At 41.9% G+C, this 251710-nt stretch overlaps 21 protein-coding genes and 1 long non-coding RNA gene across 29 annotated transcripts; 16 read left to right on the top strand and 6 right to left on the bottom strand.

The window, feature by feature from the left end:
* Positions 1–14749: 14749 nt before the first annotated feature.
* mafbb (v-maf avian musculoaponeurotic fibrosarcoma oncogene homolog Bb) lies at positions 14750–16525 on the bottom strand. The gene has a single exon (XM_088310034.1). The coding sequence runs from the start codon at positions 16283–16285 to the stop codon at positions 15314–15316; it is 972 nt and encodes a 323-aa protein (XP_088166160.1). The 5' UTR covers positions 16286–16525; the 3' UTR covers positions 14750–15313.
* Positions 16526–17838: 1313 nt separating this feature from the next.
* LOC148326774 (DEP domain-containing mTOR-interacting protein) lies at positions 17839–20169 on the top strand. The gene is made up of 9 exons (XM_088309539.1): positions 17839–17974; positions 18051–18229; positions 18329–18452; positions 18616–18794; positions 18906–19103; positions 19237–19296; positions 19374–19444; positions 19782–19886; positions 19999–20169. The coding sequence occupies exons 1-9, from the start codon at positions 17892–17894 to the stop codon at positions 20122–20124; spliced, it is 1125 nt and encodes a 374-aa protein (XP_088165665.1). The 5' UTR covers positions 17839–17891; the 3' UTR covers positions 20125–20169.
* Positions 20170–21627: 1458 nt separating this feature from the next.
* Positions 21628–26024, top strand: adnpa (activity dependent neuroprotector homeobox a). The gene is made up of 4 exons (XM_088309537.1): positions 21628–21988; positions 22405–22517; positions 22609–22701; positions 22784–26024. Exons 2-4 carry the CDS (start codon positions 22410–22412, stop codon positions 25292–25294), a joined length of 2712 nt encoding a protein of 903 aa, XP_088165663.1. The 5' UTR covers positions 21628–21988; positions 22405–22409; the 3' UTR covers positions 25295–26024.
* A 2599-nt stretch (positions 26025–28623) lies between these two features.
* gata1a (GATA binding protein 1a) lies at positions 28624–32470 on the bottom strand. Its single transcript, XM_088310095.1, has 6 exons — positions 32306–32470; positions 31311–31529; positions 30525–30992; positions 29925–30070; positions 29713–29838; positions 28624–29356 (listed from the first exon to the last, which is right to left on the bottom strand). Exons 2-6 carry the CDS (start codon positions 31522–31524, stop codon positions 29066–29068), a joined length of 1245 nt encoding a protein of 414 aa, XP_088166221.1. The 5' UTR covers positions 31525–31529; positions 32306–32470; the 3' UTR covers positions 28624–29065.
* Positions 32471–35657: 3187 nt separating this feature from the next.
* hcfc1a (host cell factor C1a) lies at positions 35658–48593 on the bottom strand. 2 transcript variants are annotated; one of them, XM_088307954.1, is made up of 28 exons: positions 48203–48593; positions 46889–47089; positions 46261–46409; positions 46008–46168; positions 45720–45928; positions 45510–45594; positions 45285–45391; positions 45022–45201; positions 44684–44926; positions 44441–44589; positions 44176–44358; positions 43882–44106; positions 43492–43596; positions 43182–43398; positions 42714–42850; positions 42487–42634; positions 42193–42413; positions 41228–42053; positions 40950–41092; positions 40683–40817; positions 40162–40378; positions 39772–40074; positions 39462–39568; positions 39242–39376; positions 38969–39154; positions 38357–38654; positions 38217–38280; positions 35658–38127 (listed from the first exon to the last, which is right to left on the bottom strand). In XM_088307954.1, exons 2-28 carry the CDS (start codon positions 47082–47084, stop codon positions 38088–38090), a joined length of 5169 nt encoding a protein of 1722 aa, XP_088164080.1. In that variant the 5' UTR covers positions 47085–47089; positions 48203–48593; the 3' UTR covers positions 35658–38087. The 2 variants fall into 2 exon arrangements, with proteins under 2 accessions (XP_088164080.1, XP_088164081.1); XM_088307955.1 differs by having other exon boundaries at positions 39772–40047.
* A 3110-nt stretch (positions 48594–51703) lies between these two features.
* Positions 51704–53690, top strand: opn1sw2 (opsin 1 (cone pigments), short-wave-sensitive 2). Its single transcript, XM_088307956.1, has 5 exons — positions 51704–52280; positions 52542–52710; positions 52803–52968; positions 53082–53321; positions 53454–53690. The coding sequence occupies exons 1-5, from the start codon at positions 51902–51904 to the stop codon at positions 53556–53558; spliced, it is 1059 nt and encodes a 352-aa protein (XP_088164082.1). The 5' UTR covers positions 51704–51901; the 3' UTR covers positions 53559–53690.
* A 1423-nt stretch (positions 53691–55113) lies between these two features.
* LOC148326769 (blue-sensitive opsin-like) lies at positions 55114–58631 on the top strand. The gene is made up of 5 exons (XM_088307957.1): positions 55114–55581; positions 57050–57218; positions 57334–57499; positions 57600–57839; positions 58040–58631. Exons 1-5 carry the CDS (start codon positions 55203–55205, stop codon positions 58142–58144), a joined length of 1059 nt encoding a protein of 352 aa, XP_088164083.1. The 5' UTR covers positions 55114–55202; the 3' UTR covers positions 58145–58631.
* On the bottom strand, positions 57878–59550 carry LOC148326768 (uncharacterized). Its single transcript, XR_015845731.1, has 2 exons — positions 59464–59550; positions 57878–58170 (listed from the first exon to the last, which is right to left on the bottom strand). It is a non-coding gene; the product is annotated as an uncharacterized LOC148326768 (long non-coding RNA).
* Positions 59551–62122: 2572 nt separating this feature from the next.
* Positions 62123–64280, top strand: LOC148326767 (red-sensitive opsin). The gene is made up of 6 exons (XM_088308321.1): positions 62123–62290; positions 62871–63167; positions 63255–63423; positions 63484–63649; positions 63733–63972; positions 64046–64280. The coding sequence occupies exons 1-6, from the start codon at positions 62191–62193 to the stop codon at positions 64142–64144; spliced, it is 1071 nt and encodes a 356-aa protein (XP_088164447.1). The 5' UTR covers positions 62123–62190; the 3' UTR covers positions 64145–64280.
* A 639-nt stretch (positions 64281–64919) lies between these two features.
* gnl3l (G protein nucleolar 3 like) lies at positions 64920–68804 on the top strand. Of its 2 annotated transcripts, none has more exons than XM_088309142.1 (15): positions 64920–65029; positions 65127–65170; positions 65393–65500; positions 65578–65694; positions 65767–65850; positions 65973–66108; positions 66207–66310; positions 66499–66643; positions 66816–66903; positions 67262–67439; positions 67523–67665; positions 67739–67875; positions 68075–68241; positions 68376–68550; positions 68628–68804. In XM_088309142.1, the coding sequence occupies exons 1-15, from the start codon at positions 65017–65019 to the stop codon at positions 68693–68695; spliced, it is 1707 nt and encodes a 568-aa protein (XP_088165268.1). In that variant the 5' UTR covers positions 64920–65016; the 3' UTR covers positions 68696–68804. The 2 variants fall into 2 exon arrangements, with proteins under 2 accessions (XP_088165268.1, XP_088165269.1); XM_088309143.1 differs by having other exon boundaries at positions 64962–65044.
* A 364-nt stretch (positions 68805–69168) lies between these two features.
* Positions 69169–75976, top strand: tfe3b (transcription factor binding to IGHM enhancer 3b). Its single transcript, XM_088308431.1, has 9 exons — positions 69169–69330; positions 70808–71033; positions 71126–71350; positions 71798–71893; positions 72570–72681; positions 72784–72840; positions 72951–73026; positions 73191–73338; positions 73921–75976. The coding sequence occupies exons 2-9, from the start codon at positions 70842–70844 to the stop codon at positions 74386–74388; spliced, it is 1374 nt and encodes a 457-aa protein (XP_088164557.1). The 5' UTR covers positions 69169–69330; positions 70808–70841; the 3' UTR covers positions 74389–75976.
* A 2111-nt stretch (positions 75977–78087) lies between these two features.
* cxxc1b (CXXC finger protein 1b) lies at positions 78088–82652 on the top strand. Its single transcript, XM_088308430.1, has 14 exons — positions 78088–78262; positions 78628–78743; positions 78830–78930; positions 79010–79149; positions 79455–79610; positions 79895–80041; positions 80139–80249; positions 80324–80502; positions 80940–81147; positions 81237–81347; positions 81742–81791; positions 81886–81982; positions 82052–82204; positions 82296–82652. The coding sequence occupies exons 1-14, from the start codon at positions 78260–78262 to the stop codon at positions 82440–82442; spliced, it is 1719 nt and encodes a 572-aa protein (XP_088164556.1). The 5' UTR covers positions 78088–78259; the 3' UTR covers positions 82443–82652.
* Positions 82653–83761: 1109 nt separating this feature from the next.
* On the top strand, positions 83762–93405 carry mbd1b (methyl-CpG binding domain protein 1b). 2 transcript variants are annotated; one of them, XM_088309845.1, is made up of 17 exons: positions 83762–83880; positions 84389–84885; positions 85185–85325; positions 85547–85682; positions 85817–86064; positions 86190–86272; positions 86381–86421; positions 86710–86838; positions 86930–87010; positions 89145–89165; positions 89241–89333; positions 89616–89777; positions 89868–90038; positions 90140–90208; positions 90295–90366; positions 91067–91153; positions 91221–93405. In XM_088309845.1, exons 2-17 carry the CDS (start codon positions 84560–84562, stop codon positions 91689–91691), a joined length of 2331 nt encoding a protein of 776 aa, XP_088165971.1. In that variant the 5' UTR covers positions 83762–83880; positions 84389–84559; the 3' UTR covers positions 91692–93405. The 2 variants fall into 2 exon arrangements, with proteins under 2 accessions (XP_088165971.1, XP_088165970.1); XM_088309844.1 differs by having other exon boundaries at positions 85814–86064.
* Positions 93406–95198: 1793 nt separating this feature from the next.
* ccdc120b (coiled-coil domain containing 120b) lies at positions 95199–108299 on the top strand. Its single transcript, XM_088309939.1, has 11 exons — positions 95199–95473; positions 102302–102431; positions 102513–102615; positions 103050–103180; positions 103616–103717; positions 103806–103923; positions 104045–104104; positions 104626–104779; positions 104893–104994; positions 105706–106734; positions 107625–108299. Exons 3-11 carry the CDS (start codon positions 102564–102566, stop codon positions 107719–107721), a joined length of 1845 nt encoding a protein of 614 aa, XP_088166065.1. The 5' UTR covers positions 95199–95473; positions 102302–102431; positions 102513–102563; the 3' UTR covers positions 107722–108299.
* A 2197-nt stretch (positions 108300–110496) lies between these two features.
* On the top strand, positions 110497–116703 carry LOC148326761 (SRSF protein kinase 3-like). Its single transcript, XM_088309048.1, has 15 exons — positions 110497–110582; positions 111661–111896; positions 111977–112085; positions 112333–112420; positions 112491–112578; positions 112655–112761; positions 112828–112990; positions 113585–113610; positions 113703–113759; positions 113980–114325; positions 115093–115190; positions 115452–115559; positions 115672–115741; positions 115857–115949; positions 116453–116703. Exons 2-15 carry the CDS (start codon positions 111677–111679, stop codon positions 116635–116637), a joined length of 1758 nt encoding a protein of 585 aa, XP_088165174.1. The 5' UTR covers positions 110497–110582; positions 111661–111676; the 3' UTR covers positions 116638–116703.
* A 96-nt stretch (positions 116704–116799) lies between these two features.
* On the top strand, positions 116800–120837 carry comtb (catechol-O-methyltransferase b). 2 transcript variants are annotated; one of them, XM_088309335.1, is made up of 6 exons: positions 116800–117210; positions 118097–118272; positions 119208–119325; positions 119681–119793; positions 119865–119996; positions 120076–120837. In XM_088309335.1, the coding sequence occupies exons 2-6, from the start codon at positions 118105–118107 to the stop codon at positions 120253–120255; spliced, it is 711 nt and encodes a 236-aa protein (XP_088165461.1). In that variant the 5' UTR covers positions 116800–117210; positions 118097–118104; the 3' UTR covers positions 120256–120837. The 2 variants fall into 2 exon arrangements, with proteins under 2 accessions (XP_088165461.1, XP_088165460.1); XM_088309334.1 differs by having other exon boundaries at positions 117022–117210; positions 119600–119793.
* Positions 120838–122116: 1279 nt separating this feature from the next.
* On the top strand, positions 122117–135107 carry grm6b (glutamate receptor, metabotropic 6b). The gene is made up of 11 exons (XM_088309253.1): positions 122117–122510; positions 123581–124158; positions 127232–127448; positions 127753–127888; positions 128646–128800; positions 129169–129309; positions 129387–129587; positions 130119–130258; positions 130709–131332; positions 131415–131726; positions 133882–135107. Exons 2-11 carry the CDS (start codon positions 123640–123642, stop codon positions 134119–134121), a joined length of 2685 nt encoding a protein of 894 aa, XP_088165379.1. The 5' UTR covers positions 122117–122510; positions 123581–123639; the 3' UTR covers positions 134122–135107.
* Positions 135108–137431: 2324 nt separating this feature from the next.
* Positions 137432–141278, bottom strand: traip (TRAF-interacting protein). Its single transcript, XM_088309257.1, has 15 exons — positions 140854–141278; positions 140716–140773; positions 140549–140632; positions 140434–140473; positions 140244–140371; positions 140054–140148; positions 139824–139937; positions 139144–139231; positions 138960–139049; positions 138798–138886; positions 138547–138702; positions 138415–138460; positions 138231–138335; positions 138080–138130; positions 137432–137874 (listed from the first exon to the last, which is right to left on the bottom strand). Exons 1-15 carry the CDS (start codon positions 140949–140951, stop codon positions 137755–137757), a joined length of 1362 nt encoding a protein of 453 aa, XP_088165383.1. The 5' UTR covers positions 140952–141278; the 3' UTR covers positions 137432–137754.
* Positions 141279–142079: 801 nt separating this feature from the next.
* mon1a (MON1 secretory trafficking family member A) lies at positions 142080–147337 on the top strand. The gene is made up of 6 exons (XM_088309269.1): positions 142080–142216; positions 142883–143034; positions 144143–144514; positions 144795–145560; positions 146199–146346; positions 146438–147337. Exons 2-6 carry the CDS (start codon positions 142911–142913, stop codon positions 146576–146578), a joined length of 1551 nt encoding a protein of 516 aa, XP_088165395.1. The 5' UTR covers positions 142080–142216; positions 142883–142910; the 3' UTR covers positions 146579–147337.
* Positions 147338–148001: 664 nt separating this feature from the next.
* On the top strand, positions 148002–162263 carry mst1rb (macrophage stimulating 1 receptor b). 2 transcript variants are annotated; one of them, XM_088308849.1, is made up of 21 exons: positions 148002–148137; positions 150186–151479; positions 153113–153289; positions 153374–153496; positions 153583–153753; positions 153838–153998; positions 154827–154974; positions 155513–155649; positions 156348–156527; positions 156635–156734; positions 157092–157310; positions 157395–157541; positions 158344–158497; positions 158656–158745; positions 159283–159498; positions 159578–159658; positions 159727–159908; positions 160010–160119; positions 160210–160375; positions 160591–160727; positions 161545–162263. In XM_088308849.1, the coding sequence occupies exons 2-21, from the start codon at positions 150259–150261 to the stop codon at positions 161777–161779; spliced, it is 4155 nt and encodes a 1384-aa protein (XP_088164975.1). In that variant the 5' UTR covers positions 148002–148137; positions 150186–150258; the 3' UTR covers positions 161780–162263. The 2 variants fall into 2 exon arrangements, with proteins under 2 accessions (XP_088164975.1, XP_088164976.1); XM_088308850.1 differs by lacking the exon at positions 154827–154974 and having other exon boundaries at positions 153838–153942.
* Positions 162264–180542: 18279 nt separating this feature from the next.
* Positions 180543–196010, top strand: camkvb (CaM kinase-like vesicle-associated b). Its single transcript, XM_088309953.1, has 11 exons — positions 180543–180761; positions 191326–191433; positions 191538–191669; positions 192314–192388; positions 192553–192691; positions 192947–193067; positions 193170–193245; positions 193483–193619; positions 193723–193801; positions 193878–193965; positions 194375–196010. The coding sequence occupies exons 2-11, from the start codon at positions 191339–191341 to the stop codon at positions 194699–194701; spliced, it is 1269 nt and encodes a 422-aa protein (XP_088166079.1). The 5' UTR covers positions 180543–180761; positions 191326–191338; the 3' UTR covers positions 194702–196010.
* A 2491-nt stretch (positions 196011–198501) lies between these two features.
* Positions 198502–238273, bottom strand: LOC148326754 (semaphorin-3F-like). Of its 3 annotated transcripts, XM_088308336.1 has the most exons (20): positions 238113–238273; positions 237835–238015; positions 236389–236584; positions 213544–213704; positions 213304–213366; positions 212705–212824; positions 211516–211605; positions 209936–210029; positions 208767–208886; positions 208506–208645; positions 207658–207772; positions 204462–204531; positions 204210–204354; positions 203771–203993; positions 202245–202333; positions 201989–202030; positions 201450–201606; positions 201088–201171; positions 200668–200801; positions 198502–200184 (listed from the first exon to the last, which is right to left on the bottom strand). In XM_088308336.1, exons 3-20 carry the CDS (start codon positions 236504–236506, stop codon positions 199735–199737), a joined length of 2415 nt encoding a protein of 804 aa, XP_088164462.1. In that variant the 5' UTR covers positions 236507–236584; positions 237835–238015; positions 238113–238273; the 3' UTR covers positions 198502–199734. The 3 variants fall into 3 exon arrangements, with proteins under 3 accessions (XP_088164462.1, XP_088164463.1, XP_088164464.1); XM_088308337.1 differs by having other exon boundaries at positions 236389–236516; positions 237835–238244; XM_088308338.1 differs by lacking the exon at positions 211516–211605 and having other exon boundaries at positions 237835–238244.
* Between the last annotated feature and the right edge of the window lie 13437 nt (positions 238274–251710).

Genomic DNA, 251710 nt, shown 5'->3' with positions numbered 1-251710 from the left:
AAACACATCAAAAACCTCAGCATTCATTATGTAAAATGGCACAGCTGAGAGGGGACTGATCTACAAGTAAATACAATGGGGGTAATATGGAAGAGCACCGTATTTGATTTTATTAGGCTGCTGCAAAGCAACCACTGGCTGTAATTAGGGGAGCAGCAGGGGATCCACAACATAACAGTGTGCACCTATTAGTTGAGGCTCACAGGTAAACAGAGAACCTTTGCATATTTCACTGCACGTGTCAATTAAAACACAATATATTTTTATACTTTGGACAGGGGCCTATTTACAAAAAAAAAAAAAAAAGGCCGACTTGTACAAATCATCACTGGCACCTTTCAGCCACCAGAGAGTGCCCTGTTCCTGCATATCAAAAACAATTTGCAGTGTTGAAATTCTGGAAGGACGAAATTAGGATCATTTTCACTTGTTCTTTTTATGAGAAATTTCCCAATCTGCCAAGAAAAAAGAGAAAGAAAATACATTATGAAAACTTTTTACTGAAGAAAAGAAAGTATATTATGCAGGTATATCAATGTTGTTTTTTGGGGGGGGGGCAGCTAATGAATTTTCAAATAACATTAAAGATGATTGAAAAAATGCATGCTAATGTTTTTTCCTTACAATTTCTTCTTATTTGTGACGACCAACTGATGTAAAAAAAAAAAAAATCCCGGTAGCTGTCAGCATTTCAAACAAAAAGTGTCATATCATATCCTTCCCAATGTTTTGTTGGGCTCTCATCCAGTTATCCAGGCTGTCTAAGAATCACAAAACACTGCCATGCAAATTGGAAATGACCTTATGGATTCTATCCATGCACCTTTTAACGTGCGTTTGAAAAAATAAAATAAAAAAAAATAAAAAAATCACTCAGCTTTAATAGCTGGTGGCGTTTTTGGTTGAATCATAAAAATGTATAGACGTATAGCAGAGACAGTCTTCAAATAGAAACGGAACTAAAAAGAGGAAATACAAGAGATTTCTCAAAGCAATGTGAATCTGATATTGGCTGCTTAAAACTACTAATCAAAAACGACTTTACTTTTAGGAGTGCTTTAATATTTAATGTTGTTATTTTTCTGGTAATCGAGGGCATTGGAATTTGAAAAAAGTGGCTTAATCGAGGGGATTGCCGACACATAAATGATGTCACAGTTCTAGAAAAATGTTAACGAGTCTACATTGACTGCTGTGTCGGACACAACACAACATTTGAGCTTTTTAGAAGCTCCTACGATAAAAAAAAATGCAGCCTACGAGGGCAAGTCAGTGTTTACGGCGTCCGATTGTGGCGGTATTTCACACTGCCTCGCGTCTTCACAAGTCCCCCTGGACCAAATAGATCAGAATGAAGCAGACAGAGTGCTTTCGTCACACAATTGATTATTGGATTGACGTACATTTTCGTGTTTATTTATATTCTGCCTTGGTGCTTGATAGAGAATACACAGAGTGGATTTTTGCCATAATGTCTATCTTACGGTTGGCTTGTCCTTTCACCTCCACGAGAGATCAGTTAGGCTTTCGTCAAATATTCTGCTTTGGATGTTTTTTGCTCCTGAAAACTGTCCAGAATGTAACGGCCCTCTTGATACTGACCGTCTAATTACCACAAACGTGCTTGGTGAGTTTGAAGCTTGATTACTTGGACTGCACGAGTCAGTTTGTGAGCGACAGTGACTCCCACAGGCACAATTTGGCACCTCCAAAGATTGCCAGCCAATGTGTTGAGCAATCACATTTCCTCTGGTGGGAGCACCCAAATGGTAGTGACGTGCTTGTAAATGATTCTTTTTCATTTTTTTATCATCAGCCCGTACAAACTGGGCCGGATGGAAGGACATTTCTGTCTGTACTTATGAACAGAACATGACTGAAAGGAGACACTGATAAAAAATAAATAAAAAAACGAGCTGAGTGTGTGAGTTTTTGTTTTCTACTAGGCTAGCTAGTAGTTGTCACTCCTCTAACCAGGTTTTTTTTCCCCTCCGAGGTGCTGAGTGGGAATGTTTTGCAAAGTGTCTGATTTTTGTGGTCATGATCCTCTCGTTGTTTGTCCGTGTGAGTCACAGTGACAAGCGCTGACGTTCCCGCCGCACGAGGCCCTCGCTTCCTGTGTGATAGCGCTGATGCTAGGACTTACGCAGGTGGGAGTTATTGTTGATAAGCTTTCTGTGCTGAAATGCATGTTGACTTCAACGTGTGCCAGGAGCAGCCTTCAAACTATTTTTAGACGGGTACAGCTGCTCCGGAGCGCCCACCTCTCAAAGCAGCCGTTCTCCAGAGATTTATGGCATGGGCCCATTAGAAGCAGCTGTAGTGTCTTAACACTTGCGTGTCCAAGTCGTGCAAGCTGAGGTAGCGGGGCATCGCATAGAATGCGTTTACGACGCTGACGATCCCCAACAGCTGACCCAGTGTGGAATGCTGTTATCAGAGAGCTGGATGCTGCCGGATGATGAAACCGCAAGCGATGAGTAAGCCTCCGGTCACACAAGCACCTGAGCCCGGCACAATCGAGTTTTGCGGTGGGCCGCATGCGCACGGCACAATGTGTCCCGGGACAGTACAGTCCACTAATCTTACGGCTGAAACAAACAGACAAGTTGTTTGAGAGCAAAGTTACTCAATGTTGCATTTATATGCTAATCTAAAATAGCTATCTTAGATATATATTTCTATCAGTGGTGGGCGGTCAAGGCCTTCTCTGCTGGCCTAACATAATCAAGAAATCACGATCATATTCTTCACATTGATGTTATATTATATCCTAGTGTTGTATTTTTAGTGAGAGTTTTTATCCAATCAGAATTCTGCGAGCTCGTGTTGCCAGGCAGATTTCACAATACCAGTAGCACGCACTATTCGACCGAGGCAATTGTGCGGGCGTCCGTTCTGTGTCTCAAGGGGGATTTTACAGTTGAAAGACAGCTGCGATAGCCAATCAGATCGCAAGTTGGTTACAGTGAGCCGTCTCGCTGGCCTTACGAAGCATTCGGTCACGAACGTGTTTTGTGATTGGATACTCACTCGTGAGGGGGCAGCGCTAAGCGGAATCCACACGCCAGAAAGTCGTCACTGGCGACTGTACAAAAATCCAAAATATATTCTTGCTTTTTTTAAAGCACAATGGCTGAAGGTGGGATAAGTGTGGATTTGATTGCAGATACACTTGCGAGGCCATTTTGAAGTCAGACTTTTCAAGAGAAGCTAGGTCGTCCAACACTCGGTACTGTGTAAGTGTGTTTCTGTATATTATTTTTCCAGCCGTGGTGTCATAAATGACGGTATTATGAGGGGGTTTTATTCGAGTAGGACTAAGTAGGACTTCACTGAAGGCCTACGTGTGAAACGCACGGCACGACGCATGCCAGGCCCTGAGGTGCTCCGACACCATTGCACGTTCCAAAAACACCATGTTGAAAACTGTAAATTGTGCATACATGTAGTTGTGAAAGAAAGTGTTTTTTTGGTTATTCTATATGTGTCCTGGATTGGCTGGCGAGAAGTCCAGGATGCACTTCACTATGCATTAAATATAATTAAATATTAAATACACGTTAGAATGAAAGATAAACAACATCATGCTTGTTCTAGCGAGCCGACGCCGTCGCTTCCTGAAGAACAAAATCTCTGCCACAATGGCAAGAAATTGAGGCCCGCTGGTGATGTTTTATTCAGTCGGGTGTTTCGGGGCTGGGCCCTCTAAATGTCGCACATCCTAGTTGTTGCTGTCAATGAGTTTGTTGTCTGCATTATTCAACAAGACACCTCATCAGCCGGGACGACCCGCATTAGCCGTCTGGCGCACAATGATGTTCTACGATGTTCGCCGTTCACTCTGGTGTCTATTACAGCGGCTCTCTATCCATTTATTGATGCGTCTTGTATCGATTGAGCCATTGATTCGCCTTGCAATCCATTACCCATCTGTCTGTCTCAGCAGGCTTTCAAATGATCCATAACATTGAGCTATTAAGGTGAGTAGTGGTGAAGTCCAAAGGTTGGCGATACATTCACGGAACGCGTGCGTGCGTGCGTGCGTGCAAATGTGCTCTTCTTAGTTTGTCAGACTTGGAAGAGTACTACAAGGGTGTGGTATTTACGGAACAGGGATAACACTCAGCGTATAAAAAGAAAATGTATAGCGGATAGTATTTTGATGATGAAATATTATCAATTTGTTTATGTACGTAATTCATCCCACATCTCGTTTTTTTTTTTTTTTGCTGATGTTCCACACTTAAAGAAGACATCGGATTAGTATACGTTTTATCCTTTTCAGGGTTGCGAGGTGTTGGATCCTATCTCAATGGGCTCTGGGGAAAAGCAGCCCAATCAAATGGTACCGGTCAGATTGGCAGTTGTTTTTTATCAAACGTTTTCATTAGGTAAAGTAATATGAATGGGCTCAAATTGTTTGCATAACATTCAACATCACGCAATAAGTTGCACTGTGGTCTCAACAATTTTTTTTTTTTAAAGGACACATTTGTAGATGATTTTTTTGGGGGCGCTGATTCCGAATCTGCCCTTGTTTTTGTCTAGCACATAAGATATTATCTAACGTAATGTGGCATAGCGATATCTATGAATGAAGGATGAGGTTCAGCGACAGGTTGAATTTTTTTTTTCTGAAATGACATTGCTATAAATTACAACGTGAAATCCGTATTGCGCAAAAAAAAAGGTCACACTTAAAAACAAAAAATGAAAATATCAGAAAAACCTGATACAAAAAAAAAAAGGAAAAACAATTTTGAAATCATAATTATTTTCAAGAAATATAAGATTTGCGAAATGAATTTTAAAAATGGTCAAAATACCAGCAAGTAAAGAGAATTTACTTCAATTTAATTTTGGGATGGATGACAATGACAGAGATGCCAGTTGCCAAGTCAAATCATTTTGGAAGGTGTTATTTGATGCTAGAATTACTCCTTGCCTCTAGTCTAGAGTTTCACATCTTATATTTTTATAAAAGCAGCACGGTCCAGTTTTACAAGCTAACACATGAAGCCTCTTGTAAGAAAGCACTTTGAAAGAACAAAGACAATGCCAGCAGCTGGAGGAGGGAGCTTCAGATTGAGATGCAAGATGGATTCATAATATATATTCATGAATTCAGTGGGAAAAGTCAGACGTAAGCAGTCTGATTGTGTTTTCCCCTCTCGCTCTTTTCCGCTAAACTGGAGCCACATTCCGACGTATTTGGACGGCAAACACAGCCGTGATGCACCAAAACCGTCACTACATTAAGGCCAGTCGATCCACACCGAGGTCAAGTGATGGTTATGCCAAATCTTTTCGATTTGATGGCTCATGGAACGACTATCATTTGTCCTTGGAAGATCAATTGTATGTTTAATTAACGCAGACATTCAGATAATTGAACTATTAACTGGCTTTGTTGAGTTCGATTTGTCTTCGGACTCAGAGGAGGGCAGAGATGGACTCGGAGCGCATTTTTTTTTTTTTTTGGTGAAATGTTCTATATGAACTACAAGCTCACCCAAAAAAATAAAAATAAAATAACACCCGTAGGACCGTGTTTCAAACTATGCAGTTTTTTTTTTCCCAAGTCAGTCTGTGGATACATGTCAGCAGCCGTCGGAAAGGTGCTGACAATGCTGTCCGGCAGCCTGCTCCCTCTGTGTGAACTTAGATTTAGCTCAAGGGTATAGCTCGCCTGCTAATGTGATGGAGCGCCGAGAAGCAAACAAATTGGCCTGACGTCTCATACGCTGCCTTGTCTTGATTGTGTGACGACTTCCACCGCTAATATGCTACGATGGGTAGACCTGCCCCATGAGGGGGGTGCGTGAGAGCGAGAGAGAGAGCGAGAGAGAGAGAGAGAGAGCGAGAGGATGGGGGAAGGGTCTCAGTTTGCAAGATCAGCACAAGTGGAATTGCATTGATTCAGTTAACTGCAGAGTTGGAGCGTGAGGTGGAATTCTGTTTATCACGAGCCGGGTTACGACCACAGACTACGTTTTCATCTCATCCTCCATATTGTGCTCAAAGATATTACGCCATTAAAACACACATAGACTTCCCATCTGGATTTTCATATGTCCAGTAAAAGTGAGTAAATGTTGTATATGTTGTAATTGGTTCATTTAAATGGAGCCGTTTCCCTTTCGACGAAAAGTGCAATTAAGATGACACCGAAATATTCATCAAGAAATGTGCAGAGCATCGGCAAGGTAATATTTTGGATTTAAATTGAAGCTGAAGCAAAGCTGCCGACGGCAGGGTAAAACTCAAACAGTAATCACTGAATCGGGATGAAATTTTCAGATCATAACACTTCTTGTTTTTTTTTTTGGTTCTATTTTTGTAAATGTATGTTGAAAGAACGATGAGAGAGAGCATGGCTGCAGTTTTGCATTTTTTACCTTCAAGACAGTTTCACATATTGAGATAAATGTTGTCAGTGCATATTTTCTTCTTCACCCCCCTTTTTTTTTCCATCCTCAAATATATCCATCTAGTTGTAGAACATTTCTTTCTGAGGGTTTATCACAGTGGCCTCATATTTCCCCCTCTGTACTTTGTCATAATGCTGAGCCACACACTTTTTGGTATTTCAGTATTCTTATCATTCGCCGCCAGTAAGAGGATCCATTTTACTTATTTGTTCCAAGTGTGGCTGGAGCCTAAGTCAATAACTCCACAATGAATTTGGAGGATGGGGGCGGGGGGGTTGTGAAGTTGAGGAGGGGCCACTAGTTAGCGGAGGTGACGCTACTGGTGGGGCAGGACACCTTTTTATCCAGAGTCAGCAAGGGTAAAATGTCAAGCATTTCTTAGGTAAGCGACTCCATAGGCTTCTATTCAAAGCTTTAATCTTAAATGAGAGCATTGCACATTGATATTCCATCGGCCTCTTTGCCCTTCGTCTCTCAGCTACTTTCATTTAGAGGACAGCCGTGCTGCACCGGAGCATGGGGATTGCTTTGTCAGACAGCCAAGAGGCAAAAGGCAAGGTCAAGCTGTCTTTGTGATGCTGGCTCACAAAGGAGCCAAGGCATCACCTTTATGATGGCGTCACTGCTTTTTGTGGCCTAAATTTGCATCTTCATCAAGTAGAAGAGAGCGAAATGGTTTCTGCGTCTTTGCACATACATTAGGGCTGCGCCGTGGATTTTGTGGTTGGCACGGCTGTCTCACTCTTCTGAGGTTCAGGGTTCATAATTTGAGTCTGGGCATTCCTGTGTGGAGTTGGCACGCACTCATGCCATGCTTGTGTGGGGTTTCTATTTCACTCCCACATTGCCAAAGATTGCATGTTGGGTTAATTCAAGATTCTAAAAGTCCGTAGATGCGGACGTGAACAACAACAGTCAAAAATGCCGCCAGGTTCACTGACACATCTGATGGACAGATGCAAAGTTGAAATGTGTGCTGTGGTCTGACGAGTCCACATTTAAAATTTTTGGGGGGATGTTGTGTTCTCCGGGCCAAAAAGGTAAAGGGCCATCCGCCCAAAAGTTCAAAAAGCATCTTTGATGGTATGGGGGTTGTGTTACTGTAGTGCCCATAGCTCTGCTAACTTTTGTTAAGGCACCATTAATGCTGAAAAGTACAAACACGGCTTTTGGAGCAACATATGCTGCCAGCCGAGCAATGTCTTTTTCGGGGATATCCTTTCTTATTTCAATAACAAGAGATATTTTGCCGCTTTTAGTGAAAAAAAAAAACCCATAGACTAGATTGGCCTGCCAGCAGTCCAGACCTGTCTCACATTGAAAATGTGTGCCACATTATGAAGAGCAAAATATGACAATGGAGATCCCGGATTGTTGATAATATAATAAATAAATAAATACATACATAAATAAATAAAATAAAAATACGTTTTTGGCAGTGTGCATATTTAATAGCCACGCCACCAATACTTGATTAAATGACCTCATCAAACAATTGTGTCAAAATCCCAATCGTGTGCAGAGTGGCTCACAGCAACCTGTAATCCTCTCAGCAAATGGCCAAGTCGATGCACCGATAACGAGTATGTGACCAAGTAAGATGAGGAGTGAGGAGAACAAAGTGTGGGACGGCAACTCTCTCGCTACTCCTGTGGGAAGTCTCGCCACGCCACCTTTCCAAAGGTGATAAACACACATCGACACACATAAAACCTGTTTACGTCTAAGAGCGGAGCCCCTATCTGTGGGCCTGAGGACCAGGATTGCCTCCATTTCTCATGATCCTGTCTCAGTCCACTGCTGACACAGATATACTGTGAAGATAGCGGCACAAGATAGGTGCGTGCATGTTCAAGTAGCCCTCCAGGCGAGCTGCCTTGACAACACAACGACTGAAGGCATAACTGACACACTTGTCATTAGCTTCGTATTTATTTGACAAGTTTGCTGAGGAGTGGAAAGCAAACCTCTCCGCAGAAAACATCAGCCCGCCTTCAAGAAAAGCGGATTTAAGGATGATACTTTTTCGGATTTGTTTTGCAACGATACCGACAGTTCTAACGGAGAATCTGCAGTTCCGAACGATCTCTCGGGTAATGGGAGCTTGATAAAGCTTCAGGGGAAAATGCTCCGATTTCAAAGTGTGCTCTGGCCGTGTGGGAAAGACCGATGCTTGCGTTTTCCACCGCCTCCACCAATCAGCCACCAGCAGCCTTTTTACAAACACCTCCGCCGCAGCAAACGTATGAACAACAGCACATCAACTCTGCCCACAATCACGCAACTGGTCAGCAAGGAGTCACATTTTCTGAGAAATCAATAACGACTATTCCAACGGGGCGGCAAAATATTTTCATGAATTCATTTTTCAAAAAAGAAATTGTTGAAACCATCGTTGTGCAAAATACAAAGATCCCATTTGACACTTTTCGCCGTAGACGTCATCATCAAGTGGACTAAAATAAAAAGTCATATGGATGCTGACAATGTTGTACAGAAAACCGGTCCACACATGAGTCAAGGCTGTTCCTCGGCGGATTTAAATATAGCCCCATGCGCCATTACTGCTGTCACTCACACACTTGCACTGCCCTTTTGACCTCACATTCACAAAAGAGACTTGAAGCTGACACTCCGAGAGCAAATGTTTTTCACCAGCGCAGCCAAATTGTGTCAAGCATACACTTTTAGGGCTTGGATATTATTTAAATAGTAACCATAATATATTATCTATATAATTCATAAAAAAAAATTTTTATATTGGCTTTCTATACGGTATAGAGATTTTATATATATATATATATATATATATATCAAGAGAGAGAGAGAGAGAGAGAGAGAGAGAGAGAGAGAGAGTAAAATTAAAAAACAGTATCTATAAAGCTGTACGTACTGGTACTGATCCAATTTAAGATTTTCGCTGCTACTCTCCCGAATTTCACTCATTTTTCTGAATCGTGTGCGTTCTCAGCAAGTAGCATGAACACGATACGGGAAGCAGAGAGATAAGGGGGTCTCGCCAACTATTAAGACAGTTGAACGTTGCCTTAAACCGACGGTGTGTGGGCTCAGGTCAGAGCTTGTTGGGTTTTGGGTCAAAGGCCAGCAACATATGTTGTTGCGCAGCTTGGACATGTTAGTGCTGAGAAGCTGCTTCTCACTACCTCATGCGCAGTGCGCCTCTTTACGCACTTCACTTTCTCCTCCGTGACACCCAACTGCTGCAGTATCTCAGCTAGGTGTCATCATCATGTCTTGAGAGAATAATATTGACTAATTTGTATTAATCTGTGGCATCTATTCATTATGGGTCGGGGCACTGTGCCATTATGCATTGCTTTTTTTTTTAAGTATACAATTGAGTTAAGTGTGGATTTTGCATTCGACGACTTTGATGTAAAACCACATTGTGTTGTTCTACTGAAACAGAATTACTCGTAAGAAGAGGATGGCTCTTCAGCGGATTTGTATTCCACAAATGCAAGATTAATCATCATGCCATGTTTAGACGAGTGAAGGCGCACAAAAAATATTTTTGCAATTCATTTTTAGGGGTTGACTCTCACTGTAATTCTCTTTCGGGAAATTTATAGTTAAGGCCCACTACAAATGGGAGTGACAAATAAACTCACTTTGACCTCAGTAACTTTTGCCAAACTGGATCAATCATCCTTTCACTGGCCTTAATGTGACACCGAACAAACATAATGCCTGAAAGTTTTTGGATTGATCAGAAGAGTGCTGACAGGGAACCTTTATATCACAATTGGAGTCTTCCCCTCTTGAGTGGGACGTCCTTCATAAGAATAGGACACTTGCTCTGACAAAGTGCATATCACTTGAGGATACCAAGCTGTTGAGTGGTGACAAGAAACCTCTTCAGACATCAGACTTCATCATGTTGAGTCCTAATATATATGTATATATATATATATATATATATATATATAAAACTGCGCAAAAAAGGATTTGTACCACTTTGTGCATATGCAAAGTAGTAAGATGACTTCAAGCTTGACAGCCACCTTTGGAGAGCCATGAGAGACAAGTTATGACACTCCAGAGATGTTAACATGACACATTAGTGGGAGAGTGACACACCCAGTTTCAAGCAGTCTTGTTACAGTTCTCCGGGACATATGACACCACTGCCATGTTGACTTGTCCACCATGTTAGGGTGCTAATGCGGAACACAGATCAATAAGGTAAGGTTAAAAAAATAAAATAAAAACACCTACAGATTAATATCCCCCTAACGTTTTGCTGAGGATTCTTTCAGCCTTCTTGAAAAATAAATAAATAAAAGCAACCCCTCCATTATATCCTCGATGTCAACATGTCATATTGTATTCAAGAGATACAATGCTGAGCATTAGAGATACGGTGCGTGCAAGCGATGTTGAACTCGTCAGAGGAGAAGCCGACTTTTAATCAGCTAAGCTTTGCTTTACCGAAACTAAGAGACACACAATTATCAGCCCTAAAGATAGGGAAGGTGGAGGGTTTGTGGGGGGGGGGTGGCTGAGTTAACCTCTGTGGCTCGTGTTTCTACTGTGCACTAATGGATGCCTGTCATTATTATGGACAGAAACAGGAGGGCGCCTGCCAGCTGCATGACCCCCATAAAACAAGACAGGAAATCCTAACAGGGAAAGAAAGGGAAAGAGCTCGGCTTTCTTGGATAATCCCCCTCTACATTGACTGGCCTCACTTATCCTTTAAAGTTGCAGTGTCACGCTAATGAGGGAGAACCGTGTATCCATCGCAAATAGGAACATCATTCCGTCCCGGCGCGTTCCAATGTTGTTCCGTCATAACGGGAGGAATCTGTATAATTATTACATTACACGAGTTCACCCTTTGCTCTCCGACCAAAGTACAGGGTCTGTAATGTGACAGGACTTTGTCAAAGCTGCCTCCGTGGTGTCCAGTGAAACGTGACAAGTTGTTTATCAGCAGCCCGTCCTATCAGAAGCCCAGAAGTTGGTACATAAACAGGCTGAACACCACATCCCGAGGAAGCCTTATTGCAGCCAATAAGATAACTCCGCAAGCTTTTATTGGAGGTGAAGAGCTACATATTAAACCGCATGGTAGAATCTCACTGAGCGTGTCATGTGATAACATTAGTCATTACCAGTATTTAATTACTAAGGAATCGGTCAGGATGTGGACACCAGTAAAAGAAAATGACCCTGAAGTGCAAAGGATGAACACGACCGTTTTTTTGTTTTTTTTTAAAGAAAAAAATATTCACTTTTCCAACGTCACGAAATGAAAACCGTGTTTCAACCAAACTGCTCATGCACTGATTTCACATTTGTGTGCGTGCAATGTCGACGGAGACGTGTGTGTGATCACGGCATGATTCACAGTGTCACAACTGCCCAAAAACGACTGGACATCCTGAGCGGAAACCGCAGCCATCCAAGCTGCGTTTTCCTGCGACATACAAGCTTCACGCTCTCACAAAGAGTCACTTGACTGGGTCCTCATATAGGAAGTGAAAGAGGAAGCCCCTCGTCCATCCTGTCCTCCGTCCGAATCACTGCCCTGCGCCTCACGTGACGCCGCGCTCGCAGACGACCATCAAGTTTTGGACTCTTGCAGTTGCAAAACTACCGTGAAGAAAAGTGAACTGGAGCGCTCCTGATTTCAGCGGTCAAAACTAACCCGTTGCCGTTCCAAGATAGCAACAGTCGTCATTGTGAGCAAAGAGTTCACTCCTTGATCAGCGGTGTTTGTTTGAAACCAACAAATGTTTACACAGCTGATTAACGAATGCTTCTCTGAAAATGCACATCTAATCTCCGACAAGCACTCAAGGAGTTCTTCTGAAGTCAGTCCCCGAACCTTTTCAGGCAACACGGGGATGATATCACAGGTCCAAATAGTAAATCCTGTCGAACGCTCGGATCTGTTGACCCGGGCCGCCTCTTGAGGCTGGAGGCCTCTGGTTGTGTTCATTGGTGTCCGTGTGTGCCTGCATTCCTCTGACTCTGCCCACACAATGGTGGCTCTCTGCAGCATTCTTCTGTCTGTGTCCACTGTCTGAGACGTGGCCAAAGCTCACATTCTCCGCAAAACATCTTTAAGCGTTTATATTTTGTGTCAAAGTGGATTGGTCACGTTGATTAATAAAGAACTCTGCGGTAGGGATTTTGAAAGAATTCAAGACGCGATGATGCTTCCTCTTTAACCTGCTTCATCATCGAGTTCTTTTTTTTTTGTGCAATCATTCCCTTTCTCCATTCTGATGCCACAGACGTGCAGACACCTTTCCCTCCTGCTGACTCAGTAGGCTGCCTCAGGCGCTGTGGGCTTGGGGTCTTTGCGGTGGAGTGGAAGCGGGGAGGGGGGTGGGGGGGAATGTGTGGCTTGCACATCAGCCGCTGCAGCCTATAACATTCGAGGGAAAAGAGCTGGCTAATCGTTTCTACAATGGCACCCTGCGCATTGTCATACAGCGCCACAAAGACCCGCTCCCTGCCAACACGGGCGCTCGGTTAGGCTGCTGATGCTTTTCAATCCAAATGCAACGATTGATAGCGGTCACAGATGGGAACAAGACATCTCTGGAAAAGGCTAAAAAAAAAATCATTCAAGCACGCCAAGTAAATAAACAGAAATACTTTAAGACCTGGTGTGTTATTTAATATTCTCTTCATGCGACATCATAAAATGTAGCAAAGTTCATCATTACGACTGAGTTGCTGTTTATTGAAATATAGTGATGATGTAAGTAATTATTCAAATGTCCTCCCTGCACAATACGAAAGAAATTGCGCATCACTGTATTTTCCGGACTATAAGGTGCACCTGTATACAAGCCGCAGCAACTCTTTTTTTTTTTTTTTATTATACAAGCCACACCAGGCTATAAGCCGCAGTTTTCTATGTTGAAAAAAAAATGAGTTAACGGCATGTACAGAACGATTTTGTAGTGTGAATGCACATAAAGGTACATAAACAGAATGTTAAAACAGTGCCTTTTATCACGGCAACAACTTTGCTAATTAAAACAGAACATACCCAAGAGAAAAAAAAATCGAGATTTATTTAGCGTATTTTCTGAACTATAGAGCGCCCCTACTGGTGAAAAAAAAATCCACAGAAAAGCCGCACCGTTGTATTAGCCGCTTGGTTTAAAATCGAGGGAAAAAGTAGCGGCTTAAAGTCCGGAAAATACGGCATTATAATGCTGTTATGTGACCCAACATGACAATTGTGGTAAAAGTGACACATATTGGGTGTCATTCTACATTGTGCAGAGGTACCTACGTTGTGAGCAGTGAGCGTATTTTGCACCGTATTATCTGCTACGTGAGTCATGGAGTCCCAGAGCCGCACTCCCTGGTGGGGGGGGGGGGGGGGGGGGGATAATGCCTGTTTTCAAAGGGAAAGTGCTTTTGCACCTGTGGTGAGAAGGGTGAGCAGAGAGCTGTCAGGGGTCAAACATGAGAGAAACCCGTCCAAAAAGACGGCATCCTTAAGTGGGCCACCTGCTTCTGCTGAATGAACGCACAAGACAGGACCGTCAAGTCCTCTTTGACTAAGGAAGGGTCACTGTAGTTGGGGGGCTGGAAAGTCACATGTCATTATTGAGACCACTTATCACATTGGCCTTGGAAGCAGGTTGGTCATCCAAATATTATTGCACTCCTGAACTGAGCGGGAAATGTGTTGAGGAAACGCGCTTATGGATTACAAAGTGGCAAAGAGTGCTGAAAAGAAGAAAAGGTCTCCAGTGCAAGCATTCCTCTTGAAGTGTCCAGAGGAGTGTGCCGTTGATTGCCGCTTCTCGCTTCCTCTGTCACGGGGTACAGATGTGATTTGTTTGTGTGAGGAAGGGAGAAGAGGGGAAGCCTGATTTCCACTACGTTTTATCTGTGCCCCACAGCCCTTGCCAGTCGGCCTCCTGTGCTTTCACATGTCAGGATCCCACAGGAAGCAGCGCTCCTTGAAGGTTAAAGGTCATACAAGGAGGGAAAGCACACGTACCGTTATTTGTCACAAAAATTATTTTGGGGGGATATTTTAAGAGCCGTGACATTAAAAAAGGGAGAAAGAATATTTTAGGTGATGATGAAGTCACTTTTTGGTTTTTACCTTATCCAGGATAAAAATCCCATTAAAAATGAAACTTTCTTATTGCTTGTGCTGGATGCATCTTGTGTACATTTAAAGTTTACCGTGTGTGTTTGTGAACGACTGAAGCCTTTTTTAAAATACTTAAATAGCAAAAAAATATATATATTGCAAGTGACATTTTTGTACAATCAAATATGATAGACAAAAAGGATGAAACATTGGATTAAAAAGTCACAATAGTTTTATTGATCCATATATGAAAAACACAAAACCAATTTGCATAATCGTGTTTTCTTTTAAAAAAGACAAGTAATTAAAGAAGACATCTGCCCAGCAGAATTAGCTCCGTAAAAATAATGCTGAGGAGAAATCTAGCATCATTGTCATCGATGTGTATTTTATTGAACAGGAAGTCACAAGATGTGCTCATAAAAAAACATCTAAGCAAACGCTAAATCAGGAAAAGCAAGTTAAAATGTAAATAAAATGAAATAAAATGGATAAAAACAATGCAAGGGATGATTTCAAGTATGTAATTTCACACAAAAATGTAGATATGTCATTTATATAAACAGCTCACACATGTCCTGCATGCATGCTTCATTGGGCGTCTTCCTTCATCACTCGTTCAAGCACTCTACAATTATTTGATATATTTGAGTCTTACATGAATTAGACAATGTGGAGATGATTGTTTAAAAGCGAAGTTGGCTGCTGGTTATAAAAAAAAAAAAGAGAGGGAGTAGCTACAGTACATATTTGAGTTCTTGCGGAGAATCAACGCACATCACATTAAATACTCGGGCGAGGAAGGGTTGTCACTGGTAGACCCGGTTTCGTGGTAACAGTTTGCACCGGACAGTTTCTCGCATTTCAATTTGTACGCATCCCTCTCCCGGACCAGTCTGTTCAGTTCGTGTTTGAGGTGCTCGACCTGGGACACCAAGCTGGTCTTCTCGTGCTCCAAGATGTGTTTCTGCTGGACGCGCTTGTAGCGACACGACTGTGCGTAGCCTCGATTTTTCAGGGTCCGCCGCTTCTGCTTCAGGCGCATGACTTCGTCCTTGCTCAGCCCCCGCAGGAGCCGATTGAGCTCCCTGACCGACATGGACACCAGCTGGTCATCCGAGAAGTGGTACTCGGCGTTGGTTCGCCTGTGCTGCCCCTGAAGGTGGGGGTGGTGATGGTGCGCTCCGCTGACCTCGCCAGGCGACTGCGGGGAGGCGCTACTCATGTCATTCTTGAGAAAGGGGTCTTGGCAGTGGCTACTTGGGAGCATTTCCGGAGGGGCCGACAGCTCCGAGTAGTGATGGGCCGTCTCGCCGAGCTGGTTGTAGCCGTCGTACTCAACCGGGAAAGGTGGCTGCTGGTGGCCGTGAGGCGCGGGCGGGTGTGCCTGCTGCGTCGTGGCCCCGATCAGGGCCTCGACAGCGTCCTCGGGGGTCAAGCCAAAAGCTTGCGGGTACATCTGAGGGTGTGGGTAAGCCCCGTTGTTAGGTATCCAAAACGGGTCCTCTGGGTTACTGCGCAGCTCGTTTTGAGGGAGGTTTGGCGACGAGGGCATCGAGTTGCCAGGTGTGCTCCCAGGGGTGGAGGACACCGAGTCTGGTCTGTGGAGCTGGTTGCACGGCCCGATGAGGGATCGTTCTATCGCCTGCATCGTCTCCTTTTTCACGCCGAACTTCATCAAGTCGAAGTCGCTGACGAAATTCATGGGGGGCTTCTGCAGTCCCAAATGTGAGTGCGCCTCACTGCTCATCTTCACCTTTCGATGGTCTCTTGAAAGAGCTCCTAAATGTCCACAACTAGTTCATGCAGTCGTTGAAATCGCACTCGCTCGACCCCCAGAAAACCTTCATAAAAAAAAAATTTGACTTCCGTCCCAAAAGGGAAAACGCGACCCCAACAGCATCCAAGTGACAAGAACTAAGAGAAGCTCCACTTGTGCCTGAGGACTTGGCGCACACGTCTAACTGTGCAAAGTGGGGGCACAGTTAGTTCATAAAGCTGCACAGGATCCGCGTCACCGCCCTCCAGACGACACCTCCACGCAGCTCACCAATCACAGCGCTCAGCGGGACATTTGCATAAAGGCAAGAGTTGCTCGTGACCATCACTTGACCAACACACGTCATGCACATTGCTGCCTGCATCTCGTTTGCAACTTGTCCGACTTCCAGCAATTTGTGTATTTTACCAATTACATCCCGTACGCAAGCATTGCATAAGTTTGCACAAAGATTCAATGAAGCAATTAAGGCAGGTGAAGAAAAAAAAAATCAATCGGCCCCGTTAAAACGATCAATCAGTAAACTGAGACTGGTCATGTTGCGCTTACTCGACAACAAAAAAATGTTCACGTAACCGAAGTCACCTGACACCGCCGGGTTGGCGTTCGTGTGAGGTTTCACTAGTCAATAGTGACATCTCGTGGTCATTTGTTTAACCACGGGCGTCCCGATGAATTCTGAGACCATGTCAAATCTGACAAAACACAAAATGCAGTATATGTTGGTCTGTGTGTGTGTTTGATAAATACATGGATGTTGCGAATAAAAGTCCAACTGGACGAACGAACGTTTATTTGAGAAGTTAAACCTCAATAAGAGAAAGTGATATAGATTCACTAAACACAAACAGGATTCATGTTGTTGTTTTTTAAATTAAAAAAAAATCCTGTTTAATGAATCTGCACAAGATACACTTTTGGAAATAAACAACTAAAATAATATTTTTTTAAATAAGTTTTCTATTCAAATTTATTAAGATGCAACTATTTATCCACGTTTGTTTTTATTGAATATTTGGTTTAATATCAGAATCTATTAAGGAAAAAATTGCAATAGACTCCTCAGACAAGTTTTGCACGACGGGTTTATCAAAAATAGTTCCAATATTTATCACACCAAGTTGTGAACTAAATAAAAAAAAGTAGTAGCGACAACCTTTTGTCTTTCCTTTGTAAAGACAACCTTTGGCCAGTTTTTTTTTCTGAAATTCCTGTAACAGTCAGAACACACGTCCATATTTGCCAGCGGCAATATAGCTCATCTGAAAGGACTTGAACTTTGGAACAGAAGAGTTGGAAGTTAAGATTCAAGAAAAAAAAAAAGGCAACTAGATGTCGTAGTGGTGCTCGTCTGCTTTCTGACAACTATGGAGGTCAAATAAAAATACAAAATCGGCAACGAACTTACAACTGTCTGAATAATTGAATGTTGTCCTGTGTTTCTTTGCTTCTCTTCATCTGTGTATACACAACATCTTTCCCACATGATATTTGGTCCGTGTCTATTATGTAAACACAAAAGGGCCACAAGCGAGCGAGAGCTTCACTTCTACGCGCCCGTCATTAGACGACAAACATGGAGCGAACGAGCAGCGTCAGGAGAAAAGCCACGGCTCGTCAACACAAGGCTGAAGTCATGATTGCTGGAGAGCAACTCAGGTATGACGGAAAATACAGACACGAAATTGCTAAGTGGTATCAAAGTTCGTTTAGGATGATGTCAATTTCCTTCAAGGTTGAGGCTTCACGATGGAAAACTGATCAAGGACAGACGGTACCACCTACGAACGTACCCAAACTGCTTCGTAGCGGAGGAGCTCGTCGCCTGGCTTGTGAGCCATAAGGAGGCGCCGGATCGGACAACAGCCGTCCGCTTGATGCAGCACCTCATGGATCAGGACATCGTTCACCACGGTAAGATGACAGTAAGGAGCTTGTCGTGCTCAAATGATGTGAATGATTCCTCGCAATACACAAGAACAAATCCGTGCGTTTGTTTGTCTCGTTGGCTAGTTTGCGATAAGAGGTCTGAATTCAAGGATGCCAAACTGCTGTACCGTTTCCGCAAAGATGATGGCACGTTTCCCTTCAATAAAGAAGTGAAAATCTTCATGAGAGGCCAACGGTTGTATGAACAGTAAGCGGTTCCACGAGCAGCACGGATCAAAGTCTAGCCTCCACAACTGCACAGTGAATTTTATAAAACATCATCCAGCAATCTGAAATTAACATTGTCTTTTCAACGTAAACTCTATGCTAATATCTAACCTCAAATAAGATGTGTTTCCTTTTACCGGTAGTCTCATTGGGGAGAAGCACTCAATTCTGCAGCTACGCGAGGAGCACGGTGTTGAGTATCAGCGCTCCTATCCGGGCTGCCAACTGATTGATTGGCTCCTCCAAAATGGAGAGGCAGTGAGCCGGTGCCAGGGTCTGGAGCTGTGCCGAGCTTTACAAGAGCATGGCGTCATTCAGCACGGTGAGAGAACGGCAACCACATCACAGTTGGTGGCCTGCTCCGGCAAACGCAAGTCGTCAACTCAACAATGGCTCCCTCTTGTGTTTTTGTTCCCGCTCCTCTCGTCAATAGTGGCCAAAAAACATGATTTTTTTGACAGTGGACTTCTCTATCAGTTCTGCATCAATTTCCGCCGCAGACGACGCTTGTCTGAACTGCTGAGTGAAAGCGAGCAGGACAAGGGGTCAACACATGAAGACAGCCATCCTGATAGTCCATTTTGTCTGCACAAAAATCCAGCCCTGGTGGCTGCTACTGGTTTCCAGTCAGGTTAGACACGTGTTGTTATTCCTCTCGAAGTGATTCTCACACAATTTAATGATAACGGGAGTCAGTAAAGAACTGAAACAGGTGACCTATGGCTGACAAGGCAGCTTGAATTTCCTTCAACTTCACTCTGCAGGATTTGCCCCAATTGTTCAGTTGTCTTCGACCCCAGTCATAAGATGCAACCCTAAATCGGGCAAGTCTACAATTAAATTGCAGTACTGTATTATTGTTTTAGTTGAGATGGAAAATATAGGATGAAATGTCTTGCAGTTCTTACAAGACATTTTACTTGTGAAGAGTTGCTGGCACCAGGAGCGCACTTTATCAAGAGAGTGTTGACGGTGAGTCGCGATAGGCATCATTTTTGTAGAACGTGTTATTTGATGATTTATTACTATTATGCGGTGAGTATAATCTGCCTCACAGTCAAAGGTTTAAGGTTCTTATCTCAGCTATGAGTTAACCTGTTCTTCCAATGCTTGTACGGATTTTCTCTGGATCCTCACACATTCCAAATATAGTGATATTTTATGAGTATTTTTAATACCATGTGGCCCGTAATCAAAATTAGAATTACTTCATCACAAAACTACTCCTACCAAAATTTTATATTTTAATTGAGATTCTAAAACTCATTGTGGTGAAAAGAGACAGCAAATTCTCTCACCGTGATCTCAGGTGACAGGTGATACGCTCGGCTGGGGCTTTGTCATTAGAGGTGTGGCTCCATGCTACGTGCAAGCCGTTGACCCCGGAAGCCCCGCGGCAGCTGCTGGAGTAAAGGTCAGAAAGGTTATGCACATGGCATTCAATTGGAATAAAAAAACAAAACAAAACAATATATTACACCATGGAAAAAGAATGTGCCGTACTCAAAACCTGCCTTTTTTTGTAGGTGCGGCAATTAGTGTATCAGGTGAATGGACAGTGCGTACTCTACCTGGACTACAGGACAGTGACCACAATGGTGATGACGGGTCCTCGCATTGTTGTCTTGGAAGTGATGGAATCACTGGAATAAAAAAAAAAAAGCTTCTGTAATAAATTACGATGTAAAACTGCCTAATATCATGCAATGAGGTTTTCCTTATATTTAGCTTTTCTAAGAAGAGATTTTTCACATTATTCCCGCAAGACGATGTTCTCAGACCACCTGTGGCTGTGTGTGTGTTTTTTTGTTGTAATTATTTACAGTACTTTTTCACAGAAGTCCTTTTAAAAACTTTTTTAAGAGGAAAAATAGCATATGCCAGGGACATTTTGATGAGGGGTTGGATAAAGGTGCAGCTCCAGCAATTTATTTCAAAATATGTAGACTACCTGTGTGCTTTACATTAGCTTACCTAAGGCAGTAAAGGAGGTAGGGCGGGAAGTATGAGAGAGCGGATGGAACAAAGTGTAGAAGGAAGTGATGGAGGATTCAAGGAAGCAACCAAGTAAGGAGGGAATTGGATAAACACATATACAAACCTACACCTAGATTTAAAGCCAAACACTGGCCGTGAAACATTTTTTTGTAACCTTAATCCTTGTTTAAAACTGTAACCTTATTTCGAACCACGAATGACAAACCCTAGCCCAAGTTTAAAACCCTAACTTGAAACACAAACACTTGTTAGAACCCCGATTTTGAAACTTTAATTCTATCTTGAATCCTGCCTTTGAAACCCTACTCCAGTTTTGAAACCAAATACTTGCCTTGAAACCACATTTTGACACCTCAACCCATGTTTGATACCACTATTATAATTTTAAAGTGACAATCATTCAAGTAATTGGAGAAATGTATGCACATTGGCATTTGCATCAAGTTGTGTGTCAGAGTGTTTCATTATTGTAGCAATGTTGAATGAGCACAGTCCCCCCAACAGGAATGTGAAAACTTGCACTTCTTTCGGGCCACATTGAAGACATGATTTCACTCACAAGGCCATTCTGACAATAAAAATTATACTGTACACTACAGCATGTTTTAATGGACATCTAGTTTTAAAAAAAAAGGCAAGGAAAACAGCTCCTTAGCTATTTTCCCATTTTTGTTGAAAATGAGTTTGGTGGGAGAAAAATACTTGCGCAAAGGTGTGTACAATTTGTAATTTGGATGAAGATTTTAGCAAGAAACATGAATAGGATGCACATGATTTGCTTTAGTAAGCCTCATGAATTTAAGTGGTGGGCCTCAGGTTTGACACAGCTGATTTATGAGATTTCACAGTGTTTAATAAATGCACAGTAACTCTAATAAATTAGTGTAAATGTGACCAAATAAAACAAATTTGAAATGTTCTGTCGACCTACTTTGGGCCCGCCGTGTAGTCCATTGATGGTAAATCATAACATACATTTTGCACATGAGGCAGATACACCTAATATTGTTTCGGGTGAGTAATTATGAATATTAATTAAATTATGGTAAGATAGAGTCTTTAAATGTAAGAAATGAAATAATTTAAAATTTAGCAAAGTAGAGTAAAAACTCAACACTGGCTGAGGAGACAACTGCCTCTTACGACTTCCGTTTTTTCTCCTCTTAATCGCCATTTTGGATTTGGCTTACTTTGCCGTGTTACCTTTCCGCAGGCTGGCTAGCGGTTACCACACTGGGCACTGGGTGGTGCTGACAGAATCAGCGAGGGGGACTTTGGTTTCCACAAGTCCGCATTACTTGCATCCTTTCTTTCACCGTCCCAACCCTCCTCCCGTCGGCTCGCTGCGGAATTCCAAGCGGTCGCGACAGTTGCGAGCTAGCTAGCTTGTAAGCTAGCCTAGCAGTGAAACCGAGCATCGGCACCGGCTTTTTGAGCAGAGGAAGTATCGACGGGCCCGCCACGTTGTCTTTCATCGCCCATCCACGGAGGCTATCGGCTTACCTGTCTTATCACCCGGTGAGTAAAATGCACCCACATCGAAGACGCCAATATCGGTCATATCCAGGAGAATGTTGTAACGCAAGGAAGGCTAACCAAACCCAGTGGAGCTAACACAACAGCTAACGTTACCGACGACATCATCGATGGCGCAGGAAGTTGACAAAATGAACATCTCTTGTGCTCAATAGCCACAATGGGTTTGGTCAAAGAAGGATAATAAATAGACTGCATGCTCCACGATACGTGCACAGACATACTTATTCGCAGTCTATAGAAACTCCTTTTATTGAAGATTACCCGCCCAAACAGACTCGGGCCTCAAGAACTATTTAATGGTTAGGTTTTGATCAAATCTGTTTTATACACTGAAGTCTGTGTAGAAGATAATACTCGGTGATAAACTATGTGCACGTTGCGAATGTGTTTGTTAGGAGAGATGTATCAAATCCCGGTGAACGACTTGACTAATCTGAGGAAAGCCAGAAAACAAGTGAAAATTGCACTTGGAGATATTGGACTGGAGTACTGCAAGGAGGCGGTAAATGTGAGTGTGCATTAGTTTTATTTTGTCTACTAGTTGTTCCATATTATGGACTTGTTTTGTGTTGTTTATTCTGTTTTATTTTTCCATGCAGGAATTCAAGGATTTCAACCCTGGTGAGAAAGTTTTCAACGAGACCGTGTGCACTGATCTTTGCGTCTGGCATCCTTCGTTCTCCAAAATACAGGTAAAGATCTTTCTTTCTTTATGTTCTATATTGCTTTTGTTAAAATCGTCACACCGTATAATGTATGTCCTTTTCCGTCTAGAACTATCGATCAAGGCCTTACTGCTGCAGAGAATGTCGGTTTTCTTCTGCAACCTACGCGGGTTACAAGAATCACTTCCGCCATGCGCACAAGAGATTAATTCAGGATAAAGTTCTTCTTAACTGTTCCCACTGCACATTTGTTGCAAACAAGAGAACATTGGAGATTCATGTTAGAGTATTTCACAAGGACAAATTGGACCAACAGATATCTAGGATCAATGCCGTCAAACAGCGACAAGTGGCAAACAAGTTTGGCCTTGGTGTGACGAGGTCATTGTACTTTTGCAAAAAATGCACTTACCGTGACAGTCTCTACAATACCGTGCGAAAGCACATCTACCGGGAACATTTTAAGCATGTCGTCGCACCTTATCTGCGGATGATTCCTAAATCGTCACTTCCAAACGGTGCTTCTTTCAACGGAGACAACATCCTCTGCAAACGCTGCAAGTTTACCACAAAAACCTATGAGTCGCTGGTGCAGCATGTCATAGAATACCACGAGCGCATCGGCGCTCAGGTAACCACCATGATCGGACACGCTAATGTTGTTGTTTCTAATTTGCCTAGCATGTCCCAGAAGTCTTCTATGATTCTCAATGGTGGGTCCTCACTCGCAGTTAATGCAAAAGCACAACCAGTCATTGGCTACTTAAAGCCTACGGGCCCTGCGATTAAAACCCAGTCTCTGGGGGCAATCAAACAAGTCAGCGCTAAAGCCTCCCCAAGCGCCGTGACTGATGGTAACATGTCTGGCGTCAACACATCCCAGACGCAGAAGTGGAAGATATGTACAGTGTGCAATGAGCTCTTTCCCGAGACTCTCTACAGTGCTCATTTTGAAAGTGCGCACAAGGCAAGGATCGTGTGGGCGATGGCCAAGTATATTATGAAAATCCACAACTTTACCAGCAAGTGTTTGCTTTGCAATCGCTACCTGCCCAGTGATACTCTGCTAAACCATCTGCTCATCCACGGCATCACTTGTCCACAATGTCACTCAGCTTTCCACAGTGTCGAGAAACTCCTTGATCACGAGCGGCAGTCCCACATGAATGCGTTTGTAGGACCGCCTGGATCAGCGCCGCTGACTTTTGATCTCACCATCAAACAAAATGTCCAGCTTCACGTTCTCACCTTTAACATGCACGAGTCCGAGAGCAAAGAGAAGGCGGTCACTTCTCTTGGCAAAACGACGCCTTCCCTTGCAGAAATGCAGACGCACGCTCTCGAAAGTATGTTCGGGACACAGAGGAATGTGGTTGAAGCTAGCAAGACCGTGTGTCCGCTTTGTTGCACCCCGGTGAAAGAGGAGGCGCCGAATCCTTTGGCCTTTCACTTAAGGCAGCGGCATCAGGTACTCCAAACAATGCATCCCGTCGAAAAGAAGTTGACGTACAAGTGCATCCATTGCTTGGGCGTGTACACAAGCAACATGGTGGCTTCCACAATTACGTTGCATCTTGTCCAGTGCAGAGCAGTTGGAAGGAAGCATGCGAGTCAAGGTGCCAAGTCAGCCTTGACACTTAAAGTGTCTGAGATGCCCATGCTCAAGAGGCCGCTGCCAACACGTGTGGCCACTTACTCAAAGAAGATCAAACTATGTGCCGATGCAATGGACAATTCCGCAAGGAAGACTGGTACCGGGGACCCTACTCTGGATTCTAAAAGCAATGAGCAAAAGACATTTGAGGCTCGTAAAAAGTTCCTGCAGTCATACTTCAATCAGCGACCTTATCTCTCCCCCGCGGAAGAGAAGAAATTGTCTGCGAGCCTCTGGATATTGAAATCTCACATTTCAAGACACTTTGCAGCTCTGCAGAGAGAATGCAAAAGTCAGTGTGAGAAATCAAACCCGTCTGTGCTGCTTGGGTTTGACATGCAGACCCTCAAGAAAGTGAAACACGACATAAACTTTCAAACCGAAGGAACTACGGGGGGGAGGCCCGGTCGACTCAAGTCTGGTATTCCAAACATGGTTCGGAATTCTCAGAATATCTCCTCCACTGCAAAGAACTTGTGCACGGAGCCCATTTTAATCGACTCGGACAGTGAGCCAGAAATCCAGCAGACACCTGTTGCCAAGAGAAATGGTGACGCGGACATGCATAAGAGTGAAGCCCAGCAGCCAGATGACTCGACGCACACGGAAGAGAAGCGGGCAGACGACTTGACGCACACGGACGAAAAGCAGCCGGGTGACGCAACGCACACGGAAGAGAAACAGGCAGGCGGCTCGACACAGATGGCAGAGGAGGCAGACCGCTCGAATCTGACGGAAGAGGAGACAGTCAACTCGGCGCACACAGAAGCGATGGAGGCAAGCGACTCGACAGAAAGTTATGACAAGTCCCAAACCGACTTGTCACCCATGGGAGAGAAGCAGCAAGGCAACTCAACAGACACGTCTGAGCAGCCGACAGAGGCGGGAGAAAAGGAAACGGTAAACACAGAAGAGCCTCCGAGTGGCAATGGAATGTCTTTGCACAATGAAAATACAAACGCGTGAAACTTTTTTGTCTGTGCTTGGGAAGTGTGCCTTGTTAATGTCTGAACGATATTTCCGTCGTTGTCCGATGAAATGCATGTCCCTCCAAATTTGTTAATTGCTACTATCCATCCATCCATCATCCAAGTCGCTTCTCCTCACGAGAGCCGTGGGGTTTGCTGGAGCCTATCCCAGCTGCCTTCGGGCGGGAGGCCGGGTACACCCTGAATTGGTTGCCAGCCAATCACAGCGCATTCAAAGACAAACAGCCCCTCACAATCTCACCTAGGGACAATTTAGAGTAGAGAAAACCCACGGTGGCACGGGTTGAACTTGCAAAATCCCCACAGGAAGGCCGGAGCCCGGAATCAAACCCCCTACCTCTTAACTGTGAAGCCGCCATGCTAACCAGTCATCCGCCGATTGCTATTATTCTATTTAATAATAAACCAACACTTTTCTTTGTTTTGGTTAGAGGAAAACGGAGATGCACGCTTTTAGTTGGACAACACTGAAAAGAAATGGCCCACATATTCACATTGTTCCAGGGTTTCATTCTACTGTATATTGTTGATGTTCTTTATTTCCCCCCTGTGACCTGCTCACCTATAAACTAGACCTGCTCTCATTTCTCAGAGATATATATTTTTGATCAATGGTATTAAACCTGTATTGGATTGCCAATATTCATTTGCAAAATGTATAGTGAATATATTCACATTTTCAATTAAACGTTTATAAATAAAGAAAAGTGGGGTCTGAGATTTTCTTTTAACAAAAGGAAAAAAAAATGTCATGCCTTACAATTGAAAACTAATTTGGGGATGATGTAAAAGATATGAATTAGAATAAATCTCAATTAATATGGCTAGTATTTCTATTCATATCTCAAAAAAGGGATTGAAATATGATGTTTGGTGCCAGGAGTCTTTGGTATTTATGACCGTATTTTGTTATTAAACTAAAAAAAAAACACGCAGGTCGGTGACGGAAGTACGTCATGTTCGGGGTGGTACTTCCGGTTTGTGGTCCCTCGTCAAATTGTGTCAGGTTAGCAACTCATTCAAGTCACTGAACAGATTTTGTGTTACGAATTCACGCCTGATATATTGGCATCACTCTAAGCCATTAATGGGGAAAAAATGTTACAAAAATCAATGCTATTTATTGCAACGTCTCTTTAGGACTTGACTTCTCTAGATTTTCTACATTTTGTGTATCGGACTTTGAAAATATATTGGATGTTAATACAATGGATATTGAGAGTATATGAAGAAGTTAGTTGTTAAATACATAACCGTGAATTACACACACTAGACCACACAACATTGTTATCTTTCAACAACAGGGATCAATGCATTGCATCCCGTGTATGTCAGTTGGGGGCGGGAGCGCGTGAAGGGGGGGGGGTGATGTACGACAAGGTTGCAGTGTCGTTTCATTTCCTTTCCGTGGCGCTCGTGTCCCAGTATCCTTTTTTTTTTACTCTTCTCTTTTACATATCACGACTCTGTTGAGTACTGACTTGACGTGAGGTGGGTGTTTCCAAGCCTTTAGTAGGTCAAGGAACATTTTACGTTAGCAAAATTGCACCACTAATCCAAAATGTAAATATTATATAATGATGATGACATGCAAATCTGAAAAGTTAACCTGTTGTGAGATTTGATAATGCCACTGGAGAGTGTGTTTTGTTTTGTTGGACCCGACTGCCGTGTTTGATGGGGTGGACCATAGTATTCTATTGGCTGGTTTGCAGCACCATGATGAGGATTACTTGTAACGCTCATGTGGGTTAGATCCTATTCGGCAGGCAGGCCATTTTGTGTTTGCTTCGTTGTCCCACTGTCGTCTGGTGTTCCACAGGGTTCACTTTTGGGGCCCTTGCTGTTTTCATTGTATTTGCTGTCCCAGGGTTCTATCTTAAGAAAAAATGGATGACAATCAGACCTATATCCCGCTAAGCAAAAAGTTTGCTTTCCTCTTAAGGCCACTTTTGTCCTGTCTGGTGCAAATCAAAGCCTGAATGGCACTAAACTTGTTGAAGTTTAACAAAAAGAAAACAGAAGTTATGCTGTTTGATCCCAGTGTCCGTTATACATCTCCCCATGTTGGCTTGGGCCTCCTGGCATCTTATCTAAAGCCAACAAGTATTGAATTGGGGTTTTCAGTTGGCCAGTGATTTTAAGTTGGACCAGCAAATTGGTGTTGATGTTAAATCCAGCTTTTTGTATTTTAGGCAGCTGGCAAAAGTAAAGCCCCTCCTTCCTCAAAACAAATGTACAGAACCAATAAAGTTTGCGTTGCCTACACTGAGGCTGTCCACATCAAATTTGGCCCAAGTTGTCTATGAACATAGAATTTTAAACTGTGAGACTGTAAATTCCATAAATGTATTTTGCTTGCAAAATTTACAACAACTAAAAAAGGCTTGCCATTTTTGTAAATATGTCACCTATCATTCTTTGTCAATTCAAGTAAAAAAAAAATGTATAAAACATATACTTACTGAACTTTAAACATATTGTTTCAATCTAAGACTAATGTTTCTGGCACTTGCCACTAATACACTGTGTGTATGCGTGCGGCGTGGTGTTGCCAGTTGCAGGTGACTGGTTTGAGGTCTGCAGCTCCACTGATAACTAATCAGCCATCCTCCTCATTCATGTGGAAACAGCTCTGCTTCTCGCTATGAAATATACTCGCAAACATTGTTATGCTGTGGTTACTGCCGTCTCGCTGCATTAAACGTTCTTCGTGTGTCTGTCTTGTGTGAGTGACATAAAACACATCTGGGATGTCGTGAGAGTTTTTTTTCCTGGCAATTTGATTATACTTCAACACAAACTCTTCTGTTTCGTCATCCGTTTTCTACTCCTGTTCATTGTCCAAGGATTTGAACTGCCAATACTAGTCACACTTCCCCACATTCTTACTTAACTTGTTTCTTATGAACTTATTAATATATCTATGCAAACATGAACTGAAAAACGAAAATAACCTCAAATAAGATCATGTTTCGGGTTAGATGGAGAATTTCTGAACACCGTATTCTCCCTAGTTTTCATTCTTAAAGCCGACAACGTCAAACAATTCTCTAAATAAGAAGACCATGAATGGGGAATATCTTGCTTCTCTGCATTTATTGCGTCTTATTTATTCACACCCCTGGCTCATGTTGCTCACGATTGAATTTGCATAAACGACGATGCTAGCGTTAAGCAGTCAAAACCTTGCGACCCGCTTCGATGTAACAATTTTACGCAAAACATCTGAGCAGAGTTGAATCAACTCAATGAATGAAGTGAGGAATTGAAATAATCCCATAAACCTCATTGGCCAACCGCACATGGAGTCACACATTTTATTTATTTGCCTGTTGTTTACATGTCATAGTCGATTCGGCAAACACACTGTAAAAAAAAAAGAATTCAAGGCAACAAACTTCAATAACTATTTTCAGTTCTGTTGTGAAAATTGTCTTGCTGGCAGAACGTCTTGTCCTTTGTATTCTCCCCCAACTTAAAAGTAAAAATAAAAACAATTCATCAAGTTGTTTTATAGCAAACAACTTGCGTGCTTTGTTCCGCTAACAAACATTGATGCTCTTACTTAAATGACCGGGTCACCCCCCCAAAAGTCTTTTATTTATTAATTTTTTTTACAGTGCACACCGTAACATCGCATACAAATAACTTCACACCATGAATAAAAACAAAAGACAGTTAAATCACGTTTGCTTATATTTACATCATGAGTCCCCCCGACCCCCCTCTCTCTCCTCGCTCTCGCTCACACTAAAGTGGGCACCATGCCCGGGTTGCAGTGATGCGGGTATGCTAAGGGAGCGGAGGCGTGCAGCGGCGACGGGCCTGGAATGAGGTGGGGGGCGTGGCTGTAAGTCAGGAGAGTGGCGTGGCCGAGGCCGAAAGGCCCGCCGCCGTTGTCCTCCGCCGAATGCAGCTGAGCGGCCTCTGCGAACGTCTCCAACATGGCTGCCTTCTTGCTCTTCTTGTTCTTGTTGGACACTTTCCGGTTGCGAGTCTGAATGCCGTCTTTTTTCATGGTGAGGGGTCGGTTGACCTGTGAGGACAGAATCACAATGCCCTTTATTGTCATTATACTTGGAGAGCCTCCCCTCTTCAGTGAAAATATATTATAAAATATATACAAATTGGTGGTAGGCGGTCAAGGCCTTCTCTGCTGGCCAAACTTAATCAAGAAAAAAAAATCATCATATTCTTCACATTATTGTCATATTGTATTTTTAGGTGAGATTGTTTTATCCAATCAGAATTAAGCTGGCTTGTGTTGCCAGGCAGATTTCACAATAGTGTGTATTGTCCTTAATGACTTTTTGAGCTGCGCTGAGGCACCGGGTGACAATTGTTCTTTGTAGGTGTAAAGAACAGCACATATGACAAACGTGAATAACTCACATTGTGGAGTTTAAAGTAGAGTCCACAAGCGTTGCACACGGGCTCCCCATTTGCATTGCGTCTCCACAGCGTCGTCGTGCTCGTGTGACAGTTGGCACACTGTGTGCCTGCCCGCTTGCTGACGATCTGAAAAACAAAGATTGTTTTCTTTCTTTTGGGATGCAAATACCTTTCATGTATTTTTTTTTTTTTTACCCGTGCCCCCGTTATACCAGTCTCTTCTTGGGTCGGATCAAAGGTCTGTTCTGGCCATTCATCTTATGGTAGAGTCCGCAGGCGTTACACAGGTAGTGGCCGGTACCGTCACGACGCCACAGCGGGGTTGCCGTGGCTCCACAGTTGACGCACTCTCTGGCCTCTGTGTAAACAAAATCCGACCGTGAATGTGTGAAATTCACTTTGATTTTTTTTTTTTTAGGTATTGTAATATCTTGGAAAGTTCTGGGGGGATTTGGAATGCATTTTTTTTTTTTTTTTTACAAATACTGTACAAAGTGGTGTCAAATATATGACCCGTGGGCCATATGTAAGCCCTTGTTTTCTTTTTATTGGCTTGCTGCACATGTTAATAATAAAGTTAAACAAAGTGCCTGCACCAAAAGGTTATGGCAAAAAGATAAAATGTACGTTTTTTTCTTTAAAAAATTACAATGTAACAAAGTTATATCACATTTTTTAATAGGTGAAAAAGTATAATGGCATTCTTTCACTTTTTAAAATTTTTTAAAAATGTTCCAAGATATTTTTTTTTATTGATTTTTTATTTTTTTTAGCTGAATGTTCCAAGATATCACCTAATTCCTGGTTCTCACCTGGGGTGGATATTCTCATTTTGTTGCAAAGTTTCGGGGAGAACGCGGGGCTGATCCAGGCGCCGGGGTTGCTGTAGTAGTTGGCGTACTCCTGAGGGCCCGTCACGTACGGACTGTAAGGGCTCAGCACGTGCGTATTGGAGTGGGACGTCGGCGTGTACATGCTCCCGACCGCAGGGGTCAGATTTAGAAAACCGCCGCAGGACGTCGATCCCCCGAATGGACTCATGCGCTCAGCCTTGAGAGCCTCCTGAGGCTGAGGACTCGCCCTCAGTGGAGATGAGTAGCCATCCCTGGAAGGGGTGAGAGAGGACGAGACCCCCGAGTACAAAGAGGTGGGGAACGTGGTTTTGGTCAGATTGCTGCTGCTCCAGGTGATGTCTGGAGGGTTGTAGGGTGAGTGACCGGACGCGCCGTCCAGTAACTGGAGGTTGCTGAGGAGACTCGGTGAGCTGAACACCTGGCGGACTTTTGGACAGAGCAGAGGCCAGGTCGTTTCAAATTTGGAGGACATTTTCAACATTTTCATTTAGTTGCGATCTTGTTGATGTCTTCCTTGTAATTGTTAAACATTTTGTTCTATCACAGGCATATTTGAAACACTGTAGCGCCCTCAAAAGTTGTCTTGCAACTGAGCTGCCGAGTGATTAAATTTTTTTATTTCAATTTTTAACTAAATAAACACAAAGAAATTAATTAATAATATTAAAAATTATATATATATATATATATATATATATAATAATTAAAAGAGTGTTTGGAGGGGATTCATGGGTGTGCACTGACCCGAGCTGTTCCTGTAAGTGGATGCTGTTCGATTCTGACTCGGGCTGGAAAAGAAGGACGACAGGTTGGTGTAGTCCGTGTCCTGGCTGGAGAAGAAGGCGTCTCCATCTTCTCCCGAAGGAAGCAGACTGGATTCGGAGGAGAAGGCCGCCAGAGGATCTGAGCCCAGCAATGACGAAGACACCCAGTTTGATGGCTCGGAAGACTCCTCCATGTTGCCTTTTTGTACGGACATAAAGTGTGAATGTTAGTGGAGGTGGTGATTTAAACTACAAGTGCAAAACTAGCTCTTTAACTCTTTCATTTCTATCGAAATATATTCTAACTTTAAATAGAATAAATTATGATTCAGCAATTTCCCCGGAAAAATCAACGAAAAAATTATTTAAATAACATAAAATTGGGCAAAATACAAACTAAGAAAAATATGTCAGTTATGTACTGTATGCCAATAAATGCCAACAATTTAAATGTGTAATTTTTAGTATTTCGGAGTGTCTGTTGAGGTTTGAATTTCATTTTATTATAACACCACAGTAGTTGTAAAACTCATTCCAGCCTCTCCATTTAAGTATCATAACATGAAGAAACTTAGAAAACGACATGTTGGCACAGAACGTTCAGTCGATGACTAGTGAGAGCATGAGACGTCTATATCTGACGTATTGATACTAAAAATATGTCGACAAGAAATGCGCAAATATTCATCCAAGAGAGATTCGATTCAATAATAAAACCCTTTGAATTAATATGTAGCAAACGACACGTTGCATCCATCGTAGAGGCTCGATATCAAAGGCTTAATAACATCACATATAATAATCCATGGAAGATACTACAATATGTAAAGTGCACGCTAAAGTGAAATATGTCTACAGTAACAAAAAAAAGGAATTTGAAACGTCTTCAAGTGGCACTTGAGATGCACAAACATACTTGGATCAGCAGCCACCGTTGACAGTGACAGTGGGTCGTGTGTGAGTTGGGTGACCTACCTTCTGAGATGGAACTGTTAAGGAAGTCAGACTGGGTTCAAATGTTTAGGGCAAAGTAAGTTCTGCCAGGTCGAGGGAGCCACAACTTGACTGACCTTGACTGAAAGAAAAAAAAAAAAAAAAGCGCACCCAACCAGCAGTATCATTTAGGGCCCACGGTGTGTGGGAGGGATTGGGGGTGACTTTCATCAGAGAGACACACCCCCCCCCCCAAAAAAAAAAAAAAAAAGTACTCGGCCTAGTGTTTGCAACTAATACCATAAAAATGCAAGTTGAAATAATCTCCACATATATAAATGAAGACTTTTTAATTCATCTTTCAAGTTTCTGCAAGTGCAATTATTAATAATCAAATAAAACATGAACAGTGTGAGGAGCACCAAAAACAAACATCCCATCCCAATTAATTAATTAAATTAATCAATTCAGTGATTAGTATGCGATGAAAGTCTAAAATACTACCGGGATGTCTCACCACAAATACTCACTGTGAGTTTGACTGACAGGTGAAGAAAACAAATATTCTAATTTCGGCGACAAAGAATGATTTTTCTGACGGGGCGATGCAAAGCACAACAGTGACGACGAGAGATGCGGTCTGATACGACGCGGCCTGAATATGCACAAGTCCGTCCGCACTGTGGCGGCCATTTGATAGTCAAAGCAGTGCCACCACGCACTTCTCTTTGTTCATTTACAGTTTTCAGGGAAATTAGGGGGGAGAAGACTTGACATTTGTCTAAATTGTGCCAATTCAAGCACAATGTTGAGTTATGAGGGAGCACAGCACAAGGGAGAAACTGCCAAACTTTCGTGTGTGGGAAAATAGGATTTGAATGTTTGTCCGAACAGGTGTGAAAAAAGACAAAAGATGAGTCAAACATGGAAATCACACTCAAGAAAAGTAAAAATAAAATAAAATAAATGACAGTCCAGTTATGATCAAGCTTATCTTTTAAAAAATGCAGAAACTATATTTTCCGGACTAAAAGGCACACCTGTATATGGCCGCAGCAACTCTTTTTGGGAAAAAAAACAAAAACAAAAAAAAAACGATCTACAAGCCGCACCAGGCTCTAAGCCGCAGTTTTTTATGTTGAAAAAAAAAAGAGTTGTTTACTGCATGTACAGAACGATTTTGTACTGTGAATGCACATGAAGGGACAGACACAGATTGTTAAAACTTTTAACACGGCAAAAACTTTTCTCATTAAAACAGAACAGACCCAAGAGAAAATAAAAATCTGGATTTATTGCGGGTATTTTCTGAACTATAGAGCACATAAGAGTTTGCAAAAGTAGCAGTTTATAGTACGAAAAACACAGTACATTTATAAAGATTGAGACATATAAAGACTATAAGTGAGGACAATAAACATTTTTGGTTAAAAACAGATTTTAGTAATTGAGAATGGTTTTGATGAATAAAAAGACACTGCAGATCAACAGTTCGTGACAGCGCGTCGTAGAATAAAGCAGCCTTAAATTTAGCCCACACTGTTGAACGTGAGCGATATCGAAAGATACATCTCGGCCACATTTGGTTTGAGTTTTAATTATAATTCTGTGTTGTAACAAACAAATTGCTGGAAAAAAAAAACACGGCTAAACTAGCACGGCAAATAAAACTCATTGGTATTTTGTGTTGCTACATGTTAGCATAGCGACTGTTAGCATTATAGTGTTATGCTAATGCGTGTAAACCCTTAATGATCGCGCTTTCATTTGAGGGACGACGATGTTCAAATGTCTTAGTACAAGCACGCCGTGGTGAGCATGTGTGAGTGAGATGAGCCCAACTGGGCAGGGATGTGGCTTGTGCCGCTGTGCGAGTGGGCTGCTCCGCTTAGATAAGTGCTTATCAAGATGAAAAAGAGGAGGCCAGGAATTCAACGCTGTCACACACACACACGCACACACACACGAGACAGTAACGACCGCACGTTCACGTACAGTGCACGCAATTACATGCACAACACTCATTCATTTCGACACAAACCACGCTGACGTGGTTTTAGCTGACACGGGATCATCTCGGATCGGACACTATTAGGACATTTAGTGGTGTGGCGCGAGCTCATTTGCTGTGGCGTGTCTCAAGTAGATTCAGAGGACTGACGAACAATTCCCAGGAAATCAACTTGTGTGTAGGCAGTGCTCTTATCTTTGCTACACAGAGCCTACTGGGACAGCTACACACACATACAAAAACACACACACACACACACTCATTTTTGACTTATGCCACTCCTGACTCTTGGGGTCTTTACATTGACTAGTTATGCCTTTTCGTGAATTCCCTAAATCTTGAGCCTTTTTCATGAACCCCTTTTGAACATCGCCAAGGCCCACAGTCGTTAAAGTTAAGCCTGTTCAATATTTCCTAAAATAAATCCTCGTGTGTGTAAAACTTGGAAAAGCACATCCTCCTCATCCACGTGAATGGCGAAAGGGACCGTTACATCGCACATGTGGGAATTTTAAGCAATTCCAATGTCTTTTTTTTTTTTCAACCCGATATTTCACCACAGGGCCACTAAAGATGAGAATAGCTGATTTTACACTTCTTTCAACGTCCATGCATTTTTTGCATCGCTTATCTTTCTTTGTATAAATAAATGACACCCATGTTTAGAGCTGTCAAAGTTAAAGCGTTAACGCTGGAGATGAATCTAGAACATTAACTCAGTTAAATATTTTGAATCATTTTTCTTTACTCAAAAAAGAATTTGCAAAGCCAAATTTGAATACTGTACCATATTAGCTGAACATCTTTAGCACATCAATTTACAAAACAACACCCTGCTCAAGTTACCACTGCCCGAGTGTGGTGCTTGTGGGCACAACTAAATGAACTCTAAGCGTTTGAAGAATTGTTGAGATGAAAAATGCTTGTAAAGATGACGACTCAGTTTAGATCCTATTCAATGATCAAAGAAAGCTATTGGAACAATATATAAATTACATATTTCATATTTGTTGATTTTACATTAATTCCAGGATATTATTCAAGTAAATATCAGTTACAAGCTTCACCAAAAAATAGTTGAAAAAAAATTTGATTAATCACAAATAATTACAAAAGTTCTTCACAATTAATTTGTAAAAAAAAATAATCGCTTAACAGCACTTTAATTTATATATATATTAAATGTAGATATATATTTTAAATATATATACACATTTAAAAAAAATATTTATATATTATAAATATATATTTTTTAAATATATATATATATATTATAAATATATATTTTAAAACATATATATAAATATATATATAATTTATTTTTATATATATATATATAGAGAGAGAGATAGATAGATATTTAGTGGTGAAAAAGAAACCAAGCCTGTTTACCATGTTTATTTTTTTGATGATAAAAGATACATTACTCCCTACAGTACAAAAAAAACACACATTTGAAAATACAGGACATTTCCAGGTAACTTGCGACCGGCCGAGAGAGAAACTCGCAACGACTGGCAGTGCTGAGAGCACCACTCGTGGAGGGAAAAGTTCACACACATCTCGACACTGCTGATGGCGACCTATCTAACAAGGGTGCAAAAAGAGTGACCCTGCAAAGGTACTGAGGAACGAAAGGACACACTTGTATACCACGTGAAGAGAGGAACAAACTTATTAAATGTTTTTTTTTGTTGTTTTGTTTTTCCTTGTAGAACCTTCAGCATATGATCTAACTTAAGGCATCACTACCAAAATACACCGCTTTTGCATGCATGTCTAGTTTTGTTCAACGGACACACTGACACGCACGAAAAAAAAAATAAAAATGAAATAAGAATGCATGGAGAAAAAGGTTCAGCCAGAGAAAGAAACCGAGCGAATCTACAAAGTGTAGATTAGATGCGAGCCGAGCGAAAAGGTGACACGTGAGCAGTATCATCACAACAGAGATGGATGGCCCTTTGCTAAAACAAACGCGTGCAGTGGGACGACACGTCCCAGTACAAGTTGGTGTTGCATTGTATTGTCATGGCATTCTGACTCCCACGCGGAGAATCGGCTGGACACAAGCAAATTGAAAACAATCAGGGAGAGTATAGATATCTTTGTAAATAGAATTTGTTTTCCTCTTTCATAGTAAATACACAAAAAGGCAATGAAGAGATGGCCAATATGTAAAAGGTTTGTCACAGGTAATTATATAAAAGGCCAACGTGATTCTTTTTTTTCTTCTTTAGTTTCGTTTTATTCTTGCTCTATGAACGAACTAATTTACAAGTGAGTTCACTCTGGTTATGAGCTCGCCTGCTCAAGACAATCTCAAAGTCACAACAGGTTTGCACCTGCAGCTGACCGGCCGGCACGCCATCTGCAGCTTGAAATACAGAGTCGTGGAAGGGGAAAAACAAAATTAAAATTTATTAAATGGATTCACATACATCAATAGGATCGGGGGAATATGTCTACTAATATAATTTGACAGTCTACAAGACAAAACAAAAAAATGAAGAGGTGAGATACCACATTCTTTGAGCATAAAAAGCATAGGACAACTGAGTGGGATGTTAAGGGGGGTGGGTATGAATCCCGTGAAACTCCATGTTTGGCAAACAAAGCAAAACACATGCATTGAGAAAAGTTGAAGTAAACAAAAGTAAAATCTCTCCCTGGGTCCACTTAAAGTTCCCTTCAGTCCTATAACCTCTGCAGTTCTACTAGGAACAAATACGTACAAAAGTCTCGCTCTTTTCCTTCCCATCTGTTAACAACATGCAACCAACTGAATGACAACTTTTAAAAATATAGTGGCAACTTCAACATGGCCACCCATCTGCCCACAAGCAAACTATTAGGGAGGGGGGTGAACAATAGATTAAAAAAAAAATAAATGCACACAACATACACACGGGAGTGGGGAAAAGCTTTAAAAAAAAATTACAAAAATAAACTACACAAAAAGATCTGCACCATTGCTTGCTAATTTTTGGGGAAGATTTTGCAATTGTGTGAGTGTGTGTGTGTGTGTGCGCGCGCTGCAAGTCTCAGTCGAAGCAAAGTTCAAGGTCGATTCTCTACAAATTGTCTTTTTTTTTGTTGTTGTTGTTTTTTGACCACATCCGGTTGCCACCAGTCCTCATCGTGGGGTGAAAAGCACAGTGATGACGTTACCAGAAGTCCCATCGCATCGCAACTGTACGGACTTGCGTCTCGAAGCAATTTAGAGCAAACAAGAAAGGAAAAAAATAATGTCCTCTCATTAAGGACAAGTGCTTTATTTGATTCCATACCAATTTTTCCTGTCATCTAATCTCATGCCTCCACAACCTTGTCCCAACACTGTACATTTTTTTTTATGTAGTCTCTCTCTACATCCCCCAGGATTCACAAAAAGACACAAAAAAAAAAGTAACATAGCGCTCAGTCCGGCTCCCAGTTTGTGAAGATGTAAATGCTTCTCTATACTGCTAAACTACTGAAACAAGCCCCCCCCCCAAAAAAAAAGCAAAAGTTAAAATGGCGGAAAGAGATTTGACTGAAAAAGATAATGTGCTTCTTCTAAGTTTATGTCGCTCTACAAAGATCACGGCCAACGGAACATGGACGAAAGAGGGTTTTATCTACAGAAACATCTCTCGGGTTGACTTTCATCTCTGCTTCATTCGGGTGTTCTGCCTCCGTTGCCGTCTGGTCTTGAGACTTGAGAATGCGATTAGGATGACATTGAGGATGAAGAGGTCTTCCTGATAAAAAGGACAGCAAGTAGGAAAAGGACAAAAAGGGGGAGGAGGAGGAGGGGATCTCTGGCCAACCTCACTGGTCCGTCCTCGCTTTCTTTGGACCAGTAGTCTTACTGGAAGAGCACACAAAAGCAGAACAAGTGCAACACGTTTCAATGTCAAGTCTTGCTTGCACCGCAGAAGGTAAACAACAAATACATACGTATCAGGCGAGGTGCCGGGTCTTTTGGCTGCCGGTTTTGCAGAGGCACCGTCTTTGCCAGATTCTATCGAGGAGAATGTCGGTTAAAAAATCCGGTTGTGGAAGACGGAAGCTTTCGTTTTGAGAATCGTGGCGCTCACCCTGCAGCCATCGAACTTGAGTTGCGGGACCGTAGCCCTTCTCGTTTCGGGCAGCGATGCGGAAGATGATGGCCGGCTTGGTGGTGTAGTCGATGTGGGCGTTGGAGAGGCTGGAAGACTGCACCAGGCAAGAGGGGTTGGGTCCACAGTACACGCGCATAAACGCTAACTGTGCCGGGGTGGAGGCCTTGGCCTCGGCCGTCTGGTTGCTCTGGATGGCCAGGTACACGGAATACTCGATGATCTTTCCTGACGTCACAGAGGGAGGCTCCCAGGTCAGGTGAGCGCCATCGGGGCTCTGTGGGACACAACAACAGTTGCACCGTTATACTTGGCATTCCTATACGAGAGGAGACACATGCAGGAAACTTCCATGGGAAGTTAAGAAACTCTGACAGGGTACCATAAATTCAGAGTTTAATCCCATGAGCTGCCAACCGATATCATCGCTTCTAAAAATTCCCTAATTAATGTTAATAAACACGTAGCAACAAAATACGGCTAAACTGGAACACCTGAAAACTCTGAATACCATTTATTCCCATATACTTTGAAGAAAAGTTTTCAATTCCAGAAAAAAAAAAAATCATAATTCAACCGATTCAGCTTTACCTTGCTGATTTTGATGGCACACGGTGCGCCAGGGAATCCAGGCAAGCAAGTCTTAAAAGCGGATATCTCTGAGAAGGCTCCACGGCCACAAGCATTGATGCCAGCTACGCGGAACTTGTACGCCGTCCCAGGCTGAAGCTCCATTTTCTTCATCTGGCCGTAGTCTGGAATGACTCCAGAATCGTCCTGACGGGTACAAGATAAACCAATATGAAAAACGTACTTCATAAGACAATGAGGCTTAAAATAAGGGAGGCCTCAGGAGATACTTACATCTCCTTGAGAATCATCTCCAGGCACATAGAAGTGAGTGACAACCATATTTGTCACTTTGACAATTCCAACATCAAACCATTGGTTCTCTTTCTTCACAGCAGGCTTCACGGGGGTTGGCTGAGGTGCTTGCTTCTATGCACAAACAGAATGAGACACATTGAGTAAACGCAGTCTCCTCCGGAGTTCATTCTCGCCGAGAAAAGTCCGCAAGACTCACCTCTCCCTCAATGCCATTGGCTACTTCAGCGAGAGCAGCTGCTGCTTGCAGCTTGGCAGGACTGGCCACCGACACAGCCGGTGCAAAGGTACTCGAAGGAGCAAGTGCTGCGAATGGCAAGACAGGAGACATAAATGCAGACTATTGTGGAAGGTAAATGAGTGGCTCAATAAAATACTCAAAACGTTTCCGGATAAGAACACTAGGGGGCGGTGTTTTTTCATTGCAGCAAGTTGGCAGATGTGTGCTATTGTATGGTACCCGATTGCCCAGTTGGGTCGTGTGTATCTGTTTGCGCGGACGGCCTTACTCTCAGCAGTGGTACGTGGCAGTAGAGCGGCCACTGCACTTGTGACTGCAGCTGCCATCTCGCTGTGTCCGTTGCTCTCCACTGAAGGGTCGTTGAGGCTGTCAGCGGGTGCGAGGCCCTCGGTGGGCATGCTTGTGTCTACAGCGGCCTGCTGGGCGGCAGCCTGGGCCTCTTGAAGCTGCTGTTGCTGCTGGACCAGCGCTGCGAGCTCCTGCTGGGTCAACATGATGGGGATGCTGGTGGTTTGCTGGCCCTCTCCAGCTGCACCGCCTTCATCTGCAAAAAAACAATTTGTGTCGGTGTCTTTGGACACAACATTTGCGGCTTTTGAAAAATGAAAGATTGAAAAGGGAGGAAAATGCATAGTTGGTGTGATGGAACAAAACTCACTCATTACAACTTGCTGGGCAGCCTGGAGGACGGCTTGGATAGCCAGGGCTTGAGCTTCCTCAGTAGCTGCTGCCTGAGCAGCAGCCTCTGCTGCAGCTGTGACGGCCAGCTCCTCGTCCGAAAGCCCCGTTACCATCAGTGTGGCCCCCTGGGCCTCAGACATGAGCTCAGAGGGCAGGTTCAAGGCGGTGGCTGTCGCTACTGCTGCTGCGTCTCCCTGACAAAAACATTACAGCAACCATTAAGAGACAAAAGTCAGCAATACGACATTAGGATTTTGCTGGTTATTAATATGTGTGCAGACAGTCAACCAGTAAGTCTGCAAAAATCAAAGTGCAGCAATAAAAACGTTCTCTGTAGTGCAAATTTTCAACCACTGTGGGTTGCTCTGGAGGATCCGTCACGATAAACAGGTTTACTATACATCAGGTGGCAGTGCTCACTAAGACACACATACAAAAAAAACGGCATCTTCGACTAATCTTTAGCACAGCATATGCGTCGTGACACGATTGACTTACTTCTGCCTGAGTTTCCATCGGAGTGGCTCCCTCCTCTGCGGGTGCAGCTTCTGCTGATGCGGTCGCTTCAGTCTGCATGGGTTCTTCTGTGGAGCTGGCTTCAGTGCTCGCCCCTTCTGTGATTGATGAAATCGACTGCAATAAAACGGAAACAGAAAAATACTCAATGGCCAAAAAAAAGGAGAATCACAAACGGACTTCGGCTGTTAACAATAAGTCAGGATGAGATGGTTTCAACATTTGTCATAAACAGACAGTTATTCTTACAGGTACGGATGGCCCGGGGGCGGGTGTGGACTGAGTGACAGTAGTGATGGCCCGGCCCTGGGTGGTGGTAACTGGCGCTGCAGTGGAGGAGGCTTCTTCAATGCTGCTGGTGCCTTCGGTTACGTCATCCGTCTGCTGGGCTGCTGAGAGAGAAACCAAAAGCAAATCATGAACTCTTTTCACTTCTCCAAATGTCCAAAAACTGATGAAATACATTCATCCACGTTAAATCACACTTAGTGGAAAAGCTGTTGTTTGTGTTGACAGTCTTGGCATACCTGTGCCTTCTCCTGTCTCAAGACTGCTGGTGGCAGTGGTGGCTGTGTTGGTGGTCCCGGTTTCGTGTGTTTCGCAAGGTGGGTTGGAGCAAACTCTTTGAACGGCACCAGTTGCTGAGCTGGTCTGGTCTCCTCCCATGTTGGAGGTGGCTGTCGAGGGCGTGTTAGTTGTCCCGGTCTCGTGGGTTTCACAAGGCGGGTTGGAGCAAACCCTCTGCACGGTGCCAGTCTGGCCTTCACTCATATTGGAGGACGCCTGGGTGGATGTGTTGGTGGTACCGGTCACGTGAGTCTCGCAGGGAGGATTGGAGCACACTTGCTGGATTCCTCCCATGCTAGCCGATGCTGTGGTTGCTGTGTTGGTTGTCCCCGTTTCATGGGTCTCACACGGCGGGTTGGTGCACACGAGAAGAGCAGGCATATTTGATGACGCCGTCGTAGCTGTGTTGGTGGTTCCGGTTTCGTGGGTCTCGCAAGGAGGATTTGAGCAGACCTGTCCCGCTCCAATTGTAGCGGACGAGGTGGTCGCCGTGGTGGTGGTTCCGGTTTCGTGCGTTTCACAGGGTGGATTGGAGCAAACTTGCCCTGCTCCCATGCTGGCAGATGACGTTGTGGCTGTGTTAGTCGTTCCCGTCTCATGCGTCTCACACGGTGGGTTAGAGCAGACCAATGTTACGGTCCCGGACCCATCGCCAGCAGCTCCAGCCTCAGAGGAGCTGGGCTGCTCAGAGGTGGGTGAAGCCAAGATTGACACTGGTAGATCCTGCACTGGCTGGGCTTCTACACCACTGGGAGTTGTGATCAGAGTGACCTGGGTCGGCTGGTTCTGGGATAATGGAAGCAAAGAAAAGTATTAAAAAAAAAAAAACTCTTTTGTACTATAACAAATGAAATGACAGTTCAGTTTGAGGTAACTGTCGGCAGGATGTATTGTACAACAACGTAAGAAAAAAGCAGTATTTCACCTGCACTGTGATGGTGGACGAGGGCAGCGCAGTTGCAGACGTGAGAGTGGTCTGGGCGGCAGACACAGTTATCGCAGGCGAACTGATGACTTGACTGGACAGGGTTGCGATGGTCCCCAATGTGGTGATGGGAGTAACCAGAGATGCGTTAGCCGTGTCCACAGTGCCACCTGCCAGGCTTGTGGAGACTGTACCAGTCACTGTGCCAAGGGAGGTGACACCTAAAAAAAAATGATTGTTATGAAGAGGCTATAGCCACAAAAAAAACAGAAACTACTTCAAATATTTTCATACCAGTCGTCCCCTTGACAACCAGGGTTGTGACAGTGGGCTTAACAGCTGATACTGTCACTGGCGTAACGAGTCGAACGCCGCCAACTGTGCTCATGGGTACAGTGCGCAAAATAGTCCCCGGCTGCCCTGGAGCACCTTTCAAAACAACCTACAGACAGAAGAGTCACGCTCAGTCATGTTGTACATACACAGCAAAACAAAATCACATATCGTGTTAATGTGTGTACCTGAGTCAATCCTTGTTGGCCAGCTGCCGTTCCTAGCTTGGGCACTGCAGTGATAATTTTGCCAGACGTTCCAGAGGTCATCACCTTAGTTGTAAGGATTGTGATGGGCGTTTTCATGCCAGTGCTGCTTGTTACACCTACAGGACCAGGAGTCATGCATTACATCAAGCTCTCAGACCGATGTAGGTTGTATTTGTTGTCATTTTCCAAAGGTTATGTAAATGCGCATTTACGAGAATTGGGACATGGAACTGTTGGATATTTTAAAAGAAAGAAGGTCACAAGGAAACAATCATGACAGGCTTTGTTGCATGTGAGGAAATGGATTAGGGAAAAAAATTAAAATGGTAGCCACAGAGAAACTTATGTAATTGAGCAGTTAAGTTTTTTCAGATGAGCATAATCAACTTAATTATAAACATTTGCGTGTTGGCAAGATTGACTGCAAATAAGTCAGGAAGTTCAGACCTGTTGTTCCAGGTTGGGTCATGATGGCCGACATTGGAATGGTTTTAATAATGGTAGGGCCCTGTTTCGCAGCATTTGAAGAGACGCCACTGATGTTGAGAATTGTGGGCTTGTTTCCAGCGCCTCCGGCTTGGGAGGTGGTGATGATCGTTGCAGGCTTTCCATCCGCTGAGGTCACCAGCTTCAGAATGGTGCCGGCTGGCAGGGGACCCTTTGTCTGGTGGGGAGCGACAAGGAAAATTGGATGCAAACAATCCGGAAAGATATGTTGTACTTGAAGAAGGGGTTCTTAACACTACATATATTCTACCTGAATTATTTGGGTGAGCGGGTTAGTTGAAGCCTGGCCAGTGACAGCTGATGACTGCACTGGTTTGGTTTGAACCACAGACATCATCTTGCCAAGGTTGGAGATCTTGCCGGAATAGGAGAGAGGATAAATTCATTCCATCTTAACTGACTTGATTGGTAAACAACGTCACTATAGGACAACTTTTCCATCTCCTCTATTGTTCACAGGACATGTTTTGTATGCAAAACATTGCATTTTTGCATGTAAAACATACCGCATCGGTGTTTTATAATAAAATAAAATTTTGTAAAAAAAAGCAAGTGTTCCCCCACAAACATATACGACACTGTTCCAGACATTTTAAAAAATTGAAGTAATCACACATTTTCACAAATCACATTTTCTCACCAGAGTGCCACCACTGCCCATGGTGAGGGGACTCTTGACCAAGGCGATAGTCTTGGTAACGCCTCCCATCACAGTGGTTACCACCTGGGCCTGCTGAGCCACAGTGACCGCACCAGACTTGTGCACGGTGATGATGGGCCTGGTGGTAGTGGTGGGGGAGGATGTACCCGCTGAGCCCACCTGAGCTGCAGCAGTCTTCAGCATGCGTGTGGCAGGGTTGCTGACCTGTATTGCACAAAGTTATTTCAACACTTTGCTCAAGAGAGCTAGACATACTTTTAGAAATATGCGTACCATAACTGGGGAAGCAACTTTCACTGTGGTTGTGCCGGGGGAAACGGCGACTGTTTTGAGAATTGTAGCACCAGCAGGAACATTAAGCACTGTTCCGGCAGAGGCCGGAGGAATCTTCTGTGTTGCTGCAGCGGCGGCAGCCAATGCTGCCATGCCGCTCATCTGAGGGCTACTTCCAATTGGCTGAAATGAAAAGGAAGTTGGTGATAATTGCTTATTTGACTAAATGACTGTCATAGACTGAACTCATCTGCATTCGTCATACCGAGCCTTGCGTGGCCTGGGCAGGCACAACCATTCTGACACCAGGAGGAAGGGAGGTCAAAGTGACAGGCGATTTCCCAGGCTGGCTTGGGCGGACTGTGACAACAGATGCACCTGTAGCAGATTGCTGAGCAGCAACCTTCAACACAGCTGTAAAAAATATGGTAAAGATATCGTAAGCAGTTGTGTGCTAAACGCTCATTGAGCTTGGGAGCAAAAAAAAAGGAGGAAGCATCAGTAATACCAGCTTGTGGCAGAGTCTGTGTGGGCAGTGCTGCAGCAGCCGGAGCGGGACTCTTAGGCGAGTTCACGGGTTGCGAAGGGATTGAACTCATAGCTGGTGAGGCTGCAGCTGGTGTTGCAGGGATGTCGTATTTTTGCAGCTGCAACAAGTACGTGTCTGCAGTGGAAACGGCACCCCAACTCACTTCAAGAGAGTTTGTATTGGCACGAACCAACTGCACCCGAGCAGGAGCATGCGGTCGCTCTGGTGGTGTGGAGAAGAAGAAGAAGAAAAAACACAATGTTTTGAATGATGACATGATGATGAAACTAAACTAAATAGATGAAAAAAACTCATACCGGTTTCCAGGTACCAAAGATCTTTACAACACACTTGGTTGTTCCATGCTTTACGGTAACCATCACGGCCGCTCCAAACATACAGTCTGGAATTAATGGCCACAGCACAGTGGCCAGCACGGGCTCTGGGAATGTTGTCTTCAAGGGTGTCCATCAGCACTGTCTCCCAGCACATGGTGTCTGAAGAGAAAATTAAAAGCAATCAACAATCTTGCATCCAAAACACTTACAGATTTCTTTAAGGAAACTGTTGTCAGACCCACCGAGATTTAAGCAGGCCAGGGTGTTGGTGCACTTCCACTCTTTCTCATGTGTGGCCACTTTGACATCATCCATCACCAAAGGGACCCATCCGCCAAAAACATACATCCTGTGCAGTAAACACAACCGCAATGAGACATTTGACAACATGGCACTTTAGGCTGGTAACTTGAAAATAAATCAAAAACTAAAAAGGCTGTGTCAGAAATAAGAATTAATCGTCTCACTTATTGGTGATGGTAGTGGCAGAGTGTAGACTTCTTGGAAGTGGTGCTGTTCCGCTCACTGACGGTTTGTTCCACGTTAAGGTATCTGGAGTTAACGGTAAAGTCGTTAAATGTAACGCTACTGACATAAAACAATCACTATCCCTCAAAGCGCTGTCATTTAACATTCTTCAAGCAGTTTTACATTAAATGAACAAGATCTAAACCTACCAATATCAAGAGTCCACAGATCTCCAAGACGACATCCACTCATCCCGCCATAGATTATCAGTCGAGATTTTCTACTCATCTTTTCTGTGTAAACCACCGCAGTGTGGCTCTCACGAGGAGGAGGCAGGACTCCATATGTGATTGGAATATCCCATGCGACAACGCTGGATCCGGCACGAAGCTCGAGTATGTACAAATCGTTCAGGTATCTGAGATGAAATGACCCCCCTGTATGAGTCGTGGTCATTTTGCACACCAACACATGATGCCAAACATTGCAGACACTACCTGGGAATGTTGTTTTTCGGGTCCTCACTGTCATTGGCAAGTCCGCCAAACAAGTAACATTTGTTTCCCACCAGGGAAAAACTGTGACCAAGACGTGGACAGGGAGGGGGGCCATTTTTGGGATTTTTTGCTTTTAACTTTTTCCATTCCCATCTGCTGGCCTAAAACAGACACAAAGGTCAGAATAATATTTGACATGCTTGGGGGGAATTATCATTATTTTTTTTGTGGGCATACTAATGAGAAAACGTACTTGTAGTTCATAGAGATCATTGCTGTACTTTCCATATTCTACCATTCCACCAAATACCAGCAATCTTGTGCCATCACAGACAAATCCGTAAGCAGCACAACCGGGTGGAATGTCACCACGGACAGCAGGGATAAACCACTGGTTTGTTGCTAGAAATTAAACACATGCCACATTACAGTAGAATATTACACTGTTGTATTAAAAAGGATATTGCAGTCAACAATATTATCATTATAGCAATCAAATCGTTTTTTCAACAAAATTTTCCGAGTGCCTTTCATATTCTACAAAACAATCTCTATAATCGAGGAGGGTGCAGACAGTGCATTTTCAACAACTGTTAATCATTTTTGCAGGAACTCCGAACGTGAATCATCCGTTTTATTTTAGCCCGCCTTTTTTAATAATCAATACGTACCTTTGTCCAGCAGAGGGCGATATGTTCAGAAATTTGAAAATGTTTAGGCCTGCTGCGGCCTGTATCCCGCGGTACATAATCCATCATTTACCAAAGTTTTTATCGTGTCTACGCGTACACTTTATTATCGATAAAATGTACAAACGCGCGGCTCATATTGTGCGCACATGCGTTCAAGGAGTAAAGTTAGAAGTGTAAATTGAACCTTACCCGTGTTGTAGACGTGCAATTCATCCACTATGCCCTCGTTTCCACCGCCAAACACAACCATCAGTTCCTTGATCGCCACAGCTCTGTGTCCATGTCTGGGCCGGGGAACAGGACCCGACCATCCGAGGACCCGTTTCCACCGCGGTTGCAGAACCGACACCGCGGTCCCAGTCACCGCGGAACCAGGGACAGACATGACTTCTGTCAACAACAACAACGGGAAAAAAAGAAACAAGGAAACTTTCATGTGCTGAAGCAACGACTGGATGCAGTAAAATTAAAACGACATAACTTAATACGAATACCAACTTTTCACAGTAGCCAACTTATCATTCCGTGCGCGCGAGTCTCGCTTTACTGTTAGCTTTGTTTGTTTTAAACGCTTCCCAAAAACTGAAACCAAATGATAAAATCGAGTCACCCCTAGAGATGAATACTTTGTTAACTACACCCGACAACGCCGTACGCATGAATAAATAACATCACAAGTATCCACGGTTGGCCTTAGTTGTTTCTAACCATTGAATTCATCCCATGGAAGCCGCCATCTTGTAACCAAACAAGCCCCCGCTAAACGATATTGCCAGTCTGAAAAATGGCGGAAGCGAATGAAAGAGGAAAATACACAACCACCGAGAACATTAACAAAGGGAGGTTACAAACTGCAATATATCACGACAAATACTAGACGACCACACATAGTGTCATGTACCGCTGCAACTCAGATATAAATCACAGTTGAAACTCATGAATAGCAGTCGGCTTTTTTCATGCCTCTCTGGGAGTCGCCATATTGTAGCTAGTAAACTTAGCATTATCTGGAGCCCTTCCGACGCATTTACTAACAACAGAACATCCCATTTAAGATAGAGCACCACGAAATATTGCAATCACCAGGTTTATTAATTCACACGTTTTTATATATTGACTAGTCAAACACGAACTTGTCACATTTGCTAGGAACTTCGCCCTGCAATAGCGGCTAGCGACTCAAACCAAAAGGGTTAGCTTGAGCGGCTAGCATCTGTCAAAGCGTCGCGGTTTTTTACAATTAAATGCAATGTATTTTCACACTATTCTACTATGCAAACGTTACCTTACAAAAACAAAGTTGCAACAGAACTATTGGAATGTAGCCAAGGCTAGTCGAACTGCATAAACAGAGTGTTATTGTGTTTCATGCCGTCAGTGGAAGCAGCCATCTTTTCACAATCGGCCTAGTTGTAGAGCTCCCACAAGAAAAATGGCCGGGCGGTTTGTCACAACAAAACAGTACAAACTCAAAACGAGAAACTCCTTGCAATATTTACGTACCTAATCCGATGCAGTATTTGCAAAAGCACTGGTGGGTGGTCTTATCTTGTGGTAATAATCCAGATTCATTCGATTTGCGAAGAAATATTTCCTCTCATGCCTGCCTGGAAGCTGCCATCTTCTTGACAACCAGAGGCGGAGGAAAATGGAGAGAGTTGGCGTCACCCAAAGCAAACATGGCGACGGAGAACAACTTGCTGACAATCTTGGCCACAAATTAATAAACTGTTTCTATTTACCCAAATCAATCCGCGAATGATGGCAAGTGCGAAGAGGACATTTCATAAACTCTCGAAATAAATAGAATGCTAACGCTTAACTACGTACAACTCATTACAACTCGTTTCTAGACTAGTCCGAGGTTTATTGTCCCTTACTAAAGATGGCGACATCCGGTTTTTTTTTTCCGCCCCAGTGTTGCAGTCGATTCTGTTTTTCACACCACGCTAAAGTAATTTACACATACGCATCAATTCAAGATACTCGTATTCCGTTATAAATATACAAATTATCTGTCATTTATTTAAAAACGTTACCACGCCCACATCTAGTGTGGTAATGTTTACGACATCCATTAATGTATACAATTTACCATTAACATAAGTAGGTTATCAGTTTCTTTCATTCATTACCCTGAAAACGCTTTGATTAAAAAATAAAATAGAATAAATAACCCCACTCAGTAAATACAAACAAATGTTTATGACTGTTGAATATTTCTGGAAGCCAATTCTTTTATATGTATTGCACCTCTTCCCTTTGATCCTATATTCAGCATGATAAAGTCTTACACCTGAGGTGAAACCATAGATATTTAAACTTCACAAATCTATGCTCTCAACTTGATCAATACTGTGTTGAAGGCACAATCTGCAATAGCGCGTCAGTAGGTCTGGTCAACTTGAAAGATTGTGTTCAACAGCACCAAAACTATCAATAAACTACAGAAAACGCACATGTCGCGATTTGCAGTCAATATTTGCAATATGCTTTTTGTCCGTTAGATGTCAGGCTTTCCTCTGTACCGTATATGAATACTATTCGGTACATTCAGTTGGCACATTTTCAATAGCTCGGTAGTGCTTTGTTGATGACCTATTTTTGCATCATCCTATTAATATTAATACGCCTATTTATGCACTCCACTTCTATTGGAAAACAGAGGTACATTCATTTCCTATGTAATTTGTTGGTGGTTGAGTTTTTTTTTGTGAGGCTTTTGAAATCTATGTATTTCATGATTGAATACTCTAAATAGTCTTTAAACATTTTGTTAACGGTTAGGGCCATCATAAATATTTTTTTAAATGTTTACTTTTATACTTTAGTGAACAAAACAATGACATCTATAGCAGTTTCCAGTCTGTTTTAAGAGGAAATGGTGAAATACTATAAAAAAAATGTTTCAAGGTATTGCTTTGATTATCAATTTCTTTTGGGTCACAAATGAGAGATAACCAATTTCTACATCCTGTCGTTTCAGGTGTTCATACAAGCATGAGCGACGACAGGGCGTGTGCAAGCGGGTTTAACAGGTCAGTAGGGCTCAGAGGAACACCTTGATCTTATGCACTGCCTTGAGCTGCCTGTAATGGTTTATATACAGTAAGCGCATTAGGGAGCAACCATGAAATCAACTTTGAAACCCTAAAGAGCTCATGATGTATAAGCCACCAAGCGTAAGAAGACTGCTAAGAACCTTCCACCCAGACAGGAAGGCAGGGGACATCCTGATTGCGCTCAGATTACGTGCCGTAGAATGGAAACAAAAACTTTCACATTTTTCTTTGTATAATGAAGAAAAAAAAGAGATGAAGGAGAAAGGAGCATCATGTGTTCTGAGATGTAAATAAAAGGTCACAAGAAACTGCTTCTTGAGGATACCACATCGACCAATTCGATGGCCTGGAACAGTGGGCTGACCTAGCGACGGCCGTCCGGACCTGACAAAAAACTGTGAAAATACTTAATAGTGGATCACTCGGCTCACTCATAAATTACAACGCTAGTTCTACTAACTAATGTGAATTGAAGGGCGCATTAATCATCCAAATTTGGATCACTCTTGCTTCGCTGCTCTTGACTGGTCATGTCTCCCGATGCATACCGTCACATAATCGCTAATACGAACAGAAGACAATAGATTATAGGATTCCTCGGTTGCGGTGCAGAATTCTAAAATTACGTGTGTTGGCGTAAAAAAGGAGCGTGACTTCATTTCCGTGCCAGCGCTAGGTTAGCCTAGCATATTTGCGGCTGTTTGGGCGTGGTTGTCAATTTGGAAGGAAGATTCAGCGCTCCGCAGATCCATTTCATTTGTAAATATGAAACCATTGTTGGGACAATCCCTCAGAAATCAATTTCTTGAACAAATTGTAATAATTTTCACGTGCCAATGCTGTGCACAAACTCCAGCGGGTCTAATTTTTCTTTCCGCATATCAAGCGGCAACGTCTCAGATGTGCGCTCCATACCGCGATAATTTGATGAAAATTAGGGATGAAAACAATAAATTGCATCCCACAATGGCACGTGGAGGCACAAAAGCCCCGTTACACCCGTTGTCACCAATCTGGCAAAAATAATCAATGAAATAAAAACTCCACCCATGTGTGTAGTTAGACGGCACTTTGCTAGCCAAAACAGGGCCCTTGGCGTATTATCAAACCGACGTTAGCTCTCATTTGTGACCCAAAATAAATTGATAATCAAACAAAGGATTCCTAGGAATTAAATTACTGGGAGGTTTATCGATTCCCATTTCTAAATGTATTTTTGTTTCCATTTATTCTTACTTTTGTTTGGATGCTGATCATCATTGCACCAATTACCTTTTAGACATCTCCACAATGGCGTTTGCAATGTCTTGAACGTTCATTAAACCCACAATGGCGGCAAAATGCCAAAGACGCAACACAAATCTCAAGTTAAACCAGCAGAGTGGATTACACAGGACTGCAGTGAGGCAGATTAGAAGATTTGATGCAGTTGCAAACCAGATTAGCAGGTAAAGACCAGATCTGTGCTTCCTTAGGAAAGTGGGATTAACCCGTTTAAAGTCATTTGCTCTTGAGAACCAGAGTTCATGTTTATCTGCCATAAGACGGTGGACATAATTTGGAGTTGAGATAAATGCTCGGGAAGTTGGGAACGTGCTTCTTGGTTGGAGTGCACTGTAACTTTATAAGGAAAAAATATTGGGTCGTTTTTAAAAAAACAAATGATATTTAAAGAATGTTCAAACGCGATATTTAAACAATAAGACCTTTGAGGCGCCAGAAATCGTCAGCCAGCTTTCCAGTGACGTTGTCTTTGACTTCAGCCACTCACCAAAATGTAGTCCGAGTGCTGTTTAACCTATTTGGCAGCACAAGCAAAACAGGAACCACTAAATGAATTACGCCAATCAACGCAAACATAAATCATTTAGTCAATTATAGAAGTCATTTATCCTTTAATGGGGCTAAGTGGTTTCCTTTGCCCTTTGTATAAATGTACCACCACGACGGAGCGAGTAAGACATTTTGGACGCTGGTGTGGCAGCATTCTTTCACTTGAATTTTTAAGGCTTGAAATCCATTCCGCTTTGATCTATTTGGATTTATTTGCCGCATGTGATTAGCTGAAGCACATCATAAGCAAGACAGCGTCGAGGTGTTTAGTTTCGGTGAGATAAAAAAAAAAAAAAAATCCGGTAAAATGAGGGGGCATCGAAGCAACGAGCTGCCAGAAGATTTCTGGATACCCGTTCCTCTGGACACCAACAACATCACGTTGCTTAGTCCGTTCCTGGTTCCTCAGGACCATCTGGGGACTACAGTCACCTTTTATGGCATGGCGGCTTTCATGTTCTTCCTTTTTGTGGTGGGAACGTTCATCAACGTGCTCACCATCGCTTGCACCATCCAATACAAGAAGCTCCGGTCCCACCTGAACTACATCCTGGTGAACTTGGCCGTTTCGAACCTTCTTGTGTCATGTGTGGGCTCGTCGACCGCCTTCTGCAGTTTTTCGGCAAGATATTTCATCCTCGGACCGTTGGCGTGCAAGATCGAAGGATTCATGGTGACGCTTGGCGGTGAGCTGAAAGCTGCGTTTTAAAACGGGGGTGGGCCGCTAACCTTGCATGATTTAGATGTTTCGCTCCCCCGACGAACTTGTTTCGTGCTTATCAGAGTTTGCTGATCATTTAAATCTGGTGTGTTGGAGGCGGAAAACATCCAAAACATGCTGGATGGCGGCCCCTGATTTAAAAAACACACATAAACCTATTTGATTGTCAATGCTTTGAAAAAACATCAACGAGCCTTTTTATTTATTTATTTTTTTGTCCTTTTAGGCATGGTAAGTCTGTGGTCTCTTGCTGTGATCGCCTTCGAACGATGGCTGGTCATTTGCAAGCCTCTCGGCAACTTTGTATTCAAACCGGACCACGCGATAGCGTGCTGCGTGTTCACTTGGGTGTTTGCAACGATTGCCTCGGCGCCACCACTTTTCGGATGGAGTAGGTCAGTGTCGACGCCGCTTCACACTTTGTGCCATTGCACCAAACAAAAGTAGAGGGAGATTGTGAGTGTCTACTTTTTTCTTTTTTTTCCAGATATATTCCGGAAGGTCTGCAGTGCTCCTGTGGGCCCGATTGGTACACCACAAATAATAAATACAACAACGAATCTTATGTGATGTTCCTCTTTGGCTTCTGCTTTGCTGTCCCCCTCGCCACCATTATCTTCTGCTACGGTCAGCTGCTCATTACAATGAAAATGGTAAGACGAATCGCAAAGCCTATTCATTTCCAAGCCTTTCATGTTTTTCGTGATGACTCCGGGTTTGGCTTGAAAGCGCTCAGGATATGTTTGACCTCTTTCCGCACATGCAGGCAGCAAAAGCGCAGGCTGAGTCGGCCTCCACTCAGAAAGCTGAGAGGGAAGTGACCAGGATGGTGGTCATCATGGTGATGGGCTTCCTGGTGTGCTGGCTACCATATGCGTCCTTTGCTCTTTGGATTGTCTTTAATCGTGGCCAGACCTTTGACCTGCGAATGGCCACCATACCGTCTTGCTTTTCAAAGAGCTCAGCAGTCTACAACCCGATCATCTACGTGGTCTTTAACAAACAGGTCCGTATGATTTGATCTTGTGATGTTATAAATTGCATGGAACAATGATGCTAAACGATATGAACTGATTGTTAAAGAGAGACGAGTCGGTGAGTGATGATTTGACTCGTATTTTTCTTGTCTTCATCACAGTTCCGGTCGTGCATGATGCAGATGCTGGGAATGGGTAGTGGTGAAGATGAGACATCATCATCAACAACTTCAGTGACTGAAGTCTCTAAAGTGGGACCTGCTTAGATGTTGGACTTGTTCTTGTTTGAATGCCACTAACGAGTCAGTCAGTTGTAAATAACATAAATGCATGTTTTCGCAATATTCAAAAAAAGGAACAAAAAAAAACCACTATAATAAAGTGATCTGCTTTTACAACTTTTGTGATCATGATATGTCTTTGAATCTTATTTTATTTCTTACATTTTGTAAAGTCTATTAAAACAGAGAGGGACTCAGTTGAAAGAAACGCATTTCACCGTATTCTGGTCCTGATGGGGGCGGCACGGTGGATGCCTCAAAGTTCAGAGGTGCAGGGTTCGATTGCCTTCCAGCTTTTCTGCGTAGAGTTTGCATGTTCTCCCTGTGCCTGTGTGGGTTTTCTCCGGGTACTCCGGTTTCCTCCCACACTGTAAAAAATGGGGAGTGATATTTACTTGAAAAATCCAAGTAAATTCTTTTCGAAGTACATTTTGCAGAGTTTTTGAGTTCATTAAATTTAAAAAGCCACTCCACTGTATGTTTTTGCACTCACATTTCATACTCAACGGAGATCAATACGGGAGAGAATCGAACCGCAAGGTTGGAAGACGGCCACTCTACACCCGAGCTGCGCCACTGCCGTGGTCTGCCAGTATATTATGCGTGTCAGGTGAAAACCTCAGAATCCTACCAAAGCGCATTTTTGACCTCCTTTTGGAGACGCCGCAATTTAATCACCCCATGTTGCCGAGCCATATCTCAAGTGTAGAGCAGCCGTTGCCAAATCTGGAACTTTCTGGTTCCATCCTCAATCACATTGAGTAACCCTTTTGTATGAAATGCCTTTTGTGAAAAAAATAAAAGCTCACTTCCCTTGAGTGGCTTTTTAAAAAAAAAATTAAATACACCAATGAAATTTACTCAAAAACACTTCTTGTAAAATTGACTTAGAATGTCTGAGTGAAGAAAATTTTTCTTGATTTTTTTTCTAGTAAATATCACTCCCACTCATTTTTTACAGTGCACATTCCATTAACATGCATGGCTGCCCGTGACCCTTGAGAAACGGCTCAAATAATGGAATGAGTGGTCATGATGCAATGAAATGAAATGGAGTCGCTGGGCTGCTAAGGAGGATGGTCTGCTTTAAAAGCCCGAACAACCAGAATTCCCTGTAACTGAAAACAGCTTACGACTTTGTTTGTGATGTCATGAAGTAGTACTTAAAATCTGGAAATATTCCAAGCACAAATACAGACATACCCCTTTCTTCAAACAAATTCAAGTAGATTTAGAAATAAATTACGACATTTCATACGAGATAAATGAGTGTTACGCGACAAAAGTCTAAATCTACAATTCTAATGAATTCTCCCCACAGGTAAAAAGCTCATTCTTGACAGTCAGAAGAAGGCAAGACGCGTGTGTGTGTGAACGACAATTCATGCACACCTGTGCATGTCGTGTGTTCTTTTTGTTTGGCTTAAAACAAATCTTTAAATCCATCCCTTAAGCCAATTAAGTGAAGCCTATAAGTAACATTCAAAGTTCCTACAAATACGGCTTTCGGTCACAATTACAGAGATATACAGACGTGAGCGGATCTGCACTTGAAGAAAAATTATTATCCTTCTATTCACTTTTTTCTCCCCAAATATTTTGCTCACAAAATAAAAACTCTTGAGAAAAATGAGAATAAATCCACCCATGGAGCTGCCAGATGACTTTTGGATCCCCGTTCCTTTGGACACCAACAACATCACTTTATTCAACCCATTCCTGGTTCCGCAAGATCACCTAGGGAGCACGGCGATTTTTTATTCCATGTCAGCATTCATGTTCTTCATCTTTGTCACTGGCACAGCAGTCAATACCGCCACTATCGCATGCACTGTACAATACAAGAAGCTCCGATCTCACCTGAACTACATCCTCGTAAACTTAGCTGTGGCCAACCTCCTTGTCGCCTGTGTGGGCTCCTTCACCTGCTTTTACTGCTTTGCCTTCCGATACATGATTTTGGGACCGCTTGCGTGCAAGATTGAAGGATTTACTGCAACTCTTGGGGGTAAGAAATATCAACAGACAATTGCCTACACAAACAGCGACGTTGCCATGGAAACGGTGATCAATTGATGAAATTGTCATTTAATTCAGTGGTTTTCAAAAGGTTTCAGGGTTGTTTGTGTTTGGGCGTAAATTGAGATTCGGTCTCTTTTCACCATATACCTCATGAAATCTGCAGAAAGTCTCTTTACAATTGAATGAATATATAGGAAAAGCGAATAAAGAAATTAAAGAGAAAAAAATGAGATGTTAAAAATTCTCTGTCGCCCCATCCTAAAATGTTAACTGTCAGGTTTAAAATGTCCTGACGCTTTTTTAGACTGAATTAGCTTTTTTCTAAAGGTGGCATAAACCCAGACCAAACCAGTTGGAGTTTTGTTTTACTGCAGCCCTTCTTTAGCTTCCTTAGACATTTGTGTCCAATTCTTAAACAAAAATATTTATTTGGCTCTTTCAGTGATTATGTTTTTTAAGTGCAGGTAATATCAATGAAGACATTCCACTAATTGAGAAACAATAATAATAGCAAGTACAACAATATGATGGCAACAGAACAATGTATGCACTTAAATTTAGATTATTATAAAAACACAGATTAACTGCCTTTTACAGCTGCACTATAATATGAACATGACACTTTTATAAGAAATACATTTGGGGTTGGACTATGAATAATAATTGAAGCACACTCTGGGTGAGCGACTGGGTAAAGTATAATAAGAATAATAATAATAATATGAAGATAAAGATTAATGTGAATAACTGTTCAATTTACAAAGATTATTACAGATTTCCAGAATGGCTTTTCCCATTGAAAAAAAGAAAAGTGATGAAGAGTTTATTTCAGATCTCTTTTCATTAATTCTCAATAACCTCATTAGTACACTTTCCATGCTAACCTCAATTTTTCATTTTTTTTGGATGATTAGAAAAAAAATCTTGTTTCAATAATTACTGTTTGTAGATTATGTTGTAATTAGGAAATACAAATTTTAAATGAAAAATTTAAAAGGTCATTAAAGTTATATCATTTGAGTTGAAAAATGATCACCGCCAACTGATGTTAGCCGTTTCAATCAACTGCTAAATCTCTAGATAAGTGGTAAGTAAAATATTGTTGACAGCATGCAGAAAATCAAAATATTACTAAAATTAGCCCCGCTGCTGTCATTTTTGCTCATCTTTTTGTGGAAAAACAGTTGCTGGAGGGGTCTGAAATATTGCTAAATATAGCAAAAATGTTGCTAAACTGGCAAGACTGTACAAGTACTCGCGTCCACATAAAATAAAAGTGACACTTTCAAAAATAAGATCTTCACACATTCTACTCTTGTCTTCGACTTGATGGTCACTCTGAGGGCCGTCAGAGACTGCGGGCGGGCCAAATGTGGCCCGGGTCTGATTTAGAACATTTCGAGTGGAACTGATGGTCTTTTCTTCTCCCCACCCCCAATTGTTTCTTCTTCCAGGTATGGTTAGCCTCTGGTCGCTTGCAGTGGTAGCTTTTGAAAGGTGGCTGGTGGTGTGCAAACCTCTTGGAAACTTTGTCTTCAAACCCAATCATGCTCTAGCTTGCTGTGCAGCAACTTGGGTTTTTGCTCTGATTGCTGCCGTGCCGCCGCTGTTTGGCTGGAGTCGGTAAGTACGTACGTGAGAGCAGACACCAAAATTATATTATTGGCATCAGATGCTATCTGGGTGGTAAACATTGTTTTTCAGACACTCAGACAATGTAATGTTTGTTTTTCTTCAGGTATATCCCGGAGGGAATGCAGTGCTCTTGCGGTCCAGATTGGTACACGTCCAACAACAAGTTTAACAACGAGTCCTATGTGATGTTCCTCTTCTGCTTCTGTTTCGCAGTACCATTCGCCGTGATTATTTTCTGCTACTCGCAGCTACTTTTTGTGCTGAAAGCCGTAAGTTACGATTGACTTAGTTTCCTAACAACCTTTGTAAAAAAAAAAAAATAAATAAAATCCATCAGTGCCAGCAAGTCTATTGCCTCCTATCGAACAGGCCGCAAAAGCCCAGGCTGAGTCGGCTTCTACCCAGAAAGCAGAGAGAGAGGTGACCAGGATGGTTGTTGTCATGGTTCTGGGCTTCCTGGTGTGCTGGATGCCGTATGCCTCCTTTGCCGTTTGGGTCGTCAACAACCGCGGGCAAACTTTTGACCTGAGGCTGGCCACCATCCCCTCCTGTCTTTCCAAAGCATCCACCGTCTACAACCCTTTTATCTACATCTTTCTCAACAAACAGGTTATTCGCATGTCACTTAAACATACAGAGAAAAGAAATAAAAATAAAAATGTTTTATTCTATTTGAAGAATGAAAAATAATGTACACGTGACACTGTGTTGTAGAAGATATGAGTGTGGGAAAGAAATGAGGCATATTTAGAATATAGAGCAAAACGACTTCCACCAAGCAATCTCCTGACGTTCCTTCTCTCTTTCAGTTCCGCTCATGCATGAAGGCGATGCTGGGGATGAGTGGAGGCGATGATGATGAAACATCAACCAGTCAGTCAACCACTGAAGTCTCCAAAGTTGGACCGGCCTAAACTTTTCAATGCTCATCGAGGATCACCTGCGCAGTATAAACAACATTGAATGTGATATATCATGGTACTTTGTAAAAAAAAAACAACCAAAAAAAAAAAGCAATTAAAAAAACTATTTAAAAACACTTTAGGTTTAGAATTTTGCTGATTCTTCAGTTTCTTAAAATATTTAAAGAAGCGATTTTTGTTGACAAAGAAATAGTGATGAACAGAACCACTGGCATTCTAACACATTGGTAAATACTGATAGACATCATTTTCACAAGAAAACATAATTGTGAAAAACTAGTAAAGTATAAATAAAAAGATGGTATTAACTTAACTTAGCTAGTAAGTGCATTTGGATAGACAAAAAAATGCATAGGCTTCAGTAAATTCAGGTGTACATACTTTATTGTTCATACAGAAAATTCTGTATATTTCAATGTGGAAAAAATCCTAGCGATAAAATACAATTAAAACCTACTGCAACTAAATAAAAATGTTGTTGGCATACTAAGTTTGCTCTTTTTTTTGTTACAGTAACTCCATGTGCAGAAACATGCAGCATTAGCAGACATGTGCCTCTTGGGGGCGCTGTATTTATTATCTGCACAAGGAATTCCCATCTTCTGCACGGGCAAAAATCATCGTAGAACTTTGGCAGAAATGCAGAACTGACATCAACGAGCAACGAAGCCTTTGATGATTTTCAGAATTATGTTTTAAATGATTCTGACCTGTTGCAAACAACCCCAAATCAAGATCAGCGTTTTCATACGAGAATTACCAACACAGAGATACACGTTTACTTACCTGCCTGGCTCCTTCAAAAACAAAAGGATGAAGAAGAACAATATGGTTATGACAGAGTCTTAAATGACATGTAAAAAAAAAAAATACATTTCGCACTTGGAGGTTTTTACTATGACCCGATGTCAAATGAACATGTGACCTCATGAAAGGTGGCTACAGTTCAGTTCACATCAGTGTAAAAAAAAAAAAACAAATAATAACAATAATAATAACAACAGTACGGTTCCAACTCATGAATCAATATATTGAAGAATACTGAAGAATCTCAACTCTTGTTGGAAATCGAGAACAAATCTGAGTTCTGCTAGTAGTGAACTTTTACTGAATGGGAATAGTTCAGAACTAGCGGAATTCCAGACTTGCCCTCGAAACGTCAGAGTTCAGCTGTCAACTCATGTTTGGATAGAATTCAGCAAAAAATATTAGCATAAAAAATAAAACAAAAAAAACTCATGCAGTTAGTTATGCAAATGTGAGATAGAAATTAGCAAAAAAAAATTAAAAAAGGACCAAAAAGTTCAAACCAGCTGCAATGCATCCATCTTGTCGCTGCACGCAAAGTCCTCCCCGGTCAATAGGCAGCAACAAATATGCAAGGCATCTACCTGTCCAAGAAGTGAACATCTGAAAAACACATCCAGTCATTAACGGATTAATGAACCATGCCAGCAGTTGTGGTTAACCTCTGATTTAATCTGTCATTCCGGAGAGATTAAATTGTCACACCTAATTAAAACTTTGTTAATCTGTTCTGTGGAGAGACCTGAGTTGTCCGTATAATCTGTTTTTGTCCGTTTGGCCAAAGCAGGTGCATTTCACTAGGTCACCCAGATTTTTTCCAAGACAACCAAGATGAAGCTGTTAATTTCACATTTGCTTTAGGGTGCAACTCTTCACTCAACTTTGCCTGTGTGCTCCAGATATAAATCACAGAACTCGGCTGTCTGGTGGCAACAGGCCGACGTAGCGGTTAGGACATGTGCCTCGCAGTTGAGAGGTTCTGGGTTTGAATCTCTTAATGTGGTTGATGGCATTAAAGATGATGTCGGGTCTTTCATTGAAGTTTTCCAAATGTTTCAGTCAGTCAAATGTCATTGCTTTCGTTCTTCGACCTGATTCATTTCTATGACTTTGTACAACAGTAATTTCTTTCTTCTTCAGGCAATCCCAAATGGTTGATTTTCAATTGCCTCTCAACTTTACAATCGCTTGTTTTTTGTTTTTTTTTGTTTTGTTTTTGTTTCAACGCTCTCTGAATATGTTGTCCGCGCAGGCAAAGGCGCACTCACAACAGTGTAATTGAGGCGTAAATCCCTCCAAAATGTTAATTTAAAATTAATAAAAATATATATTTTTTAAAAAGTCACCCTCTAGTTGCCGTTTTTTTTCACTTTTCCGGGAGGGTCTGATTCCCATTAACCGCGAAAAACCAAAGATTACCGTAATAGGACACAGTCCTGACCAACCAAACACACCCGTTAGTCACATGATCCATTGTTCAAATCCATCCATCATGAAAATGGGTGGATTTAAACAAAGCATGACAACTCCAGTGGTGTATTTGATTCACATTTTGAAATTATGATGTAGATATCTCTCTCTCACTCACCCCCTTTCTACCTTAAAAACATATCTTGTGTCATTGCCTTTGGAGGAGAATATATATATTATTTAAAATAAACATAGAACATTTTCAAATGTGTAAATATTCAATTTTATTTAAAAGGTGAATCAATGCAGCGACGACTCCTACAGACTGATTAGATGTTCAAAAACAGCTTGTCAAAGATTTAAGACTCGGTAGGTACTGACCCAGAAAGAAGCAACGTATCATCCATCCGGCTCGATTCGGATTTAAGCCTATTGCTGCATTAAAGGAACGTGGGAAATCTGACTTATCCCACTCGGATTGTCCCAGTTCCGACCTCAACGCGTTTGAAGCAGCTCTAATAATGGAATACATTCATAATGCAAATTTCTCCGACGAGGTACATTCATATATAGGACACCAAACGTGTTCACCTTTTGGCTTCCGCGAAATAAATCGTGATGTGTTAATCACCTTTACTGTGCCCTTTCCATGAGGACGATGACGTGAGCGTTTAGGATCAAAAGGCTGTTGAACCATTCTGCTCCGAGGTGAACTCTCTTTACACGGAGATTATTCGGTGGGTGTCTACCTTGCATCACATGTCAACAACTACAGCGTTCACTTTAATACAGTGGCCTAATTGTGAGTTTATCATTTTGTAATGCCGTCAGAATGAGCAACGTGTGTGTATCCCACAGTACTGTACATCCTAAAAAGTAGTGAACAACCGATGCTCACAAAAGAAGCAATGCATCCCATGATACAGAGCTGAGGTTTCCCTTTCCTTTACCTAAATGAATGCTTAACTCAGGTGAGGGCAAACTACGGCCCGGGGGCCACATGTGGCCCGTTAAACGTTTTAATCCGGCCCGCTGAACTTGAAAAAAATTAAATAAATAAACCTTGTTAATGTTTTATCTTCTAAATATTGAGGTTTGATGCACGTCTGTGATTTTTTAAAAATAATTTCAGTAATATTGTTTTAATATCGATAGTGTGATCATGTAGGGCACTATCATCATGATATGACATGTTCATCGCAAACATATTTTTTTTTTTGCGAGCCATGTATTCTCTGTCTGGAAATGTATTTCGACTGAATGTAAGCCTTCTAGGGAACATTTAGTTCAGACTTCAGTTTTTGCACACCTCAGAGAAGCAGGTCACGCGCATGCAGGCATGAACAAATGGTGCTGAAGACGGGGTTTTGTGTGTGTGTGTGCGTTTGTGTGTGTGTAGCAGTGCCCTGCTTCACGTCAGCTAAACAGTAATCACAGTGCAGTATCTCTACTTTTCATTTATTTTGGTTTGAAGCAGGACTTAAACCTTGAGCCAAAGTCCAAGTTCGTACGGTTGTGCTACTGCCACGCCAAATTTGTTTTATTCGTACTGAGCTCGCCAATTAATCCGCATCTTCAGTCAGTGGACGGAAATCTACTTTCCAACAAGGTTATTATGGCATTTGCTATGTTAACCCAATTACTGGTGGTTTTAATTACAGTTGCAGCTCATTGGCTTGTGGATTGCTGCAAAGCGCCACCCAACGCCTATAATTTGATTTTGACTTAATCCTATCAGAGTTCTCTGAAGCAAAAGTATAAAAGCTAAAGACACGTGCAAGTGGCGAGAAAGGGCGCCGGAGTTCCTCGTTCAAATCATAATGGCACAGCCCTGGGATAAACCGGTCTTTGCTGCCAGGCGATACCAAGAGACGACCAGGGAATCTGCATTTGCGTATACAAACAGCAATAACACCCGAGGTACGGTATTACATTCGTCTTAGTTCTCATTCATTCTGTACGCCGTTGAGTTTTGTGTATGGAATATGAAGAGAGGAGACCCCACAGTCTTGTGTCTAAAAATTGTTGTATACTTTTTTGGTCTCTTGAATAAACCCTAGATTACTCATAAAAGGAGACTGCAGTGTTTTAGATATATTTATTAATTATTAGATCTATTATATTACAGATGTTTTGTTTCACAGCAGTTTGACTTATATATTTTTTTTAATTGGGGTTCAGGAATTCACAACGTAAAAGATGTTTTTTTTGTTTGTTTTTTTTTTAATTCAGCATAGTTGTTGTCAGACTTGCCTTTCTATATTAAATAGCCACTTACAAGGACTGCTCCAGAATTTTTGACCGATAGATAGTGGGGCTCGGAAAATAATTTATCAATCTATGTTAGAATATCAAATCAAATGCTGGCAGGGCTTAAATGGGCTACGCAGATTTCTGTAGCCGCCTCCTAGAGCTGGTGTTGCGCCATCCGTGACCACTGAACCTATTTTCATAAATAAATGCATAAAATTATCATTCCATATCTTTCTTTATCCCACAGATCCTTTCGAAGGTCCCAATTACCACATTGCCCCTCGCTGGGTTTACAATGTCGCAACATGCTGGATGTTTTTCGTGGTTATTGCATCAGTATTCACCAACGGTCTCGTCTTGGTGGCAACAGCAAAATTCAAGAAACTCCGTCACCCCCTCAACTGGATTCTGGTCAATCTTGCCATAGCTGATCTGGGAGAAACCGTTTTCGCCAGCACGATCAGTGTTTGTAATCAGTGTTTTGGTTACTTTATCCTTGGACACCCAATGTGCATATTTGAGGGCTACACTGTCTCCGTTTGTGGTGAGTGGCCTCCAAAGGAATCTGATAGCACAAGTAAATCTCCTTTGTCCTATTTTTGCTTTATTGAGGATCCTGCTTCTTCCATAGGTATCACTGCTCTCTGGTCTCTGACGATCATCTCCTGGGAGCGATGGATAGTTGTATGCAAACCATTTGGAAACATTAAATTTGATGCCAAGTGGGCAACGGGCGGAATTGTGTTCTCCTGGATCTGGTCCGCCATATGGTGTGCTCCCCCGATCTTTGGATGGAGCAGGTATAATATTCTCATCACTGTGCTTTGATTTATCAGAAACCAATAATTGTGTTGTATCAGGTACTGGCCTCACGGATTAAAGACATCCTGCGGACCTGATGTATTCAGCGGAAGTGAAGACCCTGGTGTTCAGTCCTACATGATTGTTCTTATGATTACATGTTGCTTAATCCCACTGGGGATCATTATACTGTGCTACTTTGCAGTGTGGTGGGCTATCCGAACTGTAAGTTTGAGAAATCTGCCGCATAATGCTTTACGTCCTAGTTCCCCATCCTGAGTTAAAGAGTATCCACTCGTTTGCCGCAGGTTGCCTTGCAGCAGAAGGAATCCGAGTCCACACAGAAAGCAGAGAGAGAAGTATCCAGGATGGTTGTCGTCATGATCGTGGCGTACATTTTCTGCTGGGGACCGTACACTTTTTTTGCCTGCTTTGCTGCAGCAAATCCTGGATATGCTTTCCATCCGCTCGCGGCAGCAATGCCTGCATACTTTGCCAAGAGCGCAACAATCTACAACCCAATCATCTATGTCTTCATGAATCGACAGGTAATGGTCAACCGATTACGGATTCAAAATTAATATTTTATTTGACGCATAATTTTTTGTTCTCTTTCGTCAGTTTCGCACATGCATCATGCAGCTCTTTGGCAAACAAGTTGATGATGGCTCAGAAGTATCTACGTCAAAGACAGAAGTCTCCTCTGTGGCTCCAGCTTAAAGTGCTTAGCTACTGAAGATGTGGCAACCATCACACTTTGTACACTCATATTTATTGTTTATTTTTATGAATGTTTTTCTAGCATATCTAGCTTTCTGGCAAATGAGAAATAAAACAAAAAAATGCAGGCATTCAATCCATTATTATGTTTCTTTTATCATAAAGTTTGCTTATTTTCATATATATGCACACCCCCCCCACACACACCCCCACACCCCCCCCCACACACACACGCACACACATATATACAAAAAGTGAATGTTTGCATTGTTGATACCTGTTCTTCAGAACATCAGCAACAGCTTTCCCATTTTGTGTACAAAATAAAAATCCTGAAGACAAATAATTTCCAAAGATCGATTTAGTGAGGTCACTCAGGCCACATGGAAAACAAAATAAAATTTCCTTTTCAGTCAAAACAACCAAAATAGGAATATTTTTTAAAAATAAACAAATTTACCTTCTGTCATAAATTAAATATAGTTGAATAAAACAAAACATGAACTCATCTAAAACTCTTCCCCACCCGCAGTCACGCTGAAATGTTCCAACGGGATTTGAAAAAGACAAAAATTCTGAGAAATCATGGAAGTGAATTTCGAAAATTTGGCGCTCTATAAATGTTATTGCCCGAACTAACTACAATGAAATTGCATGTACAATACAGAACATTGCTTTAATTTGTAATTCTAACATCCCACTGACTTTTGATGATTTTGTATATATAACTTCTTGACTCAATATCTCATCTTCAAAATATGTCCCATGTGGAGGCCATGGCTGTTTTATTTTGAAATTCCGGAAGTTACGCACGGACTATTGCGCATGCGCACATCTTTGTCTCTCACACGTGAACTCGGTGCGGCGGAGCTATGTCTAAATCAAGTGCGTAGCATTTTGGTCTGGACTTTTGTCTTTTAAAAATCAACTCTAAACAATTTCAAGTGCATATAGTTATATATATATGATTTGTATTTTACAGAGCAAAAACGAGCTAAACGCCTAGCTCTTTTGGGGAAGCGAAAGGTACGTGTTTTCTTGACTTTTTACTCTAGCCTACCTTTCACAGTTAACTCTTCGGTTCTACGCGTGAGGCTCACTCAGTCCAAAACAAAGTCCAAGATTGGTTAGAGGCAGGCGTATTTAATGATGCACCTCCATATTGTAGACTTCCATAGGCTGTGAAAGTAACGACGCGACAGAGTCGGAAAATTCTAATCACATAATTGATATATCCCCTGTATGCAGAATAAAGATGGGAAAAATACTGATGCTTCGGAGTCCACAAGTTCTAAGGAGCAGTCATCTGTGAAACAAGGCAGGGGCCGAAAGCCAGAAGAAGTCAGACAGCAAAGGGTAAAGCTTTCACCTTCACTCAGTTATGAGGCTAAAGTGACATGATGTTGTACCTTTCTTTTACTCTACCAACTAAGCTTCAAGAGCTCCAAGAAAAGCAAAAGATCTCCAGAGAACAACAGCTGATGAAGAGGAGGAATTTGCAAAGCTTTCAAAATGACATTCTTCAGAGGCAGAGAGAGTTTGAGAAGAGGGTAAGTACAAGTGCCGTTTCTGGGACACAGACCACCATTTTTAAAATATTGTAACTGTGCGTTTGTTCGCAGGAAACAGAGATTCAGAGTTTGGAAAAACATGTGCACTTTGAAAATGAGAATTCCAGAAAAGCATATTACAGAGAATTTAAAAAGGTCACTTTGCATCTTGCATTCTCGCTTGCTTCGTACACAGCTGTGATGCTGAGCTTTTATAATAATCTAATGTTTAAATTGCTGGATTGATTCACACCCATCTTATAATTCTTGTCATGAAGGTTGTGGAGGCTGCAGACGTGATTTTAGAAGTTTTGGATGCACGTGACCCACTGGGATGCCGATGCCCTCAGGTTGAGCAGGCAGTCATTCAAAGTGGAACAAACAAAAAGATTGTCTTGGTGCTAAATAAAATTGGTAAGTTCAATTCAACACATTTAGAGAATTTTCTTTTTCAGATCTTTAAATTGGGGAACAACTGCTTGGACTTGTCTGACATTTTATTCCAATTCTAGATTTAGTCTCAAAGGAAATTGTGGAGAAGTGGATTAAATATCTGCGGAATGAGTTTCCAACAGTGGCTTTCAAGGCATCTACTCAACAGCAGTCCAAAAACCTGGTACCTGTCACAAATTTCCCCACATATCTTTTTTTCTACAACCATCGAGTGTTTTTTTTCAACATTCATTCGGAAATCCATGAAATTGCAAAAGTGTTCATACTTTTTCTTGCCACCGTGTATGTCTTTTATGAGTGTTGCACGGTATGTGTATGAATGACACTAGTTTTGCCTCTTGTCTTTGACAGAAACGCAGTAATGTATCAGTGACTCAAGCTACCACAGAGCTTCTCAACAGCAGCGCTTGTATAGGTGCCGATTGCTTGATGAAGCTACTCGGGAACTACTGCCGCAACATTGACATAAAGACGGCCATCACTGTAGGTGTTGTAGGTAAGCACACACGGCAGCAGCCTGACAGTTTCACATGTTCCATTCCTGCATTTTACACTGTTGTTACGTTTTATGCAAAACATTTTTTTTTTTTTCGTAGTGAAGAAAATCACCATAGTCACACCGTTTCTCTAGTTACAATTTGAATCGCAGTGTGGCTTCTGTTTTTCAGGTTTTCCAAATGTGGGGAAGAGCAGTTTGATCAACAGTTTAAAACGGGCAAGAGCTTGTAATGTTGGAGCAACTCCTGGTGTCACCAAGTGAGAAATTCTGTCGAGGATGTTTGATTGATTAGGCCTTTATTATAAATAAATAATAACGAACAAGGAAATCTAATGGCTGCAAGGTGATGGTATGATTCCCTTGAACGAAAATATTATGGTTTTATGATATTTCGGTTACAGCTCTAAAATTTATCATTTGAAAATGTTTACTCAAAACGCAGAATATTATTTTTTTAATACAGTTTTTCATACAGTTCTCGATGTTACATAGTAACATTTTTCTTAAAATCAAAATGTAGTTCAACAGCAAAAGTACTTAATTGTCAGTAAATTTGTATCAACTTGTCTGCTCTAGGTTTTTTTTTTTTTTTTAATGACTTTCCTTCACTTTTAGGTGCCTTCAAGAAGTGCACTTGGACAAACACATTAAGCTTCTTGATTGTCCCGGCATCGTCATGGCAACGTCAACAAGTGACGCTGCAATGATTCTCCGGAATTGTGTGAAAATTGAACAGTTGGTTGATCCAGTTCCTCCTGTTGAAGCCATCCTCCGACGTTGCAACAAGGCACAAGTATGTTGTTTGCTTTCTTAAGTTGTATAAAACCTTGTTAAAGCCGTGACACAGTCCTTGCATCCATTTCCATGGTCGTGCAGATCCTCCAGCACTACGGAGTATCAGACTTTCACACAGCTCTGGAATTCTTGGCCTTGCTTGCACGACGTCAGGGCAAATTAAGAAAAGGCGGGCTTCCTGACATTGACAAAGCAGCAAAAAGCGTATTAATGGACTGGACAGGGTGAGTCAAATGTTTGATTTTAGAGGCCGAAAAAATGTTGGGCCACATAATTGTTCATTAAAGTGTTCTTCAGGGGAAGGATCAGCTATTTCACTCATCCCCCCGAGACACACACACTTCCTACGCATGTCAGTGCTGAAATTGTGACAGAGATGGGGAAAGCTTTTGACTGGGATGAACTTGAAAAAGGAAATCTGGAAGTTCTTGCAGGTAATAAGCTCTAGTTACACTAATCTTATTGTGCAATTTTCCCTGGTAATTTAGGCAAAGGATTTCACTAAAAATAATGCGCTTACAGTACTTGCATATTAAATTAGCAGTGGCACTTTCACGAATGTTGTTTAGTTTGTGTATGGATGGACTGAAAAGATGCAGTAGTGCAAGCTTGATGTACTATGTCATGTTTCAGATCCATCCTGTTCTGATATTCAAATGGGTTTCTGCATGGAAACCATGGGAATGACAAATGGCCACCAAGCACACGCTCCCTTTCACCACGAAATGGAAGAAGAGTCAGTCCATGAGCCAGAATTTAGAAATGAGGTTGAATCAATGGAGGATGATCAAGATCCAGAGGTGTGAAGAAAAGTAATCCTTTGTCGTGAGAGAAATAACAGACTTGTCAAATTCTATGTGTGTGGTTTAACAATTACTTAATGGTCTATCTTGCCATAATGAACCAAATCAAATGTATTTTATCTATCTAACAGTTTGGACCAATGACAGTGGAGATAAAATCTCAGAAGTTTAAGAATGTCTTGCCTGGAACTGATCCTGCATCCAAGCTTCCAGATTTGAAAGATATTGTGAATGTAGATCCTTTACAACAAGGCCAGGCACTCCTGGCTGCCGGGAAGAAGCGGAAGAAACAACAAAAAAGAGCAGGTTTGAGTCTTAACTTTAATTATCTTATTGTCATTACCTGTGCTTCTAATTTGATCTCTTTTCTTTTTCTTTTACAGACAAGCTTGCTACCAAACTATCAGACACCTTAACAGCTGCAATGGATTTCTCATTTTGTGACAGCTGATTAAAGAAAGAATACAAAAAGATTGTTGGTCTATGCTTTGCCTTTCTTCTTTTCTAAGTTTTGGTGTGGTCTTTGCCATTCACAAAATGCATTAAATGTGTTGGATCAGTTTGAGGATAAATCATTTAGTACACGTTTGTCAAACTCAAGACCTGAGGGTCAAAGCCGTGTGTCAAATTGTCGTTTGTAGTTAAATCATGTACCAATATGTCCTAATTCCTAATTACTTTGAGACACGGCAATTGTTTTTTTTTAATAATTTTTTGTTATCACCCCCCTTTTCTGATTTAAAAACTACTAATTTATCAACATGTATGCAATAATATTATGAGGCAATTATAGATTTATATAGTTTCACGGTCATAACTCCGCCCTAAGGACCGCGATGAAAATTTGTTATTACTTAATTAGATTTTTAGTAAGTCACGTAACCGCCTTCCAATAGTCAACAAGTTCCGGGTAAAAAAGTCGATGGATGACCTCAGCACGTCGGCTCGAGGTAAACAGCGCTGGTCGCGGCGGCCATGGCTAGCGGCCGCTATTATCAAGTCAACGACGTAAATAAAATGGCCAGAAAAAGCTGAGGACTTCCCGGATTCATGGCTGTCATCCCGTCGAACATTTTTGTTCTTACAGTATGTTTTAAAGTTACGTTTCTACCTCGAAAGCGTTAACCCGGTATCGTTAGCTCCTTATACAACCATGGCTAGTTGGCTAGCTAAGCAACACCCCCCCCTCAAGAAAAAACCCAAAACAAAACGACGCATTTGCAATATTACAAAATAGCCAATACTCCGAATTTAAATGTGTATTTCGCGATTAGCATCTTGTAGCTAACACGCACATTTAAAAACAATTGTCAGCTATAGTATCTTGGTTGTGTACAATCCGCACCTTTTTATCATAAAGTTGTAATTAAGGCCTCCGACAGTTAGCTGTCAAACCAGCACTTCAAATTTTTGACCGAGCGGCTTACATTCAACACATTAAATTACATTATTTATTGACCAAACTGTTGACAGGAGATGTACGTGCTGTTTCACACCAATGCCATGAAGTTGCGTCAGTTGACGTATATTGGGAAATATAAAGTCAATAATTAAGTAAGCATTCTACATTCTCAACATATTTACGTGCAATTTATAATTCACTAGATGCCTAGACCAGCTGACCTGGTCGTAATGGTTGCTCGCACGGTAGAAGCTATCTATTTTCAGTAGGTCACTACAGTGGATTAGTTCAGTCAAATTGCAGCAGTAGAAGCACTCTCTGACACATGCACACCAGCGCAAACATTTCAATAAATATTCAATTTATAAGACAAATATTACAAGTGAAGTGATATGTGATACAGGCTGTTTCTCTTAAATCATTGAGAGGTTCCCCAAAATTCCCACAATTACGGCAGATGACTATTGCATGAAAGAGTTACTCTGGTGTAGGGTTTCCACCAGGGATCTTAGACCTTCATTTAAAAAAATAAAATAATTAAATCATCCTATCAATCATGGGCACGTTGACACCTCTGTTGTCAAACGCTCCCTCCACTCCCAACCCCCCGCCCTCCCTTTTACCTTGCCTGATGAGATCAGGCGTCTCTGTCACCAGAATGAGTTTGAGGAAACATTAAATGAAGTGTAGAGGATAGTACGACACATTGATTGTATGCACAGAATGTGTTTTATGACCTTTAGGTGACAATTACTTGCGTTCCAGCATTATCAGTGCTTTTCAATTCCAGAAAATGACGGATCTTGACATTAATGATTTTTTTTATTGTTGAGCGTTTTCTTCCAAAAGTCTTTCAAGCAATTACCAGAATCCATTTTTGATACCGCTTATCTTAGCACCTGTTGACTCCTATGGACAATTTGGGGTACAAAAGTTTCTTTAAATGCAACCTACTCAGTCCCTGAGCCTGACTCCTCTCTATACATGTTCACTCCCCCTACCAGAGATTCCATTGAGGAGTCAAGGAGATAACATAAGGAGCAAGGAGGCGACGCAAATGTTTAGAGAAATGAGATGTTCTCACCCCCATGTCATCGTTAGATTATATGAAGACAGATCACATCTGTTCAAAAATGCTCTCTTTTTTTCCCCTGTTTGCAGCTTCATCCTTAGATCTCAATCGTTGTCCTCAGCCATGTCGTCGCGTGTGTTGATGCGGCAGCAGCTGATGCGAGAGCAAGCTCAGGAGCAGGAGAGACGAGAGGCCCAGCGACAAGCCTCCGCCACCCAGCTCCGGCCCGCTGACTCCACTCCTGCCATCTCCGTCTCACTGCCTCCAAATGCTGCCCGCCCACCTCCAGCGCAGGTGCCCGTGGAGGTGCTGAAAGTAAGCCTGTCCTCTGCGTTGCCCGTCCGCCTCGGTGCGCTTAGTTTGCCGAAATCTTCAGCTCTGAACTCCTGCTTGAATGATTGATGCAGGTGCAGACCCACCTAGAGAACCCCACCAAGTATCACATCCAGCAGGCGCAGAGGCAACAGGTGAAGCAGTACCTCTCCACCACTCTGAGTAACAATGCCATTACTCAGACGCTCGGTGTATCGCCTGTGCCACAGTGCAGCTCCGCCCCTGAGGTTGCCCACACGGCCAGCAGCGCCCCTAACAGCCCGATGGCCCTACTTAACATCAGTTCCAACAAGGAGGAAGTATGCCAAAATCTTTTATTTTTTTATTTTTAGAACAGCGGTTTGCTGACGCAGCAGATGACACATTCTTGCCAATAGTTGTCTCTCTGTTAACTTCCAGTGTGTTTTTGGAGAAGTTTGAAGTCTAACCTTCAGCTCATTTCTTACCTAATTACTTTTTGTTTGTTCTGCAGTGATGTGGTCCCAGTCCCACTTTAATGTTGCATGCCTTTTGTCATCATATACTTGTTTGCCTGGTGTCACAATAGGATGTTAAATACCGCACCTGCCGATTAACCATGCCGCTTCTCCACTAGCATGTCTGTGACATGAGGCTGCTTTACAGCTTGCGGAATTGTTTTTACAGCTGAGTGCTTTGTAGATTGTCCTTATAGTGTATAAGCATTGCTTGGACATGTCTTTGCACTGAGATTGTGCCATGTGTTCCCTGTCATCTATTGTTTATAGATTGAAGACGTTATCGACGACATAATTAGTCTGGAATCCAGTTTTAATGATGACATCATTACGTTGATTGACTCAGGTCTTCAGTTACCTAGCACGGTAAGAATAATTCTGCTTCCTTTACCGATTTTTTTTTTTCACTCATAAATGACAGGCTATTGGAAAAACAGTCACACCACCATTGTAAGTGGACGTGTTTTGTTTTTCCTCGAATGGAGCGTCTTTTATCTGTGCTGGAATTCCGAAACAGGAATAGCTGTTGGAATGAATATATGTACTTAGCACTTACTTACCATTTGTCACAAAAGTGCTGCCTGGGCGGGGTAACCAGTAAGGATACACAGCAAGGAGTCGGACAATGTGTTTAGTGCTCGTTAAAACGTGCAGTGCAAAGATACGAGGGTTACAGGCACAAAGGAATTGCTGAACTTTTGCCACTTAACTGAAAATGAGGATTATGGTGATGTTGGAAGAAAGAAAAAAGAAGCACACTGAGGTTTGTAATCTTTAAAATGAAAAAGTGTCGTTGTTTTTTTTTCATATTGCAATTGTAAGATGACGCGTATGCACTGTACCTGATTGTGTGCTTAAACGATGTTGGGCAAAACATCTATTGGGCTATGAATGACAATTTGGTTTTCACTGGGAGGTGGTTGCTTTAAGAGTTTCAGCGAGAATGGGGAAGTTGTGATTTTCACATATTCCTCACACATAACTCTGCTTTTGGCATTCAGCATGTGTTCCGACTCCTGTATAATAAGTTTGTTTTATTTAGCTCCCAGGAAATCTGCTGGATGTCTATCACAGTCCTGGAATGGCAGCACCCACTCTTACTGTCAGCAACTCCTGTCCTGCTGATCTTCCAAATATAAAAAGGGAAATTACTGGTATGGTACAATCAGTGCAATGTACTCGTGTGTGTGTGTAGCGGAACTTAAACAGGATCTTTGGTGTAATTGCATGATTTTTTTTTTTTTTTTATCTTTCAGATGCTGATACCAAAGCTTTTATGAAGGAAAGGCAAAAGAAAGACAACCACAACTTAAGTATGTTGAGATTTAATGTCTGGTCACTTTGTAAAATCATTTTCGATTGTTGCCTGACATGTTACAATAATAATTATTATTTCTTTATCTATTCTGTTGCTTCTTAACAGTTGAGAGGAGGCGGCGATTTAATATAAACGATCGTATAAAGGAGCTTGGTACGCTCATACCCAAGTCAAGTGACCCGTGAGTTCTAACTTGTTTTTGGGTGTCTTTGCTAAACCACTGAAGGACTAAATTGTAGTGTTTGTGAGCCAAGTCTCAACAATATCCATCTCGAAAAACAAAACAAAAAATAAAATCTCATTTTCTGTTACTGCCTCTGTCAAACATGCTTCTTATGTTAAAAGTGAGATGCGCTGGAATAAAGGCACCATCCTGAAGGCCTCGGTGGATTACATCCGCAAGTTACAGAAGGAGCAACAGCGAGCCAAGGATGTCGAACTACGCCAGAAAAAATTGGAGCACGCGAACCACAGCTTAATGTTGCGTATCCAGGTTGGTATTTTTTTTTTGTTTCCTTAAAATCGGTTATATTCATGACCCTGCGTTGGCAGTACTTTTGCTCTCGGTCCTGCCAACAGGACTCTTGAACAATGTCATCATTCAAATGAGCAATATTATGAGAGAAAAATATTACACTGTATAAATGTTTAAATGAGCGAGAAACCAAAAGAAAAATATTGCACAGTGTGCATCTGTCAAAGTTGCTAGACTCTTTGTTGGGGGCTTCCAAATATTGTCTGCTTTCTCAAGAAATCCAGTCCTCCATTGGCATTTTTGAAGATGTGTGGGTCAATGCAAGGACATCGCTGATGTAGGTCCCGAAGAGTTGGAGATTTTTCACCCACTTGTGACAGGTGGTGCAAGCTCCATTTTTCAGGCACCAAAGAGCATTCAGTTGAAGCTTTAATCAGTCGTGCAAATTAAATTTTCAGGTCATTCTGGGGTTATTTTTCATAGAAATTGTCATCAAATGCCTCAGTATTTTGCAACTATTTATGGAATGTTATGCCATTATTAAAAAAAAAAAAACAGTACAGAGACAGTTAAATTCATCTACTTTGGTGATCTTTTCAGGAGTTGGAAATACAGGCACGTGTCCACGGTCTCTCTTCCAATACGGCCAGCATCCCCTCTGGCCTGAGCGCCAGTCCGGCCCTGGTCCAACAGCACCAACAAACCCTTCCAAATGGCCAGTCCCTACACCCCGGCGTAGACGCCACAACCGGGCATCACCTCCCCAGTCTGGGTGCGGCAGCCATCGGACAACCTCTGCCCACCGCCTTCCTCTCCCCACCTTCCTCAGACACTCCCACCGGAGTCACCATCAGCAGCCCTCTGGACTTGGGCAGTTTGAGCTTTGCAGAGCTGGAGGACACCTCGGCCTCGGCGCTTTACCCCGATGTGGGCTTGGGGGACATTCTTATGGACGACGGGTGCGCCCTGTCTCCAGAGGCGGTGGGCGAGCCCCTCTTCTCTCCTTTGTCACCGGGTGCCTCAAGCAGCAGCCGCAGGAGCAGCCTTGAGATGGATGAGGACTTGTGAGCGAGACGCAAATGCGCCCCCAGAGACTGAATGTCAGCGTGCAGTCTGTCTCTTACGTTAGGTGAGTGTCAGTAGGACTGTTGACCTAAATTGTTTTCAAGTAAAGATTCAGATTGAAACGAACCAACAGTAAATGTTAGTAAGACTAACCAATCCCCACCCCTTCTTGTCATGGTACACATAAACGTTATTGATCCTATTTGGAGCTGGTTGACTGATTATGTCTGGGTGTGTGTCACTGCAATAGTATTAAAACGGAATATTATTCACTATAGAAATGCTTACACATATGAACATTCTTATGTATATTTTAAGAGTAATATAAAATTTAACTTGAATTTATTATGTGGTCATACCTAGGGAAGATTTTTTTCTGGCCTTAGTATTGTGACAGTATTGGCAAAAGCAAATATTTGAGAGATATAAGGTTTATTATTTTTTTTTTTTTTTTACAGGAATCAGGGTTTGCACACTTGTCCTTGATGGGATGTCTTTGAGGTGGTACAAAAGGGATATTCTTTAAGTGAATTGGCACATTGTGAAATACTTTTTCCCCCCCGTATGGTGTATATAAGAATATTTTATTTTCCAGCAATTTCTTGCACCTTATGTTATTACAGTCTATGCATTTTTCTGAGAGATCTGTTTTCCTACCATGACACACAATGGGTGCATGTCTTTTTATGAGCGCTTAAGAGCTACTGCTGCTGCTGCTAGTTAGCCAAAGCAGGACTTCTTAAAGTGTAGCTGCAGTGCAAAATACAAATCACTGTTCTATTTTTCAATATATTCAGCGACACAATAAAAGATACAGATCAGATTGATTATTTTACAGTAGGACTGTAGGTCGTCATATTTTTGATACCTGAATAATTGATTGAGGTGCAGTTTGTTTCTTGTGACTAATATTTGTGTTTGTAATTGTTCATCTCCATTAACTTTGGTGATCACTGGCTGATTTTTACCAGACAATCCTGTTTTTCCCCAGTTTTTTTTTCTTCTGGAGGTGGGGTTGTCAAATGATCTATAAATTAATTGTGTTAGAAGTACAATGCATTTTTTTTAAACGAACCACTATTTTGCAGGTGTACTATGAAGTACAGATAAACTTCAAAAAGGCATTTAATTCATCAGATGCATCATGCAATTTTCATGAATGAATGTGTACTTGCCTATGCATGTTTTTTTCTAACACTGACGTACTGTATTTGAGAATTTGATCCAGAATATAATTTCAAAAGTTGTGTGCTTGCATTAGCCATTTTGTTGGTGTTAGAAAAACACAACATGTAGTTTTGAAGGCACATTGAATAATGTGATTGGTTGTTCCTCCTATCTGCAAACACTCCAAGGCACATCGCTTTGCTTTTGTGGGTGATTTTAAACTCAAATTTAATTGCAATACCCCTGATTCTGCAGTTTTAAAATCAAGCACCAAATGAGCATCCTTTAAAAAAAAACTTGAAGCACATCCAATTTTTCACAAATGTGCGAACAACATTGTGTGTCCCTCGTCAAATGTTTTTTTGTCATTCTCAATGGAGTGTCTTTCAGCAAATTTTAACAAATAAACTATTCTTTCAGGCGTTTGCGTGTGCTTATCTGCGTGCTGCCGAAGTTAGTGGTAGAGGATTTGAGAGATTTCCATTGCTAGATCCAGGCACTCAGTAGCCTGGAGACACAGATCACAGATATTGCAGTCGCACAGTTCTTGACACCTGCATACGTTACAGTGTTGAGTGACATTCAGGAGACTTTGCACAGGAGCGGACTCGCAGCAGAACAGTGAAGAGCACAGGCAATGGTTACACCCTCTGACTGTGGCTAGTAAACAATCCAGCGGCTGGCAGAACAGACACGCCAACAGGATAGAAGCGCACAGGTCTCAGGAAAGACATTGGGGAGGGGGAAATGAGGTGACAAGATCATTTGAAGGTAAACTCCTCAGGCGTTATAAAAGTAGACTCGCCTTACCATCATCATCTGGTGGCATCGTGTTGAAAGTGTCCGTTTTTAGCTCTTGACTCTTCCTGACTGATGTGAGTAAGTGTTCAGTGCTGGAGAGCAGCAACACGGGCGGAAGCTGCGGTTGCTGTTGCTTCACAAAACTCAAGTCACTCGTGGATCCTGCTTGGACTGCTCGATCATTGGAAGTCTGAATATTCGGTTCTGAGGCATCTGAATAGGACACATGAGGATGATTGGCTAGTCCAAACTACAGCCTTTGTAAAATAAAACAAATATGACATAGGATTTTTTTATTAAAAGTTGAGCTTTTTCAAACTGTAAAATACCTGTTTGAGCAGTAATGCAACTGTCCAATACACTGAGGCTCTCAACATTAGTTATTCGTCCACTTGAGTCTTCATATTCATTTTCCAATGTTTCAAGACCTTCTGCGGGGCTGCGTTTAGTATCCATGATCACAAATACTGCTCTTCAGTTTTGTGGGGTGAAAATTGACAAAAGCTGAAGTACAGGACAAAACATGTCACACGTACACATTTAAGAGCGGGTTCAGGTCAGGAACGACAGCCCTCTCTGGAGCGTATATATCTAATGCTCTTATTTTTAGACTTGAATCCATAATGATAATGTGATGATATTGGAAAAAAAGATTTGTCTGTATTTTAATTGTCTTTGCTCCCATTGTGAATTATTATGGCCCGGTTTACTGAAAATCTTCATATACAGTAGATTGCATATGCATTGGCTTCATCAATGTTACTATTGCGTGCACATCATGGAAAAAAGCCGCAAAGTTAATCTATTATTAATATCCGTTTTGGAAACGTTTTTATGAAAGGCTGCGCTTCAATGTGCTGACAGCTATACGAGAATGTAAGTGAACTTCATTTTGCCATTCATTAATTATACATTTTCTCAGGTGCCTTGATTCATAAGATATTTTAATTTTCAGACAGGATTGTGCACTCATTTCATCTGAAATGTTTTCATTTTAAACAGTTTAACTGCCTCATGGGATAAAATGGATATTTGCTGGAGAACAAAATATTGTTTTAAACATAAATAGTTCAGCTGAATGATATTGAAAACAACAACAGATTGTACTCACTTGGCATGGCATTATTTAGGGGGCGCAGCCACAGACAGCTTTAGTAGTTCTCTTCTTTTCTTGTAGCGCATCCCTCACAATGTCCTGTATGTATTCAGCAGTAAAGATGGAGCATCATCACACGACCTCATCCTCCCTTGAATGATCTGCAGTCTCCCTTGGGTTTATGGATGCACAGTGCGCGTGTGCGTGTGTGTGTGTCCGGCTTTCTTTCTTTTTTTAACGGTTTTAGCTGTGTTAATGCAAGTGTAAAACTTCCCAAGGATGGGTATTTTTGTCTAAATCAGCAATGTCAAGCTTCAGCTCTTTAAATACATTAATATTTTTAATAATATACTGTCTATATTAAATAGTACCTTTTGGCTCCATTTTGGCTCCGTTTGGCCGATTGAAACACAAAGTGTATTTTAAAAAATATTTGTCCTGTGTGAACTACTCACAAAACAACAAATGCAACAGTGGCTTGGTTTGGATTTAATCTGGACAATGCAGGTTAATATGAACCATTTATCATAAAATATAAAAACTAAATCCACACAAACTGACATCAGTACAAACTGAGCCAATCAACGTATTTATATTCCAAACGTTCCATCTGACCTACAGATCCACACTTCAATCCTATAGGGGGCGGTAATGCATTAGCTGGTTCCAAAGCCTTTTGACGGATGTGACGTAATCGTCGTCGGTTTGGCTCGCTGGGCTAATGTTGGTTAGCGCGCTAATAGGTTTGCTGTCATTCGCTGCTTGTGCCTTCTGTGCTTCTTGAACGAAACCCCTGGCAATACAGATACAATGGTAAGGCTTTGACAGCGTTTATGTTTTTATTTTAAAACTGTAAGGTTAAACACGTTTCGGTGGCCGATGTAAACTGGGCCTAAAACTTAAGAGTCCACCGCCAATCGCGACCAATTCACGTCGTAACCAGGAAACGGAACAAATGAGAACTTTTGGCAACAAATCTCTTCTAATTGAGCAGCATTATCGTTAACCATGGTTATTATGAGTTCTAATCTTAAACGATTAAGCACTTATTTTAAGTGGGTCGCAAATAAGCATAACTGCTGCCAAGCAAGGCTAACTTGTGTGCAGCATTGTAAACAGTTCATTTGATTAAGCAGATTGTAATGCAATGTATAGTAACATTGTTTGCATTTTTCTAGGAAAGCGAATTGTCCGATATTGACCCTGTACCAGGACCAGAAGGAAGTACTATGGATGGGGAGAATGCACCACTGTATTGTATTTGCAGGAAACCACACATCAACTGTTTCATGATGTAAGCGTCCCACTGCTGTTTCATCCCATCACCTAGATTCTGCTGACCCATGCTCTTAAATTAAATGCTGTGTCTGCTCCTCTTAGTGGCTGTGATAACTGCAACGAGTGGTTCCATGGAAACTGCATTAATATCACAGAGAAGATGGCCAAGGCAATCAGAGAGTGGTACTGCATGAGATGCAGAGGTGAGGCCTTTGTGAGCATGCATCATGCGCCTAAGTAAATCTGCAATTATTGTTTTTTTTTTCTTCTTCCTGTTACCAGATGAAAACCCATTGCTGGAAATAAAATATAGAAAAGAAAAGAAAAGCAGGGAGAGGGAACCCGACTCTGATCGAACCGAAAGACAGTACAGCACCCCAAGTACGCCAGACTACAGGAGTGAAAGGCGGCGTGGGTCGAAAGTGAGTTGTCCAATGGAACAGCTCTAAATATATCCATTTGAGGAGAATAGAGGAACAAAATAAAAACAAATCAGAACTCCAGAATACATCACTGTTGGTTAACCACATAATCTATATTGTTCCTCATATTTGATATCTGTTAAGCCAGTTGTATTTGTTTTAATTCTGAGAGTGGTTGTCAAGTGAACAAGCATGAATGCAATGGTGTGATAAAATAGCATAATCTATAAGCTACTGTTACCTTTAGTAATCGTGCATCGTCATTACTGCTCGCGGCTCTAATTGTCTTTTTTTACGCTTTGCAGGTCAAGCGTTCGGTGCGGATGTGTGGCGAATGTGAGCCTTGCAAAAGGACGGAGGACTGTGCACAGTGTGACTTCTGCAAAGACATGAAAAAATTTGGGGGCCCCAATAAAATAAGGCAGAAGTGCAGATTTAGACAGTGTGAAGTCCGAGCAAGGGTAAGTTTATCAGTTAGACAACATCAAAATGCTTTCTTTGATGTAAAACAACTGTGTCGTCAAATTCTGGACCGGGCAACACATTTTTGTGTCACTGAAAATCATGCAAAATATTTTCTCCATTTTTTTGATGAATGTGCGTGAAACTATTACGTTATCTCGTTGCACACTTGAGTACAATGACAATAAAGGGATTTCTAATTTCTAATTAATTGTGTAAATTTTAATTTCAGTGTGGCTTGTCTTGGAAAAAGTGAAAACACTTCATGCGTTGTTTTGTACAGAAAATGTTGCGTGTAAAAGAAGAGGAACAGTATTTGCGAGAAAGAAGAGAGAACTATCACCGCAGAAGAAGGCGTTACTCCGACGACTATGACAGCGAGGCAGATCTCTACCAGCAGTACAAAGTGGCGGGGCTTCACAGCAGCATGGTAAGTGTTTTGTTGAGGCTTACCTTGTATAATATATTTTGTCCGCAATTTGCATGCTAAACCCATCTTTCACTTTTACAAAAAAATTGTAAACCAGGGATGGGCAACTGATGACGATGACGATGAACCGCCTTTCAGTCCCGTCTTGCGAAAGAAAGCTGTGAAAGTAAAGCACGTGAAGAGACGAGAGAAGAAATTTGACAAGAAAGTAAGATACTGCAGTTGTCTTGTGATATTTCAGTAATAAGTTAACGTCTGGAAATATGTTCTTGATTTGTTTAGAAAGAGTCCCGACGCCACAAGCAGAAGCAAAAGCACAAAGACAGAAACCGCCACAGTGAGAAAAGCGACATGCGGGATCATAGTGGACGCCATCAGTGTCTCGGGCCCAACTGCGTTCAGGCTGCAAGAGCCAACTCCAAATACTGCTCAGAAGATTGTGGCATGAAGCTAGCTGCCAAGTGAGCGCTTTCTCCTGTTGCTACGATGGCATGTAGAGTAAATGACGCTGAATGTTATTACTTGTGGAGTCTGAATGTACTCTGTACTCCCATTGACATGCATTGGTGGGAATTTTTGTTTTCATTTTATTTATGTGTTATAAAAAATATTCATTAATAATCTTTTTTTTTCTTCGCCAAAAATCGTCATCTGCCTCTAAAAATCCATTTGTCGGGCCCTAATATTATACAATACAATATTAAGGTAAGACTTTGTAAATGTGGCCTGCGGTTGGATGACAACGAGTCCCGGGTAGTACAAATGACGGAACTCTGTGGATAAGATAGCTGGCATTCCCTCTTCATGTTTTTTTTTTTAATGAATATCATTCCTCATCTCCATTTTCATGACACTGCTAAATATCGGTAAATGCAAGTAAATTGTCTTGTCTCCACAGTCGAATCTATGAGATCCTCCCTCAGCGAATCCAGCAGTGGCAGCAGAGTCCCTGCATTGCCGAGGAGCACGGTAAGAAGCAACTGGAGCGCATTCGCAAGGAGCAGCAAAACGCCCGCTTGCGACTCACCGAAATGGAGCGGCGCTTCCACGAACTGGAAGGTATCATCGCTAAGGCCAAGCAGCAAGCGGTGCAGCAGGATGAGGAGGTGAATTTGCCTTTTTTTTTTAATTGTCGTGCAGTCACAAAGCTTATTTTTCACCTCCCATGTTCTGCAATGTTGTCGCTTGTTTTCAGGTGAATGAAGGGGAGGGAGATGACACAGACCTTCAGATTTTTTGCGTGTCTTGCAGCCATCCCATCAATCCAAAAGTTGCATTGAGACATATGGAAAGATGCTATGCAAAGGTGAGTGATTCTTACATTTCAGCCACCGTTTCACAATTTGAATTAGAGAAGGTAAACTATGGCGGCATGGTGGACGTGTGGTTAACACAGTTCACGGTTGTGGATTTGAATCCAGGCTCTGGCCTTCCGCTCTTGATTGTGCTGTCAGTACAGAAAATGAACCATGCATCAGAAGCATACAAAATCACTGCTGGAAAAAAAGAAAACCAACAAATCAAAAATCCCAAACCTAACTCAACAGATATTTACTGCAAATGTAGCTTTTGCTGTTGCCTTAAAACAAGTTGAGAGGAATGCTCACTACTGCTGGGAGAGGCTCCAGCACAGCCGCGACCTTAGCGAGTAGAAGTTGAGAAATTAGATGGATGCTTTCAAGTGTGTCTTATCTTGACAGTACGAAAGTCAGACCTCTTTTGGTTCCATGTATCCTACAAGAATTGAAGGGTAAGATAAACAAAATCTAAATAAATAAAAAAAATACAGCTTTTCTTTCAGTTCAGTTACTTGACAGTTGTTGCTGTTGTTTTTCTCCACATAGAGCGACCAGACTCTTCTGTGACGTGTACAATCCCCAAAGCAAAACGTATTGCAAGAGGCTTCAGGTTTTGTGTCCAGAACATTCAAGGGATCCGAAGGTTGGCGCCAGATTTCTGTCATACACGTGCATGCTGCTTTTTGTGGTATTTCATTCCTGATGTGTTCAGGTTCCTGTGGATGAGGTGTGCGGGTGTCCTTTGGTGAAAAATGTCTTCGAGTTGACTGGAGAATATTGCAGGGTCTCGAAACGGAAATGTAACAAACATTACAACTGGGAGAAGCTCAGGAGGGCTGAAGTGGACCTGGAGCGAGTCCGAGTGGTGCGTATTACTTATTTCTTTGTAGGGTTTAAAGCAGTGTACCTCCGTTATTCCGACAACTCAAGTACTTGTTTCATTTCTACATCCACAGTGGTACAAGTTGGACGAGCTCTTTGAACAAGAACGCAATGTTAGGACTGCTATGACCAACAGGGCTGGTCTGCTTGCGTTGATGTTGCACCAAACCATTCAGCACGATGCTCTGACCACAGATCTTCGTAGTAACAAGGACAGATAGTGGACATAGTGGCTGGTCACTGTTAATAACTAGAGATGTGTACTTAGTTTTTAACCTAAAACAAATGTTTCAGTTTCTTCTATCTGAACAATTGTGTTTAATTTGTATAATGATTAAGTTAAAGTGGTAAATTGATATATATTTTCCCGACTCGATAAGCTAGTCCTGATTTTGCTATGAACACCCTAAATAAAGCTGTTGTTGATTGGCTTCAATGTCTCGCATCATTGTTCTGTTGCATCACCCATCCTCTGTTGGACAGATTGTCTCAAGTTGTCATGCAAAATATGTCTAGATAACATATTAAAAAATAGTAAACATTTCACACCTAAAAGCCTTTTCACACTGTACTTATTAGCAACATGCAGGGCACCATCGAAGAACAAATTCATTGTCTTGAATAGAAAAATGTTTGGAATTTGAGTTCCATCTAAGTAAGTAGGTAGGCTTCAGTGTCAAATTGCCATCACTACTATTTAGCAATTTTAGTAATGTGTTTGGGGTGATCAGATAAATAGAAATGCATTCAAACCTTTGATGAGTACACGGCAAAGTCAACATGGCAGTTTACCAAACAGTGATTGGAACAAGTGTGTTTGTGACATCGACTATGAGAGGGTGGCAGAAGTGTATGTTGACTGGAGATTTTGTCTGCTTATTTATGAAAGCATTATTATTTTTGTCTATATTTTCTGTGTTTTGTTCTGTGTACATCACGTTGTACAATTCACTAGTATGTTTCTTTTTGTTTGTTTGTTTTGAAAACTTTGCATTGTTTTAATGGCTAAAGCCATCTGAACGCTGAAAAAGAGAAAATATTCTCTAATGGCTTACCTGGATTAAAAAAAAGTCAAATCAAAATAAATTGTTAAAAACACAAATGCAGATTATATGCTCTATCGATCATTTGGGTCCTGCTACTACTAGTATATAAGCCAAATAACACAAACAAATATACACTGTACTTTTAATAATTCCACACATGTCAAAAAGTAATTTAAAAAAAAGTAACTTTTAAACGACGTCGAAATATTTGAATTGATCAACCAATCGAACCATGAAGGCAGCACAGCTGACTGACTTCTCTTGACAAAGAGTATGTAAATAAAGTGTGAGGGTTCTCTTCACTGCGCTTGCATTATATACGACGTTTATTAACAAATCCACTGGCTTCAAAATTACTTATAATTTGAAAAAAAAAAAACATGTTATACTACGATATACTGTCCCAAAATACAAACGTTGTTACAAGTAGTAAATGTGGGTTAATTGCAGTGATATTTTGGACAGGCGAATTTTCATCTTCGGTGGAATATTTCGTCCCACCGAAGCTTCCGTCGGTGCTAGTTACACACTAGCTAGCTAGATTAGCACCGAACAGCAAAGCACACTCGAATCATGTTTTACTGTTAGTAAGGTGGACGATATTATTCTTAAGGTATGTGATTCTGCTGACCCATCAAACCGACTAACGCGCATTGAACGATAGCACACAAAGTCGATAAGTGCGATAAAGAATTGTGGCATTTCTTCACTGCGACCATGAAGTTAGCTTTAGCTTTTGGGGCTAACGTTAACATGTTATACCGGCGCCGGCAGGTATAGAAAATGTATTAATGTGTCTGAATGAAGCGATTTACAGAAATAATGTCACAGCGTCTAGGCCTATTCGATAGGAGGATCATCTACCGTTATTTAAATCGACGTTTCCTTTTTTGCCACCCATCGTTGCTCATTACGCAAAATAAGTAAACAGAAAATCATGTGGGTCTATTTAATACATTATTCACTAATATTGTGTGATGCTTCAATGTCAAACTGTTTCCATCTTGTAATCATTCATGCGTGATCTAATCCTATTTTGTAAAATTAGATTTGATCAGTGATAAACTTACTGTATTTGTGCTTAATTGCTGTTGACTTAATAACCTTTCCTTTACCTCCAGACCAGGTCAAGAGGCCACAGACAAGAAACTCACTCATGGTGAAACATGGTGTGAAGAAAACAATCTACATCAAAGAGAATCATCAAATACAAGTCAATGTAGACAAACTCAGTCATCCTCTCAAAGCAGCCAAAGCAGCCTCGACTGTTTTTGGTTTAAACGGTTGCACCAATGGACGGGGGAGTCCTGCAGCCTCCCGGGTATGATCCTGTGGAAGAAGAAGATGCGGGCCAAAGCACAGAGATGTCTAGCGAGGTAGGGGATGCACATAAACTTGATACACCCGGAAGCTCCATGCCAGATTATGTAGGGCAAGCAGAAGTAGAGGAGAATCAGATGGAAGACGAAAAGCCCGTTGTTAGCTTTCCGCACACTGACTGGTTGGAGCCGCTGGAAGAGGATGAACCAGGTGATGATGATGACGAAAGCCTAGCTGGAGAAAGTGAAAGGAGTCATAGTGTAAAAGGCCGTGAGAGTGTTAGTAAAACACTCAAGAGGTAACTATCTTTCAATCTCCTTTCCAATATATTATGCAGAGATGTTGCACCGAGCTTCACTAATTTATCTGGTAATGTAGTTACGATAATAAGAATAATTAATTATAAAAATTGATATATTGAAATTTAACCTATAAAAAGGAAACGAAAAGCCAAATACGATGTGCTCTCATCAAGGGCAATTTGCATACTTTGATACTGGTCTTGAAAGTGTTTTTTGAAGAATAACTTGGTCTTTGTATTTAACAAACTTTCATTTACTTTGATTTAGCATTACTCGCTTGTTTTCTTCACTTTAGAATTGTCAGAACTCGACGCAAGCGCACACATCCCGATGAAGGATGGTTTGACTTCCCTGAACTTGGAGATGGTTGGAAACGAAAAGAGGTTATTCGACAATCTGGATGCAGTGTTGGCCAAATGGATGTCTATTACCTCAGGTCAGAACTTCTTGATCACTTTGAAAAAAAAATGCCTTTATACAATGGCATTCTGAGGGTCAAATGTGTTTCACTTGATGCTTCAAGAGAAACTCTTTTAAAGTCTGAATGCCACTGCAGGTGAATAGTTTGTTCTTCAGATTTTTTAAGGATTAGTATTGGAATAGGCAAAACCAGGTTGGAAGTGTCTATAAGATGGATTCACTCTTTCCAATTCGCAGTCCTCAAGGTTATCGGGTGAGAAGCAGAGTCGAACTGATGACGTTACTTGACGGCGTCCAAGACATATCAAATTTTGACTACAAGTCAGGGAAGTTCCGTAATGGCGAAGTAAAACAAACGCGAGGAAGACGGAAGGTAATGTTTTTTTTTTGTTTTTTTTTTTAAAGATATGTATATATGCATATACATTTAAGATGTCATGTTTTCAAACATGTTATGTCTTTTTATCATTTTTATTTTTTGACTTTCACCTCCTGAACCCCAAGAAGAAGACACGGGAGCGGTCCTCCTCCGAGTCCAGCTGGGTGGAGAAAGGAGAGAGGGCGGACACTCCAGAATCCCAGCCCAGGCGCCAGCCCAGTAATTGGGCCAAATCTTTCCTCGCGACTGAGACAACTTACCAAATCGCCAGCAATGAACCTGTTGTACCCAGTATTAAGATTAAATTCCGTCTGCCCTCGGCATCCAAACCTCACCTCTCCATAAAAGGACAACCTGGGCCTGATGATAAAACATTGTGAGTTCAGCGCTTGAATTCAAATTTCAACCGTTTCCCCTCAACGCTAGCGAGCAACCTGTTTATACTATTTTAATAAACCAAACCCATTCTGCGGAACTCAGGGTTGTTCTATTTCTCAACAGATTGTGTTCTAAATGTGGAATGTCCTTCATTGGCACGTGGTACGACCGACAAAGAAAGAGACCCTCTTGTCCTTCGTGTTGGGGTATGTCACAATGTGTTTTAAGTGTCATTCAGAAGAACGAAAAAAAAAGAGTGTGAATATATCTTGAAATCACTTCTCATTCTTCTCTTTTCTCTTTCAAATCACCAGCTTCAAAGACAATAGAACATCCTTTGATACGTTTGCGGAAGGTAATGTCGTCCTTTTTTTCGACACACTGTTTGCATGACATGCCTTAGTGTATGTTGCCATTTGTCGCACTTTCTTTACTAATCATTTAATTTGCTAATAGAAAAGTAATCAAGAAATTAAAAATCAGACAAGTTGATTGCGTTTTGCAGGTTAGCCCAACAAACAACCAGCGGAATTACACGATTGCATCAGAATGTTTTGCCTCTCACGATAAATATTGACATAATGCTGAGTAACATAACTTCATAAACTGTTTTTTTCTAATCTGTTGTTTACGTCAACTTTAGTGGATTCCATGTGGGCAGTGTGTGGGATGTCACATGACTGTAAACTGTGGCCAGTGCGCCAACTGCAAGAGTACGGAGAACCGAAAACGCATCTGCAGAATGCGCAAATGTCTCTGTCCAATTCGCAAAGTAAGTGATTGGGTTGCAGCACAGCAGTTCTTTAAAATGTCGCTGACTGTGAACAAGTCACAATTATCCAAATTATCTTTCTCTCCATCAGAGTTCTGAATCAGAAAGTGTCATACCGAAGATGCCAGAAAACGACATCTCCGAATTGCTGGACGACAACACGAGTTTGCAGGTGATTGTTTTGTCTTTGTGAAATGCATCCATGGAGAAATATTTGTACAAGAAAGTAGGTTATGTGAAAACTCGGAGGAAGTTAACACTGAGATGAGTGCAGATTGATGGGTAAGAGAAATTCCGAGTCAGTCACCACGGTAACGGACTTTGTGACCCTAACGTGCTTGCTAGCAGAATTTCTATGCTAAACGCTGACTTCTACCGGTCTCACTCAAAGTCATCATGTGTTGTCTGTTTCTCCTTGAGCACATCCAAATTGAAGAGAAACTAAATCTGAGATAAATGCTGGCATTCCCAGATATATTTCTGATCAATCGGTATAGTATTGCTTTTTGTCAAACTCAATTAGGTTTCTTTATAAGCTCTGGCCGAAAATATGGCACATCTCACTCACTACAGGCTTGTGCTGACATCAGGGCCAATTTTCATTCAAATTTGTATTGCAATAAATTCCCGTCAACTGTAATAATGGACTTCCTTCCCCAGGCACAAACGTGCAAGAAAAATCAAAGATGAATACCACACACTCTAAAATCAAAGAGTAAACGTTACCAGAAATAACGGACTGATGTTTACTAGATTTTAGACAAAAATCCTGGTTCTAATTCCTGTTGTCTAAAATAAAATGACCCAGTTGTATTTATTTATTATTTTTTTTAGTCAAAATGTTGTTTAATATTAGTGGTAAAGTGTGAACATACTGTAAAGGTGTCCCTAGTTCACGCAAATGGTATACGGTGGACCCCGCATACTCATACTTCGCATCTTTTCTTTTTTGGAAAATTCATTTGGATGTTTATCAGCAGATACATTTCAATTGGCAACAATTCTACGCGCATTTTCGCAAATCGCGGGGTGGAAATGTACCCATGTCCCACGAATAGTGGGGGTCTGCTGTAGTTAGTCAATTTACTTTGAGAGGCTGAATTGTCAGTTGGCATAATGAGCAATAGGTGGCGATAATGCCCATTTTGGCGCCAAGTCGTCGGTCAAGACAGCAAAGAAGAAGAAGAAATTTCGTCTTCAGGTTTGCGCTGCGAAAAGACGTCACTCGCGCACACCGCCCATCCGCAATGACCCGCTTTTGCAAAGATGAACATATATTTTGAGCGCAGTAAAGACAATATTCTCATCTCATCCTTTGAATTTATTCAGGAGGTAATTGTTTAATTAAGAGGCAAGATTCCAAGAGGCAGGCTTAATGTTTCTGTCGCCAATTTACTGGACTACTTTGTGTCGCAAACGTGCACTACTTTTAATTGAGGACGAACATTGCGATTCCAATGTCGTGAGGCACAACATAAGACTTGAGTTTTTATATCATTTATTTTTCTTTTTGTAAATTCGGTATTAGTTTTCAACAGTACATGACTTGTTAATGCAGAGGTTTGCGCATTTGAGTTTATTAACATCAAAGTTCTCAATTTGCTTGCTGAAAAGTTGAAACTAATTGCGGGTGCGTGAACATTCCCTTAACTTAAGTGAAATCTAAGTCAACCTACTTAAAAAAAACAATCTCTTGACCTAACTTTAATGTGTTTAGTATTTAATCTTTCATTTTATTCATCGTTTACTTGAAGGAGAAAAAAGTTTCAAGAGTGTTTTTTAAGTGCTAATGTAACTAAAATTGATTTAAAAAAATAGGAGTGCAGATTTGCACATTTCTGTTTTATTAAGTTTTGATGGACTTTCTGCAGCGTGTACTGGTGTTGTAATTTAGGGATGGTAAAGCCTCGTAGAGTCAGTTAAATATTTTATATTATATATATTTTTTTACTTTTACATTATCAAGCGATTTATTTTCTTATCTAGTTATTTTTTTTTATTTATGTCTCCAAAAAATGGTTGGTTATTAGAATAAATAAATGTATCCAACAAATGTTTGTCTTGTCCCATATGCATCCTTTGATGTCACAAATAATTGCATCGCTTTTGCCATATTTTTTTCGTTGTATTGTTTTTATTGTCACTGTCTTGTAATGCTGCCAGGATGGCCGAGTGGTCTAAGGCGCCGCGTTCAGGACCCAGTCTCCCCAGGAGGCCTGGGTTCGAATCTCGAATTTCCCCATTGTGGGACTAATAAAGGCAATATTATTATTATATTATTATTATTTTGTGTGTCTATTTTGCAGGAGGAGCCCACAGAGTTACAGGTACTATTTCCAGTTGTCTAAAATAAAATGACCTAGTTGTATTTATTTATCAAATTTATGTTTTGATTCCTGCAGCAGCCAGAGCTAAAAAGCAATGAAAACGAGAACTTTTCTTCCAACATGGACTTTGAGGATGACGACGACTACTCAACAGATGATGACGACGATGTGAGTCTGTTTTGTTTTGGTTTCCTATATTTTCGCTAGTAGAAGCAATAATGTAGATTTTTGTGATCATTTGGACACATATTCTGTGTTAATGGAAAGCTTCAAGCATCATTTATGTGACAAATCATGGGGGAGAAAAAAAACAATGTAAAATCTCTGGTTGTTCAGAAGTTGTGTTTTGCTGTCTGCCATGTTGAGCAGAAAAATGCTGCCTGGATTAATTGTTTTCTTTGGAGTAGTGCACTCCGATTTGCCTTAATTTAAATGTGTCCATATTTTCAGTGGCATAAGAAGCGGAAGCGACGTGCCTGTGGGGAATGCAACGCGTGTCTCTGCAGGAAGGACTGCGGCACATGCGATTTTTGCGTTGACAAACCCAAGTTTGGCGGCAGCAACAAAAAGAGGCAGAAGTGTCGTCTCCGCCAGTGTCAGAGGCAGGCAATGGTACAACGCTGCCAGTGGTCATGCTGCCTACTTTTTGTGATGATGGACTGTACTGATTTGACCCAGACTTGGATTGGTTTATTTCCACAGAGGCACTTGCTCCCCTTCCAGATGTCGCAAGGTGATTATAGGTCGGATGATCCATCGTTGCCAGGCAGGCCAAGGCCTCACTACACATACAGTCGAAAGACAAATTTAAAGAGGAGTAAATTGCCACCGGGCTGCTGGGACTTCAGTGACGATGACGATGACTTCCAAGATGTTAGTTTTCTTCAGTTTTTACAATTTAAAAAAAACAAGTTTAGGTGAGAATGTCTTTTCTCACTAGACATTTAAAAGAGTCTATCTTTTTCTCTGTTTAGATCAACTGGAGCTCGGAACCTTCAAGCAGTAACACAAACGACATTAACCTGATGGACAAATCGAAACAGGTTTGACATATTTGGCGTGCTTTTGACACCACAGGTGAATGGCATTATAAAACACGTAAATTATGTTTTTTTTTTCCCCCCCATAGTTAAACCGTTCAATTTTGGAAGATCAAGAAGTGGCAAAAAGAGACAGTCAACAAAGTAAAAAAGGCTCTCAAGTACGTCGTGGTGTTTGTAGGTGGACAGATTTTGTCACCATGAATCGAGAAAGTTAATGGGATCTCTCGATGGGTTTCTAATATACTGTATATAACGTTCACGCTTGTTTGAACACAAAAATGTGTTTCGCCTCAATTTCTTTTACAGAATAAAGGAACAAAAATGAGCTTCAAAGCTCTAAAAAAAAACGCTTGTCAAATGACTCTTACATGGGCCACAAACCATTCACACGCTTGATGTTTCCATGCGTTTGATTTCTGGACAGCAACGGTGGTGAATAACAAATATTTTTTCTTGTGATAGCTTTTAACCCAAAAAAAAAAAAAAGTTTTGCTTCTTTTGTGCTGTTTTGTGTAAATGGCCCAATGACCGAACAGATGTAGAAAATGGTGGGAACAAACTTGTGTATTATTTTGATGGCTTATTTTCCCTTGTGTGAGGCGAGCTCGCAGTTATCTCCATATGTCATATTTATATTGATTTTCACAACTGAGCGGCTGTGTCGTAAAGGATGTTCATTTGGCAGATGCCCATTAACCGTCGTACTCAAAAATATTCAACCCCAAGCTTATAAACGTAGAGCCATATTCTCTCGCTGGCGTGTTAATATATATATTTGATCATATCCAGACTTATCTTTGCCGAGGCCTCCAGCTGTGATAAAAATGTATTTCATATTCTCGTTGCTTATTTTTGCAGGTCCACCAAAATGAAACAAATGAAGCGGAGTCTCACCTTGAGACAGCTTGTCCGAGGCCCGTTGAAGAGGATCACGAGTTGCCCATGGTAAGTGTTGAATAAAATAGATTTTCACTCCCTTGCCGTTTTTTTTACCTCGTTTCACCTTCTCCAGATCACACAGATCTTCAGTTTGGCCGATAACCCCGTCGAAGCAGCGGAGGACAGCGATAACCAGCTTGTGAATCTGCTCAATTCTTTGCGCTGCACCTCACTGCCGATCCTTTGGTATGCAGTAATGGCAAAGGGCCCGCAGATTCAGCTTGTCCAGTGCTCCAAACAGTCCAGTATGTCGGACACCATCGTGCTGATCGACCCCGGCTTCATCTATCAGGTCACCGTGCAAAAGCAGCCGCTTTTACCCACACACTCACTGTATCGCAAATACCCGCAAAAGTTGACTTCTTCGACTGAAGTGGTCAGTCTGCTTTTGGGCTTAGAGAAATATGCACTCTGCCAGGGGCTGCCCCCCAAAGAGCCGTTATCCAGCCATGCCCCCATTACATTGGAGCGGGCCTCGACGTGTGAGTTCTTGGTGAAGAAGAACGTGCATATCTGCTTTTACTGTAAATTGCTTTGTAACTGAGGATGTTGAAACTTCACACGGAGAAGAAAAGTGGGACCAAGGCGGAGGGCGCTGCTATGCCATACGTTTCTTCTCAGTACATTGACCTCTGACCTGGAATCGTACGACTGAAGCATCACCAAAGGCATTCCAAGGACATCAGGAGCATTTCTTTCCGCAATTTGTCCCCCCCCCCCCCCCCTTTGTCTCCATTGATGGATGTTGGGTGTAGCCGAATGCCCTCGGGCTGAGAGTGTAGTCAGTGGTGTGGTTGATCGACTTTTGCTCGAGGAATACGTACGTACTCCTCAAGCTGCCTGTCCTTGGCTAAATTAAAGCCTAATTTGGGATGACCTTTCCCGCGTCCCATGACCAGTGCCACTTTTATGCCATGTTTGGCATTCTACGGCCCAATTTCCTAACGGCCTGCGTATTGGTTTGGTAAGCAATCAATCCAGCAACATTTGACCCTTATCATTTTTTTGGGGGACTGCCAAAGAGGTTCTGTGGGTTTTGTCCATTTGCTAATTCCGTTCTCTGCAATAATGTTTCCATGAAAATTGCATCATCTCCACATTTGAGTTAATAAGATGATCATGATCCACAGATTGTAATTACACGATAAAGAATGCAAGAGGTACTATTGCCATATTTGTCAAATCTCCCATTTAAACAAAAGTAATCCAAGTTTAGAAGCAGTGATGTCAAGGGGAAAAAAATCTGGATTGGATCTAAATTCCGAAGAATTAACACGTGACGTCATAATGAACATTTGAATGGTTTTGATTTAGAATTCATAATTCATGAGAGAACTCAATATTATGCTAAAAATGATCCCGGATCCAAAATGTTTACTCCGATGGGTGCTGACGTCTTTGAGTGGTCATGTTGGTTCTTATCTCCTGTATGATTCAAAAAAAATTAAAAAGGCCGCCAAGCGTTGCACCGCAGAAGTTAAATAAGTCATTTCGCATAGTCATCAAATGTTGCTATGCAAAATAAAAAAATAGGTTAGCTTAGCGCAATAAAATGGTTTCATGTTTACTTTAAAATCATTGTGGAAAACCTTTATGAGGAACTAATTTTAATTGGCAATGTTACTTGAAAACGGACGACAAATTTTAAAATTGTATTTTATTGGCGAAACAAGTATTTGATCAAAACACAACTTTTTGGTATAAACTCAAGAGTGGCCTTGTCAATCTCCAGACTTGAGCACAATTACAAATATTTTGAAGAGAGCTGACATTCTGTATTGTGCAGGCCCGCATCCTGAAAAATCGGTAGCAATGGAAGATTGGGCCTAACATCCGTGTTGCTAATCTGTGCAAAGGAACGTTCACCCTCCGTATTTATAAACGAATTCTGTCACCATTATTAAGTTATCTTTGACTATTTGTGTGAAAAATGTCTTTCTGCAATGACATGCTAATTACTCAAAACCCATCCTATGTGATTTATCTGGATTTAAAAAAAAAAAATGTTTTTCCAGACTGCCGCCCCACCACGTACAATAAAAATGACAGACGTTGCCATTCTTTGTATGTGGGGAAAACCTTCAAAATCAGCAACGTCTCAAATGCTTCTTCCCACCGGCTGTACTCTATTTCTTGGTCCTGATGAAGACTGTTGTATAGTTTCTTCAAGTGGTTATGGGTCCCTAAATTGACATGTTGAATATTTGAGTTCAAAATGTTGAGAATTGTGTTGAAATAAATATTTCAGTTGAATGTTTGTTAAATGCCGTCTTGAGTGTGTGATGTCTCACAACCGAAAAGAATGTTATTTACGTACTGGGCTGGCGTGCCTTTTTATTGCCGCAGTCAATAACGACATCAAGAACATTTTGCAAAATGAATTCCTCTCTGAGAGCGCCCGTCAAAAGTCTCTTTCTAAAAGGCAATATTTTATGTCGGGATGCCATTTCATCGGACAGGTGTACCTAATGTTGTGGCCGTTGAGGAGATGTATATTGTACAAATGTCTGGCAGATTATTGCTTCAGTTAATCCTTTTGATCCGTGATCCAAAATCCAGACTGGCAAAAATCCTCCAGCGGCAAAATTGGAATTGAAGCGGTTGACTTTTAAGTTGAAAACTGCACCACCGTCAAAGACCACTCTCAAGTTGCCGTTCTTTAAATGATGGTGGGATATACCAAAGTTTTCTATCACTTTGTAATATTTGTCATGAAACTTTTCACGCTTGTTGAACTTGTGTTTCAGGCTCCGAATGTGTTACTCTTATTTGGCATGATGGGATCCTCTTGTTTCAAAAGTAAGGTTCATCTTTGCAGCTGCTTGCTCTTCTCTTGGCATTTTATCTTTTTCATTCCTGATTCTTTGGCGGAAATCTTGATTGCACTCCTTAACAAGATCCTCCAGTTTTTGAACAAATCTATTGACAGCATGCAGGGCAACCACTCTCGTCATCTCTTCCTAATGGACCATAGATGAGCCAACTTTTTTTTTCTATTAACCACCTTCCAGAGTTCCAGTACTTCAAAGGCGTTTGTGCCGATGAGGAGGTCAATACCAGATTCTATTTCAGGTACTGCGACATGGTTCAAGTATGACCGGTGAGACAAGTCATGTTGTGTTGCGAGACAGCCATGGTTGGGTGTGAGAATTTATCAGGCAGTTGCAAAACGCCATCCGAGTCCATTCTTGCCATTTTCAAACCGGACATGTGGTTGCTGGCCTCAGGCTACTCTTTGTTCATCGTTGGGAGGAGTAAATTAGTTTTTGTTTTTTTTTGCTCTCCAACTTTGAGCCTTCTCGTTAGATTTTCAGTGCAGAAAGGGGAGGTGCTGCCAAGAACAGACAGTAAACAACACAAAACGGTTCGTAATTCTTCATGCTGAGTCAAAAGATAAAGAATAAAAATGAGTTCTAAGATGTTTAGCGGGAGGGAAATCCAAAGAAAGGGTCGAATGGCTCCATCCCCTGATCTTTGATGGTGCCATGATCAGAAACCGAGCTGAACTGATTGTATTCATTTATTTATTTGCAGGCAACATGGTGAAATTGTGGTTAGCACAGACAGTTGGGACCGGAATTTCGAGTCTGGCCTTACTGTGTGGCGTGTGCAGGTTCTCTTTGGCCACGTGTGTTTTTTTCCTCCTACGCTACATTCCAAAACCATGCATTATTCAGTTCATTGAAAATTCTGAATTCTACGTGGCTGGAGGGACAAAAACAAGTTCCTATTGCACCAAATTCACGTCAGTTGGAAAAGAGGACTGCAACGAAAGAAGAAAAACAGCGCCATCTATTCGACACGCTCGAATAAGACACCACGGGCTGCCCCTCATTTTGTTGTGACCGCTGAGTCTTTCGCGACATGTATTGAACTACAACTCGTCTTACAGGCATGGATTTTGCCCACATTTAACATATCTTGTTACTTTTCTCCCCTCTTTAGGAGAGAGAGAGAGAAAAAAAACAGTCAACCAGGAGGACTCCGGCTTGTTTGGGGTGCCCTGCATGTGGGCGGGGCTTAGAGCTCTCGTTTCCGGAGGTTGCTCCAGTCAGTCACTGGGCTCAGCTCAGCTGGGATGCGATTGCGAATCGATCACTGTTGCCGTTCGGGTCCGAGAGGTGTCCTACATCGGCGGTGAGGCTGTTTGCGAGGAATCACAAATTGGACGCCGAGCTACCATGAACGAGGCGGCTTGGACGCGTGCTGCTTTCTTTTGAACGTTCTTCGCTTCGTGGAAGAAGATCTGTCGTGTCCGCCAGCAATGGTTCTCGTTCCCGGCTTGAGGACCATGGAGACCTCCCAAGACATCGGTCATGCTCTCCGGTAAGAGGGGCTTCTTCTTCAAAGTGTTCCACTCATTTAAACCCTGCGCGTTTAGAGCTTGCAAATGCAAAAAAATATCTTGTACCCCATCCTTGAGAGGCCAAATATTGCAAGGTGTTTTTTTTTTTTTTTATCGTGTCTGTGATACTGTCGTCTGCAGCTATGCAGATGCACGTCCGTGGATGCAGCCTCACTCGTCTGAGAAAACACTTAAATTTTTTTTATATTCACATCGCACAATGAACCTAAACGTGTCTTTCACCAGCATTATGCATGGCAACACATGGACACTGCGAATGTTTATACGAGTGAGTGAGTGAGTCATTTTCGGCAACACATGTCGTGGATTGCAAGCCCATCGAAATGAATTACAGCGTGCAGGCTCACAGGAAGAAATGCGTGTCATGCTTCCCCCCTGTTGCTGTCTTGTTATGGAGCGAAAAAGCGACATAAAGGCACGTTTCTGCGTTTTTATGCATGCTATTGCTGATTTCTCCCATGCGGCAGTGTGAAGGCCTATCATGAACAGATTCCTCAACAAGGATGTCTGTCAGTTTAAAAAAAAAAAGGACTGTGAGGGTCAGTCAATGCCTGCAGGGGGATTCTCTGGTAGTGTCCCCTTTTTGCAGTGTTTGCAAAACACCCCCTCTCGAAAGTTATGACTGTTGTGCGGGCTGTTGTTGTATTTACCTAATGGGACGTCACACCTTTCCCAAAGAGATTTGCTTTATTTGATTGATTGCAGCCTTTCATCGTGATCTCTTTCACACATGCTGCTGTGTTTGTTTTCCCTCTCAGGTCTCATGTGCACCCATCTGCTTCGCATGAGCCACTCCCTCTTCCACCACTTTGTATGTTGCTCTCAAACATCGTGGGGAGTGGCTGTTGACCCAGATCACGACATTTTGTCATCAAGTTCAGTCAGGGTGACATTTCCCTTCATTTTGCTCAATAAAACAGACTGAAAAGATTCTGGAATCCATTTTGGATGGAGCCAGCCTTTTAGGCCACATTTTTTCTCTCTCTCTCTCTGTCTCTCTCGCTCTCTCTCTCTCTCTCTCTCTCTCTCTCACAAGCTTGGATTTATAAAGAAGATAAGCCTTGTGAGTTCTGGGAATCAAGTCTCCGAGTGCATCTAAATTTGTGAAGTCCTCCACATTTCTTCCCGAATCAGATAAAAAAAACTTGACTAATGGGATTAGTCCAAGCCTATGTGACAAAACACAAGGCGTGTAGTTCCGAAGTCGATTACAAGCACAGTAGAACGCGAAAAGCTGGAGTGCACACAGGTTTACAGCGAGGTGTTACAGAGCAAAGTGAAAATGTATCGCAATAATCCCCTCCGACGTTTGAGCCACATTCCTTTCTTTATTACTCCCCCCCACCTTGGCTTAGCAGAATCCAGGTGGATAGTGATCTCGATCTGTTTCACTCGTAGCAATTGTGTCAAACGCGCAAAGGTGAGTGCGAAAGCCAGCGATGGGACTTAACCTGTGTCGGAATTGGCCAGTCGAAGCTAAACTGCCTTACCGAGCCCGTTTAGACGTCATGCAAACAAATGTTTTACTCAGCTGACTTCTGTGAAGGCAGCATAAGTTCAATTCTCACTCCGTGACGGTGTGAATCGTTGTCTGCGTCCACGGGTGTGTTCTGCCTTTTACTTGACGTTTGATGGCATAGGGAACAACCCAGCAAAAAATTGACAAGCAAATGAGAGCGCCGCTGCCAACTACTGGAGTGGATGTGCAATTACACTTTATTGTAGTCCAGCGAAAAAAAAGCTGTCTGGCTCCTGCGTTGAGGTGGTGTGCCCACCTTGCGAGATGTTGAACGTGGGCTACTTGAAGATTTTCCGCCTTCTCCACCTGGGCTTCATTTCTGATGAGTAGAAGAAAGCTCTCGGGGAAATCCACTTTGACCTCCTTTGACTGAGTGCTTTGATGCTTTCTGAAAAGAAGTCGCGCGAGGCACGCTGATGTGTTCACAAACGAGTTGTTTTCGATTTTTCCAGGTGTTTTTTGTGCGATTTCAAAGAACGCCATTCCAGATGATGTCAAAGTTGAAATTCGAAACGATACCATTGGGCGAGCGGCGCACGCTCTCACTTCTCCTTACGGCACAGTAGCGAGTGTGTACTGCTGGTGGCTTGTTGACGAGCTTGCGTGTGCAGAAAGACGTCACGTCTTGTGCTTATAAAAAAAAACAAGGGCCGTTGGGACATGTTCTCATGATTTGTCCCATCTGCAAACTGAAAGAGTTGGAAAAGAAGCAGACGTTCCCTGTCGTGTTAACGGGAACGTGTGGTTGTAACCTCGTCTGGTTTTCATATGTATGTTCAAAACAGCGGCAGCTGTGTCAACATGAGGGCCGGCTGGCCTCACCTGTGGACGGCGAGTGTGAGATGATGTCTCAGCTGCTCTTTTACACGTCAGCTGCTCTAACGCCGCTTAGTTGACAGGCCTAACAGGCAACTAACAAACACGTTGTGCGCCGCTTTCCAGTTGCGACGGCACCGGTGTTGCACTTGCGCTGGTGGTCAACACGATTTTCGATAGAAGCAGAAATGCGTTTGTGTTCGTCTCTTGTGTTTTTGCCCATTCATGCAGAAAGAGGTCAGAGGTCACTGATGCTGAACAAAAGCACCTAACTTGCTGTCTGTTTTGTAGTCAAGGCCACATCAAACTCATCTCATTCAAGTATACCGTTATGAAAATAAATTGAATGAGATTGCGGTTTTGCAAAAATGAGATACTTTTTTTTTTTTTTTTTTTAAATCTAATGAAGTTGAAAGATTCACTCTCCATTTTTAAAGTACTGGTGCTCAAAGTGGCAGCACTGGGGTTGACTGGTTGGCACGTCCGCCTCACACTTTCTGTATGGAGTTTGCACATGCTCTCCCCATGCCAGTGTGGCTTTTCTCCGGGAACTCCGGTTTCCTCCCACATTCCAAAAACATGCTTGGTCGGTTGATTGAACACTCTAAATTGTCCCTAGGTGTGGTTGAGAGCGTGGACGATTGTTCGACTTTGTGGCAACCACTTGCGGGTGTACCCCGCCTCCTGCGTATGGATGGATGGTTCGCAACGCCATTTTTGTACTTGTAAAAATCTGTTCAGAATGTCTTGATAAAGTGATTAATCTCTAGCTGCTGATTTTTATTTATTTATTTATTTATTTTTTTAACTTAATAGTTATATCATTATGCATACTTCCACAGTGTTTTTTAAATAACATGTCTGTGGCATGCTTTTGTCAAAACATACAGAGGATTAAGAATTATGGCACAATTTACACATGCTATTTTTAGTCATGCTGAAATCAGTCCAATTTTAGCGCTCAGGTTCCTGCGAATGTGAAACTGTACTCGTTAGCCAATCCCGCCCCCAAATGTACTACTCGGCCAATGGCAAATCAGTTAATGGCGCTTAGCGAGTGTGTGTGTGTGTGTGTGTTGCGAATGGCCATAATGACTATACGCATTTTTTTTACCATCGTAATCAACAGTTCATATACTACTACTGTGTGTATGTGGCGTATTGTGTTGACAACGTCACCGAGCAATCAAATATACAGCTTATCAGATGCTAACGCTGCTAACGCTAATCGGTGAATCCAGCTAAACTCAGTGTGGTTGTGCTTACGTTTTAGCACGAGGCTGTGTGCGCTTCTGCCGAATAGTGTGTCTTCCTGCTCGTGTTTCACTCTCGCTTGAAAGTGTTTCTGTCTTGTGCCCAGGTGGCGTATCGTATGCAAATGCGGCCAACCGCTTGTTTTTAAACCCCTGGGTCTCAAAAAAAATCTTTAAAAGGAATTGCGATCATGGCAAGGGATGCATATTTTTTTTTTGTATCTTCTAACCGCTTCCCACTGAGTTTTGCAGTCTCAAACGCGAGCAGCAGAGACTAATAGAGAGCATCTCGCCTTGTGATCGTTGTGGGATTCCGAAGCCACGTTGCAGGCCTCAGCGTTTGGTCCGACAGACTTGAATGTTAAACTCCTTGTTGATTTGCATTCGTGTGAGGCGAAGCTGCACAGCGGAACCTCACTGGCGTGGCGCAGCTCATGTTTTAACCAGCGTCACCCCCACACAAGCCTCCATGCCACCTCCGATCGCTCACCCCAGTCCATGCAAAACAAAACACATGTTCCATAATCGTCCTGCAGCGGTCATATTGCTCTCTTATCCTCCCTTTGATGCAGCTCCCAGTTTATCTGATCACTCCCGCAGGCAGCGCCACGGAATGTGATGCAGTCCCATTTTTTTTTTTTTTTTATACGTGAATCTTTGCATACATCTGCACACCAGATGTTCTAACATTTTTTGTGCTGCTCAAACTCAGGTGTGTTTGTTGGACTTTGTGACAGTTGTTGGTATTTTTTTGGATGGGGGCGGGGCAGCAGATTTTGACGGTTCTTTTCTTTGCATTTTCTCCTTTTTGGTGATTCATTGGAATTAAGAAGATTCGTTACGCTAGGTGTGTCCCGGTCGGTACAAAGCATTTGGTGTTTTACAACCATTTGTCCTTCAAGGACAAAGTAGTGTTTCCATGAACGCCGCTTGTCAGCAATTAGGACTTCATTGGCGTGAAGGCTGTGATTTGTGCTGCTGCTGCTGAGCTGTACTCGCTAAATGGGGTACTTTTGGTGTTTGGCGCTTGATAGATGGAGAGATGAACAAGCAACTATAATGGCTTGCAAATAATTCAATTATGTGATGTAACACCGGTGTAAGCATAATTGGTAAGCTGCGGAAAAGTACCGGGCTTACAACCGTTTTGTATTTTTTTCATCATAGTTAGTTTTTATACTTTTTTTTTTAATTCACAGTTTTAATTATTATTTTAGAGCAGGTTTGTTTTTTTTTCTAAATTTTTTTCTTAATTTTTTATTGGTTTTAGTATTAATTTTAGATTTATCTATTCTATTTAATATGGGGTATTTGTTTAGTGTAGAAAGTTGAATTTTTGAAATATTGTGCAATAAAGTAAAGTAAACTAAAATTCTCAAAAACTACAACAATACAACAATCCCAAATTTAGTGAAACCTGAAGGCTCATGGATGATTAAGATGAAAACAAAGGACATTTTCACTGATTATTATTATTATTTTTTTTAACTTATTTTTATAAATGCAATAATCTAGTTTCAGTAAGTTTTTATTTTTTGTTAATAAAAAAACAGAAAAACATATTTTTTTTAATTTAAATTTTAGAAGCCAGTTAACTTCAACTTTCCAGACAAATGTTTTGGTTTCCAGACAAATTAATTGTTTCAAGTCAGTGCTACGCTGTGAAGCTTGCTAGAACGCACACAGGACCAAGTCTTCTACTCTCACAAATGTCCTTGTATAAGAATAACTAAGATGTGATCACTGATCTGATTCGTGGGATCTTCCGTCCGACTTTGCCATTTGTTAGTGTAACGGGTAACTTGTCTGTCGATAAGAGGTCAAGTATGCTGTTGGTTTTCCCGGAGAGCAAACGACTGTTACGAGCTGAGCTCCAGGACAGGAGCCAGAGCAAAAACAAACTATTTCAACTCTGTGTGCACACAAAGCGCACTTCAATCGCTGTTGTTTGAGCCGTGCAAACAGAACACGACATCTTCTCGCTTGACCCAAAAAGCTGGTCCGGCTTTTCGACATCCCTCAACGATTGCCATCCACATTGACGGACTGAAAAAAAAAAGTCTTGTAATGATTCAGCCGAATGGCGAGCAGGAAAGCGCCGGATGCTTGTTTGTGGTCGTAATTTGCGAGCATTGTCGAGCGGGAGGATTTTTGGTCGAAAAAGCGCTGAGACTATTTTGGGATGTCATGGCTTTGAGCCTTTGATATGTGAAGAAATGTGAACATCAGACACTAATCAGTTTGTGTCTTGTCAAGCATGAATGAAAAGTTCATTCAGTTGAGTGAATTTTCCTCTGGAAATGAACCGGAGAGACGATTTAAAGGGAGTTTCGCGTAAACTGAACGTGCCGGTATTTGTTTATCTGTCGTGGTAGCATCGATCACTTTTGGCTTTTGACTATTTTTGCACATCACACATCGCGGGATTTGTCGGAATACATTATTAATATAACTTCTCTCGTTTCACCTCCTCTTTGCAAATTAATAGGTTGTTAATTAATTCACGGAGGTAATTTTAGACTCCTACTTTCCCACTTTTTTTCCTTGAGGCGCAGGAACTTTGCAAACTTCTTTTTATCATCATTTCTTCAGCATGAAACAGAAGTGGATGATTCATTTTTAGACAAGATATTCTAACAAGGGGGAGCACGGGCTAGTGGTCGGCACATTCAGATTGGATTTGGTTTAAATTGGAATTTGGTTTGAATCTTTGCGTGAACTCAAGACACACTTCTTTAAAATGCGGCGTCAGCACTACGATGCCCGTTAATTGTTATCTGAGTAATAGTTTTCAGTTAGAAAAAGATTGGTGAAGCGCTGTCGAAAATGGATGGATGGTCGTGTGGATCTTCAAGTATTGAATAATTGATGCAAGCCGTTGATGCAAGTGATGTGGATTTTTAAAAATGTATCCGAACTTTGATGCGGAGGAGTATCTCATCACTATCAGTGTACATACTAGAACGACTATATTGACCGTATTGTTCATTTATTCATTTTCATTCCGTCAAAGTTGAGCATCACATTTGTAAAGATAGATTTTGTTCATTGATCTCAACAGAAAAGCGCAGATGTTATTTCGTACAAGTGGGACAAATATTGCAACATATTATTGCGATCAACGTTGACTTGATTTCAAATCCATTGAACACAATTTTCTTCCACATCCGAAAAAAAACAAATCTTTTTGTCTTTTGAAGGATTCTGTTGTAAGCGCCGAAGCAAAATTGTCATCTCCCGATGCTACGTCTGAAGGAGGGGACACGCAAAGTCAACCCCCGCTGACCGCCGACTCGCCACCTCAGGACAGCACATGGCTGACTCAACAAGGTGAGCGGGCCCAACGTTGCGCTCGCTCGCATCTGGGCTCCTCCTGCATTTTGAACTTCAAGACGCTTCGCTGTCCTTTAGGTGAGAGTGTGGCCGGGTGTGTGAATCGTCAAGACCCCGCCATTAAATCACATGGAGGTCAAAGGCCACCTGATTACCTCCATGGGTTTGCTGGGCACTCCGGGTGAGTCATGACTTGCAAAGAAAGACTCCCACCGACTCCGGCGTGAATGCGCACACCTTCATGTCTAGGCAAGCCTGCGATGGCCTGGAGGAATTTGCGGCTTATGTTTTTTTTTCTAACAATCCAACCGAGTGAAAACAAAAGTGTTTGTGTCAGTGGAACGACCAACTGGAACAACATCTGCACGTGTGAAGGCCTTTTTTTTTAAACTCACACGCTGACACCACAGCTGTCACGTAATCTTATCAGAACACTTTTACACCTTGTGTGACTGTGAGCCGACACCTCCAATACACACTTATTGTGAAAGTGTTAATCAGCAGCCCACCCCCGACACAAAACTTTGCTTTTATTTTTAGAAAAAAAAAAAAAAACGAATACGTCTTAATGATGGAAAGTTTCTGAAGCTTGCTGGTGTGTGATGTGTTGTGTAGATTTTCAAATGTGCCACGACGGCAAGCTGCAAGCTGAGCGGGTTGCGGCTCTGCAAGAGAGGAAGCAGGCCCTGGAGGCTCTGCTTAGCACTCGCGTGGAGGAGCTCAAACTCGTTTGTTTTCAGGAAGCAGTGAGTACTCACTCCAGTTTTCATTTTGAACATTTTGTTGGACATAAAACACCCTGACAACCGTTTTTGTCCTTCAAATTATTAATTGGAGATATCGATATCTGTCTCCGCATCATCACGCCACCGCCGTCTCAGCAATTTAACACATTCGTGCGTTTTTTGCGACTCACCCTTTGTGAACACGCGCTCTATTTTTAGTTCCTTACGTGTTGCCCATCAAGCTAATTAGAAGTTTCTGCACTGCTCTCCGTTACCGTCGTAGGTGTAATCGATGAAAAAAAAAAATTGTTCTGCTATTACCGTTCAGAGCAGTGAAGCATTTAAAGGATAGTTTTATAGCAACTTAAAGTAATCTCTTAAGTGGTGTCCTTTGATAAAATCTTTGGACCTCGTCGGCCAGTAGGACGGATTTCAGCTAATTGATTTCCTCCGCAGGAGCTGACTGGGAAGTTGCCACAAGCGTTCCCTCTGGAGACGGGGGAGAAAGCCCCGACCGTGCAGCGCCGAGCTGGCATGCCTCCCAACTGCAGGACAGAAGTAAGTCAACACCTTCGATGTTAATCGCGCGGTGGCAGCGTTGCCGTTTGCACCGTCGTCCGACGCCTGCGACTGTGCCCGACTGCAGGATGAAGCGGCCCAAAGAAGGCAGATGAAAACAATGTTCACTGGCGCCCTGTACAGACACGCAGAGACGGACAGAAACATCCCAAACAAGAGGACAGTTCACCGGGGATGTCACACCGGTAATGCTCGCCGAGAATCTTGAAATGAAACCCCATCGACACTTCATTTGTGCGATTTAAATTCAACTCCGGTTGAGGTCATGGTCTTAAAATGTGCGTCTTTGTATCATTTGTCTCGCAGAGGATGGTGTCATGTCAGAGAGTACAAGTTCCATGTCAGATTCGACATCACATGACAATGGTATGTTCTCTTTTTCCGGCCACGACATTCCAGTGGAATTTGAAAAATATCATTTCAATTCAAATTTATAACCTACTTTATGTTACCTGCTTACAGTGGCGGGTCGTGCATTTTACACGAAGGCTTTCAGTCAAGTCCTACTTGAATAAATCCCCCCCATCATTTATGAGACGTCGGTTGGAAGACTAAAATACAGAAACACACTTACACAGTACTAAGTTCTTGTCTATCAACGGTAAAAGCTCGCTTGAGACACAGAAGAGACACCCGCACGATTTTATCTGAAGGCCTCGGACGAATAGTGCGCGCTACTGGTATCATGAAATCTGCCCGGCAACACGAGCGAGCTGAATTCTGATTGGATCAAAACTCTCACTAAAAATACAACACTGATATATGACACCAATGTGAAGAATATGATCATTTTTTTCTTGATTATTTTTGGCCAGCAAAAAAGGCCTTGACCGCCCACCACGGCCTGCTTCTAACCTGACTCGCTTCTTTGTGTTTTCCCTTCCAAGAGTCCTCTCCCAGCGTGGCTGCCGATCAGCGCTCTCTTTCCCAACCTCGGTTAACTGTCGGCAGCCCTGACCACAGGATCAGCCGGAAACTCTCACCTGTCGAGATTTACTACGAAATGAGGACACGGCGCAATTCGGTCACCAGCTCTGTCAGGTACTTTTGCATCGGAACTTCTGCTTCACGTGTGTTTGCAAACTGGGAAAAAAATATATTTTCAATTTCCTCTCTTCTTCACAATACATCATTTTGATTTTTCACTTTCATAGTCCAGCTCATTCTTTACCAAGAAGTGCATCTAATGCGGAGGGCAGAAGTGTTCCGGCGACTCCACTTTTGGCCCGGACTGCACCAATCAGTGTTCATGTCAGGTAATTTTCTGTCATTTTCCCGTCCAACGTGCCGACTTCTAGGCCGACGTTCGATTGGCGTGAAGAGGCCGGTTTAGCCACCGGCAGGGGTTAAAGCTCTCTTTTGTCATTTCGAAAGGTGGCGGCCGAGTACTCACAATCGTTACAGCTGAGGGTTAAACGAAAGGGGGTTTCATTTAAAAGTCATATTCACATTTAAATGGAGATGTAGAAATGGAAATGAAATAAGCTTAGTCGAAAGGTTCCCTCCTGATACAATGACTCTCTTTTCACGTATTCCGAGACCCCCGAGTACCAAGCGGTGCGGAGTCCCTCTTGGAATTAACACGTTCAATATCAGTTCTCTGATCCTCATAACTCACCGATTTTTTTTTTTTTTTAATTGTGCAAATCCTGGCGAACATACACTAAATGTCTTTTTAACATGATGCCCTCGCACGCATTTAGAATTGTCAAGGCGCTCGCTGATAGAGAATTGCCTCAAATGAGCCCTAATCCGAACGGGTCATCCGAGATAAATAGGCAATGCTGAATTAGGAAGATTATTCGGCCGACTTTTCTAATGTGGGCAGCGCTTGGTGTCAAACTTTGATGAGGATTTGCGGTGAAAAAAAAAGCGAGTGCGAGGGCCCGTTAATTGCTGCCTGCCGCTTTAATTCCGCCTTGTCCCCCCCCCCACCCCCCCCCTTCATCTCTGCTTCATTATTTTAGGTCGGATGTGTCAGGGAGCAACGGGTTGAAGCAGTGGTCTGGCAGTCTGGATGTGCCCTATATGATTCCTCTCGCCCAGGAAGGCTCGTCCTCGGACCGTAGAAGCGGCCTTTACAACTCCCGAGCAAGACGCAGCAACAGCTCCGAGGCCCTGCTGGATCGCTCCAGCCTTCCGGACGATCCGGCGCCCAGAAACGGCATGCACCCCAAAGGAGGACCCTACAAGAGCTCGGAAACACTGACCGATGGGAAACTTCGACACATTCCCCTGAGCAGCCCTGAGAAACATGCGGACGGATCGGGGGAACAGGCCAAAATGCGCCTGTCCGTGGGGGGCCGAGGGGCCGGGGTGGGCTACAATGAGCTGTTGATGGACTACATCTGGGGAAAGCAGCAAAGGATGCAAGTGCAGCAAAACCTCTTCCAGTCCTCAGGCAGGATCTGGCAGGACTTACCCTCTCACTGCCCCGCCACCGGAGTGGTTCCTCCCCATACGAATGGTTTCTCCCATTCCCAAGTGAATCTCCCGAGCGCCGCCCCTCCTTACAGCCCCATGGTTGGCCGAGGGTCTCAAGCTGACACGCGCAGGGTCAAGGTCACCAGAACCAAATCTTGCGGACCCTTTATCCCATTGCAGCAACACCCCCAGGATGCCATCCTGCTGTCAGCGTATGAGGCGCACCTTCCCGCCTCCGGTACCACCACATCCTCCATTCCCAACCTGCTCCCTTACCAAACCGAACTCTCCGGCAATGCTTTCAATCGACGACCCCCGCAATACTCCCTTCCCACCCCCGAGGACTCAACACGAAGCCTCCACAAAGCCCTCGCTCTGGAGGGACTCAGAGACTGGTACCTTCGTAACGCCCTTGGCTATCCTTCGAAGAGCCACGAAGCAGGGATTTCACGGCTGTCGCACCCCCACCCTCTGGCACTCCAGGGCCAGTCTGTTCAAGGTGAAGCCGCCAACCTCCACAGGCCTCAAATGTCCCAATCAGCCAGCTTCCACGGGCACCCGCTGCACGGCAGGTCAGTATTGCTGCCTTTGCACTATGTTGCATCTGTTGCACTCGGGGCTCGCGTTCCTCTCGCACGCTCGAAAACAAATTCATCCGCAGTGACAGGGACGAGCCATGCTGCAGATGACTTTCCGACAGTATTGCACAAGGCTATGGACTGACTAAGGCTCCTCTCCTCACCTCAACACACCGCATTTTCCGGACTATAAGGCGCACCTGCATATAAGCCGCAGGAAAAAATATAATAAAATTCATTGTATGCTCGGCATTCAATTGCATAGCCTCTGGTTGCTAATGCCGAGCTAGCAACAAAAATAAAAAATAACTTCGCCCTACCTGAGAGACAAAGGAGTTTCGCGCGAAGCTCGGATGACGCTAGTACGACACAACAACGCTCGATTTAAAATGGAACAGAAGAGAACAACATCCAGTCTGTCGTTGGCCAGGGGACGCAGCGGGATGCTGTTTTTTTTAAACCGACAAAGTGCCGATGGAGGCTACACTCCGATACGTTTGAATGATTTAAGCGATAAAGATTGAAAAACCGCTACATTCTGTAAGGCCATTTACAATTTTGATCAAATTGGATTTTTCATTTCTTGGAAGATTCCACGTTTTGTTTTGTTTTTTTCGGGAAGACAATCAACGCTTATTCTTCAGTGAAAAGCAGAAGCTAAGGATGGTGTTAGCGAATTACAAAAAGAGCACAGATGATTAATTGTCTTATTTGCTGGATTTTGCCTCCTACGCTGCCTTGTGTTTATCTCCCGTATTATTCACCGGAGACATCCTTTTGCAAAACAACACACCCACATCCAGCAGTTCGTACAAACAACAACAACAAAAAAAAAATCATTCCCGCTTCCTGCAGAATTTTGATGTGCGTTGCTTTCCCAACAGGTCGATGGAGCTGTCCCTCTATCAGGAGACTCCTCACCCACAGACACAAGAAGGGGCCCCGAAGGAACCCACCACAGACCCGGGCACACTTGTCTGAAGCAGACAAAAACACACACACAAACACACACACACACAAGCATTAACCCCAAGTACGGACCACTTGATACGTGACTTCAACAGGGAATCAAAACGCGGCAACCTCAGCAGAAAAACGACTGTACGCAACGACAGCGTGTCCAGTCGCTGTCCTGTGCGAAAAGCTTTGTCCTAATCGAGTCCCACGTCTCTGAACCGAGGTGAGCATTTACGAAGAATGTGGTCAAGCCGTACTACGTAATAGTCCTTCACAAAACCCTCAATAATATCACAGCAAAGTCTCCCAATTTTTTTTTTTTTTTTGGTTTTTACAATTTTAATCACTATTTTGTATCTTCTGAGATATAAAAATGTTATATTGAAGAGATAATATATTGCTCATTAACCATGTGTGTTATAAACGCATTATTACACGCAAGTGAACGTGTGGGTATAAAAAAAAAAGACCTCAACCTTCATCTGTAATTAATTTTAAAGTCATTCCTATTTGTCAATGTTGATCCACAAAATGGGCCGCGAACGGAGTTGCAGATGGGAGTGCCTCAATGTTTTTTAACAGAGCAAAACGAAACATTGGCGAGATGAGCCGTAGCGCTTGTATTTAGCCTCCCAGAATTTAATCCAAGCAAGTCACGATGTCACTAAAATGTGTCCCATTTGGAACGATGTCATCGATTCTTTATTCATCTCGGGGCTGGCTCATAAAACGTGTCTTTGTTTCTCCACGTTGATGGGATGCTTAGATTTGTTTTCGTGGCGAGAGCAGCACTTGCACTTGTATGAGAAGGAATTATGTTGTTTTCTTGAGTCTAAAAGGAGATGTGGCTGTCGTACAAAACACTTTCTGAACATCTTAAGCCTTAAATTCTCTTTGATTCGTCACCACGAGAGATGACAGGCTGAATTGTTGACAGTCCTCATCAGCCTGTTTGAGTCTGTAAATAGTGTGGCTTGTGTTGAGGCGGTTTCAAAAAATGATCTTTTATTCCCTTACTAACCGTAGTATTTTGTTTGTTTGTTTTTGAACTAACCACATGCAACGAGGCCCGCTTCCACTTTTAATTAATGACCGTAGATTTTCTGTTAACAAACAAATTGAGGCTGCTGGCATGAACAGAATAGGGCTGCTGTTCTTCTGAATGATTGAGTGAGCAGGTCTCACGCCCCAAAAAATAAAATGTTGGAGAGTTCATCTCTGCGGATTTGTATATGCAATGAGTTAGCATTTCAACTCGTGTTATTTTACATTTGAACATTCTGCAACATAAACCTCAGAAAATGTGAGTATCGGATGAAATTGCAATTGATTTGATGTTGACAAAACGAAGCATATTTTTGGGCATATTTACTGAGTTGACATGTATGTATGATATTTGGACTCATTTGAATGTATTTTCTTTGGGTTTGATACTGTATGTTGATCATATTTCCTACTCTGGTAAAAAAAAAAAACTGTAGCACCCTGTGGATTTAATGTGCTAATGTACACAGCTACACAGTTTTCTGAAAAGACCAAATGTCTGTGCACTGGGAGTTGAAATGTATTTTTCTTAGAGTGGAGAAGAAATACTATGACTTTAGCTCTAAAAGAAAATTTACCTAAGTATATTCATAAACTTGAAGACTTTGTAGCAATCTACTGTAGTTTGTTCTCATCAGTCAGTGTGGGAATTCATGTGTTAGAACCATTTTATTCTGCAGTGTGACTTGCTAATATTCAAGTCTCTCTCTCTCTCGCTCTCTCTTCTTTTTTTTTTTTAAATACGTATTTAAGTACCACTGTTCTGTCTCCTTTTATTAGCAGGTCTATGAAATCAGGCTCAATGGGCCTTCACTATACTGTACTGTATGAAATTGTGCATTCATTCTACTAAAAATAAAGTTTCATGTTGCAATCCACATTTTGCACCGCAGGTTGATTCGTTGAAGGAACGCTGAATGGAATTATGACATTTCTCAAACCGCACTCATTCAGGAAACTGTATTATTGTATTGTAGCGTCTTTAAAAGACACACGTCAGACCTCCCTTATATTTTCGACGGATCACGATCTCTCTCTCTCTCTCTCTCTCTTTCTCGCACTCTCCTCCTGTCAAGTGAGTCGCCTGATGCATTCACAAAAATCGGAAACAACACAACTCAGCGTAACACAAACGTCAACACGAGAACAAATAACTGATAACCCAATTCGTTACAGTATTATTGTAAATTATAACAACAGTTCAACAGCGTCAAGGCTACAAATAATATTGGCGTAAATAAATTCCCGTTTAGCAAGACTGAAGGAACTGCATTTTACCATATTAAAATTCACACGTGGAAAATAAAGTTGAATGTCAAATAAAGTGCAATATCTCAAGAAAGCGTCGTAAAGGCGTTCAATTTTTAAATCACTAGTGACATCTTATGGGTGTTTTCCTCCCTCCACCACTTGCTGTGCAAGTCGTTCCTACTACATAATTAAATTCCCGATTGTTACCCAAAAGCATTGAACCACGTGAAAAGTTTTTTTATTTGAGGCCATAATATGTCGTCGTCAAATTAGGAAGCCTACAGAGACTAATTTGCCATTTTGAAAATGTCATTCCCCCCACCCCCCTCCACACAGTTGTCGTATTGCTTTATCGTGTATTGTGTACATGTGCATGCCTACCAACTGCAATGTGCAGATTCCTGTTCCTGAGCGCAAGTGTGCAATTGCAGCAGCAGCCACGCACGTCAAGTGCTTGGCTATTCCTGGACTGAGTGTTGGCAGTCCCGCCAGAGAAATGGGCAAAGCACATTTTGGCTGAGGGACTGTCTATGGCTCAACTCGATCGTCCACTTAATGGATATATTTTAAGGGAATATATCAGACACCGGGTAAGTTCGTTTCTCCTACAATGTGGCTGACTTCGTTTACTTGGAATGAATGCGATCTTTGTGCCACTTACTCGGAAAAGTTGGGCAAATCCTTTGCCGTAAGAACAGTAATATGTACTTAGTGCGTGTACAGGTATAACGAGTTAAAATAATGAGTTTTCATTTTTTAACCTGGTGAAATATTGAAGGGGCACCCCCAATTCACCCCTCCTTCAAAATACTGTTTCATTTTTGTGTCTGCACGTGCATGGGGCCCTCTGTGTAAGCAACACAAAGTATAGCACTACACAGCCAGAGCTCTGAGCAATCTGTTCTATATTCCACGTTTGCCTTCTGAATATTGATTTTTTTTTTTTTTTTAAACATCACCAAGTCACTACAGTTGCATTTAATCGCATGCAATAGTTTGTTTTCAGTTGGTAGCTTGAATTGCTATTTGTCTGGCTAAAAATACATGTGAGCATTCACTGCATGGCTCCATGGAAATGTCACTACAAACAGTGCAACACAACCAATGACATAAGCAAGCTATCTCGAGTGACAAACAGAACGCAAAACTTCTGTGCACCAATCTAAAAGCCCCCCCAAGAAACAAGATAGGAAGCAAACACCATCGTTTCTGTTATCTCGTTGTTGTCACTGAAAAAGTTCAACACCCTCCAGTCTTTAATGACTACAGGACTGAAGTAAAAGTGGTCCAAATGAGAAAAAAATTTCTTTTGTGACACGCATACAAGTAGGACTGTACACAGCATAGCAATGGAAAGAAATCCTTTGCTTTCTTAAAGTGGAGAACGGAAGCAGCAAATAGAAAGAAAAGCAACGGCCCTAAAATTGAACCCTGTGGAATCCCCTCAGGCAGAACTACCAACCCAATAGTTCTGCCCAACAGATACGAAAAGGCGATGAATGACTTAAAGAAATGTATTAAATCAAATGAATAAGTAATGCACAAACAAGGACTTAGTCCTTAATTAGGACACTCGTCTTGCAAAGCGGGATGAATAAATCTTCTCACGCCGATCACGTCCATGTTGAATTTGACCGTTCACTGATTGTCACTGTCTTCTGAACTCAGCTGGCTCCTGTTAAAAATGTCCTCATCCTACGCTGCCGCTCTGTCAGCCCTTGTCACCGCCACTTCCTCGAATCAACTTCCCCACCTGAGCGCTCATTCCCCACCCGAGGGTCCGAAATCGAGTCCCACAGACAGCCCAGCTCCTCCACGCTGTCCTCCAGTCGAAGCGCATCCTCCCTCGCTTGAGCCTGCCGGATCATATGCCGAACAGGAGAACCCGGCAGATTATGGGATAGGTAGACACCACGCCAACACCGAACTTTGACAAGCTGGGGTCAACCTCCCATTTTGATTCACACGACACATTTTGTTGCAGGTGGTTATTATCCTGTAGAAATTGGAGAGATTTTTGAGGATCGATACCAGGTGGTGAAAAAGTTGGGATGGGGTCACTTTTCGACTGTGTGGCTCTGCTGGGATATGGCGTAAGTATGGATTTCATTTGCATCCCAAAGGGGTGGAAAATGTTCTGTAAATGTACGGAAAGTTTCAAATTAATTGATGTGGGTTGTAAAGATGGGGAATTTTGGAAATATGACAAACTGGAAATTTTACACGGGGATTATGTGAATTTATGATAATGAACTGGGAATTGAAGCGTAAACATTTTGTTTCAATATTCTAAGATAAAAAAAATTGAGCCAGGCTTTGAATTTGTCGATTTTTACGCAGGGGAAGGCGTTTCGTCGCTCTCAAGGTGGTGAAGAGTGCTCTGATGTTCACAGAGACGGCAAAGGATGAGATCAAACTTCTGAAATGTGTCAGTGAGCTCACTTACCGTCCGCTTGCGTCCATATTTGCCCGAGTTAAATCTTATTTTTGGCCGTCAGGTGAGGGACAGTGACCCCAGAGATCCTAACCGCGAGAGAATTGTGCACCTCATCGACGACTTCAGGATCTCGGGAGTGAACGGAGATCGTATCCTCTGTTACTGGTTGCAAAACATCTCGTCTACACGGCTGGTATCAAAGAAATGTCCTTAATGGCTTCTCAGATGTGTGCATGGTCCTGGAGGTGCTGGGCCACCAGCTCCTGAGGTGGATCATCAAATCCAACTACACTGGTCTTCCACTTCCTTGTGTCAAAAGCATCATCAGACAGGTGACTTTCTCGATATTTTCGAAATTCATCCTCTCTTTCTGTGACGCTTTGCCCTCCATGCCGCAGGTTCTGCAGGGTTTGGAATACTTGCACACAAAATGCAAGATCATACACACAGACATCAAGCCAGAGAATATCCTCCTGCGGGTGGACGATGTTTATGTTCAGAAACTGGCGGCCGACACCAAACTGTGGCAAGTGCCGGATTCCACGTTGACCAGCGAACCAAGTTAGTGATGATGCTTTGAAAATGTGACTCGCAGCATTTTATGATTATCTGTTCAACTCTGTTAAAAGGTGGGAGATGGTTAAAGTTGTGAATAGTTTTACAAGTATGGTGCTGAAAAAGCGTTTTGCGCCGTTGTGGGAGTGAACACAGATGACTTCATTCGTAGAAAATGAAAGCGGCTTATTGTATTCCCTAAAATGATGTCATGTTTTTTAAAAATTTAGAACAATTTTTTCTCACCTATAACACCAACCTAAGATTTAGATTTCAAGTAAGTTCTTTTAGTGAGAGGGGCTTATCTACTAAATATATGTTGACCTGCAGAATATTGGTTTCATAAAAACTAATTTTTCCGATGGTATGTTTTTCTGCATTTTGCCCCAATTGGACAAGCTGTGGACGTTCCTTTATTAAAAAGTTAAACCACCCTTTGACTTGAATAAAAAACATGTTTTTCCCCCCTCATATCTTCTATATACAATATATTCACGACTCTTATTCTAATTGTGTGCGTCAAAAGCAGACCGCACCACCAAGTGGACCTTTTTATTTATTGTCCACATTATGAGTTTTTTTGTTTTATTTCCTCTCCAGAGAGCTCAATGGCCAAACAAAAAAAGGTGTGTATATTATCTCCTTTATTTGAACATTTATTATAAATGACATGCTATTGTATGTGCCCTGAATTGAAATTTCTTTCAAATCTTCTTAGAGTTTGTCCAACTTAATGGGAAAGCTGACAGGAGTTTTTCACAACATTGGGAATTGGGTAAGTGTTATGTTTTTTTTTTTTAATTTTCATGGCCTTTCAAATTGCCAGTCAGTCACTGCGAACATACACAGACAGACAACCATTCACACTTGGATTTAGACTCTCACCAAATGAGACAAACGTTTACGAACCTTTGAGTAAAATGAAATGTAGTCAAAATGCTCTACAGGTTTCAACGTGACTGTGAGATATTTCCTACAATTTCGTCCCTCTGCAGTCAAGCAAAGCTTCGCGGTCACGTCTAAAACGACTGATGTGGACGGAGAGGAAGCAGCGAGCCAAGGCAAACGTCTCCGACTGCAGTCAAAAACAACCTAATGATGACCTTTCGGATGTTACAACGCCGTCCAGCACGCACAGCGCCGCCTGTCAATCATTGCTTCCGAGTTCTGACGTGGCATTAAGGAGACGGACCTTGCTCTTGTCTGATAGGCTGGACTCACCTGAGCTCTGTCGCAGAGGCTTCACCTCTTCGTTGCCAGACATCACCAAAGATGCTCCCTTTTCTACATCCAGAGCTTGGTTTTTACACCAGATGCCAGACAAACAATCCTCCCCTCATGGTCAGTGTTTTAATCTCTTGAATAGATTTAATGTGGTTCCAGCTCAAGGAATATTCAGAATAACTGTTTTTCATCCGAGCAACACAAAACCGAAACACAAAAACGAAGAAAACAACATTTAAGAACATGATGTTGGAGAATTACGCTCTCCTGCACTATCGACTGAGAGCCTGACTAAGTGCTATACCAGCTCACGACCACAAGAGGGCGTCGTTCCGTCGTAGTGTACAGTATTTGCGTCTGGAGATTGCCTTAAACAAGACGTGAGTTAGTGCGGCAAAGTTTCTTATTTGGCACTTGAATTTGATGACAAAAGCACTCCTGATTCGTATGATATTTAGTTTATAAATGTTTTTGTAACTGTGCAGAACTGTATTGCATCATAGAAAGAGGCGTAACTAACGGTACAGAATGTTTACCTCATTTAGCTGCACAACTGGGAAAATATTGGCAACAACCTTTGGTGATGCGGCACAGTTGTAGGACACAGCAAAGTGCAACTATTGTAAAATAATAAACAACAAGTCTGGAAATGGCCGGGCCTGATTAGTTGACACAGAATAAAGGAAAAATTATTGAACGTGGGATTTTATTTTCAAATTGGTAAATTTCGGCTCAGGCAGATGGGGGAAATGCAAACACAATGACAAAGTTCAATAACATGAATCCAGATTAAAAACAACAACAATTACACGGTGCTACTCTCAAACTTGATGTCATGATTCACATCCTATAACTTTTTTTAAAAATGTATTTATTTATTTTAGGAATCAGTGACTGTGATGGGCCTCTTGACCTACTGCTGCCACATAATGCGGAAAAGCTGCTCATTAAGATTGCCGATCTGGGCAATGCTTGCTGGGTGGTGAGTGGCAGAAAAAAAACTGCGAAAACTTACAATCTTACATGTACTGGAGATATAGTAGTGTATTTTTGTCTAATTTCTTTGTAGAGCCCTTAATCGCAAGACAGTCTCAAAGGGCTTCACAGCAAAGCTTGGCAACATGCTTTGGTCTAAAATAATTTGCGTTTGCGCTTCCTACATGTTCAGAATAAATTGCTAAACTCTTCGCTGTCTGAAATGAATGATGTTGTGTTCTCTTGTGCAATCCATGCGCTCCTGTAGTACAAACACTTTACTGAGGACATCCAGACATGTCAGTACCGCTCTGTGGAGGTCCTGATTGGTGCCGGCTACAGCACCCCGGCTGACATCTGGAGCACCGCCTGCATGGTGAGAAGAGCACCAACAACATTCAACAGTCAAATGCAATGCATGGATTAAAAAAAAAAATCAAAACCAACACATGCACACAACATGATGTGTATTTTTGTGTGTATTGCAGGCTTTTGAGCTGGCAACAGGGGACTACCTGTTTGACCCTCAGTCAGGGAGCACGTTCTCCCGTGAAGAAGGTTGCGCATGTTTTTGATTTTTAAATTGATAATTCTTGTCATAATAATATTGCATATTATTGTTCAATATATCAAATATCAATGATTTATATTGTTGTTTTGCATGTGATTTTAGATCATATTGCGCACATTATCGAGCTGCTGGGACCTCTTCCGTCCAAGTTTGCCCTCTCAGGAAAAAAATCCAAAGGATTCTTCAACCAAAAAGGTCAAACATCATCTTCACGTACACCAACTAGCATTCACGTTAGCGACAGAATCCATCCAAATCCAGAGCCAACGCGTGAATTGTTGTGATTAGTCGCTTTTTCATCATGAAAATAATCATGTTCAGTCAAACTGAGCATTTTTCTTTTTCTAAGACAAAATTGTGTCAGCCAACGCTGAGAATCGTAATTTGGATACTCAAAAATTCAAAAGATCTTTCTTATGCAGTATTCTAACCTCAAAGCACTCCTGGCATAATTACTCTCATGAGTGGTGTTTGGCTCCCCCTAGCGGACATATCTGACTGATACGTTGGGATTGCTATGTTGCGCTGTGTTGAATTAGCAAGTGTTGCCCAGTTAACTTCATTTTTTTTAAGCATTTCAATTCTCCTCATCACTCACATGCAACGGGAAGATTGGAAATTCTACTCGAAAGCCCTCTTTTATTTTGAATCTTCTCCCGATTCTGCGTGATCTAATGACTCTTGTCGTCTCCATCCAGGACAACTGAGGCGCATCTCAAAGCTGAAGCCGTGGAGCTTGTTGGAAATCCTGTTGGACAAGTACGAGTGGCCGCAGGACCAAGCGGCCCAGTTCTGCTCGTTCCTCTTGACCATGTTGCAACTTCAGCCGGAAAAAAGAGCCACAGCGGCTCAATGTCTGAAACACCCGTGGATCGCAAGCTAACTTGTCCTGCTCCCCCATTTACACGTCAGTGGACTTGGAATCTGGTGCTGGCATCATTTGCTAAGCTTTGTGCCCCCCCCCCCCCCCCCCTCTCAGGCTGTTTGCTTATTCATGACTGTCCCATTGGATTTGCACAGAATGACCAAACTCAAGTTTTTTTTTTTTTTTTTACAATTTGAAAAAAAGTGTTTTATAGTTTTTTTTTATATATGTAGAACGTCCAAAAAGTGACACAAGACCAGTTCTTTAATACACTTTTAAATGGCTGACATTTTCTATAATAACAACAACAACAACAAAAAAAAACAATACTGTTCACTAAGCCTATAACCTAATAAATCCGTTTATGCTGAGGAGGAGGAGCCAAGTGTGACTTTGTGTGTGGGTTGGACCACCCCACCGAAAGGCTCTTTGGTGCATTCCTTGCATACTCACATGGACCTGCGCTCATTGATGGAGGTGAACGGAAGCAAAGCGAAGTGTTCAATGTGATCGCAAGCTGATGCAGACGCGTCTCGGTCTTACTGACGTGTGCAAGTTTTGCCTCCGGCGGTGACGATTACATCCTCAAACGTGAGTATCATTTTCTGTTGGCTTAAACGGGGAGAGTTTTTGCATCCGACAGGTGTGTACCTTTGTTATGTAGTGAACATCACGGCCGGGTTTTGGTACTGACTATGCATTCACTGACATATGACATCCTGTTGTACTGTTCAGCCTTGTGCACGTACCAAAAGAAAAAAAAAACAGCAGAACATATGTTGTCAATTTCTGTTCTTGACTTGCATCTTTTGTGTAAGATGTTTCAAGTCACCCTCTTATGTTTATGCATGCATGTGATGTCAAGTTCCATTTCTTCTTTTTTCCTTGCACATGACAAGGAGGCAATGCACAAGTAAAGGTTAAAGTCCCAGTCGACTGCCTTTTTGTGACACAGCTCCTAACCCGCAGCCGGTTGCCATGCAACTCAAACTGCAAATCAAAAGGAATTAGCTCAACCGTGGATGCTCTTTCATAGTTGCATCACTGTGGTAAGGTAGCGACTGTTGCCTGCCATATTTGCACTACGTTGTGACAAAAGGTGCTATATGCATGGATTTGTGATGGTGCTTGTCCCCCCCCCACCGTTCCTCCTCCCTTTTTCATCCTTATCGCCAGGTTTCTTATGACGCTCGAAGCATGCTGTGGGCACGCTCTTCTTATTGCACTTGATATTAAATGATATTCATCACATTGTGTGTGGCAGAAAGATATTAAAAGAGACAAGAGCTTCACTGCATAGTAAACACCCATCTCATTAGCCTCGTACAAATGGAGCGCTGGGGTGAAAAGGAGGTATGAGAGCTTCTATTTATCTCCATGCAAATGTGTGATGAGGGCACGGTGTGCTGGTTTGATTTCGCTTAAATATAATAAGACTCAACATCGCCTAAATGACCTTTCTTCTTTCTCCCTGTAGGTTGCAGGATGTGGTGGGTTGTTGGTTACGTCACTGGAGGAGCAGTTCTACTCTATGTTCTGTATAAATGGGTGATCCCCGGCGCTGTGCAGTATCATGGAGGCCTGGCGCTCATTTGGCATGATGTGATTGTTGAGTGGATACTGGACACGCTGACCCAGTCCACACGTCCTCAGGTGCGACTTCACGGGACAGCCTCAAAGTAGAGAAATGCGCCAAATCCAACTGGACTTGTTCTGGTTGTCCGAGTAGAGGTTTCGCCAGTTTGTGCATTTTATTTTATTTCTTTTAGGATGATACCGATTCCAATAATTGGCAGGAAAAACATTCTGATAACCAACTAATTGCATGATTATTTAAAAATATATAAAATAAAAAAACTACTTTTTTAGTCCCTTAAAAATTAGAACAACCAATATAAAAATTACAAGCAGAAATTTTATTTGTTTTACAGTACTTACATCCTTGAGTAGTTCTTTAACATAGAGGAATTTTCAAGTTCAAAAATATATCCCCCCCCTCAAAAAAACAGCATAAAGTAATGAATTGAGGCCATGCATGATTTATGCACGTAGTCCTTTAAATCACGTTGAATCACAAATTAAATCACATTATTTTCTTTGCCATAAAGTGACGACTTCAAAATAAAACCAGAGACATCTATCGTTTCAAATCTTTGTCCAATTACTATAAAAGTCAAAGCTGAATTGGCTTTTGAACGTTAATTACGAAGATAAAAACTGTTAATTAATCAAAAGTTATAATTGAAAGTATTAAAAGGCCTATTAAAGTGGAAGTGGAAATTAACGGAACACATTATACACAAATGAATTGTATAACTCTTGGATGGACCAGCCTTTGTCTCAAAGTGTGACATTGGCGGAAGTGTACCACTCCGTTACTTTTTTTTCATCCACCTTGCCTCCCTTCTTCGTAGTTCCCGACGGAACAAGAGAAAGAAGGAACAAAAGCGCTTATGACACGTACCCATCTCCCACATAGAATGCTCCTTTGAAAAGTGCAAATTAGTATTTCAAATTTCACATCAAAACAAATGGCCGGGGAGTAAATTCAAATTAGACCTATCCGCGCTGTTTCCATTTTATTTCAGAGGCTCCTGGCTGCAGTACATAAAAAGGCCACAAGGGGGAACCCTCGCAGCGTGGTCAAAGCCATTGATGAATTCTGCAACCGCAACGAGTGGGCCATGAATGTAGGCAACGAGAAAGGTAGCGATAAAACCTTGACTACATGGCTCAGAAATGGAAAAACTACACCCACATTCTGTAATTAAGTGGAAGTAAAACACTGTGTAATTACAAAAAAAGCTGACACTTGACACTTACAAAAGGTACTCAATTACAACTAATGACGTATTCATGCTTAGTTTCTTTCCAATACTGGTGACTGTTTACATGCTCATATACAAGTGCTCTCTTATCTTACTCAGTGATACAATATTATATATTTTATGTGTGTGTGTGTTTTACATGTTTGCCAAAGGTTGCATTCTTGACTCTGTGGTGTCTGAGGTCAATCCAGTTTGTATGCTTGAGCTGGGCACTTATTGCGGCTACTCCACAGTCCGTATCGCCAGTTTGCTGCCACCTCACGCCAAGCTCATCACACTCGAATTTAATCCCGACTATGCCGCTATCGCTCGGCAAGTCATCGCATGGGCAGGAGTTGGTGATAAGGTAAAAGTTTCTGGATTTAAATCAACAAAAAGAGACATTTGGGTTACGTGTATGTGTGTTTCTTTCTGTAGGTTCAGTTAGTTGAAGGAGAATCTGGTGAGTGGATCCCAAAACTGAAGGAGCAGTTTGGAGTGAAAACATTTGACTTGGTTTTCTTGGATCACTGGAAGAACCGTTACCTTCTCGACACCAAACTGATGGAGGCAGGTCATTTTCTACTGACGCCGTTTTGATTTCAGCACCCTGACACCATGACACCAACTTTGACACCTGTTTCATCAGGAGTGCGGCCTCCTTCGGAAAGGGAGCATCCTGCTGGCCGATAACGTCGTCTGCCCTGGCACGCCTGACTACCTGGCGTACATTCGGAACAGCCCGCGGTATAAAAGCCAGTACTTCAAATCTCACTTGGAGTATACAAAAGCGGAGGATGGCCTGGAGAAGTCGATCTTCTTGGGGTAGTTTTTGACGACAAAATTCTTATGAGCGTTAAGTGGCGTCCTTGGTTGAGGAGGGAGTTTGTGCCGTTAATACCAGAGTAGGCCATAATATAATAATAATAATAATAATAAACAGTAATTATGGTAGTACATGAGCATGTATTTTTATGCCATGTTGTAGATCAGCGATCTTCAAAGTACAACTAGAGCAGTGCTTCTCAATTATTTTCTGTTACGCCCCCCCCTAGCAAGAAGAAAATAATGGGCACAATGGCAAGGAGAGCGCTACTGCCAACTACTGGAGTGGACGTGCAATTACACTTTATTGGAGTACGTCAGAAAAAAGCATGTTCCCCAGGTTCACACACGCCCCCCTAAGCATCTTAAAATCTATCTTTTGTTCAGAATGTGCTACAGAACGTAGATTTGTAAGTGAGCCTTCTTGTGCGTGGGTGTCACGACGTTTTCTTACGCCGCTGCTCTAACTCGTTCATAGCACGCGTTAGTTACGTCGAATCAGTACGCTGTATCTCTGGACCTTCGATGTTCTGGAATGACTGAACAGCAGCTTTTGTAATAGAAACTAACAATAAACATTCCACAAAATGTATGCAAAACGTGTGTGATTTCTTTGTAACCAGAGACGCTGAGAGTTGAGTTATAAACCAGTTGAGGAGTGACATCAAATTCATAAAAAATCCACCAAAAAAAATGATCCAGTTCGAAGCAACGGCTGAGATCAATACAGCGGAACTGATTGTTACCATCCTAAACCTTTAAAAAAATCTGCTTTCCCACTGCTAATATTAAAAAAATAAATAAATAAATAAAATCTCCCTAAAACAAACCAAACGTTCGCTCACTTTTGAAAAATGTAGCCAGTTAATTGGAACAGAAGCAGACGTCAAGAAAAGCAATTATCTGAGACGATCAAGCAGGCATTTTGGCAAAAGACTAATGAATTAGCCCGAGCCTCCTAAAATGGACATTATGCGGGGTCATAAAGCACGATGCTAATAAATGCCACCCTCCTCCCATAAAATAATTACATTCCACCGTCATAAGCATTTCTCAGTGAGGTTGCTCGAGTCACGTTTCATTCCGGATTTAAAAAATAGTCAGCAGAGGGTTCGATTCCCACTGTTCTCATATTTATGAATGAATACGTCATATTACGCCAGCTGTCTATCCTGCGTCGGCCACTTGGGCCTCTGGTTTCGAGTGACTTTCTGCCCCCAAATTGTCTCATCGCCAGACACAAGACACTCCTTCTGTTGTGCCAGCTTGGCGGAAACGGCCATGGCAAATTGGCAAATGCGAAAATCTGGATCCGCCCGCATTAGCGCTGATGTGCTTTCTATGAAAATGTTGCCCAAAGTGGAATGCATATATATGATGCCAATTTTTTTTGGGGGGGGGGGTGATCACTTTCAAAAATTCCACTGTGGCCCGTATCAACATGCTTTTTTTTCCCCCACTGTGCTTTTATTGACAGGTAAGTGAAAGAAAGACAGCGAATGTGTGTGTGTGTGTCTGTGTGTGTGTGTTTGTGTGAAAGCGCATGAATCAAATCACTCATCTAATCTCTCAAAGTGACCGAGGTCCATCGCAGTGGGGGTGGAGAGAGTTCTCTATTTGGTTCAGCTAGAAAAGGGGGGGGAAAAAATGCGCTAGTCCACCTCGTGGCTTCTTCACAGACGCCTGCATGATAATCCCAATCTGTGGCCATTAGTGCGCCCAGAGACTGAGTGAGCGAGGAGAGGGTTCAGCAGAGCGAGTGAGCTGAATAGAGGAGGAGGAGGAGGGGGAGGGGGAGGAGGAGGGGGAGGAGGAGGAGGAGGGGGAGGAGGAGGGGGAGGGTGGAGCACGCGGGCAGGGATGCGCACAGAAGGAAAAGAACGAGCGAGAGCGTGAGAGAGCTTTTAAGGGATTTGGCAGTGATTTGTAGAATCTCACTGCATTGATATTGCACTTCTCCACCACCCCTTCACCTCCCCCTGCCCCTCACTTTTCCTCGACTCTGCCATGATATCTAAAAGCTAAAAAAATATATATATATATATATGAGGGCTTCATTTTGGGTTTGATGCATCACAATTAGAAGTTTTGAGGGTTCTTTTTTTTTTTGGGCGAGCGAGATGGTCAAGGATCTACCTTTGGTGTGGAGAGGAAAGCCTTGCCTCTGAGATTGAAAGCCACTTTGAAGCAAAACATGGATACGAACGCGTGTGAGGGATAAAATCGACACTGGTCCAGAAGGTGGTGAAGAATGGGCAGGTGAGTGAACCCCCCCCCCCCCCCCCATTTCTTTGCATGTGTTGTAAAAGTGTCACATGACTGCTCCATTGCACACACCCAAGTGGAAAATATCTTCTTAGATTAAATCCTTTATACTTAAGCACAAGATACACATTACTGTTAGGTCAGGTGATGTCATACAATATATGTAAATGTCAATATTCTTATAAGCTAGAAATCAAATGTTCAAAAGTGCTGTAAAGTTATTTTCCTCGTGAGTATTTTGGATCTGTAGTTTCCAAGCATGCAATGCAGAAATATTTCAGTAGCCGTTTTCCGTCCTGCAAAATGTATAATGTTTACGATGATTTGCTGACGATGAAAGCATCCTCTATTCACTTGTGTGGGGGGGCCAAGTTGCACATCGGTTTATGTCCTTACAGATATTTGGAAAATAGTGATTAATAGTACATGTTACAACTTTATTTATTTTTTTAATTTAAAAAAAAAAAAGCATGTTCTGCATTCATTGCTTAAATTTACTTCAAAAAAAAATAATTAGCCTAACTGATAAAGTTGCATTTCCTCGCCACACACATACAGGCACAAGGAGACATTTCATTAGGTACACCCACCACAATTAAAAACAGTGAGCGCTTCATTTGAAAACAAACATTCCCAACGAATATTAATAAAAAGTGAGATAAGTATAGTTTTTTTGGAAGAGTACATAGCTCAGGTGTACGTCATGAAAGAAAATCGCTGTGTGCTAAACTAGCTTTACTAAAATAAAATTGTGACATACATTATTATTATCTCTCTGGCAGAGTCAATGCAAATAAAAAAACAAAATTAGGATGCCACTCTGATAGCATCAGAGAAACTAAAGACATGTCCAGAGAATGTATTTACACACACAGTACTTTTATATCTTAAATCAAGTGGACTTTACACCCCTGTAAAGAAATGATGAACTATAATCCATTGGCGACAACTAAACACGCACAAGTGCTGGAGTCAGACATTGTAAAAAGTATAAATTACGGAGGATGTGGCGCGGATGAGATGATGACCGGAACTTCAAGTCTTCTCTGTGAATCACCCTGCAGGTGTCAAAGGTAGAAAAAGGGGAGGTGTGGTGCTCCAAGTACCTGTGGTGGCCAGCATCATGACATCACAAGGCCCCTCCTCCCATCACTGCAGCTGGCGCCGAAAATTGTGCGGACTGCTGTGGATGCTCTTGGTGGGGACTCTTCCGGGTTTGCGGGCCCAACAGGGCACCCAGCCTCAGTCTCTGAAAATTGAGGGCGACATCACCCTGGGGGGGCTGTTCCCAGTACACTCCCGAGGGCCGGTGGGCGTGCCCTGCGGAGACATTAAAAGGGAAAAGGGAATCCATCGCTTGGAAGCCATGTTGTACGCTGTGGACCAGATCAACAGTGACCCGGATCTGCTGCCCAACATCACTCTGGGAGCCCGAATACTGGACACCTGCTCCAGAGATACTTACGCGCTGGAGCAGTCGCTCACTTTTGTCCAAGCCCTCATTCAAAAGGACACGTCCGACGTGCGCTGCTCCAACGGAGAGCCTCCAATCATCCCTAAACCAGAGAGAGTGGTTGGTGTCATCGGGGCTTCTGGCAGCTCCGTATCCATCATGGTGGCCAACGTGCTTAGGCTGTTTTCGGTAAGCTCTCTTCCACCGACTCTCCAACTTTATTATAATAAAATGTTCGGAACAAGCTATCATGGGCCACCTAAAATGACACGAAGGAGCCAGATGGGCCAGTGATAGTCTTCAATTCCCGATTTTGCCTAACATTCGGCTAATTAGGCAAGCCAAGACAAGGGGATTCAGCTTTATTTATATAGCGCATTTCATACACAAGACAACTGAATGTACCTTACATACTTACAGAACAAAATTGCAACGAAACATATAAAGGCAGAAAAATAACCCCAACCCAAAAAAAGAAAAATTGACGACATTTAAAATCAAGGTAGAGAAAAAAAAGTAGTTTGCTAAATTTACGAAAAGAACGTTGAGCACAAGAATATGATTTTATAATAATAATAATAATAATAATAATCATGATAATAATAATAATTATTATTCTTATGATTATTCTTCTTATTATTATTATTATTCAAGCTTTTACAGTTGAGGCTAAGTAAGGTCTGATAGCAGCTTATTATGTGTGTGCAGCATAACAGCTAAAAACTGATGCACCATGTTTTCTTTGAACTCTGGACTCCCTAATTTATCCCTGTCTGCTGACGGCATTTGAAGTGAACATCAAATTGACATTGACGTTGCCATTCATGAATAATCAGTGCCCAAGATTTGCTCCGTTTCAAATCGTTTCGCAAGCCCTCATGTAGAGAACGCATCAAATCCATTTTTGCTGGCGTGTTGAGCGTCAACCTGTACAGTTGTGGTCGACCACCACGGGCAAATCTGTTCTGTATCATTTCAATTTTTGTAAAGACGATTGACCTGTGATGATTACACTACTCATAGCCATGTTAGGACACAGAGAGTCTAAATCCCACATGTTGTCATCGAATTACCGCCTCGCTAAAGCTGCAAATCTACAAATACCTCAAGATAAATAAAAAAAAAAACAATTTCAAAGCAGCAGAGAGTGTGAGAGGCATGAAAGGGTGAAGTATATTTCTTCTCCTTCCCGGGGGCGACTTGCATTCTTTATGACGAGGATGCTCCCTGGGAGCCAAGGAGCAGCAGCTTGCATACAAGGCAGATGTTAACTACAGAATTTTAGATCCCAACCTCCACTAAGCCCCTCTCAGCAGCTCAGGATCCTGGGCTGAAAATAGAGCATCAGGCCAGAGGATGACATTGGCTCCAGGATAACAGCAACTTGTGGCCTCGCCGGAGAGGAGTAGATTTAGCTAAATGGTGTGTTTCGGCCTACTGTCCATATGTGCTGCACTCTCCACTGCACATGCTTCTGCACTCACATACACCGTTCGGTACACTCAACATCTGCTCTTAGACAGAGGAGGAGCCGTCTCGACCAATACACTCTCGGCATTCCGGCGAGCGGACTTGCCTCGCGGGAAGTAGTCTGCGGTCCGAGTAGAAACGGGTGCGTCGCCATTTTTGTGCAGGGGTAATGGTCTAGGTCATTGGTTCTCAAATGGGGGTACTAGTAACCCTAGAGGTACTTGAAGGAACTGCAGGGGGTGCGCCAGATTTTAAATAAAACAAACAAATGTGCAAAAATCCTTACAAAAATATTGAATTAAAATTATAAGGTCATAAAAGTAATTTTATGTTCAGGTGTCATTTTTTTTTTTAAAAACCCAGATTCCCCAACCTAGAATGGTTTGACCCACCATCACGTGGCACCTCTCGTTACCTTTCAATCACTTGAAGCGAGAGTTAAATGGTGGCTGAAAAAAACATTTCACTGAAAAAAAGTTTGAGAACCACTGGTCTCGGTCACGGTTTGAGAATTTGGTAGACGTGCTTCCACATCACAGGGGCGGTCCTGCAAATTTGCTGACATGAAGTAGTACGGATTTTAGACTCGGGAAAAATAGGGCTAAATCTGTGTGCAGGAAACGAGTTAACAAGCTCCTCATATTTGGAGTGGGCATTTTTAAACAAACAACGCCACACTAATTTTTTTTTTCAAAGACTGAACGATGGAGAAGATATTGAAAAGAAAAGGAACAGCTCATGATCCAAAGCATACCACATCACAGGCGTTTTTGGATGATAACTGCTGACAGAAGTTTCCGAAGATGAATTTTGTCGGCAAGGAATTTGGAGTCCATATGGCCAAAGTGCTCGAAGACTTTCTATTTGCGGGGAGCAGTCCTGGTCAAAGTGGTTGGATTAAAGTAAATTTGATCTTGACGGGGTTAAACGCAAAGCGCCAAACTGCACTCCAGAATTAAATATATTGTATGGCTTACAACTGAGAAATGCTAACCTTTTTCTAGTCCCTCTGTGTTTAACGTAATTTGACTAAAACCCCTCTAATCCTTCCAGATAATCTGTGAAATGGTTCTCCCGCTCCTCTCTTCTTCTCCCTTCTCCACCCCTTGTGTCTACCTTTCTCTCTTTCTCTCGCCAGAGGGTCCGCCGTTAAGCCACACGTAGGGACCGGCATTAGCTGGGTCAACGTTGAAACGATCCAGATCAACTATGTCATCAAAGACGTAGTACACCTCTGAATTAATCTTCTCATCTAGTTTCCCCTTCAAACAAATACTTTTCCGACCACCATTTCACGGTGACGCCATAACCTCAACGCAAACCGGGGCGGATCACTTTGCAAAGTTGTCTCCTTTCTGAGAATTACGGAGAGATGAATGCTGTCAATGATAGTCCACTTTTGGGACGTTAATCTCCTCGCATTGTGTCAAGCCTCAGTATAAACGTCACAAGCATTTACGGAGCGAATAATTTGATTTCATCCTGATTTGAGCAGGTAAAATCCTCAGTAGGAGCGAAAATATTTTACAAGAGCGGTAAGTTTGCTGCTGGTTTGCCATTAAAAAAAATATAACTGGGTTTTGTTAGGTGGAGTTCAGCCAGCCTGAATTTATTAAAAAAATATAAATAAATAAATAAATGGAAAAGAAAATATATATATGTATATATATATATATACAATAAAAGTGGTTCTGAGATTGAGCCCTGGGGTATCCCTTTTAAAAACCAGATCACACCACCACTTCATTTGTCTTCCACTTTTCACTAGCATTCATCCATCTGTGTGTTTCAGATCCCCCAAATCAGCTACGCCTCCACTGCGCCAGAGCTGAGCGACAATAGTCGATATGAGTTCTTTTCCCGCGTGGTACCTCCTGATTCTTACCAGGCTCAGGCTATGGTGGACATCGTTAAAGCCATGGGCTGGAACTACGTCTCAACACTAGCATCAGAAGGCAACTACGGCGAGAGCGGAGTTGACGCTTTCCTCCAGATATCCAGAGAAGCAGGTTTTTTTTTTTTTCTGAGTCTGCACTGCAGTCACATTAATATTAATTTAATATCCAGCAAACGGAGTACAGCCTCCAGCTCCTCAGACGTTGCCAGGGTTCACGATACCTGATATCACTAAGTGCACGCACACACGCGGCTTGAAAAATAATTCACATCTTTTCGCCGGCCGTTCAGCACAAGTTGCCAACCATTTTGAATATCAAATACTGTATCTTCAAAACATCGCTTTAGAGACTGTTTTATCAATTAGATAAAATAACAAAAATAATATTTCTAACATATTGTTTATGTGAAACACAGGGGGGCTGTGTATTGCGCAGTCCATAAAAATCCCTCGAGAGCCCAGACCGGGGGAGTTTGAAAAGATCATCAAGAGACTGATGGAGACGTCGAACGCTCGCGGGGTCATCATTTTCGCCAATGAGGACGACATCAAGTGAGTGCCGGATGCTTGTTATAATCAAAAAATGTTTTTTTAACTGTGACATGCAGGCAAAAAATGTTGCAAAAAATATTTTTTTTTCCATTTTTTTTTTTACTTCATTGGGCGTTACAATATATTTTTTTAAATGACAAAATTGAAAATGCATGTTTTTCACAGGACAGCGACAATATGCATTTCAAAGAAATGGTGTGAAAGATGCAACAGTTTCAGCAACGAAAGAGTCAAATACTTGCCACGCCCCCCCCCCAAAAAAAGAAGAAAAAACAAAGTGGAAAACAACAATTTTAAACACTTAAAAAAATTGTGGAGTACCATTATCATTCAGAGAAAAATGCAAAATAATTGGAATTGGAGAAAAATGTAATTCTCAGTAAAAGAATCATGTGAGGAGAAACAATAATGTCAGAAACAAAGCTCTGCACAAAAGAAGGATTTGGACTTTGGACTCCATTATCCGGATAATAATTTTAATGAACATTGACGCAATTACTCATAATTTATCTTAATTAAATCTTTCCTTTTTTCTGGACCATTGTCTCTCTGATGAATTCAGATTGCAGAGTAATGGGCACATCAGGGTGAGAAGTGTGGCGGATAAATTGATTGCAAAATATTCCAGCCCATTTCTTGGAGCAAAGCAACATATTTGCGTACTTTTCATGCATCCAGCCCGGTCTGTCTTTGTCCTATGAACCGAGGAATGGCATCTGATATTAAAAAAATAAATAAAAAATCTCTTTCCTTTCAGGCGAGTGTTGCAAGCTGCTAAAAAGGCCAATCTGACGGGCCACTTTCTATTTGTTGGCTCTGACAGCTGGGGGGCCAAGAACTCCCCCATCCAGGACCAGGAGGAGGTGGCGGAGGGTGCCGTCACCATCTTGCCAAAACGAGCCTCGATTGACGGTAGGTCAAACGGAGAAATTGAATAGCTACTGCGGGTGGTGGCGCTCGCCGCTAAATGGGACGAGCGGGATTTGTTCATGCTACTCATTTGGCTAGCTTGTGCGTTTAATATTAGCGTAATGCGACCAAGAAAATTAGCATCTTGACATGCGTCAACGGCAAGTTATTTATTTATTTATTTTTTTTTATATAAAATTTTTTTGTATTTATGCGGCCCGCCGCGGCCCGGTCCAAAATGGCCCGCAACCCGGTGGTTGGAGACCACTGCCATAAGCAACAAAGACAAAAAAAAAATGTATATTTTTGAGATGACTCCAAGTTTTCCATTTTTTTTTCATTTTTGTGAATTTTACAAAAATCGAATTCAGGATTTGACCAGTACTTCACGTCAAGATCTCTCGAAAACAACAGAAGAAACATTTGGTTTGCTGAATTTTGGGAGGACGACTTCAAGTGCAAACTAACACGGCCCGGCATCAAATATGAAGTCGACAGAAGAAAATGTACAGGTAAATTTGACATGGTAGAAGGAATTGAAGACTTCTGAAGATTGTTCTCCTCATGTGCCACGTCTGTGTTCTCGAAGGTGAGGAACGAATAAATCGAGACTCTCAGTACGAACAAGAGGGGAAGGTTCAGTTTGTCATCGATGCAGTCTACGCCATGGCTCACGCCTTACACAGCATGCACCTGGACTTGTGTCCCGGCTCGATGGGCGTTTGCGACAAGATGGACCCCGTGGAGGGACGGATGCTCCTCCAATACATTCGCTCTGTCAATTTTAACGGTACAATTTTCACACTGACTTTTTTTTGGGGGGAGAAATTTTAGTGGAAAAAAAAAAAAGTTCAAAGTAAATCAGCGGTCCTTGAGATTTTTCCGATAATGTATCGAGCGAGACTTGAACACAGTACATCCCTCTGGCTGGCTGCCTCCACGTTCTACGCTTTTCATCATCTTTCATAAAAAAGTCAGAGTTTTTCAAAAGGAAAAAGGTGTTCGGTGAAAGCATATTCACGGCTCGCTTCTTGCTGGATGACCTTGGCTTGTATGGAGGTTTTTTTTTTTTTGATTGTTCGCCTACAGGCGACTGAAAGGAACATCCAATCATGTAAGGGCAAAGTGTACTGAAAGACCATTCAAGTGCAGGACAGCCTTCACTATTGCACATCATGCACTTAGCTTTGACAGTAGGGCACAAGCGCCACATAAGCAAGCATTAGCTGTATTCAAAAGAATGTGGGTGGGTTTTTTTTTCTTACGAGTTTGTATGTTTTAGTCGTTTAAATGCTATTAAAAGACGCTTTCCATCCAACAGGAAGCGCAGGAACTGGTGTGATGTTCAACGAGAATGGAGACGCACCTGGTCGATATGACATCTTCCAGTACCAGCTTTCCAATGTCAGTACTCCGGGCTACAAGGACATTGGACAATGGACGAACCACCTTCGACTCAATGTAAATATTTGTTTTTCAATCAAAAGTTGCTTTTATTGATTAATGATTGGGGTTCGGGACTAGAAATCATTCCCATCAAGAATGTGCAATTCTAGATTGGATCAGCACCAAAATGCAGTGGCGGGCCGTGAAATCTGCCCGGCAACACAAGCTAGCTGTATTCTGAAAAAAACTTGCACGTCAAAATGCATTTCTGGGATGTAATATGAGATGCATGTGACGAAAAAAAAACGAAAAAAAAAAACAATATAGATATATATATATATTTTTATTTTTTTATTTTCCTGGTAGCTGTTATTCTGCTCAAAGTCAGTTACTCCTTTCCACAAAGATAATTGGCTTCTGTTTCAACCTTTAAAAGCAGTTGACTGTGAGCACAATTTGAGCTCCCTTCAAGGAATGCTGTTAGAACTCGACAGTAACAATACTATAACTGTACTTCTCTCTTAGCCAGAGGAGATGCGGTGGTCAGGCGGTGACCGCAAGATCCCAGATTCCGTGTGCAGCTTCCCGTGTGAGCCTGGTGAGAGGAAGAAGATGGTGAAGGGCGTTCCCTGCTGCTGGCACTGCGAGCTGTGCGATGGCTACCAATACCTTCTGGACGAGTTCAGCTGCGACATGTGCCCGTTCGACATGAGACCCATGAAAAACCGCACAGGGTGCCGGCCCACGCCCATCATCAAGTTGGAGTGGAGCTCTCCCTGGGCTATCATCCCCGTCTTCCTGGCAATCCTGGGCATCCTGGCCACCACGGGGGTCATCGGCACATTCGTCCGTTTCAACGACACGCCCATCGTTCGCGCCTCCGGCAGAGAGCTCAGCTACGTGCTGCTGACGGGCATCTTCCTCATTTACCTGATTACCTTCCTCATGATCGCTGAGCCCAGCGGGGCCGTTTGCGCCTTCCGCAGGCTGCTTCTGGGCCTCGGAATGTGCATCAGCTACGCTGCCATGTTGACCAAAACCAACCGGATCTACCGCATCTTTGAACAGGGCAAGAAATCGGTGACGCCGCCAAAGTTCATCAGTCCGACGTCTCAGCTCATTATCACCTTCATCCTTATCTCAGTGCAGGTAGATGCCGTAGCGTGCCGGTTTTCCCGCCATCCGACACGTTTAGCGAGGACTCAAACTAATGACGCCGCCTTCTCTCCAGGTACTTGGCGTCTTCATTTGGTTTGGCGTGGTGCCCCCGCACGCCATCATCGACTATGAAGAGCAGAAGCCTCCCAATCCCGAGTTTGCCCGAGGGGTTCTGAAGTGTGACATGTCCGATCTGTCCCTCATCCTGTGTCTGAGCTACAGTATCGTCCTAATGATCACCTGCACGGTGTACGCCATCAAGAGCAGAGGAGTTCCCGAGACCTTCAATGAGGCCAAGCCCATCGGCTTCACCATGTACACCACCTGCATCATCTGGTTGGCCTTTGTACCCATCTTCTTTGGCACGGCACAATCGACTGAGAAGGTAGTTTGCAAGCATTATTGGTCACTTCTGGGATGACAGGGATCATGCGCGTCATGATTCGGAGACAAGTGGAACAAAACACAGTGACAGCAGAAGAAAACTCCGCCCATATATAAGCCGCAGTAGCTCTAAAATAAAATACAAAAAAAAAAAAAAGCGTAACGTTGCTTCGTGTTGGAGAACTACAACAATCGTCACCCAAATTTTTGTGCGCATTCCTACTCATGCCCACAAAATGCTCAAAGTCGTTTCATGTTGGAAAACTATGACAAATCATGACCAAAATGCATTTGCACATTCCTCCTACCCACGCCTAATTCAACCTCTGAAAATATTAAAACGATCGCACCGATATTTTGGATTTTAGGGATGCCATTTTTTTTTTTACATTAATTTTATTCAAGCTTACATTAAGCATTTTAAACTTTCCGAAGTAGGCGCTACGCTACAATAAGGGTACCATTACACGAAGGCAATACAAATTGTTTCGAAATATGTACATGATGTCATTTTGAATAACTTACATGACATAGTACGAAACAGCGGAGAATTGTCCATCAACATTTTCATGGATGTATAGCGAAGCATTTGTAGCTTGTTCAAAGAAATCAGAAACTGCTTTTCACACGTGCACAAGTGGCCCAATGATGTGAAGACTGAACAAGTTGTTTTGACTATTTAAATTCTGATCCAAAAAATGTTCCAAAGTTCATAAATTAATTTTCACACCTAAAAAAAAAATGATAGAAAAATCCAAAATACACCACACACACGCCCCCCCCCCCCCCCACACACACACACACCGAGGCTACGCTTAATATAATGAAATCCTTTAAACGAGCCACGTGAAACCCGAGTCGGTTTTCTCGCTTCCTGTTTACTTCTCGTTACACTTACAAGCCGTCCTGCCTCCTTTTATTGAGAGGCAGAAATTTCTTTTTTCCTTGTGGGCAATTTCTATTGTCACAAAGAACACAACTAATGTGAACGTATTTGAAAAAAAAACCTGATTTGCTTTGACTAACAGATAGCTGCATTCTAAACCAGTGAGGCATAAACAATTAAAGCCCGTGGTGCTCTTAAAATCTTTTCACCTCCTCTAAATGGGAATAAAGAAGAGCCCTACGAAAAAGGGAGGACAGAAAGAAAATAGGTCAGATGAACTGGGAAATGGACACGAACCCACTTGATTCACAACCCATTCAATAAATCATCACTCAAAAAAAGAGGTCTAAATATAGACTTTTGTGTGTCCCATGAGAATATGATTTATCTTCCGTACATGTGCGAGATCATGTGCGGGCGGGTCTTCTACTTTCCGTCAGTATTCATATATGGAGGCACCTTTCACGATTTCTAAGGCAGTGCATCAGCTTGCCTTGGGCCATAAGCACATAAATCCAATCCATACATCACCACACTTTCAGAAGGGGGGGGGGTCACTGGATTGGCTTTTCATTTGAGCGAGAATGATAAAAAAAAATGGATGAGCTGATAAATAAAAAACATTCCGAACGGATATTAAACCAGAGATACTGCCGAAGACGTGCGCCCGGTAGCGTACAATTTATGACTTATCTAAGCCGCAAAATATATCTTATTTATGGCACATGTGTGTTTTTTATTTATAAGCAATACAGTTTGCTTGCATAATGAGTTCATAATTCATTGGTGTCAATCTCAGGGGGAGTCCACTTTCATTATTGGCGTTGGCTTTGCAAGAGCCACTGCGAGTTGATGTCGGTCAAAGCCCACTAATAACCTTTCCTGAATACTCCACATACACGCGTCATAAATCTCTGATCGAGTGTGGAATTGTGGGGGAGGGCACGTTGTGTGTGTGTGTGTGTGTGTGTTTGTGCTATCTAGTGCCATCTAGAGGAGTCAAAGATTATCACAAGTACTTCATGAAGCTTCATTTGTCCAGTATTACCTTTTTTGTGGAGGAGGAGGGGGGGGGGGGGGGGGGGTTCCGTACTGCTGTTTATGCCTATGCACTAAACTTGTAGCCAATAGAGAAGAGATATTTACGACTCTTGCATGAGAGTGGGTTAGTGATTCCCTTGCTGTCCAGTTCTTCAGTGTACCTAATGAAGTGTCCAGTAGTGCATGCACAGATTTTTGACTTTGCCCTCCCACTCCCTTCCTTTTCCAGATGTTCATCCAGACCACCACTCTGACAGTGTCCATGAGCCTGAGTGCCACAGTGTCACTGGGCATGCTCTACATCCCCAAAGTCTACGTGATCATCTTCCACCCGGAGCAGAACGTACAGAAGCGAAAGCGCAGCTTCAAAGCTGTGGTGCAAGCGGCCACCGTGTCCACGCACCTGTCACAGAAATCCAACGACAAACAGAACGGCGAGTCCAAGATTGAGCCGGACAGGTCACAGTAAAGGAGACTCAAATGAGACAACCGTGACATCACAAGCGCCCTTATACTGACACCATCAGCGAAAAGGAAGACAAGCAAGCATTTATCCGGCCGGTGTTCTTCCTCCTTTCCTTTTTAACGGTCACACCAGCAATGTTCCTGGGTTTCTGTCTTCGACACAACTTTTGAACTCTGGACTGAAGCACAAAAGGACATAGAAGAGCTCACGTTGATGAAGACGATAAAAGTAAAAGAACAACTGTTGCGTACATTCGCCCATGAGTAGTCGATAACTTATTGTGAAGGAATCTTACCGCGGCAAAAAGATGCTTGATTCGAACGTTTTAGGTTTGACCACACCACAGCAATTTGTTTGTATATGAATCACAAAAACGTGAAGAGTGATTTGGCTTTCGGTTAGTGACGGGAAAATGAAGCTTTAAATTTACTTCATGAACCAGCTGCTGTATTTTTTAGTCCTCTAGATGGCACTGTTGCTCTAATTAAAGGGTTTAAAAATGGCAATCCATGGGGTCCAAAAATACTACAACTGGTTCATAAAGCGGATTTGAAGCTTCATTTACCCATCACTACTTTCGGGTGAGATTTTAGGATGAATTTACACCCCCTCCCAAAAGAAAAACTTGAACGTGAACTTTGGCCTGGTACATGTGCACACATGGATTTTTCCAATCTTTTTTTTTTTTTTTTTAAATCTGTGACAAATACCACATTTGAAGAAAGAAAATCAGTTATTTTTTTCATGCCTTTCTATGATTCATAAAGTCTCTCTGTGTCTCTGTTGCAACCTGCTGATGAAACTCTCAGATCAGCGGCCGTTTTACTTTGAGAACATTCCTTTTTATGCCTCACAAACTTTGTTTTAAAAACCGTCTTAATATTTTCATAAATTGTTGAAATATTCTCGTGCTTCTTTAGATTTCAGAAAAAATGGTAATAATCACAATTGTTAGATGTGAAAATAAAACATTTTTTCTATACAGCCAATCTTAGTCGGACTTGTGAATTCAAATGTGAAAGATTCTCAGTTTTTTTGTTTTTTTTTAACATTCACCCTGAAATGTCACCCAAAAGCCAAAAAACATCATTTTGTGACTTTATCGCCGCTCACGAGTTATTGTTGCTTGTAAAGTTACCCTGGTAAATGCTGTCTAGGAAAAAGAATAAGCTGTCTGGTGACCTTTCATCCAAAGGAAGATGTAACCTACTGAGGAAATCTCATGGGGTTAATGACGAGGCATGTCATGATCTGGCTCCAAAAACACCGCATGGATTTTTGTGCTGTACCTATTAAGTGTTATATGTATTTATATTCATAGATGAGGTTAAAGGGGCCGGGGGACATTGCACTGAAAGTTGTTTGCAAAATGCACCAAACATTCGTCACTAAAAACTAGGAACGCATTCAACATTTCATTATGATTGTAACTCAGCTGGCGCGTTTTCACGGCATAAGTGGTCATGTATGATGAACCCGGAGCTGGGCACTTGACCCTTTTTTGACGGTCAGACGCACAGTTGGTAGAGACGCTTTTCAAGCGTTCTGAGGCAATTTTTCCCCATTGCGCTTAGTAGGTTGAGATGAACTTTTGGCTGCCTCGCAACCACATCATACGCTCGAGGGCCGGACTAAAATCCACCTCCCGTCTTGCTTAATCAAGCCCTTTTTTTCAATCGTGTCCTCCCTACCCCAAAAATGGGCATCCGCCCGGCTGTTCCACTGCAGTCGGCCAGCCTCCACCCGCAAAAACGAAATCAAGCCAGCCGCCACTCTTATTTTCAATACTGTGCAACACGGGGCATTACGGTAATGTGCCGAAAGCGCTTGTTGATGGCCACCTTCAAAATAAAAGCTGTGAAACTCAAGTATGCGCGTCAGTGGTTTTGATTTAAAATAATGTTATTAAACTTGTCTTTTCACCCAGGGGGAATGCAAACTGACTCAGAATTTCACCAAGAAATGTTATGAATTAAGATAGAAAGAAAAATCAATGTTAACTGTGCTCCAATGGCTGACATAACAACAAATTAAAAAAAATAATAATTCAAAATTAAGTTTTCGTTATCCCGCAACCAGACCAGTGCTGGGGAACACTAGATAACCCCAGGTATCCAACCAAAGTACTTTCATCAAAATTTGATGTGGCATTTCAAAATAAAAGGCATAGAAATATCAAAATTTGACCATGACACATGATTTTGAAAAATTAATTAAAAATAAAGTTTTCATTATCCCGCAACCAGACAAGCGCTAGGGTACACTAGGCCACCCCAGGTATCCAACCAAAGTAATTTAATCAAAATCTGATGTGGCATTTCAAAATAAAAGGAATGAGAAATAGCTAAATTTGACTTTTACACCCGATTTTGAAAATTCTTTAAAAATAAAGTTTTCGTTATCCCGCAACCAGACAAGCACTGGGGCACACTAGGCCACCCCAGGTATCCAACCAAGGTACTTTCATCAAAATCTGATGTGGCATTTCAAAATAAAAGGCCAAAGAAATCTCAGAATTTGACCGTAAGACCCGATTTAAAAAATTCATTAAAAATAAAGTTTTCGTTCTCCCGCAACCAGACTACTGCCGAGGCACACTAGGCCACCCAAGGTATCTAACCAAGGTACGTTCATCAAAATCTTATGTGGCATTTCAAAATAAAAGGCCAAAGAAATCTCAACATTTGACCGTTACGCTTGATTTAAAAAATTCATTAAAAATAAAGATCTCAACTTTCGGGTGTAACTGACAAATTTTGATATTTCTCATTCCTTTTATTTTGAAATGACACATCAGATTTCATTCAAAGTACTTTGGTTGGATACCCGGGGTGGCCTAGTGTGCCTCGGCAGTAGTCTGGTTGCGGGATAACGAAAACTCATTTTTTATGATTTTTCATAATCGGGTGTAAAGGTCTAACATTGATATTTCTCATGCCTTTTATTTTGAAATGCCACATCAGATTTGGATGAAAGTACCTTGGTTGGATACCTGGGGTGGCCTAGTTTGTCCCAGAACTTCTGCTTGCGGGATAACGAAAACTTTATTTTTAATGATTTTCGTAATCGGGTGTAACGGTCAAATTTTGAGATTTCTTTGGCCTTTTATTTTGAAATGCCACATCAGATTTGGATGAAAGTACCTTGGTTGGATACCTTGGGTGGCCTAGTGTGTCCCAGTGCTTGTCTGGTTCCGGGACAACGAAAACTTTATTTTTGTATAAAAGTTTACGCGATGCAGTGTCCTAAAAAAATGTTTATACCGCCCTCTGCTGGAGAAGGCAATATTGACGCACGGCCAAGAGCACACACGTTAATAAAAATATTCTTTATTCTTGAAGTTGGTTTACAGTTTGGTAAAACAAACGATACACGACAACACAGGCAATCTGAAACAAGTGCTAAAATGACCATGTTTCAAAATGTGAACTGAAAGCAGTTTGACAATAACCTTGATCAATCACATGAGCGCAGACACAATCACTAACACTGAACACCCACACTTGCACAAACAGAATGCAAAAAAAAAAAAAAGAGAGTGGGGGATCAGCCACATCATTGCTTTTTACATTTCTCATTGTTCATAAAGAGTCCCATTTTCGGATGAATGCGTCACACACTTCACATTGCATCCCGTCATGTGACTGGTCCCTCCAGGAAGCTGTCCAGCGTCTGGCGTGGTGCCGTCTTGAATGTAGGCCTGCTCACCTTTTTTCTTCGAGCTTTTATGAGTGGCCGAATCTCTGCCAATGGAGACTGTGAGGAAGGTTGAGTTAAGCAACATTGCCATTCACTTTACACTGGTCGTGGACATTTAACAAATTATCTATTGCTGCTTTTCCCTGACTTTGTCAAATGAAGATGGAAGAAGCAAAAAAAAAAAAAAAAAAGAGAAAAAAAAAGGCATGTTGCTAATATGAAGCTGGAAATTAGTCATTAGTTATTTAAGCAAAAAGGATACAGGTTGGATGAATTTGGTTCGTCCTCCTAATCCATCATAACCACTTTTCACCTGAAATTAGAAGCACGTTAATTTATGTAATAGTTAAAAAAAAAAAAAAAAAAAAAAGGAGATGAAGTCATTCAAAAGAAAACTGGCTTCAATTACTTACAGCTCCAAGCTTCCTCTCAGGGTCCAGCATGCTACCAAAAGCCTTTTTTCGGAAAAGGAGCGAGTTCCTCAAAAGAGGCTCCATGGCTGCACTCTCCTCTCGGGGCTAAAGAGATAAAACTCATGAGTGGAAAAAAAAACGTTCGGTTTGGAGGCAGACCTTGCGAAGCACCGCTTTAAGTTACCTTGCATAACGTTGAGGCCTTCTCAATTTGTTTGCAAACTAATGGCCTAAGAAAAGAGAAAAAAAATCAAGCAATTAGTTACAGACCAAATAACAACACACATGAACACGTGATTGCGCACAAAATACATACATTTGATGGTCCAAACGCATCTTCTTGGTTGGAATCTTTACGGGTCTCTTAGCCACGTCATCTGGCGTAGTTACATCATAGGTTAAGTTGAGGTCAATATCGTCGCCGTCTACAGGCGGGTGAAGGTGAGGCTGTTTCAGCTGTAATGGAGCAGGGCTGAAAGGACAGCGGGGCAAAACCAGATTAGCAGAAATTGCTCAAATTGAAATGTGCGGAGCAGCTCTGACATAGGTGGACTGCGGGGAATTTACCTCTCAAAGACGAACCGACTGAAAACCTCATTTGTCCTTGTCGGGGTGCTGAGAGATTTCTGAAGAAACTCCACCTTCTTCTTCAAACTCTATGGAAAGACACAAATGCGGGCCATTCTGCTGACACTCAAGTGCCAAGATAATTCAGTGGCCGCGTCTTACAGATATCTCTTTGTCAGCATTGGCGAGATCCGTTTGCAGAGACTTCATGTCCTCTTTTGTTTGATTGACTTCAACCGAGGCTTTTTGCAACTAAATGACACGCACAGAATGTTGCGTAAACATAAGCAAGAACAAGAACAACAACAAAAAAAAAAAAGATTATTGACTTGCTAATCGATGTAACCTTGCTGTTGGAGGTGAGCACGTCTCTCCTCAGCTTGTCACACACGTCGTTAGAAGACTTTAAGTTTCCTTTTAAGTTGTCATACTCTCTAAAGAAAATGTAGGCAAAGCAACAAATGTGTGTCAGACAGAAATTCTTTTCATGGAGATTTAGGTTGGATTTGACACTGTGTGGTTTAAGCGAATTTTTTTTTTTTTTTTTTACTTACAAGCAGCACAGTTCAATAGCGATGGGAAAATGAAGCTTCATGAAGCACTTGTGATATTTTTTACTCCACTCGATAATGCTCTTGGTTTAAAGATAGAGGCTAATGAATTAGAAATTTGTGACTGCATCTTTAAACCAAGAGTGTCATACAGGAGGGCAAAATTATCATAAGTGCTTCAGGAAGCTTCATTTTCCCATCACCATTGGAAAGCTTAAGGTTGGAATCAGGCATCTGCATCCTCCGAAGACTGCATTTTTTTCCTGCTACATGACGTCACTTCTGGCGCGACCTGACCCGCACAGGGATTACAAATTCTAGAACGATGATACCTCGTGTAACCTGCATGGACGACTGCATAAACCGTGAATTTAGACACCACGTGCGGCCGAGTCGCACCGGAAGTGAAATTCGGCCTTCGGAGGACCCAGCCTGTGAATTTAGACACAGCCATCACGTCTGAGTCGTTACGTACTTTTTGAGAGAGACACAGTAGATTGAGAGCTGCTCCACAGCAGCCTGACTCACACCCATGTCTGTAATCATGGACTCCACCTCAGCCCTTTGGCCCTGTAACAAAACAGCCATGCTGGGGACACACAAGCAGTGTAAGCACAGACTTTTGTGGTACAAAGGTAGCAGAACAATTACTTACACATTCGTGATAACGACAACCAAATTTGAGTTGAGTTTGAGTGCAATTACTTTTCAAAGGTTTTTATTTTGGTCCTCAGTCTCCGGGCTTCGTCCTTGGCAGTCTGAGCATCATCATGTCGAGTCTTCAGAAAGCTCATTTGCTTCTGTGAGGCAATATTTGCAATATTAAATTGTGGTTAGTGTGGGACAGACTTCGGAGAACAAAATTCATTTCAATGATGATGCACAGATTGCATACTCTGAGAGCAGAACATAGCACGTCCTTTTCCGAAATCTCTTTCCGCATTCTGTCCAAGTCTCTCCTCTGCGTGTCCACAGAGTCCTTTAATTCATCCACTGTTTTCTGTTTGTCCTGACAGTCTCGCTCTAAAAAAGGTCAAAGATCTGTTTAAATAACTGGGAAGCATTGTCTATTTTTTTAAGTTTACCTTTCAAGCTTAAAAGGGCCCTCAGCCTATGAAGATCGTTCTGAGAAAATGAAGCACACAGTGACGATATAAGTCAACATTTTAAGACAAATATTTAAATGTAATCTTCTGGTACCTCTGAGCTTTCTGGATCTGCTGAACGCGCTTCCTCTGAACCATTGTCAAAGAAGAGCTTGTGGATAATATGCCGGGTGCTGGCCTATGCACAGAAGATAACGGAGTTTAAGTTAAGATCAACATGTGAGAGAAACTAGTGTGTTGACAACGTGTTGCATAAATTACCTGCTTCCGACACTGGGGGCATGTTTTTATCGGGGCTGTTTTAAACCACCGAAGGAGGCTAGTGGGTAAAGAAAAATTATTTAAAAAAAGACAATATTAATAAAAAGGCCCAATTTTCATTGATTTTGTTGACATTACCATTCAGTGTGGAAAGTGTGTCCGCAATTGATAGCGGCAACATCTCTGGAGTGATCGAATAATTCCTGACAAATTGTGCAAAACGCGCGAATAGACATCTTAATTCCCAGGAGTTCGTCCTATTATGAAGGTTAACGCACATGCAGACTTCCCAAATATGCTAGCGAATGAACGGTTTAAACGTGAGCCACAGTTAGCTAACACCGACGTTTAGCGTCAACGGTTGGCGTGATCAGTGTCGGAATACATCCCAAAACGTTGTGTTACTGGATGGTCCGTTGCAAGAAACATATGCCGTAGGTTATCTTTAATGTGTAATTTGAATTAATTTCTGCTGAGTCTCAGCTAAACCGCAGTTAGCTCTGATAACGTTCGGCTCTTCTTGTCCATGTCCCCCCCCGCCTTTGATTCAAACATAATACTAGGCCCGTCCCATAATGGTGTGTTCACTGACTGATGCTACATTCGACGAAGATGGGAAGTCGGATTTTTCCGTTTTGCGACTCGGAAGCGTTAACTTGAAAGTCAATTTTACCTTAAATCGAGGGGGAAAAAGGAGCCCGAGTTCTGCCGATTTCAATTTGGCGTCACTCGACCACAACGACCCCATAGAGATAGACTGTGAATGACAAAATATAATGTACAACATTATATATAAATTTTTTAATTTTTACATTTGTTTAGTTTATTCACAAAACTTCACATAACACAATGCGATCCGTACTGCCTCCGTGAAAGTATGCTGTTATCTCCCTGCATGACGTTATTTGCTGGAATTAATCAAATGTATTAAATGCATGTATTTGAAGATATTCCCTTAATTCTATAAATTAAGGAAATTATGACGAATGTTTATCGGAGGTCTAAATGTGTTGTGATGAGACAGCGTAACAAACAATTGACCAGAATCAGCCTCGAACACTTTGAGGTCAGAGCTGGGCAATACGAGAGGGATGAGTCCCGCTTTCCCACCTTCCTCGAATGCCGCATGAGTCCCGGCTCCTCCTTTCCGGTGTTGCCAATCAGCAAGCTATTTTCATGAATTTCCTTCTTTTTACTTACTGCATATATATATATATAAATACAATGTTCTATGGTATTTTAAAATCACGGTTTTAATTTACCTTAAGATTAGTTTTCATTCAAATATGTTGCTGGGAAGGGTGCGCAACAGATTGTTCTTTCGTCTGAAGCTGGAGAGAACTACATTTCCCACAATTCACACTTCCGTATCCGTACTGGGCAAAATGTGTCTGAGGTTGACAAGCAGGAAGAAGACGATGATTCGTTCTCAGCTAGCAAATTGACTGCGGTGACAGAAGAGAACTGTGTTCGGAGCTGCAGACAGTTCTGGAAATGAACGGTAGTTATTTGTTTTATGTTTAAAACGGCGAGACATGCGGAGTTAACGCTAATTAGTTCGGTGATCTAATCGAAAGTCAGTTGTCAAGTCGATCGAGCTTCATGTCTGACCTATTTCGAGTATAAACAACAACAACAACAACAACATGTGTCGTATCAGAACAGTTTAAACACAAAAAGTACATACTTTTTTGGTACTCTGCTTTAAGTGGGAATAACAGTAGTAAGTTCAGCTGTACTCTATGGAAAGTTACATCGGAAAGTTCACAAGACAGCACCCGGCCACTACGTTGCCTTTTCTACATAACTGAGCCTCCTACATCATTATTAAGGTTAATGTAATTTTGAGGGGCTCCAGCGTCACAAAATCAAACCAAACCTCAATGATGATAAACTTAATGTGGTTTATTGTCACATTGAGAGGTGTTATAATACAGTTATACCATATTTTGCCTGCTTATGTAACTTTATAAAGTAGCAAACTTAGAATATAAATAATGTATTTATTATTCTCATTATTTTTGCACAAAGCTAGACATTTTATATAGCAGGATTATGCAGGTATACCAAATTAAAGGTGTGTAACTATAAACCATTTACAAGGTTTACGGACCAAATATAAGTTTGGTCCAAATTGATTTAGTTTCTTGCGTGTACTTGGTCCAAGGTGTGTGCACGTGCTCGACATAATAGTAATGGATGGAGAACGCCAAAGACCGACTGTGCCATGGGAGAATGGTTCCCTGACCCCTGTGCACCATCTTTACACCGAGCGGGCTGAAAGTCCCACACCAGGTCTGGTGGAGGGAACAGAACCAGGTGAGGCTGTCCACAATTCAGCAACAGATCAATCTTATCCGACCATTTGACATTGATGAATTCCCCAAAACCGAGTACTCATTCACCTTGATCAATATATTTTTGAAAATGCTGGGATAGCAAGACATTATACTTTTTTTCTAATGTTTTCACTTTTCTAGGTCAACAGTGCATGCCCTCTTTGTTTTTCTCTTTCAATAGCAAACATTTAAAGCTCGAAATGTGATAAATAAAACAATGAACATAAATTCAACTACGCATGTTGACTTGAAGAACATTTACTTGTGGTCTGTCTTGAGATGATTGAACCCTAAGAGTTATGTTTCCTTGCTTAGTGTCCAGAAATTTATTTCTCCAAAGTCATAGCGATGGCTACTTCTCTGTCTTGGATCTTTTATCCTAATTCTATGTGACATACAGTCTCAGCAAAGGTTTAATAAAAAAAAATTAAAAATGAGCTTTATGATTGCCTGATTAATATTTATATCCATTTATCCATTCCTTTTAAAGCATTTTGTCACAAGAGTCATAATAATTATAAATACTCTCACTGTTCACTTTAAAAGTAGACAATCCATTTTCGTGTGATACGCATTTAGTTGCGTTTTTCCAGGTTCCTTATATTATGCATGCTCAGTCTTGAACGGACTTTATGGGGGCACTAATGGAACAAAGTCATCATTGGCTAATGTTAGCATTCAAGTTTCCACCAGGGCTTTTCCTACTTTGACAAGTCTGCGGGGAAAAAAGAACCCATTGTGCTGGGTGAAGCATGCATACAGAATGACATTGTCACTTATTAACCTCCCTTTGAGGATTTAGCAAAGTAGTTCTCATTTTCTAATGTTTGTTGAAAGGATGACAAGCAGAAAGGAGAAAAAAAATAATGAATGGTTGTTACTGCATATCTGAGACGCTCTTTGTGATATCTAATATCAGTGACCAATGACCTCACAAACGGTTAAAGAAATGTCATCTGGCACACTCCAAAATGTTGCATTCACTTCATTGCCCGCTGTATTTTTATTTAGACTTTCTGTTTTTGTTCCATCCTTCTGCAAAGCTCTGAATGCTGTACTCGAAATGAGCATGCTTCTGATTCACACAGGTGCGGGTCAGAAAAGCGCCATGTTTGTCCACGCACAGTCCTTTGAGGATCTGACTGCGGAGGCCGAAGAGGCTCGCCAGGAGGCGGAGGTGCTGAAATCTCGAGAGTGCTCCGAGGATATCAGAGCGCTCGTGGAAGAGCAACGAGTGGAGCAGCACAATATTGCATCCGACTGCAGGAGCAAAGAGGAGGATGTGTCCAGCGAGGCGTGGAGGAGCCACAAGAAGCACATGTTTGTGCTGAGCGAGGCCGGAAAGCCAATTTACACCCGTTATGGCACAGAGGAGGCTCTGTCCAGCACCATGGGCGTAATGATGGCCCTCGTGTCTTTTGTTGAGGCTGAAAACAACATCATTCGCTCCATCCATGCAGGTTAGAACAAGCGCTAATAAATAAGATTATCTTTTCAGATTTTTTTTTGGGATGTACTGCACTCATGTCTTTATAGTGGAAAGCCCCGACTCTAAATTAGATGAATATTTTCACATATGCCTCAAAATAGATGGAAACGCTCGATCGTGTGACCTCACAGAAATAATTGCAATAAAAAAAACACGAAAGATGGTTGTTTTTTTAATTCTGTTTGAACTTAAAGGCGCCCCTCGATGCAAAAAATGGAGACTGACCGTATCCGTGCAATCTCTTTTCTCAGATGGCTGTAAAGTGGTTTTCCTCACCAAGAGTCCTCTGGTCCTGGTGGGCGTGTCCCGTACGTGTCAATCAGACAAAGAGCTGCTGAGGGAGCTGCAGTATGTCTACTATCAGATTGTCAGCCTGCTCACCCTCACGCAGCTCAACCATATCTTCCAACACAAGCAGAACTATGACTTGCGGCGCCTCCTTGCCGGCTCCGAGTATCTCACCGACAACCTTCTCTATCGGCTGGACCACGACCCGGGCCTGCTGCTCAGCGCCGTCACCTGTCTGCCTCTGGCCGGCTCTTCCAGGGACGTCATCTCGTCAAGCCTGCAGGCGGCCAAATCCAAAAATCTCGTCTTCTCCATTCTGCTGGCCGGAGACCGCCTGGTTACTCTGGTTCGGAAAAAGGACCAGTTCCTTCACCACATAGACTTGCACCTGGTGGTCAACCTGGTCGGCTCCTCCTCGTCTTTTCGAGAGGGTGAAGGCTGGACGCCCATCTGTCTGCCAAAGTTCAATACCGCAGGATTTTTCCACGCTCACATTTCCTATTTGGAGCCTGCGTCGGAGCTGTGCCTTATCCTGGTCTCAACCGACCGAGAGGACTTTTTCAACATGTCTGACTGCAAGCAGAAGTTTCTCGACAGGCTGAGTAAGCGCAGTGCTTATCAAGCCCTGAAGGAGGCGCTGAAGTCTAGCAGCTATTCTGTGGCTCAAATTGGCATTCCTGAACTCAGGCACTTCATCTACAAATCAAAGAGCTCTGGGTTGTATACCAGGTGGGCGGCAATCATTTCTGGAAAATAGCTGACACAATATCAATGGTGCAACTCTTGATTCTTTTAATTTGTTGATCATTTTTGCGATAAATTGGATGAATGTTTGATTTTCTATTCCTTTTTAAAATCAAATTAAAAAAAAAAATCAAATTGAAAGCACATAAAATGCATGGATAAATGATTAATAATCCAGTTGCTTGTTTGTTCCGTAACATGTCAGAAAATAGGTCACAAGATGTTGATCATTGTTTTCCAAAGTAAAATCACGTGTTTGCAAATGTCAGATTTTGATCAAAGTTAATCAGGCTGCTTTCATGAAGAATTGTTACTGTTAATTAGTTAACATTTTAAATGAAACAAGGTCGTTAAACTATTCATCAGTTATAAAATTTTGTAGTCGTTTTTTGAGGGATCTTTAATTTTTTCCCCCTCATTTCCTCCAAGTGACTTCTCCCCTTAAGATTTAAAAGTCAAAATTCAGTACCAGTTTTCACCAAAACCTGTGATGTGATGGCAAAAACAAACACTTCATCTGTATTCCACAAATCATTGACATTATTTAAGGTTTCGTTCTCATGGCACAGTATTATATATATTATGCGTACCGTATTAACGTCAACGTGTTTTTCTGACTCCAGTCCAGAGTTTCCTTTGGTGTACCAGTCAGATGAAGAGCAGGAGAGGCTCATGGCTTTGTACCAGGACCTTCACAGTTATGTGCACCATCCAACCAGACCGTTACGCTCCTTCTACCGCTGCGGTGAAACTGAAAACATGATGGCATGGGTATGTGAGTCCAAGTGATTACAGGTGGGAAAAATTCCGCATGAAATACAATGACTTTCATGTACTGTAAATGTCCCCCCCCCCGCCGCAGGTGACGAGTGGCTTTGAGTTTTACCTGTGCTTCAGTCCCCTGGGCACAAAGGCGTTGGCCGTTTCTGCTGCCAGCAAACTACTCAAATGGATCAGGAAGGAGGAGGATCGCCTTTTTATCCTGAGTCCTCTAACTTATTGACGCGTCTCTGCATGAAGCCTGAACATGTTGACTCGGGAGTATGCGTACATTCGCTGTCAAAGCTATACACGCAGAGTTTCCACTAAATGAACGGTTGAACAGGTATTGTAAGACAGTAAATTGTCATTTGATTTTTTTTAGCCATGTGTTATTTTTCATTTTCTTAGTATGGTTGATAACTGCTCCTTATGAAAGCAGCGTCCACAACCCAGATTGCATCACTTTGAAGCGTTTTTTTTTTTAAATTGGATGGACCTCTGCGGTGGAACATCAGCGCTAACTGGAATTCTTCTGCTGTGATGTTATGAGTTACTACACAATACATTCCTGTTTTTTTTTCTGCGCACGATGACCATTAATTGCAGGGATAATACTTACAGTATTGTAAGCACATGCATGAAATGACAGTTTGAAGAGAAATGTCATGGATCACAATTGTGGGTTGTATGAACTTCCATCCTAATGTAAGGTCGTCAGCTTTTTTTTTTTGTTTTAACTTAAATACCACTGCACTTATGTATTGATGAAAATGCTTTAATCAATTTGTTAATTTGTCAATTCATCTCTTTGTGAGGTGTTACTCTTCACCTCTTTCTGCCCACATTTTGTTATGCTTGAACTGATGGCAAGGCTTAAAAGCAATTAAATGAAATAATAATAAATAATAAAAAAATGCAAAATAAATGTATTGAAATTGGATGTCTTTCTGTTTGTGTTTTATTTTGCAATAAAGATGATCACACTGAAATTATGGCTTAACTTAATGGTCTATTTTTGTAAATTATTTTTATTTCGTAGGGGCAGGCTGAGCACCATCATCTTTGACTTGTGCAGACCTGCATGAAACATGCAGTTCTGTTTCCAAAACATAACAGTCAAGGAAAGGAGAACTTTACAGTACAGTTAGCCGATCACAATCTGATGAGCGGTTTTGTGCCCCTGTGTACGTTCTATTTTGCTTCTCCATCTTTAGCATCATCAGACGTTCGCCGCGTACTCGAGGGCGCGCGCACTGGACTCTGTGTCTCTGTGTGCGCGCGGCGCGCCGGTGACAGTCACGGAGCAGAGGGGCGCCTTTATAAGTATTAGTGATTAGATCAAACCATACCCGACCCGTGTTTAATCCATAAACTGGCCACTCAAAAATTATTCTCCTCGCAGCGCTTTGGCGCCCCCTGTACGGTGACGCCCCTATGCGCCGCATATGCCGCTTACATACTTTTTGCGCAACAGCTTCTACTTTTCCACCCGTGCAAATTAATTTGACATCGACATCGTGTTTAGCATTGATCCGAAAAATGTCATTAGTGTGAACGCAAGTGATCAGCTGATTGGACGCGCCATGGCCGCCACTGGCGCAATCGCAATTGGCATCTGCGAAGGAGGGGCGAGCAGCACGAAACAGTCGCGAGGTGACAAATACAAACTATGCCCCACTCCACGGCCAACTTGCCTCTTCGCTACTCTCACATTAGGTGCAGTCTGTAGCCCAGTGACAACTGAGACAAAACATTTCAACAAGAGGAACCAAATTGCGATGCTGCAGATGAACCGTGCAGGTAAGACGTCGCCTGAGACAAACTTGAGCAAAACAAGAATCCAAAATGAGTTCAAATTCATTCATGATGAGAGCACTTTTTGACGTCATGTATAAAACGTAAACTTTCTTCTTCGTTTTAGAAGGATATGTCACATATGAACGCGGTTTGAAACAAGTTGACATGTATGTAATACAAATAGCTACTCAAACGATTAAAAAAAAAAACACTTGCCGCGTGAGACAAAATCAAATTCAGAGATACCAATAAAACAGACTGCTGAAGTAATTACTGATTTGTGTGCAATAATGAACTTTCATTATTGACCTGAACCAAGGTGATGCATTAACGTGACGATGCTTCCAGCAAATTGGGACCCCATAAAATAATAATAAAAAAAAAAAACACACTTTGACCCCCACCACATCAAATTTCTCGGAAATAAAAGTAAAGTGTGCATCCCCACAGAGCATCCTTTTGTTTGCCTGCCCTTCCACTTAATCACTACTTGATCTGCATGGGTCACAACACACTTTTTGTCGTTCAGCTCGCCTCTTGAAACCCGAGTGGGTACCGATCATTGATTGATGGAGAATGCGGATCACCTTTTGTTTAATCAGCAGCCAAGCAAGGAAGCTTATATCGTGTATTTTTTGGATATTGCAGCTGCCAATTTCTAAAGCCATATCTGAATATAAATGTCATATTCAGACCAACGCTTGTGAGTTCCTGTACACATTCTCGGATTAAGCCTCCAGTCGAACTTTTGAGCTGACCACAAAAAAAACGTGAAAAAAAATACAACCCCAAAAATTAATTTAGTTCAATTTGTTTTATTAATTACATGTAGTTTATGAAAGTTACAGTGCCATTTCAATGTGCCCCTTCCTACCTTGACTTTCAGACACTTAACTTTAACCTCACTCCGACCTGTTAAAATATAACAAAAACATCTGTGGCATTCCATCAATTATTAATACACAACAATCTTCAAGACTGAATAATAACTTCTCAAAAGTGAATGTGAATTATTTCACCATCAAAGTGTATTTTTGGCTACTTTGATTTGCTCATTGAAAGTGCACAAAATGCTCGGACATGAACAGACAAGCAATTCAATCGTGACTTTCCTCAGCGCGTCCATCCGAGGACATCATTTCCGTCGCGAGGCACGTAACGGTTGTGACATGAATGTCAACTAGAGAGGCCGGCGTTTGGAAGTAACAGCCTTTGGTGTGATGTACTAAGTTAATGATCAACTCGCTAATGTCTGCACAGGATGGAGAGCTTTCAAATGCTGAGATACATTCTGTGAAACCAGAAATTTACATTTGGCATTACGGATTACGGGAAAAAAAATCTATCACTATAATTTCGATTTTAAGACGGACCACAGCTTGTGGGAGACACATGATTAATCGGACAAAAAGTCCAATAAATGTCTTATTCACGCCACAACAGTGTGAGGTAATACTGTATTTACACAATAAAAACAGAGCGCCGTGCGAGTACATTTCGCTGAGGGTAGTAAACGGTGAATGAGGTTACTTTTAGTCGGACTTCCTGCAAACGTTAAATAGAATCATTTTGTCACGTTTACGACCCGAGACTCTGAACAAGGATAAACCGGATGGAGAATAGCGAGATGGATTGTTGTTCATTGTGATTGCGCCACAGTGTACTTATGGGCAAATATACGTCATGTTAGCGCAATTAAAGACAAATATTAAATACAAATATAATACAGAATAGGGTATTTATTTGGCACTTATACTCAAGGCTAAATTGGACGGTACACCAATAATCCAACACCGAGGGGAAGCGGCAGTCAAACAGGCCAAAATCCAGATGATTAATTGAATTATTCTTCCTCAATCGTGTGTTGAAGCAATTAAGATTAAACCTTCTGTTATGGCAACTCTTCCTGGGATCATTAACCCGCCCAATAAATGAATTGCAAGAGCTTATTCTGTCCAATTGAAAATAACAATTGGAAAAAAAATCGAATCTAAACGCAGATTTCTTAGTGATTGTTCAGTGACTCCATCTTGTCTTTTCCTTTGCTCCAGATATCCTGTGCCGGTGTGAAAGATGTTTTTTGTCCTGATGTGGAGGTAACTCAGAGTGCTGTGGCCCCTCTGCATGCCCCGGGTGGGGATGGCCACCTGGACCCCCCAGTGGGGGACGTGCGTCTGTCTTCAGACTCTGCTAGCCTTGGCCTTGGCCGCGTGTCCCTCACTGGCCCCAAACGCCGTCAACTTCTCCGTGGTTTACACCATGCCCTTTTTCCAAGCCCGTGGCCCAATCCAGAACATTGTCAACAACTCCGTGTACCAGGAGGTGTACGTCGCCTCGCAAAATGTCATCGAAGCTGTCAACAGGAGCTTGGAGAAGACGTGGGGACTTCGTACGGGGCCGGTGGGAAGTCCGGAATGCCAAGTTTGTGATCTGTGTCAAATTGACCGAGACCCCGACTTCTTGGAGGACACCAACAATCAGGTGTTGCTGTTGGACACCTTCTTCATGTATTTGTATTCCTGTGGAAGTTCCCAGTACGGTCTTTGCTATTTCCACCAACTCCACGGCAAGGGAGAGCCGCCATCGATTTCCAAGTGTTTGTTTGGAGCCGATTCCAACTCTGCCGCCTACTGTCCCGACTGTGTGGCCAGCCCGCTTGGCACCAAAGTCACCCTGGTGGAGGAGGGTCAGACGGTCTACTTCTTTGTGGCCGCTACTGTGAATGAAAGTGTGACTCAGCGCTACGGGAGGAAGTCGATATCCGTGCGTCGACCGTTGGCAACAGAAGACGGCTTCTACAAAGATGTTCGTGGCCTGACCGTCCTTCCCGGGCTGAGGAGGACGTACCACATTGAATACGTCTACAGTTTTTTCACTCAAGAGTTTGTGTACTTCCTCTCCGTTCAAAGAGAGAGCCCGGATCAGGAATCTTCTCCCTTTCAAACTCGACTCGGCCGTCTCCCGCGGAATGAATGGGAGATGAAACGATACCGCGAGGTCATCCTCGAGTGTCGTTTTGAACCGAAACGACGGCGGAGGAATGTGGTCAGCGAACCCTACAAGGATGTGGTGTACAACGTCGTCCAGGCAGCACATTTTGGCAAAGCCGGCAGGGAGCTGGCTGAAGAGTTGGGAGCGGAGGAGGAGGATGATATCCTCTACGGCGTCTTCGCGGTGACGGATGACAATGGCGTCACAGAGGATGATTCAGCCCTGTGTGCCTTCCCCATGGACAACGTCAATGAGGCGATCGCAGACGGGGTGGATGACTGCTGTGAGTCTGGACCCGAGCAACTCTCCAGGGGACTTTGCCACTTCCAGCCCTGTGAAAGTTGCCCTCATGAGGTGAGTCAACCGCTCTTACGATGACTTGCATCTTGTGGTGCATGTGATACATTTTGGTGCGGTCTCTTAGAAGCGTATTCACCTCAAAATCACCCATTTTATTTCCAATAAACCGTGGAAACGTGTGTCTAGTAATGCTCTCTACATGTCCTGGTCATTATTTTAACATTTTGGCGCACGTTTGTTGAAATTTTGAATTTGGGGCAAAGATCTGTCTGTGTAGAGCCATCTTCAGGTTAAACATGGTACTGCACGTGAATTTGGCTTTCAGTCCTCTGATTGGATTTACAGGGAATACCATACGATACAATTTTATTTTTTATAGCACATTTCACAACAACTGGAGCTGTCCTGACATCTTGACGGGGTACTTATATTAGCGGCTTTGTCTCGTACACGCCTCTGTGGCGTTTTCGAACATTTTTAGATTTCCAGGTTACTTATTTATTAACATAACATTTGTTTAACAGGTGAACTCATGATTTTGATTTGTTTACAGACATCCATGACATCATTTCACAATTAATTCTGTCAACATTTTTACTTTTCCACCGTTAGGATCATTATCATGGGAAGATATATTCAGTTGGGCAATAATGTAAAAGCAACAAATTGCTCATCGGTCTGAGTCTGTTCAGGTTAGTGAGGTGTGGCAGAATGACTACAGTGACACTAAATACTGTATGACGAATAAGAACGCTGCAGTCGCTGAGTCAGTGTGTAAATATGTGTGCCATTCTGGTAGAGAAACATTTTAAAGTAGAGCGATTTGACACATCTTTAACATCATAACTAATTTTCGGATTACGATTGGCTTTCTTTGCACCCCTGAGCAAATCAGTTTCTTCTTCTGCCATGTCAACAAATATCTGTGTCTCGCTCACGCACCGTATTTGAAGAGAATGACGGGCGCTTTGTTGATTGGCAGTGAGTCAAGTTGTGTTCACGCCCACAACAACGCAAACCACCTGTTTTTAAAAAAATGGGTCAGAAATTGAGTTTTTTTCCATTTGTGAGTCAATCCAAACATCTGGGCTGCCAAGTGCGTCACACGTGCCTCGCAAATATTACATTTCCTTTCTGTGGTATCTGCTTGAGAAGACGACGGCATTCACTCCCAGTTCACTTTTAGGTTTACTCTGTGTCATGAAAACACACGCTCAGCAATTACAAAGTAGGTGAAAGTTATATCACAAAAATCAAACCAAGGTCACAAACAATTCCCATTATTATTATTATTATTATTGTTTTTGCTACCCATCTTTGGACTAGCTTAAAAAGTGATGTCACATCAGTCTATAGACCAGGATGTACTTGTTCGCTCAATGTTGCGGCACATCTTCGTTAATCTTGCTGTAAATTAATCATGTAATGATTATATTATTTACAGTATGCCATTTTGAATCATTTATTTCCCAGAGACAATAACCTGCGGCGCAGCTACGTGCCGACTCAAGTGTCTCATTAGCGCTCAGATGACTGATGAAAAGAAAGTAAAACGGTCCGAATTGGGGGCGGTGCCATTTACTCACATTTGATCATTTTATTTCAATTTTTATTTATTTGGTTCTGGTGTTATTGTCCCCTCTGCATCTGCGTCGTCTGCGTCTGCTGCTTGGGGCTTTTTGACTAGAGCATGGAGAACAACGCCACATGCCGAGACCATCCAACCATGGTTTCCCAGCCTTACTACAGAGTGGATCTGTTCAACCGGCAGATGACAAACGTCCTCCTCACCTCTCTGTTGGTGACCACAATCGACAACAAGACCGTTGCCCATATCGGTACGTCCACGGGTCGGCTGTTGCAGGTACGCTACTGTACATTTTCTTTTCAATATGATCGTGTGGATTTTAACATGCGTCGTTCTCATCTTAAATGTTTGTGTTTGCAGCTGGTGCTGACAAGATCCAGTCCGATTATCTTTGCTAATTACTCTTTGGTGGACAACCAAAGGATATCATCCATTGCTGCAGTTTACTCGTCGGAGTATCTCCTCTTTGTGGTTGGAGACAAGGTAAAAAAAAAAAAAATCATAATAAAATAAAAAATAAATCACAAGCCTATCAAAGTGAGTGATATTATTGTTCATCTCTCTTCCAGATGTTTCAGGTCCCCCAGAGAGGGCCGGGATGTCAACACTTTCTGACTTGTGCCACGTGCCTGACAGCCCCAAAGTTCATGGGCTGTGGCTGGTGCTCAGGCGTGTGTTCATGGGAGAGCGAGTGCTCAACTCACTGGAGGAATGAGTCCTGCCCACCACGGATCACCGGGGTTAGTCTTCTTCTAGACACCTGGATCATGTAGAAATCCTTTCAAATTCCAAGTCGTGCTATAAATTCTGCTTTATCGACGCAGTTCTTCCCACGGACTGCTCCCCCCGATGGTCAAACGGAGCTAACAGTGTGCGGATGGGAGTTCCAGTCACCCCTAAGACCCGCTATTGCGTCCAGAACTCATCAGGTTAGACTGGGACAGACATCATGCATTGTGCTTCCTGTCAAGAGTAACAACACACAGTGAGTGAACTATGTGAGCTTCAATTTAATGAACTGTGCATCAGTTGTATTGCAAGTACTTAGTTCGCATCGGTATCTTACGCAATGCAGAAAAAAACCCCTCAGAATTTACTGTAAATAAACTTTCATTTACCCCAGTAATAATAATAATAATAATATTCATCATCATTATTTTTATTCATATTGAAATCACATTTTGTAAACATGATTATTCATTTATTTTAAATGTGAGCATTTATTCAGAATCAAAAACCCTCATTAAATTATGTTAAAAGAACAATCAGGAAAACAAATCTATGAATTTAAACAACTTGTTTATTTTCTGTCCAGTTGACTGCCACTATTTTTGGGCTGGATTGAGGCCAGCCCAAAAAATAAATAGTCAAAATTTGCATTTAGTTGACGCCCATTAAAATGCATTGAGAAAAAAAATACATGATGATTAAACCCCAGAATTATCACCAAAACGCGAATAAACATTCAATACTCAGTAAATGTGTGTGTGTGTGTGTGTTTGTGTTAATATTGTTTTTTTCCCCTACTAATATTTACTGCCTTTTCCGCCGCAACAAACTAGTTTTGATTAGTGCAATATACTACGCCGCGGTGTGATTGACGTTTAAATTTGATTTCAGTCGCCACCGTAAGAACGTAACGCCATTGTCAGAAAAAAAACATTGCAGAATTGCATTGTGATTTATTTCTCTTATCTATAAGAATATGTGCACCCCATGTACTATTTAAATTCTCTGAGATATTCAACAGACCTTCCGGACATGCTGACCCAAATATGTTTGTGTACTGTGTTTTTTTTTTGTTTTTTTTTAGCCTGGTGTGTAAGATCCGCTCCGGGGCTACAGACTTGTCAAAAGCAGTCAACATTACAGTGGAGGTGCATGAGGGTGTGGGAGGCTCGAAGGTGGAGGGACGCTATGCTATTGACGGGACGGCACAAATGCCTGGCTTTACATTTCTGGTAACGTTGTCTGTTACATATTGTAACTAACCATATTCATATTTTTGGAACAGCAGCAGTGATTTTACTTATAAGATTTTTTTTTTTATTTGAAATTTGCATTGGAAGGTGTTACTTCCGGTTTAAGCTAATTGCTTTTATTTTGAATGCAAACGTCCTGTTTAGTACAGTTCACACGTAAGTTAACTTAACAAAGAGTACGGCCAAGAGTTTCATATTGATCTTCAGATAAACGGACATTTCTTTTACTAGCACCCCCTCCGAAGAGGCAAAAGGTGTGTAAATGATGTATCTACGAATTTTGTGTTTGTAAATATTGACTTTTGAATGTGAAATATGTTAGCTAATTGTTTGAGTGTGTTTTGAAATGTGTTTCAACTCTTACGGTAATTAGGTTCGAAGGTAACACGGTTACGGATAAATGTTGCTCAAAAAATAAATTGCACAATCATCAGTAAAGTTTCATCCTTGTTCGGAGGACATGTTACACATATAATTTTGGAAGATTCCCTGTCTTAACTGGCGAAGGTGTATGCAGATACCCAACATCACAGAGATCCAGCCCAACTATGGACCTCGCATCGGGGGCACTTTGATCACAGTGACTGGCGCTCACTTGGATGCCGGGAGGACAAGGAGAGTCACGCTCAATGATGTGCCTTGTCCTATCAAAAGGTCTGAATTTTTTTTAAATATATTGTACCACCTTATTCCACAAGAATTTACACATTTGCACGATTTTCACTGAACTACGCTCTTCCATGACACATTTTGATGACTCGACATTCTCCGCGGGCGGCACGGTGGCCGACTGGTTAGCACGATGGCCTCACAGTGAGAAACAGCATCGGGCGTGGGTTCGATCCGGCCATCCTGTGGGGAGTTTGCATGTTCTCCCCGTGCTTGCGTGGGTTTCCTCCGGGTACTCCGGCTTCCTCCCACATTCCAAAAAACATGCATGGCAGGCCGATTGAACACTCTAAATTGCCCTTTGGTATGAGTGTGAGTGCGGATGGTTGTTCGTCTCTGTGTGCCCTGCGATTGGCTGGCAACCAGTCCAGGGTGTCCCCCGCCTACTGCCCGAAGATAGCTGGGATAGGCTCCAGCACCCCCCGCGACCCTAGTGAGGAGAAGCGGTACAGACGATGGATGGATGGATGGACATTTTCTGCTAACGTGTCCCATCATGTCATTTGACTAATGATGGCTTTTCACATGATTTTTTTCTATTTTTGAGACTTTTTGACGTGCTAAATATTTATGACAAATCTATTGAGGCAGATCCTTTTCAAATGTTCCCATATTTATTTATGAATGAATTTGTGAATCATTCCCTCTTATGCATCAGATGTCATTTCTATACCTCTTTGCAGAGTGACAAAGCCTAAAGGGAATATGTCGTCCATCATCTGTCTGTCCCAGCCCATCTCAGAGGTGAGGGACGTACCGCTCAGTGTTTTCATCGACAAGGCTCCTGTCATCACCACTAAGGTTTTTTACTACAAAAAAAACCCCAAGATTACAGCCGTCCTGCCCGACTGCAGCTTTGACAGGTAGGCCAGTAAAACGGCCAAAAAAACGAACCAACCATACCGAAGTCTATTACAAATGTTGCTGAAATGTAAATAAACAATTTATTATGTTTCTGTGTGAACTCTAGGGGATCAAATATTTTGATCGAAGGAGAGAACCTGGATTCTGTTTATCGCACCGTCATCCACTTTAAACCCAACGAGAGCCACTTGAAGCCTGTGACAAGGGTATGGAAGTGCTTTGAACAAATGTTGTGTTTAGTTATTCGATATTTTTGCACGTTGCACAGTGCAACAAACCTCCCTGCCCCCATTTTGCAATGTAGAACAGGTGTCTTCAATCCTGTTCCTCCAGGGCCGCTGTCCTGTGCCTCTTTTCCATCTCTCCCTGCTGCAAAACATCGGATTCAAATGATCAGGATTGCTATCCTGCTTCTGCAGATGTTGCTGATTATCTGATCGTTTGAATCAGGTGTGTTGCAGCAGGGAGAGATGGAAAAAAGGCAAGACACCGGTTCTCAAGGAACAGGATTGAGGTACCCTAATGTACGAATTTTCAAATTCGACTGTATTCTTCGTTTCCAGGAATGCATTGGCAAAGCTTTGTCCACCAGGATGCTATGTGTCACGCCTGTGTTTCCAAGAGATGAGACAGAAGAAGGAGAGCTTTCCTTCGACATGGACGGAGCAATGGGACTTTGGAACAAAGAGTTTTCTTACCACCCTTATGGCGAGCCCATACCCTTTGAAACAGAGGGACATGAGTTGCATTTGTACCCGGGATTTGATGAAGTTTCGCTACACGTAAGGATGAATGGCTCTCCGCTCATGACTTGTCAGTCGTCGGCTTTGCCTCGATAACGTTTTGATTTTCCTCACCGTTCCTAGCATCAGAAACTAAACCTGGTGAGCTCGTGTATGACCATCGTGATGACGGTGGCGGGTGTTGACTGCGATGCTAAAGTCTTGGATAATGAGATCACCTGCAGGATACCCAAAAACGTGACCATCCCAAGTGAGGGGCTGCCTGTGAAGGTTAGTTTGCTATGAGGGCGGATTTTTTTTTAACAAATTGCACAAGGACCCTGGTTATTAATTAAACCTCATCGTTTAGAATAATGCAATGATTGTGATTCTAGTGTAAAATACTGAGCTGAGATTCCAAAATGTCTCCGTCAAACGTTAAGATCATCAAGAAATATTTTGAAAATGAGAGTGAAAATAACATTGGACGAATAAACGCACATTCTGTAAGTCTTCAGGAAGTCACTGAACAATTTCAAAAACAGCCCCAAGCTGCAATAATACGATTATCCATTTTGTGGAATGAACAACTCAAACAAAACATGTTAATTAGTGAGCTGTTTGGACAAAGCCAGGAAGTCGCATCCATGTTTCTCATTCACAGAGCTTTCATTTACTTTGGATGGGCAAACTATCATCAGATCAGCGAGAGAAACAAAAATGACATTGGCTTTGAAAACCTGATATGTGTGAGAACCCACAGTTCAGCTTTTGCAGATTCAGCTATTTTTTTTAGCTTTTTTTTTTTTTTTTTGCAATCTGCTCATTCTTTGTAGAAAAAAAATCACATAGTGCTGTTTTTGCACTCATAGCTCAAGCAACATCTTGATTTTATTGCTTTGCTGCCATCTGGTGGCATCTTTGTTTACTGCGTAAGGGTGTTAAAGAGCGTCAGTGGACTCCTGCATCGTTAAGCATTTGCAAATTCACTTTGTGTGACAGCCTGTTAAATGCATTTAAAAATGTATCTGCTTTGTGAAAATGTTGCAATGAAAAGAGCCTTTGTTGAAAATGTAAAAAAATGGCTTCCTAGATCTCCATTAACGGGCAGGTCCACAATGTGGGCACGGTGATACGGGTGAGCAACCACTACATGGTGGGGATCGTGCTGGGCATCCTTGCAGCTCTGGTGGCCGGGGCAGTGCTCGCCTTCGCTGTCATGAAGCACTTGAGGAAGAAAAAGAAAGGTAGGCTGTGTGGACCTTGACCACACCTGTTTATACAACCGCAAGCGGGTTGGTGTTGTTGAATGACGCAAGTCTTTCAAGCGGAACATCCTCTGTGTTTCATTGTCTACGCACTTCATGAGTGGTTGATAATTAAAACAAAGTGAAATGTTTTCCAGCTTCCATGGTGGAGAGCCGTTTGGCCCACAGCGCTAGCCGTTCTGGATCGAATAATGTCGAGTTGTCACCGATTGGAGACTATAGGAGAGGTGACTTTCTGAATAAGAACTTACTGTACTCAGCTCAAACAGTGAGCAAGTTAGGGCTGAACGGTTTTAAGAAAAAAATTATATTGCGATTTTTTTTTCTTACAGATATTGCAATTTCGATTTAATTTGCGATTTTCTTCCCAATGTGCAGTGATATTTACAAATTTGACAGAAAATGCCGTTATACCAAGTTTCTTGCATATAGTACAAATAAAGTCCGTTCTGCTGCGGCGCAAGATAGCATTCAAGCGACAGCGAAATAAATTAGTTTCGGGACTACGGGCAACAGCACAATGCATTTTCTATTTATTTATTTTTTTTTAATCAGTACCTCGCTGGTTAGTGTGACCTGCTTCATGAGTGTGGGGCACAAGTGCCCTTAAAAAAACAAAAAAAACAAACAACAACAAAAACGCAACTTTGACGATCTTGAAATTGCATTGTCTGAGATCGCAATTTCGGTCCCAAAACGCAAAATCGTTCAGCCCGAGAGCGAGCCTACTTTTCTGACCCGCCCTTTCTCCGCGCTTTTCTTAGTCATATCCCTGAATCCTCCGTCTCCCGTTGCCGGGCCTGTGGCCTTCCCCAGCCTCTCCTATGCTGCCGGCACGATAGACGTGACTCTCACTCCTCTCATGGCTGCAGAGAAAATTTCCATTTCCAGTTTTAGGCCAGAGTTATTGGAGGAGGTTAAAGATGTTCTTATTCCTGCCGAAATGCTCCTTGTGCAACACCATCGAATCATCGGCAAGGGTAAGAAATTCTGATTCTGATTCTGATTTTTGGGCCCCATCATTCTCCGTCACTGTGCCTTTTTCCGTTTCTCCTGCAGGCCATTTTGGAACCGTCTATCATGGCTACTTCACGGACCATAGCAGCAGAGAAATGCACTGTGCTGTCAAGTCTTTGAATAGTGAGTCACGTTTGTGATCTGAGCCATTCTGAGGGTTTAACTATCAATTTTTTTTTGCATGTCATCAGGAATAACAGATGTTGAGGAGGTGGAGCAGTTTCTGAAGGAAGGTATCATAATGAAGGGTTTCCATCACATCAACGTGCTGTCTCTGCTGGGCATCCTCCTGCCACAAGAAGGTCTTCCTCTGGTGGTTTTGCCGTATATGAAACACGGAGACCTGCGCCACTTCATACGCTGCGAGAAGAGGGTGAGAATTGCGACAGCGGGTGTTTGTTATCTCATTGATGAAACGCTCGGAACACTTTCGCCCGGTTTCAATCACTGCGACTGTCGTATTTTTTTATTTAGAACCCCACCGTGAAGGATCTTATTGGCTTCGGACTGCAGGTTGCCAAAGGGATGGAGTATTTGGCTCAGAAGAAGTTTGTTCACAGAGATCTCGCAGCACGCAATTGCATGTGGGTCAAAGAGACGTGCAGGAAAAAAAAAATCAGCAATTCTTCCGCAGAGCTGCTGATACGACCTCATGTTTTGGTTTTCTCTCCTAGGCTGGATGAGTCTTATACAGTCAAGGTGGCCGACTTTGGCATGGCCAGAGATGTTTTTGATAAGGAGTACTACAGTATTCAAGACCACAGAAAGGCCAAACTGCCCGTCAAGTGGATGGCTATTGAGAGTCTACGGACACAGAAGTTCACCTCCAAGTCTGACGTGGTAAGCAAACAAAAGAAAACCATTTGTTTAGCTGTGCAGTTGATTTTGGTGCCCTGCGACATCATTTCAAAAAAAAAATCTTTGATGCATCATTTTTTTCAATGTTGCTTTTGTTTTCTTCCAATTCGGAACGTCCCGGAAGTAATAAAACACTTCAGCATTTGTACCAACGAAGAGATCTCTGTTTTGATATCCTGTCACACTCTTCGGAGCAGTGGTCTTTTGGTGTGCTGATGTGGGAGATGCTGACCAGAGGAGCAAGTCCTTACCCAGAAGTGGACCCTTATGATATCACGCACTACTTATTGAAGGGCAGACGCCTTCCCCAGCCTCAGTATTGCCCTAACCCCTTGTAAGTGTTACAATTTCAATATCTATCCATTCATCTGAACTGCAACAAACATCGCATTGATTTACTCGGACTGCAATGTTGAAGTGGACGGCTTATTTCAACTGGACAGAACATTGCCTCAGACAGAATACTGATTTTATCCACTAATATTAATTATTATTCATATGTACCTAAAAGGGCTGGGTTTAAAAAAAAAAAATATCGAGATTTGAGTCGATTTTCCTTTTCATAGACCGATAGCGATTCATAAAACCAAACATCTACACTTTTAATAATGTCTTTTTGAAAAACGTAAACAAAATCGGGCCCTTGTGTATGGAATCAAATCGATTTTGGAAATTTCAATCGATAGCCAGCTCGAGTTCCTATATGGATGGAGAATATGTGGACGCATGGCAAGTTGGTGACTCAGTAGCGTGAAATGTGTAAATTGTCCACCACTAGGTATTTCAGCATGTTAAGCTATGCTTTCTTTGACTTTTGTAGTTAATATGTACATCAGAAACAACACACACACACAGGAGAAAAAAAAAAAAATCGGTAATGACAAACCCCTTTGCATGCGATAGATTAAAATACATAAGCCATTCATTCTTTAGCGTTCTTCGCGGTATTTCCCAACCTTTTTTGAGCTCCCATTTTACTTCTGAAAAATCTCACCAGACACCACCAGAAAAAAATTAAAATATCTGCGCCTGTTTAAAGGAACACAAAGCGGATTGTTACATTGCTAATTCATGAAATACAGCTGCGTTGTCATAGAAAATAGTTGCAAGAGCTTCGGAATTGCCACAAAGCGTTTTGTTTATTCTTCCAGGTATAGCATTATGCTCGAGTGCTGGGACCCCGATCCCGAGTTGAGGCCCAGCTTTGCTACGTTGGTGTCGGCTGTCACCACAATCCTCTCAAGCCTTGAGGGAGAACACTACATCAGTCTGAACGTCACGTATGTCAACTTGGACCAGCCGAGGCCCTACCCAGCGCTGACCGAGTCTGCTGACGAAAACGACTCCACGGACGTTGAGAGCCACTCGGGCTCGGTCTCCTCCTGATCCGTTCCCTCCAAACTGACCCGATGTCTGTTCAAAACACACGAGGACAAAAAAAAACGTAATTCAAGTGCACCAATACTCCGTCCGTCCAATGGGCCATAGTTCACAGAAGTTTTGGCGACGCCAAAGTTGTGTCAACTCGAAAGAGGCAGACAGACGGTGGCTGAGAGTGGCCAGCAGCTACGTAAAAAATATTGAAACTGAGCTTGTTAGTGAAAAATGGGGCCATCCTGTGAATTGTCTTGCTTTGGAGGACAGAATGTACTAGTAGCCCACAGAACTATAAGTTATATCATGTCAAGGATATCGAATAAATGCTCAAATGGCTTTCCATATGTCAAGGTATGACATTGGTATGACAAGTCAGCTGTTAGTCCTATTTTAATTCTTTTGCAGTCCAATGATTGTTCTGTAGATTTGTACCACACTCCCTGAAGCGAAATCTGACTTGGTTCTTATTGTCCACATGCATTAAAAATATTTATTTGTTTATAATTGTGTTATAATCGTTTGAGGGCGTCGTGTAAACGTTTTACGAGTTATGTGTAGTATTAGAGTGACCACTAGAGGTCAGGATTGCGTTACATACTTTTTCGGCTCCGAAAATGAAAGATGAACATTTTTTATGTTTGCCTCATACTGACCCTTCTGTATTTGTAGTAGCATAGCAACACAAGTAATGTAGATGCACCATAAAAACAGACAAAGAGAACCCAAGCAGTTCGGCATCATTTAATTTTTTCGCATTTACTTGGCCCTGGAGAGTTAGTTGTCAGAAGGTACAACATTTTCTAATAAAAAAAAAAATCAAAGCAGATGAAAGAGTCAGAGTTGACAACCACTCTGTCATCCTCTCAAACAAACCAAACCAACATCTCCCCTGGCATCGGCACTCCCTGCGCTATCCCCACTTCTCACTCACACAAAGAAAACCAGAGGGAAATAAACATGAAATATTTTTTTTTTCATCTGGCCAAGTCGTAGTGGGGCCTTTGATATATATATATATATATAATATATTTATAAAGAACCCGATGGAGATGTCAAAAATCTCCACTTTTTTACTCTCGGATCATCTCAAAACGTTTCTCCTGAGCAGGGTTCACCATAAGGTCGTATACTGTATGCCCTTTGATGTTTATCTTTCATCTTCTGCGCTTTCTGTCTTTTGAATGTACCTAAGCATCATCATCATCATCCATTGACAAAGTCGAGGGATGAATCTGATCTCGTAAAAGTGGTCTACAGTAGAGACTCCAAAATTGACCTTAATTTATTTCTCCACAAAATTACAGCTCCTGACAAACGATTCAGACTCACATTCACACAAGAACCCGAACCCGAACAAGCATGGGGATGAACTTCACATGTTCCAATTCCAGGTCTTAAGTACTCCGTTCATTCTAACTGAAGTACTACTTTACCCGTACTCCATTTCTTGTGACAAATGGAGACTTAATAAAACATCATCGCGGACAAAGTTGATATTGAAAGGCATCGAATATGCAATTATTCAAATAACCGTGGCCTCACACAAAACATTTACTGCCATTTACTCCCTGGGTCATCTCATGTCGATTAGAAGTCTGCTCCTCTGTGTCAGGGGCCTCATGTAATATTCAAGTCATTACCGATGTCCTTCCATGAAGACATTACCTTGAGGAATATTGATAAGGGAAAAGGTTTGAAGGAGGTGAAATCCATCTTCTGCGATGAATAACCGAGGTAAAGTCCTCTGCATTGTGACAAAATGCACGATGGCCAGAGGTGACTGACATGCCGCATAAACTTTAACATCACGGTGGAATAAAAAGCCATTTTGGAGGCGGATTTGAAGATATGTTTGAACGCGTATGAACTGAGAAACCAAGGTTTAAAAAGAAAAATGCTAAAAACAATTCACGTGAAATATTCCTCCAGCCAAATAAACTTTGAAGATATATACATCGCCGCATTTCGGAAAAAAAAAAAAAAAATCAAATTAATGATTCTGTGCCCCAAGCTGGATCTTTTTCTTGTTTTGTACTATCTTGGGAGCTGCACAGGAACGATTTCCCGCTTGTGTATTTGCAAGGAATGCACAAGAAAGATGGCATTATCACTCACACGTATACGAGTTAGGAGGAGAATTCCAGGCTGTGTTCGTTTTTAGCTTCTCTGCCTGTTCATCTGGTTCACGTCTATTTTCAGGGTCAGGGCAAGTTCATTATTTTCATTTGTAGCCATGCCATTTAATTCTTATGCCCTTTGGTGAAGAGCTTCACATTATGTAACTTTATTCCAAATATTATTATTCCTCCCATGGAATAAAAGACCCAGCTGCATTCTATACAAAATATACCAATGAGAACAACATCATTTGTAGCCTCATATTCTCGGTATCAAACGTTTTCTCCGTCAACATCCGCTAATTTGAATATTTTCAAATTATTAATGATTATTTTTATGCCTCCATCAATCTAGGAATGGATGACCACGAATGGTCTCTCGGATTGGGGCAAGTGTTAAGAACTGACGATTTCCTGTTTGTGTTTCCTGCATGGTACGATTAAGTTAACAACTCATCTTATGCGGCAACTGGTTCACAAAGCAAATTTGAAGCTTCACTTTCCTATCACTTCTCAACGTTTGAGATGCGCCAAGAAATGATCTCCAAAATTATACTGAACATGACTTGGAGTCCATCGTACATGGAGAATTTATTCAACTCACTGCAGCACGACTCAAACTCAGCTCTTGCTTTGATTGTACAGGGACCGAAAGGCCCGTAGTAAAAGTAATGAGGTCCAGTGTCATTAAATCTGTTTTGAATTTCTGGCCACCGAGTGGATGTAAACCCATTAAGGAGCCGCCAAGAGTTAAATGTGCCCATTGGCAGTACAAGTTGGCCTTTGGAGCTGATTTTGAAGACAAAAACATCAAACAGCTTGTTTTCTGGGATTAGGAATGAAGAATGTTTTATTTCATTATCAGTTTGAAATGTCTCTCTCTCTCTCTCTCTCACACTCTCACTCACTCTCACACACACATGATGCAATTAATGAATTAATGAGAACATATTTTCTCCTCATGCATTCATTCGCTCATGTGCACTCTCTACTGTATGTCTCCATCTCAATCCTCTGTCTGTCTTTTTCTCCCGTTCATCATCGCCTGCACTATGTCTCCTTTTTTTTCAAGCGAACCGGCAGGCACGTCATACGGAAAGCATCAATCTTGAATATCTCTCCGGGGAGCAGCCCGTCTCTCAGCACATTCCTCTCCCTCCTCATAATCAATATCCCACCAATGACTGCCTTTTCCAGTGACAACTTTCTGACTTTCAGGCCGCGTGCGTTATGGGACCTTCATGCTGATGTTCTCGTTCCCATCAGCATCCATTTTTAATGATGGTACAGTATGTGGCCTTGGTACTGCTCGTCAAGTAGCTCAGCCGCCTGTCAGAGTGTGGGCTTGCTGAGAGGGATAAGAGCTCTCACGGATGCTCTGTGGAAATAAATGTGCTGTTGTTACTGCCCACCTCTCCTGGACCATCTGTGGAGTGGCACTGCGATGTGGCAATTACATAAGATGTTCACAACAAGCCCCCCCCCACCCCTCGTTCCGATATTTTTGGCGAAAACCTTTGACATCATTTTGATTATAGCAATGATGCTTATGTCCGGTTGTACCAATACAAGCATTTTCAACTTGTCATGTGTTTTTTTGTTTTGTCTGAAAATTTCGATTTTTTACAAAGCATCTTTACACATCTTACGAGGAACCGGATGGCTTATATGTTTGCCACGGTTGCTCGGCCCCTCTATTGTATGGTGTTCCGCAGGGTTCTGTTTTGGTGTTTTTGGTGTTTTTCGAAAACATGGTATTTCCTTGCTATGATAATGACAGTCAGATCTATGTCCAACTGAACAAAAAAGACGCACTCTCCTTAAGACCACTTTTGTCCTGTCCAGTGGAAATCAAACCCTGGATTTCACTTCATTTCTTGAATTTCAACAAAGAGAAGACAGATATTATGGTGTTCTGTCCGACAGTCAGCCATGAATCAGGTTTCCTATATGCTCCTAATACATTTATGAACTCCGATTTATTTATTGACGTATTTAAAAAGCTCAACGCTGAAAGACGTAGTCATCAACATTACGACCTCATGTTGTGAACAATCAAAAGTGGCAATTTCATTCAATTGGGGATGAGACTCTTTCAGCGTGATCATTGTGAACTGGATGCTGTTTTTTTATAAAAGAAATTTGGACACCCAGGATCACACTCGGGTTTTAAGTGCTGTTCCACTTCACATATTACTGCCCCCATGCAATCTCGCCACAATAATCTCTTGCAGGTTTTTCTCCCTCAGGAAGTGTATTCGCGCTCTACCCTGAAAAGATGACACGAGAGAAAGAGAAAAAAAACTGCGAGAGGAAGTCAAGACTTGATATGAGATCATCATGGCCAACATTCACATTAAGTTACCTAATTAACATGGCAGACATGTGACATTTAGATAAATACACTAAACTGTAACAATTTACATAAATATTAAAGTGAAAATTCCCATGCATCAAATTATCTTAATGGGGAAAGCCACAACAAAATGATAGTATGCATTTTGGAAGAGCAAAGTTCTGCTTCAACAATTTTTATCTTCACATGCAAATAAAGCTCTTTTTTGTCCTTGATGCGCCAGTTTATCGGGAATGGAATTTAGTGTCAGGAATTGGCATGGGGGACGACCCAAACGTAGGGAAGCAGTTCAAAACAAAATGTGTTTAATTTCCAAAACGAAACAAAAAAGCAAACAATGTATGTGGCTAATAAAAAAAAACAAAGCACAAAACAACAAGAACCAAAGAAAGCCACCCCCCCCACCCCAAAAAAAAAACAAAAAACAGGACTTGGCCTGTTGATAAACAAAAACCAACTTGACACGGCAAAAGGACATTTTACAACAAACCAATGAGAACTCACAGAAAGCAGGCAACTAAATACAGACAAGTTGACGAGGCAACGAAGAACAGCTGTGCAAGACCCGAAGAGTTGGAGGGAGCCGATTGGCTAACACATTAGCCCGGGATGACAAGCACAGGTGGACCCAACGAGCTAACGAGACATTGACAAAAGAAAAGAGGGCAAACATGAAACCAAATACGAAACCAAAATCAAAATAAACCGTGACAAATCATGTCATTTCGTTTGATATCGGTTGACGATCACAGCTTTCTTGCAAAACTGAAATGACCGGAAAACTGTCGAATAATTCACAAATGAAAATCCTATGGCCAAGTCGCATAAACTTAACATGAAACAACCCATAAAGTCAGACAAGGATGGAGTCATGCAAATTTCACCAAATGATGACGTTCCTAAACACGTTTTAGCACGCCGAATTTATTTGTTCAAGTGAACTCAGCATGGATGGATAAATATGACCCACATTATTTGTGTTCCCGTAAATTTTCTTTTCTCTTGAGTCTCAACCGGCAGCTTGCAAATCTCACCTAACAATGCGTGCATGCGTGCAGCGGTCTTCTCTTTTCGTGGCAGCTTTTGCCACCCACGCCAGCCAGCGGTGATGCATCCACACACAAGACTAGATAAATTAGCACTCATCTTAAAATCTAATGAAAACCTGATGCTACTCAAACCCTGCAGGGGCGATTTGCATAATAATTTGAATTAGCAATACCAGTGGGGGAGGATGACACAACAAACTCTTGTCAAGTGACTTCTTGAATGTGCGATAGAAAACTCATTGGGCCTATTCAGGCTCGTATATTTGGCTTCTAAATGATAGACGCGTTCATTATTAATCACCACTTGAATTCAAGAACAAATCCAAAATGTATTTACAACAATTTAATGTCTTGAAGCCTATTATGCAGCCGCCCCCAAATGTGGAATAAGCTATTTTGAATATTTACATACTGTCGCTGTTTTGTATATGCAAAATAGATTGATCCAATATGTAATTTAAAAAAAAAAAATTACAATTTGTATTTTTCCTCCAGAATGTGCGACTCTCTCTTGGCTTCTAACCTGACAATTGGCATAATTGGTCTTAAAGCACTTGTTTGACTTGCAGTAAGTGGAGCCTCGTTTCTCATGCCAGTGATATAATTTCATGCTTGTCAGTGAAAATTGTTCTTTGTTTAATTTGGTGTGGCCCATTAAGGTTATATGAGGGGAACGTCATAAATTAAAGTCGACCTTAAATATGCGAAGCCACAATGTAATGCTGATGCGTCATTGTGAATCACAATTCAGCACATTTGGTGCTCCTCTGGCAAGCTACTGCGCAATTTGATGTGTGCCCTACATTTCATGATGATGACTGTGTGCTTGGCGCAAACATTTGTTTGAAATCAGGATTGTAAACCACAAGATATACTGTATTACGAGATAATTACCTTGCTGGGAGAGAAGAAACCATTTCCACAATGAAATTACATTCAGTTGAAAAGCCAAGATAATTAGCCATTTGTATGCTGTAGTATATCGAGTATGCCAGGCTTTATTTTACATCCATACACACAAAATGCAAACATCAGCCTAAAGAGAAAACGAACTAACTGAGACTGATAAATGGGAAAGGATGGGAAGAGAAACAGAAACATGCATGCGCGAGCTAGCATGCGCGAGCTAGCATGCGCGAGCTAGCATGCGCGAGCTAGCATGCGCGAGCTAGCATGCGCGAGCTAGCATGCGCGAGCTAGCATGCGCGAGCTAGCATGCGCGAGCTAGCATGCGCGAGCTAGCATGCGCGAGCTAGCATGCGCGAGCTAGCATGCGCGAGCTAGCATGCGCGAGCTAGCATGCGCGAGCTAGCATGCGCGAGCTAGCATGCGCCTCATGGTGTGGCGCCTAGTGTGTGTGTGTTTGTTAAAAACAGAAATAGCACCCACAACTGACATCTGCGCTCTTTGATACCTGTCTTTTGGCCACTGCACTTACTACTTTGATCGGGACACCCTTGTGAAAATTATTCAAACTGTAGCTTCATCAAAAAATACAAGGCAGCAGTTTCCCACTCACCAACCAACCAAAAAAAAGTCATTACAAACTCACATCTTTGGTGGAGGCAAATCTGACTTGAACTGTGAAGTATAAATTTAATATCCATTTATCAGACCTTTAAGTTACATGCACAAGCCCCATTTTATTTCATATTCAAATGCAAAATATAATTAAGACTGGGCCTGACTCAGTGATAAAACTGCAGGTTGTTGCCTAGCTCATGTGTGCTATATTACACAAATGATGTTATCACCACGGATGATTTGCAAAAAAAAAAAAATCCCATACAAAAATGGAAAGAGCAAATTCTGCAGCTCCAAGATATGATTGTGCCAGAAGACAGGTTTGTGACAGTTATTTTAGATACTGTCACCGTAATAAAAAGCAGTTCATCATTGTCTTCAGGGCTTGGGGCTTCGACTGAAATTTAATTGACCTCTTGCTGCGGCAAGAATATAGTTACAACTTGGAAATGTGAAATGCACTCCACTGTGACATCTTATGTGTCCGTAGCAAATTGATGTGATTTTCTCATAGCTGCCTATTTGTGTGCTGGATTTATTTATTGACTTGATTTATGGAGGTAATGTATTACTACGTTTCAAATCAACAGGTGTCGGGGAAATTCTGCAATAGTCACCGACCGCAGTGGTAACAAATCAAGCATAAAAAGGCATCTATGCCTAATCACCAATTTTGCAGTCAGCAATTTCACATTGCAGAACCGAATTATTGCAACCTCAATAAGGTGCGATAGAAGAGAAACTGAGCTTCAAAGTAAAAAAAAAAAAAAGACTGTACAGCAAACGCATGGTTGTTCTGACATTTTGGCAACAATCCCAAAACTCGATTAAAAAAGACTCTTGCAGACAGAGTGAGGGCGTGTGTAACATTTTATTTATTTATTTTTTTTGCCACACTTCATGACATTTTAATTTACCTGTGCTAAGAAGCTACAACGGACCATTACAACCTTTACAATGTGTCAATATTCCAGACCCCAAACAGATGTTATGAACTATTATCAAATTCAAGTTGCCTTGGTCTTGGCACGCAAGCTGGCAAAGCTGCAAACAAAGGAAAGATGAAGAGACTACGTCGAATAGAATACCGCGGAGACGACTGAGCCTGTGCACGAAATGACCTTGATTATATCAGTCTATCACACTGGCAGCTTCCGAGGTACAGTGTGGTTTGTTTGTCTCCTAACGTGCGCTCTTTGTGATAGGCCTGTTGCCATGGTAACGGTTGTTTTCACAATGAGGATGTGTAGGACGGCTGCAGTAATGCCACGTTCTGCTTCAGCAACGCTAGCTCAGGCTTTACTCGTACATTGCAGCACCTGAAATAGACAAAAGTGAAATTTGGCACGAACCATTTTCACCGTCTGCTCCCTGTCTTCTAAGCTCACATGGCAGCATCTGCCACAAGTCACGTTCACTTCAGCCCGAGGACCGAACCAGCGGGGAGTTACTTACCTGCACAGGATGAGTGATTCATTGAATAATTGAACTCGGTCAGGGTAGTTCAAACATTAATGGCTGAGTGGGAGTCCCCTCGGCACCTCCCGGAGGACATGCGATCGTTGAGCACCCACTCTAATTGCTAACTCTCGTCCAATGGAAGCCTTTAATTAAAGTGTGCTTGAGTCTTCTTGAAGCTTCGCTCGTCAACCTTTGGAGTGACGAACGGCGATGAGCAAAGTGGTCCTCCTATGGCCGCTCTCATAAATTTGCGGAAATCACACGAAGACGTACCGGCCTTGACTGTATTAAGCCACATTAGTTGAATCCGTTCCGAGGCAGCAGCTATTTGCTGTACATCACAGTCATTACAGGGCAATATATTGTATGAGCTGCTGTAGTTGAGGAAGAGATAAAGGCCCTCACAACCTTAATAATATGTGTATTGTCCATTAAAGCTAAAAGAGCAGAAATGAACACCATTTTTTCCCCTTTGTGACTGATATGATATTTTTCCCGTTCAAGGCATCTGGCGCCCATCCCATCTAATGTCATGTGAATGCCAGACTACATCCTAACAACCATCACACCCACGTCCACATCATCACTGAGTGGGAAGTGAAGCCACACTGAAGCGAGGGACTCTTTGTTCAACATCCCATTCCTGAAAAAAAAAAAAAAAAATATATATATATATATATATATAAATTTATTTATTTATTTATATATATATATATATATATATAATATATATTTATTTATATTAACTTAATTTAACTATCATTTGTTTATTTTACAATCTCAGTGTTGCCCGTTACCGTCAGCCGTGCCTCGTCAAAGTTAGTAATATTTATTTATTTATTTATTTGCTGACTAGTGGTTTATGCAACAGTGTGGACAGACCTGATTTGATCACGACACTGTTGGAAGTGCGATGAAGAGCCCTTATGGCATCTTTCCCCCCCTCCTGAAAAGCATTAGTGCCACAATCACCACCTCCACTTCACAGCTCTGCCCACAATCCATCTGCAAGCCGCCTGCACCTTCAACCCCTTACGTACTTGTCACCTTCCTGACATATGTAACATATATGTTTGCAAGGAAAAGTTGACAAACGTCATGCTCACAAGTCTACCAATGGTCATTTTTAAGTGCAGTTTTCAACAATTTATTTGGTTACATTGCACATATGCCGCTTTTATGTCTTATTTTGCAGTAAAAACAGCAATTTTTTTTCCCTGAAACCACAATAATCCCGGGAAAGGAATAATAATATTTTTTGCGCTGATGACGCCTACACGGAACAAAAGAAGCATTTATTTTGTCCAGTTCTGGCATTTCAAAATATCCAAACATTAAATACCCAAATTGTGAAAAGAGGATTGGGCAGATTACGCCATTGTTGATTTGGGTCAAGCGTAGTACAATAGCTTCTTAAAAAGACCAATTTTAGTACAGAAACCAGAAAAAGAGAAGAAAAAAAAAAGGATTGCGATCTATGTTTATCACGTTATTGGGAATTTTGGATTGAGAATGCTGTTGGAAATTGTGCCAAATTTTTTTGGTTTGCTTTGTTTGCACACACACACACACCCCCACACCCCCACACACGCCCATACGATGATGAAAACTACAGCCAGTATCCCAAAAAATTAAGATGACGATCTAATGTATGTATAATTTATACGTTTAATGTTTTTTATCTTTTGTGGGAGGATGTTATTGGACTTAAATGTTCTTGGCAGGAGACAATTTTGTTGAAATGTATCATTTGTCAGTGTTTTTCCACCGCTTCTAAAAACTCTGGCAATTAGTCGCAGCATCTGTGTCTGTTGAAAGGAACAAGATGTTTCCGTGCAGCAAATGTTCTCTTAAAAGTGGCTGGGCAAACGCAGTCCATCAATGGAAAGCCTCTCGTCTTGCTCTCTACCCACAAGCGCACGTCCACCGCAACTCACCACCGACCGGCTATTTGTGTTTCAGACACCGTGTGGGGGTTTTGCGAGACGCAAGTTCATTCACGTGGCAGCTCGCTATCACGTTGCATTCGATCTCGGTTTAGAGTTGATTTTTATCGCTTCTTATTTCAATGGGAGTAACTCTCTCTTATAGTTGCGTGACGTGCATTTATCAATGCGTGTGTGCCTCGTGGTCTGCAGTCTTGAAGCTCACAGATGTCCTCTGAGGATGCACAACGCGAAACTCGCCGCAGGATATACAGTCACGCTCATAAGTTTACACACCCTGACTGACATTTGCCAAATGTTGGCAATTTTTGGGAAAGTATGAATGATCAGGAAAGGGTAGTGGTCAGGGTAAGCCATTTGTTATCATGGACAGTAATTGTGTGTTCTCTTTTTGATTTTAATGTCTACTGACGTCAGGTAGACCAAGAAGCAAGGAAGCCGGTTTGGGATGGAAAGAAAAAACAGCAAAAACTGAAATACGTTGAAATTCGGGCTTCACTCCAAATACGTGTTTCGCTTTCTTTCAACTTCTGTCATTGTGCGGAACTTCAGAAATAATCTCGCGCAGCTAACATTTGTTCAGCTTGGTGGCTTGCTGGCATTTCAAAAGATAAATATGATGTGAAGTTAAAGCCTCATTTTCAAAGGTTAAAGAATAATGAATGAAATATAATCACTGTCATTGAACCATTGTTTATATATATATATATTTATTTATTTTGAAACCATACCATTACAATCTATTTTATTGTGTGAAAATCATCCCAGTCCCTTTGGCATCGGAGGCCGGTGGGATGTTTCCTGCCGGCATCTCAGTCTCAATGTGCTCGGGATTAAGTGACCAATAAAAGTTTATTGACGGAGCACTGACTTGTCACCTCAGCACAGTGCACTGCTTCTGGAAGCGACGCCATCATTGACAAAACGAAAATCCATTCCCAGATGGCGTTGTGAGCTGGATGGAGAATGAAAGGATACTTGTTCACTTCAAAATTCCATTCTACAAGAAAATAATAACGGGTCGCTCGCTTTGTGCCGGCAAAGCTCAGGAGTCCAGCTGAGATTTACTTTGAACTCAAGTGGGTGTATTTGTAAACTTTTATTTCCCTGCTTATTTGATATACCATCTGTGACGGAATTTGAGACACACACGCACGCACACTTCTCATCCATGAAAGCATATTGTTCTTAAGAATAAACCAGGAGTCAAAACAAGGTCATCACTTGAGGGAACGTACACGCGGAGATGCGACAATCGTACCGAAAATTCGGTGGCTTTTCGTCAGAGATAGCATTTGAAACGCACTCGCCAGGCGCCGTGGGAGGCTAAAGACAAGTTGTCAGCAATAATCCTACTCGGCATGTGGGAATCGTTTTGGCTCGCGCTTCCCCCCGGGACTGAATTCACCTGTTAACTCTTTCCGGGCAACAAAAGTGCTCGTCCTTCGCTGATGCTTGACAGCCTCACGCTCGAACATTTGCAGCCAAGTCGACACTTCGGCTCTTGCAAGATAATCGCTCGTTGGAAGTGCTGATTGTGAAATGACCAGTGGTGCGACGCGTGTTGATATCACGGGCCGATCTTTGCAATATTCATGTCTGATGGCGGAAGTTGTTTTGTTTTTTTCTTTCACACGAGCATTATTTATGAAGGAAGCGTGAAAATACCGAGCGTGTGCGTTCGATCATTTGAATAGTGAGCGCGTTCCAAGCGAAGAAAAATGATTCCTCACAGGAATTGTTTTTAAAAAGCCGAGGCGAATTCACTCATACCGGCTGCAGATCTGCTCATTGTTTCTTTCCTAAAAAAAACAAAAAAAAAAAAACCAATCACGTTCTCTCTTCCTTCGGCAAACAGAAGGAATCTCGGTCGAGTCCTGCCATTCGGAAATTTTGCTTCTTCATTTTTTTGAATGGTCGAATGAGGCAACATTTGAAAAGTGCACTTTGACGCCAGCCTCTCAATAAAGCACATTGCACAAATGCGTCCTAAATGGAAAGAAAACTTTGAAATTTGACATCAACCTGTGAATCCGTGTTGTGTTCTTCGAACAAGAAACGATGGCGAGAGAGGGAAAATCTGATTTTCTTGGACTGGGGGAACAGAAATGGAAAGACAAAACGCTGCATTTTAAAGTGGCATCCATGCTATCTCTTTGCACCCACCCACCACTGCCATCAGCTCACAAAACACACACACACACACACGCGCACACACACCCCCACACGTGCGCACGCATGCATCATTCACACATTTATTCATCACGCAACCAAAGTGGGAATCAGACTCAATAAGTAGAACATTTCTTCCTTCTTCCTTAGAACATTTTCACTGCCTCTCTTTAATGAACGCATTTTTTTTTTTTTATGATACTCTGGAGCCACACATTAGAACATGGCACACTTATTTCTCCGCATCTCGCCAGGTGTGAAGATGTACATATATGAGTGTCAAGCCTGATCGGATTACGCAAGCAGGCTGCCTTAGTTTCCGCATCAACAGCCTGCCGTCATGCTGGATCCTGTTCACCGGGTTACCATGGTTACGTTAGTTTATCTGCAATCAATGAATTCCATTTTTGAATGGTGAATCATCTCCATCAAAACATGCAAACACATTTTTACCGAGTGGAGTTCATCATAAAGTTACGTAATTCGTGAAACGCTCATCATTTGACAGCAAGATAGTCCCGTCATTACGTTCGGTATTAGTTTCGATCGTTTGGTTTAGGCTTTGGAATTATGATAAAATACGTTCCTTTTACGAGTCGGTTGTGCTCTGATAATTTACTAGGGGCCGGTCCGAGACAAAAATACCAAGGCTGATTATTTTTTTTATTTTTTTTTTTATGAGAGGAGGGGTACATTGACCTCGTTGGAAGCCAATCACAGGACAGCAAGACCAACACACTTCCACACAAGTAGACGTGATTTAAGGCGGTCATTTTAACTCCTATGCTCGGTTTTAGAATGGGAGGGGGAAGCCAAAATATTGGAAGTAGACTGACGCAAATACAAAGAGAACATGCAAAATCAGAAAGCTCTTAATTAGTAATAATAGTAATAATAATAATAATAATAAGTAATAACAATACTACTACAACTTCTAATAATGAATCACAGACTTGTTGTCAAAATGAATGCATCCGTGCATTATTATCTTTGTCAATGAAAACATTTTGATGTACAGTCTTGAAGCTTTTGTAATGATCATGTCATTGCGTAAGTGTTCCTAATATTTTGGCCTGAGTGCGCATTTCTGTCGGCCAACTCACATGGAGAGTGTTGTCATGTGAATGCACGTGTGTACTGAATGCAGAGTTGACATATGGCGTCCTGCTCTGGCATCATCACTCCCTGTTTGGGAACAAACTGCACATTGCAAAAGAGAACATTTTCATTTTTACACCTCGTCTGCAATCATTTTGCTTTTTTTTTCCTTTATATGTGCACCTTTAACGTTATATACTGAGACTGTTTTAATCATCTTTTTTTCTGATATAAATCTACGGATATTCAATCCCAGCTGTTTCTTTCTCTTCACGCTTATGTAACCCACTGTCTTGGGTCACATGGACGATTTTTTTTTTTTTTAATTGAATCACTTGGTCTTGGAGTCCAAGAGACTTCCACTTCAACACACGTGAACGTGATGTTAAAAGGTTCCGCAGCTGTGAGGGAAAAATCAAGCGGGAGGAAAACCTCAGCAAAAGCTCAAACTTGGAGACCGCAGGAGAATTTGCCGTCTCCTCATTGCTGGGAAACAACTGATGGATGAGAGCATGCAGTGGTGACGTGCGTTTGACACATGCTTCTGGTGTGTATGAGGAGCATGGCAATAGAAGGAGCCGCCGTTAGCACAAGGGTGACCTGCCTTTTTTGCTGTGGGCCTCACAGATGGATACCACGTGCAGGAATCATCACCGACATCTTCTTACAAACCAGATGTTTTCACAAGATCACATCCTGTGGAGGACACCGAGCTAGCTTTGTTGTCATGGCGCTTTTTAAATTTCAATGGCTTATTTTACTTCATTTGCTCAGCAATTTCCACCTATTTTTGTTGTTGCTTTTTTTTTTTTAAAGTTTCGGGCGACTGCTTTTGGCACAGTGGGACCATGTCATCTCACTTCCGCCAGCACACCAGGACTATTATAACAACGTTGGTACATGTCCGATCTATTGCTGTGATGTCAGTCTGACAGATGGACCTGAAGAGCCCGGTGTGACAAGCTGCTCGTGACTTTTACTGCAGCTCAGCACAATTTTCAGGACACTGTTCAAAATGTGTTTCTCATCACCATAGAATGCCTGAAAATTGTAGTTTTACAGTTAAGTGAAATTAAAATTGTCGGAGGGTTATTGATAACAGGTGAGTGCTACAAATATTTACCGTATTTTCCGGACTATAGGTCGCTACTTTTTTGCTATTTTTTTAACCATGCGGCGAATACAACCGTGCAGCTTTACTGTGGATTTTTCTGTCACCACTAGGGGCGCTCTATTGTTCAGAAAATACGCTAAATAAATCTCGATTTTTTTTTTCAAGAGTTGCTACATCTTTTATACGGGTGCGCCTTATAGTCCAGAAAATGTGGTCGACATTATAAAATGAAATTAATATTGGAGCTGGATAACAACCTAAACAGCCTAAATGTCTTTTTTAGTGAGATGAATTTCTCTTACGTGGATACCAAACAATAAAATTGCTGTATTTTTTCTGCCTCAATGTAATTCAGAACTTCTGTATTTTATGTTTAGTGACTTTTCCAACCACTCTACTGACATTGTTTCACAAAAGAGACAAGCACTAATATTACCCTTTTTCTCTCACCTTGCCCCTCCAAACTCCTCACTTTATCAACATCTTGAAGGTCATCAAGAGGTCACAGGAGATGGAATCTTTATATTCATGCATGAGAATTTGAAGAAGTTGTGTTTTTTTGTTATTGTTTTTTTTTCTGTGGAGGTATCAAGAGTCAGGTTGTGGTGTATTTGTTGTAACATTAATGACCTTTTTCATGCATTGGACAAAAAAAAAATATGGTACTGTGTTATTTCAGGAGAGACAGAATTCGCACAGCTAGTACTGGCAAGTATTGATAAACAATGGTTGCCATAAATAAACAAGCATGAAGACATCTAAATGTTGGACAGCCCTTTCGCTTGGCCTGATGCCTTCACTGGAAACATCCCAAGGCTCAGCATCGACATTACCTGATAAACAGTGGGAACACTCTTTTTAATTAGCATGCCATTTAATTATTCACACAATGACGATTTTTTTTTTTTTGGGCAAGTCGCTGCCATACTCAGACCACACTAAACCATTTTGTGTGGAGTTTAAATATGACCATCTATCTAGTACAGTGTTGTGTACTGTATGTGTGTCAGATTTGTTGGCAAATACACCAAAAAAATAGTGTTTTCATTGATGGTCAAATTGGCCCCAAAATAGCTGCTTCATATCAAAATGGCTGAATCCTTTTGCATTTTACAAGAATGACCCGCCATCTTATTGCCGACATTTTCCGGACTATAAGACACACCTGTATATAAGCTGCGGCAACTATTATTGGGGAAAAACAAAAATAAAAAATAAATAAATGATGTACAAACCGCACCAGACTCTAATCCGTGGTCTTCAAAAATGAGTTGCTTCCTGCAGGTACAGAAGGATTTTGTGTTGTGAATGCACATAAAGGTCCATAAACAGTGCCTTTTAACACAGCATCAACTTTGCTAATTAAAACAGAGCAGACCCAAGAAAAAAAAAAAAATCAAGATTTATTTCACGTATTTTCTGAACTATTGAACGCCCCCTACTGGTGAAATAATTTGTTTTATTGTATTAGCCGCATGGTTCAAAATCGAGGGAAAAAGTAGCGGCTTATAGTCGGGAAAATACGGTACATAAACATAATTTTGACGGTCTCACAATCGATTTTTAATGGGAAAAAAAGTGCAATTGAATAAAAATAGAACCGCTTTTCCGACCGGAGCGCAAACGACTTTGCATTACAACTCTAACATAGCCGTAAGTGAATCACCCGCAACGCGCATATTGATGTTGCGATATTTATCTGGCAAAATGATTGCCACGGTTGCTTGTTGCCTTTGGCTGGGACCTTTCAAAGAGTTACTAGTGTCAGTATGCAGTATCCCCTCCGAAGGGGCGATATCATATCATGCTGTGCCCTTTGTGATTTCACATCCTGTTGGAGAGCTTGTTTGGGGGGGGGGGTGCTCCCATGCTGCACTTTTTCTGCCCGAAGAAACATCAGTCATGGATGGTTACCAACAGCGCGGCATATATTAGAGTCATGACATCATTTTTCGCGTTTCTGTACATTTCCCTAACGACGCATAATAACAGGTTGGTTTGTGGTGCTCTACTGGCGTTTAGACATGCTACAGATGCCGGAGACGGATTATGAAATCACATTTCCCTCCCCATCGCCTCAATATGCACACAAAAAGAAGAAATAAAGCTTGCGATCACCCGTTGCTATAGCAACTCCGGCACGAGCACCGTGGTAGTACAAGGCCACTGTTGTGATATCAGGCACATGCAGAGAAAACAGTAGGTCGCTTTGACTAGAAGAACGAGCCTTGCGAGAGAAACGGTGGCAGAGAGCAGCGGCGGGGCGACGGCGTGTCTCCAATAATTAGTTGAAAACTACCGTGGCCTAAATGACACGCTTCGTGCTCACGGTAGAGAGGAAGTAGACTTCGAGATCAGAAACTTTGTGTCATCTTGGTGACAGATGACCAGGTGTCACCTTTGTTTCAGAACTGAGAAATGACAGATGTCTACTCTAGACCCAAAAAAAAAAAAAAAAAAGAAAAAGAAATGGCTGCTTTGCTTTATTACCACACCGACATAATCATGACAAGACATAAAATGAACACATCAGACGCTTGCTTCACAGCTCCTCCTGACTGACATGACATTGTTTCACAAATCTTCCACGTCCTTCCTGACAAAATATTTCATTAAAAGAATTCAACATGTTTAAGGTGTTATAAATTACAGATGACGGTCAATTTTCCTTTCTTGCCGTTGAATTTCCAGTCATGAGAACTTTCTCTGAAATGTGTCACGTTGGATCCGTCTGAGAGCTTTACGCTCACTTTAATAACGAAAAGGAGAGAAATGACTTTAGGGACTTCATCATCAAGACTTTAAAGATGTCAACAGCATCTTCCAATTTTATTTCAACAGATGCCATAAAGCACGATAACAGTTAGACTTTTTGTGAAGTTCATCAAGTTGCACAAATCTATCCCCCCCCTCATAAAAAAAAAAATAAATAAAAATCACACAGCGGCTCAATTTGCCTTCATTTGCTTTTAACACCCTTCTGGTGTTAATATTCAGAAAGGGGAGTTCAATGACAATCCTTACATTTTTAAAGGTAACATAAAAACATTTTAATTAGATCACTGCTTAACTCTCGTTGGGTAAAGTCAATCACCATTTTTCATAAACCAACAAATCTGGTTTCAATGGACCCAATTGAATGCTTTAAAAGTGCATTTATTTTTGATTTTATAATGACCCCGTTACTCATTTCTCGTAAATGAAGTGGAGTTCAAGCAATAACATTTTAGATTTTAAAGTCCTGCTGTAATTCCAAAGCGGAGGTGTCACTGCAATGTTTCTTTAGTGGACACGGAGTTGTTTGAGAGGCTTATTAAAATCCGGCTTCAACCGATTTGAGCACATGTGGGCGAGGAAGCGGCAGCTTGGATGAGAGAATGTCCTTTTCATATGACAGTGCAGGAGAAAATGATTTCTACTTGGCACGCGTGTCACTAGAAAAACAAAACAAAGAATCAATAACAATACCTTTCGGATTGGGACATCTTATTTCCATATTTGGGGACGCTTCTTTGTCCTAACGGTTTAGCCATGCATATTTCTCATAATGAAGGTGAACAAACTATCCTGAAGGCCCCAGTGCCAAATTTCGATGGCATGCCAATATTCTTAAAAAAAAAATAAAAAATTAATATTCAAGCAACTCATATGATGCAACTTTAAAGTGACAGGGGCACAGACGCCCCAAAGTTAATGCAAATCAATTGTGTCAACGAAATGACATGGATGTTCACAATAATACATAACCAACACCCCCCAAAAAATATTCAATGTTTTATGCTGTTAATAAAAAAATGTGTGAACTTCAATGTTAATATTCACTGAGGATAAATGAATTATGTGACGCTTGCTCTTCTAAGTCAGAATGTACTGTAAGTGTGACTGAGGTGACGTCGCCCGGCGTGTGCTCGCGGCGAGCACATGCACGCGCACAAGCACGCACGCGCTTCTCCCGGTCTCCTCCGCCCTGCTCGACAGCACCGCGGCACAACAGATGGTGCGCTTTACGTTACGATAGCACATTTTTTTTTGCTTTAGAACAACTTTCACTCTACGAACCTTACACACATTTTTTTTGCATCCAGAAGGTTCCTTTGCCAGGAAAAACTCGACTTTTAACTCGAGAACGTTTCGAGACGGAATTTGGTGTTCAGGTAAGTTGTTTTCAATGTATATTTCTTTACGTAAAATTAAAAAGAAATGTCAGCAAAAATGACACTTATCTTATATACATTTTTTAATCTACGTTCATTTCTGTATTTATATATTTATTTATGTCCATTTTTTAACACCGTTACAAGTTTGTTGAGGACGCACGCGATCGCGCTTTGAACAGAATGTAATCCCATTCACTTTTACGGCAAATGCGGGTTGTCTTTAATGGTTTTGATTAAACACATGACATTGCCATAAAAAAAAAAAATATATATATATATCTATATATATAGATATATATATGTATATTTATATATATATATATATATATTGTGGCTGATGCTGCAATTCAGATGCTGCAACCTGTCTTGATGACTTGAATGAGTAAGTCAAGTTTGACAGAGACGAGACCGTGCCAGGTGCTGCAATATGACTACCTTTCCATATCGTGTCCTACATTTCAATTCATAAATCACTACGATGCTTTTTCAGACACACTACTCTGCCTTCTATAAATCGAGTTCATTGAATAGAATATTCACCAAAGCTGAATTGTATACTCTTTTATAAGTCAATGATATGTTGTATTTATGTTTTAGCATCTGAGGGTTTTTTTTTTACATTTATTGTACTTTTTAGAAGTAATATATTGTATTTGGAACAGATGTAAGATTGCAGTTTAGTTGCTATATGCAGGAGATGACACTTTTTTTTTTACTACCGCTGCCTGTGCCACACTGACACTAATCTGTCTGACTCGTTCATGTTCTCTGCAACATATTAGCTTGGAGGCATGGCATATTCTTACATTGTCACCATGGCCACCATCTGCATTGCTTTGTTGTCAAAAGTCCAAGTCTCCCTCTTCTGTGCTCATCGCTTGAGTTTTCTACCGGACAAGCGATCATCATCCACAACATGCACTGTATAGTAACCAATGGGAACATTTCCCATGTGAGTTATTCATCCGTGTATCATACAGCCCTAAGACAAGAGAGTCATACTGGGGCCCCAATGAGCTGTGCGTAATGATTTGTTTAGCCTTACAAGAGGTCGACACTTGCAGTGGGCCCAAGGTGGGTCCGTGGCGGCAGCAGCTGCCGATGGAAAGAAAGGCAGAAGATTGCCAGCAATTTGTATGAAATGAATGTCGAACCGTGGGGAGAGCTGCTTCAAGTGCTCTTGATTCTGTGGAGTCTCATGAAAATGGGAGGGTTGCTTTCTAAATGAGGCATCTCTTTCAACAAAAAAAAAAGAATAATGGTGAAAAACCAATGCTGCAAACTTTTGGCACTCTGCAAGGACTCAGGGAACTTAGCTGAATGCTCACATCAAAACACTGCAGTAAAAAGCAAAAAGGGTAATAGCACTGCGGCCAAAATGTCAAGTTGACCCCTGATGTTAGAACACTATTTATTAATAAAATCTAATAAATCTTACCCTCCAAGTTGACATTGTGTTTAAATATTTTTGTGTGAATACCTAAATATTCTCAATGGAATGTAACGAAATGCAAACATTTCCAAATTGGAACACAGGAAACCCTTAGGTGGCATTTCAATATAATTTTGCAGAAAAAAAAAATCTATACATGAACACATGGTCAAAATTGTCTGGAATCGGTTTATTAAAGATACTCACTTTTTTTCTTTTTTTTTTTACATTTTTTTGTCTTACACACAAGTCAAACACTTCCAATCGAATAAAGACCAACAAAGCCGCACTGAAAACTAAAACTAAATTAAATTTTAAAACAAATAAAACTCAAAAAGAAATTAATACTGTACTTAAAACCCACCAAACAATAATAACCTATCATCGAAATGTCGATGGCGTCATGAGAGTGGCTTGCGGCTCATTTCCAGGCAATCAATCCAAACAAAGATTGAGTGATTGTGACACAACAGATGGAACAGTTTGTTTGTATCACAACTCAGTGTGCTCAAGAGTTGTTGGAAACTCGATGGAAAAGGACAGTCTTGCAGGATAACACTGGAAAAACAAACAAACAAACAAACAAAAAGACAAAATAAGGCCTCTACACACCAATCTGACGCCAACTACTCCAGACCTTCTACGCATGCATGAGAAGTAGTACCTCTCCAGGCCATCGGCGGCGCTAGTCAATACATTGATGTTGAATAACGACGGTCTATCTTTAAATAAAAGCGATTAATTCGTCTTTGCGCTCTTCTGTCCAGCCAGCCATCACGCCCATTAAGGAGATGTGAATATATTTATTATGAGCACGGCTATATTCTTTTTTGAAATATTGTACGGCTCTGGAATGTTGTTCATGTGACATGCATCATATCATGCCATGGGACTGGCAGGGAAGAATCATTCCCTCACACGAGAATTATTTACTAGAATGACACATTCACGTCTTGACACAGAAATAGTTCTCCCAAACAACTTGAGACCGAATTATCCCGATTGCTTAAATGACCATTTGTTGAAAACGTCGAGCAATCCCGCAAAGGGGGATTGTCTGCCTGCCCGCAAGTCTTCCACAGAGTGCAAGTGTTACCCACGGCATCATGGAGCTTCAAAGGGCCAGCCTGCCTATCATCCACAAATAGAACGTTTGAAGGGGAATTCTAAATGGAAATGGATTAATATTTCACCTTGGCATTGATTTATGTCGAGACGTATAGACGTGTAAATTTACTGTTAAAGAAAATACGATGCGGGATTTATTTAGCATGGTATGAGTGTGAGCGCGGATGGTTCTTCGTCTCTGTGTGCCCTGCAATTGGCTGGCAACCAGTTCAGGGTGTCCCCCGCCTACTGCCCGAAGATAGCTGGGATAGGCTCCAGCACCCCCCGCGACCCTAGAGAGGAGAAGCGGTACAGAAGATGGATGGATTTTCTGAACTGTAGAGCGCCCCCTACTGGTGAAAGAAAAATCCACAGAAAAGCCGCACCGTTGTATTAGCCTCACGGTTCAAAATCGAGGAAAAAAGTAACGGTTTATCGTCCGGAAAATACGGTAATCTATAACTCAAGTGCTCTTCATGAAATGAGTGAACGCTGGTAGCCGCAATGCCTTTGTGATACTTTTATTGGTCATGCTTTGGAGATGTTTTTCAATTATTCATCAGTGAAAAACAAAAAAAGTGATCAGGGAATAAGTTTGATACAATATTGAGGACTGATCCTCACGGTTTTATCTTTCTTTATCTTGCGCCTCCATGACATAAACAACGACGGTGGAAAAAAAAAAAAAAAAATATTAAGTGCGCCCTACATTTGTGGCGTACAAAACATGAACCCGCCCCCGTGCGTTTCAATTGCGTGAAGCAGAAACAGTACAGTACTGCCGCGCCACACTCAAGGACTTTGTAACCATGGCAACCAACAACAGTCACAGAGAACCTTCAGATTAGCGACTGAGGTTTGAAGAGGAACCAATTCGGATTTTACATCAAGCTAAATAGCCGAGCTGTCTTTTCATGACGACAATTAAAACAGCAACACCTCGTCCAATGCTAGTAAACAACGCCAAGCAGATCTGGAGCTCAAATTTGTTCTTTTATGAAATCCATCACATAGACGTGCCAGAGTTCATCGTGACATTCCATTTTAGTGGCGAGAGATGAAAGAACTTGGCCGCAGCGGATGCTCCATTCGCGCCAAAGATTCCCACCACAGTCGTTCATGTCAACACCTCCCACCACACTGACCTCCTGTCACACGTTGCGTTGTCGCCGGCGTGACGCCGCTACGCCCGGCTTGTTCGCTGAGCATGTTACGCGTCGTTCGCCACACACCACTTTACAACAAAACAGATTAAGCGCATCGCTGCCGACACGAGGCAGGAAAACAGAGGGAAGTATATTTAGGTGCAGACGGCTACTATTGACTGGAGAAAGGCCTCGGAGATTACGTTCTCTCATTCACGTGGGCGGAAAAGAAGCTTGAGTCTGGCTTTGTGGAAGATAGAAGATTTTTTTTTTTGGAGTGTGGCGAGTCTGCTCTCCGAGCCCCATTAGTTTATATGAGAAAGGCCAAGCACGCATCAGAGGGCCGACCCCAAGGGCTTTTTAGTTTTGTGTGTCCACTTTTCCCCTGCACACATTGTGCCGCGGCCACTCGTTTGTTTTAGATGAGTCAGTCCGTTCAAATTGGCTCCGTTGTGCCCGCAGAGTTACATTTTCATTTGAGCCAACGTTGCACAGAACAGAACAAGTTACAGTGGAAGTGGAAACACAATTTGAATGTGCTGTTTGAAATACGTTGAGAGGAAGAAGAGCGTGTTATGAAACAGCCTTTTTAGATCGTCATCATCATCTTGTTGAGCATTTCACCGTGTCGCCCTCATTTTTTTAGGCCGTAATGACAAAGGAATAGCAAATAATTATTTGAGCGGTTTCAAAGAAATTCTTGTTGAGGATGCGAATCAACCTTTTGAGAGTCCAAGTTGACCATTTACAACTTGATGCTTTGGGATTTGTTGAATTAAAATATTAAGGTGAGGTAAATATTAGTTTGATGAGAACAGTGAAAAGATACATGATGCAAAGTTCTCTATTGCTATCCAATAAATGTAAACAAGTTGTTTCATATTTTTATTTCTCGCAGTTTATTGGGACCATCCATCCCACGAATAAACAAAATTTGTGTGTAATTAACGACCATTGAAATGCATTGGAAAAAATAATATTACTAAAAAAACTCCACTTTACAGTTTTAATGTGCCATTTTGGCAACATTCTATTTCCAATGTGCCAGGACCCCAAAGTGGTCGAGGCTCTGAGCGACCGTCATAACTTGCAGCTCGAGTTCGGGCCCGGGCAGTGAACGCTGTAAGGACCTTATTGTTTATTCCCAAATCCTTATTATTTCGGTTTGCCGTTTGTAGGAACAGTCAACATGATTATTTTGTCAGTCTCGTCCACATGGACGATCGAGCTTTTCCTGAGGCCAAAAGCACAACTGCTTACTCTCCTCTATTGGGTGTTCTCACAGTAGGACACAAAGGCAAGCCCTCACCCGAGTTGGATGAGTGAACAGCGGCAGAAAAAAGATATTTTCCTAAAGAATAGATCGTCTCCAGCGGAAAGAGGCAATCTCTGCTAATTCACCAGTGTTACCACGGCAACGGGGGCATTTCTATGACACATAAGCATTGAAGTCACATGGTTCGGTGACTTAGATGCTTGGAAAGCCATCAAGTGAGGTCGCCAACAAATGAATGAGACAAGGAGCGGACAATACTCTGCAGATATTGCAGAACTAAATGAGTGCATGAGGTTTTTTTTTTTGGTTTTTTTTGTCAAGTAGGAAAGTCACAACAAGCTAAGAGTTGAAGACAAACGGTCGAAACATTTTAGTCCCTTCCACGTCTGAGTGTTTTTGCGATACGTTGCGCTTAATACAAAGTGACTATGTTAGCATGCTAATTGGTAGCCTTGATACTGCTACTATTGCGTAAATGTCTCATTTATTTCCCCGTATAAACTTTGAGCTGCATTCTCTGTGACCTGAGCATGACATCTCGCCATGTGAGGATTACGTACGCTCCGAGCAACAACTTCCAAATATACAAAGGAGCAGAGGTCTAACAACCTCGACTTTCATGGTTTTTTTCCCAGGGAATCGCTACCGATTCTGGAGTCGAAAGAAGCTTTAGATTATAAAATATTAAAGCTGGAGGTGGCAGTCGCTGCAGGTGAGGCCTGAAAACTGTAATGAACTCCAGATAACATGCCTGCCGTTTAATTTCATGTGATTATGTGTCTTGCCACCTACACACACGCGCACGCACACACCAGGAAACGAGGTCTCCTGGTGGTCGTTACTGTATTAAAGAGTCTCTTTTACTGTCAAATGCTTCAAAAAGTCAGTATGCTACAGCCGATCAGGCTAATTCGCTGCAGGTCACCTCTTGAGCTGTTCTATTTACAGTGAGGAACTTTTCAATATTAGCTTGCAGCTTCTCCGCTTCCTTTACGCGCTTGATTAAGTTTACAACTCATAAATGGCAAAGTCAGCATTTGAGGGAGCCTCTCAATTAACGCTTGACATTTAAAACATGCCCGCATCATATACGTAGCAGCCTTTGGCGGTGAACTTTGGTCTAATATTGATTTTATTTGGATCCATTTAATGTTTCTGAACACACAAGTCAAAGAGCATCGACTCAGAAAGAAAAGACGGCGCGTGTTTGTTGATCTTGCAGTTTTTGAGAATACAAACGGAAAAGTGGTTGCAGATGGCTAAATTTAGAAATACTGGACGTCAACACGAGAGGACATGCATGCAGCGTACTGTACGCTTTGCATATATGCTTTTAGGCACGCACTCATGTTTGTACAATTTTATCCAGCCTGCCGTCCCCTTGCGCTGTGCTCGCACATGATTGGCTGTTGCAGCCATTTATTTATTTAATTTTTTTAAAAAGGTTGTCACACACTCTTTTCTCAGGGAAAGAACACGCAGTAATTCATGTAGTTAGTAGTCGAGTAACAGTTGAGCGACTACGCACCCCGACTTTCGAGTGAAGCTGAGATACAGGGTGGCTGCTGTTGGAGGTTTCGTTGAAATAAGTGCGTGAATTTTCATTTCAGATTGTGATGGATTTTTTATTTGGTATTTGTGGTGAGAAAAAATGTACACCTCCCGGAGATTTCTTTTTCAACAGACAAACGACTGCAAAAATAATTCCGACAGAAACCATATTAGCGTTAGCATCATAAATCTTCCAGCACTCGATCCCTCTGGGCCTATTTGAGCGTTTTATTTGTATTGTTTTTGTATATTTTGGTTTAGTATTACTTTTAATGCGATCAAAGGTGACGCACAGGTTTTACACAGCCGAAGAAGACTGATTGGTGCTTTTCACGTTGGTTGTACTACGTATCATACGGTGCTTACATAACAGTTAATGCATGTTCAAAATAAATAAATAAATAAATTATATATATATATATATATAGATATATATTTTTTTTGTCAGTATGTCAGTATGCAACATGTTATTAAGACTTGATTAGTGTTCAACACTTTAGGGTTAAAGGAAACACGATTCTCTACCACCACATTCCGGTATGTAAATGACGGAAATGAAAGCTTGCCTCTGGCAAACCAATGCAAGCAACATGAGCAGTGTCAGCTTCTTAAATCAGTTTAATAATTGATAGAACAAAACCACCGAATTTCTTATTCAGGATGCATTTGTGTAATCTCGACAAAATACGTTGCGTGCCTGTGATTCACAGAGTGGAGCCGTTTTCGCTGTCAAACTGGCGTGCTCGTTTAAAGCTGGCAGAAAATAGGCTACACAAAAGACTCGGTTGTTTTCCAGGTGTGAATTTCCTTTTAAGCAGAAACAAGCATGTTACTGTTGCTTGGTTTTATTGCGAGCAAGGCTCTGCAGGTGCTGTTCACTGGCTTTGCAATACCATAAATGTGATTTAAACGCTTGTGCTTCTATTGAGGCTGTGCTTTTGTTTCCCTGCTCTAAAGCAAAGCGATAATGTTCAGGTGGGTAGCGGCTAAAAAGAATTGTCCTGGGGGGTTGATGTATACTACAACTTGTTGAGTCTCTTTTGTCGCGTTCCTAAAGTCATACCTCAAGCTGTTCATAAGGACAGGTTGTGAGGGAAGTGAGACTTTGTTTTCAGAACCTCAATAGGACCTGGCAGCAGGTAACAAATGTCTACGATCTTGAATAAAATTCTAAAATTAAGTAGCATTAATGAAAAAAAAAAAAAAGAGAGAAGTCTTAGATTCTTGAGAATTGCGAAACTGAGAGATAAGCTATGCAGCAAGATGACGTAGCATTCGCGGACGGGTGAAAGGAGAAGCTTGATAATTATTACTACACTTGCCGGAGCTGCCATGTTTGTGCTCCCCGTACACCGTAAAAGCAAGCGCTCCGGGATACAAAGATTCTCAAGATGAGTAAAACATGAACTGCGGGCCGAGTGAAACCCACAGAAGAGAAAGAAGCCTATTAATAATTCAATCAATTGTGTGTGCATGGATGGCCACTAACCACAAACTCTTTATTTGGATCCAAGCATTTGTTTCACTTTCTGTTTCTTCATATGTGACACCCAATTATCTTGCTTTCGTAATCATCCACAACTTATTTTTGCCAATTTATAAAAAAATAAATAAATAAATAAATAAAAATATCAGGCAGTACAATGATCATGCAGGCTGTTGCTAAACGTCGAGAGAGTTTCTGAGCAGAGCGACAGCATTTGTCAGCAGCTGGGAACTAAATACAAGCAAATTGACGAGACAACGGGGAACACCTGGACAAGACACAAGCAGCTGAGGGAGCTGATTGGAAGACACTAAGGACCGGGTTGACGAGCGCAGGTGGTAACATTCGACTTAACGAACAGGACAAAGACACGAACCACAACAACAACAATCTGGCCCGAGACAAAAGCAGGCAAAATTCTTTCAGACCCTCCGCATCTGTTTACTGATCCATCTATTTTTTTTTTTTTTTTTTCCAACCAAAAATTCAACCTTCACTGCAATACACCACATTTGTAGTATTATGTCAAGACTGCTTTGGTGAAATTTACTCTGACCTTTTTGCAGGGAAAATGTTTTATTTTCGTTGTTTTGGTACACACTGATAAAAAGATAAGCTTTTCATCTCACTCGGGGCGGAAAGGTTTGTATAAAATGTAGCTCGTAAATGCTGAGGCTCAGCACTGTTTAACTTCACTTCAGTAAATCAGCAGTGGCTCCGAGTCGTCAGCAGTTCAGTGATTTGCTGAGCAAGAAAGACGGCGGGGAGGCGAGTAGGGCTGGGGCAGGGGGGGCGAAACTGATGGATTTGAAAAATAAACATGAAATGATCGTTTTCCAAAACTTGCTGATGTTGAAGCATTACACTGAGCGCATTTTCTAAAATTATTTATTTATTTTCATAATGGCTCCCATTAGAGTTATGATATTGACAATTTCCTGAAGAAATCGTTGCTTATTATAGCACAACGTCCCGCATCATTTAAACGTATTGAGGGGGTGCATCCAAACGCAGCTGAAAAGCTTTGACCCAGACGCATGAACTTGCTGCTCGCGTCTAAATCCCTCATATGCTCCGCTAATCTCGTCCGGATGAAGCTGTCTTTGCGAAACAGAATCCACATCTTCATCATTTGAACTCGCGTAAATCTTTGATGCTCCGCTGCAGAAGCAAGGTCGCAAACTGAGTCATAAAACGCCGCCCGACATTGATTGGTCAATCCATAGAGTTGACAAAAGATTGAGGGGTGATCACGCTGAAAGACGATCGGAGCAAATGGCGTCATCATGGGGTTAGGAGCCTTCGCTTTTCACAAGACAACCGTTCGCGATACTGCACAAAGCGATTTTTCACGTTTTTGCATTTGGCAATAGGTCACGTCCTGATTGGCCATCGTTTTGTCACACACTGCAGGATCGTCGCTGGGGGTCATCTCTTCGAGACATCTGAGAATCGGGCCTTTGCTGACTTTGATTGCAAGAGAGTTGAAATGAACTCAGCCTTTTCACAAAGATAAAGTTTTGCATTTACCCGTAAAATAATAACTTTCCTGTGGAATCACTTGACTTTCGTTGTTTCCTCGCATTAACAGTCAGAAACATTGCAAATTGCTCTTTTTGAATATGACTTTGCTGAGCCAAAGAATTTATCGCATGGACCGTATAGTGAACGTGACACGAAGAGATGCAGAGCCAGCAAAGGTCACGCACTCACATCAAGTACGCTACACAAACGCAAGCCTCGGATGAAAAAAGGCAGTTCAGGGAGCACGATTTTTTTTTCAGCCTTGATCTTGTAAAAAGGCATTATAAGTTCTCTCTCTCTCTCTCTCTCTCTCTCTCTCTCACACATTTACCCTTCACTCAGTTGGCAAACTTTTATAGCACACCAATTTAGCGACACGCTGCTGCTTATTACTGATTTTCTTCACTTCCATTCTGTGACAGTCGATCAGATTAGCATTACAACTTTTTCTCAGTGGTTCTGGTACATTTCTCGGATTTAGAATGGAATTTCTCCAAAATACTTATCCAATTTCACATCATTGGGCGACTTGTGCACATTGACAAAGCAGTTTCTCATTTCTTGGAACACAAGTTGTCATATGTCAAGCATATTTCTCGACATTTCCATTTTGCTATAATGAAGGAAATTTGTGAAGCAACGGCGTCAACTTGACAAAACCATTTTCAACACCTTAATTCGATCCATAATTTGTGAACATAATTTCCAGAACGAAAATGGCTTTTGCAAGCAAAACGTGATCTTTTGCTACTTGTGCGAATTGACCAAACGTGTTCACCTGGATTTGAAAATCTTGAGCGTGCCCACTACCGTCAAATTATTTATTGTATTAATGTTTCTCCTGGAGCATTTTTAAAAGTCCTCCTTATTACGCAATCATTTCTATGTGACAGAAGGTACCACGTTGTGCCAAGTTGTGAAAGTTTGCGACACAATATGAGACAAAATTATAAGATAGGTGTTGGAAAAGACTCCTACGATATAAATCTTCAATATGATCTCCTTATGGACTTTTTTTCTCTGTCTATTTGTCCCCTCAGATCAGCAGTGGCTATGCCATTTGGCTGTTTAACAATTGGCGAAAAGAAGGATTACCACAGTCCTTCAGACGTGACCGACAAGTATGACATGGGTCAAATTGTTAAATCGTGAGTACTGTAAACGTCTACGCACTTGTTTTCGGGATAAAATATGATGTGGAACGTCTGAGCGCTGACTGGTTTTATTTGTTATTTCATTTGCTTTTTTCCAGGGAGGAGTTCTGTGAGATATTCAGGGCCAAGGACAAAAACACCATAAGAATGTACACATGCAAAAAGTTCCTCAAGAAGGATGGACGGAAGGTGCGCAAAGCGGCAAAAAATGAAATCCTCATTCTAAAGATGTGAGTATTCATTTATTTTTTTAACTGAGCATTTATAATCATGCTTGTATCTCTTTTTTTCACACGCCCACAATCCGACACTTGAGATATATTTTCCTGTGCAATGTTAATTTCTTAACTGTTCACATCCATTTCATTACGATAATGATGTATCGTTCCACTTCCTCACGTTTATTTACAGTTTAATCGTCAGCCAGAAAAAAACTAAGCCTTTTATTATTGTCAACGGCAGCGAATAATTGCTGGGAAATGCAATTAGTGAGCAGAAGAGGCTCTCAGTCAAGTCTTAATGTAATGTCGTTAATCAGTAGGGGAAACCGCAATTTGGCTCCTGACAAGCTTCCCGTTCTCATGTTGCTCATGGTAACACATGCTCATCACCAGCACGCCGTTTGACTTTTTAATTTGTCAAGATTCTCTCAGAAGGTTTTATTTGTGAGACCCAACTATAATAATAATAATAATAATTATTATTATTATTATAATAATAATAATTATTATTATTACATTATTATATATGGAGGGATTATGTGTGTGTGTTGGTTTTCGTAAAATTTCCCAATTTTATGTTTATCACCAAACAACTGAAAGATCCAAGAAAACATCCAACAAAGGTTTCTCATTCTGACTGTTGGTCTCCTCAGGGTGAAGCATCCTAATATTCTCCAGCTTGTGGATGTCTTTGAGACTAAAAAGGAATACTTCCTCTTTCTTGAGCTGTAAGTTTCAAGGAAGTTTTGATAATATTCTGTACACTTAGAGCAACTTCATTTATTATATACGACACAACCGTTGATGCTGATGTCGCCGCTTTTCCAATTCAACGTTTACATTATACTGTACGGTATCATAAAATCATAAGGGACTTCCTCTTCTCCTTCAGTGCAACAGGTAGAGAAGTGTTTGACTGGATCCTGGACCAAGGCTATTATTCCGAGCGAGATACCAGCAATGTGGTGCGCCAGGTCCTGGAAGCTGTCGCTTACCTCCACTCTCTGCATATTGTTCACAGAAATCTGAAGGTGACATTTTCCAGAGATTCCACTCTCAATTTATCGCAATCGCCTCAAAAAGATCCAATACTCTTCTTTGCATATCCAATTGATTATTCTTTTATTATGAGATATGATGTACATGTGCACTATTATGTCAATATTAAAATAAATGAGAACAAAAAAAATTGGATAGCTGGATGAAAGGGTTTTATTCATAGATCAACAAATTTTCTTGACAACTTATAAAACGTTTATTACACTTACTGTTTCTAATGGGCATAGCTGGAGAATTTGGTTTACTACAACCGCCTGAAGCACTCCAAAATAGTCATCAGTGACTTCCACCTTGCCAAGATGGAGAACGGATTAATCAAAGACCCCTGTGGGACGCCAGAGTATTTGGGTGAGATTTTTTTAATTGATTTTTTTAATGGCATATAACAAAGCCAATAAGACGCTACAAAGAATTGTTATTTTTTTAAATTATTTCTTTGTTCCTCTGCAGCTCCAGAGGTAGTTGGCAGACAGCGATACGGTCGACCTGTGGACTGTTGGGCAACAGGTGTCATAATGTATATTCTGTGAGTTATGACGCTATTTCCTTGTGAGGGGCATTGTATGTGACGCAATAAAAGTGAAATTTATTGAATGCAACATTATATTGAAATTTATAACCATATTCAATAACAGAGCAAAGCTTAAATGAGGTCACGCATACTCATCTTTGACATCGTCCCAGACAGCACACAAGATGAAAAACATAGAACATAGTATACCAACATCCCAAAATGCAATTTCTTGTCTTGGTGCAACTCTAGACTGTCGGGCAACCCTCCTTTCTACGATGAGAGTGACGAAGATGATTATGAAAATCATGACAAGAACCTGTTCCGAAAGATCCTTGCAGGCGATTATGAGTTTGACTCGCCATACTGGGATGAGATCTCGGATTCAGGTATTTTGATGGATGCTGGAGAGATTAAACACAAAAAATATTCCAACATAAAATGTGACATACCCCAAAAAAAAAAAAAATTCCATTCATTTCCATTTGACAGCGAAGAGTCTGGTTGCACGTCTGATGGAAGTGGATCAAGACCAAAGACTGACAGCCCAGGAGGCTATAAACCATGAATGGTAGGTGGTGCAGGCCACATGAATCGTTCTTTGTAAACAATTCATGACAGATCGTGTTCCCATTTTTACAAAACAGGATCTCTGGTGGGGCGGCGTCGGATAAAAACATCAAGGAAAACGTATGCGCACAAATCGAGAAGAACTTTGCTCGGGCCAAATGGAAGGTAAGCAGCATGGTGTGGTCCATTAGTGATGAAGCTTCAAATCTGCTTCATGAACCAGTTGTAGTTTTTTGGACCCCTGTAGATGGCACTCGCTGTTCAACATTGGGCTGAAAGCACAATGGATTGCCATTTGTAAACCCTTTATTTAAACCAACAGTGCCATCTAGAGGACTCAAAAATACAGCAGCTGCTGCTCGCGTTTCCGTCTCACGCTTTTCAGCAGGCTGGTTGAAATCTGTGCGTTCTATGAGATAGGCGACACGGGCAACCGCTCAGGGCAGCAATTTCTGACAAGCATGAGTTTAAAAAAATATATATATTTTTTTTAACATGGCCCGATTAGTGCCCATCCTCATGTGAAACTCCGTGATTTCATTTTTCGCCGGCTTTTCAAATTCTCCTCCCACAGAAAGCCGTGCGGGTCACCACCATCATGAAGCGAATGAGAGCGACCGAGCAAAGTAACACCAAGGCCTCCAGCCCAGCAGCCAGCGCCACAACGGACCCCGCAGCTCCCGAGGCTGCCGCCGACCCGTCTGCGCCTTCACCCGCCGCTGCCGTGGCGCAACAAGCGGTCACGGAAATAAACGAGCCAGTCGTAGAGGTCGTAGAGGTCGTCGAGGTCGTCGAGGCGGCGGAGCCACCGCCGCCGGAAGCGGAGCGCACGTCCGGCTGCAATGGAGATGCTGTGGCGCCGCTCCATGTAGGCACTGATGTGGGGGATGAGCAGGGCTAGGCCCCCCACCGCCACCGCCCCCCCCTGCACTTTGGCCGTACTGCTGTGACCTCTGCAGACCCGCCAACTCCTGCACAACACTGTACATTAGCTGCTAGCATGGTGACACTGACTCTGCTTCTCTTTCACTTGCAGCATTATTCTCATCTGGGAGCTGTATGCTACCTTTCCTGAGCGCTCCGCGTTGCATTAGCATTCGATTTAAATGAATTGCATCTTCTTTTACTCGCCCCCAGTGTACAACAGAGTCGATGAAATATTTACTTGCGTTTTAAGGGGAAGAACAGATTTGCTGTCAAGCTGTGGCTTAACAAAGACTTTTTTTCTGATTGGCTCCGCCTCTCAGGGCGAAGAAGAAGAAGAATCTTAAAAGTTGATTCCTTATTTAAAAGCTGACTTGGGAAATGTCTGCGTGCCAGTATTTGCTCTTTAAATCAGAGAAAGGTTTAGATTTGAAAATCATTTAGTGTAACCTCCTGGTACCTAACAAGGGAGGTTACGCTTTCTTATCCACGGTTCTGAAGAGTTTTCGCGTGTTCCACAAGCGTTTGGTGACCTCACGCAGAAGCACAGAACAACAAAAGTGTTTCGTCCTTTGCTTACTCCCTGCTCAGGAAAGAACCTCATAGTTGTAGGTCGAAACATTTTGTATATAGAGAACTTTGTAGAAGTAAATAATAGAGCATGCGTTCGCACAATTTGTTGTTCATTTCGCATTTACAGTGACATAAAAAAAAAAGAAATAAAGCCGACACACTCCTGTTCAATTTTTCGGTTTCTATGGTAGGAAAAATGAGACCAAGGTAAACCATTTCCAAACAGTTTCCACCGGTAATGTAGCCTAAAATATGCCAATTCCCCAAAAAATAAATAAATAATTCAAGAAAAAAAATTAAACACCCGAAAACGCAAATAATGTTTTCAAAGTGTGTGTGTGGTCACTTTTAACTGCAATGTGGCTTTCTTCAAATTATTTCAATTATCTTTCCCTCTTGCCTTTTTTTCCCTGTGATTAAAATGAAATTATTTCTCTTTTTTAAATGGCTTAAACCTCATATCTGAACAGGGGTGTGTAGACTTTTTATATTCACTATAAAGCCACTCGGTGGATCATGAAACACTGGCTGTGGTGTGTTTCAACTCTTTTAAGAGTGTCCTTTTCTGTGTGTGCTCTCCTATTTTGTGCCTCACTTCATGTTCACGTTTGATTTCTGAAACATTTGTCTTCATCCCATGGCAGTTCTATGCATCCAAATTAATTTGTAGCTTTTGTTTGCTTAAAACCGCCACACTCGACTGATCAGATTTTTGCTTCATCTCGGTCCGAGTCCATTTATTTACGCCCGTGCCACAATCACACATGCATTAACTGACCTTGAGAGTCTTTCATTGCGAGACGTGCGTCAAATCGCAACAGCGTGGCAAGCGACTTAACGTTCCTTTTCATAAACATTCATTTTTGAAAGCTTGATCAGTCGTATATTGAGCTAACTTATTTCGACCAACTTGATGAACAGGAATACCCGTATGGACCCGTTCTCGTCTCTGGTCCCGTTGAGCATTAATTATGAGCCACAGAAGGAGTTCATAAGAAAGTTGAGCAATAATTGACAATCTGCAGAAGCTGTGATTCTCGCTGTTGACGTCTTTGGATTGTCCATGTGAGTGTTGTTGATGGAAGTCTCTGGAAGTCCGCTAAGTCACTGGGAGACTGTTTTTTTTTTTTGTTTTTTTGTGTGTGTCTTAACAAAACATAGGATATTATCTCTTAGCCTTAAGCCTAAGGACTGATGTGTGTGCTTGTGCAAATGTTGTTTGGCCTCTGTCCCCAATTGAAACTCCAAAACGCGAACAGCCACATTCAGACGGTGCGCAGTTCAACTTCACACCCCCAAAAATTGTCCTTCAAATAGAACTAACGTAGGAATATGTATTTATGAGAAAAATTAGACATGTCTAAAGATTTAGGAACATATGTTCTAAAATGATTCGTTGCGACAGTTTAACATTTTCAGTCAGTTCGTGCTTAAGCTGGTTCCATGATATGTTCTTTTGGTGTTCTGGACAAAAAGTTAATTCACAGATGTTTGTATGATTCGATGATGTCATGTAGTCCATCCTGTTTGTTTAAATGACAGATAGAGTAAATACTGTTTTGAACACTGTTACACTGTTTGAGGTAATGATTTCTCCCACGTTACACTTTTTCGCTGTGGTATTCCATGTGTGGTCATTTGCCACCCATCTCCAAGTGTATTCCTGTTGTTGTGATGTTTGCCAGGACCAGTGGTCACCCGTAGGTCCGATTTTGCATTTGTGGGCTCTGTAATGTTCTACTTGACTGAGTTGATGACTTTGGTGGTAATAAAATATAATTCATCTGATTTGTTCCTGTTGAACTCTCTCATTTTTTGCAAGATCACCAAGACTACCATTTCACTACATTGGAGCCATCATTTTGCAGGTGAGCATACCGAGCATCATCAGTCGTTGGCATTGCCCACTTTTGTTTGAGACAGCCCAACCAGCCTAACGGCCCATCTCTGTCTCTCTTTTACTGAATATGTTCTCATGCTATTGAGAGAAATGGCTTGCCTTGAATATGCTGATGGTTCCCTCTAGTGTCAGTTCAGTTTCCCACAGCAGCCTTTGTCACAGCTTTTTTCTTTCTTTCTCTTTTAAATGTCACAATTTGTTCTCTTATCATAGTATGAATTAACAGTGTCAAACAAGGTACTTGGTTAAACAAAAATACTAAGGCGCACACACACACACACACACACACACACAAAAACAAAAGGCAAGGAACAAAAAACGAAACGAAAATTGCTTGCTGCTGAAGGACAAGGAAACCCAATTTACAAAAAAGCACGAACGAGATAATCAATAAACGAAGAAAACACTTTCAAATAAATAAGGACCTAAATCACAGAAGACAAAAATGACACGTCGAGCATGAGCAAGATGAATATTCCGACACTGAGTCGTCGGCATGGAGTCCTTAAATAGTCCCGTAATCAAGCACTTGACGAGTGACAGGTGCGGGGCTAGTGGGCGCGTCGCTCCACCTATGACGTCATGACCCGGAAAGAAACGCTGGAAGGAAACGCCCCCACTCCAGCTGGACAAAAAACAAACATAAACATGACAGGACAAAATGGACCATGACAGAAGGCTTAGGAAGTAGGTCTTAACTCGTGTTTAATGAGCGTTGTTTATCTGTAAATGTGGTGAGTATTTCACGCAAAAAAACACTTGAACAGATACAACTTTATTCCAGAAGAATTGAGGGCAGAACATAGAAAACATCCATTATCAAGTTAATCACAATGAGTGGGGGAAGCAATGGCATTCCATTCTTATAAAATATAGAGCTTTAATTTAGTAGTTAGCAACAACAGCGGGACGAGATGGTACAAGTCATTTACACATTTAAGTCAGTACAATAACATCACCTCATTTTTTTTGCTCAAATCTGATCATGTCAAAAGAATGCAAAACCAAAAGATGTGCTTTCTTCATATTTTGGCTGTGTATGTTGTCTAATTTAGCAATGCAGAATAATACAAAACTGAAGCGTAGCAAGTACGTCTGGAGCATCTTCAGAGGTGTTCAGGATTCATTTTCTTGAGCCAAACAAGTGACGAAAGTTAAAAGCCAATTTTTTATATATATTTGGAGATTTTAAGACTGTCACATAACCATTTATTGGAACTTAGTAATTTATAGCGAGAGTAAAAAAAAAAAAAAGGCTCACGCGTAAGAAAATAATTTTTGATACACACTCAAAATCTTAAATGTCCAGTTTAAAATATTTTATTCCATAATGTTTGGAGTTGCAGCACATTTACTGTTCTATCAAGTGTAACTGTTAGCAATGCTTCTCATTTCCTAATATTCATCCCTTATGGTGGTGAACAGAAAAAAAACAGATAACACACACATACATCTTATCAGAAACGCAGTACAAATACATTTTCATGCACACAAAGAAAGCCAGCTTCCCAATATTTGGTTAGTGTCACAACATTGTTACAATGCTCAGTTGTGTATACAGTAAATGGACATTTTCTTTCCGAACATGAAAGCCAGAAGAACAAAAGGTTTATGCACCTATTGTAAACCTTTTTTTTTTTTTTTTTTTACAGTATTCACAGATGTCCACAAGTGTGCTTTTTGAAATTGCCCCCCGCTGCTGGCCCCTTAAAACGAAAAAGAAGAATGCCCTTTGTACAAAACCTTGACTCTCTATTGCACCGCAGTCTCAGTATACATGAAGTTTGCATTTGGTAAAGCCCCGCCGTCTATTTGAATCTACTAAATTGTTCCTCTAGGAGTGACTCACAGCAGAATTCCTCTGATAAAAAAAAACAAAACAATATATTTTTAATAGCTCCTGATTAAAACAGTGTGAATATTTGAATATTATAGCGTGAATGAACTGGACGCATTCTCCATGTCCACGGTCCCCTAAGTTTCAGTCGGCATACATCCACGTCGGGGTTGTGCAACAGGCGTTCCTGCACATGTCCTGGTACGGCGTCCAAATAGTCGAGCAACAGCAGTCATCCCCGTCACCTCTTATCAGCAATAAAATGTTCCCTGTCACATGAAGAGCTTCACAGCTGGGCTCCATACAGCTTACGCGCTGCACTCCCTAGCACAAACTGTCGCCAATGTCCTAGAACATATGAGTTTGGTGAGGACAGTAACAGCAACAATAAAATTAACAACAACAATATTTGCCCCAAAGTTACGTATACACAAAGAGCCCGTTTTCTTTTAAGTCCAAATAAATCCACAGAATGAAAGGCCTACTATGTACAACCTACAATAAATACTGAAGTAGCATATGTGTTACGGTTTCAAACGATGGATGTTGGGGTGTTGTGTCTTAGCCTTTTTTTCCTCAGTTCTTTCTTTTCATATTTTTCCTGGTTTGTGTGTTTTTTATTTTTTTTTTCTTGTCGCTTCCCTCAATGAGTCCCTCCCAGTTTTGGTGGTCGAGGGTGTTTCGGAAATCATTGGCCTCCTCATGTCTCTACATCGTCCTGCTCGTCTTCCTTCGCTACGTCGCCGTGATGCCGGCGGTTGCGGGGCTTCTTCTGTTCCTTGAATTCTTTCAGGTCTTTGACTTTAAGAGCACCGAGCACGGGGTCGCCAAACTGCCAGTAGTCCTGGCAATACTGATTGATGAGGCTCATCTCTGGTTGGCTTAGAATGGTCAGCAGGTCCTTGTACTGGACGGCGCTGGGAGTCCATTGGGTGCTGGAGTGGAGCGATGGCGGCAAGAGACCTCCTGCGCCTTCCACCAGGGCGTTATTGACGGCACGGCTTGACAGCACCACCAGCTGCAGCTTGACGAGCGTGTGCTTGAAGTTCTTTTCTGTGGCGGTGCACTGGTACATGCCAGAGTCAGAAGGATGCAGAGAGCGCAGGAGCAGACCTTGTTCTGTTTTTAGGATCCGGCCGTCAGAACGCATCTATAGAGAGGGAAAAAATATTTATTTATTTTATTTTTAATTAATTTATTTATTTATTTTTTTTTTAAATTTATTTATGACATCCACCGTCCTATCTTACAGTATTAAAAGTGTTGCATCTTTAAACAGATACATTTTTACTGCTCAGAATATTCCCGATCAAATACGAGCATATTGAAGGTTGAATAACCACCGGGAAAAGAACCTGTTTGGAGTCCAAGAGTGCACAATATTCATATAATGACCTTTTGAGTATTTTGCATAACAAAAATGCGACAGGAGAAGAGAGAGGAAAATAGAGCAGGAGTGAACTGAAAAGAAATAATAGTCAATCCGTCAGCAATAGACGTGAGTTGTGTGATGATATTCCTCAAATGGAATTATTTATCTGAAAGTTTAGCACAGCCATAATAGATAAATCCAAACTGCCATGTGCTCACGACCATGGGCGTCTTTGAAAAAAGACGTTTTCTCGCCTCTCACCTCCTTCCTGCGGTCGCTGTTATCTCGCTGGAGATGCCATTTGATGACGGCATGTGGGGAGCGGGCCTGACACTCCAGGAAGGTACTGCTTCCCTCCACCCCATACTGTACCATCTCCAGAGTATTCTTATTTGCTGCAGGGCAAAAGGAGAGCGCGGTGTTACCATGGCAACAAAACACTCATTACCATGAGCTCCCTTCACCCAAAATCTTCGGAGTGGCAAATCAAAGCACTTGGCTTCCGCAGATTACCATAAAACTGACACAATGCAACCATTAGGGCCCATTATGTTGAGTACCGTGATCGGTTTTAGGTTCCAGTCGACATACCATTCGTGCCTGAGCTGATTAATAAAACAAATAGCGTCAACCAGAGCTGCAACGTGAACTTGCGCATGGTGCGAAGAACAAGCGCCTCACCGTTGGAGTTGAAGCCTCGACACTGGCGAATCGGGTTCCCGTACTTGACGTCCTGTCTCCGGCTACGTCTAAACGGGTCAGACCAGTGTCGCGGGAAAGAAAAAGAGAGGGGGGAAAAAAATGGCATAAAGCAACTGAAAGCCATTCAAAGCAGACTATGATGTCATAAATGCGTCAAATTCCAAACGGTACAAAAGCACAAACTCGAGGTCACGCTGCAACTTAACCTTTCACCTAGAGAGTTGAAAACTGCCCATGTGGTTTTGCTCTCAATTTTTGACACCAAATCATTTTTTTACACTACTTTTTTTTCCACATTTTCTCCAATGCTAATCATTCTAATCAATGACTCGGTGCTCACCTCTTCTGGGAAGCGGAGTACCGGGAGCATGACTTGCCGTCCCAGGCGCAGTACGGGTCACGAGCCAAACAGCAGTCAGCGCACGCTTCTCCGTAAACATCGCAGCGGTGAAGCGCGAGCTGGGTCAGCCCAACCGCGGATGACACGTAGAGCTGTTGCTGTTGAGAGAACAAGAGGGAGTGTGGGGAAGAAAATGTTTTTACAATGTCCAATTAGCCAACGAAAAACAATTTGATGTCCAAAAAACAAGTGTCAAACTAACTCATATCTGCAGCGTACAAACGTTTGCATGGTACGAGTCACTTCATTTCAGAGAACTAATTTAACAGACCAAATACGTCTTCATGTCAAATTTAGACATCTAAATATGCTCTTGAGCAGGAAAAAGTCTGGCAGATGCCTCCTTGGAATATTAATATCATTTATCCTTTGCAAAATGTTCGAGTAACTATGAGAAGTATGTACTACGTGTTGATAATTGAAATCATCGAAACAAAAAGAATGAATTAGGTCTACACCAAACCGCACATTCATGCTTACCCTTTTCGAGGAGACCTTCATTGTTGTAATTGGAGTTGGAACCTTAAATTGGAAAAAGAAAATGTTTTAATGAAGCGGTTTGTCTATCTACTACGAATATTGTCAAACAAAGAAACTGTGAGGGCAAGCCAGGAAATAATAATAGAAAATGTCAAATATAAACTATGCCAACAATACAATAATACACACTCTCTCTCTCCTCATATATATATATACATTCAACAGTAAGAAGAAGAAAAACAAAAAAAATGCTGACCCTGAACACCTCTACCTCCTCCAGTACAAGCTCTTCAGTCTGCAGGTCATCTCTGGGAAGAACGATAACTTTTTGAACTGTTCCCTTGTCTGTGGAGGAAACAAACACAAACACACACATGGCTGTCAGTGAAACACTTGCAATTGCGCAACCCCTTCCTCGCCCCGAACGCAAAACCTGCTGCCTGCGCCATGGCAGTGTGACCCGACTTTGCCCCCGTCGCACGGTTCCTTCGACGTTGCTCCGTGACGTGAGTCTGTGATCCCCTTATTTTAAAAGGGTGTCCAATGTCTGTCCCATATTTGAGAAATAATGTCACTTTGAACAGGATCAGTACATCTGTGCTTACAATGCATGTCTGCATGAATGAAATGTTTAACACTAGGTGGCGCTCTTCTAAAAAGGCATGCGCAAGGTGGACATTGCATTGATTTGTTAATCATAAAAAGTGAGTACATGAGAATGTTTCAGAGAGTATGCTTTGGCTTCTGAAGGTGCTACATAGTGCTGTGTCACTGGAAATGCCCAAATCCTAAACTATTTACCTTGTAGGCAATTATTCATTCAATATAATAAATAGACAACGTTAACTTTATCGATCAAGAGTGTCACAATTATTACCTTTTACAAAAGCAAAATTATGCAAACAACTTTTGTGAAAGTGCAGGCTGACCAAAATATATTAGCGCTTTGAAAATCTTTGCCTACCTTTCACACATTTAATGTGAAGAATGACAAAAAGGCCCCCCGCATTCTTGAATATTTCCTTTGCGGTCCTTGATCTAAAAATGTTGGAAAGTAAACTTTGGCTGTGCCCCTCCTTCTTTGTACGACATCAATACTATGCTTGATTTCTGTTGGCATTCCTGTGAGCAGGATGCATAATTTATTGTTATGACTTGTGCAGGGAGTCTTCAATGGTGGGCTGAATGGTTGTGTCTGACAGCAGCTGAAAGCCAACACATTCCTCCGGCAGGCCCGGCATCACGTATAAAGTCATTAGTCTTTTCTCCATAATGCACAGACGAACAAAGACGACAGTTGGAATGTGGCAGAATGCAGTATGTGGGGTGTGTGTGTGTGTGTGTGTTTCGAGGGGGGCTGCTTACTGTGCAATGGCTGTATTGTCATTATGTATGTCAACCCCTCTGCTCTTTTTACCCCCTGCAACTTCCACACCTCCCTGATGTTAATCTGCCATGGAGCCCAGGTAAAAATCGTTTTTGTGAATAGAATGAGTTTGAAAAAAAGTTTGATAGGTCACCCCACCAGGTTCCGCAACAGCACAAAAGTTTATTTTAGTGATTAATTATAGTAGTAGTACAACAGTACCCGTCCACAAATATGGGATTATTTCAACAGATCTATTTTTTCCACAATTTTCCAACTTCACTCTGATGCTTGGATTTCCTCTTCAGAGCGATCAACTTATCACTGCAGTCAATTGAGCTTTTTGTGAGAAAATAAGAGGTGCATCCAATTTATGTAAAGTTAAAAAAATAATAATACAAGAGCTCCCAACTCACCAGTTCCCAAGAAAAGCACTTCATAGTTGCCATCGGCAGCAGTCACCTGGTCCACCGCAATGGTAGTGAACTCATAGTCCACGTTGGTCCGAACCACTAGAGGGCGCTTGTGTACTGGGTAGACTGAATTGTACATGGCCGGGTGATTCCTCATGAAGTTGATCACTTCATCCGGATAGTCCTTAGTGGACTTCATGTTGGGGGTGAATGTGCCTCCAGGGCACTAGAGAAAGAACAGAATCAACAATATTTAACATGCTCAGGTGAAGAAAAACACACATAAAGACCTGTCTTGTGTTTAGTTGTGCTGACACTGCGTTTCGCTGACACGGTTTCTATTTGTGGTTTAGAGCAAAGAAAAATCAATGTTATGCCAGCTTGCTGTGGGATTCGTGTGTGGGGTCCATGCGGGGTTCGACCTTCTATAGGTGAGACTTACTGTGCCTGGGCGGGGGTAGGGGATCTTCCCAGTGTAGGCCACCCACTGGTAATTGGGACCTTCCTTGTGGGCGAAGGGTCCATTGAAGACCATACGAATGTCCGCCATGGAGAAGACGCAAACGGCCGAGCCCTTGAAGACAGAACTGTGACAAGGATGGGACAGGAAAGTGAAACACACAAAAATGCAGATATTACATTCAAGCAAGAATTATAATTCAATTCATTTGTATAGAGAACATAGAAAACGAACCCAGAGACAGAAAAGACTCCAAAGATGACAGGATTTTTGGTGTCCTGTGTTGGCTGTATGTAAACATCACCTGGAAGACAAGTAATTGAGAAAGGAAAAAAAAGGAGTCCATGATCATACTTTAATGAAATAATATTTTCAGCGGTTTCAGTGAACCTTTGTTGAGAAACCCCCTCCCAGAAAAGTTGAAGAAACATGCTACTGATTGTTGGTGTTGGACAAAGAGGGATTGTTTCTTCACGCTTTGGAAATCTCCAAAATCCCACAAGAAGCCAAACGGGTTGTTATAATAAGGTCGGATGGGTCGTGTGTTTAAACACATAATCGGGCTTTTTTCATGTAAAAAAAAAAAAAATTCCATTCATTTGTAGGGCGAGCTAGCCAGTTAACTGGTCGTCCATTTTTGGGCACAGAAAAACAAACAGCAATTGATATTCACACCTTAGGGCAGTTGTGAGTCTTTACTGAACCGAACATGCGTGTTTTTAGAATGCGGGAGAAAGCTGGAGAAAATCAACACTAGCATGGCGAGAATATGCACACTCCGAGCTGAGAGGTCTGAGCCAAGATTTGACTTAGAACCTCTCGATTGTGGGAGACGGGGAAACTATCAGTCAGCCGTGCCGCACGTCAAAATGCCATCAACAAAATTATTTTTAAACAGTACGTACGAACAAACTAAAAAAACATTTTAGTTCTCCTTTCATACAGAGCTCAGGATTTCTCTCAAATGTCCAATTTAAAGGAAGTCCATGTTTTTATTTTGTCTCTTTTGTTCGACTTGAATACGGCTGCTTTTCTTGCGAACGGCCTCCACATACAACACAAAAGAAAGCTTACGTCACAAAACGGAGAATGTGCACTGAGCCTTAAGGTGTGCACGTTAGAACACGACAGTGGATTTTTGACTAGTACAGATAATGAAAACTAACAAAATAAAAACAAGACATTAAAAAAAAAAAATCAAAAGGAAATAAAAATGAACATAATGAAACTCGACATAGATCAGCACGTGAAATGAACCGTCCGAGCGCGAAGCAAACAAAATGATGCATGGAAGGTGATTGAACACCGCCCTCAAATCTGAACTGCAAATGTCCTCATTGGGGTGTCTGTACAGTGTTGCATTCCTTTCGGGACTTGAATGAAATGTGAGTTCATTGCTGGGAACCCAAAAAAGCACTAACTCTACAGTATATTTTTTCGTAAAAGCCTCACACGCAAAAACGTTATTTATGACGCAAAACAGCTGTAACAAAGGTCTCCAATTCACATCAAACATTTCACATACAGTCAAACACAATAAATAAAATAATACAAATTATTTTCTAATTAAAATATACACGCTTGAATGTAAACAAACAACTGCCGTTTTCTAAATGTTTCCTTCTGTTGACGAGTAAGGCAGGAAGAATAGAGGAGGAATAGTTCAAGTCTCCTGTTCCATTTTGTTCCCTTTACTTCATTCAAGCGCTGGCTCTCATCCCTCTCCGTATCTCCTCAGGGATGCATTCCTCAACCGAAGCGATGCCGGCCAGCTCCATGTTCAGGCGAAACTCCTTGCTTTTATAGCGCCGTACACAAATCCAATAGAGGAAATATTCTCCGCCCCAAAAATGTCAAGCGCTGTAAATAGTTCAAACCGGGTTAGCACGAAGCAAAACGCGGTTAGAAAAAAACAAAAACAAAAACGGGAACAGACTGCCGACTCGCAGACGCTGCTTTGAATATCTGAAGGAAACAAATGGACAGCTACATTCATAATTAACTCATTTACTGCCATTGACGGCTAAAGACGTCAAAGATTCTTTTCTTTTTTTTTTTACTCGCTGGTAGTGATACAATTAAATTACTCATCTACCTGCCTAAAAATTCAAGTCCACTGAGTCAGACAGTGCACAGAAGCCCTTCGCATGGATGCTGACCACAACGATTCAAAGCATAAAAATCAATTCCAGTGCCCAAACTATCATCCAGGTCCTCATTTAATGATTTGCACGGGACAAACCAGTCACAAAGCGTATGTCACTAAAACCAGAGCACCATTTTAAAAAAAAGACAGATGAGTCATTGCTTTGCGCTGTAACAGACCAGACGTGTCACACATTTCTCAAGTTAGAGTCACCTTTACCGTTGCTCAAAGGACTTGAAATAATTGTCACCAATAAAAAGCAACGTGTGCTTTTCGGGACTGCAGCTGGCTTGAGAAGAAAAGCAAGAACTGGGTCATCGTGATGAAGTGAACCTAAACTCTAATCAGACACTTTGAGCGTGGCACTTTTCATTCTTGACATTAGTTCAAGAGCATTAGTGAGCTGGTGCATCTGTCCTCAGTCACTGCGTGCCTCTATTTTAAACCCGGGAGACACACAGGGACGTACCAGAGGGGCGACTATTCTCACAGTCACACACATTCCTATTTGGTGATGATCGGATCTGCAGACCATCGGTCCCCCTTTCCATACAAATTTAGGAGAAAAAAACAAAAAGCAAATGCGACGGTGGTGTGGGGGGTTCCTGTGTCGCATTACAGTACCCTTGATAGGTCATAAAATGGAAAGAAGGAAGAAAGCCAGAGCGTGAGCCAAAGATCCCGCACATGTGGCGTTAGTGTGTATGAAAGTAGGACACTTTTGGCAGGTGCCGCTGGAGAAACAGAACCTCGAGTTTTCCTTTTAGGCATATCAGATGCGATTGTTCTTGACAGGTACTTGGACTTAAATATGTCTTTCATAAATGTCGTCGTTTTGTTCTGAACAATTTGATACTTACTGTCAAAATGATTAAATGGATGACATACTAGATTTCAAGCGGAGGTTGTCGCTAAAGTTCCTCGCAGATGTAACTGGTAGAAAATGTATTTGTGTTATATTTGTTATCTTTAAAAAAATAAAAAAATCAATCTTACAGATTACATTTGTTGGAAAATAATGGATCAGATAGAAAAAAATAAGACTTTTTAACTAATTTCATTTTAATTTAATTAATTGTTCATTTCAGGAAATATTAACCTGTTGATAGCAAATTGCGTTTTCTAGGCATAAATGCAAACAATTTTAAGACAAATCAAATTTATTTTTTGTCTAATGATATATTCTGTGTTTAATAATCATTTTTTACAATCAAGACAATTTTGTAATCGTAATCGTAATCGAATTTCAATTAATTGCACAGCCCTCGTGTATTCTATACTCACGGAGTTCATCAAAGTGTGTCTCCATTCCATCTGCCCCCGGCACCGAGCAGATGAGTCTGGCCTTTAGAAAGGTGCTCCACTTATTGACTAGGCAGCAGTGACCGCCATCATCATTCTGAGGGGGGAAAAAAAAGGTGAGAACACAAAAGTGTTTCTGCCATCGTTTGGCTACACGCACATCCTATCCGCCTACTCATCTTCCGACTCGACTGAAAACAAACCGCAGGTGGAGTCTCCCACGCAAAACTCAACATGTTGGTTTGCATTAGGAGGAAGCTTAACGGAGGAAGGGGGTTGGGAAGATAAACACAGTCTCCTCGTATTTACACTTTTCCATCTGTGGAAATAAGACTGCTATGGATCCTTAAACACAATGCACTTCTCGGAGAAATCATTTCGAAAACGGTACTATTGCCCAAAAAAATAAAAAAAAACAAAAAAATCCTATTGACCTTGAAGATGTTCAATACTTGCTTTTTCCATTTAGTCTGGTCACTTTTTTTTTTAAAGATATAAATCATCCAGACTATTAAAGTATGACGCTTAACTGGTCTTCACACCACAACTGTTCTCGGGCAAAGAGACAGAGAAGGCGGTAAGGTGAAAAGGTGAGAGGGCAAAGGGCAGCCTAACAGACAGAGGGACGCATTGTAGACAGGAAGGTTAAAGACACACGTGGATTCCAGCACATCAGTGTTGGCCAAATAGCAGTTCAACACATAAACACTTCAACACAGCGACCGACTCTTGAGACTTGAAACTGTTTTCATATTGATGCTGGTTTGCTACATTTTGTTTACACGCCCCCCCGCCCCCCACCAAACAAACACACGGCGCCGTGTACACACCAGGCAGATGCGTCCAATGCGGGATTGGGTCACGGGACTCTGGCCCATCTCCGAGGACGTCTCTCGGAAGAAGAAATAGAGCTTGTCGTCATTTCTTTCCGCGCTGTCGGGGATGAGGTGCACATGGACGAAAGTGGGATCTGCGGGCAGAAGAGGCGGACATATTTTATACACTGAATGCAGAGCGCTTGTTGAGACACTCCTAACGGCCGGAAGAGTTGACCATTAAATGGTGACGTCTCGAAGAAGTAAGACATTTACCATTTAACCATCTGGAGTTGTACTGATCGGTTCGCATGGCCGTCTTTGTCCCCAAAGTCCGGAAGATGGCCGAGTCAGTTCCCATAAAGTCGACATAGACTCCAGCGTAGAGTTCGCCATCTGAAAAGAAATAAAATCATTCCGTTTAGTAAAACGGCACGGCTACAATTGGCACAAAACAAGATTTTTACAAGATTGTATTTTCTGAGTTGAATATTTGCACAAAAAGGTTTGAAGCTTCATTTCAACTGGAGATCCTAAATTATTTTTATATATATAAAATAAATAATAAAATAAAATAAATAAAATAAGAATGAAATTATGTTCAATTTGAGAAATATGCCATAGAAGAAATGCACAAATAGATCATACTATTAGAACAATACAAATACAATACAAATGATTAAATGTGTATAATCAAGTATAAAAAATGTACAGAAGTACAATTCCGTTTCTTTCTTTCCAAAATAAATAATGAAGACCATGAATGTCAGGTAAACCATTACTTGCAGAAACAGCCCCTTAAACCTCTTCACACATTATTAAGACATCAAATATGAGCACATGCGTGTGTCCGGACAGTCTTGTTATGCGACGGGAATGGAAGGTGATTGTGTTCCAGCTGCTGTGTGCGTCCAACTGGGGAGCAGGTGTGACAGCAGGAGGTGCTGCAGAGGAAGCCAAGACCCCCCCCACACTTTACATTCAATCTTTTCTGCGGCATAATTTCGCCATCTATCATTCAAACGTTGACGGATGATCTGATCTAATGTGTAATGTGGCGTACAGCTGACTCGCCAACGGTAGACACATTTCTGCCAACTAGTGAAAATGGGCTGTAGAAAAAATAAATAAATAAAAAAATCATCTTGCTATGGGGGACTGGGGGGGGGTAACAGAAAATAATTGAGAAGCGCTGATCTAAGATGACATGATTTGTTGCATGCAGGTCAGTTAGCACTATTTACTTCCCACAGAGAGACTACTTGACACTTAGGGCAAGTATGAGGTCTGGATATGACCTTGGACCACCTTCGCAAAATCCAACATCCAAACGCAATACCCGTTTGAAAATGTAATGGTGAAACGCGACAAGGCACCACAATCAGCAAATAACAACAATGATAATGAATGATGATCACAATAATAATAGCGTCAGAGTCACTCACTAATTAAGGCTGAAACACTGTTGAGCTTGGGGTCGTAGGAGCACTTTCCTTTTCCAGACTCCGCTTTGCCAGGCTCCAAATGGAAAATATCCTCCTGCAATTGGGAAATCACACGGAGATGGCAATAAATTCAGCACTCTTGATCATGTCACAGGGATTCCCTTGTGTAGGGAAAATGAGGCTCCCTCTGACTCCTGTGGGACCTTTGGAGGGGTGGGGGGGATTAAAATAATGAGTGTGCATTCACAAAAAATAAATAAATAAATAAATAAATATGCAATGCAGGGGGAAGGAAGAAATTCAAATCAATCGTCAAGTGACTGCGATGCCCAACAATGCGCTGTGAGCTGCTTCTCTCAGCGTAACGGAGTCGATGCCAAATATTTCTCCGATTCTCGGTGCCTATGGTGGTACAGGTCTACGCTTGACAACTGTAATCCGGCACCGTGAAAACAAGACAAAGATCCAGGTAGCTTGTTGCAGCACTGAAAAGTGATTGTGAGGAATTTATGAGAGGGAATAAGTGAATCAGTGGCATGCAACGGCTTGTCCCACGGCTGCGCCTCCAAGACCAGCAAATCATGTCAAATCCTCATTTCAATTCCCTGTAGGGACCGAGATGTCTGTCATGGTCCATCAGTCGCAAAGTGGAGGAACGGCGGCGGGCGGCACCGGGCTCAACTCACTTCTCCTATACGCCCCTCGACATATTCCGACTCCAATTTGATTAAAATCACCACTTGTGCACACAAGAGCATGCGGGAAGCTCACTCTCAATCATGCCGCATGATGTCTTATTTAAAAAAAAAAAAGAAAAAAAGGGTTCCACAAGGACATGTAATTATTTCACCACACTGCTCCTGTAGTGTACTTGCTACAAAGTCCAACAAATAATATGATGAGAAAACGTGAACACTTCAATTTTTTAAAGCGCTCAAATTTGCAGCTTTTTTTATTTCCTTTGCCGCGCAGTCGGTTACGGCTACAGATGACCGCTGTTTGCTCAGGGCTAATATCGCCTGCTGTGAGAGCGGGTGGGTAAGATGCTGACGAAATCTGCTGCCTCGACGGAAGACGCTGCAAAACATTCCCGCTGAAGGTTGACGGCCGTGCGGCAGAAAGAAATGACGAGGACGACGCCCTTTTTTGTCTTGGAAAAGCAAAATCATTTCCTCAAATTTGATTTGGTCGCAGCTCTGATTTCAAGGCCGCGACGCCGTGCATTCAAGCCTTTGTCCTGCCAGCGTCATTTTGAACTTTCAGTCGGCTGAATACATTCGACTTCAACCCAGCTCGGCCACAAATCTGACTTTTCAGGAAAACACATCAGAGTATGGATAAGAAAGAATGATGAAATAGTGAGGTTAGCATAAAGGAATACGATTACAACTCAAGACAAAAGGTGAGGGGGGGGGGGGGTGGACCACAAATAAAACAAAGTGCACAAAATGGTTAAAAAGCATGCTTGGGGTTAAAAAAATTGAACATGTGATGGCCAGAAAGAAAAGAATGGCACATGCATGTGATTATGATCCCAAGCAGTATGCAGGCCTGCGGTGCAAACAGGGCAGACATCACACCTTGAGTCCAAGGGTCTCATGCACAGCGCTCGCTTCGGCTGCACGGTTAGCCCTTCCTCTGGCCTGCGCCATCTGTAGATACATGGATGTCTAAAACAGGAGAAAGCAACACAGTGCGGGTTTTATGGAGAAGATCGGATCGAAATGAGCTTTGAGGCTTCCTGTTTCATTAATTACAACGATACTTGCAAAGATATACGTGGAAGATTTATTTTTGCTTATACAACTAAATCAATAGACAGAGATGGACAGGGTGGAACGGTCCGGGGAGTGGAGGGCGGCGGAACGGGTTGAGGGGCAAAAGTTTTTATGAATAAGGCCGGAGGGTTGAAGCCGTAACAGTACAGAGATCGCGGCCGGAGGGCAGGGGGACTGACCGTCAAAAAAGGGTCAAGTGCCCAGCTCTGTCAATAAATCATAAGAAAAAAATGATCAAAGTCAATCAAGTTGTTCTAATATTTAAATTTCTCACTTGGCTGAAAATTGTGCTCACGGGAATGCTCACAAATGCACATTGCGACACCGAAAATAACCTTCTCATTAGGAGACAAAACCAGGAACGTTCCAGTGACACACCATAATGGGAGCTCCCTCTTGCGATTACCGCAAGTTCTCACATCGTGGAGTTTGCCAGAAGTTCTCGATGGACTGGTGCAAGGTGACCGAAAAGATGGAAGACGTTTGTTCGAAGACGCCATATAGAAACCAGATGCCACATAAAAAGCCACACTTGCCGCTGCAGGTTTCAAATCGAATCTCAAGGGCCGGTCCAGTAGTCAATTACATCTAATGTGGCCTTTTTATTGAAATCATCATTGGGAAAACAAAGTAGAATACTTAAAGACGCGTGAGGTTTTAATGTGAAGGAGCGGGGGAGGTTATGATTCCTGGCTCGGTTTAGGAAATTCAAGTGGTGCCATTAAAGGCCGAGGCTAAACAGAGTGGCTTTAACAGCTCATTTGGGATAACAGCTGTGCATGTGTGAGCAAATTTGTGGTGCCTGCTTACAGGCAGTGCGCCACAAACAGGCCTAAATTGTGTCGGAAAATCATTAACCAACATATAAGTACCTTAGCAGGAGGTGGCGCGAGAATATAATCAGAGGTGAGAGGAGAGAAAAAAAAGAACGAAGGTCCCAAACTGCCAATCATGATGATTGGAGAAAGATTTTCTTTAGTTTTTTTCTTACCTGAGATTTACGCCCTCGGTTGACAAACGTACAGACTGGATTGTAAGCGCCGGTCCCACAGACATACAGCTGAGTCCGATTCCATGGCTCAATTAGACGGATGAAGTTAGCACACTCTTCCTGAAGAGAATGAGAGCAGGCCAGACTTGATCCAAAAGTGTGACGTGTCAACGGTCAAAGAAACGGTTGTTAGAAAACTGCAGTTGCTCGTTCAAGTTCACTCTCAGCGCGGACGGTAGCAAACGTGAGCAACATCATGCATGCTGTGCTCTCCGTGTTCTCGTTCCGGTCAACGGAGGATTCAGTTTTGCTCGCTAAATGTGCAACAAGAGGGAATAAAACACGGCACCTCATGTATGCGAAATGCAGGGAGCAATTATTATTATCGGAATTATTGTTTTGTATTTTGTGCAAAGCACTTTGTTACAGTTGCGGCTGTTGTGAAAGTATAAGTTAAGAATTACAACCAATGATGTCAAATTATATTTGGGGGAACCGCAAAATTGTCTCTAAACACATTTCTAAAAGGCTGTCTGGCCGATGGAAATAATATAACGACTTATGCTGGCGCAACAGGCCTGCAATCACGGCATACTTACATTGGCGTCTTTCCCACTTACGAGGCATTCCATCTTTCTTCGTTCTGACACTGGCCAGTGGATCTGTGAGCAGGAAAACAGTTCATATTTATGGGTGTCTCAGTCTAAATTTGTAATGGACGTCCACCAAGGCTGACATTCGTCCTGCAGGAATTATCCGAACGTAACAACAGACTCGCACAAAAAAAAAAAAAGGCCACTGATACGAATGAAAAAGAAATTAAAAAAATCATTTCTTACAATATGAGGATCCTTGTTGATGTCATGGAGATCCAGAGACAGGATGTGATCCTTGCTACCGATGTACATGCGGTCATAGTCCTCATCCATGCGCAAGATCCGATAATCAGAGGTGTTGAGGAGGTAAGCGAAATGATGAGCGGTACCAGTCGATCGCAACTCTGTTTGGAGGAAGAAATATGACACGCATTACACGCTCAATTACGGAACTAAACGAATGTTCTTTGTGGCACTGCAATGTATCTGTTTGGAGTTATCTGATGGTTTTCCACGAACAACGATGTAACCTGACCCCGACGCATTAGGAAGAAGTGCTACTGAGCGTCTGTCACAAGGTGTTGAGAGCTAAATACCACCCGAGTAGATGTGAAGAGTTGCAAAGTCTTTCATCAAAGGTCGTCGATGACTTGCATGAAAGAGACATTGTGAGAGAAAATCCAAAAATGAAACACCACACAGAAGCCTCTTGCACATTCTCAGGCGGTGGTTCTCAAAAGGGGGTTCTAGGACCCCTAGGGGTACGTGAAGGAACTCCAGGGGGTATGTGAGATTTTAAATGAAAGAAAAACGTGCAAAAATTCTTTAAAAATAATTATTGAATTAATTAAATGTTTCAGTAAAATAGAAGTAAATTATTCAGTTTTATTATTTAAAAATAAAAACAGATTCTCCCCCAAAGGAGAATGTCAATCACTTGAAGTTGCAAACAATGGAATCGTGTTGGAAGCGTAAGCATTCTTAAAAAAAAACAAAAAAACTCAGGCACAAGTGCAAAAGAAGTCCAAACCAGGGGCAGAAAAATTCCGGTTGTATGTTGAAGATTTTGTTTTATTTGGATTTATACCCGCAATTTGCAGATCTGTTCTCTAATCCAAAAGAGGACACTTAATGTTGATTTTTTTTTTTGTGGAGCAATACAAATGTAGTTTGAAAGGTTCTAAAAAGCACTAAATCAAAAAAACGTTTTTAAAGCCGACCCAGGAATATGCCATCATCGGGCGTCGTATCAGAGACGCCATTCCGCCATTGTGTAAGGAGAAGATCAAGTTGAGATTTATTTCGGACGCTATTTCGTGAAGGTCAACATGGAGTGTGCCTTTGGTCACACAATGCAGCAAACATGTCCTCTCAAGTCGAGAGTGACCCGATCTGCCAACAGCTATGTGTCGGAGTGTTTGTTTGATACGCTCTTCTGGGTTCAGTTGGCGCCTACAAGCAAAGCACGGAGGCCAGGCCACACCATGGGCAAACAAAGTCCTCTACAATCAATAGAACAGTCACAATTTTCAGACTGTTGGAGAAAATTTGGGGTTCCTCTTGAACTAGAGGAAATCGCCACTTCTGTTTTGTCTCCAATCTACAGACAAGATGAAGCTGAAAGAGAGAGCCACATTTCCAAGTTAGCCAAAATCTGGTTTTGTTGATTTAAGAGCCAAAAATGTGGCGCAAAGTAGGGCTGGGTATCGATATTCGAAATTACAAACACGATTTTCTTTGATACGCAAGGGCCCGATTCGATTTTCAATTCACTTGGATTGATTTTCGATTCAATGAAGGATTTCACGCGCTACCAATTTTCAAAACAATAAATACATCTGCCTTCAAGTTTGCTGGCGCGGACCTCACTGCTTCCGCCAGTTTGTTTTAATACGCTACTTTGGTGTAGTGACATGATCTCGCATGACGTATGAAGTCATCAAAATTTATGGGGAAAAAGACGTTACTAAAAGTATCGATATGGGTTTTATGAATGGATATCAGGCTATGAAAAGGAAAATCGATTCAGTGAATTATCTGTAGTATACACAAGTTTGTTCAAGTTAACGCAATCTGTGATCTCAACTATTATTATTCCACAAGTTCTGAAAGACTGACTGTGTATTTTGCGTCACATGCTAGGAATTGCCAAACATTGCTTTCAACTTTTAACATGTTTCCCCATTAGCTCTTAAAATAAAGACCATTGCAAGAACTTTCCAAAGCGACCCACCATGGAAGCTGATCTCACTGAAGTAAAGTCAATTTTAAAGAGTTACACCAATAAGCATTTAAAAAAAATGACATTTTCTATATTTGTTGGGTTTGACTTGATCACAGTGCCCAGCAAGGCAATGTTTACACGTCCACGAAAAGACGGACAGCTGTCAAAGCCTTGCGCATGTGGCCTGACCCTGCGATTATTTGTGTTGGAAACTTAAGTTGAATGATGCCTCCCCATACAACCCAGTCCGGCTGCTGTGTTTGTGTGTCTGTGTGTGTATGAGTAAGAACACAACGGCCAGACACACATTGCGCAAGCACACCCGTGCCGAGGGCCAGTCGGTCCTTCCTCAAGCCGGTTTTCAGCAACTCTTCAGTATGTTTGTTGAAGCTGGATGGGACCTTGTGTCAGTTGAGGCGGGAATGTGAACCGTGCATAGCACCAAGTCCCCGTATAGAGAACTACACAGTACAGAACAAACATACGGAACGCAAGCTTATAATCATCTGATAAATACAGGATACGGTGTGGTCGACACAGCATGCGGAAATTGGCCTCTACTTTTTAAATACAGTCCACCGCGACATGAATTGTACATCTACTGTATGAGGTGATGGTGTTGTCGAAAAAAGCTCAGCCTGTAGGGAAACTTTGCTCTTTCATTAGATGGAATAACTCAGAGCTTAAGTTAAGTCTCTGGCAATGTTTGCACCTGACATTAACGTGCATCTCAGGTGATCCGATTACAAGTGGACACGTTAGCTCATGCTTGGCATCTGAGGATGACGAAACATGTGCCTCGAGTGACCACTTGTGATTAGATGTCACTCGACTGCTCTATAAAAATACACACTGACATCATTTATTTTTACGTGTGAAGACAGAACGGTGATTTTAACCAGCACAAAGCGCACTGGATGCGTCATGCCTTGTTTGACGAGGGTTTTAAAAACGGCTTCGGATACTTTCATAAAGGGTCCATTAATATGGAGCTATTTTGAAATGGAAAGCCAGTGTTATATTTTATTATTTTTTTCTGGCCTGATAGGTAAAAAAAAATGGTTAAACTGGTCTGAAACAAGACATGAAAATGTAACGATTAATCGAATATCGATTTAAAATCGATTTAAGCTGCTTAAAATACGCATTGATTTGATCACAAAAGGATTTGTAATGATAACATTCAAATTTACATTTGTAAATATTTTTACTCTGGCACTAACAAAACATTGATAAACAAAAATGAAAGGACCGATTGAAGGTGTTGAAAACATATTTTAGGTGTAACTTTTGTCGTTCATTTTTGAAAAAGAAAACACAACCAAAACAAAAACATTACAGACGTGGAACTCTTGCCTCATTTGTACTCAAAATATTGCACTTCCTTTCTTTCAGCAACATGTACACACAAGTTACTAGACTATCACTGTTTCCAGGGAGAGTTGGGTTACAAATAGATTTGCATATATTTCAAAGAAGGACATTCCAAACATGCTTTTGGATAAAAGCTGGTCAGGACAGGTCGATGGGTTGCGTGCCTGATTCTTTGTGAAGTGCGTGTGTGAATACATAGATGAGGTTTCGACATTATGATACTCTGTGTACGGTTTGGTTAACATCGTTGGGTCTACACCCACACAAGGGAGGCTTTGTCTTCTGAAATGAGCAAATCCCTCGGTGGACTGGCAATAATGCTATTAGTGGTGAAAGTAAACCGGGAAGGGAATAAGATCCTTGCACTCAGCAACATCTTGACTTCAAGTCATGCACCTGTACACCGGGACTTGAGCGCTGTGCAGGTGGGCCGATAGGAACATAAGCCCCGTCCTCGGTTTAAAAAAAAAAAAATGCTCAGTCTGCTGAACATAGACAAGTGTTCTTTCACGCGCCATCTCGAGATGCAAAGCAGTTTAGAGAGGTGTGTGGATATCTAGTGGCTTCATGTCAATTGCTGCGAAAAAAAAGAGGCAAAAATGCAGATAATTTTCCTTCAATACTGACCCTGAGGAATGTTACAGTTTTTTTTTTTTTTTTTTTAGCGCATGAAAATGGGAGCAAAAATACAAGTGGGTGTGGCGGGCATGAAGCGCACATTCACGAACAGATATTGATATGGGTAGTCTAGAACATAAGTGCTCAGGTTTCAAATACTAAATAAAAAATAAAAAATAGACACACACACACACACACACACACACACCGTCGCCCATGGCAGAACAGTGCATTTTCTTGTTGAAAGCTGATCGGGAACAAGCGGGAGTTTCATGATGAGGGATATTAAAAGTGAGCAGTCTGTTGCTTTGACACCCAATCGGGAGGGAACAATCATGAGTGATGATGAGCCAAGCGTGACGCAATAACCTGCTCAAGTCTTTGATCTGTGAATTCCACTTTGTGAAGCATGTAAAGTGCCCGAGAAGCAAAATCTGTGGGCTCTGCATAAGCATAACCTCCTGTCCTGGAATCAAGATCAGAACATTGGCGGAAGTGACAAAACAACTTGTGGACTTGGGAGCCGTTTATCCAACAATGGCGTTTGCCTGGAGTCGGAAAACACAAATATTTTAAGATCAATCTCAAAGTTCAAGTTTTGAAAAGGACTTGTTTCGGTTCAAACACTGAAAATAGCAAGTCCTTTTTAGTTTCAGTCCTTTTTGAAAAAGAATCAGTGGAGACAATCGTCTCATCATTTGTAAACCAACACTTTCCAAAAAAACAGAATGATAACATCATTGCCGACTTAACTCTGTTATTGTCTCAAAGCAGGTACCCTACCCGAAACAATTACATAAGTGGATACCTAGTTCGACCCTACGAACCCCCAGCACATCACACACGCACACCTAAGATGTGTCCTGAGGGGGTTTCCAACAGTTCGAGAAGTGTTAGATCACACGGCAGACGGGCAGGAGCAATAATTAGGGTGTTGAAGTGCAGGTGGGAACGCTGTCAAGCTCTCACACATCAAAGGGGAGCATGTGTCAGGATTCTCCAACAAATATTTTCAGCGTTAAAGAGCGGGGTGAAAGAAGTGTAACAAATCTATTGTCTCGAAAAATCGCCCATACTTTTGTCCAGCAATGATGGGACAACCTATAAAAAGTTGATCTTTGAGAATAATCACTTTGTCGTAGGTGGAATGAATAAAAGATACATACAAAAAAATTGAAATAAAAGTGGAAAACATTTCCAAAATCGATTCGATTCGATTTTCGATTCATGGTTCACTTTGATTGATTTTTGATTCAATCAAACAGGTCACGCAGCACCAATTTTACTTTCGTATGGAAGTCATTCTCAGAAGGACCAATCCTGCTATTAGTGATTAGATGCATTAGTAAAAATATTATTTACATTAAGAACTGAAGCCAATGCAGTTCCATTATTCATATGTGTTATGACCTGATTAAAACATACAACATAGATATCGGTCTATGAAAAGTAAAATCGATTTTTTTCAACCGATCTGTATTTCTGACAGCGTTCCAGCACACCTAGCGCCGGTGTAGCGCCGTCTCTGAACTAGCCATGATTCTAGACTGCCACAATTGGCTCCGGTCCAGCAGCTTATATCTTAAGTACTTACGGCTTTCCCGGTTATCTATTCAGCTGAAGTTTCTCACAGTGATACTCTGTATTAGCAGGATAAGGAAATACCTATTACACTATAATGAACACACCATTGTGAAGATTAGGAAACGAAACTTCTGTGTTTGGTGTGTATCCACTGGACGCGGCTGCTTTTTGTCACAAAATTCAAGCTGTAATCAGTGGAACCACAACACGTTCCCACACCAAGCGGCGTCCTTCTGCACGATTTGTGTTTGTGGAAGACATTCACATGGGTTGTTCCACTTTGTGACAGTTGGCACACTTCAAAGGCAATAAAGGCGATGACGCCATACGTTAAGTATGCGCTATCTCAGTTTCGGGTTTGTTTTGCAAGTCAATGAAAAGGAATGGCATCAGAGCACACCACCTGTTTTCGGCACTTCTGCGGGTTAGTGACGCTTTGGACTGGAGAATAATAGAGCAGCTAGAAGCTAGGCCATAACACAATTTACATTATTAAGTGAATGTCTATTCTTACACTTAAGTTGGTAAAGAAGCCAACTACAGATGAGCTTCTTCACTCTGGCCTGTTTGCATTTCGATGCTGAGAGCTTCGTCACGAACAAAAGGTGTAAGCTTCTCATGTCTCAACAAGTAACACATGATCCTTCATAATGACTAAGCTACACGAGAGCTAACATATCACTAACCCTTCTTCATTAACTAACACTCCTGACCTCGTGGGGTCCTGAGTTGCACGCTTAAACTCTGTTTTCTTTTGAGGGGTGACACCTCGTTACCACCATAGCTCCTTGGTGTTCTGACGCTCTCGTGCCGACCCGGGGGTGCTCACCCGCTCTATAATTAGGATTCACTGTAAGCCCCATCCCTCGCCGATCCCCTGTCACTCTTTTGCTAATGGCACCAATTTGTATTCGCTGTCAGCTCTGATGAGCTCTCATGCGAAAAGACGGCCTTATCACAGGGCTTCTGGCTACCGTCACCTAAGCCCCGCTGTTGCCTGCCAAGCCCTGAAAGCTGATGGACAGGCAAAAACGGGAGGGGGCGGGAGAACCTGGTGTCGCGTCTCAATTTTCAGGTCCATTCTAAAAGCGGCAAAACAATATGGGAGGAAGTGAGGCATGCAACTTGTCTATGACTGGCTGCTCCGGATGTCAATGCGATCGACCGACACCACCTTTCCGAGCTCCAGATCAATCGCGATGGATGCAACGGGCACCCCTAATCTACAGTAAATGGCGAGCATGAGCTGCTGGTCAGCGGGGTTACTGTCGCCTGCGCCAGGAGACATGATCAGATCACAGGTCACTGCTTTATGTTCTGGTTTAATCTGGGATTAGCTCAGGGTCAGGGTTATCTCACCTCAGCCTGAGTGGAATCAGGAAACGAGGATTGCCTGGGGTGAAGCGGTGTTACAGGATAGACTGCCCACAATCACAGAGAACATGTGTTGGCCAGTGCTGAAGGATACTGATTGACAAAATGTGTCCGTCTCATTGAACGCAAAGTTGCATCCTCTCAACCCTTCGAACAATTCCAAACCCACATGTTCCAGCTCAGCAGAGATTCAAATGCGCTCAGCCCACAAATGACTGCACCCACATCAGAAATCGTTTCCTGACTACAGTTTGCAATTCATTTTAATACAGTCATTACAGTAAACATACAGAACGTCTGAGACTGTATCAAAGAATAGCGAGGACTAGAAATAGACAAAGTACTGAAAGTCAGCAGAGGAATTGCCAGAAGACATGAAGACTAAATATTAAGCCCTCCCTGAATGAGCGATATTACCTTTTTTCGTCTTATCTTGGCAGGTCTCAGACTCGTGTCAAAAAATGATCCCCACATTCTGGACTCACTCAAGGGAGCGATACACTCCGCAGCCCTGCCCGGTGTCTCGGCAACAGACACAGATAAGAGTTTAGGACAGTTGTAATGAAGATGGAACCAGCTCTCTTTCACTGCGGAATGTTGCAACAATGAATATGTCTTGAATTCAGTCACTACGGCGATGTTGGAACTTGGAAACATATTTAACACCTAATTTTAACAGTCAAAATAGACAAAATCCATTTTGAATCTTTCTCATCTGCAGTCAAATAATTAGTTTCAAGAACACAACCATTCCCTTCTTAGAAAAAAAAAAACATTTTAGCCAAGAAACCTGTGGGGGTACACACCAAACGTCTTAATGAGACAATCACTGCCTCAGGTGCATCCTGACAAGTCAGTGGAAGATTTACAAGTAGAAAAACACAGGACAGAGCAACCTTTGGATGTGCCACCCGCTGCCATGCCCCAGAGCTATGAATGCCTTATTTGTTGAAGGGCTCACAATGTGGGAGTCCCGTTGTTCCGGCCACTTCATGACAATGACAGGAAAGCAGGACAGATGCTGACAGCAGCCATTGTGAAGCTGCTCCCGCTTTCGTCCTAGCACTACGCTCATGCTACGCCCTCACATTGTGAGGCGCCACCTCAGCACTGGACCTACTCTCCCTGAGCTGCCTGTGCTAGCGCCAGTTTCTTCAATGTTCAAAAATTAAAACAATATAAGTTTTGATTAACTGAAGATTTGAAACTCAAATAGACAGTTATATTCATGAGTATGGGAGTGTGAATGTGTGTGTGTGTCAAGGCTGATAAACTCCAGCTGACAATGAACAGGCTAAAGCCGTCCAAAATGGTGAAAAGAATGAATGAATGAATGTCACATATTTGTTGGGAAAGTGATTCATGAATAAACTGTAATTATTCGAGTTATTCCCATTGAGCTAGTTAGGACGTATAGCCCTCTCCTGCTCTCTCTAAACAAGAGCGTTGTAATCAGAGTCAAAATGTTGCTTTTACAACACTAGCATGTCATTCCAAACCAAGACAAAGCAAGCCTACAAAAAGGTTTTGGTCGCAGCCCTTTGTTCACTCGATGGCCAAACAGAAGTAGACCGTTGAGTGTGCATGCGGCCACACCTTCCTGGACAGGAAGTGGGATTAGAATAGACAAATCCCAAATTTCAAAAGTATATGTCAGCGCAGTCGCTACATTTTGCCTCATCACTTTGTGTCTCTATTCAAACAGCACTCATCTGGAATAAATGTGATTAGTCTTCTACAAACAGCTTTGTGTTTCACGCCTCTACCGTCTCCCTGGAGCACTCAACCAAGGGAAGCCCAAACCGGGCTGCACCACCCGGAGGGTCACAGCATTAACCCCTTGTGTATACACCACTGTTCGACAGCCACCGCAGGCCGCCTGCGCTCAGGTCCCAAAACAGCAAAGAGCAAAAGCCCCTAATTGCAACATGCACGGTGATGGTATAAGCTTGCCGTTCCTAAATCACAGTTGTTTTTAAAGGCATTCTAAGACTCTCAGCTCTTATCCCATTTCCCAGGCAGAACAACATAATTGGTTCTTGAAAGAAGTAAATCATTAATCAAGTGGGAGGGGTTGGCCCCACCTGACCAGAGGCATGCATTTAAAAAGTTGATTTATTTGCATGTATGTTTCCACGGAAACCATTGTTTCATTAGTACAGAAATATACAAACTAAACTTAACCGACTGTGTCTCTCATTCACTCGCCTTGGCAGATATCTGTATCCGAGTTTCATCCATATTTTGAAGAGACTTGATTATGATCTGAAGATCGCTGAGCCCATGCAGGTTTTTGATTAAATTGTCGTGGTGCATATCAGAACGGTGCCAACAGAGAGCAAAGACGGGCAAACCTCTGTACCAGTGTAAGGTGGTTTAAGGGAGATCATAGATAAGAGAGCGGCGTGAGTGGGAAGAGCATGGCGGGGATGTCGGGTCAGTGAGTTTGCCAAGCCGATTTAGTCATCCCAGTTTGTCACTGTTAATCTGCGCAATTTACAGGCTGATAGAATCAGGCTGATAACTGGAGGAGATGGATAGAGAATAAATAAGAAAGAGTGAAGGCCTTATACATATCTTTTACACATGTTACGATAATATAAAGAGGGAATATGTACTGCCCCCGCAAAGAATAATTGAACAAAAATTCTAACTCAAAACGAAATCAACCACATTGTTCTTTTTCAAACCCCGATTAAGGCCTTTTCTTACCCCGCCATGAGCACAGATTGCCTCCCCCAATTCATGCAATGTGCTATCTAAATCAAGAGTGGCTTCCCCAATTTCCTGCCAAACAGCGTTTATCTGTAACAGTGGCATTGTTGTGAATATGACATTGCTGCAATCCTGATACACAATCGTAAGCCTTCTTTATGACACAAATTGGATGACAAATACAAAAATCAAAATGGTCATTTAATTATTCTGACATTTTACTACTGCACTGAGGTTGTGTTTAGCTTTCGCGCCGAGCATTAGTTGGTTGCCCGCGTGAATCACGACCCAATTTGTTCTTCCAGAGTTGTTTGTTTTGTTTATAGATGGACACTGTGTTCCTCAGCCCAACCTTCCAGCGCTAAGTCAAAAGCTAAAGAGACAAAACAAGTCTTCATCATTTGTCACAGCTTTGCTCTGCTTCCCACTGAAGCAACCAAAGTAACCTTGAAGCGCAAGTTGAAATAGCAACTGTCAATCACTGATTACCAGGAGGCTTTACACATTCACTTAAGGGCTCCACTTTCAAGTTTGATCAATATCAGAAAAAAAAAATGCGGTGAGAAAGTAACACATGAGTCGGTATTAATGGAACAAACGAAGCCCCAGAGAGGACACGGCCTTGAAAACAAGGATCTAGAAGAATGTGAGGAGGCATATGTGTCAGCACACCCCGGTTACCTCAAACTACCAAAGCATATCATAATGTTTGTTAAATGGGCACCATAAAAAGTCAGGGCCCTATTATTGTGCCCCGCGTAAATCTGGTCCAACGCACGGTTTAATTGTGCGCATGGGTGAAGTATTCCTTTCGCAGACGGGCACAGTTATAAACAGGCATCTGCGCTGTTGTGGGCATGAACATAACTGACTTGCTTCCCGACCAATGTAAGCAGATCCCTCCTCCCTTTAAATTAAGCGCAGGAGAGGTGCACGCCACCCCGAAGCTGCGCCACAGCCAAGGAGGGTACTTTTAAAATTACAATAAAGATTTTGATAATAATAATAATGCGGTCAATTAAATGATTTCTACAATGATTCAAAGGCTTTGATGCACTAAGTTGTCAAGTTTATGGATGAATTACGATGACATAAACACAGAGCTCAGAATCTGTCTGCCTTCATAAAATTCATCAAAATTGCGTTGCACCACCTGCGCCACAACTTAGACCTCCTGGTCTAAAGTTTGTTCTACTTTCAGCCATTAAATTGCCAGGTGCGTCAGGGCCACGTAAAAGAAAACACCCTTGATCAGCTGGAATGCCCGTCACGGCCCAACGCAATTTGCCAAATTCCCAAACATTCTTAACTGGCACAAAAATCAAGATCGCCATCTTTTACGCCGAGCGCATGTGGGCCAAATCTATACCGTCTACCACCGTAATTCCGAAAAATAATTTAGAGAAGTAAAAGCAATGCCATCTGTTCCCCCCGCCCGCACACACACCTTGCACTTCCCATCACCATTGTTCCTCCTCATTAAACAAGAGGAAAACCACTTGTCTAATCTCAGTCGTGCCCGAGGTGACAAGCACACAGGGTAACAAACATCGACAGTTTGACAGCTGAGGAAATGTTCTGAAGTGTGACAAAAATCAACATTTTAATGACCAGTCAGTCTCTCCACACTTGACTTTCAATTCAAAACAGAGCGACACGCCTGTCACGCTTGATATTTGACTGACAGGCTGCATATCCGACACTGTGACCTCTGCATGAGCGATTCCAGCAGGGGTTAATGAGCTACAGGCCTGAAAGATTTTTTTTCAGACACAAACCAGAGACCACACATTGTTTCTTCTTCAAAATTATAAATGAGAAAAACGCAATAAATCAATTAGGATGGTTATTCCTACTGTATATGTTATCGGAAGATACATTTAAAGTCTGGTTTGAGTTGCAGTGGCAAAACAAATGGGAATGTCTTGATAACTCTGTGCGTTTATTTAATGATTTTTCTTTTACAACCAACGATCTGCGTGAGACAAACCGGAAATGTTCACTTCATTTAATGTTTGTGTTTAACTCTTAATCAGCAAGACTCTGCGTTGACTCTTTCAAAAATACAGTAAGTTCATCTGATTTGAAAACAAACATGAACCTTGTACGTGCATGCTTGCTGGAGACTCGATTCCCTTCCCTTTCAAACCTGAAGGCAATAATAGACGGCTGAAAACAAAAACTCTCTCCCAGGAATTGCAAGTTTCGCCGAAACATTTTAATTGACAACAAGCGAGACGAGTCAAAACAGACATTGTGGTAAACTAGTTAGATGATCTTGACAAAGTCGAGTAATCGCTACGGCTGCTTTACGTGTGCCTCGGCCAGAAATTGATCCTAAGCACGATAAAGCATACGAGGTCTTAAAATTATTTAATAATCGCTGCAAAATTAAAACACATTTTAGGGTCAGTGAAAAAAAATCCAACGTTAACTGCTACATCACTATCAAGATTAAATGATCCAAATTAAAATTTAAAAGTGTCATAATGGTTCTTAGTCCACGAAAAAAATTTTTTTGATATTAATATTTTAGGGATTTACGATCACCAAAATACAATAAAAAAATATGAGCGTGCAACGTAAGCACCGTCAACAAACAATAATGTTGGAAGATTTAAAGTGTTAAAAAAAAAAAAATCAAACGCATTCAAAACAGGGTTCAAGTTCTAAATACAGAAGACAGGAGCCCTGATTGTCTCTCCTTGTGGGGGGCTCGGGGGCCCTCGGCGGTGGGCTTTACAGGCGCTCGGGGGGCGCTTTGTGGGAGCTGGGCTCCCACATAATTCGAATGGTGATCCAGTCATGACAGCTCTATTCATAGATGGTTCCGATGCGCCCTCTGATGAAAGTGAATTTCCTCAACACCTCAAGAGGCCATTGCCAAGCCGCCAGTTCATGTTGCTAAGAGAGATCAGGGATGTGTTAAAATAAAAGCAATGAGGAGGCAGAGGTTCGCCCCAGGAGTCAAAGGCTTGTTGCTGCATCGATACTAATCCTGCTGCCTGCTGTTATTTTAGAACGTGTCAGAACTCGATCCTCCTCCGGCTATGTCTTAACTATGAAAGGATGTTAACTTTACCTTAATGGAACGGTCGTGATTAGATGCAAAACATGAATGGACCACCATGTGGAATGGACAATAGCTGATCTAATATCCAAGGGTTGAATTTGTTGGTGAGAGTTTTGATCCAATCAGAATTCAGCTAGCTCGTGTTGCCAGGCAGATTTCATAATACCAGTCGCGCGCACTATTCGTCCAAGGCCTTCGGAAACAATCGTGCGGGCGTCTAATCTGTCTCAAGGGGGCTTTTACAGTTGGTAGACACTTGCGATAGCCAATCAGATCACGAGTTGGTTCTAGTGAGCCTTCTCGCTGGTCTTACGCTGAAGGTGATGAACGGATTTTGTGATTGGATACTCAGCGCACACCGAAGTCGTAACTGGCGACTGTTCGAAAATCTCAAATATATTCTTGCCTTTTTAAACCACAATGGCCAACGGAGGGAAAAGTGTGGATTTAATTGCAGATACACTTGCAAGGCCATTTTCAAGACGGACCTTTCAAGAGAAGCTTGGTCGTCCAACACTCAGTCAGGATTGTGTAAGTGTCTTTATGTATATTATTTCTCCAGCCGTGGAGTCATAAATGATGATGTTATGAGAGGTATTTATTCAAGTCGGACTTCACTGAAAGCCCGTGTGTGAAATGCACGCCCGCCATTGCCAAATGTAATGGTTTGACATTACCAAATAGCACTTCAATTAGTTTGAGCGTGCCTTTGAGACTGTCGACAAACACATGACTGAGCTTTACGGTGAGAATGTAACCTCAGCAGACTTACTGAAAAGTTAAATCCATTGGGATTTCTATCCCTATAATGTGTCATTAGAAGTGTCACATCTCTCCTAACCGTCATTTATCTCTCAAAGCTAATTAATTCCAATCAATTACCGTTTCACAATGCCTTTTCCACGTTTAGCAAAAGAGCACAACCTTATTCACTCCACGCTCGTCTTCCTCGAGTTGGTTCCAGCAGCTATTTTTTTTTTTTTGCTCCTTGATGGGTTGTCTGCATTTAAAGGCCATTGCTCACCACAGGCATGTGACAGAAGCGGGATGGGGAGGTAACGGCCTTAATTGCGGGTGTTAAAATAACACTTGTCACAGTTGGGTGACGTCCGACAGACCATCAAACACTGCGGCCATCGGCCATTGCGCCTAAGGCAGTGCTTCTCAAATTGTGGGGCGGGGCCCCCTGTGGGGGCGCGGTGCGATGCTGAGGGGGGCGCGTGTGAGCCTGGGGAACATGCTTTTTTCCCCCTGCTGTACTACAATAAAGTGTAATTACACATCCACTCCAGTAGTTGGCAGTGGCGCTCTCCTTTGCTAGTATTAACTCGGTGTAGGTTTGTTTTGCAACGAAAATTTTATTATTTGTAGTTGCGGCGGAGAGTGGGTGGTGGTAGGGGGGGTAGGGGCTCGAATTGTTTTCTTCTTGCTAGCGCAAGAGAAAATAATTGAGAAGCACTGACCTAAGATAACATTAGGATTCTTATAGTAGCGGTGAAAGGGACACAGATAAAACAATCACTGAAATTCCAATTAACAGCAGCAAAAACTGAATACGGTCACAAAAGTACCAACTAAAGGTAAGAAAAGCGTGTCAGCTAATTCGCAGGAAAAGCCACAAAAGTCCCATCCAATGCAACTAACAGACTCCTTAGTGAGCACTATTGCTCGAAGGTGAGCAAGTGTAACTGGATCCAAATTGTAGCACAGGGGAGAGACTTTGGATGGTCTCCGAGAATGGAGGAAAACAAGGAGAAGTCAGAGTGAAATCCTAGTCCGAACCCTGCGTGGCTCGTTTCTCTGAGAACATTTCTTCTGCCTTCCACGGTCAGAACAGTTCATCTTGAACCCGAGGCCGTTTGTCTTTCAGAGAGGAAATGCAAAGCAGGCTACTTGGAATCTCTGGGAAACACCACAGGACGTTCCTGGGGCGAGGAGAGGGGGGGGGATATTAAATATGCTCACTGAAAGTCACGTGGTAAACTGGCAATAAAGTATTCATTACCTTTCCATTGAATGGCTAAGTAGAAAAACAAGCAATTGGGAAGTCAAACATGGATTTAGGAGTACCACCCTCTCACTCAAACATTTACAAAACAATGAGGGATCTCGTCGCTGTGGAGCTTATGCATCTTGCTCAAGCAAGCGGGGGAAATGAGACAATCAAAAGAGCGATGACTAAACCAAATGAGCAACATGAGGGTATTGCCAAATACTTTTATCGGCACTCCCTCTAATACTCATAATCCTCCGTCATTTGCATCACCCGCTTTCTCATCCGCACAATGCCAAAATGGGTCGTTTGAACTTAAACAGAAGACATTTTACCCTCAATGCAAAGACCTCATTTTTCACCTCCATCCGAACCTGTTGTCCTCTCTTAACGGCTTCACGGTATGCTCTTTGAACGTGCACTGGGGAATCTATGAGATTCACGGAGGAGGTCCAGCGGGAGGCATTCATTGACCAAAACAAGTCTGATGCCAGTTTGATGGCCACCCCCAGGTCTCCCAGAGTGTGAATGAACGTCTCTGAATAAGACCCAAACCTACACAAACGCCCCTGCAGCTTTAGGCCCTTCGTCGGGCAATAGTGTGTGGGTGAGGCTCAAAAAACAACAACAAGGGCAATTGTATGGCAGAGTTTCCCTGTTTCACTTCGTCACCAATCACAAGGAGGCACCGCCAGGGGAGAGAGTCAAAAAAGATGGGTAAAAGAAGCCTTCCAGGGGGTCACCACTGACTCCAGGGCAAGTCTCAATGGATGTTAACTAAAGTCCATCCTCACACATTCTAATTAACACCTACTCCCAAAACACGAAAATCAGCATTTCAAAACCACAAGACCACAAAGACATCAAAGTGCATACATTGTATTGCACCCGAGGGCTCTTATGGTAGTAACTCTTCACTGTCATCCAAACAGCCTCGTTTCCTTTCGTGCTGTTGTGTTCACACACTCTCTCTCTCTCTCTCTGTCTCTGTCTCTCTCTCTGAAAGCTGTATGGTTTAAACTGGATCATATACATGTCTAATCTGACCGTTATTTTTCAAATTGGCTAAACAGCAGTCCGAAGACAATCTACAGTAATTTCTCAACGTGTTTGTCCAAGAATGTCCCGTTTGCACACCATTTTACAATTTTCAGTTTTAAACAGCAATTTGATAGTTTGCAGTTCCGTTGCATGCTAAGATCCTTTTGAGCATGTCTGCGGGGTCGAACAAAGAACGTTTTCTGTACATCCATAAAAACATTCAGAAGACCGACACATCTCCCAAGCTAGACAGAAATCATCTGCAGACCTTGTCCTGCCAGCTTTTTTTCCTTTCAGGAAAGAACTCAGTTTTGTTTTACATGACCTTGCCATATGGAATCATTTATTTTACCCCCCATGTTTTTTTTCAATGTATTTTATTTTTTTATGGCATCCATCCATCCATTAGCCAATCCGCTTCTCCTCACGAGGGTCGCGGGCATGCTGGAGCCTATCCTAGCTGTCTTTGGGCAGTAGGCGGGGGGCACCCTGGACTAGTTGCCAGCCAATCGCAGGGCTCACAAAGACGGACAACAACTCGCACTCACAATCCCACCTAGGGACAATTTAGAGCGTTTGATCAACCTACCACGCATGTTTTGGGAATGTGGGAGGAAACCGGAGTACCTGGCGTAAACTCACACCAGCAAGGGGAGAACATGCAAACTCCAGTCTGAAGATAAACGTCCATGTTTTAAATATAAGTACAGAAAAGAAAATGCTACACTGGCTGGGAGAAAGTGATTCATCTAATCTTGTTTTTTAAGCCAAGTAAGGAGTGGTTTGGATAAGTGCAACAATATGTCCATGAAACACAAGACTGACAAGCAACACTCGCTTCTCAGTCTTTCATGGAGGCCGGCCGCAGACAGAGCCTGTAACCCGAATCAGGATGCAGTACAGGTGTAACACCCTCAAAAGAAACCGCAAAGCACAGTGAAGGCCAATTTCAGCACATGCTAAAATAGAGTCGTGTGGCCATGCCAGGAATCCCAAACTCTGTGATTTTACCGTTCCGGGGTGAGAGGTTAAAGAGCCTTAACTGCTTTTGGAAATGGAGAATTCCAAGAGGGTTTAGCTCGCACTGACGGTATTCTGTCAATTTCACTTTCGTCTGGACTGGCGACATCGTAGAACCGTGTTCTCTAATATCGTTTAAACACCTGCACGCGTGCAAATTATCCATTTGCGAGACGTAAGTAAATCACTGATAGCACTTACTTTTTTTATCAAACGTACCTCCGTAGCAGTAATTGTTTCCCTTTGAACGCCAATGGCACAATTTACTGCGCGACAATCCAATATTATTATTCAATTCATGGATTGAAGAATTATTGCAACTATGGAGGAGTAACACAGATAATCCAGATGTTAGATTGCATAATGCGTGAAGCAGTAATTCAAACTAAATGCTGTCTGAAACCGTGTTGAATTGATGGTGTGAGTCCTTATTTAAAAAAGGATTCAAGCGGGATGCAATGAAATGCTTTTGGTGGATATCAACATAATCTGAATAAACAGCATTTTTAATTCAAAATTATGCAATTGTGATTTGCTATGTAAATTTCTGGATGCATTATTGGACCGAAAAAGTAAATCAATGTGAAATATGCATGGGAAATAATTATCAGTTCCACCGTGTTGTTGCTTTTGTCCATTGATGAATATGCTCCATCAGTCATCTTCTAAGTAGGGGTCATATGTTAGGTGAAAGGTGCTCTCAGCAATGCAGCTCGTCGATCTCCAATTCCTCACCTGCCATCTTAGCGTCACTCCAACCAAAGTCTGGATTTCAATTTAGCACAAGCTCAGCCACAAGGGAGCTTCTGTTGGTTTACAAGTTATTCGTCTGGACTTAGGTTGTGGAATAATAAGAACGATAAACATTCAGCACAGGAACAACATCGCATGGACTAATTCAGCTTTGATCAATGTAAAGATAATTACTCATTGTACTACAAAGGCGGATTGCATAGAAAGCAGCCGCTGGAATGTGTTGTGTGAACAATGGTAATAACCATTTAAACATTTACTAGTTTAAGTGACGAAGCAGAGGCAAATGGACACACAGTGAACTGCTGACAACAAACCAGAGTGGATGCACAGATAAACTCACTTTCAGCTCAAATTTTCCTCGCCTGTTTTAGGTGCCAGGTTTTAAAGACCAAAATAGAGTCAACGCCCGCGGTTCGGCATTCTCAAATTCAACTATTAGCCGATTTCTTTTCAGATGGCTAGCATGGTCACGTAGCTAATAGGGCTACGTTTAAAAAAAATGATAAATTGATTTAAATCGATTTTTTTAATGATTAATCATAAAAAATAACATATTATTCAAACAATAGTTAGTTGCAGCCATTGTTGAGTTTGCAATTGCCGTCTGATTGAACCGCTTCATAAGACACAATGCAAGCACCAAACGCAAATTAAATTATATTAGTAGAAGGACAAACAAAAAAAAAAGTTGCCGTCATTTAGACGTCGCAAATGCGTTCACCACCTGGTCGGCATTACGCGTGATTCCGGTAGACAGATTTGTAGTGCATTTCTTTTTTTTTTTTTTTTTAGGGAACAGTCGTGTTTGAAGAAATTTTTAAGCATGCGAAATGCTGTTCTTGGAGCACAGTTTGCGTTCTTTTTATGATTTACTGTACATGATTAATTCAGGCAATTATAATAAATTTTAGGGGAGTGTCAGTTATTTCCAGAAATTGCTCTTTGCGGTCGGGCCCGGTCCCTATCCCCTCTCAAACAGTGCATGCCGCCTGTGAAAACATAATGACTGCAGAACAAGGGGCAGCACATACCAGAATGCAGCCTCAACATGCATATATGTTCACAAGCAAAGAATTTGCAAGGGAATGAAAACAAGAGCCGACTTTCCGCTATCTGCTGCAATGTATGCATACGAGTTGTACCTGCAATAACAATTTAGCACTGCCATCGGTGAGCTTGAGCATTGTGGCAAAGGTGACCCACATTCTGTTGTCCCAGAGGATTTGGCCTTGATTTTATTGCAATGGGAGGGGCGGTGGTCGAGTGTCATCATGCTTGCGAGAAAGGACTAGAGTCGAGACTAGACGTCATTTTCTTCATGTCATGTGTAGCAGATCAGAATTGCAAATTTCATAAAGTCTGACACTAGACGGATCATTCTCACAAAGTGTTTACAGTGCAAAGCCTCCCTCAACTGTACATTAAATGTACAAAGTGAATATTTACAAGGTGGAGTTGACCCAGCATCTTTTTTTTTATCAACACTTCTTTTGTGTTAGCAGTCCCAGAAAAACCCACGACAGATCTTTTTATGGGCTGCCGCACAGCCAAACCCGACTGAACTCTCGCGCTGTACACAAATATCGTCTAACCATATTTACAATTTCCTACGTTGCTGTGGATGAAAAAGTGAGAAATTGTGGTAAAAATGGAGACAAGCGGTTTATATTCAAGTGAATGGGAGTGAGCCCCACCTTTCAAAACCTTTATTCTCACCGACGGGAGTCTCCGAACACAAGACACAGAAATCAAATCGCCCAATGAGCGTGGGTGAGTGGCCCAAATGTCTTTTTTTTTTTTTGTGATAGTCTGGTCCAAGTTGGGTTTAGTAAGCGTGCGGCGGCCATAATGCACTTGAGAGCATTGTGGGGCCAATTACACTTCCAGGTAAACAATCTCATGTGCAAGCACGGGCAGAGATTTTTCACAGATGTCACCCGGAGTAAAGGAAGGTGCTGCAGTCCAGATGAGACCGAAGTTTCTGGATGGTTTAAAGGACTGAAATAGCGTCATCATCATGGACTTGGCTTTGGATCCACGGAACCTAATGCATGTTCTCAAATCTGTTGAGAGATCATGCAAGCCAAAAGCAGAAATATTTACATCCTTTGTAAAACATGGCCACGCTTGACTGAGCAGAAAAAGTGCTTTTTTTGTGTCTTTAGTATAACACTAGAGAGAAATAAAAACGGGCATATTAAGCCGACATTTTAAAGGGTTGAACTTACAAAGGTACGTGCATGACTTGAGTCTTAGGACAGTTCCACGTTAATGCTGTATTAAAATGCACAGTGGAGCCTCAAGTTGCAAATGACTCGCTTTAGGAAATACACGTGGACTAGTCAATAGTATAGATAAATGAAAAAATATTTACCAAAATTGTGACATGGGACGTTTCGACCCAACGCCAGCAATAGGCTACTTTTAAATGTCTATATTTAATCATTGGATTGCCTTCGATTGCTTCCTTAATGCTTACTTAACAACAAACCCAAATTGATATCATTATTCACAAAACATTTTGAGATTATTGGTGACTTTCTTCATAAAATACAGAATGTCTCTCTGAACTTGCTGGCAACAGCAGTCTTGTCTCAACTAATCTTAAAATGTCAACGTATTACCTGGGGGTAGATTTGTTTCACCTTCGTTCTCATCTGACATTGATTACACCCTTCCTGCCTAAACCTGGCAGGCTTTTTTTGCAAACTCTGCCCTTTCTCCTCAGTTTACTGGCGCAAAATGCGTGATAAGCTTGGACAAAGTTCTGCGTCTAAAGTTTCTCTCTGAGATCTTCCCGTCTGGTTGGAGGTGATACATTTCCAAATATTAAGTTCTCACAATATCGTCCTCAATATGCATTGATTGCCCTTTCATAAAAACGGGGAGCACAACCGGACGCCGTATCAAAGTCATTTGATCCCATTTACTGCTTCCGAAGAATTTATAGAAATGACCTCCCAGCCTTTTCAGCTACTGATTTCGTTGACAGTGAGCATGTTGTTCAGACGCTTTAGAGCAGCAATTTAAAGTGTGAGGGACACAAGAAAAAGTTATCCTAAAAACATTTTTAAGAGGTAGTACAAATAATAATGATTACTACAAAAAGGACGGAGAAAATATTTTCTTAAGCTGGGTCCACCCAGTGGCCGTTTGACCCAGACGGTGCGTGACGTCACTGGCCCAACGGGGTCATTTTCAAGACTATGATGACAAGCGGTAAGTATGGATCACACTATTTTTATGATTTAATTAAAGGAGAAACGACATTAATCAGAAAAAAAACCCTGACGAGCACACTTCACAGCCAGACGAGTGAGAGATGTGCCTCATCACGCCTTCTTCATGATTTCACCGTTGCGCTGGCCTCGCCTGGAACATTCTCAAAGCGTCATGCTAAATCCAGAGCAGCAGCACTTGAGTCTTATTTGCCGGTCAGTCCCCCACCCTTCGTTCGCGACCTTGGTACCGTTTCAGCCTCGAACCTCGGGCCTTATTCATAAAAATTGTCGTGAGTAGGTTTCATCACACGCACGAGGGCCGATTCGTGGGTCGGGCGAAAATCAACCTCTGGCTTTTGTCAATCGAACCCTTTCTTAAAATTTGTCACCCTACGCCCCAAAAATGGGTGTCCGGCCAAACAGCCCATTTCTGACTAAATCTATAATATGTATCAATTCGAGAAATTGTGTCCCCTACATTTTAAGACTTAATCATAATAATGAGCAACAAGAAATTCTTAAATTGCAGCACCTTCCCAATGAGCTCAAAGCAAAAGCTCCCATGATAATGCGTTAGAGGAAGCGCAGCCAGCTTGCCAAGGTGAGGACGACACGGGCCTCTCAAAAAGCAATTAAAGGAGATAGAGTCACGATATTGAACGTAGGGGGGTGCATTCCTCAGAGAGAAGCAGCTTCAGCAGACGGTGAAATTCATATCGACTGGAGAGCCGAACACAAACAGGTAGTCGAGGCAGTCCAGCCTTTTGCTTTTTTGCTTTTTTTTTTTTTAAACCAAAATCAAAGCGTCGCGCCTGCTTCGACTGCAAATTATCTTGTCGAGTCGAGTTCATCCATCAAGGATACGCAAATTCTAAAGCAACCAATGAAGTATTTTCCATATCAACCGCTTTCTACGGATCAGAAAGAGAAAGAAAGGCCCGCAAATCTACAAATGTCAAAACAAACACAAGCTGTGTGTAAAAAGCCGACTGCAATGATATTTGAAATGAAAAATGAAAAAGGCGGAGCCGTGGATGAGCTCACTGACGTGTTAAATCCTTCTTGATTAAAGAAGGAAAACGACTTCAACAATGAACCGTGCCGGTCCACTTAATGAAGTCAACTTGTTGGAGGGAGCGCTGGGAAATGGAAAGCAAAGCAAACAGGGACGCTGCTGCGGCTCGCTTGCTCGGCCGGCTTTTCTCTTGATGCTAATCAAAGGCTTGATCCCCGAGCTGGACGGGCCTCAGGGACATCGCTATGCTCGACTGATCCTGGCAATTTGCTCTTGATAATACGGTCCCTAACTCTCGGACCCCGACAGAATCCATCTCACCCAATCTGTGCAGCCGCTAACACACAAACGCAGGCCATTAAACATCGCCGGGGAATGATCACATAATGGTGATTACAAGTTATTACACGCGTCATGTTTATTGCCTTTAATTGGATGGGCAAGTGTCAGGAATGTGAACAAAAGAAAATGCAACTTTTTAACCAATTTAAAAACTGTTTCACAACACGTCTGTTAAATGCAGGTTTAAAAATGTCATCCAAGACAAAGAAAGCACATTTTTGACACATGGCCACAACACCAAACAAAAACACCTTCTGTCCCCATCCCGACTCCTCCCTGCCATTCCAACATCATCACCAAGCAATCAAGTATGTTTTTTGTTTTTTTCCAAAAAAGCCAACCCTGTTATCAATAATCTGAACCCCAAAAACATAATGCAGCTCTGCTTACCTTTTGCGTTTGACATGTCAGTGCTTTGGTTGCTGCTTCAAAATGATTCTTTTTGCTGTGGAACGTTGCCATTGGCTAAGAAACTCAGAGTAGGACGTTCTTATGTCAATTAGCCTCGTTGTTTTGTGACACTGACACATTTTCAGGTAACTTTCATTTCCAGATCATGTCCCCTTTAAATTCCCTCGTTCAGGCCTTTGTAATATAAGGCTGATGATAATTTCATTTCTCATCCAATTTTTACAAGTATCATTCAAACCGCAAGCACTCCAATTAAACAAACTTTTGCAGAAGATGGAAGCAATAGAGGAAAATCAATCATCACACTTCCGCAGGATCAGGGCTTACCTTTGAAGGAGACAAAGACGCGAGGCGCAGCCAGTGGGTCATTGCTCATTGGGTTCCCCTGAGCAAAGCTGCACAGCGCCAGGAGGGTGTGGACTGTCCACAGACTGTGCAGCTGCATGGCCGATCGACTTCCAGTAGCACACGATCAGTGATTTAGCCCCCCAAAAAAACAAAACAAAAAAAAAACAATAAAAATCTGCAGGGACAAAATTGAGTCCATCAGAAAAAAATACACATTATATATGTCAGATTCATTCCCTGTTTTTGTTTATTAATTGATGTGAAAAGTCAACTCAGTGGCTCCCGAGGGGCTCATCCCCGGCAGGTTCTGGAAACGCAGCCCTGAACTTTTAGCTGGATGCTGATGGAACGGAGCCAAGCTTTTGGAGATTTGTTACACATTTCCATTAGGAACAAAAATAGAGTTTTAGAGTCTGTGTGTTTTTCATCGCCGCCAAACGTAAGCACATTCCCATCTGATATCATTCAAAAGCAATAATTCAAATTGTGGTTTTACCGACGCATTATACGGCTCAAGCTTACAGGGGACAATACAAGGTATGAATGAGGCATAATGTGACGACGTCGACACAATGATCTTTTCTCCCACACACACTTTAGAGTTTGACTTGGTGTCCACATTTCAAAAGTCTGCAAATCCCAAAAAAAAGGCTCCCAAATTGCGTCGCCAGAGTGGATTTATGAGCAAAACCAGCTGTTTAAACCCCCTGAGAATTTGTCTCGCATCCAGCTGTTTATTGTGAGACTGAAGCCAAGTCCTTCACACCAGCAGATGAAATCAAACAAGGCACTGCGAGCAAATGACAATGAGGAGAGGAGAAGCTCCACTCTTTTCAAGGGAATCCATTCACCGTGTCATAAAACTTGCCTTCTCCCATTTCACACTTTATACATTTCAATGCATTTGCCATAAATAGAATTCTAGGCGCACCTTTCAGCCTTGAAAGTAATAAATTCTCCAAATATGCACATTGAAATAACCCATGTAATGGAGAAACAAATCAATCTCCCAATTTCCTGAAGATTCACTAGCTCATAAATCATTACTAGGTTGATTAGATTTTATATATATTACATTAGTATTATTATTATTATATCTAGAATCCAATTCTTTAAAATATGATAGGATGAGAGTGTAAACAATAAAGTTGCTGATATGTGATCTAGTGTGTGACAGATTGGCAGTCTTGGCGACACATGGCAGAACAGTAAACAGTCTGGTGAGGTATTAGAACACAAGTTAAACTGAAAAAAAATCCTGTATTGACAGTATTTCATTAATTGATCGAGTTAGTTGTCTAGCAGTATTATTTCACTCACAATGAAAATACACACAGAAGCTTGTCAAATAAATACTATTTAATAATATTAAATAGAAGTCCAAATAGCATTATGAGAACGAAACAAAAGCAAAAATCACCTTACCTGGATATGACAGCGTCTAGTTTAAAGGCCAAACTTCAGAGCCAGTGTGGCCAGTCATTGAAACAAAAATCCAGTATCGATCACTTCCGCGTCCAAGTGGAGCTCAATAATATTAAAATCCCGGTGCGGAATCTGAACGGTCCTTGTCCAGAGGGAACAGTGTACCTGCGCGTCCTCACCGCTGCATTAGCATGAGAATAAAAGGGGGGGGGAAATCAAAAGGAGAAAATCTTTACTTCAGCCTTGACAGTGCACGAAAGGCGAGCAGCGCAACCCACATCTCTCGGTGGGGTGGAAAGCAGCGTGTGACAAAGTCCCCGAGGTGGAAGAGGTCCAGACACGCAGCGTGGGCTCCTGACGAAAAGTTGCCCACTCCTGACTGGACTGGACTGGAGAGAGGCAGGGCGGGAGCAGGTGGATGCGGAGGCCGGCTTGCTGTGAACACACCCACATGGGCGGGCAAAACCGTGGCGAGACGCTCCCCCTTAACCACCGCCCCCCGCCCCCCGCCCCACCTTCGTGATAGACTGCACTTTCCTCCAACATTCTGCCTCTGGTTCCAAATAAATTAAACTCATTTTCAAATAAATGCATAAGGAATACATGTATGGAAAAAGCTTCATTTTCTTATGTGTGTCTTAGGATAATCAGATTTTAAAATCGGTCTATTATAATTCATATTTTTTACATTCACCATACACACCGATTGTTGCACTTGCAAAATCGAATCTATAAAAAATAAGTTATCATTTTGCAATTAGGGCAATGTTGCTCAATTTTTTTTTTAACCAACATTGTCAGTTAATTTGTCATAATCGCCTGTTATTGTAGTTGAAATATGATATCAGTCATCCCGTATTTGTTAAATCATGCTCATGTTTTGGTTGTGTGTAATCGAAATGATATTGCAGGGATTGCGCAATCAGCTGGTTTGGGAAGTGTTCTGTCGGACTGTGGCCCACAACCAAACAGTAGCACACTTGAATCTGGTGCACTATAACATGTGCGCACCTGTGCACCACTTGTGTGCACCCCTGCTATAAAGACAAACACAACATCTGTGAACTGTATTTGAATGAAGGTTATCATCGTGTGACATTTTAATAAGTCAATTTGACTGCATTAGAGTACAGACAATGGAATGAATGTCGCTTCACTTTATCACAAATATAAAGTCTTATCTGGGTAACTTTTGGTTAGAAAAGGCAAGAAATGCACTTCAGTTAGATGATGGAGTGAAATTGCTGATCAAATGTTTAATTTGTTCTTTTATTCACACAATGAATGGACACCTTGTCACATAGCAACAACGCTAAAGCGAATAGAGAAGGAGATTGTCCCATTTTTTTTAATCACAATCCATTCGACGTCCTTTCTCATTCAGATTACAAGCCGCTTATTCAACTTCAACCTCGTTCGTTAATATGCAGCTGAATCACCATCAAGCCCATTTGCGGTGGGAAAAAAAAAGTTTGTCAGGTGTTCCGCTGTCTCCTCAAAAGGGTCAAAGGAAGCTGTCCTGTTCATCTTTTCTTCCGTATGGCGGCAGGATGTTGGCTCCCAAGTCGTCAATCTTCAAACTGACCCCGCATAAAGAATGTTTTTCCAAGCCACTTGGCCCAAAAAAGGAATCAGTCCACTTCCTGCGAGTAGACATCTTCCGCATTCAGGACAACTTTTCTATTTCAGATCAATGGTAGAATTCTTCAGAGGAAAGCCTTTTCGATTCCACAAAACCATGTCATTGCACATTTTGGATCCATTCAAGCCCTTTGAAAGGATCCAAACCATCAACTGTCAGCCTTGGCAGCATATACAGTGGAGACACATGCGTGCACGTTCTGCTTGATGCAAATCAAAGATGAGCTGTGTACATTACTCCCAAACACTCCATGCTCTTAAGTGGGCTTGAAAGATAATATTTGCAACCCAAAAGAATCTTGCCAGTGCATGTTTCACCCCGACTGTTGACATCTTTTTAAGCGAAGTATGAAATTGTTTTAATGTTGCGTAGGGAAACGCACATTCTTGCTGAGATGGGAACTGCGATTTCTAAGGGGCTCTGCCTGCAGGCCATGTCGGATGACAGGTGTTAAATCAGCATTTTGGATTATTGCGAGGTTGAAGTGATCACCTGACAGGAAAATCTGAGTTTTGGAGACTGAAAGTTTCACTAAAGGCTGCTTGAGTATTTGTGTTGTGCTGACGGTTTTAGGTTCTATTATAGGATCCAAATGTCTTGCAACTAGGTGGGAATGGAAAATAAAAAAAAAATCATCTGGCACTGATCCTTTTTTTACAGCATTTAATATGATATAATGTCAACGTTTATCCGTTGCCGTAACGTAGTAGGAACGAACGCATTACGGCTGTAGGGACTTGGCGCGCGTATACGGTCAAGTTGTGACCACCCACGCTCCGCATTTCAGCACGAGCAAAGTCTTCGCAAGTGAAATGACTCCAAACCTGCGATATGATGTTTCACCTTCAATCCGAAACGCAGTGTCCTCAAAGTTATTAGCATTTAAATGAGAAAAGAAGCAGCAGATCTGGAGCACTGCAAAACACGACTTCATTACTTCAATACACGAAACTTTTCTCATCTCAGTAGGAAAGTGAAGTTAAGTCGAAGTAGCGTTTTTGAATCATAATTTCATTCCTGTCTAATCCAAAGATGGAATGACACTGATAATGTTGCGTTATTTTAACGGCTGAAAGAACAAGTCATGTCACAAGTGATCGAAGGCGAGGTGAAAGATTTCTGGCTCAGAGATCACTCCGAATCGAGTGAGTCATTTCTTTCTGTGGATCGACTATACTTGGACCACCGTCATTTACTTATACAGAGTGCTCGGTACCTTCGGGCAACATTCATTTCTGTTGTTCTTGGCAACCGGTGGGACTTCGTTCACGTTTGCGGGCTTGCTGCCACTCTGTACCCACCCGCAGTCCGCAAACCCTCGGGAACGGCAAACCGCAGCAGGCAAAATGAAGGAAATGCCTTTGATTTCCTTCCACTTTTCACACATTCAAATGAGTAAGGGACATCGTACCGTATCGTGTCTTGAACAAGCTGAATAAACAACCTCATCCCACAGTATGTACAGTATGCGTGTCTCCGCATGCGATGTCATTTAAAATTATGAGCGTATTGGGCGCACTATAATGGGTATTTTGAGAAGCAGGTGACTTCATTTCGACCCGCCGCCGCTCTGAATCAGTGTTGACATTGTGTGAAAGGTAAATATTCTCAAGCTGTGTAAAATCACAAGCCACCACATCAGCCCCGGAGGAAGTAGCTAATCCACTTTAAGATTCTCAATAGCTCTTTGTTCTCAAATAGCGAACAACCCCATTTTGACAGCCCTAATATATATATATATATATATATATATATATATAAACTGAAATCGTTGGTTTTATACTGCATGTGCACTGTGAGTAAAAGTGGACTCAAGTAGGACAATCACATCTTCCATTTTTTTAGCGACTGAAGAGCCATACCACTTAAAGTCTGAGGGATTTGTGCGACTAAGTCTTAAAAGCTGATCCGTTCTTTAAAAAGTTGTTTCGAAATAAAGCTTTGGGTGAAGCAAAGCCTAATCTGCCAAGCAAAACATGCTGTAAATAAGTCGGACAGGTCTGAGAGGAGCAGAGATGTTTGGAGTTATCTTGAGCTGCGATCACAGCAACCTTTAACTTAAGCCTCTTCAGCTTTTGTATCCTGCCCGACAGGATACACCCTTCCTTTTCCAACAGCTTCAGCCATTACACCAAATAAATAACAGCGTTTCACTTGAAAGATATTCACTTGTAAATTAAATTTTAGGGGAACTGTTTGGAAAGAAGTTGACCATCTGAACAAAAATATATTCCAACTGTCAACATTGTGTCATCTGGCGGAACAATTTTAGTATTCAGTATTGGTGTCCTGTACCCAAGTACAGACATGTCAACTATTCTGACTGGAGCCAGAAAGGAAATAAACTGAAGTGTTTCCCTTCTATGCTGACGTCGGCTTCTTTCCTCTACACAGAATCATGGGTTACTGGTGCCATGGTTACGGTTACAATATTTAAAAGTCTGCTCGACACATACAGTATTAGAGGGGTGATACAACACTTGCATAATATTATACCTATATATATATATATATATATATATATATATATATATATATATATAAATAAATAAATAAAAGAGTGAAATACCGCAACGGAGATGCAGGAGGGAAAGACGGAGATGACACGATGCCCTGGGTAAAAGAAGAAAACAACATGCTAGCAGAATTAAGCGACTTTTATAATTGATGGGTTGCTCAATAACACAGATGGATCGGAGCAGGATGGCCGTAAGGGGAACAAAATGACGATGCTGTTTCTAATGACCCATGACTGACGGGAACCTTATAACCGTTTCTGCTTTGCACTGTCGATTCTAAATGAAAATCACTCCACTGTTGTAAGTGGAGTAGGAATCAAAACAAAGAAACAAACAATTCATCGTTAATGCTACGTCCCCATTTTCTCTGTCTTAAATTTAAGGTAGAAAATTAAGTAGAAAACAGGAAGAAATCCGTAAATGTCTCCAGGGACACATGCATCGAATAAGAATGGATGAAAGAATCCTTTGTTGCCGCAGAGAGAGGACTCTAAGATCACAATTCTTCCCATGGGGACACTCTTTACCGTTGAATCAGGTTTTCCCGTGAGAAAGGCCTGCAAATATTGCCACGTGACCCTCAATTGATCAATTATTGGAGGAGAGAAGAAATGCAAAAATCCCAATGAAGCGCAGCCGGAGACAAACAATACCGCACCTGCAACTGAGCCCTGCAGGTGAGTCGTTTAGGTAATAAGAACAGAGCTTGGAACAGGTGATCAGATAATTTCCCATCTCAGAAGCGGATTCACCTCACTGATGGAGTGCTGGATGATCGTGGAGCACAGCCAACAGATGAAAGATTAAAGCTAACGCCAGCGAGTTAGCAAGGACGGAGATATATGCCACGATGGCATCGAATCGTTGCTCATGTGCAGTTAACAGTCTGAATCAGAATCAGAATCAGAATCCATCTTCATCATTTCAAAACATAATTACAACGAGTGATCACTTGTACAATACAATACAATTTTATTTATATAGCGCACATATAAAACGTAATTTACTTCATCTTAATCCTAGCCATTGTTTTTGTGTTTCAAGCCAACAAACATCACGAGAGGTTGTGAGCTTGCTGCCACTTTGACCTCCTTTTTTTCTTTTTCTTTTTTCCCTTTGTCTTTTGGACCCAAGTCTTCACACTCTGTCCTCAAGCTCCCCTCTTCTTATGCGTGGCCATGCAACTCGAGACCCCCTTCTGGGACATGCACACACAAACGTGCACATGCATTGTCAGTTGAGCACTACCTGGGCCTTCAACCTCGAGGTTTCCTGCTGTGGAGATATTTACATCACAGGCATTTAGGGGACACTGGCCGTCCATTGACGGGGAAATGTGGCTGCCGGTAGTAACTGGTCTATTATTTACAGAAGTACACAAAAGAGCTGCAATTTGTTTCAACCAGCAAATATTTGATTTTTTTTCCTGTTTTGCTGCCTGTCGGCAACTGTTCATGGCACCCCTGCCCAATGCGTTGCCTTTGACGGTGATGTCGAATAACGGTGGTCTCGTTGCCTTAGACGGTGATGTCGAATAACAGTGGTCTTTCGTGAATGAGAACGATTACTTTGCTCTTCTGTCGAGCCAGCCGTAATGTTCAGAGAGTTGTGAAAATGTACAAAGTTCGTTTAGTTAATGAGAAACAGCTTCAATTGACACCGTTTTTCTGCTTTTGTCACTTCCCGTTCTTGTCTTCGCTAGCAGAATCACAGAGATTATTTGTCCCAACAGCCTGCCCCGATTCTACATGTTGAATCGGACAAACGTGCCCCCCAGAGATCCCAACGACGGCTCAGACTTTTACAGCGATTATATTTTTCACCAGTACTGCCTACGATCGGTTGGATGAGCAGGAAAGAAAAAAAAAAAAACGATTTGATCCAGACTGACAGCAAGATGGAATGAATGAATTTCTCCATCCAAGCACTTTCCCTCCCAGGGGACTTAACCAAACAAACAGAATAGATGATAAAAGTCAGGGAGAAAAGATGGCAGATACAACTTTGTGTTTTGAATTCTAAAGTCACTCTGAGGTTTGACGGGTTTCAGTGTTCTGTTCACATGCAAATTCATGTGGGGAATCTTAGAAACTAACATATTGCAACGGCACAAAGTGAGACAGCTAATCCAAGTTAAATCAGCCCTGTTTTGCCAATAAATGTTCATCACATTCAAAGAGAAACGCGAGATTGATATTGATCTGGAGGCAGCGCGTTGGCCAAGAGTCAACGGTTTTATTTTGGAGGCTTTGAGTCGCATTCGCGAGGCAGCATGGCCTTCACATAGTGAAGACATCGATGTCGAGTACATATGTGGTATCCATGGTGACCACCTTGCAGTGAGAATCGAGCATGAAGTGTCTAGACCAAGGAAGCATTCAGCAGTTGGGTGAGGCTGAAGTGAGTCTGGCACGCCTATTTTCACGTTGCATCTGAACCTCTCAGCTCAGACTCATTTTAATTGTCAGGTTACTATGGTAACCACAGACTGTGGATGATGCTTCAGGCATTTGTCTGAGCAGAAACAGTAATGCCAAAACGTCAAATCTGGGGCGCTTCTAATCTGTATGTTCACAACCTAACAAGTATGAGTAAATGTTTATTTGCCACTAAGATATGAACTGTTGACATTCGCAATGTTGAAATGGAAGGCGCACTAACACGAGGGGGATGTTAGAATACAAAACGTTTGTGAGTTGTTTCAGTGTGGGATCTTTTTTTTTTTTAACAGCTACCTTATTCAAGGTAATCTCAAAATCTCTTAAAATAAAGATACAAGTTATATAATTTGCAGATCCTTTTTGCATGCGCAAAATTTTTACAAGAATACATATTTTCACGGCCAAAAGACGCGCTGTATCAAAGGGCGCAGCGTCAGTTGTGGGTGCTATTTCTGTATTTAACACATACACAAGCCACATTGCACTATGAGGCGCATGCTAGCTCGCGCATGCTAGCTACTCTCATTATTTGTTTGTCAGACTCATTTTCATTTGTCATGTACACAAAATTTGACTTCTGCGTTTATCCCATTGTAGTAGAGAAGCAGAGCTAGTGGCACACACTGGTGAACAGGACTACTTAAGTACCCCGGGGAGGAGCTCGTGGTAGCTCAAGGACACTCTAAAACACTTAGCCACGTCTGCCCCTACAACTGTTGTCATGCACCAGTGCCACCTTGTAATCTCAGCAACATTTTTGTCCTTGTGGGTGGCAAATCGTCCAGGGTGTACCCAGCTTCTCACCCGCCTGTGGGGGTCTGCACATTCCCAAAGGGGCAAAGTGCAAGTCTTTACCGCCTCAAAAAAAAAAAAAAAAAAACTAATCCTAATGCTGGGAGTTGAATCATCTGAAACAATCCATATTAACGTTTGTAACAAAATTATGGTCTCATGTTTTATAAGAAAAACATTCATGTGTGCTGCTAATGTTTAAGACAAGTCGTTTTCTTAGCGGTGCGGTTCACTACAGGTGTCAAACTCAAGGCCTGGGGGCCACATCCAGACCTCTACATGATATTATGTTGCCGGCGAAATGAAATCATTACTTTCAACTTGGATGATTCTTGCTAAAATCTGTGCAAAAATTTCAAATCGTCACATATTTAAATTTTGTTACCAAACCTGTTTTTACAGTGCCTTGAAATGGATGAACAAACATGTTACGCACAACTTTGTTGTGTACAACAGTATGTACTAAAATGAGGCAATGAAATATTTGTACGGTTTAAAAAAAAACGAAACAAAAAAAAAACATACCAATAAAATGATCGTTGACAGAAATGAGTTTTAACACATTGCAATAAACAATACCAGTGAAAAATATTTCAAAGGGTTACATTGAAACAGACGCAAGAACACAGCGTATAAAATGTCAAGGATTTGTCATTAAATGACTTTGACCGCAAACATGCATTCATAAGCGGGCCACAGACACATGTGTGCCAATGATAAGAATTAACCACCTGCTCCTCAGATGATTCAAAGATCCTGACATTTGATAACAACTCAATCGACATGGCATCACTGGTTTTGCAGCGCCATGATAATCACCTCATTGTCTTGCTCCCATGTCCTGCCAAGGCTGAAAATCTGTCAACCAGCACTGACCCTGAACCTGCTAGCATTCCACCATCCGACATCCCATTCGCACTGAGGATGTGTGGCATTTAAAACAGCATAATTTTTGAATGACATTATCAAACATCGTCTCACAATATAAATCTACAATCATACCCAAAGATGCACATTGTAAAATGAATTGACAGCCGCTGCGTTCTGTCGGCATAAAACGCAGGATTATAGCAGATGATGTTCAAGCGATAAATTGAGAATACTTCATAAAAAAGCCTTGAATGATTAGTTAACAAGTTCCAAAATGTTTTTTATAAAAAATGAACAAGTAACAATTTTATATTTGTATAAACATGCGTGAGGAATTACATGAAGCCCAACTTAGAATTGTTGGAAATGATTTGATGATCATTAAAGGCTGTGACAAAACTTTCAATATGTAAATCTACACTCGAAGTAATCTGATTCCCACTCATCCGTATCTCCACAATCCGTGATAGAAAATCATTTATCTTTCTGCAACTCTCCAGAAATCCAAAGCAGATGTCACCATTTGCACACCAACACAATATGTTTAGTCCAAAAATAGTGGCCTGATGTCCTGCAGACAATTTGTATTCCAGATCACTGGCAAATGAAATAAAGGGAGGTGGCAAACTGCATTGTATGTTTTGAGCTAGGTGTCCCAATTGCTCCGTGGTGGCAAAAGTTCAATGCGCTGTTCTTTCAAAGAGGTGAAGTGGGAGAAAAGGTTGTGTCCCACTGACGGGGCGGGTGGAAAAACTGCCCTGATGGGGAAGGCCTGACGCGGCATTTAAATGAGTTGCTCTTTTCTTCCTCTTGCCATCGAGCGAATCGGCATGACGATGACCTAAAGCACATTTCTGGCTTGAATATATGGTCACTGTACACATGGACACATTCTTTTCGGATCACCGATGCCGTTGGCTTCGCTTTACTCGCAAAGTTGCAAAGACTTCGGTATAATGCTACTTTTGAATTTGAATGTACATTGACTGTCATTGAAAATACTGAAAATTCATCCATTTTTAAAAAAAATCAAAATCACTGAGTTACATTTAGGTGCCGGGTTAGTGTATTTCATCCAGCAAATGTTTTTATTTTTTTATTCATTTCTGTTTTTAAACAAATGAGATGAAGTTGCGAGTGACGGCAAAATTCAATATTGGCGAGCGTTCTCTTCAACCGGGTCTTGTAATGCTGTCAGCGACTGCGATGAAGGCTCCAGAGGCACAAGACAAACATGTGTTTCGTGTATATCGTCATTGCTTGGGATTTCTTTATGGTTCACTAAAGCATTATGTCAGTGTGTGAGTGATGCCAGCGCACTCCGATGAGGAGGCGAGCGAGCGGGATCATATAACAGCCGTTTGTGTCCGTTAGTGATTGACAGGTTTTGGTTTGATTCTTTACGAAAGTCTTTTGTATAATCTGGAAGGGTACAAACTATGGAGATCATGTGCTGTCACTGTCATATATATATATATATATATATATATATATATATATATATATACATATATATATATATATACATATATATATATATATACATATATATATATATATATATATAAATATATATATTTTATTTATTTTTTTTTTTTTTACATATATGACAACCTGTGAGTCGTCATTTTAATTACATACAGTGGCCCCTCAGAACTCACTGACAAGTCATAAGAAGTAAGGAGCCTTTTTACGACAATTTTTTTTTTCCTTCCAGATTTTAAAGTCGTTTTGCAAAAGAATCTCAAGGGTTGAACTTTTGCCGTCATAAAAGTTTTAATTACTAAGGTATTTAAGAAACAGTACAATTTACTTATGTACTGCAACAGCAAAAATAAGTTATCGTTTCAATAAAGGAACAAAAAAAATCTTATTAAGTTTATTTCTTTCACTTTGCTGGCAAGTCCTTCATTAATCAACTAGCTGCTGGATTTAAGACAATAATCTGCCAGGAATCATACTCCATATTTTCGAGCCTTCGTAGTAAATCATGGCTGGACAGGCCATGTGCGCCATTATTTTTTTTTTTTTTACCACAAGAATAATCAAATATTATTAAACATAGAAAAGGCCAAAAATGCTGAAATGTTATCAGAAGAGTTTTCTTTTTTTCCATCAAGTGGTGATATTATTAAGGACTATTTATCTAATACTGTAAAGTGCAAGCAGGTGTTAAATTAATTAAGCAGTCAGTCCAAGAAGTTGGCACTGCCACCAAAATGTCAACGCTTAATAAAGCGATCACTATCTGAGCGTGTTTCCCCGTTGCCGCACGGTGTTTCGACTCAATATACCCTGTTAATTACTTGCAAGTCTCTGCAGACTGCAATTATCTCTCTCGTCCTAACTGGCATCCAACGCCGATATTTCATGACTTGATGTTATCTGCCTTAATTGCTTTGAAGACGAGCTGCCTTTGTGGGGCTTAATCTCCGGATTTCAAAACAAAAGGCAGACAGATGTAAAAACGTGCCAGATATGAAGAAGACCCCCTCCTTGCCGCCCCGACCGACGTCTTCACGCAAGTTATCCACACGGAATACCAAGTGGCTGCTGGGAGATGTTTTGTTGTGCGACGATGGAGAATTTCATTGACTTACGATGGTAAGGATTGCTCCTCCTTTTCATATCACGCTGCACCAGCATTCCTTTAAGTGTCACAATAATAGTTCCGATATCTTGGCTGAATCAAAGATTTATGAGAAAAAAAAGTATTGCAATATGATTTAATATTTGCTTTATTATTCTTAGATTTTCTTCAGCAGGCGTGCTACATAACTAGCTACAGGATTTATCGTATGTTTGGAGGATTTTCTTTTTTTATGCTAAACATATAAGCAAGGTAATATTGTGCACATACATACAAAAAAATAAAAAAAAGATTTGTTGAACCTCCCCCTCATTTTCCAAATTTATTTTGGACAATAATTTAGTTTGCCAGCTGCTTTTCGTCATTTTTAGTTTTTCACAAATTAATTTAATTTTCAAAGATTGGATTCATCATCGACAATTTAAGAGAGCAAATCAGAGTTGAGAATCAAAAGTTTAGTGGAGAGCAAAGTCAAGCTGTTGATCCTCTGTATCGAGAGGTGCCAGACGAGGCATCCGGTTATCGACTCCTGGACACTTCCGTCATGATTTGTTCTGAGTACGTCTCACCACGGGAAGGCCCCTGGACTACCCAGGATGTTGGAGAGACGATCAACCTGCTGGCTGGGGAGAGACTCTGGGCTCCCCTGCTTACTCCGTTGCGCCGAAACCGGAAATTCTTGGCTAACATTCGATGTCCCGATTTTCGGCGCATCCATCATTAATACATATTTTTTGTTTTGTAACTCCGGATTAAGTTTCATTGGACTATTGCAGAGCTGGCTATCACACAGGGGGACCTGACCTTGCGATTACCGTCACTGTTGAGGTCCGGAAAAATAGTGACGTATGACGAGCCTTTTGCTGGGAAGGTTTCAAGCTTATCTCACAAGTATGTAACCTCGCCGTCCCTCGGTTATCTGCCTGTGAACTTACGAATATATATCAGCCGCAAAGGTCATCTGGCCGGTGGCCGCACAGCGCTTGACACGTACTATGTCATCTTTACACTTTACTTTTGGTTTGTTTTGCACATATGCTTCTCATCAGAAAGCAGCTCGTCCAAGGATGACCAAGTGAAGACGATTTTCTTGTGGGACTTGGGTGATTGAAAATGTGTTCGCAATAAAATATTTAGTTTCCAGGTCCCGAGGAATGAAACCGAAATTTACCATTGATTGAAAACCGCAAAGCGAACACAGCCCATGTCTGTGCCTCGTACATTTTCTAGCGCAGTTAAGACTCCAACTTCATCCAATAAACATTTAAAATAAAATTCGCCAGACATGATGATTATTAAATATATTACAGCTCACTCTTGGGCGCATTTCACAAGTTTATGTTGGCTGTAAGTTTTTGCGATCCAATTAGAGGATAGAAACAATTTAACAACCAGCCAGCTAGAGGTCAAATTTGTAATCCAATTAGATTAAGAAACAGTCCAATTGTGAATATAGTTTAAGTAACTTTGGACAGCACAATGGATTCTGAAGGGCCTGGGCGGATTAGATTGACCTGGCAGCACACAAAAATCGTATTGGACAAACTCCGCCAACCATGTCTGCTAACTAGTCATCCAAGGTATCGCTTATTTGAAACGGATCCAGAAAGCATAAAAAACAGGAAGTGCCTGCAAAGGCTCTTCTTTTTTTCCAAATGTTTTCAAACAGCCATAACTGCACTGGAACCTCCCTCAAAACATAACGCAACGCTTTGCATCTGCCCTTGGGTCATCACAGACAGCGCAGTCGCCACGCCGTGTAACACGAGAGGCAGCGGCTCGGCCTGCGTGGAGGCCTATAAAGGGCTCCCCGTGTCACTTAAGTGAGGATTCATGCGGGCTAACACAGACCAGAGGGATGGGAGACGCCATGAAGATTGGGAGGGCAGCCCTTTTCCCAGGGGCTCAGAAAATGTCCCGACGTGGCGCTGACTGCTGCTAAATAAATGTTGTCATGTTTTATACGTGACCCTAAAACAGTGTTCCCAAACCTTTTTTCCGCCACGAACCGGTTCACGCAAGTCCCTAAGTTTGTGGATGGCCAACGGGGTCGCATACGTAGCCGTACTCATTTTGCTAGCTTGGGTTTAATATGAGCAAGACAATTAGCTGCCCTGACGAGAGAGCGAGAGAGAAAATTTTACCGACATTTCTACCTTTCGATATTATTTATTTATTTTATTTTTTTTAAAATTCAGTTTCATAGTTAGAGGCCACACCCACCACTACAGCCCTCGCTAACTGTCTTCCACAAAGGGAATTTATCATTAAAGAAGTCCAATCAATAAGACACCCTCACACAGCAGCCCAGCACGGCAGAGCAAAGCCAGGCCGCGATCTTACGGCCCAGCTCTGCGCTCCTCGCAGGGAATGCGAAGCACCAAAGGAACCAATTAGAGAGCGAACGCCGGCTCTCTTTTTCAGTCCATTCCTCTAGCTGTGGGGATGGGCCGAATGAGAAATGTTGGATCATAGATGGGCTGCTATTGCGACACAGATGATCCACTGCGCTGGTTTGGATTCGGATTGCGTTCATGAATAACCAATCTGTCATGTGAACGAAAGAATGAAGCATTTTGGTAAACTTGCAAGATGACGTTTTAAAGAAACAGATAACCACCCATCTCAGATTCACGTTGTCGCCGCGTGGGCACTGAATCCAACGACACGACAGAGGCTTCCTCCGACATGATTTCAACTACGAGGGAATTTGTGCATGCATTGTTGAAGGCACCGATGGCCAACCTGAAAGAAGGTCTTGCGCAGAATGTTTATCGTAACAAAAAAGCCATGGCCCCAAAATGTCAAAATATTTTGGGTGTGTTTCAGAAACGTGCATTATTGCTTTTGAGCGACAGTTGAAGGGAAAATATCGCATCTACAGTTTGATTGTTTGCTGATAAGACAAGTGTGAACACAAGAAAGATGTGTCAAATATTACACAATCTGTCTCGACATGACGAGGTTTTCATTCTAAGCTTCTGCGAGTTTAAAAAAAAAATGCCTTGAAGGTATGTTTTTT

This window comes from Idiotropiscis lumnitzeri, chromosome 11, assembly GCF_059441095.1.
Source record: "Idiotropiscis lumnitzeri isolate Australia: NSW breed Sydney's pygmy pipehorse chromosome 11, RoL_Ilum_1.0, whole genome shotgun sequence".
In the NCBI taxonomy this organism is placed as follows: Eukaryota; Metazoa; Chordata; class Actinopteri; order Syngnathiformes; family Syngnathidae; genus Idiotropiscis; species Idiotropiscis lumnitzeri.
Note: the sequence above shows the minus strand (reverse complement) of the source record. Positions and strands in the feature narration are given on the sequence as shown.

Excerpts from the sequence above, each read along its gene's own strand:
- cxxc1b (XM_088308430.1), top strand. Across the intron at positions 80,042-80,138 it reads CGGGGCTTCACAGCAGCATG|GGATGGGCAACTGATGACGA; the intron begins GTAAGTGTTTTG and ends ATTGTAAACCAG. Across the intron at positions 80,250-80,323 it reads AGAAGAAATTTGACAAGAAA|AAAGAGTCCCGACGCCACAA; the intron begins GTAAGATACTGC and ends TGATTTGTTTAG.
- traip (XM_088309257.1), bottom strand. The coding sequence starts at position 140,951 with ATGTCTATTCGCGCGTTTTGCACAATTTGTCAGGAATTATTCGATCAC. Across the intron at positions 138,703-138,797 it reads AGTCGGTTCGTCTTTGAGAG|CCCTGCTCCATTACAGCTGA; the intron begins GTAAATTCCCCG and ends CTGTCCTTTCAG. Across the intron at positions 138,461-138,546 it reads ATGCGTTTGGACCATCAAAT|GCCATTAGTTTGCAAACAAA; the intron begins GTATGTATTTTG and ends CTCTTTTCTTAG.
- LOC148326774 (XM_088309539.1), top strand. The coding sequence starts at position 17,892 with ATGGAGCGAACGAGCAGCGTCAGGAGAAAAGCCACGGCTCGTCAACAC. Across the intron at positions 18,453-18,615 it reads GGCCAACGGTTGTATGAACA|TCTCATTGGGGAGAAGCACT; the intron begins GTAAGCGGTTCC and ends TTTTACCGGTAG. Across the intron at positions 19,887-19,998 it reads CGGCAGCTGCTGGAGTAAAG|GTGCGGCAATTAGTGTATCA; the intron begins GTCAGAAAGGTT and ends CTTTTTTTGTAG.
- LOC148326754 (XM_088308336.1), bottom strand. The coding sequence starts at position 236,506 with ATGCAGCTGCACAGTCTGTGGACAGTCCACACCCTCCTGGCGCTGTGC. Across the intron at positions 212,825-213,303 it reads TAAGTGGGAAAGACGCCAAT|GAAGAGTGTGCTAACTTCAT; the intron begins GTAAGTATGCCG and ends CATTCTCTTCAG. Across the intron at positions 200,185-200,667 it reads ACAGCGACCGCAGGAAGGAG|ATGCGTTCTGACGGCCGGAT; the intron begins GTGAGAGGCGAG and ends CCCTCTCTATAG.
- LOC148326769 (XM_088307957.1), top strand. The coding sequence starts at position 55,203 with ATGAGAATAAATCCACCCATGGAGCTGCCAGATGACTTTTGGATCCCC. Across the intron at positions 55,582-57,049 it reads ATTTACTGCAACTCTTGGGG|GTATGGTTAGCCTCTGGTCG; the intron begins GTAAGAAATATC and ends TTCTTCTTCCAG. Across the intron at positions 57,219-57,333 it reads CCGCTGTTTGGCTGGAGTCG|GTATATCCCGGAGGGAATGC; the intron begins GTAAGTACGTAC and ends GTTTTTCTTCAG.
- hcfc1a (XM_088307954.1), bottom strand. The coding sequence starts at position 47,084 with ATGTCTGTCCCTGGTTCCGCGGTGACTGGGACCGCGGTGTCGGTTCTG. Across the intron at positions 44,927-45,021 it reads TCTTTGGTACCTGGAAACCG|AGCGACCGCATGCTCCTGCT; the intron begins GTATGAGTTTTT and ends CCACACCACCAG. Across the intron at positions 38,128-38,216 it reads CCCGGCACCTCGCCTGATAC|TAAGACTACTGGTCCAAAGA; the intron begins GTATGTATTTGT and ends GTGCTCTTCCAG.
- mst1rb (XM_088308849.1), top strand. The coding sequence starts at position 150,259 with ATGCCCCGGGTGGGGATGGCCACCTGGACCCCCCAGTGGGGGACGTGC. Across the intron at positions 157,542-158,343 it reads GTGAGGGGCTGCCTGTGAAG|ATCTCCATTAACGGGCAGGT; the intron begins GTTAGTTTGCTA and ends ATGGCTTCCTAG. Across the intron at positions 159,499-159,577 it reads CCATCGAATCATCGGCAAGG|GCCATTTTGGAACCGTCTAT; the intron begins GTAAGAAATTCT and ends TTTCTCCTGCAG.
- gnl3l (XM_088309142.1), top strand. Across the intron at positions 68,242-68,375 it reads AGGATGATCAAGATCCAGAG|TTTGGACCAATGACAGTGGA; the intron begins GTGTGAAGAAAA and ends TCTATCTAACAG. Across the intron at positions 68,551-68,627 it reads GAAACAACAAAAAAGAGCAG|ACAAGCTTGCTACCAAACTA; the intron begins GTTTGAGTCTTA and ends TTTCTTTTACAG.
- ccdc120b (XM_088309939.1), top strand. The coding sequence starts at position 102,564 with ATGGAGGTCAAAGGCCACCTGATTACCTCCATGGGTTTGCTGGGCACT. Across the intron at positions 103,718-103,805 it reads CTCCCAACTGCAGGACAGAA|GATGAAGCGGCCCAAAGAAG; the intron begins GTAAGTCAACAC and ends GCCCGACTGCAG. Across the intron at positions 104,105-104,625 it reads TTCGACATCACATGACAATG|AGTCCTCTCCCAGCGTGGCT; the intron begins GTATGTTCTCTT and ends TTCCCTTCCAAG.
- gata1a (XM_088310095.1), bottom strand. The coding sequence starts at position 31,524 with ATGGAGGAGTCTTCCGAGCCATCAAACTGGGTGTCTTCGTCATTGCTG. Across the intron at positions 30,993-31,310 it reads CACTTACAGGAACAGCTCGG|TCCGCCAGGTGTTCAGCTCA; the intron begins GTCAGTGCACAC and ends TCTGTCCAAAAG. Across the intron at positions 29,357-29,712 it reads TCTACTTTAAACTCCACAAT|GTCAACCGACCCCTCACCAT; the intron begins GTGAGTTATTCA and ends CTGTCCTCACAG.
- comtb (XM_088309334.1), top strand. The coding sequence starts at position 118,105 with ATGTGGTGGGTTGTTGGTTACGTCACTGGAGGAGCAGTTCTACTCTAT. Across the intron at positions 119,326-119,599 it reads GAATGTAGGCAACGAGAAAG|GTTGCATTCTTGACTCTGTG; the intron begins GTAGCGATAAAA and ends TGTTTGCCAAAG. Across the intron at positions 119,997-120,075 it reads TCGACACCAAACTGATGGAG|GAGTGCGGCCTCCTTCGGAA; the intron begins GCAGGTCATTTT and ends CTGTTTCATCAG.
- LOC148326767 (XM_088308321.1), top strand. The coding sequence starts at position 62,191 with ATGGCACAGCCCTGGGATAAACCGGTCTTTGCTGCCAGGCGATACCAA. Across the intron at positions 63,424-63,483 it reads CCGATCTTTGGATGGAGCAG|GTACTGGCCTCACGGATTAA; the intron begins GTATAATATTCT and ends GTGTTGTATCAG. Across the intron at positions 63,973-64,045 it reads ATGTCTTCATGAATCGACAG|TTTCGCACATGCATCATGCA; the intron begins GTAATGGTCAAC and ends CTCTTTCGTCAG.
- tfe3b (XM_088308431.1), top strand. The coding sequence starts at position 70,842 with ATGTCGTCGCGTGTGTTGATGCGGCAGCAGCTGATGCGAGAGCAAGCT. Across the intron at positions 71,894-72,569 it reads GTCTTCAGTTACCTAGCACG|CTCCCAGGAAATCTGCTGGA; the intron begins GTAAGAATAATT and ends TGTTTTATTTAG. Across the intron at positions 73,339-73,920 it reads GCTTAATGTTGCGTATCCAG|GAGTTGGAAATACAGGCACG; the intron begins GTTGGTATTTTT and ends TGATCTTTTCAG.
- opn1sw2 (XM_088307956.1), top strand. The coding sequence starts at position 51,902 with ATGAGGGGGCATCGAAGCAACGAGCTGCCAGAAGATTTCTGGATACCC. Across the intron at positions 52,281-52,541 it reads ATTCATGGTGACGCTTGGCG|GCATGGTAAGTCTGTGGTCT; the intron begins GTGAGCTGAAAG and ends TTGTCCTTTTAG. Across the intron at positions 52,969-53,081 it reads TGCTCATTACAATGAAAATG|GCAGCAAAAGCGCAGGCTGA; the intron begins GTAAGACGAATC and ends CCGCACATGCAG.
- LOC148326761 (XM_088309048.1), top strand. The coding sequence starts at position 111,677 with ATGTCCTCATCCTACGCTGCCGCTCTGTCAGCCCTTGTCACCGCCACT. Across the intron at positions 112,086-112,332 it reads TGGCTCTGCTGGGATATGGC|GGGAAGGCGTTTCGTCGCTC; the intron begins GTAAGTATGGAT and ends ATTTTTACGCAG. Across the intron at positions 113,611-113,702 it reads CAATGGCCAAACAAAAAAAG|AGTTTGTCCAACTTAATGGG; the intron begins GTGTGTATATTA and ends AAATCTTCTTAG.
- grm6b (XM_088309253.1), top strand. The coding sequence starts at position 123,640 with ATGACATCACAAGGCCCCTCCTCCCATCACTGCAGCTGGCGCCGAAAA. Across the intron at positions 124,159-127,231 it reads ACGTGCTTAGGCTGTTTTCG|ATCCCCCAAATCAGCTACGC; the intron begins GTAAGCTCTCTT and ends TGTGTGTTTCAG. Across the intron at positions 129,588-130,118 it reads TCGCTCTGTCAATTTTAACG|GAAGCGCAGGAACTGGTGTG; the intron begins GTACAATTTTCA and ends TCCATCCAACAG.
- mafbb (XM_088310034.1), bottom strand. The coding sequence starts at position 16,285 with ATGAGCAGTGAGGCGCACTCACATTTGGGACTGCAGAAGCCCCCCATG.
- mbd1b (XM_088309844.1), top strand. The coding sequence starts at position 84,560 with ATGGACGGGGGAGTCCTGCAGCCTCCCGGGTATGATCCTGTGGAAGAA. Across the intron at positions 84,886-85,184 it reads GTTAGTAAAACACTCAAGAG|AATTGTCAGAACTCGACGCA; the intron begins GTAACTATCTTT and ends TCTTCACTTTAG. Across the intron at positions 87,011-89,144 it reads ACGACAACACGAGTTTGCAG|GAGGAGCCCACAGAGTTACA; the intron begins GTGATTGTTTTG and ends TCTATTTTGCAG.
- mon1a (XM_088309269.1), top strand. The coding sequence starts at position 142,911 with ATGGATGGAGAACGCCAAAGACCGACTGTGCCATGGGAGAATGGTTCC. Across the intron at positions 145,561-146,198 it reads AGCTCTGGGTTGTATACCAG|TCCAGAGTTTCCTTTGGTGT; the intron begins GTGGGCGGCAAT and ends TTCTGACTCCAG. Across the intron at positions 146,347-146,437 it reads CTGAAAACATGATGGCATGG|GTGACGAGTGGCTTTGAGTT; the intron begins GTATGTGAGTCC and ends CCCCCGCCGCAG.
- adnpa (XM_088309537.1), top strand. The coding sequence starts at position 22,410 with ATGTATCAAATCCCGGTGAACGACTTGACTAATCTGAGGAAAGCCAGA. Across the intron at positions 22,518-22,608 it reads ACTGCAAGGAGGCGGTAAAT|GAATTCAAGGATTTCAACCC; the intron begins GTGAGTGTGCAT and ends TTTTCCATGCAG. Across the intron at positions 22,702-22,783 it reads CTTCGTTCTCCAAAATACAG|AACTATCGATCAAGGCCTTA; the intron begins GTAAAGATCTTT and ends TTTTCCGTCTAG.
- camkvb (XM_088309953.1), top strand. The coding sequence starts at position 191,339 with ATGCCATTTGGCTGTTTAACAATTGGCGAAAAGAAGGATTACCACAGT. Across the intron at positions 193,068-193,169 it reads TGGGACGCCAGAGTATTTGG|CTCCAGAGGTAGTTGGCAGA; the intron begins GTGAGATTTTTT and ends GTTCCTCTGCAG. Across the intron at positions 193,246-193,482 it reads GGTGTCATAATGTATATTCT|ACTGTCGGGCAACCCTCCTT; the intron begins GTGAGTTATGAC and ends GTGCAACTCTAG.